This window comes from Equus przewalskii, chromosome 16, assembly GCF_037783145.1.
Source record: "Equus przewalskii isolate Varuska chromosome 16, EquPr2, whole genome shotgun sequence".
NCBI lineage: Eukaryota > Metazoa > Chordata > Mammalia > Perissodactyla > Equidae > Equus > Equus przewalskii.
Genome location: NC_091846.1, coordinates 28,735,403 through 29,023,760, shown reverse-complemented (window position 1 = coordinate 29,023,760; position 288,358 = coordinate 28,735,403). Strand labels below are relative to the sequence as shown.

Genomic DNA, 288,358 nt, shown 5'->3' with positions numbered 1-288,358 from the left:
AAGGAGATCTACAGAGAGAGGTGACTTGATCAATGTCAAGTTAATGACTGAGGTGAGGTACTCCTAGGCACTTTCATTTAACAAATATTTACTGAGCACCTACTATGTGCCAGGCACTGCTCTAGACCCCTGCTATATATATATACAGCACTGAACAAAAAAGACACATTGTTTATAAATGATCCCTACCCACATGGTGCTTACATTCTAGCAAAGGAAAGAGATAAACATTATAAATTAAATATACGGTATTTTAATTATAAACAAAATAAAAGATATAAATAAAATATATAGTATGCTAGTGATGAGGACAAAGGAGAAAAAAATAAAACAGCAAAGCGGAGAATATGGTACTTTAGACAAACTAGCTAGGGAGGATTTGCATTTGCCAGATTACATTTGAGTAAAGACCTCTAGCCATGCAGACATATCTAAGGAAGAACATTCCAGGCAGAAAAAAGCCTGTGCAAAGACTCTAACAGGGAGCTTGTCTGATATATTCAAGGAAAGCAGGGAGGCCAGTGCGGTTCAAGTATAGAAAATAAGGAGAGTAATAGGAGGAGGAAGAGTACTAGAAACTAATGGAGAGCCTCAGTGTCTCAAGACATTTTGAGTAGATGAGTCTTAAGATTTGATGGCTGTACTTGCACCCCTATGTTCACTGCGGCGTTATACACAATCGCCAAGACTTGGAAGCAACCTAGGTGCCCATCAAGGGACGAATGGATAAAGAAGATGTGGTATCTATACACGATGGACTACGACTCAGCCGTAAGAAATGACGAAATCCGGCCATTTGTGACAACATGGATGGAGCTTGAGGGTATTACACTGAGTGAAATAAGTCAGAGGGAGAAAGTCAAATACCATATGATTTCACTCATAAGTAGAAGATAAAAACGACAAAAAAAAAAAAAAACCACATAGCACTGGAGATCGGACTGGTGGTTACCATTGGGGAAGGGGGGAGGAGGGAGGGCAAAAGGAGTGATTAGGGTCACGTGTGAGGGGATGCACTATCATTAGTGTTCGGGTGGTGAGCATGATGTAATGTATCCAGAATTTGAAATATGATGTACATCCGACAAAAATAAAAATTAAAAAAATAAAAATAAAAATAGAAAAAAAATTCAGTTCTCTCATGAAAAAAAAAAAGATTTGACTGCTGTGCTGAAAACACACTGCAGAGAGGCAAGGACGGAAGCAAGGAGAACCAATGCAATAACCCAGAAAAGATGATAATGACTTAGACAAAGGAGGCAGCAGAAAAGGAAGCTATGATCAAATTATGGATGTTTTTGAAGAATATCCAAAAAGATTTTTGAGTGGAAAGTGGATTGTGGAAGAAACAAAGGCTTCAAAACTCCATTTTTGGGAACTGGAAGACTGCAATTGCCAAAACCAAGATAGGAAAGACTACAGATGGCGATGGTTTGGCATTGGGGAATTATCAGGAGTTCAGCCTTGAACACATTGAGCTTAAGACGCTCATTAGCTATCCAAATGGAAATGTCAAATGGTTATATTGTCCTGAAGTTGCATACATAGGCCTGAAGCCCAGGGTAGAGGTCTAGGCTGGATATATAAATCTGGGAGTTATTAACATATATATGATTTTAATGCATACATGATATTAAAGCCATAGATAAAAAAGATGACAATGACAAACTCTTGGGACACTCCAATATTTAGAGGTAGGGGAGATGAGGTAAAACTAGGAAAGAAGGCTAAAAAGGAGTACCCAGAAACGTAGCAGGAAAACAAGGCAAATGTGGTATCATCCTGGAATTCAAGTGTTTCCAACAGGAGGGACTGAGCAATTGTGCCAAACGCTGAAGACAGATCACATAAGATGAAATCTGAGAAAAAAGCGACAGTTGAATTTACCAACACATATGTCACTGTTGATTCTGAAAGAAGAGTTTTCATGGTGCAGTAGAAGTAAAAAGCAAACAAACAAAACATCTAATTACAGAGAGCTTAAGAGAGAACAAGAGGGGCCGGCCTGGTGGTACAGTGGTTAAGTGCGCATGTTCTGCTTCGGCGGCCGGGGGTTCACTGGTTGGGATCCCAGGTGTGGACACGGCACCACTTGGTAAGCCACGCTGTGGTAGGCATCCCACATATAAACTCGAGGAAGATGGGCACGGATGGTAGCTCAGAGCCAGTCTTCCTCAGCAAAAAGGGAGGACTGGCGGCAGATGTTAGCTCAGGGTTAATCTTCCTCAAAAAAAAAAAAGAACGAGAGGTGAAAAACTAAAGATAGAAAGTAATTTTGCTGTGGAGAGGGCAAGAAAAGATTTTTGGGGGGGGAGGGAGGGCTGTTGTTTAAGAAAAGCAGTGCCTTTTCTACTGCCCAGAACATTCCATTTAGTATGGATGTTAATTTTGTACCAATCTGTCTCTGCATTGATAAACCAGTAATCCACTTGAGGGCAGGAATTTCTACAAGCAACTGTGACTAGACAACTTACTTCACACAACTACGGTATCTCAGTTTCTTTTCTTGTAAAATATTGGGAGAGTCTAGAGATCTGCTCATTTTGAAGATCCACTTCACTTCTGACATTTTATGGCTCTAGAGCCTCTCCAAGCCCTCTGAATAGTGTTTGAGGACTGAGAACAAAAATTACATTAAGGCTACATTTAAAAAAGAAGTCTCCTCATCAAGTTTTAAAGTATTTTATTGAAAGAAATACATAAAATTGTCAGATATTCAGAATAACCAGAAATTGTATAAGTTCCTCCAAAATTCAATTACACTTATTACACTTTGCTAATAAATGGGGGTGGGGGAAGGCTCATCTTAATACATCAAACCTCCACACTTTAAAAAAAAAAGAGACATCTGCCATTAGTAAAATTTAAGACAATATGCTAGACGACAAGCCTCTTATTTTAAACTAGCCTGATTTAGACTACGTCTACTTTTATTTGATATTTATTACTAATCTATAAAACAAATTAAAGACCCTGCTTACAAGGAGATTAAGAAGCAGCTTAGTATCATGGCTTTAATTCTCACTAACAGATGCACGAGATGTCAATTCATAATTGTTTGTGGACTGATGATTTACTTGGCTTGACTTTTTGCTTTAGGACTAAATCATAGAATGCTCAGCCCCGAAGATTAAAACCCAGCAACATGAAAAAAATTACCTTGCTATTATTTTTGCCCTCTAATAAAAAGAAGAACCAAATATAAACAGAAAAGTAGGGGAATTTTATGATATGTTAAAGAAACAAGAACTTCAATTTCTCTTAATTACATCGCTGGTAAAAATAGAGAATGAAGAAACTAACATTAGCAACTACCCATGAAGTCCAAAAACATGGGCTTTAGAGTGGATGACCCATGCTTGAGTCTCAACTCGACTACTAACTAGTTGTGTGACCTCGGGCTACTTAAACTCACTAAGCCAATGTTTTGACTATAGTTGTAGGTGTATGGATTAGGAGGAGGCTGTGACTATAAAGAAAGAGCATGAGAGAGTTTTGAGGGATGATGGAATTGTTCCGCATCTTCATTATGGTGGTGACTACACAAGTTTATACAAGTGTCAAAATTCACAGAATTGTATACTGATAAAAAAGGTCAATTTTACTTTACGATAATCTTAAAAATAAAACAATTTTTTTAAAACTCCAATAGCCCCAAAACTCATTACTCCAGTTCATAATCACGAGAAAATATCAGACAAAGTCATATTGAGGGACATTCTGCAAAATATCTGACCAGTACTCTTTAAAGTGTCAAGGTCAAAAAAGACAAGGAACCATCACAGATTTGAGAGGATTAATGAGACATGACAACTAAGTGCAATGTGCTATATCCTGGATGAATCCTGGAGAAGAAAAATAATATTAGTGGGAAAACTACGAAAACCCTAATAAAGTCTATAGTTAATAGTATTGTACCAATGTTAATTTCTCAGTTTTGATCATTTTACTGTGATTATGTAAGATGTTAAAATCAGTGGAAGCTGGATGAAGAATATACAGGAACTCTGTACTATTTATGCAATTCTTCTGTAAGGCTAAAATCATTTCAAAGTAAGTTAAAAAAAATTAAATGCCAGAATCTTTAGGAAAAAGTAAGGTTTGCAATAATTTCATAAAGCAAAAATACATTATGTCTTTCTCTTTCAAAAGCAAACCAAGGCCATCCTGCGTATTTTGATTACTTTAGCCTAAGTTTGATTTACCTGGTATAGGTTTTACATACTCTGAGATCATATATGTTACCTGAAAGGGATAAAACAGATTCTACCATAAATATATGATTTATTAGCCGTGCTCACTTCCAGTGTATATGTTTATAACTTTAAAAATTCTATCAACATTTGACTTCCCAATTCAAGAATGGTGTCTTTTTTTTTTTAAAGGAATTTCTCATAGAATTTCTTCTTATTTTTACTAAAAGAAAAAAAAAATCCTTCAACAGCCTACCAGCACCCACAGAATAAACTTCAATACAAGATATTTTTGCATCTTGATTTTGGTCTACCATATTATAGCCTCACCTGTAGCCATTCCACCTCCCAACATAAAGCCTATAATCCCAGCTTTGCTGAAATCATTAATTCAGAGCATGTCATGCTTTCTAACTCCACATTTGCTGGCCTTCCCCACCCAGTGAATCGTCTGCAAAGCCTTTCTCTTCTCCACCATTACAAGGAAAAACTGGTCACATCCTCCTTTGTGCTCCCACAGTATTTTGCAAACGATCTAACAGATGCATGAATCACACTGTTTATCCAGTCATACCCACATTTATGCATTGCTACAGTGTGCAAAGCACTCTGGTAAGTTTTGGGGACCTAAAGGCCAATTGATTTCTTCATAACTCTTCCTGCCTACTCTGCTCAAATATACAGTGCTCGAAATACGGTGAAGAACACTGTATTTTTTTTTCATGTGTTTACATGTCTCACTGGTCATTTATTTCAGCCTGATAGCATTCCTGATCACAAAGTTGTTTAATAAATATTTGCTGAACGAAAACATTCAGAAGTTCAACTAAATATTGGCTCAATGATAAATCTGTTGATTTCACACAGTCCATACCATTCTCAGGTCATTTCTCTATAAGTTTAAATTACACAAAAAGCAAAGCCCCTTTCTCATTTCCTGAATAGTCCAAATTTGATGAATAGGTTGGTTAGGCTCTGTCTGGCAGCCCTGTTGGGGGATCACGTCCATGGTAGTAAAGCTCTGCACTTGTTAAGAGAGACCAGCTTCTGGATTAGTCCCAGGGTTCACACCTGAACATCACACAATGTTAATAGACTATGAATAAAATTAGAGACAGAGAAGGGGTGGGAGGAGATGACAACCATAAAGAAGAAAAACCCCCATTAGATTAGGACTGATTTTCCCATCATGGCCTTCTCCTTCAACTTTTGGTTTTACGTCCCTTTCAGACTTTTACTTAGACAGCCTCCTGTCAATAAACTTCCCAAATTAGAAGCAAAGCTAGTAAACATTTCAGTAAAAAGGAATATTCAGCTAAGGTATTTAGCCTACAGGCTTCATTTATTCATGTTTCATAACACCATACAGATGGAACAAATAAGGACTTCTTTGAACTCACATTTTACTAGCATCACAAAGGATACCTTCTAGCTGTAGCTAAGCTGCTCTGCTGCTCTTCTTCCATACTTGAAACCATACCATTGATACAAACGAAACTTTAAAACTTACAAGTATTTTAGATTTACAATCATTTTAGGAACTATTTCTTGGACATATACAATGCTCTAAGTATTTTAATGTTCTTGAATTTCCACCCCCAGGTCTCACTCCTGAACTCCAGATTCTTCTATCCAACCTGACATCTCCCTTCAAATGTCTGACAGTCTTCTCAAACTTAACCTGGCCAAACCTGAATTCCTGATCTTCCCTCCAAAGCCTACTCCACCTACAGTTTTCTCTAGTCATCTTGGTGGTGATTCAATACTTCTAGAGGCTCAGACCAAAAATTTTGGCTCTTGACTCCTCGTTCTGTCACATATTCATACCTAATCTGTCAGGAAATCCTGTTGATTCAACCTACACATAGAATCCTAAAACCACTCGACTTCATCATTATTATCATGCCCCAAGTCACTGTCTCTTACCTGCATCACTGCAGTAGTCTAAGTAGCCTTCCTGCTTCTGTTCTTCTCTCCCTACAATCTAGTCTCAAAGCAGCAGCCAGAAGTAATCTTTTTAAAAAGATAAGTCAGACTGTATCACTCTCCTGCTTCAAAATCCTCCTATAGCTCCTCTTTTCACAAAAAAAGAAGTCTTCATAACTGCTTACAAGACCTGCAAGATCCTACCCTGGCCCCAGCCTCTAGATCATATCTCTTACTACTTCCAGCTCTGCTTTCTCCCTTCTAGTCACACTGACCTCTTCTTGCTATCCCATGAACACATCAAGCATTCTTCTCCCCAGGTCTTTGTACAGCCTGTTCTCACTGCCTGGGGAGCTTTTCTGTTAGACAGCCAGGTAGCTAACTCCTTTACTTCCTGTGGTAAACTGCTGCAGTAATAGCTACTAATTTGTTCATACTTACTATATGAAACATGACTTTGCTATTCTCCCATCAAGAGGCAGAGTCTACTTCTCCAGTCCTTAAATATGGGACTGGCCAAGTGATTTGCTTTGGCCAATGGAATAATAAGAAATAAAACATAAGCAGAGGCTTGAAAAGTATAGGCACACAGGGGCTTACTCTCTCTTGCTCCTGCTTCTGCCACCACTAGAGTATGAAAGCCATACAGAGAGGCCCCAGCCATGTGAGTGAAGCTACCCTAAATTAGGTATTTAGTCCCAGCGGAGACAGATCTGATCTGAAGAAATACCCACTTAACCCACAAACTCAGAATCATAGAAAAATAATAATATAGGTAACTAAATCTAGGAATAGATAGATTAAATAGAATATTTTTAAAAAGAGATCTGATACTATTAAAAAAATCTGACACTATATACAAACAGATTATAATAAAAATGGCATCAATAAAAACATTAAATGCTAGTTTTGGAAAAAAAACAAAGAAGGGAAGATTTTCAATAGACAGTATTTGCTAAAGATTTCAAACCACTGCTAATCATTAAAAAAAAATCCCTATATCACATTATTCCAACTAGAGAGTTAAATGTAAAAAAAAAAAAAAGAAAAGAGAAAATATAAACATTTGTATACTACTTGGTAAGAAATGTCTTTCTATGTATGACACAAATGGCAGAAAAAAGATAAGGAAAAGGATGACCTCTGACTACGTAAAAATTTAAAAGCACCATAACCAAAACAAAGGCAAAGGACAAACTAGGAGGAAGATATGACAAAAAATCCTAAAGGAAAAAAAATAGCAAACCTAGTCTTCAGTTTGACTTACACAGGCGAATACATTTATTGAAACTCAGCAAATGCTTTATGAAAAATAAAGTTCTTGCTCCACTTAAAAAACCAAAACTAGAAATCTTAGGCCATATATTGTGGGTGTGTAAGAAAGACAAAAACATAGAACTGCAACAGTCAGCTTATTCTCAAAGAAAAAAGCCTTGGCCTCTTCATCAAAAGACTGACCAACGAACATGTAATTCTGTTTTAAGTTAAAGTAAAATGTTTAAAGTAAAAAAGATTCATGTATTTAACTTTAAGTAAATTTTACCTCAAAAGAAAAAAAACTAAACAAATATTGAAACTATAATCAATAATAAGCATGTTAAAATATTTAGATAGACATGTAATACAGCCTGCAACTTACTTTGGATAGAAGGATAAATGTATGATAAACCAAATATCATAAAATGTTAATGGTAAAATCATGGTGGCGAGTATATGAGTTCATTAAAAAATTTCAAATTTGCTGTGTGTTTAAAAACTTTCATAATAAAATGTGGGAGAAAAAAACACTATTAATTGAATCAAACACTAATAGAAAAACGGGCACTGGACAGGAACAGGCACTTCACAAAAGAAACGTGGCTAAACAGAAGAGATGTTCAACAATGTTAATTCTCACAACCTCAGAGCAGAAAAACGGTACCATTTTTCACCTATTAAGATAGTAAAGAGTAAAATAATTAGAGAGGGTGTAGGGGAAATAAATGGTCTCACACTCTACTCATGAGAGTAAAAGAATTCATTCCAGAAGGCAATTTCACAATCAAAAAAAGCCTTAACGTATCTTTCATGGGGCAGTTTCAGTTCTAGGAATTTATTCTAACAAAATAAATACACATGCAAAGACACAGAAAGACATTCAGCACTATTGTTCAAAACAGTAAAAAGATGGAAACAAACTGTTACATAAATCAGATATTACAGAAACCAAATCTCATTATATGGAACATATCATATTATTCAGTTGTTAAGAATGATTATCTATACGAAGTAGTATAGACATGCAAAAATCTCCACAATACATTTAAGTGAAATATGCAAGTTACAAACAGTACATGTGACCGCACAATCAACATTTGTACATGTCTGGTCCACATCACAATATCTGAAGTAACGGTCAACTAAAAGTTAACAGTACTTATAGTGGCTAGTAAGATTTTTATGTTTTGTATTATTTCTCTTCATTATTCGGTATTTAAGTTGCTTCTATGTGCCTGGCACTGTTCTGTAGACTCAGGATACGGCCAGACCACCTGTAGACCCAGGTAAACAATTGAGGCATAGTCCCTGCCCATGTAGGAAGGAAATCAACAAAGTGACATGAAGGGTGACCAAGGAAACCTACTTTAGATAGGGATGGCCTCTCTGAAAACGTGACAGCTGCTGTGAGACCTGAACGATAAGGAGCCAGCCATACAAAGAGGCTGGGGAGGAATACTATTAGCAGAGGAAGTTATCGAGCAAACAAAGGCAATGTGGTAGGACGAAGCACCTCTGCTCTCAGAGTGCAGGGAGGAAGGAGGACGAAAGGGGTGATTAGACATATGTGTGTAGTGATGGACTGTAATTAGTCTTTGGGTGGTGAACACGACGTAATCTATACAGAAATCGAAATATAAGGACGTACGCCTGAAATTTACATAACGTTATAAACCAATGTTACCTCAATAAAAAGAAAAAGAAAGAAAGCAAGCAGCTAGAGAAGTACTTATCCTGAACATGTATCACTTTTATAATCAGGAAAAATGATCAAGCTAGTTTCACCCTAAAAAACAAAAAACCTTTACCACTACCTCAATCATACAGGCAGATAAAGTTTTGAAGATCTTCCCTTGCTAAGTGCTTGACATACATATCTCATTTAATCCTCATGATAGAGCTATTAAAGTGCATTCAGAAGACTTCAAAGTAGAGCATTTTTAGGGCAATAATTCTCCAAAGCCAGTCCACAGAACAGACGCATGAGAATCATCTAAACAGGCACTCAGGACACATGCACGTGCGCATGCACACACGCCCACACACACTCCTGAGTCCTACATGCACATGCTCCTGAGTCCTACACCTAAGATTCAAATTTAGTAGGTCTTAAGTGGACCCAGAATTCTCTATTTTTTACTGCCCAGATGACCAGAAATTAGTATAGTGACAAACAGACCTTCGTACCTCAACAAGCCTGACTGCACCTGTATGTATATGGTCCCAGAATACCATATCTAGATTAAGTCAGTGGCAAGGTCATATTTGTGTTTAGCACATACTATTTAGGGAATCAGCAAGGTGTGTAATATATTTTTCAAATATTTCATAGCTCTAAACAAGGTTTTTGGGTTTTTTTTAAAGATTTTATTTTTCCTTTTTCTCTCCCAAAGCCCCCCAGTACACAGTTGTGTATTTTTAGTCGTAGGTCCTTCTAGTTGTGGCATGTGGGATGCCGCCTCAGCATGGCTCGATGAGCAGTGCCCTGTCCGTGCCCAGGATTCGAACCAACGAAACATTGGGCCGCCTGCAGCAGAGCGTGCAAACTTAACCACTCAGCCACGGGGCCAGCCCCTAAACAAGGTATTTTTTAAATTCAGGCTTTACCTTAAAAAAACGCCAAACTCTATGATTTGACACCCCAAATGTCACACACCCCCCCCCAACCACATCAACCATTCTTTCTCACTCCCTTCACAGACAAACTTTCTCAAAGATTTGTCTATACTCCATTTCTTCATTTCCCACTCATTCTTTGACTCATTCTAATCTAATCTAATCCTGCCCCTATTCTGCCACTGAATCTGTTCTAACTAAAGTCAATGACCACACAGTGCTAAACCCAATTAACACTTTCAGAACTTGTTTTGTTAGACCTAATAAATGCTCCCTTCTGGTTTTCCCCCAATTCTGGACTACTTTCCTCAGTCTTCTCTGCCCCACCTCCTCTACCTCACCACTCAACACTGGAGGTCTTCAAGGTTCAGTTGAAAGCCTTCTTCTCACTCCAGACTCTCCCTGAGCAAATTCCCATTTCTAGGGTTTCAACTATTAAGTCAGAGTAAACAAATAAAACTCACCTCTGCTCAATTACCCTTGACAATTCCCTTAAATTCACCCTTGAAATACATTTTACCACATTAACCGGCCGCTTTGGCAACCCATATATCCTCTAACTAAATGTCATAGAACCATTTTTCCCTCTGACATTCAAGCACCAGATCAAGTAGATAATTTATAGTTAAAGGCCACAGTGTACAAAAAGATACATAACTTTTCTCCTTACTTCCACTCCATTCCACTTCCATACTCTCTGGCTTAAAACTCACGAAGGTCTGCCCATTCTGCTTCAGATTAAATTCAAAATCGTTAACTTGGGCCTATAATGCTTCATACGACCTGAAACTTACCATCCTCATCTCCCATCACACTGCACTACGATACAGCCCTCAGGACTTTCTTTCATTTCCCAAAGTATTCCCTTCTTTCCTGCTTCGGAGCATTTGCAAAATGCTACTTCCTCAGCCTCCCCTCCCTTTCCATTCCTTTCTCTCCTAGCCAATGTTTACTCACCCTTCTAGTCTCTATTTACGTGTCATTTCCTTAGGGAAGCATTTTCAATATAGCCCTTTCCACCTACTCTGTGGGGGTCACCCTGTCATGCATGTACATAACACTCAACACACTGTTTACTTGTTCACAATGTCTGTCTTCCCCACTAAACTGTAAGCTTCATGAGGATCTTGTCTGCTTTTTTCATTGTTATACCCCCAGCACCTAACACCTGAATACAAATTAGTTACTTCAATCTCATTACATATGCTTTTTACATTCTTACAATTTGCATATCCAAATATAAATTCAAATTTGCCTTTTTAAAAAATTGGGGTGGAATACACATAACATAAAATTTACTATCTTAACCATTTTTAAGTGTACAGTACAGCAGTAATAAGTACATTCATAATGTTGTGCAACCAATCTCCAGAACTCTTATCATCTTGCTAAACTGAAACTCTATACCCATCAAACAACTCCCCATTTCCCCTCCCCTCAAACCCTGGCAATCGCCATTCTACTTCTGACTCTATGACTTGGATTACTCTAGGTACCGCATATAAGTGGAATCATGCAGTATGTCTTTTTGTGACTGGCTTATTTCATTTCGCATAATGTCTTCCAGGTTCACCCATGATGTAGCATGTATCAGAATTTCCTTCCTTTTTTTTTTTTTTTGAGGAAGATTAGCCCTGAGCTAACACCTGCTGCCAATCCTCCTCTTTTTGCTGAAGAAGACTGGCCCTGAGCTAACATCCGTGCCCATCTTCCTCTACTTTATATGTGGGACGCCAGTCACAGCATGGCTTGCCAAGCGGTGCCATGTCCACACCCGGGATCCGAAACGGCAAACGCCGGGCCACCAAAGTGGAATGTGCGTACCCAACCGCGGTGCCACTGGGCCAGCCCCAGAATTTCTTTCCCTTTTAAGGCTGAAAAATATTCCACTTAAGAATATACCATATTTTGTTAATCCATTTAGCCATTAACGGACACCTGGGTTACTTCTGGCTCTAGTGAATAATGACACTATGAAATGGGTGTACAAATACCACTTTGAGACTCTGCCTTTAATTCTTTTAGGTATATAGCCAGAAATGGAGTTGCTGGATCAGACGGTAATTCTACTTCTAATTTTTTCAGGAACTGCCATACTGTTTTCCATAGTGGTCGCAGCATTTGACACTCCCTCGAACAGTACACAAGGGCTCCAATTTCTCCACATCCTCGCCAACACTTGTTATTTTCTGGGTTTTTTAATAGTAGCCTCCTAATGAATATGAGGTGGTGGATTTGCTTTCATATAAACTTCATGCACTTTCTTTCTTCCTACAAACATGTGGTAAAAAACCCTTTTAAAATATGGTCCATAAACTAACAAAAGACATTCTAGAAAGTATTGAAAATGGAAAAGAAGAAACAGCCTTTCAAAGCAGGATTTTAAGGAACAGTAAAATTGTGGTTCATGTGAAATGGCAAAAAAAAAACCCAGAGGAGAACAAATAAAGGAAAAGCATTCCCACTCATATCTGAAATTCCCTCATGTCAACTGCCTGCTTGGAGTTTCGAATTCCTCAAGCCTATGTTCTGCCTTCCATCAGGATACTTCCCTCACCGCAGCCCCACCTGTGTGCTGGGACTTTGCCTGTCAATCCCTTCCTATCATACTCTCCCTTTTTACTTCAACTCCTGCAACTGAGTCAGTGCCTGCTCTTCTCAGTGGGTGACTGAGTGGCAGGGCCCCACCCTTTCCAGTTAATAGGATCATCTGTGTCCCTCAGCATAAGAGGGTATCAGTGATAAACACAGATGTTAGGAAAGCTAGGACAAAACAAATCCCATTACAACCTAGAAAGCTTGAATTAAATGCTTAATTAAACCTGGAAACAGATAAAAAGCTTCACATAAAGCAATATATCAACACATCCTAAATAAGAAATGTATCCTGGACTTGGGATTTTGAATCCAAAAGAAACTTTAACTAAATTAAAAGATTAAATAACAAATAAAATTTTAAGACTATCTAGAAGGACTCTCTGGATCTAGAAGTCACTAGCTAAGCACCTTCCTAGAGATCTAAAATAAAGCAATAAAAAAGGTCTTAAATCAAACATATTTTTTATTTAATAGTGAATAATTTGCATTCAAAAATAAAAGATCTATTAAAATTTGTGCGCACACACACAATACACAAAACTTATGAAACAGTTGTTATTGCTTTATCAAAATTCAAGTCATCTATGCTGGAATTACTTTTCAAAGACCAAAATGCTCTATACTTAAATTTGTGAAAAGGAACCCAGTTGTGAAAAGTAAAAGGGAATGCTAACCAGCATTAATCCTAAAACAGTCACCATTCTAGCATAAAAAGGCAGATACTGTGTGATAAAGTTTCTTAAGTGTACGTTAAATAATAAACTAAAAATTTCTTTATGTAAGTTCAATGTCACAGTTTTAAAAACAGTATGATAATGAAATCATTCAAGAAAGTCAGAAAACAAATACATCTCTAACTTTATTGGCTCTTTGTCCGAATACTTAGGAAAGGAGCAAACAGACCATGAAGTATTTTGAAAGTTACTTTCCTTAAACAATATCTAAATAATGCTGTTTTTCATATGGCAGGGACCTCATGGACCCAGATAAACATGTGCATTTTCATCATTCATAGTCTACCTCGCTTAAAATTACACAGTATACATCAACTGTGTAAGATATAAATATAGCCAAAAATAATTTAGAAAAGTCACCCACAATCCTAAACATTTACTTTGAAAAGGTTAAATAAAACCAAACATTTAAAGTATATTATCATGTCTGTCATGCTACACTTTTGAGAAAAACAAACTCAGAGAAATATTTAAAATTATTAACATTATAACTGAATGTCTCTATTACCAAAATGTAAGGTCCCTAAGGTGCAGAATCAGGCAACTTAAGGGGCTAGGGGTTTAGTTGATACTTCCTCCATTATCTCCCTTAGCCTCAATATCAGATTCAGAAAGAACGCACATTTGCCAACCTCAGAAAGCTGCTTCAGCCCACTTCTGCTTTACTGGTAGCACAAATTTCAAGCACTAAATGGCTACCCCACCCCTCCTGACACCTCAGGGGATACAAGTGTGCACACCACTTACGACATTAGTCTGTACACCGCTCATCTGCTGGGAAGTTTTATTTTGCAGAGTTCAAGATGAAACCATTTCCTGAGTTGCAGAGACCAAGTAAGTCTTTCACAATCACCATTTCATTTTGGTTCAAGCTAGTTTACGAGTTTAATTTGTGAGCAGACTGCCCTTCTAAATAACATAATAAAATCCAAATTGTTTACCTAAACACAATTAAGGCAATTCATCAAAGCATGGGGAATTTCTAACAAAATTCAACTATACAAAAAATGGGAAGGGAAGGCCACTTTCACTTAAGACCAAAAAAGGGCGGGGGGGGGGTTCACATACTTCTCAAGAAATAGAACTCTCAAAGACAATATCATATGTATTATAGAATAGGATAAAAAAATTAGTACAATAGAAGGGACAAAAGACCATTTTACAACAGGACTACATGCCACAATGTTTTAACAAACACACTACTTGATATGAAATTTCTAAAGCAAAGAAATATGCCATCTAAAAGGCATTCTTGAATTTCTCTGCAACTTTTTAAGCTATTGATTGTATTTGAGATTCTGTTTATTTAAAAGCCTCAGAAAAAGTTCAGAAGGCAAACTAATTTCAACTCTCTGTTTAATGAGTATAACCACATACACCAGCATAGAAGAATCATAATCAGTACTAAAACAGTGAATTTCAAATGAATGTTCATTATAATTCTTGAGGGTTTTAGTTCTAAGTTATGTTGTCCACAGGGTGGCAGTCTCACCATCTTAACTTTGTCTCTGGATTCAACATAGAATTTCCGTGTTCAAAAAGCCATACACACATATACATACAGGTGGCCAATAACAATGTACTGTTTGACCAACCCCAGTGGCAAAAATTCCCTGTCCTCTTCCTGCAAAAAAATCTATGCTCCATAACTTCCTTATTTCTTTTAACAATATTTACTTCTTGACATCTTAAATTTTTCCTTCAATATACAACACCTCTTTTATCTGATCCTTTCTATTCTGCTGCCGCCACCTGATTCAGGGAGAGACTAGAGGCAAGGAGAGCTGTTAGCTTATTACTGTACTGCAGGAGACCCCAGTCCTTGGTCAAGGCCTAACCCAGGGAGAGTGGGAGCAGGAACAGGAACGGGAAAATGGGAGTGGACACCAAACACACAATCCTTCCATCCTCCAGTTCATCCTGCACTCTACTACCAAATTAATTTCATTAAAACACTCATCAGGGGCTGGCCCCGTGGCCGAGTGGTTAAGTTCGCGTGCTCCGCTGCAGGCGGCCCAGTGTTTCGTTGGTTCAAATCCTGGGCATAGACATGGCACTGCTCATCAAGCCACGCTGAGGCAGCGTCCCACATGCCACAACTAGAAGGACCCACAACAAAGAATATACAACTATGTACTGGGGGGCTTTGGGGAGAAAAATGAAAAACATAATAAAATCTTAAAAAAAAAAAAAAAACACTCATCAGGGGCCAACCAAGTGGGGTAGCGGTTAAGTTCTTGCGCTCCGCTTTGATGGCCCAGGGTTTGTCTGCTCGGATCCCAGGCACAGACCTACACACTACTTATTAACTCATGCTGTGGCAGGCGTCCCACATATAAAATAGAGGAAGATGGGCACAGATGTTAGCTCAGGGCCAATCTTCCACAGCAAAAAGAGGAGGATTGGTGGCAAATGTTAGCTCAGGGCTAACCTTCCTCAAAATAAAACAAAACAAAGAAACAAATAAACAAAAAACACATCATATAACCAGAAATCCCTTCTCCTAGCTAAGTAAAATCCTTATCCCAAATTCAAGCAACTTCACAATCAGAACCTTCCAAAATCTCCTATCTATATGTTCTGCATGAGTCAAGGGGATTTGTAAAATAAACTTCACTTGAAATAGACCTTCAACTTCATTCATTCATTCAAATATTTTCCGAACGCTCACCGAGTACCAAGCACTGCTCCAAGCGCTGACGATACAGAAGGGAACAAGACAAAGTCCCTGCTCCAAAATTATTTCCTGACTGGACAGTGTTGGGTGGAGAGCTGTTAGAGGGAGAGGGATAAGCCCCCAGGCTCTTCCAGCTTTCTGCAGGTAAAGGATAAAGTTCTTCCCAAGCATGGGCCACTGGAGGAAGCACATTAGGGGTTGGGGGGATGATAAAAGACACAAGAGGAGATCTGGCAGCACTGACATTGTCTGCTCAGACCCTAATCTATTTTTGCAGCGTTATTTCCCACTCCTATCCTACTTGTACCCTCAATTCAGCCAAAATGTGCTAGCCACTGTTAATGTGCGTCTGCTCCTGCTTGCTTTCTTCTTAATGCCTTGCCTCCCACAACATCATTATCACCAGCAAAAGCCTCACCAGCCTTCAAGGCCCATCTGAAATGCTGCCTCCTCGAGGCCTCTCCCCATCCCCTTTACACAAATCCAGATGTAATATTGTGCAGACCTTCAAACCCTTATGACCCGTGGCTTAATCCCCTCTGAGCATTTATCACACTGTGCATTGTATCATAATTATCTGTATACCTTAACCTCCATCAGTCATTTACTGAGGACTTGCTATATTCCTGGACTATCTAGGAGCCAGAGTTGCAGTGTTAAATTATTCCATCATTATTTTTAAACATTTAACATCCAAACGATAAATGTAAAATGTAGAGACAAAATATTCTATATGCTTTTTATTGCTTCAATCTTTTTTTAACAGTTTTGTTGATATAATTTACATACCATAAAGTTCACCCATTCAAAGAGGAGAATTCATTTTTTTAGTATATTTACAGGTATACAACCATCATCATAATCTAATTTAGAATATTTTAATCACCCTAAAAAGAAACATTGTACCTACATCAGCATTTCCTCCCCACCTCCTGTATCTGCCCCTCTCCATTCCTAGCCAAACATAATCTATCTTCTTTCTCTACAGATTTGCCTATTCTGGACATTTCATACAAACAGAATCATACAAAATGTAGTCTTTTGAGCCTGGCTTCTTTCCCTTAGCATAATGTTCCTCAGATTGATCCATGTTGTGGTATGTATCAGTACTTCACTCCTTTTTATTGCCAAATAATACTTGATTGTAAGGATACATCACATTTTATTAATTCTTCATCAGTTGACGGACATTTGGATTGTTTCCACTTTCTGCTTATGAATAATGCTACTATAAATATCTGTGTACAAGTTTTTGTGTGGACATAGGATTTAATTTCTCTTAGATATGTACCTACGAGTGGAACTGCTGGGTCATATGATAACTCTATGTTTAACATTTTGAGAGAACTGCCAAACTTTTTTCCAAAACGACTGCACCATTTTACATTTCCACCAGCAATGATGAGAGTTTCAACTTCTTTACTATTGTTTGAATCTTATAGAACAAGAACACACCATACAATATCCTTACCCTCATGGAACTTCTAGTGGAATAAGACGAGAAATAAACATCTTAATTTCAGATAATGAGAAAATAAAACAGGGTAAAGTAACCAGAAGAAAAGGGAGTCCATAGCCAGGGAGGTCAGAAAAGACCTCTCTGAGAAGGTAACATTGACCTGAGATGTGAAGAGCAGGAAGGGGAATATTCCAGTAAGTGGCAACAGCAAGAAATAAAACTGAGAAAAGAACAAGTTTGGCATGTTCAAAGAACAAAAACGAAGCCAATTTGGCTGAAGTAAAATGAAAAGGCAGAGAAGGTAGGAGACAAAGGTGGGGAGGTAAGTAGAGGCCAGATAACAACGGGCCTCAGAGACCATGGTGAGGTCTATGGATTTTAAAATGCCATCATCATTTTTTAATCCCTTATGTTTCTTTAAATACAGGTGTTCATCTATGCAAACATTTATGAACTGTCACATATCTTCTGATTGCACGCAATAGTAGCATTCTATTTTGTGGCCCAAGAGAGAACACCTAAAACATGCTAGCAATGGTGTTTTTATTTATTTTTTTTTAAAGATTTTATTTTTCCTTTTTCTCACCAAAGCCCCATGGTACATAGTTGTATATTTTAGTTGTGGTTCCTTCTAGTTGTGGCATGTGGGATGCCGCCTCAGCATGGCTTGATGAGCACTGTCATGTCTGCGCCTAGGATCCGAACTGGCGAAACCCTGGGCCACCAAAGCAGAGCACACAAACTTAACCACTCGGCCACAGGGCTGGCCCCCAATGGCATTTGAGTAACAAGACACAAACATATAAATTAATCCTCACACATTTATCACCTAGTCTTAACCAATTTAAGGTGTATGCCTTACGGACAGTACCTAGCAGCTCTGTCTTAGAATATTAAGGTCATTTTCAATAAAGCAAGCAAATAAGAACATTGCAGATCATTCTCATAATTTAAACCTAGACTTCATTCTTTTTTTTTTTTTAAGATCGGCCCTGAGCTAACATCTGTTGCCAATCTTTTTTTTTTTCTTTTCCTCATAGCTCCCCAGTATGTAGTTATATATTCTAATTTTAGGTCCTCTTAGTTGAGCTATATGGGACACTGCCTCAGCATGGCCTGATAAGCAGTGCTAGGTCCACACCCAGGATCCAAACTAGTGAAACCTGTGGGCCACACAAGCGGAGCGTGTGAACTTAACCACTCATCCATGGGGCCAGCCCCTTGATTTCATTCTTTTAAACTGAATTCTAATTAATTGACTGCTTTTCTTCATTATATTAATTAAAAATCAATATTCAACTGCTAAACATAAAAACTATGGGCACAGAATATTCTACATGTTTCTATACTATTTGAATCTTTGAAAACAAGAATTTTTCGCATATTATTGCTAAGTTTGGTTCTTTCAAAGAGACAAAAATGTTTTTGTAACTCTAATGACATAAATGCCACTCCCTTGATAAAAGAAACTGTCACCTAGTCAAGTTAAAATTCCCTTCTATGGTTCCATCTTGATCTCCCTTGGCTCTCCCTCCAGGCACTGTGTGCTCCTGCCCAACCAGACTACTTGCCAGCCTCATACTTGTCCCCCCCTCCACCCCAGCCTTATGATACACATCCCCCACCAGGAGAAATCCAACCAGTTCTTCAAGGTCCAGGACAAACACTCTCTCCTCCAAGTCTCTTTTTCTGCCCTCTCCCCAGAGTAGAGCTGATTTCTCCTTTCTGTGCTCCTGTAGCACTTCTGCACTCAGATGTTGCCTGACCCTGTCCGCCTGGTACACAATAAATGTGTCTGCTCTTGGACAGAGACATCGTCACAAAACTACTCCCCTCAGTATACCTTAAGTACATAAGAGTAAAGCTATTTGCCACTACTGGATGCTCAGTTGAAAGTCACACCCATTTTAGCATTGTTTGGAACAATAGATACCAAGTCATTACAAAATGCAAAGTCAAGAGTTAAGCCCTCTCCAGAGGCGATTAAGGCAGAGTCGTCTTTCCTTCCAAATTCTGACCTAATTCTTTAGTAAATATTCCTTACTAATGACACGATCCCACTCTTTAAGCGAAATTTTCCACTTTCACTAGCTACTCAAGAATTGCTCAACAATTCTTGCAACTCTTTCTGAAGTTTGTGAGTGATATGTATTATCAAGAATTTATGGCTCTAAACCCAGGGCACAAAGAATGTGAAAGATCTACACAAGGTCATACTGCTAATCACGGGGACAAGATATGATTCCATTCAGTATTCCATCCACAAACCTCCTAACATGAAAAACCTGAACATCAGTTAACTTTCAAAAGCATCTGAGGGTGCTTGGTGTAGAGTAAATGTTGAAATATTTGAATTAATGAAGACGATTTGAAATATTTTAGTCGTGGAAGTTTATTTACGATGTAAAAGTAATTAATCCTGAACCACGCAGATCACATTAACAGATTATTTCAAAACTCACTGTGCAATTAAAATTATAAAACAGTTTGGGGACGCACATAATAGCCAAAACTTCTGCTCTTGTTAATGGCACTGACCAGAAACCCATCCACAAGAGCCACTTTTTCCTCCTTCATTTGCTCCCAGAGGCCTAATAGACGAAACATTACAGCTCACCCCATTTTCTAATTTCAGCTTCCATTTAAGATAACGCTTTTGTTTCATTTACAGCTCACATGCTGCTGACACAGCTGCCCCTTCTTTGTAATAAACACAGGGCTTCTATATTTAAAAATACAGTGAAACTTTGTTAGAACATCCCCTCGCCAGTCTCCGGCCAATTTTCTCTCTTGCAAGCCCCACCTCCACCCCAGGATTTTCTATCAGCGCCGCTCAAAACGTTAGACCCTTTGGACAGTCAAATTTCTTCTTTAAAGACACTTCATCATAGTGATTTTTTTTCTCTACAGGAGGGGGAAAACATTAAACAAAAAAAAAAAGAAAGAAAAAAAGGATTCCTTTTCCCAGAGGCCTTGCCAAGCAAAAGCACTCAAGCCGGTGGCTCTCGAGCCTGCGGGAGTTTGGGGGAGCTGCACCGGCGCCCCCGACGTCAGCCGGGATGACCTCGCAGGCCGGCCGCTGCGGGAGGCCCGGGTGGACACGCGGCCGCTCGGGCGGAGACGGCAGCCGCGCGTACTGGACAGCCTGCCCGCGGGCACCGGGACTCGCCGGCCGCCACGCCGCCGCGCGGAGACCTCCGGCCCGCCCTCGACGCGCGCCCCCTGGGAGGCTGCTTTGTGTCGGGAGCGGGTGGGGATTCCCGTAAACCCCGGGGGACGATGACGAGGGCGACGAGCCGGGCGCGGGCTCCCGGGCCCGAGGACAGGGGGCAGACCCGCCCGCGTCACTTGGGACAGTCGCAAGGGGGCGGCCGAGGAGGGTGTGGGCCCGAGGGGGGCGCTGGGAGCAGATAAGGCGCGGCCCGAGTTAATCATCACCTCCCGAGCGCCTGGAAAAGGACTGCCCGGGGCCGTAGGGCAGCCCCGGGGAAAGCGAAACTCCTTCCCGACGGCTCAGCCCCGCCAGCCCGAGGCGGGAGCACAGAGACCCCGAGCGCGCTCGCTGCTCCAGCCGGCCCCGCGCCGCCCTCGTGGCTCCCGGAGCCGCAGCCCAGGTCACGGCGCCGTTAACAACTACACTAAAGCTTGTTTTGCACAAACTCACCCGGAGACCAGGGCGGGAAGAGCCGGAGCCACTGGAAATAAAATGTTAGTCTCCCCGTGCCGGTTTATTAAAACGCTATGCCGTTCCCATACCGGGAGTCGAACCCGGGCCGCCTGGGTGAAAACCAGGAATCCTAACCGCTAGACCATATGGGAAGCGTTGCTAGAAGCACCGCGGTGACTCACCTGACAAGCGCCAGCGCCGGCCGCTGCCTCGGCTCAACTCGTCGCCGCCACTCGGGCCGCTGCCGCCCGTGCCCACGCGCTCCCGAACGAGGGAACGAGCGCGGCCCGAGCGCGCGGGCGTCGCGGGGACGGGGCGGGGCCGCTCCGCCGCCTCAGGAAAGTTCGGAGGCGAAGCCCAGCAACTCGTAGCCTCGAAACCAGCTGTTTTACTTTTTTTTTTTTTTACTCCGCCAACGGCCCCCAACCTCCGGGTCCGGGTTGCTCCGCTGGTCAAAGTGCGTGCAGACTAGTTGGCAAAAGTTGAGGGCGGCGACGTCTCGGGGAACAGCTGTTTGCGTTCGGGGCGGAGGCGGCGCGCGAGCTCCCTGGCCACGAGCCAGCGAGCCTAGAAGAAGGGTGGAGGTTCTGGATCCCGGGGGTGAGGGAGAGAACAGGCGGGATGACGCGGGGACTTGAGACTTGAGGATCTGTCCTTCAGCTCAGGCCCCGTCGCGCTTTCGCCCCTTCTCGGTGACCTCAACCCCTTTATAGCGACCCCACCTCTCAGGAGCCGGGAGTACCGCCCCTGTAGGGGGAGGGGAGGGGAGGAGATTTCGCACGCGGATTGAGTCGTCTGGGCACCCGTAGTTGGGAACCGTGGAACACTGGTCCCGGAGCAGGAGGGAGGTATCCGGGCTGAGAGGCTCGGGTGGGCCTCGCGGCGGGCAGCGTCTCGACTGTCTCCGGGTGAGGAACACGAACCTGAGCCGGACCCAGGGGCGACGCGCCGAGCGGCGGGTCCAGTCATGTGAGTCGGGTCTCAGGCCCTGAACAAGGCGGTGTTGTTTCTCTGGGCGGCCTTTCCTCCCCGAGGCTCTCCCTCCACCACCGCCCCCTCCCCCGCCCCTCGGCTGGAGGCGTGCCGGGCGCGCTCTTAACTCGCTCGGGACCGGGCCCGGACCTGCAGGGCCGGTTTTCCGGGCGGGGTAGAAATGTTACCCCGCAGGGCGCCCTGGGGGCCTGGAGCACGGGTTCTCGGAAGGCAGGCGAGCGGCCAGCTGAGCTTGGACGGCCACCCGCGAAGCGACGGAGTGCTGCCTCCACCTACGTGGTCTGGGGTCGCGGGCACCCTCCCTTTTCGTTTTTGCATCGCGTGAACCCTGGGGAATCGTGAGACTGTAGGGTTGGAGTGCGGCCACCGCTGCCGCCTCCGCCTGCCAGAGCGGCCAGCACTGGTTAGCGTAATCACCATTTTTTTTTTTTTTTTTTGGTCTTACCGGCTGAGAGGTCCCTGGGCTTTCCCAGCTCTCTCTTGCCCTGTGGCTCAAGCACAGATTGTATTAACTGATAGTCTCGGAGGAACCACTGCCGCCCACCGAGTCTTGTGCTTTGTCCTTTTGGTGGAAATAACGATTTAAAGCAAACTTTCCGAGTTTTTTCAGGCCACCGTTCCAGCACCCTCCCAAAATGCCAGACATGAATAAAAAGGATAATTAATCTTCTCTTAAGATGTTTCTTGTTTCTTCACACTGATGACAGTAGCAAATGAGAAATTTTTTTACGAAAAAGTCATTTTATTTAAGGGAGTTTTAAATCCGGTGCAGATTTTTTCTACTCTACTGGCAACAGAATTTCAGTGGACTGCTTCAGTCAGGTAAATAATAAAACAGGATGCTGTGTTGTAACAAGACAAGATTCAGTAGCAGGGGCTTATAGTATTTCTTTTTATTTGTTTTTCTGATAGTTTTTCAAACTCTAAGACGACTTGAAGCATGCAGAATTTTACTTTTTTAAATTGTAAATAAGCTTAGACTTGTTTTTCCCTTTTTCAGGGCAGACTACTGGAAGTCACAACCAAAGAAATTCTGTGATTACTGCAAGTGCTGGATAGCGGACAATAGGCCTGTATGATAATTACACTATTAGAGATTCTGATAACAGTGTATTCTTGTGAAGTGTTCCTTTCTCACCTAAACTCAGAATTTACAAAGCATTTTTATATACATTGCTCTTGATTTTTCAAAACATTGAAAGCTTTCTATTGCTTTTTCATTCCTTGTAGGAAAGCTCTGAGCCTTCTTTTTCATCAGCCTAGATTTGATTATATATTAAGCTAAATTATTTCTCTGGCCGTTCAGTCACATTCAGGACATGGACATTGAGTGGGTAATCTCATTCATGTTTATGAAATACCTATGTTATGATGATATTGTTTGTAATACTGTCAGATACAAAGTAAAAGTGGAAAGCCCTTAATAGGTAAACAGAAACATTATTGTCATTTTTCTTGTTTGCTTTCTGCTCTAGAGAGAATTATATTTGATGCAGAGCTTTATATCTGTAAATGTTTAAATTTGAAAAAACATTATTACCTCTGTTCAGAATATGGAAATAACAACTCTGATTAAGCAGATAATTACTGTATCTCTTACTCTAGATTCAGCTTTTAAACATAAAACAAAAAGCAGCTCCACTGAGTTTTTTGCCCTCCTTTCATGCATGTCATATTAAAATGTCCATAGTACATAAATGCTAGGGTATCATTTGAATGTATATTCACATCATTTTTACTCATTGGAATTAGATGCTCAAAGGAATAGTAGCCCCATCCTTAACAATGTCTTCTTCTTTGGTAGACATTACAGTCGTCCTTCAGTATCTGTGGGGGATTGATTCCAGGACACCACACCCCAACCCCAATACCAGAATCCTGGGATGCTCAAGTCCCTTAATTGGCACTCCGTATTCCTCATCCTCAGATTCAGCCAACCATAGTGTCTGATGCAAAGTTGGTTGAATCCTCAGATGCGGACCCCGTGGATATGAGGGCTGACATTATTTACTATTGTCTACAAGAAGTTTGAGGATGTGTTTCTTTTGGGTTTTGTTTTGTTTTTTAGTCCTTTGTTGTTTTTTTTGCTTGAGGAAGCTTAGCGCTGAGCTAACATCCATGCCAGTCCTCCTCTATTTTGTATGTGGGATGCCTCCACGGCATGGCTGATGAGTGGAGGAGGTCCGCGCCTGGGATCCGAACCCGCAAACCTGTGCCACCAAAGTGGAGCATGTGGAACCCCAACCACTCGGCCACTGGGCCAGCCCCCTGTTTTTTGGTCTTTTTGAACAGTTGCTAAAGTTCTTGACTGTTTTGTTTGACTTAGGCCATCCTTACAAATAAACGTCACAAATTTTCAGACCCACCCAAAACGCTGATAGTCTTTCTTTTTTGGAAGTACCCAAGCAGTTCACTGAGTTTTATGAGTTATCTAGAGTAAACCCTTCTGGGATAGTCTTTCTTCATCTCCTTGAATTGCTAATACACATTGATTTAACCTTTAATTAGAAACAAAATTAATTTATTTTTGAATGGGCCTTTAATATTCTTTGTGTGGTATAATCAACTTTAGGAAACCCAATATATGAAAAATAGAGGATGAATTTTATTTACAAAGTCACACTTTAAAGAGGAATTCACAGTAGTACTTTAGAATAGCTCAGCTAGTACATCGTATAAGATTTGGTTAACAAAATCTATTTTGCAGTTTACCAGAAATTTCTTATTGCATACAGCCGGACATTTGTAATTTAGGGAGCACTTCTGGCTGTTTTAGATAGGTAAACAGTCACTCACCCACCTCTGTCCCCATCCATCCAGTTACTGTCATTTCTCATAGTTATCACTTTTTTCCTTTTCTTGTTTATTCTTCCATTGTTTCTAACCTGTACATACAGATATAGGTTGTTATTCCAACATACGTAAGAGGTAGCATACTGTATACACTATCCTGCACCATAGGTTTTTTTTTTTAATTGAACAGTATATGCTGGAACTCTCTCCACATCAATATATAAGGAGCTTTGTTCTCTATTACAGCAGCCTAATTTTGATAGATGGTGCCAAATTGTCCTACATAGGAGTTTTATATTTTGTATCATTACCACATTGTATAAAGTATTTGTTTACAGTTTAGGAGGAATTTTTTAATGACCACTCTTCTCCCAGTTTGGAGGAATAAGGTTCAAAGGATCATTGTTTATTCTCTATGTCTCTTACCTAATGTGGCAAGTAGGGCAGTAGAAATTCTAGAGACGTCCTGGTTTTGACATTTTATGTTGAGAGGTGTTTCTTGAAGTTAAGATTTGTTTTCCACTCCTCTTTTGGCTTCATGTCTTGTTTGAGACCTTGTTACAATTATATTCACTAGATTAGTCATCAAGAGTACCTTGTATTTTTCTCCGTTAATGTGGCCATCATAGTTTATTTTAAGCCCGAAGGAAACCTGGTCAGAGGGCATAATAACAAATAATGGCGGTCAGTTCCCTAGTGTCATTTCATAAAAAGGGACAATTTTCATTAAAATTATTTTTATCTTTTTTGCCAGTTGTTTTAGTTTCAATTTTATGTTCCATTCCCATATTTACTGTTACTTTACAGTGAACGTTATGATAATTATGTAGTTTTCCTTTGTATTTTCTCTCTTTTTCATTTTCAAGAGTGTTGAATTTCATGAAAGAGGAAAGAATCATAAGGAAAATGTGGCAAAGAGGATCAGTGAGGTAATTTAGTTAATTTCTTTCTTTGCCAATTTTTCTATGTAAATATCAGTACTTTATCTAGCCTTCACTTGTATGTGTCTCACATAGATTAAGCAGAAGAGCCTGGATAAGGCAAAGGAAGAAGAAAAGGCATCAAAGGAGTTTGCTGCAATGGAGGCAGCTGCCCTGAAAGCATACCAAGAGGATTTGAAAAGGCTTGGCTTAGAGTCAGGTAAAAAAGCAGCCAGCATGTTTTAAAAGTAACATCAGAGGTCATGCTAAGCGAGCTTTTATTGTTTCCATAAAGAGGTTATACACTCAGGGTATACTCTTTTTTTGGGGGGGCGGGGGGGGGCCTTTTTTTTATTGAGATAACATTGGTTTATAACATTATATAAATTTCAATATAGCCTACATTGTGTTCACCACCAAAAATCTAGTTTCTGTGTCACCTTGCAGATGTCCCCCTTTACCTCTTTTGCCCACTCCCCCAATCTCCCCTGGTAACCACTACTCTGTTGTCTGTCTGTGTGTTTATGAGTGAAATCGTACTGTATTTGTCTTTCTTTATCTGACTTATTTCACTTAGCATGATACCCTCAAGGTCAGGTATACTCTTAGTGCTTTTCCTATGCATCATAGCCCTATTTAGACTGTGGGACTTTGCTTATGCACTCTTGTGTTGCTTTTAAAACTTCATCTTTCAACACCTCCATTCACAGCAACCGTTCTGCCTTTATGATTACCTATTGCTGGGTCTGTCACTGATTCATTTCAGAGACACTTGAATTTTTTAGGTATTCTAATTAATTGGCTAAAAGGAGCTATTCATTAAAAAATAGGCCTTGCGTTATAACCATAGTTCACTTTATCCATATGGTCAAAACTATAAATCATGTTTATTTATATGGTTGAATTATAGTGAATTAGCCTTTTGTGGACAAATTAACTGACTGCTACTAGAAGGTAAATAATTTTTTCTTTTTTTTAATTTTTTTATTGAATATATTTGATATATAAATTGTGTAAACTTAAGATGTATAACATATTAGTTTGATACATTATATATTGTGATATGATTGCCATTGTAGCAATGTTTATCACATTACACAATTATGGTACAGTATTATTGCCTATATTCATTATATTGTGCATTAGATCTCTATGGCTTATATACAGCTCATTGCAAGTCTGTACCCTTAAACAACCTCAATCTTATCTCCTACCCTGCATCCCTTGGTATCCACCATTTTACTGTTTTTTTTTATGAGTTGACTTTTTTAGATTTTACATATAAGTGAGATCATACACTACTTGTCTTTCTCTATCTGGCTTATCTCACTTACCATAATATGCTCAAGATCCATCCATGTTGTTGCAAATGTCAGGATATCCTCCTTTCTGATGGCTGAAAAATATGCCAGTGTGTGTGTATACCACTTTTTTGGGGGGAGGGGGGAATACTGACCCTGAGCTAATATCTGTTGCCAATCTTCCTCTTTTTTGCTTGAGGAAGATTGTTGCTGAGCTACTACCTATGCCAATCTTCCTCTATTTTGTATGTGGGACACTGCCACAGCATGGCTTGATTAGCAGTGCATAGGTCTGCACCCATGATCTGAACCTGTGAACCCTGGGCCACTGAAGCAGAGTTCGAGAATTTAACCACTTTGCCACCAGGCTGGCCCCTATGCCACATTTTTTTAGTCCATTCATCTGATGATGGGCATTTAGGTTGTTTCCATATCTTGGCTATTGTGAGTAATGCTGCAGTAGACATAGGAATGCCAGATGAGTGGTGCCATGTCTGTGCCCAGGATCGGAACCCACAAAACCCCAGGCCGCCACAGCTTAACCATTCGGCCACAGGGCCAGCCCCCAGGATAGTATTTTTAAAGTTTGGTTACAGCTGTTGGGCATAGCTAGCCAATCCTTTGGAAAAAAGTAAAGCCATAAAAACTACCCAGTTTTTCAAATACCTGATGGATCAGACTGGCTAACACGGGATTTGGTCATTCTTTTCAGTACTTATTGATCTAATGCAAAAAAATAATTGTATTTATTTGCATTTCTTTGAATATAAGTGAAAGTAAATGTTAATTTTCTGAATTACCTTTGTACTTTTTGCTCATTTTTCGGTTACAGTGTTGGATTTGTAAGGGATCTTTGTTGGAACATTAACTGGCAGTCATATTTGTTGTAAATATTTGCCATATGTCTTTCTTGTATATGTATTTTTTTGTTTTTATTTTTGCCATACAGAATATTTGAATTTTTATGTAGTCAGATTTAACGTTATTTTACTTTGTGTTCTTTTCATAAATGTCTTTCATTTGCAGTTTATATTGGTGTAAAAACATGAGAGGGACCGTGTAGTGGGGAATAGCTTTACTTTTTTCCAATTAATTTATTGTTAATCCAACATCATTTATTAAATTAACTCTTTTTCTTCTAATAAGAAACACCAGGAATCTGTAGTTGGGTCAGTGTCAGTACTGTTCTGTTTCAGTCATGTTTGCCTACTCCTGGTTCAGTTTCATACTACTGGGTTTTTTTTTTTACCATAGTTTTAGGATAAGTTTTAATATCTAGTAGGACTAGATTCCCCTTTCCACTTCTTTTTTATAATTTTCTGGATATTCATGCATGTTTAGTTTTCCAAATGAGCTTTATAATAATGTGTCAGGTTCCCAAGAGAATCTTCTCAGGCTTTTGGTTGAATAACATTATTAATGTTTTATACCAGCAAAAAAAAAGAAAAAGGAAAAAGTTAGATTTGCTTCTTCGTCTTTCTCTCATTTTTTCTCTAGAAATTTCAGAGCCAAGCATATCACCAGTAACTAGCAGTATCCCACCCACCTCTGTATCAAATCAGCAGAAAGAAAAGAAGAAAAAGAAAAAAGACCCAGCAAAGGGCAGATGGGTAGAAGGCATAACCTCTGAGGGTTACCATTACTATTATGATCTTATCACAGGAGGTAAGTCATTTAGGCATAGACCTAGTAGACAATGATTACTGACAGTTTATTCTGTGCTAGGACTTTTAGTAAATATTGGAACATTTAAACAATGAAAGACATTTTTGTCACAATGGTAAAAAAAAAAATTATGTGCCCTTTAAAAAGGTACCCTTCTCATAGTGACTTAATGTCATACTTAGATAAAGCCTTAATGGTGAGTTCCTTACAAATAAACTATAGTTTATATTTTCTCAATAAAACCTTCCAAAAGTGTGAACTATGAGTAAATAAAGCATTTTACATGGAAGTAAGGCATTTCAGATCCACTTCGCAAATTACAGGGTTTCTTGAAATCAGATATTCTGTGGAAGAGATTTTCTATCCAAAAGCAGACTGGGAACCAGTAACTGCTTTCTTTTTTGTGTAGCTGTCTTGATTGACCCAGCAAAGTACTCCCCCTCCTATTAATGTGTTGGATATCACTTTCTAATAAAATACACAATGGTATTTTTCAGTAAGAAAATCAAAAACATCTTTTTTTCTTCTAAAACTAAATGTATTTGAGATTTGTATTCCATATAAATTCTGAGATAAATGCATTTATTATATATTTATGTAGCATTTTACTCTCCAGAAACATAAAATGTAGTGTCATAAATAAACAGCTAAGTGTGATACAAGGAGGAATTTTGAAGTGCTGTAATGTGAGATATAGTTAAGATTATATAGGAGCTCTGAATAATGAAGAATTAATTGTGATTATGTGGATCTGAGAGATTATCACAGAAATTACTTTTGAGCTGATCTATAAGTTAGGATGAGCACGTCAGAAATGATGTCCTCTAACTCACTATTTGTATTCCTAGCACCTAACACAGTGCCTGGCATGATGCAGACACTCCATAGGTATTTTGATTGAAAAAGATTGCAGTAGCTCATCATGAGGGTACAGCAAGCATTCCAGACAGGTAGAATAATATGAATTTAAAAAGGTTTCAAAGTTTTGGAAATAGTCATCTGTTGGAGGTAAAACATAAGGTTCTTTGAAGATTTGATGACAGAAGAAAGAAGCTAGAAAAATAGATTGGGGCTTTGTCATGGAGGGCTGGGAGGATGATGGTGCCATTTACTGAGTTGTGAAATACAGAAACAGAATAAGTTTAAGTGAGAAACTAAGGAATTCAATTTTAGATGTGTTATGGTTGAGGTACGTATTGGACATTCATGTGACAATTTTCAATAGCTGATGATTAGAATCTGGAGTTAGGGAGATAAATTGAGTCTGGGAATGTAGATATGTTAACTTTTAGACGTACAACCATGCACCCCATAACAACATTTCGGTCAACAACAGACCACATGTACAACAGTGGTTCCCATAAGATTAGTACCATATAGTCTAGGTGTATAGTAGGCTGTACCATCTAGGTTTGTGTAAGTGCATTCTGTGATGTTAGGACGACGACAAGATCGCCTAACACCACGTTTCTCAGAACATATCCCTGTTGTTAAGTGACGCATGACTGTCTGAGATGACAGGGAGAAAGAAGAGAATGAGAAGTAAAAAGGGTGGATAGTACCTATATTAAAAGAATGGATAGAAGAAAAGCCAGGAAAAAAGTAACAAATGGTCAGGAAGGTAGAAAATGAGATCAGGGAGTTAATCGAGTTAATCGTGTAGAAAACCTTGGGCTACAAGTATTACTGCAATTATGACGATCTTTGGAATCATCAGTTTTGGACTACCTAGAAATGGTAACACTCACTCAGTATTTGCACTGAACCTTAAGCAAAGTGCATATTACAGTTCAGCAGGGAACCATAAATGATTGTATGGTAGGGATTATAAGTCTTGCTCAAATTTACATAGAAACCATTTATTAATTGTCGTTTCTCCCTTCTCACGCCTATTGCTTGCTTCCTTTGTTCACCAGCCTACTTTATTCTCGTTCTCAGCAATACTTGTTGTTAATTCCTGCTTATTTCATCTTGTTCCTCTTCTGAGTCAGTCATTCCAGTTCTTACTCTCCCCTGCCCCAGGATGTCAAAAGGCCGTCTCATTCCTTCAAAACTTATCCAGCCTGAATTCCGTAAAGTCTTTAAGAGAAGCACTACCTGGCTCTACTAATTCCTGTGAAAGTACCATAACTTCTAATCCTTCCTCTGTTCTTTCTTCTTGGTTACAGAGCATTCACATGTATTTTTCTGCACAATATTCCTGGGATATATATTGTTGCTCTTAATTTTTTAGTTATGCTTTTAACTATAGACCTGTCGTGTTTTGTACACATTGAATATCTTGTAAATTTTCACCAAATTAATTTTTTTGGAAAGTTTTGGTTTTTTTTTTTTTTGAAGCAAAAAGGTTTTATAAATGCAATATATTTTGCTTTAAGCATCTCAGTGGGAGAAACCTGAAGGATTTCAAGGAAACTTAAAAAAGGTAACTGAAGCACACTAATAGTGTCTTTGCTTTATTCTTTAAAGTGATTGGCTTCTGGGGTTTTTGTAGAGTTTTGTTAAGCAAATTTACTTCCAAGTAAGCCCCCCACACACACTTGGTTCCTTCCTATAATTCTTTTGCTAACAAAAGGCTGGGTGGAGGTAAAAGAGTAATGTCTACCCAAAAATTCCATGCAGGCCAAATGTTAGTTGGTTTGCATTCAGTTGCCATTCACATGTCCCTGTCCCCATCTGCAAAGAATTGTGCCTGGCTTCAGAGGTGAGACATTCTCTCCCTGAAAGCTGGCTCATGATTAACACAAACCAAGCTTCCTGGCCATGATCAGTACTATCACCCCTAACTCCCAGGTGTCAAGAGAAAAGGATAGGGTGGCTGATTCTGCCTTAGTTATCTAATATATAAGCACGTCATTATCTTCAGTTTTTGCTGTTTTTTTCCTCCCCTTAGACAACAGTGAAGACTGTTTGGGTAGAAGGTTTAAGTGAAGATGGTTATACCTATTATTACAATACAGAAACAGGAGGTAAGCATTACTTTTGATTACCTTAACTATCTAAAATTGTACCTGAAACTGCTTATTAGCCTTTGGATGAATCATCTAACTAACAAATTTTAGTATAGTGATAAACATATTTGTATACCAAGCATGTGTTATTTTTTGTAATTTAAAAACATTAATACAATGGAAAAGCAAAAAGATTTTCATATATAATATACTGTGCTGCTCATTGTTCTCAGTTGATACTGTATTCACAAATTTTAAAATCATTTTTACTTTGTCTAACATTACTGCTTTTTGTCACAATTATTTTAGAAATAGAATCATTACCTTGGAAGATATGTTAGAAATCACCTAATTCAAGTTGCCTTTTCCTTTTTTAAAAAACAAAACTGAAGCTATTTTAGCAGTGGCTGAGATTATCAAATTTTCACTTTGTTTTAGTTACATAAATATTTATGAAACACGCATAATTATTGTTACCTAGTTACTATTCAAGTTTTTCAAATTAAGATTTTATCTAATTTAATTTCATAAAACTGATCTTCAAGTACTTGGTTTCTACTGCAGTTAAATTTACCAGAATAGCTAAAATATTGGTGTAACTTTGGGAGGGTTTTTTTTTTTAAATTCCTACTGTCCAAAGCCCTCTACATAGTATTAAATCTTTTAGAGGGAAAAGGCCCTTGTAACCTCTAAGTAGATACCTAGCCTACCCAATGATATAATGCAATGGTTCTACCTTAGAAAAATTGTGGTACTGAACGTTTATAGAGATAAAATATAATGTAGTAGTATGATAGAGCTCTAGAGTTAGATCTGAGCTCAACACACAGCTTCTTCCCCTACCAGCTATATATTGTGGGCAAGTCACTGAGCCTATAGTTGCTCTTAAGTAAAATAGAAATAATCATCGGTACTCTGTGGGGTCTATAAAGTTCCCAGAACAGTGCCTAATACATAGTGGATGCTTAATAAATTATTTATTGCTGCAAGTTCTTTTGTTAATTGTATGAAATATAGTTAAGGAAATAATGTTTTTTATTAGTGCTGGAAAGTAACCTATATTAATAAGGGACTATACATACTGATTTGCCCTCAACAGTTTTGGTTTGTGTCTGGACCAGTGTAATTATTAACAGAGCCCCTTCCACTCTTATAACTGTCCTAGTTGGACAATAATTTTTAGAATCCTGTTCCCTTTTGTTAAACTAAAAATAGAGAATAACTTCAAGATAATTAGAAATGCCTAATAAACCACCAGGTGGCAGTAGAGTTCACTCGAGTTTTTTCCCTCTAGTATAAAAATGACAAATTATATTCATTCAGATCTTCACAGTATGATTTCACTTTGTGAGGATCGCAGGAAATATTTGTGATAAAAAATTCCAGGAAATCTGATGTGTGCTGACTATCACATTTCCTGAAATTGCTGTCAGGTAAATTGTGAGAGTCTTTAGAAAGTGGTGCCCAGTTCTTTAGTCTCTTTCCACTGGGGCTATAGTTTATACACCTAATCCAGATTGTTTGAAATTAATTTCTGAGAGATAAGAGAGCAAGAGCTTTGGGAACTCTTATTTATTGTCTTCTTGATCAAGGGGTGGTGTGAAATAGATGCAATGTTGTCATTTAATAATACATTGTCAGTGACGGAAAGCATTAGGAATTACTTCTGAATAGAATTGGTAACTAAATAACATGACTATTAAAATGTGTTAAATAGAATCCACATGGGAAAAACCTGATGATTTCATTCCACACTCTGGCGATCTGCTTTCTAGTAAGGTCAATGAAAAGTCACTTGGCACCCTAGAAGAGTCCAAATCATCAGATTCGCATAGTGATTCTGATGGGGAACAGAAAGCAGAAAAAGCAGAGGTCTCTACAGAAACACAAAAGCCAAAGATAAAGTTTAAGGTAGGTTCTTGATTTATTTTTTACAAAAGTTTATCAGTTTATAAAAAGCTCTACAGACGTCTTCACTTTTATGGTAGAAGATAGAAATAAAGCCAAGACACATATTTTGGCAACTGGATAAATGGCTATAGCATTTATTAACATCTATTTGGTAGCAAGACAGATCATTTTTAGACTCCTAAGTTTGAGATGCCTCTGTAACATTCAGAAAGCTGTCCGAACATGCCATGTCTGAATATCTAGGCTAGAAATGCTAATTTGAGTATCCTCAGCATACTGGTAGTAACTTAAATCTCAGAATGGATGAAGCAACCTAGGAAAATGACCTTGGGGAACATTAAACATTTAAGTGGCAGGCAGAGAAAGAGGAGCCCACAAGGTAGAATGAGGAAAGAGTGGTTAGAAAGGTATGCAGAGAAGTAGAAGAATTCAGTATTCCAGAAGCCAAAGGAGTAGAGAGCATCAAGGGTTAATTAGGTCTAGAAAAAGAAAAATGTCCACTGAATTTTGCTGGAAGAAAGACCTTGATGCCCTTCTAGTGATTTCACCAGAGTTTTGGATAGCAGAACTCAAATTACAGAGGGATGGAAAGTAGTTCACAATGTATATGTGGTTTGGATATGAAATGAAAAGTAGAAATTAGATGATATGATGGTGGCTGTGTATTGACTCTTAATTATGAGAGATTTGTGGTGGTGGTGTTTTCCTTGAGAGGGACTCCAAAGGAGGTAGATAGGGAATACCAAAAAAAGGTAGAGGATTGGTTGGTCTTGAACAAGGAATAAGCTCATTTTTTGTATGAAGGTAAAGTTTTCATTTTCTAAAAGAAGGTATGACTGTGGATGAGTTGGTATCAGGGAGGAAATTGAAAGAGTCATCCCTTTTAACCTCAATTTATTCGTTAATAAAGAAATCAAGATTGCTTACTAAAGAGCTTGGGGACCTTGACAACATTAATAAATTGAAATAGTCACTAAACTGGGTGGGAGAGGAAATGAACCAAGTAAGAGGATTGCCAGGTGGGTGCTGAATGCCTAGCCATGGCAGGAAAGTAAAAACACACTTTTATAGTATTACTAGTCCTCCTGCTTTTGTCACCTCTCCAGAAACACTCAGGACCCCAGGTGCCAAAGCAAAGAAGACATGTAGCATTGATCCATGGTTGAGATTACTGGCCTGAGAGGTGAAGGATAATCAAGGATGCTGGAGAAGAGGGTACTTCCAGGCCACATCTAGGATCTTGTCATTGCCTGGAATTTCTCTACCTACCTCATAAATCTTGGTGGAACTTAGGGTGAGGGATGTATTCAGTTTGTAGAGAAGCAGCAGCAAAACCCTTGTTGAGGTAGCCATCTCACCATGTTCATAGTCAAATTTAGGTAACCCAGCATCCAACTTGGGACAGATACTTTTTAATTTCAAGCAAACAAAATATTAGAAAATACAAATAAACAAGGGCAAACTACCTATAATGCTGTCGCTTCCCAGAAAAATCACTATAATATGTTGGTGTTTATTGGTCTATAATTTTTTTCTAAATTCAGACATGTACGTTATTTTAAACAAAATACGGAGTGATACTGTAATAAAGTTTTATTATTTTTCAATTGAATCTATCACAAAGACTTCAGTAAGTCTTCATCTACCAAAATGTTGGATAGTATTCCATGGTATGAATATACCATTATTTATTCAGCCCTCTGTTGCTGAATATTTGTTTTTAATAACCACTAAGGAGAAGAAATAACTGGAGACACAGTACTAAACAGTGTTAAAGTCTCCACTGAAATTGGATATTGTAAATTTTGAAGTCAACACTTGACAGACCAGTGATTGGTTAGGTCTGTGTTGGAGGTTTTTAGGTCCTATGCAATAGGCTGGTGTAGGGACAAAGGTATTTAAGGGTGCTGGCAAAAGAATGTTTATAAGGTGGTTCCCTGTGGGGTTGGGGCTCTGTAATGAAGGATGTAAAGTTTAGATGAGATCAACAAACTCAGACACTAGGAGAAGTTAAGGTATTAAAGATAGTAATGAGGTCAGACAGGAGGTATAGTAGAAGAAAGGGAGTGAGGAAGCCAAAAGAATAACTTTCTGTTGTCAGAGAGTGGGCTTTTGCAGTTTAAAATTTCACAAGTGGGACATTGTCAAGTGACAACCTAGTTCACGTTAAAAGGAATGTAGATGTGAGGATTTAATTTTTGAATACTACTTATGCCCCAGGTGCTATATATGAGGAAAAATATATAACACTAGGTGGCTGCAATGTAGTGAAAGCCAAAGTCATTGGTTATGAGGCTCACAAAACTGAGGATAGGGAATCTTTAAGTTGTAGGATAACAAGAGTTTGAATAGAGAGAACATGATGCCAGAGTTGCCAGTATCATCAGTGAATATGGAGTAGTCACCAGAGGTCATTAGGTCATGTAAAGAATGGAAGAGAACTGTATAGAAGGTGGTAGGAGCCTCAGAGGAGGAAGCATTTATCGCATGAGGATCAAAGCATAAATTATCATGACCTCAGTAAAAATGTTTTATTAAAAAAGTCATGGCCTGGAAGCAGTCAAGATCGCTAAAAGAAAGCAGACCCTGCCTCCTAGTCCTATGATATCAGTAGCATGAGGGAATGAGTTAATATCCATCCAAAGAATTGCCACCCATGGCTGCCACCCATGGCTGTCTAGTTTGCAAAGGAGCTGAAATCTAGAGCATAGTCTCCTTGCTAAACTAGGTCACAGGGCTTTGTTATCCCAGATTAAGGGGTGCCATGAAAGTACCAGCGCTAGCCAGGGGCTCCCGTGGGAACTGCTGCTTCCTCAAGGGTGTCTTTTTCTAATTTCACATAGTTACCCGTTGTATATTCTAGTGAGGCTCTGACAGTGTCTTCAATGTGAAGACAGATTTCAGTTAAGACTAATAGGGCGAGGGGCCAGCCCCATGGCCGAGTGGTTGAGTTCACACACTCTGCTTCAGCGGCCCAGGGTTTCGCCAGTTCGGATCCTGGGCACGGACATGGCAATGCTCATCAGGCCATGCTGAGGTGGGATCCCACATGCCACAACTAGAAGGACCCACAACTAAAAATACACAACTATGTACCGGGGGGCTTTGGGGAGAAAAAGGAAAAATAAAATCTTTAAAAATAAAAAAGGACTAATAGGGCAAGAGAGTTCTTTAAGTAGATAATTAGTGTAGAAGGGTCTAAAAACGTGGCATTAAATGCAAAAGGGGCAGACAGTAAAGGGAGGTCACTGTTGGATGTGCAAGTAAGGAGAGAAAGCAGAAAAGTGGAGAAGAGAGGATAAAAAAGACCAATTGTAGAACATTAATAGGATCACGTTATATTATTTTAAAAAGCAGGCTTGGCCATGGTGTGTTAACATTTTAGACTTGATGAAAAACCTAATGAACCATTAAATTTCTTTTATGTACATTTGTTGTGTTATGTGCAAATTTAAACTACGCGGGTTAATGTATTACTATTTATTAATCAATAACAAGGCTACGTTAAAGCAATTTGTTTTTGTCCTCATAGTTTTGCTTGAAGTGTGTTATTTCTTGACTTTGACATTTCAGGAAAAAAATAAAAACAATGATAAAGGAACTGAACCAGAAACACAGAAAGAAAAAAATACCCAGGAGCAGAATTCATCAGGTCCAAATGCAGAAAAACCCAAAACTCATAAAAAATCAAACCCATATGGAGAATGGCAAGAAATTAAACAAGAAGTTGAGTCTCAGTAAGTACCTGAAACTTAATCCCACTGTCATTAGAAATACTTTCCATCCCAGTACTTCCATGAATTGCAGTAACTAATTTCAAGGATAAGGGGTTCATTAAAAATATAGCTCATTTCTTTTATTTCTAGAGTGGTTTTATTTTTTCTAATTAAGTATTTTAAAATAGAAGCTAATGGTTATTTTAAAAAATAAGCTAATGATTGTTTTAATTCCTACCAAACCATGACCACGCACTGACCATGCATTCACACACTGACTCACACTGTGTACACATGAGCATTCTCACACTCACCATCATTATTCTATCAGAGAAACAAATATCTGCATATTCAATTTTATTATTGTGTAGTTCAGGTTGTGTTTATGTTACTTAGTGAAATACTAGGAAATGTGTATTTAATGCCCATGAGAAGCATATTGACTCTTTGTATATATTGAAGTCGCAGAAATAATAGACTGCATTACTTCAGCCACTAAGTGATTTAAGTGACTTAAAACAGGAAAATGGTCCTACTACACAAACATCTCCTATACTTCGAAGTTGAGAGTTCTTAAAATTTATTTTGAGTATTTTGTTTTCCTTGTGATAAGTATACTGTAAAGCCATTCTTGTTAAATTTTAACCTAGTCAGCCAGTTTAATATTTGATGGATTGTGTGTGACTTTCTAAGTAAATTAGCCTAATTTCTTAAGGGGGTTTTCCCCTAAAAATAAACAGTATATATTATTATAGGAAATTTTTGAAAATGAAGAAAAGCATATGAATAATTCATTGAGCTACCCAGAAATGATACTAACATTCTGAAATATTTTCCTCAGTTATCTTTTTCCCTATTTAGCATTATTAATATTTTATATTTTGTTAAAATGTTATAAATGTTATTTTTAATTGCTGTATAATATTTAATCATTTAGATGTGCCTTGATTTTCCTCAGCCATTCTCTTTCTGTTGGACATTTAGGTTATTTCCACACTTTTTGTTTTTATAACAAACTCTATTATATGGATATATTATTCTCTGCACATTTCTGACTATTCCTAGAAATGGAATACCTGTTTAAAGGTTATGAAATTTTGAAAATCTTGATACACAGTGTCCAATTACTTTCCAGAAAGAGCCTACCAATTTATATTCCATCAGCGGTTTTGGAAAGTTCCTGTTCCATTGAACCCTCTCAGCATTAATTATTCCTGAACTTTTAAATATTTCCTAGTTTGACAAAAAATATCTCATTTTAATTTTCTTTTCTTTGATTTACTGGTGAGGTTAAAATTTTTTTCATATACGTAGTGTTTTGTATTTACTCTTCTGTGAATTGTCGTTCATGGTCTTTGCACTTTTTCCTATTAAGGTAATTGTCTTCCTTATATAGTACAGATCCTAACCATTTATTAGTAGTAGTAATGGTGGATTTTCCACATTTGTAATTTGACTTTCAGTTGTGCTTATAATGGTTTTAGATGTGTAGAGTTTTGTAATGTTTAACTAGTCTCATCTCTTACTTTTCTTTGTGATCTGTTTTATTGATGATATCATTTTCTATCCAAAAGTCAAATATATACTTGTATTTCCTTCTGGTTTGTCTAGTCTTAACTTTGTTTTCATGTAATTTAATCCATCCCTAATTATTTTGATGCACCATATGAGATGAGATTCTAAATTAATTTTTTATCCTACCTGGCCAAACCATATTACCAATACCTTTCTTTCTCATTTTTAGGTATTGTTCTTTCCCCCATTTTTAAGTGACACTGTCTTTTTTATCTGGTGTGTAATTCTCAAGTTTACCAGTTTGTTTCTGGCTACCTATTCTGTTCCGTTGTTCTATTTGTGCTTGTGAAGTACAATAAAGATTTAACTATTGTGATTTAATTATATACTTTTTATGGTATGCTGTGATATCCAGCGGTGTATCCATATATTATTTTTCCTTTTCAAAATTTTCTGAAGCAGTTCCTTCCCATTTTTTCCCCCAGGTAAATTAAATCATTTTGCAGGTGTTCAACAGGTATAATATAATTTTAATCAAAATGATTGAAATTATATTTTACTTGTTGAATTTGGCAAAAATTCACATTTTCAGTATTTATTTTCATCCAAAAATGTTATATGTCTCTCTTTTTACTCAAGTTGTCTTGTATCCTCTACAGTTTTTGTAGCTGCCTCTGTGCAAGTCTCACACTTGCAGTTCTTGAGTATAAGCTAGCTTGAGTGCAGCCACTTAGTCTAGTTGGTTCACTTCTGTAACCCCAGAACTAAAAACAGTGCCTGGCACATATTAGGTGCTTAGTAAGTATTTATTAGGTACATGAATAAATTTTTACATATTTTGCTTTTTTTTAATTGTGGATTTCATACACTTTTTCTATTATTTCTTTAGCCAGTAATTATGGTGTGAAAAAGCCTATGTGTCCAGTTGTGTTGCTGAATTAAATTATTATTTATAAGACTTACTCTTTTGAGTCTTGAGTTTTCCATGTAGACACTTGTCTGCAAATACTGTGATTTTTTTTTTCTGTGGACTTTACCTCCTATTTATTTCATGTCCTATTTTAGTTAGATTTTCAAACATGGTGTTATATAATAATGATGAGAATGGGCATTTGTGTTTTGTTGCTGAATTCACTGGAAAAGTCTCTAAAATTTATATTGAAGATGATATTGACTGTTGGCTTAAGATAGATAATCTTTATTATGTTAAGGAAGTGTGCTTTAGATTCTTCAAGGATTGTTATGAGAAATAGATTTTGGTAAATTTCAATAGTCATAGCTTTGATGTGGAAAGCAGGTTGGGAAATGGTGGTCTGTAGTTTAGTTTTTGTTTGTTACATGTGATATCTTTATTAGATTTTGGTATCCAACTTAATGCTAAATAAAATTAATTTGGTAGCATTTAACATTTTTTAACGTTCTATAATAGTTAATAGTTTCTCTGAGATTAGAAAGTTTAAAAGAAATCACTAGTAAAATCTTCTGGTCTAGGTGGAGGTAATTTTTGGTAACTGTTAGTCTCTTGGTTACTATCTATGTGACTTTGAGCAAGTTGCCTAATCTACCTGAGGCTCAGCTTCTTCGTCTTTGTAAAATGGGATGACAATAGTTTCTACCTAAGTTCTGATTTTTTTGTGGGGAATAAATTAGAAAAAACAAATGAACACATTTAGCACCATGTATGCACTCGGTACCTAGAACACCTCAGCATTGGTGTTATTACATGCTGCAGCTGCTGTCCTTGGGGTAAGGAGTGAGGTGGTCACTTTAGTTACTTATTCTGGAGTACTAGTCAGTTTCAGTAATTTATATTTTTCCCAAAAAATCTTTTATTTCATCAAGAGTTTAAAATTTTAAACATTTGGTAATACATTAACCTTTCTGTATATTTATATTTTTCAAATGTTAAATCCTCTTTTTAAATTTTTATATTTTTTCCCTCTTATGTAATATTTGCTAAAGAATTTTTTTCCAGCTTGAGATATAATTGACATATAATATTGTAAGTTTAAGGTGTACAGTGTATTGATTTGAACAATTATAAATTGCAAAATGATTACCCCTATAGCTTTAGCTAATACCTCCATCATGTCATATAATTACCATTTTGTGTGCGTGTGTGTGGTTAGAACATTTAAGATCTAGTCTCTTAACAGTTTGAAGTATATAATATAGTATTGTTAAATATAATCACCATGCTGTACGTTAGATCACCAAAACTGTTAATCTTATAATTGGAAGTTTGTACCCTTTGACCAGTCTCCCCATTTCCCCCAGCACTCAGACCCTGGTAACCACCACTATGCACTCTTTCTGTAAGTTTGGATTTTTTTGATTTGACATATAAAAGATACATTTGTCTTTCTCTGTCTCATTTATTTCAGTTAGCATAATGCCCTCAAGATTAATCCATGTTGTTGCAAATGGCAGCTTTCTGTCGTTCTCATGGTTAAATAATAATTCATTGTAGATATATATATATATACCACATCTTCTTTATCCATTCATCTGTTGATGGACAATTGGGTTATTTCATATCTGGACTATTGTGAACAATGCTGCAATGATTGTGGGAGTGCATTTATTGCTTCAGGATCCCATTTTCATATCCTTTGGATATATATCCAGAAGTGGGATTGTTGAACCATATGGTAGTTCTATTTTTAATATTCGAGGAACCTCCATACTGTTTCCCGTAGCGGCTATACCAATTTACATTCCCACCAACAGTGCTGAAGCTTTTCTTCACATCCTTGTCAACACTTGTTATCTCTTGTCTTTTTACATCCTAACAGGTGTGAGGTGATAACTCATTGTGGTTTTGATTTGCATTTCCCTGATGATTAGTGATGTCAAGCACCTTTTCATGTACCTGTTGGCCATTTGTGTGTCTTATTTGGAAAAAAGTCTATTCAGTTCCTCTGCCCATTTTTTTAATTGTATTTTTTGGATTTTGCTGTTGAGTTGTATGAGTTCTTTATGTATTTTGGATATTAACCCCTTATCAGATAGATGATTTAGAGATGCTTTCTCCCATTTTGTAGGTTGCCTTTTCATTTTGTTGATTATTTCTTTTGCTGGCGAGAAACTTTTTAGTTTGATGTAGTCCCACTTGTTGATTTTTGCTTTTGTTGACCATGCTTTTGGTATCATATCCAAAAAATAATTGCCGAGACCAATGTCAGGGAGCTTTTTCCCTGTTTTCTTCTAGTTTTATGGGTTTATTTCTTATATTTAAGTCTGTAATCAATTTTGAGTTAATTTTTGTGGTGGTGTAAGATAGGGGTGCAATAGCATTCTTCTGCATGTCGTTATCCACTTTTAACAGCAGTTATTGAAGAGATTATACATTCTCTATTGAATATTCTTGGCTCCTTTGTCAAATTTTAGTTGACTCTCTATGTGAAGATTTATTTCTTGAGATCTTGATTCTTTCCCATTCGTCTCTGTGTCCATTTTTTGTGCGAGTATCATACTGTTTTGATTATTATAGTTTTGTAGGCTAGTTTGAAATCAGAAAGTGTGATGCTTCCAGCTTTGTTCTTCTTTCTCAGGATTGTTTTGGCTATTTGGCGTCTTTTGTGGCTCCATACAAATTAGAGGATTGTTTTGTCTTTTTCTGTGAAAAATGCCATTCGAATTTTGATTGGGATAGCATTGAATCTATAGATGGCTTTGAGTAGTGTGGACATTTTAACAATATTAATTCATCTAATCCACAAATGCAGGATATCTTTCCTTTTGTTGTCTTCTTCAATTTCTTTCATCATTGTCTTATAGTTTTCAGTGTATATACCTTTCACCTCCTTAGTTAAATTTATCACTAAGTATTTTATTGTTTATGATGCTATTATTAATGGGATTGTTTTCTTTCTTTTTCATATTTTCTATTGTTAGTTTATACAAACACAACTGATTTCCTTGTGTTGATTTTGTGTCATGATACCTTACTAAATTCGTTGATTAGTTCTAATTGTTTTTGATGGAGTCTTTGGGGTTTTCTATATATAAGATCATATCATCTGCAAACAGAGACAGTTTTACTTCTTCCCTTCCAATTTGGATGCCTTTTTTTTTCCCCTTGCCTGATTGCTCTGGCTAGGACTTCCAGTACTGTGTTAAATAGAAGTGGTGAGATTGGGTACCCTTGTCTTGTTCCTGATCTTAGAGGAAAAGCTTTCAATCTTTCACCACTGAGTATGATGTTGGCTGTGGGTTTGTCATATATGACCTTTGTGATGTTGAGATATTTCCTTCTATACCCAATTAATTGAGTGTTTTTTTTTATCATGAAAGGATGTTGTATTTTGTCAAATGGTTTTTCTGCATCTGTTGAAATGATAATGTGATTTTTATCTTTCATTCCATTAATGTGGTATATCACAGTTGATTGCGAATGTTGAACCATCCTTGCATCCCAAGCATAAATCCACTTGGTCATGGTGTATGATTCTTTTAATGTGCTATTGAATTCAATTTGCTAATATTTTGTTGAGAATTTTTGTATCTATATTCCTCAGGGATATTGGTCTGTAGTGGGGTTTTTTTCTTGTAGTATCCTTACCTGGCTTTGTTACCAGGGAAATGCTGGCCTCCTGTAATGAGTTTGGGAATGATCCCTTCTCTTCAGTTTTTTGGAAGAGTTTGAGAGGAATTAGTGTTAATTCTTCTTTAAGTGTTTGGTAGAATTCACCAGTGAAACCATCTGGTCTGGGCTTTTTTGTGTTGGGAAGTTTTTGATTACTGGTTCAATATCCTTACTTGTTATTGGTCTGTTCAGATTTTCTGTTTCATCATGATTCAGTCTTGATAGGTTGTATGTTTCTAGGAATGTATCCACTTATTATTGGATTTTCTCTTTATTCACTTCTACTTTATTTTTATAATTTTATTTTCCTAAGTGTTTTTAAGTTTCTTTGTTTTTCTTCTTTCTTCAGATGAACACTTAGACTGTTGACAAGAGGTGAGGAAGGGGTCCATTCTTAATGAAAATAGTTTAAGCTATTTTGTGTCTAAATATAGTTCTGCTCATATATTGCATAAACTTTGAATGAAGGTTCTTTGATTTCATTGTTTTTGGAACAGTTCAATATTGTGTTTTTGGTTACTTTTTGACTTGGTGGTTTTCCAGAGAGTGTTTAATTTAAATCTTCACAGGGGTGGGAGGTTTTTTTGGGGTTTTTTTTCTGCCTTTATTACACTGTGTTCAGATATTACGACCTTTATAGTTTTTGCATTTTGAATTTGGAAATGATCATGATTTTTGTGGAAATGCTTATATAATTATTTTTTGTAACTGTTCCAAAGTTATTTGAAAAGAAGGCACATTGTCTGTAATATAGTTTACCTGCAGGCCCTTGCCTTTTCCTTCAAATACAAACTTCTTTTCTCTTCTGATTATGTCTCCAGGATGTGTCCTAGTACACTGCCACTTCTGTTAACCTCCACTTAGGAACTTCCTGGGATTATGATTTCAAAAATGGAACCCTTCTCTGTTTTATCTCTCCAGTAATCCCACTTAATAGTATGGCTTGATCACTTTATCAAAATACAACACAAAGCACCAAGATTCAGTGAAATAAATGAGTTTAACATCAAATTTTCTTGGACACAAATTCATTTGTCCAGCGACCAAACCCTGCGACTCTTCATTACTCAAATCTTTCTCTGTTTGATTAATGGAATTTCTTAGTTTCACCTGGAAACAGAGTGGTCTAGGGGAAAGAATATAGATTTTAGGTCAGACAGGCCTGGGTTTTAATTCACACTCTGCTACTCACCTAACAGTTTGGTTGACCAAATTATTAACCTCTCTTTAAGTTTCAGTTTCCTCTCCTGTAAAAAAAAAATAAAAAACTAAGAATGAATACCCCATCAACATCAGGGGCTACTAGCCTTCTTAGAAAGCACCATTGTTGATAGCCCAAGGGAAAATAGGGAAGTAGAAAAAGCAAGCAAAAATAGCATTTAATATATATTTTTGTTTTGAAAGGCATCTGTTTTCAAAACAAATCAGATTTAAGACCTCTTCCAGTGAGAATCCCTATTTCCTGCATCCCCTCATTAGAGTTTGAGGAAGTGTTAGATAGCGTCGTGATCTACTAAGATAGCTTCTTACTTAAGTTTTGTATTATGCAGAATAGGGGTTTTTTTTAGTTGTAAACTAGCCATTACTGGTTTGAAATTTTATCTTTTTATTTATATTCTCCTTCTGTTCTTTGCACTGTTAGCAAATTTCATAACCATTCTTACGTTTAAAAAAAATTACTAAAATGCCTAGAGACCTGTTTTTTTAAACCTGTGTTTTTATCCAGGTATGTATAGGATGGGACATAAAAGATCTCTCAATACTATCACCATTGGCCTTTCTACATAATCATTATGAGAGGGAAGCAAATTTGTTCTTGTGTACTTTTAAGATAATTGAACCGAATAGCATTAATTAAATTTTAAGTCTTAGCAAACACATCTCTAAATTGCACACATTATCTCTAAATTGCAGTTATCAAGAACCATAGTTGATGGGACATCACTATTCTTGCCTTGCTGGTTTTGTTTGAGAAGTATATATAATCCATTCCAGTGCTCTTTTCATTGCAAATCACGGAAATTCTGGTGTGTTTAGGGGTGTAGTGGCCTCAAGCCTAGCTGGAACTTTGGGGCTTGAATAAAATCATCGGGCCATTATGTCCGTCTCTGACTTTTGTCTCTGCTTTCCTCTCCTTTCTCAAGGAGGCTTTCCCCACCTGGTGGCAAAGCTTTAGGCTAATATCATACTTACAGTTAGAGATCCCAGCAAAAAGAGGGTGCTCCTTTACCAGTTCCAAAACTGGTCTTGCTTAATTTTCAATCCCAAACCTCGTTCCCATTCCTGAGCTAACCATTATGAATTCTGAGTGGACATGAACTGAACTCAAAACTCACGGACAGAGAAGGGAGAAGAGGTGGTTCCCAAAAGGGAAAAAAAATAAAAGTTCTAGTGCCAAAAAAAGACATTAGAAGAGCAAAAATAAAATTAGAAGAGATTTCTACTCCAAGTGCTTTGTGCATCATCTGACACATAGTAGATATTTGGTATAGCTATTACTATATAAGGACTACTACTCTAGATTTACCATAGCCTTCCAAACTTCTCCTGACCTCCACCAAAGGTTTTCTCTGTTTCCCAGAATCAAACTGAATGACTCCATCACCTGTGTTGTTCTCGGGATTGAGGAGTGTAGGTCTGCACTAATCTTCCCTCTTCTTAGATGGGGTTTCTCAACTCTTGATATCTGGGACTTCTAACATTTAAACCATTCCTTTACTTTTTATTCCCTTTTCTCTCCTTTCATCACTCTTCTTTCATGCTAACCAGGTAATCTTTTGGTTTAAATGATAGAAACTTGAGTTACCTTAAATAAAAAAGAAGTTATTTCTCCGAAGATGCCCAGGAAGGTTCTACCCAGCAAGCTGTGGGAGGGGCAGGAATTGGGTTGGGCCTCAGGAAATAGTGGAATCAAGCCTGAAATGTTGGCAGGAGTCTCCATCTCCCATCCCTCTTTTTCTCTGCATGCCGGCTTTATCTCTGCAGAACTCTTTTCTCTATATGGGAGGATATGTGGTTCCCAACAGATTTTATACTCTTAGCTACTAGAGAGTTAAACATAATGGTTTAACTCTTTCTGGTCCATGTTTAAGAAGCTCATGGGTGGGACTGATGGGTGTGGTGTGACTTACTTGCTCTTTCATGGTCCAGTTGACTATGTAGAGGGTAGGGTACTGTGATAGGCTCATGTTAATCAGATACTGATCTCTGGATTAGTCAACTGATTATTTCTACTAACCGTGTGGATGGTTGAAGGACTAGTTCCTAGAAAAGAAGTGCTAGGCAAAGAGCCGCATGGAGTCTGCTGCACTAGGACATTGAGATTCCATGGTTTTCATCTTGTGCTGTGTAGGCCGCCAGAGTCCTTGTCAGTCTACAGCAAAATCAGTTTCCGTAAATACGTCTCCCATATCCACCCATGTAACTTGTACTGCTGATCATATATAAGCACAAGCGTTTCCTTAGATGATATATACCTTTTGTGCAACAGGAATAAAATAATAGATTTTCCTGACATATGTCCACCTAAATAAGTACTCAGTATCTTAACTACTACTATAAAATGAGTGCTTTAAAATGGTTTCCTATTCCAAAATAACCAACTTCTATCTTCTATTATTATCATTAAATCTTGGGCTTTGCTGGCCTCACAGGTCATGTGAAAGTTTGTATTACTCTGTCAAATAATGGTTTTATTTTTACTTTCTGTTCCAGTGAGGAGGTAGATTTGGAACTTCCAAGCACTGAAAATGAATATGTATCAACTTCAGAAGCTGATGTTGGTGGGGAACCCAAAGTGGTATTTAAAGAAAAAACAGTCACTTCTCTTGGAGTCATGGCAGATGGAGTGGCCCCAGTCTTCAAAAAGAGAAGAATTGAAAATGGAAAATCTAGAAATTTAAGGCAACGAGGTGATGATCAATAATTGTGAAAGAGCTTTTTGTACGTGCTTTTTGAACAGAATGGAGCTATATATCTTAAAGCTCCTCTGTGTTTGTTTCTAAGTACTTTGATGCTAAAAATTTAGATTTATTCTAAATGTATTTTATGTGAATTTAAAATAAATCTTTTTTCATGTGAAATTTATTTTTGTTCCTAAAATGGAAGCCTACCACATTGCATTGTAATACAGTGTATTGTGTTCAGTGTCTAAAAATTGCTAATTATGTCGTAACATAAGATGCTATGTATCTGTTATTTAAAACATGGAAAAGCAAGGCCTTTATTTGATTCTTATTCATATAAACATACATACTTACCCTGCACTGAAAATGCATTACTTTTGCATACTGGTATATTAACTGTTATCCAAGAAATAAGAATCAGACTACATAAAAGAAGATTGACAGCCCAGTGATGATTCAGTTCTGAGGATCTTGTCAGAAGGCTGATGTAGAAAGTGTATGTGTATTGGCTTACCTTACTCAATTCAAGGTCAAGGGCCAAGAACCAGGCCAGCAGCTCAGGTACTTCAGATGTAGTGCTTAACATGGAGTGAAATCAGACCAAAGGTATAAATGCTTATTTGCCCAGTTCAGTTCAAAGCAACAACCATTGCTTAAGCATTGTTACTTTGAGCTAGGCATTATGCTAGGAACTGGGGATATAAAGATGAATAAGACATATCCCTCTTCTTCATGACTTCACATTCTAGCATAGTCCTTTTTCCCCTAGTCGTGCACCCTGGTTAGCACCCTTTTATGTACTGGAAATTAATTTTTAAGGTTTATTTAAAGCTCTGTAGGTGAAGGCTTCAACAAAAATAGTAAAGTCTCTGGCTTCAGTAAAAATTGTTAGTATTACCTTAGACAAATTGGAAATTTCCCATTTTCTGGTTAAATTTCTTAAAAAGTGGAATTTTCTTATTTAATTCATTTGAAGTAGGTACCTTCCCTTTATTACTTCAAATTCTTAAAATTACATTTTTTATAAATCATACAGTATTTAACATTTGGTAGTACATATTTGTCTTTTAAAGTTACTACTGTACAAGTAAGAAAATGGTAGCTTATTAAAAACTATGAAAGACTAAATTAAATATTAGGTTTTTTCTTTCTTCCGATACTGATCAGAGTCAACTTAGCATTGGTGAGATAGTATTTGAAGAGTTGTCTCATATTCAGTCTACTTCTTTGGGTATGTCATGGATGTATAGCATTATGGAGAAGTATTTTAGATTCTCAATAGCCAATTTGTCATCTAGCTAAGCAGTGCATTTTGGTGCTTAATTCTCCTCAATTGGAAAAGATAAGACTGTAAATGGAATGCTGCTATATTTTACCCAAATTTAGCTTGTACAGAATACATAATTGACATTTTTAAAACCACACCTCATTATGTAAAGTGCTTCTCTTTGATGCATTTTTTAAAGTATCTCCTTTACCTTTGTAATAAGACAGTATTCTCAGAAGTTTGCAGGTGCATCTCCTTGAACTGAAACTGGTTTTAAGGAGTGCTCAGAAAAGACTCTTGGCAAACACAAAAATTTTCTATCAAATTGTAAAAAATAGTACTTTCCTCTTTGCTTTGAAAGATTAAGTAGAGAACATACCAGCTTTAACTGAATTTTTTCAGAAGTTAAATATTTCATATCACTTCTGCCATTACCTTTCTATCATATGTATTTTTATATATGTGCAGGTAGGAGACTATAAAAATAATAGATTTTTATTATAAGTTTAAAGCCCAAATAATAGAGAAATAAGTAAAAAAATAAAAATTTCAATAATCTCAGACTCCTCCCCCATGACCACTGTGGGGGTTTTTTCCTAAGCATGTTAACATTGGGTATATGTGGGTAACCCTTATGATACCTGGCTCCATGATGTCCACTCTCTGGATGAAATTTATTCAAAGAAGCATGGTCCAAACAGCCAAAAGTAGTTTTTGTTTTTTAATGTAGTTTTTATAAATTCTGAAAACTACTGGGGGAATAACCCTGCCAGATTTTTAGGTATTGAAAAACTATAACAATTAGTATGGTACTTGCTCACATATAGGCACATCATATATAAACTAGAATTTGTTTCTGATTGTTGTACCTGTATCACACTGATTTCATCATTGTGTTTTTATAGTATGTTTTTTAACATCTGGTAGAGCAGAGATCCTCATATCTTTCAAAATGTTCATATTTATTCATTATTTCAAGTAACGTTTTGTCAAGTTGCCACGTCTGCTTTCCCAAAAAAACTGATTTCGTACCACACCTACCAAGTTGGTAATAATTGCTACCTTCCTAAGATTGATTATTCTCATCTGTCAACATCATCTTTTCATTTACTCAGTTCTTCTTTTATGTCTCTCTACAGTTTTGTAGTTTTCTCCCTGTGGGTGCTACACATTTCTTGAAATGTAAGCTCTCTGAGGGCAAGGGCTTGGTCCATTTTGTGCACGCATAAGTACATTACACATTGTAAGCACTTAATATTTGTTGTCTAGTGAATGAGAAAACTAGAAGAAAAATAAGCAATAAAGGAAATGCAGATAAAACTACAACTGATGTCATTTTTCACCAATCAGATTACCAAAGATCAAATAACTTAGAATGTTGGTGAAGATGTGGGAAAATAGGCAGTCCTATACAGTACTAGTTAAGGTACGGGCATTAATTTTTTTTCCTGTATTTTGCAATGTTTTGACGTCTTAGCTTGCTGGCTGGAGAGAGACTGCCCCTCCCAGGACTCGCCCTTTCTTAGACATAGCAAAGGGCTTGCCCCAGAGCACATCTTTCATATACAAACCAACTAATCTCAAGTCTAAGGCCCCAATCGCCTCCTATCTAGCACACACGAGCCAGTATTTCCTCTGCCCTAAATTGTCCCAGGGCCAGATAGCAAGGCAACTAGAGACCACTCCTATTGCCCAACACCCGCCCACTGGAATTATTCAAACTAGCCAATCCCAAACTGTTCACTCTGCCCTGGCTTGCCTTTCCCTTAGAGACTCCAATAAAGGTTTTCCCTAGACTTCCCCCACTCGTCTGCCTTTTGCCTAAATCTGGTACTTCCCCTGGACCCTGTGTGGCGTGCAGTGACCTCTCTGACACCTGCGAATATAATAAACTTCCCCCTTCCAAGTCTTGTTCTCATCTCCACTTGTGGCCACACCTACTTTACCATGTTGTCTCCAACATGTACATTCGTAGAACAGTATAAATTGATACAACCTCTATAGAGAGCAGTTTTTCCAAATATCAAAAAAAAACCACGTACATGTTAACCTGGCAATTTCACTTCCAGAAATTTATCCTATAGGTACTCTCACACTTGTGGGAAGTGATGTGTAAGACTAATGTAGCATTATTTCTAAATCAGAGATTGGAACAACTTTACTGTCTAGCAATATAAAATTCCTTAAAAGGAGCTCTATAGGTACTTTTATGGATTGATCTGGAAGATACATTGTTAGGTAAAAGACGCATGATTCAGAAAAGGAAGAAAAGTGCCTTGGTTAACGACAAAAGTTCTAGTGCCAGACTGACTCCCTAGTTCTAGTGCCAATCCCTATTTTGTACCTAGTAGACCTCGGTAAAACTCAGCAAGTTATATAATCTCTCTGTGTCTCCATTGTCTTGTCTGTAAAACAGGGATATTTTTTAGAGCATTTTTATGTTCATAGAAATTGAAAGGAAGCTACAGAGAATTCCTATACACCTCCTGTCCCCCACATGCATACCCTCCACCACTGTCAATACCCCTGACCAGAGTGGTACATTGGTTACAACAGATGAACCTATGCTGACATAATCACCCAAAGTCCATAACTTAACGTTAGAGTTTACTCTTGGTGGTGTACAGTTCTTAGATGTTCTGTTCTAGTGTTGTTGGTTTTTCGTTCTTTTATTTCTTTGCATTTCACTTTGGGAAGTTTCTGTCAACATACCTTCAAGCTGACTAATTGCTAACTTGACCATGTCCAGTCTACCAATGAATGCCATCAAAAGCATTCTTCGTTTTTAGTGTTTCTTATTTCTAGCATTTCCTTTTGATTCTTTGAGCTTCCATGTCTCTGCTCACATTATTCTTCTGTTCTTGCATGTCGTCCACTTTTTCCATTAGCATATTAATCATAGTTATTTTAAATTTCTGTTCTGATAAGTCCAAAATCTCTGCCCTATTTGTGGTTTCTGTGCTTGCTTTGTCTCTTCAGACTGTTTTTATCTCTTTGCATGCCTTGTAATTTTTTTTCTTGAAACCCATAACATGATGTATTGGGTAAAAGGAACTGAGATAAGTAGGCCTTTAATGTGAGATTTTATGTTTATTTTGCCAGGAGTTAGGCTGTGTTTAATGTTTCCTATAGCTGTAGGTGTCAGAGGTTTCTAATTGCTCTAGTGTCCTTGTTTTTGTCTCCCCTATTGTCTTGGGTTTCCCTAAAAATTCCTTCTTAAATAGAGTCTGACCTTGCGGTTCTTTGAGCTGTAATCCACTGTTGCTGTACAGGAACCCTGTTGATGTGGTGGTAAAGAGTGGTGGGAGGGAAGCATACTATAATCCGAGGATTAAGTCTCAGTTTTTTAGTGTGCCTGTGTCTCTGGGTTGTGACTTTCACAACTGCTTCTCAGCTTCCCCCCCTTAGGTGATACAGGAAGACTAAAGGGTCCTGGAGTTGGCTATTTTCCTTCTCCCACATTAGATAAGGCTCTGGTAAAGCAGTTTTCCTTGATGGTAAGACTTTGTTATAAAAACCAGAATGTTCTTGAAGGTATTTCAAATGGTTGTTTTTCCCCTGGGTGTATTTCAAAATGGTTAATTTTCCCCTCCCCCAGCCAAACAAGAGGGAACTTTTCTTCGGTCTTCACTATGAGAAGTGGTGCTCCTGGAGGTAAAAATCAAAGAAGTGTGGGGCTCCCCTCCCTTAGACTGGGGTCCCAAGAGTTTCTAACTCTCCAACTAGACCACACTCAGCCTCCAGCAATTTGTCAATTACCTTTGTGTCTTCCTACCAATACTGGCTCCACAGCTTCTACTTCAGGGAATCTGATCCACATTCTCTGTGTTCACCTGTTTCTCCAGTTTGGGGATGGTGTTTGTCCTGTGACCTCAGTTCTCTGATGGGTCTGAGAAGTTACTGATTTTAAGTTTGTTCAACTTTTTTCTTCTTGTGAGGGCTGGAGTGATGACTTCTAAAGTTCTTTACATTTTAGAGCTGTGGCTCAACCAATTTTTTTTTTAATCTATTTCAAATGTTTCCTTTTGCCAAGCCTCATATCTTCACGTAACAGAGTCAGTTGGTTAAGATTTACATTCAGAAAGGTAAATTTGCCTACACTTACATAGAGATGTTCTACAAAGGTGAGAAAGTCTTGAACCATTACTAAACTTTCCTTTTGACTTTACAAAAGTCAACCTAACCCTTATGCCTCAGTTTCTCCACCTGTGAAGCAGATGTGCTATTTTGTGTAAGTAACTCTGGTTGACTCATGTTTCAGAGCCACTTCCAAGTACTAGAGGGAAGTATTGGCCTCGGCATTTCTCAAAAGGCAATGCAGAGAATTGAAGCAACTTCTGGCACCTGGGCAAATGGGGAAGCCCAACAACAAGATATTTTTTCCTCCTCATCAGCGCAGACAAGTTTCTCAGTTCTTTAATTTGCTCTGGCAATCTAGCTTTCAGGGTTCCAGGCTTGAAATTAAACAGGGGCCTTTCTAAGTGCTAGGAGATATATCACGGCCTGGAGTTCTTTTCAGAGGTGGAATTTCCCCTCCCCATCGAGTTTCTTGCTAGTTTCCCACTTCCCTTCCTCGTCTCATGTGTTATTTTGTTCTGTACTTCTTTGGCAAAGAAAATGAAAAGAATTACACGTAGGAGAATACATGAACACTGTTCAGGGCTTTGTCATATAGCAAAAACTTGCAACGGACTTAGGAGAAAGGATCCTACATTTCTACAGTATCTTGAGAATGGATATCACTCTGTCTTCTTACAAGTTCAAATTTAATTTTGAGACGTAGGGGCTGGTTCAGAAAGTAGGTCTATATCTGCCTCTTGGAGTTAGGAGGATGGGGAAATCAGCAGAGATTGCCTGGAAATTGTTAGCAGCATTAACAAATGAGCTGGTCACCCATGGCCTAGGAGCTACCTATGAGTCTTTAATAAACCACTATGTGATACCACAGAAGAAATTAAATTACATCACTTAATTGACAGAGCAATTAGCAAGCTGTCCATAAAGCCCCAAATAGCGAAAGGTTATAGATTGTGGCACCACTGCTGGCTGGAGGAGTTTTTTGTTTCTGTTTCTTACTATAAACTTCATTTAAATCATTATTTCTTCAACAGCAATCCAGCATCTGGCCTGTAGACATTCCATCTTCGTGGTCGTCATTTGTCCTGGTTCAGAGATAATTTTGGTTTTAGCTAGTTGAATTCAGAGTAGAATAAAGAAAACACACCCCCGTGTTTCCTCAGTATTTAGTATCCATGCAAACAATAATTTCAATATTTGCCCAGAGACAGATGAAACAACGAGCCTAACAAATCTGTGCCGTACACATATTTCAGCAGTGACCGTAAAAAGACATCACACCATATTCAGCTCTGTTCCCGAAATACACTTTTTGACAGAAGATAAATTAGACCATTGTACTGCATGGTGATGGGGCCCATCTCTCTACAAGGGTTTGACTAACTGCCTTTGACCCATGTCATTGACCACAGAAAGGAGAGAGAGAGAACACAAATAAATTCTGTGATTTAAAAGTACACTAAAGGGGATCAGCCCAGTGGCCGAGTGGTTAAAGTTCCATGCACTCCACTTCGATGGCCCAGGTTTGCAGGTTCAGATCTCGGCTGTGGACCTACTCCACTCACCAGCCATGCTGTGGAGGCATCCCACACACCAAATAAAGGAAGATTGGCACAGATGTTAGCTCAGGGCTAATCTTCCTCACCAACAAATAAATAAGTAAATAAGTAAGTAAATAAATAAACAGTACACTACAGAAAGTGGGCTTCTCTGGGAATCTGGTACATTCAGTCACGTGGTCTGTGCTCCGTTGTTTTGTCCTGACACCAAATGAAAGGGATAAGCCCACGTGGAAAGAAAGAAAGACGCTACCCTCCCACCTCTGGCCTGAGATGCAAATGGAAGAAAATCCATATGGGATGAAAACACTAAAGGCTATGCAGTAATTGGCAAAATCTGTGACCTAAACCATGTGAATATGACAGGGGAATGTCACATTATCTTTGAAAGATGGTTCCCTTCTACCTGAATGAATGCAATATCTTTTGCAGCAAATTTTCAAATTCATTCAGGCTATAAAAATGTTCACTGGTTCATGAAATGTCTGTTGACTCTAGCTCCACATACTAGTGCCATTCCTGCCTCCCGCCATTCTCAAGTCCTGTGACCCAAACTATTAGGCCAAAAGACTACATGTGCCCATCGATGTTGAGAAAATTTTCATCAAACTGTCATCTCACTGTGATTTTCCCATAAAAACTGAGCCAAATAAGAATGAAAAAGATGGGTAAACTGTGCTCTTCTTCTACTCCTCCCCCAATCCCAGATCTCAGAGAGAACAGATTGGTGGCTGCCAGAGGTGTGGGGTAGTGGGTGGGAGAAATGGGTGAAGTGGGTCAAAAGGAAAAAAAAGAAGAGGCCAGGCTCTACCAATTTTAAATGGCACTTGTTATGGGGAGAATTGTGTTTCCCCAAAACCCATATGTTGAAACCCTAACCACCCTAGTACCTCAGAATGCAACTGTATTTGGAGACAAGGCCTTTAAAGAGGGAATTAAGTTAAAATGAGGCAATTGGGGTGGGCCCTAGTCCAATATGACTGGTGTCCTTATAAAAAGAGGAGGTTAGGACACAGAGAGAGACATCAGTGATGCCTACCCATAGAGAAAAGACCATGTGAGGACACAACAAGAAGGCAGCTGTCTGCAAGCCAAGGATGGGCCTCAGGAGAAACCAAACCTGCTGGCACCTTGATCTTGGCCTTCCAGCCTCCAGAACTGTGAGAAAATAAATTTCTGTTGTTGAAGCCACCCAGTCTGTGGTATTTTGTTATGGCCTAGCCAACTAACACAGCAATGTAGATTTGAGACATTTGAGAATTGTGGGTTTTTGTTTTACGTTTTCTTTTTTTTTGGTGAGGAAGATTGGCCCGGAGCTAACGTCTGTTGCCAATCTTCCTCTTTTTAGTGAGGAAGATTATCTCTGAACTAACATCTGTGCCAGTCTTCCTCTATTTTGTATGTGGGACACCGCCACAGCATGGCTTAATGAGTGGTGAATATGTCCACGCCCAGGATCTGAACCCACAAACCCTGGGCCACTGAAGCGGAGCATGTGAAGTTAACCACCATGCCACCAGGCAAGCCCCTTGAGAGAGTTTTTATGGTCTTAGTTTTTTTATTTAAAATTTTAAAAAGTAGGAGCTGGCCCCGTGGCCATGTGGTTAAGTTTATACACTCCACTTCGGTGGCCCAGGGTTTCACTGGTTCAGATCCTGGGTGTGGACATGGCATCGCTCATCAGGCCATGCTAAGGTGGCATCCCACATAGCACAACCACAGGCATTCACAACTAAAATATACAACTATGTACCGGGGTCTTTGGGGAGAAGAAGAAAAAAAAAGGAAAAAAGAATTTTTAAGTATAATATACGCCCATTGTAAAAAATTCCAACAATATTTAAGTGTAGACTGGAAAGTTAATGTGTTCCCCTACACTTGTCTGTCAACATTCTACCAAGAGATAAGCCGCCACTGTTCTAGTATGTATCCTTCCAGATATTTCTCTAGACACCGGCATGCATGTGTATGTAGATCTTGTTTCGATTTGTTTTGTTTTTATAAAAATGAGAATCACTGTATGCATATTATTCCTCAACTTGGTTTTGCTCTCAACAATATATCCTAGACATCTTACCAATCTAGGTTCTTGGTTGTAAACTTTCAGAACTTAACAGAAACTTTCTCTGGTTAATTTAAGCAGAAAAAGGAATTTGTTGGAAAGGCCAAGAACCAGTTCAGAAAATGTGCAGGAACCAAGATTTCTTAAGCAGTCAAAACTAAAGTCAAAATCAAGTCAGAGCAAAGTTCAAGAAGTCTAATAACACATTTTTGGGAAGAGTGTGGGGAAATGGCATCACTACACAATGCTGGTGGGAGCACAAATTGTATAACCTTTCCCGAGGGAAATCTGTAACACCTCATCAAAATTCCAAACGTACATACCCTTGAGAACTTTATCCTACAGATATTTTGGCAAAGATATGACAAAACACAAGTACAAGAGCATTCACAGCAGCATTGTTTGTAACAACAAAAGGTTGCAAAACACCTAAATGTCCATCGATAGAAACTAATAGAATTACATACATTTATGCAATGTCTGCTCTGTAGCTATAAAACAAAGAATGAACAGGTTCCTAACAATACTCATATAGAATGTGCTCCAAGATCAGAGGCAGTTTATTTAGTATGCTGCCATTTTGGTAAAAAAGAAAGAAAAAAGAGAAAGATATGCATACTGTCATATATGTCCATAAAATATGCCTGAAAGGATATGCACAAAATTAATAACATTGGAAAAGAAATCTATGTGTTTAGGAGACAGGGATAAGACAGACAGGAGACAGGAGGGGGACTTTTCACTGTATATCCTTTGTTCTCTTTGAATTTTGAACCAACTGAATGTAATACTGATTTTAAAAGTCAGTGAAAAGTCACATCGAAGAGTCTTGTTAATGCACCATTACTCTGCTACCCCAGAACACAAATGTTCTTTCTGTTACAGCTGCTACTGCTGCCACCACCAGCATGAACTCTACATACCCTGCTTCTTGAGTCATTTCTTGAGATTCAAAGTCCTAGCAAAGGTCAGGCATGTTCCTAACTTTTGCCCACATGCCCTCTGCCAGGAGTCTGGGAAAGTGCCTGCCTGCTAATCTTTTGGCTTCTGTAGAAAAGCCCAGGTCCCAAAGAGACGCACGCGATATCAGGCTGTCCAAACATAGGAAGGGGTTTTGGATGTCACATAGTCCAAATAACAACAAATTCTATGCCAGCGTATGCCCACATCAATACACACGGATTCACTACATTCTTTTTAATGGCTGCATAAGATTCTGTAGTATAAATGTTTGTTTACTGAATATTTGTTTATGTGTTTAGGATACAAATATTTGTTGACGAACATTCATAAATTTTTGTACATGTTGCTATTATAAATAATCCTGCAACAAACATCCTTGTATACATAGCCCCTTCATCATATTAGTGTGCCTATGTACACATATATAGGAAAAATTTGTTGTGAAATGAGAAAGTACAGTAAAATCATCTTTATAGTATGATCTATAAAATCTACATAAGAAAACTTGTTTTCAAAAAAAGATTGGAAGGAAGTACAAAATGAAAAGAATACCGTAACTCAACCTGGAGCACAAAAGGAACATGTAAGTCTAAATGCATAAAATCTTCAGTTGTTCCAGTTATTGGCTGAGGGTGAGGCCAGGATCTTGGTTATGTACAGGCACACATAGGATGAGTCCAAAAGAAAGTGATCTTCAAATTCAGCAAGTGAGAGAGAGAGAGAGAGACCAAGAAGAGACTAAAACTCATGAATATTTTGCATTGAGAGGTTGAGTTCTATAATCTTTGAGTATCTCCTTAATATACAGTTAAATAATCCTAATCATGCCTAAAATTTAAAGGTATATTATAAGTTGTTACGCCAAGAAGAATCTGTAAAATCTATTTCTAAACCTAGAAAACTCCCACAATACCTCTTCATTGTCCCGCATTAAACCATCTTTCCTCAAGTACATTTAAAAATAATTATATAATACTCAATTTTTATAATTTGTTTTGATACGATATTTGACTCATTGAAACATGCAATATTTTTACTTCATCATGGGTCCTTGTGCTTCACACGGGACCTCACCTGCCAGTGTGATCATGTACTTATTTACATTACGGCTTATAAATGTTCTGTTGTTTAAAATAAAGACAGAGGAAGTCTTCAAATTGAAAAATAGTATCAGATGCAATTATTTTATGAAACCTTTGCTGACTTGATTGCTCCAGTAGATGGTATGGCTAACATCTGTACAACTGTTAGTGGATGACATTGACAGATCCCTCACATAAAACAAAGAATAAAAAGATAAGCAGGGGCCAGCCCCGTGGCTGAGCGGTTAAGTTGGCGCTCCGCTTCTGCGGCCCAGGTTTTCGCTGGGTTCCAATCCTGAGTGCGGACACCGTGAGGCGGTGTCCCACGTGCCACAACTGGAGGGACCCACAACTAAAATGTACAACTATGGAACTGTTCCCAATCTTTAAAAAAAAAAAAGATAAGTAGCTAAGCGGATTGGTGCGTAGTTTGAAATTCCACAAGTAGCAGAAGGTAAACCTAAACATAGAGAAGCAGACGGTTTCACACATCTAGCGGGATTCTCAGTCCTACGTTCATCTTCTTGTTCAACCTAGAAAATCCTGTTTTTGCCTTTCTTAATCCAAACAAGGTGAAAGAAATTTACAAGAGTGAAGCAACACACTGTCTGTCATTCGTGGTATTCCAGCAGAAGATGAGTGACCATCTATCAGGAATGCTGTGGAACTGGAACTAGCAAAATTGGTTGGTTGAATTTAGGGTATTTTCTAATTTTGAGAGTTGAAATGTAGAGCCAAACAATAACTTGAGATAAAATACACTGAAAAATTCAGTTTAGTTTGACCACTAATTGCAACTTAGTGATAAGGTAAAAAAAAGAAAATCACAGGTAATCGCTATGTTTTTAGACTAGAATGTGAGGAAATCTTGGTATTATATACAGAAATGAGTAAAATACAAAAACTTGAGAATAATAAAACACATCAGGGTTAAAAATGTCTTTCCAGACCAACTTCTGTTCCTGCCTACATGGCACAAAAGAAAACAGAGTAAAAAGACAGAGGCCCTGCCTTCATTAAGAATATAATCTAATGAGGATACAAACAAGCAGACAGGCAAGTATTAACACACGTATTGTCAGTGGAAGCACTGGAGACCATGGGAGCTCACCCAGGGAACACCAGCCCAGACATCAGGGCCAGGGAAGGCTTCCTGGGACCTGAAGAGTGAGTTGGCACGAGCGAAGCCAAGAGTTGCAGCAAAGAGAGGTTACCGGTTGAGGGACGTGCACATGCACAGATCTGGAGGGAAGGAAGAGGCAGGGCGTTTTCAAAGATCTGAAAGTAGTTTACCACAATTGGAGCACAAAGTGTGAAGATGGGGCAGAGATGCAAAGATGGGCCAGAAAGGCAAGCAGTGACAATGCTTAAAGGAACTGACAAACTATGTTAAGGAAATTGGACTTCTATCCGAGGGCCATGGGCAGCCAATTAAGAGTTTTAATCAGTGAAGAAACAATCAGATCTGAATTTTATAAAAATCACTCTGGCTGCAACATAGAGCAGAGTTTTAAATTTTTTCTCCTTCTTTTTTTGTCCCTTGAACGTATTTGACAGTCTGGTGAACTCTATAGATCCTATCTCAGAATAATTGTTTAAATGCCTGAAATAAAATACACAGAATTATGCAAAAACTAAATTAGCAAAACAATAACAAAAGCAGCACAGACTATGTACTCTGAAAGTTACAGATCATTGTTGAAAGAAATTAAAGAATACCTAAATGAATGAATGATATCCCATTTTTACAGATTAGAAAACTCAACGTTGTTAAGATAGAAATATTCACCAAAGTGAGCTAGATCCAACAGAATCGTTATCAAAATCCTAGCTGGTCTTAAAATTCACATGGAAAAGCAAGAGATTGAGAACAGCCAAAACAGTCTTGAAATAGAAGAACAAAGTTAGAAATCACACTTCCTGATTTCACACATCAGAAACCACACTTCCTGATTTCATAACTTAGTCCAAAGCTACAGTAATCAAGACCAAGACAGTGTGGGGCTGCCATCAGAAAAGACACATAAAATAATGGAATAGAACTGAGACTCCAGAAATAAACCTTGACTTTTATGGTCATTTGAGTTTTAAGAAGGGTTCCAAGACCATTCAATGAGGGAAAGAACAGTCTTCACAAATGGTCCTGGAACAACTCAAGACCCACATGCAAAAATAATGAAGTTTGACCCCTTCACAACACCATACACAAAAGTTAATTCAAAATGAATCATAGACCTAAATGCAAAGTGACAAAACTTTAGAGAAGAAAACATAGGAATAAATCTTCATCACCTAAGGTTAGGGAAAGCCTTCTTAGACATACACCAAAACGACAAGTGATGAAAGAAAAAATGGATCAATTGGGCTTCCTCAAACTTAAAATCTTTCGTGCTTTAAGGGACACTATTGAGAAAGTAAAAAGATAAGCTACCATGTACTAGCTTTCTAGGGCTGCCATAACAAAATACCACAGCCAAGATGGCCTAAGCAACAGAAATTTATCTTCTCACATCGCTGGAGGCCAGAAGTGCAAGTTCAAGGTGCCAGCAGGTTTGTTGTCTTCTGGGGCCTCTCTGCTTGGCTTGCAGACAGCTTTCTTCTTTCTGTACCCTCGCCCGGCCTTTCCCCTGTGCACCTGCATCGCTGGTGTTTCTTGGTGTGTCCTAATCTCCTCTTCTAATGAGGACACCAGTCAGATTGGATCAGTGCCCACCTTAATGCCTTCATTTTAACCGAATTCTTCATTCAAGGCCTATTTCCCAAAACAGGCATCTTCTGAGGTACTGGGGGTTAGGGTTTCAACAAATGGATTTGGGGGAACACTCCACCATTGGGATCCCCAGAATTCATGTCTGTCTCACACAGAAAATACACTCATCCCCATCCCAATAGCTCAAAAGTCTTGCCCATTCCAGCTTTCTGTCCCAGATGTCATCAAAATATAATCTACATTAAGTGTGGGAGAGACTTGAGATAGGATTCATTCTTTTTGTGAGTGTGTGTTTCTTTTTCCCCAAAGCCCCTCAGTACATAGCTGGATATTTTAGTTGTGGGTCCTTCTAGCTGCGGCATCTGGGATGCTGCCTCAGCGTGGCTTGATGAGCAGTGTCATGTCCGCGCCCAGGATCTGAACCAGCAAAACCCTGGGCCGCCAAAGTGTAGCGCGTGAACTTAACTACTTGGCCACAGGGCTGGCCCCATACAATTTGTTCGAAGGCAAAAAATTCCTCTCTAGCTGCGAACTTGTGAAACCAGACAAATTATCTGCTTCCCAAATAGAATGGTAGGACAGGCATAGGATGGACATCCCTATTCCAAAAGGGAGAAATTGGAAGAAGAAAGGGGTCATGGGTATCAAGCAAGTCCAAGATTTACCATAGCAAATTCCATTAGATTTTAAGACTTGAGAATAATATTCTCTGGCCTGATACTCTGTCCTCAGGCCCACTGGGGTGGCGGCCCCACCCCCTCAGCCACAGGTGGCAGCTCTACCCCTAAGGCCCTGGGCAGCCTGGACTGCTGCAACTGAGGAAGAGACAGCCTCACTACTAGGCCCTGTGCCTCGTGGGCTCATAGTGAGAGTGGCAGCCCTATGAACCTCTGAATCACCTTCAGAGTTACTTTTCCCTTTTCTTGAAGGATAATGCACATTCACAGCCAGAAAATAGCCCTCTTGTCCCTTCCTCTAGAATCCCAGAAGTCCAATAGCCTTCCTTCATCTTGTCTGATATCTGTCCCCACGAGCCCGGGCTGGCAATGTTTCTGATGGTTTAACCTTCCCTCTACTCCTGGCTTCTGCTGAAATGGCTGATTAGATCCCTGAGTCACATCCAGAATCTGTTCATCAAGTGATTGTCCCATCACACCGTTAGTGGTCTCTGTAGAAACCACTTTCTCATTCTTTCCAATACGGATAGGCTGAGAATTTTCCAAATCTGCAAATTCTGTTCCTTTTTTGCTTAACATTTCCTTCTTCAATTTCTCTCTCTCATCTCACATTTTACTAACAACAACAAGGAGAAACTAAGTCACACGTTGAAGACTTTGCTTAGAAATCTCCTCAGCTAAATATCCAAGTTCATCACTCACAAAGTCGACCTTCCACAAAACACTAGAACACAAGCCAGCTAAGTTCATTGCAACTTTATTACAAGGATCATCTTCCCTCAAGTGTCCAATAACACATTCCTTATTTCCATCTGAGGCCTTCCCAGAAGCACCTTTAATGTCCATATGTCTACCAATAGTCTCCTCAAGGTGCTCTAGGCTTTTCCTAACATGCACCTCAAAATTCTTCCATGCTCTACCCATTATCCAATTCCAAAGCCACTTCCACAACTTTAGGCATTTGAAACAGCAGCACCCAACTCCCAATACCAAAATCTATATTAGTTGTGGGGCTGGCGTAACAAAACACCACAGCCAGGCTGAATAACGGAAATTTATTTTGTCACAGTTCTGAAGGTAGAAGTCCAAGATCAAAGTGCTGGCAAGTTCGGTTTCCTCTGAGGCCTCTCTCCTTGGCTGTGAGAGGGCCACCATCTGCACATATCCGCACATGCTCTTTCCTCTGTGAACATGCATTCCTGGTGTTTCTTTGTGTGTCCTTCTCTCCTTTCCTTACAAGGACACCAGTCAGGTTGGATTAGGGCTCATCCTGGGGGTGTGGGGATGGGGTTTCTCATTTTAACTTAATTACCTCTTTAAAGGCCTAGCTTCAAATACAGACACAAAATGAGGTACCAGGGGTTAGGGTTTCCAGATATGAATTTGTGGGGAGCACAATTAAGCTCATAACATACAGAATAGGATAAAATGTTTACAAATCATATATCTGATAAGGCACTAGTATTGAGGATATAAAAAGAACTCTTGCAACAAAAAGACAACCCAAGTGAAAAGTGGGCAATGGATCTCAAGAAGGCACTTCTCTAAATAAGATATACGAACGGCCAAGAAGCCCATGAAAAAAGTGCTCAATATCAGTAGCCAGTTGATACTAGGGAAATGCAAATCAAAACCACAATGAGATAGCACTTCAGACCTCCTAGTTTGGCTACACTCAAAAAGACAGATAATAACAATTGTTACTGTGGAGAAACTGGACCATTCTTACATTGCTGGTAGGATTGCAACATGATCCAGCAGCTTTGGAAAACAGTTTGACGGCTCCTCAAAGTTTAAAAATATATCCCCAAGAGAACTGAAAGTCTATGTCCACATAAAAACTTGTACATGAGTGCTCATGGCAGCATGATTCATAATAACCAAAAAAATGGAAAAAGCTCTAATGTCCATCAAATGAAAATAGATTAAAAAAATATGATTTATCCGTACAATGGAATATAGGCCATAAAAAGGAATGAAGTACTGATATACACCACAGCATGGCTGAACCTTGAAAACATTATGCTAGGTGAAGAAGCCAGACACACACACACACACACACAAATGCATGGTATTATATGATTCTATTTATATGAACTATCCATAGAGACAGAGAGAAGATCAGAGGTTCCCTAGGTCTGGGACAAGGGGGTGAAGTTGTGGGGAAATGAGAAATGACTGCTAATGGGTACAAGGTTTCCACTTGGGGTGATGAAAAAATTTTTAATTGATTATGGTGATAGTTGCAGAACCCTGTGAATATATAGAAATTATTGAATTATATACTTTAAGTAGGGAAATTATGTGAATTATATCTCAAGAAAGCTATTAAAATACAAATCTTCCTCAACTTACAGTGGGTTACATACCAATAAACCCATCATAAGTTGAAAATATCGTAAGTCGAAATGCATTTAATACACCTTACCTACAGAACATCATAGTTTACCCCAGCCTCCATTAAACGTGCTCAAAATGCTTACATGAGCCTACAGTTGAGCAAAAGCATCTAATACAAAGCCTGTTTCATAACAAAGTGTTGAATATCTCATGTAATTTATTGAATACTGTACTGAAAGTGAAAACCAGAATGGTTGCACGGGTTCAGAATGGTTGTAAGCGTATTGGCTGTGCACCCTCGTGATTGCGTGGCTGGCGGGGAGCTGCAGCTCGCTGCCAATGCCTAGCATTGTGAGAGAGGATCACACAGCATATCACTAGCCCTGGAGAAGATCAAAATTCAAAACTCAAAGTACGGTTTCTACTGAATTTGTACAGCTTTCACACCATTATAAAGTCGAAAAATCGTAAGTCGGTTGAGGGCTGTCGGTATATAGGATTACATACAAAATCGATTGTTTTAAAATACAGTTATCAAAATATTTTTAAGTATAAGATAGTATTATATGTGCTTCTTTAAACTTAAATAAGAAGCTCTCGCAGTGGGTGTTATTAATAAGTACCATAATTCAAAGAACTAATGAATACAAGTGATATTTTTAACCATTGCAACAATGTAATGTGATATAAAAATATTTACATTTTCCATTGACAATAAAGTCACAAGTACTGCAACTATTGTGGTTCATTGCTTAAATTCACGGAAAGAAAATACTAAGTTTTAGATACAGATGAATGAAAATAAAGGTATAATTTTTTCCCAGTGAACTGCATGAACCCTCTGAATTCTACCCACAAATACATTGGGGTCTGTGAACCCCAAGGTATTAAACCCTGAATCAGAGAAGAAACAGTTGGAAGGCTATTATAGAAGTCCATGTCAGCTTATATATGGGCTAGAGTGATGGCAGAAGGGATGGAGGAAAGTGGATAGATTATAACTGTATTTTGGGAGTTGACTCAATAGGATTTGTTAATGGAATGGATGTGGACAATTAGGGAGATGGAGGGAAAAACTATTTCTGGGCTGCTGTTTGTGTACCTGAGTGGACAGTGCGCCATCCATGAAAATAGGAAATAAAATGTGGAAGGAGAAGCAGCTTGAGTGAAGTGAGATTGGGTGAAGATAAAGAGTTCTGTTTGGGACATGTTCAGTATGAGGTGTATCCGTGGAAGAAGATAACTGGATACATGGTCTGTAGCTCAGAAGAAAAGATGGGCTAGAGATATAGATTTGGGAGTCATCAACATCATACTAGGATTGGATGCAATAGCACAGGGAGAACACGTAAAGAAAGAAGACGGCCAAAACAGGAGCTAGAGGACCAGACTAGTTTAAAGCAAGAGCAGAGGACTAGAAGGCTGAAAAGATAATGTAGCTGGAGCAGAGTCAGAGAAGTACAAGGAAAGCCAGCAGAGTTATTTGATTCCTAGCACCAAAGAGACTCGGGGCTCATGTACAAAATCATACAATCATTATTTTATATACTTCATTTGTAACACACTATGCTTTGGGATTTATATGATATTCACTTTTAAAATAATTGTGTTGTTTTACTTACGGAGCTTAAAACCAAAATTTTAAAAAGTCACTGGGGGCCAGCCTGGTGGCTCAGTGGTTAAGTTCTCATGTTCCACTTCAGCAGTCAGGGGTTCGCAGATTCAGATCTTGGGTGGGGACCTATGTACTGGTTGGCAAGCCATGCTGTGGCAGGCATCCCACATATAAAGTAGAGGAAGATGGCCACGGATGTTAGCTCAGGACCAGTCTTCCTCAGCAAAAAGAGGAGGAGTGGCAGCAGATGTTAACTCAGGGCTAATCTTCCTCAAAAAAAAAAAAAGAAAGAAAAGAAATAAAAACAAAATCACTGTATGACTGATTCTAAGAAGCTGTTTTCTCTTATTTCATCTGTGACTAATACAAAACAAAATAAAAAAACCTACATTTAAAAATTATCTGTTTTTATAAAGTATTTATTTTTATTGTGGTAAAATATAAATACCATAAAATTTACCATTTTAGGGGCTGGCCCCGTGGCCGAGTGGTTAAGTTTGCATGCTCTGCTGCAGGTGGCCCAGTGTTTCGTTGGTTCGAATCCTGGGTGCGGACATGGCACTGCTCATCAAACCACGCTGAGGCAGCGTCCCACATGCCACAACTAGAAGGACCCACAACGAAGAATATACAACTATGTACTGGGGGGCTTTGGGGGAGAAAAAGGAAAAAAATAAAATCTTCAAAAAAAAATTTACCATTTTAACCATTTTTAAGTGTACAATTCAGTGGAGTTAATTACATTTGCAATGTTGTGCAACCATCATCACTGTCTATTTCTAAAATATTTTCACCCAAAACAGAAACTGTGTAACCATTAAGGAATAACTTCTCATTCTCCTCTATCCCAGCACCTTGAATATACTTTCAATCTCTATGAACTTGCCTATTTTAGATGTTTCGTATAGGTGGAATCATACAATATTTGTCCTTTTGTGTCTGGCTTATCTCACTTAGCATGCTACTTACAAATTTCACCCATGTTGTAGTATGTATCTATACTTCATTACTTTTTTATAGCTGAATAATATTCCATTATATGTATATACAACATTTTCTTTAGTCATTCATCTGTCAACAAACACTGGATCAGAGCCAGCCCCGGTGGCCTAGTGGTTAAGTTTGGCGTGCTCAACTTCAGCGGCCTGGATTCAGTTCCCAGGCACAAACCTACACCACTTGTCCGTTAGCGGCCATGCTGTGGCGGCAGCTCACATATAAACAGAGGAAGGTGGGCAGTGGATGTTAGCTCAGGGTGAGTCTTCCTCAGCAAAACAAAACAAAGAAAACCACTAGATCACTCCCACCTTTTGGCTAATGTGAATAATGCTGCAATGGACATTGGGAAAAAAATATCTGAGTCCCTATTTTCAATTATTTTGGGTATACACCTAGGAGTGGAATTGCTGGATTACATAGTAACTTTATGTTTAGCTTTTAAAGGAAGTTTTCTGCAGTGGCTGCAACATTTTAAATTCCCACCAATAACACGTGAGGGTTCCAATTTCTACAAATACTTGTTATTTTCCCTTTATTATTATCATCATCATCATCATCATCACCATCCTAGTGGATATGAAGTGGTATCTCATTGTGATTTGCATTTGCATTTCCCTAATGACTAATGATGTTGGGCATCTTTTCATGGGCTTTTTCATTGGCCATTTGTGCATTTTGGAGAAACATATATTTAAATTTATTTCCCATTTAAAAAATTAGTGTCCAGAGAGAGGTGATGTCAGCATCATGGCAGAGTGAGCTCTTTCCTTAGACTCTCCCTTCTAAGATACAATGAAAAGGACATTTATAAACCAACAGAGGACATTCACACAATCCAACAAATGTCTGAGAGACCCACACAGCCATATGTCTGAAGGTAGAGGTCCTGGACCCTCCAGGAGGCAGTGCAAGGAGATAAGCGGATATTCCCTCCCTCTCCCAACTGCAGTCACCTGGGGCATGGGATTGCATGTGGGCCTGAGAGGGAGGGAGGAGGAAGCTGTCCTCCACAGGAATGCCTTCACTCTCCAAGTTCCCTGACAGCCCTTGGGAAATCTCCACATCGAGGAGGCAAACCAATTGTGGGGGCATATTCATGAAGCTGAGCAGCCCAGGATGGAACAAAGTGAGGGCAAAGCAGGAGCACCCCTAGGATCACACATGAAAGAAAGCACCCCTGCACCTGCCTGGCACACTGACTCTGCCAATCAGCCAGAGCAAGGGACCTCAGCCAGAGCACTGGAGCATACAGTGTGTAAAACAGCGGTGGTGAGTGGGCAAACCGAGACAGGCTCTGTCAGCATAGCTACCAAAGGTCAGGCACAGCTGCCAAGGATCGTGGCAGTCCCAGGATACACAGCTCCTGCCCTGCCCCCCACCAGTGGTGGTAGGTGGAATCTGTGACCAGATACTTCCACTATGCAAAGGCACAAATCCATCCCATCAAACAGTACAGAGAGATATTGTAATACTCCAGAGCAGAAGGAAAATAACAAGCACCCAGAAATCAATCCTGAAGGCATAGAAATTTACAACCTAAATGACAGAGAATTCAAAATAGCTATCATAAAAAAGACTCGAGTTACAAGAAAATGCAGAGGCTGGCCAAGTAGCATAGTGGTTAAGTTCACGCATTCCACTTCAATGGCCCAGGGTTAGCAGGTTCAGATCCTTGGTGCAGACCTTGCCCTGCTCATCAAGCCATGTTGTGGTGGCATCCCACATAAAATAGAGGAAGACTGGCACAGATGTTAGCTCAGCAACAATCTTTCTCAAGCAAAAAGAGGAAGATTAGCAACACGTTAGTTCAGGGCCAGTCTTCCTCACACACTCCCACACACACACACACACACACACACACACAGAAAATTCAGAAATACAGTTCAATGAAATCAGGAATAAAATTAATGACTGGTGTGGCTTCTTCAAAAAAGAGATTGAAATTATAAAGAAAAGCCAATCATAAATGTTGCAGATGAAAAACACAATGAATTAGATGAAGAAAAATCTGAAGTCCTTGAATAGCAAACCTCATTTATGGGAGACAGAATTAGCAATTTAGAGGATAGACATATAGAAATGATTCAGGTGGAGGAGGAGAGAGAATTAAGACTAAAAATAAATGAAGAAATTCTCTGAGAAATATCTGACTCAATTAGGAAATTCAATGTAAGGATTATAGGTATTACAGAGGGAGAAGGGAGGGAGAAAGGAGCAGAGAGCCTGTTCAAAGAAATAATAGCTGAGAACTTCCCAAACCTGGGGCAGGAGCTGGAATTGCAAGTAGAAGAAACTAATAGAACTCCTAAGTATATCAATGTAAAAAGACCCTCTCCAAGGCATATATTAGTAAATTTGGCAAAGGTCAATGACAAGGAAAAAGCATTAAGGGCAGCAAGGCAGAAGAAAATAACCTACAAAAAAACTCTTATCAGGCGTCCAGATTTCTCAACAGAAACCTTAAAAGCTAGGAGAGAGTGGAATGATATACTCAAAATTCTGAAAGACAAAAACTTTCAGCCAAGAATACTCTATCCAGTGAAAACATCCTTCAGATATGATAGAGAAATAAAAACTTTCCCAGATAAACAAAAGCTGAGGGAGTTCATCACCACAAGATGCCCCTCCACACAAGAAATGGTCAAGAAGGCCCTTTTTTTTTGGAAAAAAAAAAAAAAAAAGCGTTTACAAAGCCTTGACCAAAGAGATCAATAGGCAAACAAAATTAAAAAATTGAAGCTGTCTATCAGAACAGGTTAGCACACACTTAATCATGACATTAAAGATAAAGAGGGAGGAAAACATGAAAAATAAATATAAGCACTGCATTTTAACTACAAACTCACAACGCAAAACAGATTAAGTCATGACAACGATAAATTAGACAGAGAAGAGGAAAGGGATGGAAGCTGCTTAGACTAAGGAAATAAATGGCTATCAGAAAATGGACTATCTCATCTATGAGGTCTTTTATACAAACCTCATAGTAACCACTAAACAAAAAATCAGAACAGAGACACAAATGATAAATAAAGAGAAAACTATCATAGAGAACCACCAAACTAAACTGGCAGTCCAAAATACACAGGATGAGAAACAAGGGAAACTCAAAACAACCAGAAAACAAGTGATAAAATGGCAGCATTAAGCCATCATATATCAATAATCACTCTAAAGGTAAATGGATTGAATTCTCCAATCAAAAGACACAGAGTGGCTGGACGGATTAAAAAACAAGACCCAACAATATGCTGCCTCTAGGAACCACATCTCAGCTCCAACAACAAATACAGGCTCAGGGTGAAGGGATGGAAGATGATACTCCAAGATAATGGCAAGCAAAAGAAGGCAGGTGTTGCCTTACTTATATCAGACAAAGCAGACTTCAAGATAAAAAAAAGCAATGAGAGACAAAAAGGGGCAATATATAATGATAAAAGGAATGTTCCAACAAGAAGACCTAACACTTATACATATATATGCACTTAATGCAGGAGCACCAAAGTACATAAAGCAACTATTAACAGACCTAAAATGAGATATTAACAGCAAAACCATAATATTAGGGGACCTTAACACCCCACTTACATCAGTGGATAGATCATTCAGATAGAAAGTCAACAAGGAAATAGTGGAATTAAATGAAAAACTAGACCAGATGGACTTAATAGATATATATAGAACACTCCATCCCAAAACAGCAGAATATGCATTCTTCTCAAGTACACATGGAACATTCTCAAAGACAGAACATATGTTGGGAAACAAGGCAAGCCTTAAGACATTTAAGAAGATTGAAAACATATCAAGCATCTTTTCTGACCACAGTGCTATGAAATTAGAAATAAACCACAAGAAAAAAGCTGGAACAGTGACAGATATGTGGAGACTAAACAACATGCTACTGAACAACCAATGGATCATTGAAGAAATAAAGGAGAAAGCAAAAAATATCTGGAGACAAATGAAAATACACCACACCAACTCATGTAGGATGAAGCAAAGGTTGTCCTAAGAGGGAAATTCATAGCAATACAGGCCCACCTTAACAAGCAAAAGAAATCTCAAATAAGCAATCTTAAACTACACATAGCAGAATTAGAAAAAGAAGAGCAAACAAAGCCAAAAGTCAGCAGAAGGAGGGAAATAAAAATCAGAGCAGAAATAAATAAAGTTGGAACCAAATAAATAGTAGAAAGGATCAATGAAACTAACAATTAGTTCTTTGAGAAGACAAACCAAATTGACAAACTTCTAGCCAGACTCACTAAGAAAAAAAGAGAGAAGTCTTGAATAAACAAAATTAGAAATGAAAGAGGATAAATCACAATAGTTACCACAGAAATACAAAGGATTATAAAAGAATACCATGAAAAACTATATGCCAACAAATTGGACAATCTACATGAAATTGATCAATTGTTAGACTCATACAACCTCCTACAACTGAATTAAGAAGAAATAGAGAATCTGAATATATCAATGACAAGTAAAAAGACTGAGGGGCCAGCCCAGTAGCACAGCTGTCAAGTGCACACGTTCCGCTTCAGTGGCCCAGGGTTCGCTGGTTCGGATCCTGGGTGTGGACATGGCATCTCTTGGAAAGCCATGCTGTGGTAGGCATCACACATATAAAGTAGAGAAAGATGGGCATGGATGTTAGCTCAGGGCCAGTCTTCCTCAGCAAAAAGAGGAGGATTGGCAGCAGATGTTAGCTCACGGCTAATCTTCCTCAAAAAAGAAAAAAGAGAGAAATTGAAATAGTAATCAAAAACCTCCTAAAAAATAAAAGTCCAGGACCAGATGGCTTCTCAGGAGAATTCTACCAAACATTCAACGAAGATTTAATACTATCGTTCTCAAACTATTCCAAAAAGTTGAAGAAGATAGAATGCTTCCTAACACACATTATGAGGCCAACGTCACCCTGATCCCAAAGCCAGACAAGAAAAACACGAAGAAGGAAAATTATAGGCCAATATTGCTGATGAACATAGATGTGAAAATCCTCAATAAAATATTGGCAAGCCAAATACAGCAATACATTAAAAGGATAATATACCACGATCAAGTGAGATTTATACCAGGGTTGCAGGGGTGGTTCAACATCTGCAAATCAATCAATGTGATACACTACATTAACAAAACACAGAAAAAAAACCACACGATCATCTCAATAGATGCAAAGAAAGCATTTGAGAAGATCTGACACCCATTTATGATAAGCAACTGTCAATAAAATGGGTATACAAGGAAAGTACCTCAACGTGATAAAGGCCATATATGACAAACTCATAGCCAACATCATACTCAACAGGGAAAGACTGAAAGCCATTCCTCTGAGAACAGGAACAAGATAAGGGTGCCCACTCTCACTACTCTTACTCAACATAGTGCTGGAGGTTTTGGCCAGAGCAATTAAGCAAGAAAAAAAAAAAAATGAAAGGAATCCAAATAGGCAATGAAGAAATGAAACTCTCGTTGTTTGCAGATGACATGACTTTATGTTCAAAAAAACGTAAAGAATCCATCAGAAAACTATTAGAAATAATCAACAACTACAGCAAAGTTGCAGGGTACAAAATCAACTTACAAAAATCAGCTGTATTTCTATACTCTAATAAGGAAGTAACACAAAGAGAACTCAAGAATACAATCCCATTTACAGTCGCAATAAAGAGAATAAAATATCTAGGAATAAATTTAACCAAGGAGGTGAAAGACCTATACAATGAAAACTATAAGAAATTACTGAAAGAAATCGATGATGACATAAAGAAATGGAAAGGTATTCCATGCACGTGGATTGGAAGAATAAATAAAGTTAAAATTTCCATACTACCTAAAGCAATATACGGATTCAGTGCAATCCAAATCAGAATCCCAATGACAGGGGCTGGCCCCATGGCCGAGTGGTTAAGTTCTTGCGCTCTGCTTCGGCGGTCCACGGTTTCGCAGGTTCAGATCCTGGGCACAGACACGGCACCACTCATCAGGCCATGCTGAGGCAGCATCCCACATGCTACAACTAGAAGGACCCATAGCTAAAATGTGCAACTATGTACTGGGAGGCTTTGGGGAGAAGAAAAAAAAGATTGGCAACAGTTGTTAGCTCAGGTGCCAATCTTTAAAAAAAAAAAAGAATCCCAATGACATTCTTCACAGAAATAGAACAAAGAATACTAAAATTCATATGGGGCAACCAAAGACCCCAAACAGCTAAAGCAATCCTAAGAAAAAGAACAAAGCTGGAGGCATCACAATCCCTGATTTCAAAAGAAAGCTTAGTAATCAAAGCAGCATGGTATTGGTACAAAAACAGACACACAGATCAATGGAACAGAATTGAAAGCCCACAAATAAAACCACACATCTATGTACACTCTTTGACATCAGTCTTCTTTTTGAATACCATGTCTACTCAGGCAAGGGAAACAAAAAGAAAAAATAAACCAGTGGGACTTCATAAGACTAAAGAGCTTCTGCAAGGCAAAGGAAAGCAGGAACAAAATGAAAAGACAACCCACCAACTGAGAGAAAATATTTGCAAATCATATATCTGACAAGGAGTTAATCTCCAAAATATATAAAGAACTCATACAACTCAACAACAACAACAAAACAACCCAATCAAAAAATGGACAGAGGATGTGAACAGACACTTTTCCAAAGATGTACAGATGGCCAACAGGCACATGGAAAAATGTTTAACATCAGTAAACATCAGGGAAATGGAAATCAAAACTACAATGAGATATCACCTTACACCTGTCAGAATGGCTATAATTACCTAGACAAAAAATAACAAATGTTGGAGAGGTTGTGGAGAAAAGGGAACCCTCATACACTGCTGGTGGGAATGCAAACTGGTGCAGCCACTATGGAAAACAGTATGGAGATTTCTCAAAAAATTAGAAATACCACATGACCCAGCTATCCCACTACTGGGTATTTATCCAAAGAAATTGAAACCAACAACTCAAAGAGACTTATGCACCCTTATGTTCATTGCAACATTAGTCACAATAACTAAGATGTGGAAGCAACCCAAGTGCCCATCAATTGATGAATGGATAAAGAATATGTGATATATATATACAACAGACTACTACTCAGCCATAAAAAAGACAAAATCTTCCTATTTGAAACAACATGGATGGACCTTGAGGGTATGATGTTAAGTGAAATAAGCCAGACAGAGACAGACAAACACCATATGATTTCACTCATATGTGGAAGATAAACACATGGACAAAGAGAACAGATTCGTGGTTAGCGGAGGGGAAGGGGTTAGGGAGTGAGCCTAAGGGGTAAAAGGGCACATATATATGGTGATGGACAAATAATAATGTACAACTGAAATTAGACACTGTTATAAACTACTATGACCTCAATAAAAAAAATACAGAGATCCAGCTTTTTTGAAAACATGGTTAGCTGGTTGTCCTGTACAATTTTTAAAAATGTTACTTCTGACATTCTATCAAAATCTAACTATAGGAAAATAAACACTTTGTTTATTTCCTTTGTTGTAAAAAACAAATTTAGAGTCCAACTTCATTCCTTCGCACGTGGAAATCCAGTTGTTCCAGCGCTATCTATTGAAGAGACTATTACTTTCCGATTGAATGGACTGGTACTCTTGTCAAAATCAATTGGCCATAAACCTCTAGGTTTATTTCTGGGCTCTGAATTCTATCCCATTGGTCTATATGTCTCTTCTTATGCCAGTACCATATTGTCTTTATTACTGTAGTTTTGTAATAAGTTTTGACTGTAAAGCAATTAATGTGATACACCATATTAACAAAATGAAGGATAAAAATCATAGGAGCATCTCTATAGATACAGAAAAGGCATTTGACAAAATTCAACATCCATTTATAAAGACTTTCAATAAAGTGGGTATAGAGGGAATGTATCTCAACATGATAAAGGCCATATATGACAAGCCCACAGCTAACATCATATGGTGAAAATCTTTGTAAAGCTTTTCCTCTAAGATCAGAAACAAGACAAGGATGCCCACCTCACCACTTTTATTCAACATAATATTGGAATTCCTAGACAGAGCAATTAGGCAAGAAAAAGAAATAAAAGGGATCAAATTGAAAAGAAAGCAGCAAAACTCACTATTTGTAATAAGTTTTGAAATCAGGAAGTGTGAGATCGTGTCTCTTATGAAAAGTGAACAACACGAATATGTGCTGAACACAGTATCTATTTAATCTGTTTGAAAGTTATATTTTCTTTTTTACCCCAGCTTTATTGAGGTATAATTTATTTTTTACCCCAGCTTTATTGAGGTATAATTGCCAAAAAGTAATATATTTAAAGCATACAATGTGATGATTTAATATACAATATATCATGAAAGGATTCCCACCATCAAATTAATTATCACATCCATCACATCACAGTTATTTATGTACTTATTTTGGTGAGACCACTTAAGACCTATTCTTCTACCAAATTTCAAGCATGCAATACAGTATGATTAGCTATAGTCACCATACTTTACATCGGATCCTCAGAACTTGTTCATCTTATAACTGAAAGTTTGTAACCTTTGACCAACACCCCTCCTACCACCCTCCAGCAACCACCATTCTACTCTCTGGTTCTATGAGTACAACCCTTTTTTAAAGATTCCACATATAAGTGATACCATGCAGTATTTGTCTTTCTCTGTCTGGCTTATTTCACTTTGCAAATGGCAGGATTTCTTTCTTTTTAAAGGCTGAGTAATAGTCCATTGCATATATATACCATGTTTGCTTTATCCATTCATCCATCAATAGACAGATTGTTTCCATATCTTGCTATTATGAATAATGCTGCATTGAACATAAGAGTACAGATATCTCAAAGAGATATATTGGATATATACCTTTAGATATATACCCAAAAGTGGGACTGCTGGATCATATGGTAGTTCTATTTTTAATTTCTTGAGGAAACTCCATACTTTTTTCCGTAATGGCTGCATCAATTTACATTCCCACCAAGAGTGCTCAGGGGTTCCCTTTTCTCCATACCCTCTCCAACACTCGTTATCTCATTTTTGATACTAGCCATCCTGACAAGTGTGAAGTGGTATCTCATTGTGGTTTTGTTTTGCATTTCCCTGATGATAAGTGATGTTGAGCACTTTCTCATATACCTATTGGCCATTCGTATGTCTTCTTTGGAAAAATGTCTATTCGGGTCCTTTGCTCATTTTTAAGTTGGGTTTATTAGTATTTTGTTTTGTTTTGCTATTGAGTTGTATGTGTTCCTTATATATTTTAGATATTAACACCTTATCAAATATATGGTTTTTCTCTAATACCATGCGTTGGTTTTTCATTTTGTTGTTTCCTTTGCTGTGCAAAAGATTTTTATTTATTTTTTTGTGAGGAAGATTGGCCCTGAGCTAACATCTATTGCCAATCTTCCTCTTTTTGCTTGAGGACGATTGTCCCTGAGCTAACATCTGTGTCAATCTTTCTCTATTTTGTATGTGGGACGCCACCACAGCATGGCTTATTGAGTGGTGCATAGGTCTGCACCTGGGACCCAAACCTGCAAACCCTGGGCCACCAAAGTGGAGCATGTAAACTTAACCACTATGCCACTGGGCCAGTCCCCAGAAGCTTTTTAGTTTGATGTTGTCTCACGTGTTTTTTCTTTGCTTTTGTTGCCCTGGATTTTGGTGTCAAATTCAAAAAATCATTGTTTTGTGGCCCAACATACACTCTATCCTGGAGAATATTCCATGTGCTCTTGAGAATATGTGTATTCTGCTACTATTGGATGGAATGTTCTGTATATGTCTAACGTGTAGTTCAAGTACAATCTTTCCATACTCATTTCCTTCTTGGATAATCTATCCATTGTTGAAAGTGGAATATTGAAGTCCACTACTATGTGTACTGCTATTTATCACCACAAATATGTTAATATTTACTTTATATAACTAGGTGTTCTAATGTTGGTGAATAAATATTTACAATTGTTATATCCTCTTGATGAACTGACCCCTTTATCATTATTAATGGCAGGCTTCATCTTTTCTTGCAGTTTTTGACTTAAAGTCTTTTTTGCCTGATATAACTACTCCTGCTCTCCTTTGGTTTCCATTTGCATGGAATATTTTTCCCATCCCGTCACTGTCAGTCTATTTGTGTTCTTAAAGCTGAAGTGAGTCTCTTGTAGGCAGCATATAAGCGGGTCTTGTTTTTTTTATTCATTCAGTACTTTGTGTCTTTCAACTGGATAACATAATCCATTTATATTTCAAGCGATTAGTGATATCTAAGGGCTTATCATTGCCATTTTCTTAATTGCTTTCTAGGTGTCTTTTCAATTTTTTGTTCCTTCTTCTCTTCCTGTCTTCCTTTGTGATTTTATGCTTTTCATTTTTGGTTCCTTTATATTTCATGTATCTACTATGTTTTTGTTTTGTAGTTATCATGAGGCTTACATTAAAAATCTTATAGTTATAACAGTCTATTTTAAGCTAAGACATTTACTTTCATTGCTTACCAAAACTCTATACTTTTACTCTCCTCCCCCACATTTTATGTTTTGATGTCACAATATACATCTCTTTATATTATATATCCATTAACAAATTACTGTAGCTATGGATATCTTTAATATATTTCTTTCAATCTTTATACTACAGTTATAAGTATACATACACTACCATTAAAATATTAGAGTATTCTTAATTTAACTATTTCTTTACCTTTACCAGTTAGTTTTACACTTTCATATGTTTTCATGTTACTAATTAGTCTCCTTACATTTAAACTTGAAGAACTCCCATTAGCATTTCTTGTAAAGCTGGTCTACTGATGATGAGAGCTCCTTTAGTTTTGTTTGGGAAAATCTTTCTCTCTCCCTCAATTCTGAAGTACAACTTTGCCAGGTAAAGGATTCTTGGTTGGCAGTTTTTTCCTTTGACACTGAATATATCTCCCATTCACTTCTGGCCTGGAAGGTTTCTGCCGAAAAATCCAGTGATAGCATTATAGGAGTTCCCTTAAAAGTAACAAGTTGTTTTTCTCTTGCTGCTTTCAAGATTCCCTTTGCCTTTAACTTTTGACAATTTAATTATAACGAGTCTCACTGTAGGTCTCTTGGAATTCATCTTAATGATATTATGTGGACTTCCTGGATCTGGATGTCTATTTCTTTTCTCAGGTTTAGGAAGTTTTCAGCCATTATTTTGTTGAAGAAGTTTTCTGACCCCCCCCCACCCCCCTTTTTCCTTCCGGGACACCCATAATTCATATACTCGTCCTCTGCTTGGTGTCTCATAAGTGCCCTAAGCTATCTTAAATCTTTTTCATTCTTTTTGCTCCTCTGATTAGATGATTTCCACTGCCATATAAGGAAATTTGCTGATCCTTTCTTCTGTTTCATCTAGTCTACTGTTAAACACCTCCATTGAATTTTTCAGTTCAGTTACTTTATTCCTTAGTTCTATGATTTGTTTGTACTCATATTTTCAATCTCTCTGTTCCAATTCTCACTTTGTTCCTGCACTGTTCTCCTGACCTTGGTGAGCATCTTTATGACCATTATTTTGAACTGTTTATCAGGTAAATCACTTATCTCCATTTCATTAACGTTTTTTTCTGGGGTCTTATCTTGTTCTTTCGCTTGGAACACATTCCTATGTTTCTTCATTTTTCTTGACTCTCTGTATTGGTTTCTGTGCATCAGATAAAATAGCCAACTCTCCCAGTCATGAAGGAGTGGCCTTATGTAGGAGATGAAGCTCACCAATCAGCGTGACCTAAGCTCCTGGTTGCCTCTCAAATCGTGAGCTTGTCCAAATCACTCTTTGTTCTTGATGGTTCCTAGGAGATTAGGGTTTGCCAAGACCCATTAAAGTCCCAAAGGCATGGAAAATGCCCACACAACCATTTCAGTCTCCCAGAGGACTACTAATTGCTTGCCCCTTCGGCTCCCCAGGGCAGGCTAATTGAAGCCCAACCTTCGGGCAGCAACTGAGACAGTCAGGACATTAGATATGCAGGCTAGCTCCTATAAGGAGAAACTGGGAGCTGGATATTTTAGCCTACTCACTCTGCTGATCCAGAAGGAACAGCCACTGGGAGTGCTTGTACACCCACATAAAACTGCCTCTTTTTTCTCTGTGGTCCCAGGGGACCCACGAATGCTGAGCTCCATCAGCTCCAAGAGCTAGATGATTTAGGAGCCAGTCCCTCAGCATGCAGCTGTGCTAGACATGTGGACAAACCCTTTTCATGGTGAAGCTGGAGACTTGGTTTTTACGGCTGGGTTGAGCTGGGGGAAAAAGGCATAGGAAGTTCCCACACGCCCATTCAGGCCTTCAGATGATGAATAATTATGTGCCTTGTCAGCTCCCAGGTGCAGGCTAATTAGAAACCCAACCCTTGGGCAGCAGCTGGAAAAGTATGCAGTCAAAAGCTCTTCCAGGGAGAAGCTGAAATCCTTGCATTTTTGCCTGTTCGTTCTGCGTTGAGTCCAGGAGGATAGCCATGGGAAGGGCTCACACTTCTGTATAAAACTGCATCTTAGTTTAGTGCAGCCCCAAGAGGCTTGGGAATGCTGAGGCCTGTCAGCTCTGAGTTAGGTGATTTAGGAGCCTATCCTTCAGGTGTCAGCCATAAAAGGTGGGGTGCTGGATGTGTAGACAAGTTCCTTCCAGGGAGAAACTGGAGACTTGGTTTTACTGTTGGAGCGAGCTTGAGGGAGAATGCAAGGGAAGTGCCCAATGGCTCCTTCAGGCTCCTAGAACCCCAGTCAGCACCCAGATACAGGCTGACTAGAAGCTGGATCTTTGAGCAGCAGCTGGGAAAGTATGCAGTAAAATTCCTTTCAGGTAGAAACTGGACGTGTGTTTTTGCCTGTTCCCTCTGTGCTGCGCCCAGGGGGAATAGCCAAAGGAAGTGCTTGCATGCCCATTCGAAATTGTTTCTTTGTTTAATATGGTCTTGGGGGACTTGCAGATGACAAGCCTTGTTGGCTACCTAACCTATGGGATTTGGGAGCCAGGCCCTTGGTGGCGGCCTTAAAATTTGGAGCACTAGATGTATGGTCCAAACTCTTCACTTCCCACGGAGAAACTGAGATTTTGGGATTCCCTCCTGATTGCAAAAGTTATATTTTCTAATTATAAGCCAATATATCAATATTATGGCTTTTGTATATTTGATTCTTGATGGTTTGGTTAATCTAATTCAGGACCCAAACTCAGCCATATCAAGGTGTAGTAATAACTGAATACACAAACTTCTAAAGAAGAGAATTAGACTTGGGACATTGTGACTCCGTCAAGTGACTGATGCAAGACTCGTGTGGCTGGACATCTGATTCTCCCCCTGGCAAGACCTTCCCTTCCTTTCGGCCATTTTCAACTTTTAACAAAAGGCAGCTATCAAGGTTTAGCTATCTCAAAGGTTTGACATCTGACTTAATGTTGTGTAATGTTCAGTGCTTACTTAAAAGACTGAAAATGCATGGAAATTTCTAGAAGACTTACATGAAGTTGTTACCAAACACGTAAATCAAAACACCCCAGGGGTTCCGGTACCAAAATCTGCGACCTTAACACTACATGCTATACCGTCCCTCTTTATCTTTTTCTGTCCTCTTGACAGTGTCCCCATTGTATATTATTTATTGAAGATTATTGAATGTACTGAAACAACTACTGCTTTTAAAATGTCAAAGCCCAGGAGGTAAGCTAATTACAATATAACTTCTTTCAGATAAGGTTATGGGGCTGTTTACTGATGAGTATTACAAGCCTATGTATGAGAAAAGCATTCAGAACTGCACAGAGAAAGGGTCAAGTATTTATTGTGAGATTTACCTTACAACTGGGTGCTGCCTGACTCTCCCTAGAACATGTGACCAAAACTTACAGAAGAGAAAATGCAGCATAACATACAAGTATCCACCATTAGAAAACAGACTCTGCCTTTAAAAACAATACTCATGCCTGGTTGAATGGCCCAGATAAACCCTGTTTTGTTGAACTGATAATAATGAATTTTCTATGTTGACTAACTCAGTTTACAACCCTTCTCAGCTCCTGCCACTAAAATGTAAGCAGAAGGAAGTAGGGTTGGAAGTACATGATTTTGGATCTTTTCAGTGCAAATCTCAATTTTTATAAAACTATTATTATTTGCTAATTTAACATGAAGTTTAGGAAACAAGCAAGGAGGAGAAATTATTTAAGCTGTAACAGAGCTCTTTAGAGTTTGTTTTGTACCAACAACCTTTCAAAACTTCCTTAACAACTTGGACAAAAAACCTAATTGAATTCACAGATGCTTGTGGAAAGGTGGAGAACTTGGAGGAAATATGAGAGTTGGAAATAGAGATGTGTGTCATATTGCTTCATTTCCCCTAGCTTTTATTGGTTTGAACAGATTTATTTCCTTTCTAGTTCTCCACCATCTTAATAAAAGATAAATACATCATGTGAGAAATGTGATTTATAATAGCATCCTTATTCCATAATTGAAAACACTGTGTGCATGGTTGTCTGGCAGAATATGCCCATTAGAAATAACCTGTAGCTCGGGAGGCCAGTGGGTTGCTATGACAACCAGACAAAAGAGTTTAATAATAGCTCTCCCCTCAAAGCTGGAAAATTGACAAAAAGATGAGAGCTATAAATGCAAATGTTTCTCATGTAAATGCAAACAAGCACCAAATCCATTTATTTCCCTGTTCAACAAATATTCATTGAACACCAATGCTGTGCCTGGTCCTATGTTAGGAGCTGTAGAAAAGATAGACATGGTCCTTCCATGATGGAGTACATATTCTAGTGCAGAAGATATAGAATAAAGAGTAAACAGACAAATAAACTGAATAATTCCAGCACGTGAGAAGACCGTGAAAGTAAAGAAAGGAAAGAAAGTAACGGGACCTTGAGACTGAACAAGCAGTATCTAGTACAGAATATGGAGAAGGTCACAGTCACAGCCTATATCAAAAACCTTGTCTTTAAGCTTATACGAGATTTAGTAGAAGTAAAATAGAGAATGGAGTCTTACAGTCTTTATTAAGGCGGGAATAGAAACCACTAACTAAAGTATTACTTTTCATTTGCTGGCAGAGGTTAGGGTTCTATATGAAAATAAGTGTTGTTTGTGTTTTTAAATGATCACTGGTATTTGTAATGAAAATTATAATGATAAAAGTTATTTCACATACTTGATAGAAGCAATTATTCAAAATGTTCTCTGGCAGCTGTTTTGTAGTTTTCACAAACACAAAAAGTGACACTCTATGTGTACACTGAATAAACTATGATTAACCTGAAGTCAGAACAAGCATTCAGCAAGAAACTAAATTTCAAATAGACTATTGTAGCTAATACTCTGGGTTTCAACAGAGGGGGAGAGGAGTAGATTACATTCACACAGCACTGCAAAGATGATCCAGGCACAGAAAATGCTAGAATGTTGCTAAATAGCCTAGTTTGCTCTAAGAAATATCCAGTTTATCAGATAATTCTGGTATCTCATTTTTTTAACAGAAGCAACATTTGTTGTTTAAGATAGTTAATACTGCCATTGATTATAGAGAGCCATTTTCAGTGGTTTTTTCTTTCTTATTAGGAAGTCGGAATGTTCCGTAATATAATGTCAAGACTAAACTTTGGCTCATGATCCAGGATAGCCACTACACACTCAGTCTATGAAGCTTTAATCAAAACAAGACGAAGTGCCTTTGCCTTTTCTGTACAGAGCAGCAGCAAGAGCTCAGGAAGGTAGCAAGCCTCTCTGGGATGGGAGGCCTAGCCCATGTGGTGTCGACTGCAGTAACACTTGAGACCCACCCCCCCTCCCCCCGCCCCCCTCCCCATTGTTATCATTTTGGCTCCTATGTGATAAAATCTGGCCTGAGATGTGTCAGGGATCACTATCTAACCTAATAGCCTTTCTCCCCCATTCTACAAGAACCTCTGAATTTTAACTAGATACATGTCGACTCAGAATAAAGACTACCTTTCCTTATCCTTGCAGCTAGGTATAGGTATGGTCATGTAGTTAAGATCTAGTCAATGTCATAGGACTGCAAGTGATGTGCACAACTTTCCTCACAAGGAAGGGTCATCCCCTCCCCTCCCCCTTCCTCCTTTCCTGGCATATGGACAAGAGGGTGAAGCAGCTTGGAGCATAACAACACCCTAAGGGTAGCAGAACAGGAAAACAGAAAAGGCTGGGTCTCAGTCCACTTTCTAGATAAGGGGCAACCTAACAGATTGGACTTTTATATGAGAAACTTCTTATTTACACAACTCTTGGGTCTCTGTTACATACAACCACACCTATACTCTAAGCAATGCACAAAGTGAGAGAAAACATTACCCCATGGTATCTTCTCCATACAAAGAAAGATCTGAAGACACTAAAACTCTGGCTCAGGCTGCGCCTGAAGTGAATGCCACTGCTGGACTTTTCAGCTACAAAAAAATTCTATTTTATTTTCTTAAGATGATCTAAATTAAGGTAATATTGCTTACAACTCAGAGTCCTGGCTCTCCTCTTTAAGGCACAAACATACCTGTTGTGGAAGAATACTTTACCTGACATTTACATAAAGTCCTTTTTAGCTAGTTTTCCCAGAATTGACAAATGGTTTGCCCCAGAAGAATATTTCTGATTGAGATATGGTGGTTTTAAGCAGCATTTTAGCTTTGGAGGTGAGAATGTAAAAGGCTGACTCCATTAGAGATGACTTCCCAGACAAGGTTGTTTTAGGAGAAAATGTCCTAGATATAGATGAAATGTTATGCAATGCTATCTGTTCCCTACTCTCCCTGTGCCTTGGGCCACGCTGAGCCCTCAAGGTTAATGATGTGAAGAATGGAAGTCTGATGAAACAGACCTGGGTGACAAACTGCTCAGGGTTAAGGACAGGGTCTTTCTCCCTATTCTGCACAAAACCGATTGCCTCCACGGTACTCTGATGTTTGGGAGCTTCTGCAAACAGTATCTTCTGTTTTTAATTATATTAAAAAAATTGGTTTGTATATATTGAACCCTCTCATTGGTTCTAAAAATAACATTAATTCTCTCGGGTTTCTGACAGTCACATTTTCTATGAATAATTTTGCCTCCTAATACTTCCCCACTTTATCATATCTGCTATAATGAACGTTCCTTTAAAGTTAGACTGATGAAAAGTGTGTTGAAATTTGTAAGCAGGTACAGGAAAGACAGACTGTCCCAGGTGCTCTTTCCTTGGGTCTGATAGCTTCAGAAAGGTCATAACATCCCTGAAATTATAAAATTATGAATATTTGCCTTTTTCTTGTGAATGGATCAAAAGCGTTCCCCGGACTCTCAACAAGATCAGGTACAAAATTTTTTAAATTCCATCTCAACTAAAAACAATGAAAAGACCTATTATACCTTAATTTCAATAATTAATCCATATTTAGACAAGCCAATTGGTAAATTAATTTTTAACTTTATCCTTTTGGAAACCCTAATACCACTTATCATTTGAATGTAAAAGAACTTGCAAAAATTAGGGTTCTTTGAGCTTTCAGTCTATAGGAACAGATACAAAAGATAATTAAGGTCATTATAAATCTTACAAATAGTCCTGGAATCATTGTTGAGCTAAAAGATGTGCTGATTAACTGGAAAATTGTGACAAGGGTGCTTCCCCGTCGAGAAGGGATTTGAACAATGCTAGCAGTGTCATTCACTGCACCAGCAAGAGTTTTATACATATAGCAGAAACACTTAATTAAAAAGTCAGCAAGTCTGGGTTCTAGTACCAGTTTTATTTGTAACTAATCACATACAAATCACTTATCTATAAAATAATGATTAACATCTATTCTCTAATTCACAAATATATCACAAAACCAAAATTCTTTCCAAGAAAACTTCTTTAAACCAAGATATTACTACTATTTAGCTTAGGCTTTAACCCGAAGGTTGAAAATGACCATTGGAGAGTTCATCTTTTATAAATCTGTTGCATACCTCAATTCTGCAGATGGATAATCTGGTTAAGATCAGCACTGTCCTACTTCAACCTGACAAAACAAAAAGCTACCCACAAAAAGTTAGTGATGAAGAAAACGTTGGTCCCAGAACAACACTATTGAGAAACAGCTTTGTGTTAAGTACAGTGCTTATCACAACCCTGATGTCAAATGGAACAAAATTTGGCTTTAGGCCACTAAAAGCATGTCAGCCCTTTTGAGGAAACACGTACTTCTAGGATAAGCATCTTCTTTCACTAAAAACATTAAACAGGAATGTTTTGTAGAATCTTCAAATGGCCAACCAAAATGGCTAAGATGACCTTTTTTATCTTTTACCTTTTGTGTCTCCCTGTCTCCATTTTCATCCTGTGGTATTTCATTCAAAAATTCAGCTCCCCACCTGAGAGCACACTCGTCTGTACTCTGCCAGGGTGTAAGAGAGGTTAGCATTCTGTCACTAGAGAATAAACACAGAAGAGGAATTAGCAGATCACTGAATGAAGATTCAGGAAGATCATTCTAAGTGTGTATAGGAAAATACACCATAAGCATCTGGTCATTTATCATGTACATGTATCATGACCACTCTATCTAGTAAACCCTCAAAGAGGTAAGCAGCTATATTTTCTTGTATTTAACAATGTCAGTTTTGTGTGATTTAGTCTCTATTTCTGGACGTTCCCTTACATACTGTGACAGAAACAAAGACTGGAGCATGGTTCACACAGAAACACAGAACAGATACAAATACCATAATAAAATAGCCATAGGTACCGCTTAGGGAAATATTTTAGACGAAATAGACTTTCACTACTGGCCCCAAATGCCATCATCATCCTATGTTATTTAACTGTAAACTTTTAATACAAAAATACCTTTAAGCTGATAACATTTAGTGACTTACAAAACTGACAGAATATTTCAGTGCTACACAAAACAGTTCTATACACAATTTAAAGTTTTAAAGTTCTTTGCTGGCACTTGATTTTATAGTTGATAGACACAATAACTACTGATTTCAATAAAATACTGTTCTTAGCTTATACATATTTTCAAAATCAATACTACCTCACAAAACAGTAAAGAATCATATCTTAGTGATGAATCTTCTAAGATGAACACCAAAACTGCACAGCCAAAATATTTTAAGAATCACATAAACTTTTTAAGACAATGGATAAAAATTTACACAATCATGTCCAGTGGAAAAAAGGATTATTCCTCTGATTCAATAACGTATATATCAAGTACAGATCAAAAACATGAACTTACAAAGCGAGTTACAGTTTGTTCGTTTTTTTAAGGTTTTTAGAAGATTGGTGATACTACCAGAATGGACTTTTTTAAACGGAAAATTGGTCACTATTTGTAAATACGCATTTTATATTACAAATTTAAAACTGAAAGTTCTTTTAAAACAGTAGGCTCCTGTTTTTGCTTTGTTTTTTCTACTTTCAGTGAGATTAGAGCCATTCTGTATATCACTAAAAATAAAATCACCATTCAGTATGCACTTTTTTTCTTCATAAAAGGGGAGGAAACTAAACTAAAACTTAGCAAACTATATTTATGTTAGAACACAATTTGTAAAAACCCACTAGTTAAAAGTTTTGGAACTCTACTACACTGTTCTGAAGGAAAACAGATTCTTTCAAAACCCTATCTAGTAATTCCTGTCCAATTGGTTTTCTATTATAAAAATTAAAATTCAAGCTACAATACTTGTGGCACTCAACTGAATGGCAGATTTAATAAGAGAAGACTAAATTAGTGTAATCAAACAAAACATACTAAACAATCAACTCAATACTAGACTTTTAGAACAGTAAATTATTAAATAGGTTGATTTCTTTGAGTGTTTAAATTCTGTAACACTAAATTACATCAGCATTTCAAACAACACCCTTTCTAAACCAAACCTGAAATCAACTTTTTTTCCCAGCCAAGGGAAAAAGTATCTCTTTAACATATTTTCCAAAGCAGTACAAACATCTAGTGTTTCAGCTTATCTCCAACAAACACTGCTGATCTTATGCATTTCACTGAGGTGCTACCTGTACCCACAAATCATCATCAGATAAAGAACTTGAACTTCCCGACTCGGAGTCCAGCTCACTGAATCCACCTAAATCCCATTCAGTGCTAGACTCACTCGGCACGTCCTCCTCCTCAGTGAGGAAACTCTGACCAGATTCAAGGCAGGAAGGATAAACACGAGCTGAGAGGCAGAAAAAGTTAGAATCAAACTGGAAGAGGCCTAATGTGGTACCTATATTAATCCACTGGTCTCCCCTACTGTCATATTCATACACAGTCACCCGGTTCTTCTTCCACTGTGGGGTGCGCGAGGTGATCAGCAACAATTTTTGGCCGTGATTGATAATTCGGTAGTTGTTGGTCTCTGACACCAAGGGAATGTTATTAATCTGCCTCCATTCTCCCCTGGCTGGGTTATAGACCTTCATGACCGGGATGTCACAGATACAATAGATCTCATCATTGAACACACAGGCTTCCTGAAAGTCATTGCGCTTAAGAGAAACACACTTCAGCCACATATTATGGCTAGGATCATAGCAGAACATGCGCTTACTGTTGAGAGCATAAAGATAGTTCTGAATTACCATCAGGTCAAAGGATATAAAAGAATGGGGTAGTGGAGCCACCAGTGCCCACTGGTTCCTCTGAACGCTGTAGCATTCCACTTCCTTCAGCTTAACTCCAGTAATAGGGTCTCGCCCACCCAAAATGTAAATGTAGCCATTGAGGTATGCCACATCCATGCCCTCACGGCAGAGCAAGCGGTCCGCAAGTTGCTGCCAACTATTCTGGGCTGGCTTATACACCCAGAGGTCCTTCCTGGGCTGGGCAGCTAGATAGATGTCATGGTCTGGAGAGACACAGACAGCTAAGGTGGTGACAGTTCTAGTGTGAGCAAGGCAGGTCAAAGGAGATGGCACTTTGTAAATATCTCCCGTGTACGGGTCACAGCACAGAAAGGGATCTCGGGGATGTCCAAAGAAGATCACCATCTCCTTGGCACACACGCCCAGCCTCTGGGGTGGATTTTCTGCTGTGGACACAACAGAGCCGCTGCTGCTCTCTGGCTTTGGCACCAGAGACTTGTACAACATGTCACCGTATCGCATCTGCAGGGCCGCTTCAATAAGGTCCAGACAGTACTTCTTCACAATGGGCTTGGTCAACAGCCCTTCCAGGTAATCTTGATCTTCATCAGTGAAGTGTGTCCAGCGGACACACTTGAACACTTCTGCAGCGCTCGGCCCGCGCTCCTTGGGAGCCGCCTCCAACCACTGTACCGCTACGTGACACACAGTCTGCTCGTGCTCTGTGTTTAGACAATCCAGGCGCAGGACAGTCAACAGCTGGGCCAAGGTCAGATCTGCCAGACTCTCCTCCCGAATCGAACCCATCTGGCTGAGCTGCTTGAAGTTGTGAGCAATAAAGGACTGGGCCTGTGACCGCAGCTTGCGATGCCCAAAAGCATCGGCAAACTTAAAGATGGCGGTGCAGTTGGCCAGATCTAGGCGGCGGGCTAGGAAGGAGGCACAGGCTTCCCGCACATATTCCAGCTGTAGCATGTCGGAGGCCGCGTAAAGACGCTCCACGTTGGCTTCACTCAGGGACACGCGACCTGTGTAGCAGTAGTCGACCAAGACCTCGAAGGACTCGGCATCCACATCGTGCATGGTCACGTTCGTCTGGTGGCTCTCGTACATGCCGCCGGTGAACATGCTCTTGAAGTAGGGACACGCGGCAGCCAGCACGTTGCGGTTGCAGGGGAAGAGGCGTCCCGTGCCAGGCCCGCTGCCAGGTGTCACCACCTCGATGGTCACATCACACAGCAGCCGCGCGTCGTAGAAGGACTTGAGCTGTGCCAGCAGGGCTGCAGAATGGGCCGCGTCCTTCAGCTCCTCCGGGCCCGTGAAAAAAGCCGAAACCGAGGGTTTGTGAATCCTCTTGGGCCGCTTCCCACCGCGGGGACTAGCGAGGCGGCGAGAACGCGGAGCTTCTTCCCGGGACTGCATGGTGGAGATGGCGGCGGGGTGCCGACGGCGAGAACGGGTGCAAGGATCAGGCTCGGGCTCCTCCTCACCCTTCTCTCGCTGGCGCTACGACCGCGGTATCTCCGGAGAGACGGCAGCACAGGTCCATTTATTTAAGTCAGCCCTATACCTCGGTACCGCCTCCCTTACCACGTAGACCGTGCCTGACTCACCCTGTTCCAGTTCTGCGCCCTTTCTCCGCCTCCACTCGCCCTCGCAAGACCTGCAGGTAGAACCCACAGAGCAGCCACCGCCGCGCTGGCAACGCTGGTAGGCGTCCAGGAGAACTACGGCTCCCAGGTTGCCTTTACCACCTCGAGGCATGCCGGGGCCCTCCAGACTCACCGGCGTAGGTTGAGGGACCGAAGCCACATTGCATGTCGGGAGTAGTAGTTTCAATAATATCGCGAGATTTATCGGCCGTTCATTGTTTCCGCCGATGGAATTAGAAATCGCTAGTTTGGTTCGATTTGGTTTTATGGTTTAGAACTCTGGATTTGGAATCCGGAGTAGCCGCCCGTTCTAGTATTTATTAATTGTTCGATTTCTCTTTCAGAACGGTCTCCTGTTTTTTGAAATGTGAATAACAGTATTTCATAACGTTGTGTGAAGATTAAATGAGATAAATCGCATAGGATATATAGGATGCTCTGAATAAATATTTGATTAGTAGAATAAAGTACTTACGCAGTACCTATAATATAAACGTTCAGTAAGTTTTAGCTTTTTATGAAAAATGAAGCACTCGCTCATTAGAAATCATGAGACTGTAAGAAAAATTCTAAAACCCTGCTGGTTTCTGCAGACTTCCCTTTAAGTTTTGTTTTGTTTTAATAGATTTTATCTTTAAGCTCAGTTTTAGGTTTACTGGGAAATCCAGCTGGAAGTTACCAGGAGCTCCCATATACTCCACCCCCTCAGTTTCCCCTATTAACATCTTGCCTTACAGTATGCATTTGTTACAAGTGATGAACTTATACATTATTATTAAAGTGCATAGTTTATATTAAGGCTCACTCTTTATATTATATGGTTCTATGAGTTTTGAAAAATGCATAATGTCATGCGTCCATCATTACAGTAACATACAGATAGTTTCACTGCTCTAAAAAGCCTCTGTGTTCTGTTTCTGCTTCCTCATCATCCCCCCTTCCAACGCCTGGGAACCACTGATGTTACAGTCTATGTAGTTTTATGTTTTCCAGAATGTCATATAGTTGGAATCGTACAGTGTGAGCCTTTTAAGATACCTTCTTTCACTTAGCAATATTCATTTCAGGTTCTTCCATGTCTTTTCATGGCTCAATAGCTCATTTCTTTTCGTCATTGAATAATACTCCATTGTATGGCTATACTACAGTTTACTCATCCATTCTCCCACTGAATGATATTTTGTTTGCTTTGAATTTTTGCAATTATGAATAAAGCTGCTGTAAACACTCACATGCTGATTTTTGTGTGGAAGTAAGTTTTCAACTCATTTGATAAATACTACGGAGTCTGACTGCTGGATTCTATGGTAAGACTATGTTTAGCTTTGTAAGGAATTGCCAAAATGTTTTCCAAAGTGGTGGCTGTACTGTTTTGCATTCCCACCAGCAATTAATGAGCGTTCCTATTGTTTCGCATCTTCTGTAGGGTTTGGTGTTGTCAGTGTTTTGGATTTTAGAGCTTACAGATTTTAAACTTGCCTCTCTGGGAAAATTCTGAGGGATATGATAATATTTTAAGCATTCAGCAATATCTGCAGGGCCATTAAATTGTAGTCTCAGAAAGCGGTATGTGTGGATTGTCTCAAATGTACAAATCAGGATTATAAATAGATGTTTTGGTGGTCTCACAAAGTCAGTATTTCATGTTTGGAAAATGGTGCTAAAGTATTTTCATTAATCTCATAATATGTTTATAACTAGTCCAATATAGCTCCTTTCACTACCATCCCAAAATCAGCTGAAGATTCTGGAACTGTAGCTATTAAAGAGGATTTTAAATAAACACGTTTCAACAAAGAGACCTTGTACTGCATAGGATCTTTACAGCTCATTGTCATACATGCCCAAACATCCCTTGAATTACTCTAGTCTAGTCTATGCTTTACAAAAGTGTTTTATATTTGTATTTATCAACATTGTCTCAGTATAAAGTCCTCAAAATGAATTGTGCTTATTTAGTTTTAATTTTCTCATATATGCCTTTAAGTGTTATTTTAGACTGCTTTTCAAAAAATGTGAAATATTTATTAGACACTGTGCTGTAAGGCGTACGGCAGTATTGTTCAACAGAATTTTCTGTGATGAAAATGTTCTATATCTGTGCTATCCAATATGGCAGCCATGAGTCACCTGTCGCTCTTAAATACTTGAAATGCGGCTAACGCAACTGAGTAATTAAAGTTTTAATTTTAGAAATATAGCATTGGCAGCAACCAATTCAACGGGGAAAGGAAAGTCTTTTCAACAAATGTTAGCAAAACAACTGGATCATAATGGAAAAAAAAAATTAACCTTGAAACTGACAGTGTTGAACTTTACCTAACCCCTGTGCTCCAGGAAAACAGTAATAATTAAGAAATCCCTCGGGGGGCTGGCCCCATGGCCGAGTGGTTAAGTTTGCACGCTCCGCTTCGGTGACCCAGGGTTTTGCTGGTTCGGTTCCTCGGGGTGAACATGGCACCACTCATCAGGCCGTGCTGAAGTGGGGGCCCACATAGCACAACCAGAAGGACCCACAACTACAATATACAGCTATGTACTGGGGGACTTCAGGGAGAAGAAGAAGAAAAAAATAATAAGATTGGCAACAGATGTTAGCTCAGGTGCCAATCTTTAAAAGAAAAAAAAAGAAATCCCTCAACCTTCCCCCTCAAATCTCCCCACCCTATTGTGTTGGAAATAGCTTACCACAACAAACCACCTTTTCCCATATGTCTTGGATAAGAGTCACTGTCCACTCTTTCTCATGACTACCCTAAGACTCACAGATGACCCCCTTATTTACCTGGGAGAAGGTTAAATACACACCTTTCCATTTGTGCCTGAACCTGCCAACAAGGCCAGACGCAGGGTCTCTAATTTCCAGTCCTTTGTCTCATGAATGATTAACTGAGACGAGAAGCCTGCCCAAACTAGCTAGACACAAAGATAAACATTTCCTATTCAGCTGACTGCTTGAGACTTTCCCTGGTTACAAAAGCAATCCTAACTGTAAACCACTCCACCTATAACTTGTCTAACTCCTCTCCATAAAAGTCTAAGGCAGAACCACCTGCCTTTGGATCTGAGCCCTTCTCCATCCTGCAATAATTTGAGTAAAATCAATTTCCTTACTTGTTTGGTGGTTTTGTTTTTGTTTTTTTTTTTTTGAGAAAGATTATCCCTGAGCTAACATCCACCACCAATCCTCCTCTTTTTGCTGAGGAAGACTGGCCCTAACCTAAACTCTGTGCCCATCTTAACCTCCATTATTATATGTGGGAAGCCTGCCACCCCATGGCTTGATGAGCAGTACGTAGGTCCGCAGCAGGGCGAATCAGTGCCCCTGAAAAGGAGAGTGCAAACTTAACTGCTCCGCCACCAGGTGGCCCCCTTACTTGTTTGGGTTTTGTCTTTGATAGTTGGTGCCATTACTGAAATGGAACTGGAAGCCCACCTCCGGGCCCCCATCTTCTCTACGCAGAGACTGAGGCCTCTGGAGCCCGTCTGCTCCTTTTCTGACTGGTGATTTGGGGATCTCATGGTGAGGCCAGCTCCTGATCCATGTGCTCCAGACAACCGTCCATGGTAGCATGGTTAAGTAGGAGACTTTAGTTCTCTGAGCCATCCCTTGGCTTGGTTTTGTTGTTAGCGATTGTTTAATCTTAATATTATGGGAAACCCTCAACCCTCTTCAAAATTCTCACCAATTATATGCTTCACCAGTAAAGTGAAAAGTCAGATCATTACCTCCAAAAATGGCAGGATTTTACTGAGGACAATTTATAATTCCAGTGGCCCCTTTGGGACACATGGAATCTCCCTAAGCCTGTCTATCTACAAGATGCCCTCAAATCTTGGGGCTCTAAGATCTCTTCTCACCAATGGTCAGCTTATTTTGCTTGGTAAGTGGAGGCTGAAAAATAAGAAAATGTCTCTAGTCTATCTCAAATTGTAATGTCTCCTAAGCACTGTCTCTTTTACTATCAGTCTACAATCTCATGACCCTATCTTCACCCAGAACTCCTCATGTGACCATCCCAGCCCTTTCTCCTTCCCACTATTTCTCCTTTTCCTGCGGATTCTCTTTTTCTTCCTCTGGCTCTATTCCTCCTCTTTACCTTTCCCTGCCTCCACGACATTATTCTGCCCCAGCTCCCCATCCTAACCCTTATTATTGGTCTTTCCCTACCTGTGAAAGAAGGTCAGTGACCTGAGCACCCAACTGAACAAGTATTCTTTAATCCTTGATCTTGCTCCAATTTACATGTTATTGTTAAAGTCTTTCTGGACCCCCATAAGAATAGGGAAGAACCTAGTAATCAATTCAGATTGATCCTCGGGGTATATTCTCCTGGGATCCATTGATTTATATCAACTTGTAGAACTACTTGTGGGTCCCAGAGATGACACTTTATTGTTTAAAAAGCCAAATGGGCCACTCTTCAAGAGGGCCTTCAAAGAAATCAGAACACCTTCCAGGCTTACGTACTGGCTAAAACCATAGGGGAGAGGATATTTAGAACCCATTCCCTCTGTCTTCCTTCAAAATTTGATTGGTCAAAGACACAAGACTGCAGAAAACAAAGAGATGAATCTGTCTCTAACCAAATACATAGTTTAGAAAATGTTTGGAGGGTTACTCTGGTCTTGGTAGAACAACTGAATGCTTTCCTCCTTGGTCACTAGCTTCATTAAGGCTATGGCCCGAAATTAGAGATCTTATCCAAAACACAACGTAAATTAGTGATCTCTTTCTGAAATACATATATGTGAAATACATCACAAGGACTCTGTTGCAGAAAGGCCAAATCAACACAATGCAAACTCACGACTTCACAACTTAATTTGAAGGAAACAACAGGGCAATCTGCTCCCTCCAAAACTCCCATAGATGGAGATAAGCAGATATCATACAGAAAAGGGACATTGGACTTGGTATTGCCTGGCCTCAAAATGCAAAAGTAAACAAGAGCCCAAAAATCCATCTCTTCAATGACTTTCCTCAGAGAAACCCTCCCTTCTTGGTCCATAACTCTCAGGGTGCGAGGGGAAATAATCATTACCATCAGTGGACATCCCACCACCTTTCTAGTGGACACGGAGGCAATGATTTCACCTTTAACAGTATTATGGGTTTACTTGTATTCCTCCCAAACTTATATATTGAAACCCTGACCCCTAGTACTTCAGAATGCGACCTTATTTGGAGACAGGGTTTTTACAGAGGTAACGAAGTTAAAGCAAGGTCATTAGGGTGGGCCCTAATCCAATATGACAAGTGTCCTCATAAAAAGGGGAAATTAGGGGCCTTGCCCCGTGGCCGAGTGGTCAAGTTCGCACACTCCGCTGCAGGTGGCCCAGTGTTTCATTGGTTCGAATCCTGGGCACAGACATGGCATGGCACTGCTCATCAAACCAGCTGAGGCAGCGTCCCACATGCCACAACTAGAAGGACCCACATCGAAGAATATACAACTATGTACTGGGGCCTTTGGGGAGAAAAAGGAAAAAAAAAAAAGGGGGGAAATTACGACACAGAGAGAGACATGCATAGAGGGAAGACGATGTGGAGAGACACAGAGAGAAGATAGCCATCTACAAGCCAAGGAGAGAGACCAAAAACAGAGGTTTCCCTCATAGTCTTCAGAAGGAAATAACCCTGCTGACCTCTTGATCTTGGACTTCTTGCCTCCACAAGTGTAAGATGATAAATGTCTTTTGTTCAAGCCACTCAGTCTGTGGTACATAACAAAGTACCATATCAGCCCTGGAAAACTAACACAAATGCCTTTATTTTCCCACTACCCTCCCTGGGAGTACACAAACCATACCTGTAGTGGGACTTGATAATCTACCACGTGACTTGCCTTTGTCTAGACCTCTTTCTGCCTCACTAGTACCTCTTGTCACACAGCGTAGCTTTCTACTTAGCTCCGCCATCCTCATAAACTTTCTCAGAAGAGGTTTACTTTCCAATTGGAATATCAGTATTCTTTGCTCTCCCAAGTGCCTCGCCCTTGAAGTCTCTGACTCCACACCTATGTACCTTTGCTCTTTTATAACTCTCATTGACCATCGGACTTTTCCTGCTCCTGTAAAAAACCCCTAACAGTTAAGTACAAATTATGTTAATTAAAATACCTGACTCCCTTTGGGCTGCTCAGTCCACCGACATAGGCCAAATCTGGGAGGCTGAACCTCTTGAAGTAGAAAATAGACCCTTCCTTGCCACTCCCAAGATTACTGTAACATGTTTAAAACTAGAAGCCCTCCAAAATTTTCAAACTATAATTCAAGGCCTTATTGACACATCCTATAATACTTCAATCTCCCTAGTAAAGAATCCTAATGGTGGCAAGGGATACTGGCTAGTCCAACACTTGTGAGCAATAAAGTAGTTAAACTCAGGTTTCCTCTAGCTCCTAACCCCAGTACCAGTCTGGCCTATTTCCTATCCAACACATCACTTCACAGTCATCAACTTATGTTCTGCCCTTATTTTTTGCCCCCGGTATCCTTCTTCACCCTGACTCACAATCATTTCTGTCATCACATGGGAACATCAACAATACATGTGGACTGCCATGCCTCAGGGGTTTCTTGAGGCCCCGACTTATTTCTCCAGGACCCTAAAGGTAAACCTGAGAAATTTGACCTTTCCCTGCAATCTCTCCTTATATAGTATGCAGACAACCTTCTCTGCTCACCTGATTTTGACAACTCATTTACAACAAGCGTTTGCCCACAACAGACATAAAGTTTCTAAAAACAAAACAATTATGCAGCCCCCCCTTAAGAGCATTATGTAGGAGATACATCTCTTGAAGGGAAAACTTTATCCCCTAAACGTGTTAACACCATCATCAATTCCCCTTTCCCTGAGATCAAAAGACAACTCCGAGGGTTTCTAGGATGAGTTCGCTATCACTGGAACTGAATCCCTAGGTTTTTTTACTATTGCCTCTCCCTCACATGCCATGACTAAGGAAACAACACTGATTCCCCTAATTGGGACTCTCCCTCCATGACTGCATTTCAAAACCTGAAAACCTCTCTAACTTCTTCTCCCACTTTTGGACTCTCCAATTACTCATTACCCTCTCCCCTTTTTATACACAAAAAGGAAGAACATGCATATCCCTGTTTTCAGGATGGTTAGAAGTTTTTCCATGCAAATAGGCTACTGCCACAACTATAGCGAAGAGGCTACTAGAAAGAATTTTCCCCACTTGGGGATCCCTTTGTTTCTCTCTAGCAATAGAGGAACTCACTTCAATGGTAAGGTTATTTAGGATATTCGACAAGTATTTCCACTGTCACAGAAATTTCACTATCTTCACCACCCTCAATCCTCTGGAAAAATAAAACAGGTCAACAATGCCCGTTTTTTTGGTGAGGAAGATTGGCCCTGAGCTAACATCTGTTGCCAATCTTCCTCTTTTTGCTTGAGGAAGATTGTTGCTGAGCTAACATATGTGCCAATCTTTCCTCTACTTTGTTCGTGGGATGCTGCCACAGCATGGTTTGATGAGTGGTGTGTAGGTCCACACCCGGGATCTGACCCAGGGAACCCTGCACCGCTGAAGCAGAGTGTGCAAACTTAACCACTACGCCACCAGGCCAGCCCCAACAATGCTCTTAAATTTAAACTAGCCAAACTCTCGGAGGAACTCAACCTGCCCAAAGTTTTCCACTTAGCCTTGATCATCCTTGAGTCCTCCTCCCGCTCCAGTCAACACTGACTACTTCCTGATGAAATAATACGGGCAGGCCAATGAGAATTCCTTACCACTTCTGGTCCTTAGATGACCCTAATTTGATCCATTCCAATATCTATCCTTAAATACTGCTAAAGTCTTATTAAATACACTCATTTATCACCAACAGGTCAGGGTTCCTTTCTCACCACCATCCTTACATGATCTTCAAATTGGAGATTTAATCTGGAAAAGACACCACCAAAAGACCAATCTTAAATCCAAGTGGAAGGAATGGGGTTCTAACCATCAAACCACCACAGAACAAGGGTTGCAACATGTACTTTATATTTCATAATTTAAAAATGCAAGACAATTCCAGTGTCACATGTAAGGAGCTTAGAAGTCGCCAGTCTGTCCTAACAACAAATAAAAAGCTGAAGAGACTGAAAATCAACAACTCTTCTTGGAGCCACAAGAGATGGGAGGTCAAACCGCTGCTCCCAAGTTTGGAGAGACAGACAGGCGAACACAGGGAGTCATGGCTTACCGGAGCAGAGAACCAGGCGCAGAAAGTGCTGCAGGAACCAGTGCTGAGGGACGAAAACCTGAAATATAACTGATGAATTGCTGGAGGCTCCGTGTGGACAACTCGAGAATTAAAAACTCCAGAGGACCCAGTCATGGGGGGGACCCCACGATATTGTGAGATTTACCTCCAGGAGATGGACCAGTTTTCACAGTAAATATGGGAGAAAAGTCCCCTCATACTTCCAAAGGGAGGAGGGAAAATGAACCATGTTTAAATATACCAGAGCACTCTGTTTTTAACAAGGACAGCCCTCAGGAGAAACTAGTTAACCAGAACCTAACCCGCTGGAGTCTTATCAGAGCCTAACCAAACTAAAGGAAGGGAAGCACCCGACTCCACTTAGCTCTAGCCTTCCAGGTGGGAGCAGGGAGACACCCATCTGCAGCCCACTCTATCCCAGCTCTATCCAGCCTGTAGGGAAGGAAAACAATAAAAAACAGGTTTAAAGTTCACAGTTCAGAGGCAGAGGCTCGTTAAAAGACTGAAACCTAATCACAGAACAGTGGAACTATAGAACTCTTCCCCTCCCCCCACACCTCACCACCACACGATTACAGGCCTATTAACCCCACTTCCTTTTACCCAGTACTTCACGTCCGGCTATCAAGGAAAAATGAAGAGGCAAAAACACAATTTGAAGAACAAAGCAAGCATCAGAAAAAGACATAGCAGAGATGTTGGATGACCACAATGAGAACTGAAAACAGCTATGAATCATATGCTAAGGGCTCCAAGGATAAAGGAGAGCATGCGCGAACTGATGGGCGACGTAAGCAGAGAGATGGAAATCCTCAGAAAGAACCAAAAAAAACGATAGAGGTTCCAGTTCAAGATGGCGACATAGGGAGATCCTGAACTCACCTCCTCCCACGGACACATCGAATTTACGGTTATATATGGAACAATTTCCTCTGGAAAAAACCTAAAAACTGGTGGAGCGACCCCTTCACATCGGGCTAATGACAGAGAAATAACATCGAAGCACTCGGAAAGGCTGACACAATCTTGCCAAAAACCCCATCCCTGGCGCAGCGACTCACAAGCAGGGGGAAACTCAAAACCCAGAGCTTCTCGCCGAGGAACAAAGGGTTCATACCCGACATCGGGCACCCCAACTTTTGAGATGGGCACCTGAGAGACAAGCCCCCAAATCATCCGGCTTTGAAGACCTTGGGGCTGTAGTGAACCGGGATGCTCTTAAAGGACCCCTACACAGACTCACCCGCCCCGCCCTAGGGAAAGGGCCCAGACTTTATGTAAAAGAGACTCATTTGCTAATTTGAAAGCATTGGTGTGAAGGGCGGGGGCCTGCTGGGATACTCTCCAGGGACAGAGGTTGGTGGGCGCCATCTTCTGCCCTCCCTCTGCCTTGCTAAAGCCAGTGGTCGCCATCTTTTTTTTTCTTATTTCTTTTCTTTTTCTTTTTTTGCTTTTCTTTCCTTTTTGATTTTCTTTCTCTTTTTCTTTTCTTCTTCTACTTTTTTTCTCTTTTCCGTGGGTGCCGTCTTTGCACTCCCCCTCTGCCGCGCTCCAGAGCGCTAGTTATCTCCCAGAGGGGAACTTCTACACGTCTGGTGTTCGTACTTTTACATCTGGTGACCTGGTTTTTGTGGCTGCCACCCAGGCCGATCACCTGTCTCTGGTGGCCAGGGCAGCTTGCGTTCCTGGCTCCCACCAGACTGTGTGGACTGTAACCATCAAAGTGACAGTTCTTGCCAGCAGACCCCCAGGGCGCTGCACAGGCAGCAGGCTGAAACATGCTCCCAGCCTTTCTGTGGAAGAGGCGTAGTCCCTTGTCCTGGAGCTTCGGCCTGAGGGACAAGCTGCAGGTGTGGCCCACATCTAGAGTCTCCAGAGCTGCTCTCAGGGACCGTAGGCTGGGGGATGCCGTATTTACACTCTCCCCCCGCCTTGCTATTGCTCACAGGTATCTCCCGGAGAGGAGTTTATACACTCATCTGGAGCTTGTCAGATTTTTGCGACTGCCGCCCAGGAGACACCTCCAGATGGCCTTGCTCTAGTAGCAAGCAGGGCTTCTGCTTGCAGTCCCACAGGACTGTGTATATTTGCATTTTTTAAAAAGCTTCTGCCTGGGTGTCCTGGTTGTGCAGCGGTTAAGTTCCCATGTTAGGCTGCAGAGGCCTGGGGTTGGCTGGTTCGGATGCTGGGGTGTGGACATGGCACCGCTTGTCAAGCCATGCTGTGGGAGGCGTCACACATATACAGTAGAGGAAGACAGGCACGGATGTTAGCTCAGGGCCAGTCTTCCTCAGCAAAAAGAGGAGGATTGGCAGCAGATGTTAGCTCAGGGTTAATCTTCCTCAAAAAAATAAATTAAAAATAAATTAAAAACCTTAAAAAAAAGAAAAGCTGCTGCCTGAGGATCTGGCTTCCAATCAACCTGAATCTAGGTGCTGACTGAGATCCACCCCTTTGGGACACTGACTGGTCTTGGCACACCCTCAACTACTGGGAGCCATTGAAAATAAATAGGCTGCTTGGACAATCAGAAAGATTTGAGAGACAACCAAGAGCTAGGGCAGGGTGAATGATAAGGTTCCTCTCCTACACAAGGCCAACCCTTCAAGACCAGGAGAGGCAGCTGTTCCATCTAATGCGTAGGAACCAACCCAGACAGTCAAGCAAAAGGAAGAAACAAAGGAATATGTTCCAAATGAAAGAACAAGATAAAACCTCAGAAAAAGCCTTAATGGAATGGAGATAAGTAAAGAAATGATAGACATCAAAAACACTGTAACAGAAATGAAGGATGCCTTTATGGGCTTATCAGTAGACTGGACACAGCCGAGGAAAGAATCTCTGAACTTTAGGATATATCAATAAAAACTTTGAAAACTAAAAAGCAAAGAGAACAAAGGCTGAAAAAAAGAAGTAACTGAATCTCCAGGAACCATGGGACAACTAGAAAAGGTACAACATATGCACAATGGGAATATCAGAAGGAGAAGAAAGACAAAGGAACAGAAGAAATACTTGAAACAATAATGACTGAGAATTTCCCCAAAACCATATTTCTAAGACTGATGTCAAAGAGTTTACAGCCTGTGTTTTCTTCTAGGTGTTTTATGGTTTCAGGTCTTACAATATTTGTAAGTCTTTAATCCATTTTGAATTTATTTTTGTATATGATGTAAGAAAGTGGTCCAGTTTTGTTCTTTTACAGGTAACTGTCCTGTTTTCCAAACACCATTTGTTTTTTCCCATTGTATACTCTTGCCTCCTTTGTTGTAGATTAATTGACCTTATAAGCGTGGGTTTATTTCTGGGCTCTCCATTCTGTTCCATTGATCAATGTGTCTGTTTTTGTGCCAGTACCATACTGTTTTTTGTTTTGTTTTTAGATTTTATTTTTTCCTTTTTCTCCCCAAAGCCCCCCGGTACATAGTTGTGTATTCTTCGTTGTGGGTTCTTCTAGTTGCGGCATGTGGGACGCTGCCTCAGTGTGGTCTGATGAGCAGTGCCATGTCCGCACCCAGGATTCGAACTAACGAAACACTGGGCTGCCTGCAGCGGAGCGCGCGAACTTAACCACTCAGCCACGGGGCCAGCCCCAGTACCATACTGTTTTTTAAAAAATTATTTTATTGAGGTTGTAATGGTTTATAACATTGTGTAATTTCAGATCTACCTTATTATTTATCATTTTCTCTATACACTGTATCATGCTCAGCACCAATAGTCTAATTTTTTTTCTTTCTTTTTCTTGTGAGGAAGATTGGCCCTGAGCTAACATCTGTTGCCAATCTTCCTCTTTTTGCTTGAGGAAGATTATCACTGAGCTAACATCTGTGCCAATCTTCCTCTATTTTATGTGGGATGCTGCCACAGCATGGCTTGACAACCAGTGGTAGGTCTGTGCCTGGGATCCAAACCTATGAACCCTGGGTCGCCCAAGCAGAGTGTGTGAACTTAACCACTGTGCCACCAGGCCGGCCCCACCAATAGTCCAATTTGTATCCATCACCATACATATGTGCCCCGTTAGCCTTTTCACCCACCCTTCCAGCCTCCTTCCCCTTGGTAATCACTAATCTGTTCTCCTTATCCATGTGTTTGTTATCTTCCACACATGAGTGTAGTCATGTGGTGTTTGTTTGTCTCTGTCTGGCTTATTTTGCTTAACATAATGCCCTCAAGGTCCATCCATGTTGTTGCAGATGGGATGATTTTGTCTTTTTTTATGGCTGAGTAGTATCCCATTGTATAACTATATATACTACATCTTCCTTATCCACTCATCAGTCACTGGGCACTTGGGTTGCTTCCACATCTCGGCTGTTGTGAATAATGCTGCAATGAACATAGGGATGCATAACTCTCTTTAACTGGTCGATTTCAAGTTCTTTGGATGGATACACAGTAGTGGGATAGCTGGATCATATGGTATTTCTATTTTTAATTTTTTGAGAAATCTCCATACTGTTTTCCATAGTGGCTGCACCAGTTTGCATTCCTGCCAGCAGTGTATGAGGGTTCCCTTTTCTCAAACAGCCTCTCCAACATTTGGTATTTTTTGTCTTGGTAATTATAGCTGTTCGGACAGGTGTAAGGTGACATCTCATTGTAGTTTTGATTTGCATTTCCCTAATAATTAGTGATGTTGAACATCTTTTCATGTGCCCATTGGCCATCTGTATATCTTCTTTGGAAACATACCGTTCATATCCTCTGCCTATCTTTTGATCAGATTGTTTGTTTTTTTTTGTTATTGAGTTGTATGAGATCTTTATATATTTTTGAAATTAACCCCTTGTTGGATATATGAATTGCAAATATTTTCTTCCAGTTGATGGGTTGTCTTTTCATTTTGTTCCTGCTTTTCTTTGCCTTGCAGAAGTTTTTAGTCTGATGTAGCCCCATTTGTTTATTTTTTCTTTTGTTTCCCTTGCCTGAGTAGACACAGTATTTGAAAAGATGCTGCTAAGACTGATGTCAAAGAGGGTACTGCCTATATTTTCTTCTAGGAGTTTTATGGTTTCAGGTCTTACATGCCAGTCTTTAATCCACTTTGAGTTAACTTTTGTGTATTGGTGTAAGAAAATGGTCTACTTTCATTCTTTTACATGTGGCTGTCCAGTTTTCCCAACACCAGTCATTGAAGAGGCTTTCTTTTCTCCATTGTATGTTCTTGGCTCCTTTGTCGAAGGTCAGCTGTCCATAGGTGTGTGATTTTATTTCTGGGCTTTCAGTTCTGTTCCATTGATCTGTGTGTCTGTTTTTGTGCCAGCACCATGCTGTTTTTATTACTCTAGCTTTGTAGTATGGTTTGAAGTCAGGAAGCATGATACCTCCAGCTTTGTTCTTCTTTCTAAAGATCGCTTTGGCTATTTAGGGTCTTTTGTGGTTCTATACAACTTTTAAAAGTATTTGTTCTATTTCTATAAAAAATGTTGTTGGAACTTTGATAGGGATTGCATCGAATCTATGGATTGCTTTGGGTAATATGGAAATTTTAACAATATTAATTCTTCCAATCCATGAGCACTGTATATCTTTGTGTTGTTTGTGTTGTCCTCAATTTCCTTCATCAATATCTTATAGTTTTCAGAGTACAGGTCTTTCACTTCCTCATTAAATCTATTCTTAGTTATTTTATTCTTTTTGATGCAAGTGTGAATGAGAGCATTTTCTTAACTTCTCTTTCTGATAGATCATCATTATTGTATAGAAATACAACAGACTTCTGTATATTAATTTTGTATCCTGCAACTTTACTGAATTCATTTATTAGTTCTAGTAGTTTTTTTGGTGGAGTCTTTAGAGTTTTCTCTCTATATAGTATCATGTCATCTGCAAACAGTAACAGTTTTACTTCTTCCTTTTCAATTTGGATTCCTTTTATTTCTTTTTCTTGTCTGATTGCTGTGGCTAGAATTTCCAATAACATGTTGATTGAAAGTGGCAAGAGTGGGCATCCTTGTCTTGTTCCTGATCTTAGAGGAAATGCTTTCAGCTTTTCACCATTGAGTAGGATGTTAGCTGTGGGTTTGTCATATACAGCCTTTACTAAGTTGAGGTTTGTTCCTTCTATACCCACTTGGTTGAGAATTTTTATCATAAATGGATGTTGAATTTTGTCAAAAGCTTTTTCTATCTATTTCTAAGCTATTTCCATCTATTTCTTTTTTAATCTATTGAGATAATCATACGATTTATTTTTTTAAAAATCGGCACCTAAGCTAACAACTGTTACCAATCTTCCTCTTCTTCTTCTCCCCCTCCCCCTCCTCCTCCTTCTTCTCCTTCTTCTTCTTCTCCTCCTCCTCCTCCCCCTCCCCCTTCTTCTCTTTCTTCTCCTTCGTCTCCCCAAAGCCCCCCAGTACATAGTTGTATACTCAAGTTGTAGGCCCTTCTGGTTGTGCTCTGTGGGATGCCACCTCAGCATGGCCTGATGAGCAACACCATGTCTGCACCCAGGATCCAAACCAATGAAACCCTGGGCCGCACATGAACTTAACCACTCAGTCACGGGTCCAGCCCTGAAAATCATATGACTTTTATGCTTTTTTTAAAAATGTGGTATATCACATTGATTTGCAGATATTAACTATCCTTGCAACCCTGGGGTAAATCCCTCTTGATCATGGCATATGACCCTTTTAATGTATTGTTGAATTCAGTTTGCTAATATTTCGTTGAGGATTTTTGCACCTGTGTTCATTAGGAATATTGATCTGTAATTTTATTTTTTTGTGATATTTTTGTCTGGTTTTGGTATCAGGGTAATGCTAGCCTCAAAAAATAAGTTTGTAAGTGTTTCTTCCTCTTCAATTTTTTGGAACAGCTTGAGAATGATAGGTATTAACTCTTCTTTAAATGTTTGGTAGAACTCATGTGAAGCCAAACCAAGTGGATACTGGTTTTTTCTTTTTTGGGAAATTGAAACTGATACTGGACTTTTCTTTTTTGGGAAATTGCAGTAACATTGGATTATAACATTATATGACTTTAGATTACATCATGATATATTTCGAATTCTGTGTAGATTACATCATGTTCACCACCCAAAGACTAATTATAATCCATCACCACACATGTATGCCTAGTCACCCTTTCCCCCCTCCCCTTGGGAGTTTTTTGATTACTGATTCAGTTGCATTACTAATGATGGGTCTGTTCAGCTCTTCTATTTCTTCCTGATTCAGTCTTGGAAGATTGCATGTTTCTAAGATTTTATCCATTTCTTCCAGGTTGTCCTACTTTATTGGCATATAATTGTTCATAGTAATCTGTTCTGATCCTTTGTATTTCTGTGATGTTGGCTGTAAATTCTCTTTCATTTCTGATTTTACTTATTTGGGCCCTCTCTCTTTTGTTCTTGATGAGTCTGACTAAAGGCTTACCAGTTTTGTCTATCTTTTCAAAGAAGCTGCTCTTTCTTTCATTAATCTTTTCCATTATCTTTTTAGTCTTTCTTTCATTTATTTCCACTCTGATCTTTATTATTTCCTTCACTCTATTAACTTTGGATTTTGTTTGTTCTTCTTTTTATAGTTCCTTTAGGTGTAAGATTAGACTGTTTATTTGAGATTTTTCTTGTTTCTTGAAGTAGGTCTGTATCACTATCAACTGCCCACTTAGAACTGCTTTGGCTGTGTCCTGTAGATTTTGGAACATTGTGTTTCCATTTTCATTTGTCTTAAAGATTCCTTCTATACTAAATTTCTTGGAAGTTTTTATCATGAAAGGATGTGGAATTTTGTCAAATATTTTTTTCATCAATTGAGATAATCATATGATTATAATCCTTCCTTTTGTTATTGTGATGTATCACATTTATTGATTTGTGTATGTTAATCCACCTTGCATCCCAGGGATAAATCCCATTTGGTTATGATGTATGTTTTTCTAGTCTCTATTTATTTCTGCTCTAATCTTTCTTATTTCCTTTCTTCTCTTTTGGGTTTAGTTTGTTGTTTTTCTAGTTCTTGAGTTGTAAACTTAGCTTGTTTATCTGAGATCTTTCTTTTTTCTTAATTTAGACATTTACTGCTACAAACTTCCTTATTAGAACTGGTTTTGCTGCATCTCATAACTTTTGGTATGTTGGGTTTCTGTTTTCGTTTGTCTCAAAATATTTTTGGATTTCCTTTTTGATTTCTTTTTTGACTCATTAGCTGTTCAGGAGTCTGTTGTTTAATTTCCACGTATTTGTGAATTTTCCAATTAACCTCCTGTTATTGATTTCTAGTTTCATCCTATTGTGGTCAGAAGAGATCCTTGACGTGATTTCAATTTTCTTGATTTTAAGACTTTCTTTGCGACCTAACATAGGATCTATCTTGGAGAATGTTCCATGTGCATGTGATAAGAATGTATATTCTGCTGCTGTTGGACAGAATGTTTGTATATGTCTGTTAGGTCCATTTGGTACAGTATTGTTCAGATTTGCTGTTTCCTTATTTATTTTCTGTCCAGATGATCTATCCATTGTTGATAGCAGGGTATTAAAGTCCTATATAATTATTTTATCGTTATTTCTCCTTTTAGTTCTGTTAGAATTTGCTTTATATATTTAGGTGCTCCTATGTTGGCTGTATAAATATGTACAATTGTCATATCCTCTTGATGAATTGACCCTTTTATCATTATATAATAACCTTGTTTGACTCTTGTTATCCTCTTTAAGTCTATTTTGTCTGATATAAATATAGCCACCCCTGCTCACTTTTGGTTGTCATTTGCTTGGAATATCTTTTTTCATCCCTCCACTTTCAGCCTATGTGTGTCCTTAAGGCTAAAGTGAGTCTCTTGTAGGCAGCATATCATCGGAATTTGTTTTTATCCATTCAATCTCTCTATACCTTTTGATTGGAGAATTTAATCTACTTATATTTAAGCAATTTATTGATAGATAAGGACTTACTATTGCTATCTTATTAAGTGTTTTCTGGATGTGATTTAGTTCTTTTCTTCTTTATTTCCTCTCTGTCTTCCTTTGTGATGTGACAATTTTTTTGTGATGGTATACTTTGATCCTTTTATCTTACTCTGTTGTGTATCTACTACAAGTTTTTCCTTTGTGGTTACCACAAGTTTACAGGAAATATCTTATAGTTGTAACATCCTATTTTTTTTTATTATTATTAATGTTATGATAGATTACAACCTTGTGAGATTTCAGTTGTACATTTTTGTTAGCCATGTTGTAGGTACACCACTTCCCCCTTTGTGCCCTCCCCCCACCCCCCCTTTTCCCTGGTAACCACCGATCAGATCTCCTTATCAATATACTAACTTCCACCTATGAGTGGAGTCATATAGAGTTCGTCTTTCTCTGACTGGCTTATTTCGCTTAACATAATACCCTTGAGGTCCATCCATGTTGTTGTGAATGGGCCAATTTTGTCTTTTTTTTATGGCTGAGTAGTATTCCATTGTGTATATATACCACATCTTCTTTATCCAATCATCAGTTTCTGGGCATGTAGGTTGGTTCCACGTCTTGGCTATTGTAAATAATGCTGCGATGAACATAGGGGTGCAACGGACTCTTGAGATTTCTGATTTCAGGTTCTTAGGATAGATACCCAGTAATGGGATGGCTGGGTCATAGGGTATTTCTATTTTTAACTTTTTGAGAAATCTCCATACTGTTTTCCATAGTGGCTGTACCAGTTTGCATTCCCACCAACAGTGTATGAGGGTTCCTTTTTCTCCACAACCTCTCCAACATTTGTCGCTCTTGGTTTTGGATGTTTTTGCCAATCTAACCGGGTGTAAGGTGATATCTTAGTGTAGTTTTGGTTTGCATTTCCCTGATGATTAGCGATGATGAACATCTTATCATGTGTCTATTGGCCATATTCATATCTTCTTTTGAGAAATGTCTGTTCATGTCCTCTGCCCATTTTTTGATCGGGTTGTTTGTTTTTTTGTTGTTAAGCAGTGTGAGTTCTTCGTATATTATGGAGATTAACCCTTTGTCAGATAAGTGGCTTGTAAATATTTTTTACCAATTAGTGAGCTGTTTTTTTGTTTCAATCCTGTTTTCCCTTGCCTTGAAGAAGCTCTTTAGTCTGATGAAGTCCCATTTGTTTATTCTTTCTATTGTTTCCCTCAGCTGAGGAGTTATAGTGTCCTCAAAGATTCTTTTGAAACTGATGTCAAAGAGTGTACTGCCTATATTCTCTTCCAAAAGACTTATCGTCTCAGGCCTATTGTAACATCCTATTTTAAGCTGATAATTTCAATCGCACACAAAAACTCTATTCTATTACTTGTCCCCCCCCCCCATATTTTAGGTTACTGATGTTACAGTATACATCTTTTTTATATTGTGTATCCAATATCAAATCACCGTAGTTGTAGTTATTTTTACTACATTTGTTTTTAAAATTTTTATACTAGAGTTGAAAGTGATTTATGCACCACCATTACAACATTAGAAAATTCTGACTTTGACTATATGTTTGCCTTTACCATTGTTATATATATTTATATGTTTTTTCATGGTTAATTAGTATCCTTTCATTTCAGTATGAAAAACTCCCTTTAGCTTTTCTTGTAAGGCAAGTCTAGTGGTGATAAACTCCCTCAGCTTTTGCTTGTTTGGGAAAGTCCTTATCTCTCTGATTCTGAAGGACAGTTTTGCTGAGTTTAGCGTTTTTGTTTAGCAGTTTTTGTCTCTGAATGTTTTGAATATGTCATCAGACGCTCTCATTGCCTGCAAGGTTTCTGCTATGAAATCTGCTGATATTTATAGGGCTCTTTTTATGTCATGAATCAGTTTTCTCTTGCTGAATTCAAAACCCTCTCTTTGTCTTTGACTTTGGGCAATTTAATTATAATGTGTCTTGGTGACCTTTTCAGGTTCAAAGTATTTTGGTACATTTGGGCTTCACAAATCTGGGTGTCCATTTTTCTCCCTAAATGTGGGAAGCTTTCAGCCATTATTTTTTAAAAATAGACTTTCTGTCCCTTTGTCTCTCTCTCTTCTCTTTCTGGGACTCCAATAATGCATATAATCCTTCCTTTGATGGTGTCCCATAAGTCCTTCTTCACTCTTCTTTCTGAATCTCTGACTGGAAAATTTCAAAGGACCTACCTTCGGGTTCACTGAGTCTTTCATCTGACAGTTGGAGTATGCTGTTGAAACTCTCTTTTGAATATTTCAGTTCAGTCATTGTATTCTTGAGTCCTAGGATTTCAGGGGTTTTAAAAAATAGTTTCTATTTCTTTGCTGAACTTCTCATTTTGTTCATGTATTGTTTCGCTAATTTTGTTTAGTTGTTTATATGTGTTTTCTTCTAGTTCACTGAACTTCTTTAAAATGATTATTTGAATTCTTTGTCATTATGTTCACAGATCTAATTTTTAAAGGATTATTGGAGTTTTATTAGTTTCCTTGCATGGTGTCATGTTTACCTGATTACTCATGATTCTTGGATCCTTGCATCAGTATATGAGTATTTGAGGAAGAGGTCTCCTCCTCCAGTGTTTACAGGTTCACTTTGGCAAGGAAAGACCTTCACCCGTCAGCCCAGCCTGGGATTCTGGATGTCTCAGCTGGTAGTGTCCATAAGCAGGCATGGCTTTGCTTCGGGGTCTCTAGTTGGGCAGGGCTGTTGCTTGTGCTCTGATATTAGGAGGGGCTCTGCTCTGTAGTCAAACAGTCACTGTTTGGGCTCCCTGGTGGTGTGAGTCTGTAGGCTATGCTTCACAATTGGACAGGGTCACTGCCTGGGCTCTATGTCCAGGTGGGGACACAGGCTATGGTCAGCAAACAGACAGGGCCATAGGCTGGGCTCTGAATCCAGGTGAGGCTGAAGGCTGTGGTCTACAGATGGACAGGATTGCTGTTCAGCTTCCTTGCACAGGGAGGCCTGTAGCTGGGCTCCCTAGTTCGCTGAGGCCAGAGGCCATGCTCTGCATATGAGTGAGACTGCTGGCTTGGCTCCCTATCCAGTTGGGGCAGTAAAATGGGCTCCATGGCTGGGCTGGGCTACTAATTAGAGTCAAAACTGGGGCAGAACTGCCAACTGTGCTTCCTGGCAAGATGGGGCAACCAGTTCAGATCCACAGGTCTATGGAGCCACTGGTGGGCTCTCTGACTGGGTGCCACCACCAGCAGAAATGTAGTGCCAAAGCACGATCCTCATGCTGGCTGCTGTGAGCTCTGCCCTCCTCATTTTTTTCTAGCTGACCCCATTTGGTGTAACCCTGCTGATTCTCCCAGTATTCCCCATGAGGTGAGACAGAAGTGAGCCTCCTGGGAAGGATCCTGGAATCTGGGGAAGCTGGATGCCAACTTCAGGCTCTCTTTTCCCCACTGAAGAAATTGTAGGCCCAGGGGAACCCTGTATGTGCAGCACTGTGTCAGCCTGGGGAGGAGTGAGGTGGTCAAAGTGAAACTGCTCCTCTTCCCCTTCTAATGTGACTTTTCTCAGTTTTTGTTCACCCCAGGGTTCTAGGATTTTGACACAGGTATTCTTATCTGTGAATAGTTGCTTGTTGATGTTTCTGTGTGGGGGACTAAAACCTGGGACCTCCTATTCTGCCATCTTGCTTTCAAAGTGGAATTAATAGTATTGATTCAAATAAAATTTAATTCTCTCTCAACTCAGACAAAATGAGGAAAAATAAAAGAATGCTTTCTTTACAGAATAATATCAACTAGTAAACATAGAAAGAAAGAAGTAGAAAGTCATCATTTGAAACATCAATATAAGAGTTGAGTCAGGCAATGATTGTTTGTGTATGCTAAAACCATGAGATATAAGGTTTTGGGTAATTATTTATTGTTGGAAAACAAATTACACTCAAATTCAGCATCTTTAAAATAAGTACCTTTATTATCTTGCAGTTTCCACATATCAGAAATCCAGGAGACATTCAGCTGAGTTTTTCTGGCTCAATGTTTCTCATGAAGTTGCAGTTGAGCTGTTGGTCAGCAGAGCAGTCATCTCAAAACTCTACTTGTGCTGCAGGATATGCTTCAAAGCTCATTCATGAAATTTTTATCAGGCTTCAGTTCCTTAAGAATTGTTAGAAGGGGGACCTCAGTTTCTCTCCATGCCACATTATGCCAGCATGAGTGATGAGACAGAGAGCAAAGGAGAGAGAGATGGAAGCCACGTCACAGTTTTTTCCCCTCATAATCTAATCTTGGAAGAGATATCCCACTACTACTGTCATATCTTTTTGTTAGAAGAGAGTCAATAAGTCCAGTTCACACTCAAGGAGAGGACATGTACTTGGCAGGAGCAGAGATCACTAGGGTCATCGCAGAAGCTGCCTATCACACTGAGGAACCAAATGTTTATATGATGTCACAGGCTGCATACTAATTATTACTGGGAGAATGAACCATTACAATGGAGAGATATGACAGTTACCTTAGTGATCAAACTTAGCATCACTAATAGTGAGACTCCCTGAATTATGTGCTTCCAGATGTGACACAATATGGACTTCACAACAGTACCTAACAAAATCTTGTCAAATGCATTTACCTTGAATTTAATCTTTAGATTTATAGTACCTCAAGAGGATGGATGAAAGTTAATAGATTAGTCAGGGTATGCCAGAGAAACAGAACTGATAGGATATATATATTTGTTATAAGCAATTGGCTAATGTGAACATAGAGGCTAAGAAGTCCCACAATCTGCTGTCTCCAAGCTGGAGACCCAGGAAAGTTGGTGTTGTAGTTCCAGTCTGAGTCCAAAGTCTTGAAACCAGGAACACCCATGCTGCAAGTCCCAGTTCAAAAAGTCAGGCAGAGAGAGTGAATTCTCCCTTCCTATGCCTTTTTGTTCTATTCAGGCTCTCAATGGATTGGATGATGCCCACCCATATTGGGGAGGGTAATCTGCTTTACTCAATCTACCAATTCAAATGCTAATCTCACCTAGAAACACCCTCACAGATACACTCAGAAATAATGTTTAGCCAAATATCCAGGCACCTTGTGGTCTACTCAAGTTGACACATAAAATTAAACATCATAGTTACCAGCACCATAAGGAAGCAACCAGACAAATTCAGAATGTAGGCCATCCTATAAAACAACTTTGTTAGACTGTTCAGGTCAATATCGTATGGAAAAAAAAGTTAGAGGGATTAATCTAGAAAATAAAAGCATGCAACCAAATGCAATGTATGAATCCTATTTTTATCCTCGATTGGGCAAAACAAACATACACACACACACACGTATATATACATAACAGTCATGTGTCACTTAACGATGGGGATACATTCTGGGAAAGGCGTCATTAGGCAATTTCATTGTTGTGCAAACATCATAGAGTGTACTGAAGGGGAACAAAATGTGCCACCCCAAAATATGTCTCTTTAACATGAGGATTATTTTAGACTGACTTTTTTAAGAACAAAAGGCTCATAAAGTTTTTCATTACCTGCCCCTTAACTGCCTAAAAGAATTCAGACAAAAAAACTGTCTCAGGAAGTGAACTATCACCTTAGCATAACATGCACTAGGAGCTAGACAAGGAGGAACCTAGAAAAGCCTGTTTGTTCAGCTCCTTTCTCTGTTCTGTTTGTGTTGCCAAAAAAAACCCCACTTGTTTTCCAAACGTTTGCTCCTTTCCACCTACCTGTGAATTGCCTTCCTTCCCTTTGAAGTCCCTGAATCTCCCCACCCCCAACATCTTCTTCTATCTTTAGCTCAGGATGGTATTTAAGGTGAGGGCTTCAGCCATTTTGGCGAATTACTCAATTTTCCCGGGTTTCCCCCATATATACATTTTAATAAACTTTTGTTTGTTTTTCTCCTGTTCATCTATCTGACAGCAATTCAATTCTTAGACCAGCCAGAAGAACCTAGAAGGGTAGAGGAAAATTTCTTCTTCCTCTATAGTACTTACACAAGCCTAGTGGTATAGCCTACTACACATCCAGGCTGTACGGTACTAATCTTATGGGAGCACTGTCGTAAATGCAGTCTGTTGTTGACCAAAACGTTGTTATGTAGTGTATGACTATACACATATGCATGTGTGTGTGTGTGCGTGCGTGTGTGTAGAGAGAGAGGACAGAAGAAAGAAAGAAACCAAATGTGGCAAAATTTTAATAATCATCAAAGCTATGTGTGGCATATATAATGTTTGTTGAAGTGTCCTTTAAACTTTTCTGTATGCTTGAAATTTTTCAAAATAAAAATTTGGTGAAAATATCTCTCATCCAAATAATTTCACTGAGCTTAACATAGTTTCAGCTAGTCTTCTCTGGCATATATTTCCTGTCTGAGAAATGCTTGAAACAATAAACTTTTTCTTACTCACAAACATTCCACATAACAATGAACACATATGTCATTCCACATTATAACAGTTAGTTACTTTTATAGGAACTCAGTTGGAAGCTCCTGAAGATAAGGACTGTGTTTTTCTTATCACCACCATTTCTGAAAACCGGCACAGTAGACTACTCTTATTAGACCATCTGCTGATGCTCATTCAGTTAAGCCAAAGAAAAACAAGAATTAGAAGCTAAGCAGTGAAGTAGAGCTGAGCCAATACTTTAAATGTTAGTTAATAGTTTATACTGTATAGAATTCATTCAACTTTTTTTTTGCTGAGGAAGATTCTCCCTGAGCTAACATCTGTTGCCAATCTTCCTCCTTTTTTTGTTTTTGCTTGAGGAAGATTAGCCCTGAGCTAACATTTGTGCCAATCTTCCTCCACTTTGTATGTGGGTTGTTGCCACAGCAAGACTGACAAGTGGTGTAGGTCCGTGCCCGGGATCCAAACCTGCAAACCCAGGCTGCTGAAGCAGAATGTGCTGAACTCGACCACTATGCCACGGGGTGGGCTCCTCCATTCAACTTTCAAAGAACCTTATAATCTGTACCCAGGAGGTGTTCATTGTTATTGAGTGACTCAAATTCTCCATAATTTGTAAATACTCTTTTAAAATAAAAGTAGCATTCTTTTTCCCCAACTGATCTGTAGATTCAAGCAATTCCAACCAATATTCTAGCAAGTTATTTTGTGGATAACAACAAACTGACTCTAAAGTTTATATGGGGAGTGACATCAGTATCATGGTGGTGTAAGCATCCCCCTTGATCGTCCCCCTTTTTAACAACTAGTTAGACATCTATTCCAGGAACAAAAGTGCCTCTGTGGGATTCGTGGGATATAGCCTAGGGACCTGAGAGGAGTCTTGCCCACTTGCACATCCAGTAATAGGCAGACAGCCCTCGGTACAGGCTGCAGAAACAGCAAGAGCCAACAAACCTGTCTCAACCTCTGTAGACTACAGTTGGGAAAAACGTGGAGAGTGCTGACTTGGGCAGAAACCCATTAGACAATAGAGTCTTTGTAGAAGATTTCCCAAGGGGAGATTCCAGCATACTGTTGGAGAAAAAAATATCTAAGTTTGGATGCATTGGAAACAGTAAGAAGAACCAAACCTTGCCAGTGCTGCCACTCCCCCAAGGTGACAGTGCATGGGGTGGAGCTAGCTGATAGTGACCTCTCCCATGGAGGAAAGAGAGAGTGTTGAGTGAGTGCTCCAATTCCCCAGCTGTATGGGACGCTGCTTGAGAAACCCATTTCTCTCCAGCAGCATCAGACTACTGAGACAGAACCTCCATGCCTGGGGGAAGGGAGATTGGGAAAGATGTGAATAAAAATATCAAAGGGCATTAAAGGGACAGAGTTACCGCTGACTGCACTCAGGATTTCAGCAGAAATTCCACACATGAGCCTCTCGAAGTGCCTCACCCTGGGATCCTCGCACTGGGCCCACAGGCACTCCCAGTGCTCTGTGTGTTAAACTCATATCTCCCCCCAAATCTGCAGCTGGCTCCTTGTGTGCATTCCTGAGTGTGGAGATGACAGCAAGCTCTGTTCAGTAAACAGAATGCTTTCAGAAAAATAGGCCAGGGTCTGTGGGCAAGGGAGGAACCACAAACTTGAGCTGTGGCTCTACCTTCTGGAAAAAAAAAGAGGTTTCCAGCAGCCAGCCTGGTGAGTTGTAAAAACCAGAGAGTACATAAAAGCTTAAGAATCATGCCATAGAGGGAGCAAGAAGTGTGGAGCAGGTGTATCCATACAAGGTCAGAGAAAAACCAGATATAACAGGATCAATGAACAGTATACGCCACCTGAAGGCGACTTGTAAAGATTGGAGTTGTCTCTACTTCAAATGCAAAGGCAGCAATGCAAAACTACAAGGAACATGAAGAATCAAGAAAACATGTCATCAAAAAAAGATAACAACAATCCTCCAATAACTGCACTCAAAGGCACAGAATTTTGTGATCTAGCGATAAAGAATACAAAATAGCTGTTTTGAAGAAATTCAATATGCTACAAGAAAACACAGAAAGACAATTCAATGAAATGAGTAAAATAATACATGAATGAAATGAGATATTTAACAGAGATGGAAATAATAAAAAACGAACCAAACAGAAATCCTGGAGCTAAAAAAACCAATGAATAAAATGAAAAATACAATAGAGAGTATCTACAGTAGAGTACACCAAATGGAAGACAGAATAAATGATCTAGAGAATAGGAACTTTGAAATAAGCCAATCAGTGGAAAAGAAAGAATAAAGAATGAAAAAGAGGGGCTGGCCCCTTGGCTGAGTGGTTAAGTTCACGTGCTCCACGGCAGCGGCCCAGGATTTCACTGTTTTGGATCCTGGGCACGGACATGGCACCACTCGTCAGCCCACGCTGAGGTGGCGTCCCACGTGCCACAACTAGAAGGACCCATAAGTAAAATATACAACCATGTACTGGGGGGATTTGGGGAGAAAAAGCAGAGAGAAAAAAAAGAAGAAGACTGGCAACAGTTGTTAGCTCAGGTGCCAATCTAGAAAAAAAAAGAATGAAAAAGAGTGAAAAAAGCGTATGTGATATTTGGAACGCCATCAAATGCACAAATATTAGAATAATCAGGGTTCTAGAAGGAGAAGAGTGGAAGAAGGGGGACAGAAAGTTTAAATAAATAATACCTGAGAACTTCCCAATCCTGGGGAGAGACTTGAACATCCAAGTTCATGAAGATAATAGATCACCCTATTATCTCAACACAAAACAACCTTTTCCTAGACACATTATAATGAAACCATCAAAAATCAAAGATAAAGAAAGAATCCTAAAAGAAGCCAGAAGAAAAAAGATTATAACCTACAAACAAACCCCATTAGTCAATCAGCAGTTTTCTCAGCAAAAACCCTACAGGCCATGAGAGAGTGGAATGACATATTCAAAGTATTGAAAAAAAATTTGCCAGCCAAGAATACTCTATCCAGCACTCTATCCAGGAGAAATAAAGCCTTTTCCAGACATACAAAAGCTGAGGGAGTTCATCATCACCAGCCTTGCCTTGAAGAAGTGCTTCAGGAGTTCTTCAAGCTGAAGTGAAAAGATGCTAATTAGTGACAAGAAGACAAACAAAAGTAGATAACATCCTGATAAAGGTAAATATACAGGAAGACATAGAAAATTCTAATTCTGTAATAGGATGGTGTGTTAACCCCTTAACTATAGTATAAAGGTTAAAGGAAAAGAGTAATAAAACAACTACAGCTACTATAATTTATTAATGAATACACAATTTTAAAAAGAGGTAAATCATAACATTAAAAATATAAAAGGGGGCAAAAGATTCACTACAAGAGATTCACTTCAAATTTAAGGACATTCATAGGGTCAAAGTGAAGGGATGGAAAAAGATAATATATGCAAGTGGAAACTCTTCACCGGAAGGTCAATTTCACTGATTAAAAGAGACAGTAAAACCCTCATGTGGCCAAAAAGAGAGCAGGGATAACTGTACTTACATTAGACAAAGTAGATTTTAAGCCAAAAATAGTAACAAGAGACAAAGCGGGTCTTTACGTATGATAAAAGAATCATTTCATCAAGAAGATATAACAATTTTACAATATACACATCTAATATCAGAGCACCTAAATATGGTAAGCAAATACTCACAGATCTGAAGGGAAAAATAGACCACAATACAATGATAGTAGGGGCTTCAATACTGCACTTTCAGCAATGGATAGATCATTCAGACAGAAAATCAACGAGGAACAATACTTTAGACCAAATGGATCTAACACCTATTTACACAACATTCCATCTAGGCAGCAGAATATACATTCTTCTCGAGCACACATGGAACATTCACTAGGATAGATCACATGATAGGCCACAAAACAAGATTATAAAGTTTGATTGAAGTCATACCAAGTCTCTTTTCTGACCACAGCTGTATGAAACTAGAAATCAGCAACAAAAGGAAAGCTGGAAAACTTTAAGCAAGTGGAAACTAACACACTCCTGAACAATCGGTGGGTCAAAGAAAATATCACAAGGGAGATTAAAAAATATCTCAAAACAAATGAAAATGGACACACAATACACTAAAACCTGTGGAATACTGCAAGAGCAGTTCCAACAGGGATGTTTATAGTGTTAAGGGCATATATCAAGAAAATAGCAAGATCTCAAATACAACCTAATTTACTATCTCAATGAACTAGAAAAAGAGGAACAAACTAAACCCAAATTTAGCAGAAGGAAGGAAATAACAATCATCAGAATGGAAATAAATGAAATATAGACAAGAAAAACAACAGAAAAGATTAATGAAACTCAGAGATGCTTTTTCAAAATGATAAACAAAATCAACAAACCTTTAGCTAGACTAAGAAAAAAATAGATACGACTCAAATTAATAAAATTAGAAAGAAAAGAGGAGACATTACATCTGATACTAAGAAATTCATAGAATTGTAAGAGACTACTATGAACAATTATATGCTGATAAATTGGGTAAGCTTGAAGAAATGGATAAATTCCTAGAAACACACAACCTCTCAACACTGAATCAGGAAGAAATAGAAAATCTGAAAAGACTACCAAGCGACAAGAGTGAATCAGTAATCAAAAACCTCCCAAAACAGAAAAGCCCAGGACCAGATGGCTTCAGTGGTGAGTTCTACCAAACATTTAAAAAAGAATTAATGGTAGTCCTTCTCAAACTCTTCCAAAAATTGAAGAGGAGAGAATACTTCCAAACTCATTTTATGAGGCCATCTTTACTCTCATACTAAAGCCAGATAAGGACACTACAAGAAAGGAAAATTACAGACGAATATACCGAATGAACATAGATTAAAAAATCCTCAACAGGGGCTGGCCCCATGGCCAAGTGGTTAAGTTCATGCACTCCACTTCGGTGGCCTGGGGTTTCACTGGTTCAGATCTTGGGTGCTGACCTAGCACTGCTCATCAAGCCATGCTGTGGTGATGTCCCACACAGCAGAACTAGAAGGACCTACAGCTAGAATATACAACTGTGTACTGGGGGCACTTTGGGGAGAAGAAGGAAAAAAACGTTTGGCAACAGATGTTAGCTCAGGGCCAATCTCCCTCACACACATACACAAAATAACAATTATATGATCATCTCAATTGATACAGAAAAACATTTGACAAAATTCAACATCCTTTCATGATAAAAACTTTCAACAAATTTGGTATAGAAGGAATCCTCCTCAAAATAATAAAATCCATCTCTAAGAAGCCCATAGCTAACATCACACTCAATGGTACAAAGCTGGAAGCTTTTTCTTTAAGATCAGGAACAAAATAAGAGTGCCTACACTTATCACTTCTATTCAACATAGCACTGGAAGTCCCAGACAGAGCAATTAGTCAACACAAAGAAATGAAAATCATCCACATTGAGAAGGAAGGTGTAAAATTGTCCTTGTTTGCAGATGACATGGATCTCATATATAGAACACTCTAAAGACTCCATCAAAAATTGTTAGAACTAATCAACAAATTTAGTAAAGTTTCAGGATACAAAATCAACATACAAAAATCAGTTTCATTTCTATATACTAACAACAAACTATCCGAAAGATCAATTAAGAAAACAATCTCATTTATAATAGCATCAAAAACAATAATATACTTAGGAATAAATTTAACCAGGCAGGTAAAAGATTAGTACTCTGAAGGGTATAAGACATTGATCAAAAAAATCGAACAATGCACAAATAAATGGAAAGATATCTCATGTTCATGGATCAGAAGAATTATATTGTTAAAATGTCCATACTGGGGCCAGCCTGGTGGCATAGTGGTTAAGTTCACATACTCCACTTCAGTGGCCTGGGATACACTGGTTTGTATCCTGGGCATGGACCTATACATTGCTCATCAAGCCATACTGTGGCGGTGTCCCACACACAAAAAGCAGAGGAAGATTGGCACAGATGTTAGATCAGGGCCAATCTTCCTCACCAAATAAATAAATAAAAAGACAACATATGGAATAGAAAAACATATTTGCAAATGATTTATCTGATAAGGGGTTAATATCCAAAATACATAAGAAACTCATACAACTTAATAGCAAAAAACCAAATTGCCTAATTAAAAAATAGGCAAAGGACCCGAATAAACATTTTTCCAAAGAAGACATACGAACTACCAACAGGTGTATGAAAAAGTGTTCAATATTACTAATCATCAGGAAAATGCAAATCAAAACCACGAGATATCATCACACACCTGTTACACACACCTTTTAGGATCACTAGTACCAAAAAGACAAGAGATAACAAGTGGTGGCAAGGATGTGGAGAAAAGGGAACCCTGAAGCACTGTTGGTTGGAATTCAAATTGGCACGGCCCTATGGAAAACTGTATGGAGGTTCCTCAAGAAATTAAAAGTACGGGGCCAGCTCCGTGGCCGAGTGGTTAAGTTTGGGCACTCCGCTGCGCCGGCCCAGGGTTCGGATCCTGGGCGCGGACATGGCACCGCTCGTCAGGCCATATTGAGGTGGCGTCCCACATCCCATAACTAGAAGGACCTGCAACTAAGATATACAACTGTGTACAGGAGGGGTTGGGGAGATAAAGCAGAAAAAAAAAAAAAAAGATTGGCAACAGTTGTTAGCCCAGGTGCCAATCCTTAAAAAAAAAAAAAGAAATTAAAAGTGGAACTACATATGATCCAGCAGTCCCACTTCTGGGTATATATCCAAAAGAAATGAAATCAGAATCTTGAATGTTTGAGGAACAATAAAATAATCGCTAAATTTGAATCATTTTGAAAGTCTTGTAGTACTAATTTAAAGATACAATCGGGGCTGGCACGGTGGTGCAGCAGTTAAGTGCACATGTTCCCCTCCGGCGGCCCAGGGTTCGCTGGTTCGGATCCCGGGTGCGGACATGGCACCGCTTGGCAAGCCATGCTGCGGTAGGCATCCCACATATAAAGTTGAGGAAGATGGGCACAGCTGTTAGCTCAGGGCCAGTCTTCCTCAGCAAAAAGAGGAGGATTGGCAGCAGATGTTAGCTCAAGAATAATCTTCCTCAAAAAAAAATAATAATAATAAAAATAAATATTTTATTTTACCTACACATTCATTTTCTGATGCTTTTCTTATCTTTACATACATCTGAGTTCCTGACCTATGTCATTTTCCTTTTCTCTAAAGAACTTCTTTTAATATTTTTTGAATTGACATATAATGTTGTGTAAGTTTAAGGTGTACAAGTGTTGATTTGATACACTTACATATTGCAATCAGATTACCACATAATGCTAACCAGTACCTCCATCATGCCCCACGGTTATTTCCTTTTTGTGGTGAGAACATTTTAAATCTAGTTTCTCAGCAAATTTGAAGTATAAAATACAGTATTGTTAGCTTTCACAATGCTGTGCATTAGCTCTCCAGAACTTATTTACCGCAATTTGTAAACTTCAACCAACATCTACCTAATTCCCCCAGTCTCCAGCCCCTCTAACCACTATTCTACTCTCTGTTTCTGCAAATTTGGTTTTTCTTGCAAGGCAGATCTACTGGCAACAAATTCCTTCAACTTTTGTTTGTCTGAGAATGTCTTTATTTCTCCTTCACTTTTGAAGGATAATTTCATAGGGTACAGAATTCTGAGCTGGTTAGTTTTTTCTCTCCACACTTAAAATATTTCACTCCACTCTCTTCTTACTTGAACAGTTTCTGAGGAGAATTTAGATGTAATTCTTATCTTTGTTTCTCTATAGGTAAGATGTGTTTTTCCTCTGGCTTCTGTCAGGATCTTTGCTCTGATTTTCTGTAGTTTGACAATGATATACCTAGGTGTAGTTTTTTGGCACTTATACTGTTTAGTGTTCTCTGAGCTTCCTGAATCTGTGGTTTGGTATCTGACATTAAGCAGGGGAAATTCTCGGTCATTATTATTTCAAATATTTCTTCTGCTCCTTTTTCTTTTTCTTCTCTTTATGGTATTGCTATTACAACTATGTTATACCTTTTGTAGTTGTCCCACAGTCCTTGGATATTCTGTTCCATTTTTTTCCCCAGTTTTTGTTCTCTTTGGTTTTAATTTTTCAAAGTTTCTTTTGATATGTCCTCAAGCTCAGAGATTCTTTCCTCCCTCAGCTATGTCCAGTCTGCTAATAAGACTGTCAAAAGCATTCTTCATTTCTTTTACAGTGCTTTTTATCTCTAGCATTTCTTTTTGGTTCTTTCTTAGGATTTCCATCTCTCTGCCTGTCAGCTCTTGCATGCTGTCTACTTTATCCTTAGAGGCCTTAGCATACAATTCATAGTTGTTTTCAATTCCCAGTCTGATAATTCTAAAATCCCCTCCATGTCTGGTTCTGATGCTTGCTCTCCAAGTTGTGTTTTTTGCCTTCTATTTTGCCTTTTTGTGTGTGTGTGAGGAAGATTGGCCCTATGCTAATGTCTGTGTCAATCTCTCTCGATTTTGCATGTGGGACCCTGCCACAGCTTGGCTTGATGAGCGGCACATAGGTCTGCACCTGGGACCTGAACCCATGAAACCCAGGCCGCCGAAGTGGAGCACACGAACTTAACCGCTATGCCACTGGGCTGGCCCCTTCTAGTTTGCCTTTTAAATTTTTTTGATAGCCAGATCTGATGTACTGGTAAAAGGAACTGCTGTAAATAGGCTTGAAGTAACGTGGTAGTGAGGTGTGTGTATGGGGAAGTGTTCTACAGTCCTATGATTAGGTTTCAGTCTTTTAGTGAGCCTGTGTCTCCGAACTGTGAGCTTCAAAGTGTTTTTTATTATTTTCCTCCCACTTAGGTGGGATAGAATGCCTAGAGTGGGCTGCAGTTATTTCCTTTCTCCCACATGGAAAGCTAGAGCTGAGTGGACGTGCATATTTCTCTTCTTTTAGGTCAGTTACACTCTGGTTAACTAGTTTGTCCTGAGGGCAGACTTTTTACCATTAACAGAGTGATCTGGCATATTTCACAGTGGTTCCTTTTCCCTTCCTCCTGCCAGAAGTGTGAGGAAATTTTTCTCCAATATTTACTGTGAGAACCTAGTCCAGCTCCTGGAGGTAAATCTCACAATAGCAGGGGGCCCCTTTATGACTGGGTCACCTGAAGTTTTTAACTCAAACTTGTTTATACCTAGCCTCCAGCAATTTGTTCAGGTTTTCCTACCCCCGCTTTGATTCCTGTGGAGGTTTGCACTCCAGTATATTGTGAATTTCTGTATTCACTTGTCTCTCCAATTTGGGGGATAAGCAGTTTGCCCTGTGATCTCACTTCACTTACAGATCTAAGAAGAGTTGTTGTTTTTCAGTTTGTTCAGCTTTTTACCTGTGGTTAGAAGGGAGTTGCAACTTTCAAGCTACTTACATGTGGAACTAGAAACCAGAAGTCTGGAAGCTCATTTTTTCCCCTCCCTAAGATATCCAATTGGTCCAGCACTAATTGGTGAAAAGACTATTATTCTTCCATTCAGCTGCTTTTGTACACTTGTAAAAGCCAGTTGAGCATATTGGTGTGGGACTATTTCTATTCCACAGATCTTTATTCTGTTCCATTTGTCTATGTGTCTATCCTTTTGCCAATACCACACTGTCTTGATCACCACAGTAAACCTTAAAATGAGATAAAGTAGTTCCTCCAATTTTATTCTTTGTCAAGATTTTGAATCTTTCAATCCATGAACACAGAATGCCTTTCCACTTATTTCAGTCTTCTTTAATTCCTTTCACCACCATTTTGTAATTTTCAGCATACTTTGTCTTACTGTATACCTAAGTATTTCATTTTCTTTGGGGTGATGTAAATGTCGTTTTGCATCCTCCCTCAGCTTTATGAATGTATAGTTGACAAATAAAAATTGAATAGATTTAAGGTGTACAGGTGACAATTTGATGTACGTATACATTGTGAAATGATTACAAAAATCAAGTTAATTAACACTTATCACCTCACATATTTACCATTTTTAAAAATGGTATAGTGCTTTTAAATTTTAGATCTGCACATTCATTGTTGTTATATAGAAATGCCATTGACTTTTGTGTGCAACCTTACTGAACTCACTTATTAGTTCTAGGATAATATTTTGAGATTCCTTGGGCTTTTCTATGTAGACAATCATTATATGCAAAGAGACACAGTTTTATTTTTTCAATCCAAATTTTATGCTTTTTCTTGCCTTACTGCAGTGACTAGAAATTCCATTACTCTGTTGTGTATAGATGGTGAAGAGAACATTCCTGCCTTTTTCTTGATATTAGGGGGGAAGCATTCAATCTTTCATCATTAACTATTGATGTTAGCTGTAGGGTTTTTTGGTAGATGCTTTTTATCAGGTTTATCAAGTTGAGGGAATTCCGTCCTATTCCTAGTTAGCTGACAGGTTTTTTCCTTTTCTTTTTTAAAAATTGAGGTGAATCTCACATAATATAAAATTAACCACTGTAAATTGAAAAATTTAGTGGCATTTGAGGTTCATCCACATTGTAATATATATCAGTACCTCATTCTCTTTTTCCAGGTGAGTAATATTCCATTGTACATATATGCCACATTTTATTTATTTATTCATCCATTGATGAACATTTTGGTTGTTTCCATTTTTTGGCTATTGCAAATAGGGTTGCTATGAACATTTGTGTACAAATATTTCCTGGAGTTCCTGTTGTCAGTTCTTGGGAGTATATACTTAGGGGTGAAATTGCTGGATCATATGGTAATTCTGTATGTAACTTATCAAGGAACTGCCCAATTGTTTTCCTCAGGGGCTAAACCATTTTACATTCTTACCAGCAATGTATTAGGGTTCTAATTTCTCTACATCCTCACCAACAATTATTTTCCTTTTTTAAAAAAAGTCATGCCTTGTGGGTGTGAAGTATGGTATCTCATTGTGGTATTGATTTGCATTTTCCCAGTGACTAATGATACTGAGCATCTTTTCACATGCTAGTTGTCAGTTTGTTTATCATCCTTGGAGAAATGTCTCTTCAAGTCCCTTTGCCTATTTTTAACTTGGGTTGTTTGTCTTTTTGTTATTGAGTTGAAAGAGTCATTTATATACAGTAATGTACCACATAACATTTTGGTCAATGACGGGCCACATATATGAAGGTGGTCCTATAAGATTAGTACCATACAACCTAGGTGTGTAGTAGGCTATACTGTCTAGGTTTGTGTAAGGTACACTCTATGATGTTCACACAGTGACGAACTCACCTAATGATGCATTTCTCAGAAGGTATCCCCATTGTTAAGCGACTCATGACTGTATTCTAAAATCTGGACTCTTATTAGATAAATGATTACAAATATTTTCTCTCCCATTCTACAGGTTGTCTTTTCCCTTTCTTGATAATGTCCTTTGATGTAGAAAAGTTCTCTAACTTTTTCTTTTTTGAGACTGTTTTACCTATTCAGGCCCCTTCCAATTCCACATGAATTTAAAGATTGACTTTGCTATTTCTGTAAAAATGGCAATTGAAATTTTAATCACTTTGGGTAATACTGCCACCTTAACAATATAAAGTCTTCCAATCCAGGAACATAGACTTTATCCATTTATTTAGGTCTTTAATTCTTTCAGCAATGTTTTGTAGTTTTCAGTGTACAAGTCTTTCATATCTTTGATTAAATTTTTATTCTTTTGTATGATGTTGCAAATGGAATTGTTTTCTTAATTTCCTTTTCAAATTTTTCATTCCTGGTATATAAAAGCACAACCAAGTTTTGTATGCTGATCTTGTACCCTGCAACTTTGCTAAATTTGTTTATTTGCTCTACCAGTTTTTGTGAATTCTTTGGGATTTTTTATATAGAACCATTTAATATGCAAAGAGACAGTTTACTTCTTCTTTCCAATATACATGCCTTTTTTCCCTTGCCTAATTACTCTGACTACCGCTTCCAGTAGAATGATGAATAGTCATGGTAAAAGAGAGCATGTTTGCCTGGTTCTTGATTTTAAGGCGAAAGCTTTCCTGAGCCAACTGTTACCAGTCCTCCTCTTTTTGCTGAGGAAGGCTGGCCCTGAGCTAACATCTGTGCCCATCTTCCTCTACTTTATATGTGGGATGCCTGCCACCGCATGGCTTGCCATGCGGTGCCATGTCCGAACCTGGGATCTGAACCAGTGAACCCTGGGCCACCGAAGTGGAACGTGCGCACTTAACCGCTGCGCCACCAGGCTGGCCCCCTGGTGAGTGTTTTTAACATAAAAGGGTGTTGAATTTTGTCCAATGTTTTCTCTGTGTCTATTGAGACAATCGAGTCAGGTTTTTTCCCCTTTATTCTAGTGCTGTATTACATTGATTGATTTTCCTATAGTGAATCACCCTTGCGTTCCTGGGATACATCCCACTTGGTCATGGTGAAAAATCCTTTTAACATGCTATTTGATTGGATTTGTTAGTACGTTTTTTGAGGCTTTTTCCACCTATATTCATAAGGGAATTGATCTGTAATTTTCTTTTCTTGTGGTGTCTTTGTCTGGCTACAGTATCATATACTCATATAATGAGTTAGGAAGTGCTCCCACATCTTCTATTTTTTGGAAGAGTTTGAGAAGGATTGGTGTTAATTCTTCTTTCAGTGTCTGGTAGAATTCACCAGTGAAGCCATCTAGTTCCAGGTTTTTCTTTTTGAGTGATTTTTTAAAAATTACTGATTTAATCTCATTACTTGTTATAGGTCTGTTCAGATTTTCTGTTTCTTCCTGGGTCACTTTGGTAATTTGTCCATTTCGTCTAGGTTATCTAATATGTTGGTGTACAGTTGTTCATAGTATTCTCTTATATCACTTTTATTTCTGTAAAGTCAGTGGTAATGTCCCCACTTTTATTTCTGTTGTATCTTCTCCCTTTTTTCTTAGTCTAACTAAAACTTTGTCATTTTTCCTAATCTCTTCAAGAAGCAACTTTTGGTTTCTTTGATACTCCATATTGTTTTTCTACTCTCTATTTCATTTACCTTCACACTAATCTTTTTAATTTTTTTCTATTATTTATTATTATTTTTCTAGTTCCTTTAGGTGTAGAGTTAGGGTATTGATTAGTGATCTTTCTTCTTTATTAATGTAGGCAATTAAAACTATAAATGTCACTCTGAACACTGGTTTTGCTGCATCCCATGTGTTTTAATTTTAATTCACGTCAAAGTATCTTCATATTTCCCTTGTTGATTTCTTCTTTGACCCATTGTTTATTTAGGAGTGTGTTGGTTTAATTTCCACACATTTGTACATTTTCCAGTTTTGTTTTTGTTCTGTTACTGATTTCTAGCTTCATTCCATTGTGTTAAGAGAGAATACCTTCTATGATTTCATTCTTTTAACATGTATTGGTACTTGTTTTGTGACCTAACATGTTATCTATTCTGGAGAACATTGCATGAGTACTTGAGAACAGTGTATATTCTGTTATGGTGATGGGAGTGTTTTATGTGTATGTTAGGTCTAATTTATTTTTAGTGTTGTTCAAGTCCTCTATTTACTTATTGATCTTCTGTCTAGATGTTTTATCCATTATTAAAAGTGAGTTATTGAAGTCTCCAATGATTGTTGTAGAACTGACTATTTCTCCCTTTAAATCTGTTAATGTTTGCTACATATATTATAGGGCTCTGCTGTAGGTGTTTATATTTTTTAAATTGTTGTATCTTCTTACTAAATTGACTACTTTCATTAATATATAACAATTTTTGACTTAAAGTCTCTTTTGTCTACTATTAATATAGCCACCTCTGCTCTATTTTGGTTACTATTTGCATGGAATATCTTCTTCCTTCCATTCACTTTCAGTGTATTTGTGTCTTTGGATCCAAGATGAGTCTCTTGTAGACAGCATATAGTTGGATTATTAATTTTTTAAATCCATTCTGCCAATCTCTGTCTTTTAATGGTGAATTCATTCCTTTCACATTTTTTTTAATTTTTTTATTAATGTTATGATGGATTACAACCTTGTGAGATTTCAGTTGTACATTTTTGTTAGCCATGTTGTGGGTACACCACTTCCCCCTCTGTGCCCTCCCCCCACCCCCCCTTTTCCCTGGTAACCACCGATCAGATCTCCTTATCAATATACTAACTTCCACCTATGAGTGGAGTCATATAGAGTTCGTCTTTCTCTGACTGGCTTATTTCGCTTAACATAATACCCTCGAGGTCCATCCACGTTGTTGTGAATGGGCCAATTTTGTCTTTTTTTATGGCTGAGTAGTATTCCATTGTGTATATATACCACATCTTCTTTATCCAATCATCAGTTTCTGGGCATGTAGGCTGGTTCCACGTCTTGGCTATTGATCATTCCTTTCACATTTAAAGTAAATACTGATAAGGAAGCACTTCTGCCATTTCGCCATTTATTTTCTATGAGCTTCTTTTTTTTTGGTTCATCTTTTCATTCCCCAAATACTGCTTTCTTTTGTGTTTGATTTTTTTTTCATGTGACATTTTGATTGCCTCCTCAATTTTGGGGTATATTTTGTAGTTATTTTCTTCATGGTTACCCTCATGATTACAATTTACATGCTAAATTTATAAGAATCTAGTTTGAATTGATACCAATTTAGTTTCAATAGCACACAGAAACTCAGTCCTTATATACCCCTATCTTTTATGTTGTTATTGTCACAAACTGCAGCTTTACACATTGTATGCGTATTAGCATAGATTTATAATTACTGTTTTCCCCATATGCTTTTAATAATATAGGAGGAAAGAAGGTATTATAAGCCAATAATACAATACAATAATACTGACTTTTATATTTACCCACATAACTATGTTTACTGGAGTTCTTTATTTTTTTGTATGGCATCAAGTTACTATCTAGTTTCCTTTCATTTCAGCCTGAAGGACTCCCTTTAGCATTTCTTGTAGGGAGGTGTACTAGCAACTAACTCCTTCAGTTTTTGTCTGCAAATGTCTTAATTTCTCCTTCATTTTTGAAAGAAGATTTTGCTGAGTATAGAATTTTTGGTTGACAATTATTTTCTCCTTTCAGTATGGGCATATCTCAGAGAAATTGTGGGTTTGGTTCCAGACGACTGCAGTAAAGCAAGTCACATGAATTTTTTGGTTTCTCAGTGCATATAAAAGTTATGTTTACACTACAGTGTAGTCTATTAAGTGTGCAACAGCATTTCATCTAAAAAATCAACGTATATATCTTAATTTAAAAAGACTTTATTCCTAAAAGATGCTAACCATCATTTGAGCCTTCAGTGAGTTGTAATATTTTTGCTGGTGGAGCGTCATAAAAAAACGCATTATCTGTGAAGCTCAATAAAGTGAAGTACAAAAAACAAGGTATGACTGTTCTGAAAATGTTATTCTGCTACCTTCTGCCCTCCATGGTCTCTGATGACAAATTGGCTATTAATTGTATTGAGGATCCCTACTACATGACAAATTGCTTTTCTATTGCTACTTTCAATATTCTCTTTGTCTTTGTCTTTCAACCTTTTGATTGTGTGACTTATTGGTCTCTTTGATCTTATCCTATTGGGAGTTCATTGAACTTCTTGGATGTATAGATTCAGTCTTTAATTAAAGTTGGGAAATTTTTGGCCATTATTTCCTCAAGTATTGTTTCTGCCCCTTTTTCTCTCTCATCTTTGTCTGGTACTCTCAAAGAAAGTACGTTGTATTCTTTATGGAGTCCCAGAGATCCCTTATGTTCTGTCAATTTTTCTTTTGTCTTTTTTTCTTTCTCTTCAAATGAATCATTTCAATAGTCCTATCTTTGAGTTTGCTGATTTTTTTCCTGCTGCTTTCTCAAATCTGCTGTTGAAACCCTCTAGTGATGTCTTCATTTCAATTATTTTACTTTTAAGCTCCAGAATTTCTATTTGGTTCCATTTTATAATTTCTATATCTTTATTGATATTCTCATTTTGTTCATATATTGTTTCCCTGGTTTCCTTTATATCTCTGTCCATGGTTTCCGATAACTCTTTGAGCATATTTAAGACAGTTGACTTAAAGTCTCTGCCTATGATACCCAATGTCTGAGTTTCCTTAGGGATGGTTTATGTCAATTTTTTTCATGTAAAAGGATCGTACTTTGCTGTTTCTTTATTTGCCTTGTAATTTTTTGTCGAAAGCTGAACAATTTGAATATTGCAATGTGGTTAATTTTGGAAATCAGAACTCTCCCTTCCTTGTGGTTTTTGTTGTTGATTGTTGAAGCCTGCAGTTGTCTTCTTGTTGAGTAACTTTTCCAAACTATCCTTGCACTATCTTTGTGTTTGTTGTCTTGTGTGGTCACTGAAGTCTCTGTTCTATTATCCCAAAAAATCAGCAAAGAGGCCTGAAAGAGATTTCCTTAAACACCTGACGCCAAAGGAAAAAGAAAAAAATACTCACCTGATCTTTGCAGATTGACTCTAAGCTAGGACACTCCTTCAACACCAAACCAGGTTGCCTCCAACTCTGCCTTAGACTTTCCTCCTGCTCTTGTGGAGTTCAAAAGTCAGCCAAAGGTGCAGGCCAAAGGTTATCTCAAATCTTTTTTGAGCAAGCATCTGGCCCTAGACATGTGTGTATTCCCCAGTACATGCAGTAGCCCTTCAAAGCCCCTGTTCCCCTAAGAATCTTCCTCCACAGTCTCCTCTTTCCCAGGCTTCAGGTCTTCCCAGGCTTTCCACCTCTACCATCTCTTGACCCAGGTGGCTACGGGTGGTAGATGCCTTTAAACGCTTTTGTCATGTGTCTCCTGAAAAGGTGCTCCAGCCCAATGGGAGTAAAACAAAGGTCAGCTTCTGTGCTGATCACGAGGCAGACCAAAATGCATAACTACAATTTTTTGAGAACAAGATCCATGTTGCCCCACTAGCACCAGCAAGGTGCGCTAGGATTTCACACTGCCACCCCTATAGCCACCATCCAGCTAGGGAATGCAGGCAATAGGTGGGTAAGCAAGAACACAATGTTCCCTTACTGAAATTTAACAATCTCTTTCTTCAATAAGCAGTTCCCTTAGTGCTCTAAGATTTTACTTAGATGACAGAGTTCCAAAAAAAGTTGATTCTGTCAGTCTTTTCCAGCTTATTGGTTACTTCAGTGGAAGGACTGTTTCTTGGATCTCCCCATTCTGCCATTTTCATGACATCACTCCTGAGAGCTGTTTTTTGCTTTTTTTTTTTAAAAAAAAATCATGAATGGGTGTTGAAATTTGTCAAATGCTTTTTCTGCATCAATTGATGTGCTCATATGAACTTTCGTTTTTAGCCTGTTGATCTGGTGTATTTGATATCAGGGTGATACTGGCCTCACAAAATGAGTTGGAAAGTGTTCTCTCCTCTTCTAGAAGAGATTGTGTAAAATTGGTATTAATTCCGCTTTAAATGGTTGGTAGAACTTTCCAGTGAAACTGAGATTGGAAATTTCTTTTTTGGAAGCTATTTAAATAAATTCATCTTGGTTGAATTTGGTAGTTTGTGATTTTGAAAAGGGGTCCGTTACTTCTAAGTTGTCACACTTATGAGTGCAATGTTTTGTGTAGTATTCCCTTATTATCTTAGTGGCTGCAGGATATGTAGTGACATCCCATGTTTCACTCCTCATATTGGTAATATGTGCTTTCTCTCTTTTAATTTTTGTCAGTCTTACTAAAATTTTATCAATATTATTGATTTTTTTAAAAGAACCAGTCTTTTATTTCATTCATTTTATTTTCTTATTTTCAATTTTATTAATTACTACTCTGATCTCTATATTATTTCCTTCTTTTTACTTCTTTGGGTTTATTTTTCTCTTCTTTTTCTGGTGGCTTAAGGTAGGAACTTAAATTATTGAGTTCTTTTATCACGTCTAATGTAAGCATTTAGTGCTACAAATTTCACTCTCAACAACGTTTTAGCTGCATCCATCATATTTTGGAATGTTGTATTTTCATTTTCAGTCAATTCTATTTTTAAATATCCTTTGAGATTTCTTCTTTGACATATGAATTATTATTATTTTTTGCTGAGGAAGATTGGCCATGAGCTAACACCTGTGCCCATCTTCCTCTACTTTATATGTAGGATGCTGCCACAGCATGGCTTGAAAAGCAGTGTGTAGGTCCATGCCCAGGATCCAAACCAGTGAACCCCAGGCCACTGAAGCGGAGTGTACAAACCTAACCACTACACACTGGGCTGGCCACAGAAGCGTGAGTTATTTTAAATTATGTTGTTTAATTTCTACATGTTTAGAATTTTTTTTATTCTATTATTGATTTCTAGTTTGATTCCAAAATGATCAGGAAACATACACTGTGTGATTGCAATTATTTTACATTTGTTGAGGTTTGTTTTTATGATACAGGATATGGTATATCTTGGTGAATGTGCCATGGGCAAATGAAAAGAAATGTGTATTCTGCTATTGTTGTGTGGAGTGACATGTCCAGTGACTGGTTGTGTTGTTCAAATCTCCTATGTCCTTGTTGATTTTCTGTCTAGGAATTCTATCAGTTGCTGAGAGGTACTACTGAATTCCCCAGTGATAATTATTGAGTTGTCCATCTTTCCTTTCAAATCTATCGGTTTTTGCTCCATGTAATTTAAGTCTTGTTGTCTGGTGCATATACATTTAAGATCATTATATAGTCTTAGTCCATTGATCTTTTTATTATTATGTGATGTCTCCCTTTATCATCTCCACTCTACTTTAGTAATTTTCTTTTCTCTGAAGTCTACTATTTCAGATATTAATATAGCCACTCCTGGTTTTTAAAAATTAATATTTGCATAGTATAGCTATTTCCATCCTTTTATTTTAACCTAGCTATGTCATTAAATTTGAAGTGAGTTTATTATAAACAGTATATGATAGGGTCATGTTTTTTACCCACTCTGCTTATCTGTCTCTTTTAATTGGTGTATTTAGACCATTTGCATTTAAGGTGAGTGTTGATACTAGCATTTAAGTCTCCAATTTTTTAATTTATCTTCTCTTTGTTTCCTTTGGTTTTTGTCCCTCTTTTTCTCTTTTCCTGCCTTCCTGTGAGTTACTCAAACATTTTCGGGAGGCTTCCATATTTATTTGCAGTATTTTTGAGTGTATCTCTTTGTATAGTTTTTAGTGGTTGCTTTGGTATTAAAATATACATATGAGACTTACCAGAGTCTACTATAATCAGTATTTTACCATTTTGAGTGAAGTGTGGAAATCTTACTTCCACTTAGTTCCCTTTACCTTCTCTACTTTTAATCATTGTTATCTTGAATATCAGACGGTGCTATAATTTTTGCTTCAATCATCAAATATGATCTATAAAAGTCATGATTTATAAAATATACCATTGTAATATTAGGAAAACATTCCTTTGTATGTATTTATATTTTGCTCTTTCTTCTGTTCCTTCTTCCTTCCTGCTACTACAAGATACTTTCTTTTATCATTTCCTTTCCAATCTTCAAGGATAGATCTGCTAGCAACAAATTCTTTTATTTTTCATTCATCTGAGAGCATCTTTATTTCCCCTTCACTCCTGGAGGATGGTTTTGCTGGATGTGGGCTATGCAGTTGACAGTTCTTTTCTTTTAGTATTTAAAAAATTCTATGCCACTTCTTTCTGCTCCCTATGGTTTCAGATGAGAAATCCACTCATTCAAATTGATGTTGTCCTACAAGTAATGTGTCATTTCTCTCCAGCATTTTTCTAGACTTTTTTCTTTGTCTTTAATTTCAAGAAGTTTAATTATGATGTGTCTTGGAATGAATTTCTTTAGTTTTATCCCATTTGGGATTTGCTCAGTTTCTTGAAACTGTAGATTTGTGTATTTCAATCAATTTGAGAAGTTTTCATCAATTATTTCTTCAAATATTCTTTCAGTCCCACTCTCTTCCTCCCCTTGTGGGACTTCAATGATACAAATGTTGGCTATTTTGTTATTACCTCACAGGTTCCTGAGGCTGTGTTCATTTTCTTTCCTAGTCTGTTTTCCCCTCTGTTTTTTCAGACTGGGGGAATTCTATTGATCTGCCCTGAAAACACTGAGTCTATCTGCTGTCATCTCCACTCTACTACTGGGTCCATCCAGTAGAGTAGTTGTTTTATTTATGTCATTGTACTTTTCAATATTATACTTTCCACTTAGTTCTGTTTTATAACTTCAGTTTCTTTGCTGAGATTGTCTATTCTGTTGTTTCAAGAGAATTTATAATAGGTTATTGAAGTACTTTTATCATGACTGCTTTAAAGTCTTTGCGAGATAACTCCAACATCTGATTCATTTGTGTTGGCATCAGTTGATTGTCTTCTTATTCAAGTTGTGATTTTCTTGGTTCTTGGTATGATTGATACATGTTGTTGTATGTTGAACATTTTGTCTATAATATTATGAGGCACTAATATTTATTGATCATCTATTTCATGCTAAATTTTGTATTATATGCTTTCATACACTATTTCATTTAATGAGACTAAGATATCTGAAGACAAATTTTGCTGAAATTTGCACAATTACTGCATTTCTACACAAAAACAATTTTGCTTTACACTTCTACCAAGATTGTGTTTTAGAATTTCCATTTTAAATAGAGCTGAGCCTAGTAATTAATCCTTCAATATTTACATATTCCAACCATGGGAAAAATAAGACGGAATTATGTTCAATATTTCACTAAACTTATACCAAAAATCATATTGTTGATCCATCTCCAAATTTATGAAATTCATCATAGCACATCATAAAAGATGTCCTTCCCTGTGCCCGCTGCACATTTCCATTTCATAAAAATTAATGAGACTTAGATGACCAAATCACTGACACATTGTTAATGATATTCTGATAACAGGTTAAAGACTTAGTAGTACGTGGAGGCAAGAAACACATGCAGCTCCCCCCAAAACACACACAAAATTGGAAACTGGGATGTATATGATGCTCCTCAAAGAGTTAAATTACAAAGAAAATAAATAATCAGAGAAGATATGTAATTTTAACAAGGCAAAATAGGTCCCACCCCACAACTTTACTATTAATCTGATTGAGAAAATGATGTAGCTGCAAAAACAGTGTGGGGAAACATTGTAAAAGAGGGCTAGGAGAGGAGTGAGTTCCAGCATAGAAGCTAGGATAGACTTGGCCATGCCATCATGGGCATTGTAGATCCAGCTCTGGCAAAAAAAAATAGCTGTCCATTCAGGTCTAACATTACAGTGAAGGCAAATGCACCTGCTTCTCACACTACCTTGACAGCGGGCATTAAAATCATCCAACTTACTCTGTAAACTCTGAATCCCTGTCCATGAAGTGACCTTCTGACAGTAATTTATCTCATGAAGATTGGAGCACAAGACTATGTGCTGATCAGGAATCACCAGAATCTGTCTAGTTGATTTGAAGGTTATATTTGCTAGGGACCAGCCCTGTGGCTGAGTGGTTAAGTTCGTGTGCTCCACTTCAGCGGCCCAGGGTTTTGCCGGGTTTGGATCCTGGGCGTGGACATGACACCACTCATCAGGCCATGCTGAGGCAGCGTCCCACATAGCACAACCAGAAACGCCACAACTACAATATACAACAATGTACTAGGGGACTTTAGGGGAAGAAGAAGAAGAAAAAGAAAAGATTGGCAACAAATGTTAGCTCAGGTGCCAATCTTAAAAAAAAGCTATATTTTTTAAATTATAAGATAATATGTCAGTATTATAACTTTTGTACATTTGATTCTTGATGGTTTGTTTGATCTGATTCAGTACCCAAACCCAACCACATCAAGGTATAGCAAGAACTGAATATCCAAACTTCCAAGAAGAGCATTAGACCTGGGATACAGTGACTCTAGAAAGCAATCGTTGCAAGATCTATCACTGGACATCTGATCCTCTCCTGGCAAAACCTTCTATTTGAGTGAACCACTTTCAATTTTTATCAACAGACAAATATCTAGATTTAGCTGTTGCAAAGGTTTCACATCCAATCTAACGTGGTGTGGGATTCAGTGATTATTTACATGAATAAAAAAGCATAGAAATTTCTAAAATGAAGTTCTTACAAATATGTATATCAAAATACCCAAGGACGGGGCTGACCCAGTGGCGCAGTGGTTAAGTTCATGGCTTCCGCTTCTTGGCAGCCCAGGGTTCCCTGGTTCAGATCCTGGGTGCGGACATGGCACCACTTGGCAAAAGCCATGCTGTGGTAGGCATCCCACATATAAAGTAGAGGAAGATGGGCATGAATGTTAGCTCAGGGCCAGCCTTCCTCAGCAAAAAAAGAGGAGGATTGGCAGTAGTTAGCTCAGGGCTAATCTTCCTCAAAAAAAAAAAAAAAAATACCCAAGGAGTTCTGGTCCCAAAATCTGAAATCCTGACACTGCAGGCTATGCTGCCCCTCTTTATCTTTCTCTTGGTGCTCATGACAGCATCCCCATTGCGTATTAAAGATGGCTGAATGTATTAAGTGGTTACTGCTTTTATAACGTCAAAGCCCAGAAGGTAAGCCAATTACAACATGACTTCTTTTAGACAATGTTATGGGGCTGTTTACTGGTGGGTATGATAACCCTATGTAAGAGAAAAGCCTTCAGAACTGCACAGAGGAAGGGTGTCGTGAAGTAGTTATTACAGGATCTACCCTGGAACTGGGCAGTGCCTGTCTCTCCCCAGTAAGTGTGACCAAAGCCTGTCGAAAATACAGTATAACATACATGTAAAATCCCCTTAGGGTATCTACCATCAGAAAATAGATTCATGCCTTTTAAAAACTACATTCATAGCTGGTTGAATGGCTATGATAAACTCTGTTTTATTAAACTGATAATGAGTATTCCATGACGACTATCCCAGTTTAATAAAACTTTTCTCAGTTCCTGTCCTTAAAATGTGAGGTGGGGGTGAGATAGAGACGTACCTTATATTGGACCTTTTCAGAACAATCTCAACTTTTGTAAACCTATTATCCTTTGTTAATTTAACAGGAAATTTTAAGCAACAGGCATCGAAGAGTAAAAGAGAAAATACTTAGGTTGTAACAGAGCTCTTTAGTGTTTGTTTTGTGGCAATTACCTTTCAAAATTTCTGCAACAACTTGGACAGAAAACCCAACCAAATTCACAGATGCTTGTGGAAAGGTGGAGAATTTGGAGGAAATATGAAAGGGTTGGAAGTGGAGATGTGTGTCATATTGTTTTGTTTCATTTTTCCTAGCATTTATTGGTTTGAACAGATTTGTTTCCTTTCTAATTCTCTGCCATCTTCATAAAAGATAACGAGAAAACCTCCCAATACCCCTTTATAGTGTGAGAAATGTGATTTATAATAGCATCATTATCTCATAATTGAAAATACTGTTTGGTCTTCTGGGAAAATAAATGCATCAGAATTAACTTGTAGCTCTGAAGGCCAGTGGGTTGCTATAACAACCAGAAAAAATGGTGTGATAATAGCTCTCCCTCAAAGATAGATAACTCACCATAAATGCAGATCTATAAATGCAGGTGTCCGTCATATAAACACAGACAGGAACCAAGCACATTCATTTATGTCTCCTTTCAGAAGCACCGACTCCATGCCTGGCACTATGCTAGGAACTGATGAAAAAGATGGACATGGTCCCTCATATGATGGAGTGTACATTCTAGTGGAGGAGACAGAGAATAAAGACTAAATAAATCCATACACTAAATAATTCCAGCTTGTGAGAAAGGCCCTACAGGAAATAAAACAATGGGCCCTGATCCTGGACAAAGCAGAGAACGGCTAGTCCAGCATAGAACATGGATATATCATAGATCTTGACTTTAAGGGTACATAAGCTTTAGTAAAATGAAAGAATAAAGAAGGGAGTCTTACAGTCTTTATTAATAAAAATAATTTAAGAAACACAAATGCTAATTAAAGCATTATTATTGCTATCATTCTGGCTCAAATTCCCCTCAAACTGCATGGATTCAACACGAAAATAAGAGTTTTTTATGTATTTTAAAAGTGGGTATTATTTCATGTCAAGCAATCATTATTTTATTCATAATAGCCAAAAACTGGAAACAAATCTAAATGTCCTTCAGTGGGTGAATGGTTAAACAAACTGTGGTACATACATTCTATGAATACTATCCAGCAATATAAAGGAAATGAACTATTTAAAAAAATAACAGCGGCTGGCCCAGTGGTGCAGTGGTTAAGTTCGCACGTTCTGCTTCTCAGTGGCCCAGAGTTCACAGGTTCAGATCCCGGGTGCAGACATGGCACTGCTTGGCACGCCATGCTGTAGTAGGCATCCCACATATAAAGTAGAGGAAGATGGGCATGGATGTTAGCTCAGGGCCAGTCTTCCTCAGCAAAAAGAGCTCAGGGCTAATCTTCCTCAAAAAACAAAACAAAAATAAAATTTAAAAAAATGACAGGTTTGTTGATCTATCAGTTCACATACCATAAAGTTCATTTTTTCAAAGTTTACAATTCACTTGTTTTTTTTACTACAGTCACAATATAAAAATAGTTGTATAACAATCACCACTAATTCCAAAACATTTTCTTGCCCCCAAAGGAAACTCCATACCTATTAGCAGGCAGTATCCATTTCCTCCTAACCCTCCATAGGCCCATGCCCAGCCCCCCAGTACCAGGTAACCACTAATCTACTTTCTGTCTCTAAAGATTTGCCTATTCTGCATATTTCACACATATGCAATCATAATATATATGCCCTTCTGTGTCTGGCTTCTTTCACTTAATGTTTTCAAGGTTCAGCCATGTTGCAGCACGTATCAGAACTCTATTCCTATTTATGGCCAAATAATATTCCATGCATTGATACTGATATTTTTTTCATCCATTTATCAGTTGATGAGCATTTAGTTTTTTCCCCCCTTTTGTCCGTTATGAATAATGCTGCTGTGAACATTTGTGCACCATTTTTTCCTGGACATATGTGTTCAGTTCTCTTGCGTATATACCTAGGAGTGGAATTATTGGGTCATATAGTAATTCTATGTTTAACTTTTTGAGGAACTGCAAACCGTTTTCTGAGAGGGTTGCAGTTTTCCGATATCCTTGCCAACATGTGTTACTTTCTGTGTTGTTGTTGTTGTCTGTTTTATTTTTTATTACAGCAATCCAAGTGGGTGTGAAGTGGTATCTCACTGTGGTTTCAATTTGCATTTCCCTAATGACTATTGATATTGACCATCTTTCCATGTGCTCGTTGGCCTCGTATATATTTGCTTTGGCGAAATGTCTGGTACAAATCCTTTCTCCATTTTCAATTGGGTTATTTATATTTTTCTCATTGAATTGTATGAGTTCTTTACATATTTTAGACACAAGACCCTTATCAGCTATATAATTTGCCAATATTTTCTTCCTTTGCATGAGTTGTCTTTTCATTTTATTGATAGCATCATATAAAGCACAAAAGGTTAATTTTAAGTCCAATTTACCTATTTTTTCTTTTGTGCCACTGATTTTTTTCTTTTTTTTCTTTATTCTTTTTTTTTGGCAAATGCCCTGTATGTCAAGTTGTTTACTCTGAAATGGGTCATATAAAGAGAAGTCCTGATAATGGAGCTTTTCAGTGAGCTATCAGATGGGTTAACTAGTGACAATTATCTGGGGATATGGCTTTCAGGGAGCTCCAAATCCATTCCGCCCCCTCCAGTGGCTGCTAAACTGCTGTTTTTCACAGCGATTGTAGTTGCGAAGCTGTTGAATTTCAAGGCTCCCATGGAGCTGGGGAGAGAGTGCTGGGAGGAGGGCATCTTAAAACACCACAGGGCTTACTGTTCTCACTGAGATTCAGCTGTTTTTCTTGAATAAGCACTTTTTGGAATGTTGCAGGCCTTTAGTTAATTTCCAGAGTTCTCATAAGTTTATTTTGAGAGTTTTTCTAGTGTTCTCATTGCTTTTATGGAGGAGCAGATTTCTGGGGGGTTGCTACTGCACCGTTCAGAATGTCTACATCCGGAAGTGAAGTATTGATACACGAGATAGCCTGGGTAAATTTCAAGAGACTATGCTGAGTGAAAAACAAAAAGATCTCAAAAGGTTACATACTGTATGATTCTACTTACGTAACATTCTTTGGAAAAATTACACAGTTGGATTACAGACTAGGGGCTAACAAGGGTTAGAGAAGTGAGGAGGGAAAAGGTTGTGGTTATAAAAGCAGAGCACAAAGGATATTTGCAATAGAACTTTTTGGTATCTTGATTGTACTGGTGTTCTAATATCACAGAATTAAACACACACACACAAATAAGTGTATGTGAAAGTGGTAATGCATGAATGTCAATGATTTGCAATCTGTCAATTTCTTGGTTGTGATATTGTTTTATAATCAAGCAAAATGTTACCACTGGGGGACAGTCAGTGAAGAGTTTATGAGATCTCTCCCTATTATTACTTACAACTACATGTGAATGTACACGAACCTCAAAATTAAATTTCTTTTTTTTAAAAAGAGTATGGTTGATCAGAATGGAAATTTTAAGGATGAAAATTATATCACATAGTTGACAGAAGCAATCATTCAAAATATTCTCTGGTAGCTATTCTGAGGTTTTCACAAAATCACAAAATGATACCATATGTCTAGCTTGGATATACAGGGATACCCTGATTAACGTGAAGTTGGCACAAGAACTGGGCAAGCAACTAAGTTTTGAGTAAATTATTATGGCATATGAGCTGGGCTTTAATTGAGGGGCAGATAAGTAGATTACATTCACCCTGCACTGCAAAAATGATTCAGGCACAGAAAATGCTGGAATGTTGGTATGTAGCCTAATCTTTGTGAAGCGCCCCTTCTGGAAACATGAAATTTCATATAAGTGAGGCAACTTTTGTTATTTTTTAAAAATGGAATTGCAGAATCATGGGTGTTTCAAAAAATATACAAGAGGGGCTGGCCCCCAGCCGAGTGGTTATGTTTGCGTGCTCCATTTTGTCAGCCCAGGGTTTCACTGGTTTGGATCCTGGGCGTGGACATGGCACTGCTCCTGGAGCCATGCTGAGGCGGCGTCCCACATAGCAGAACCAGAAGGACCTACAGCTAGAATATACAGCTATGTACTGGGTGGCTTTGAGGAGGAGAAGAAGAAGAAAAAAAAAAGACGAACAAGACAAAGCTTCATCAAGGTGCTCTGAAACATGCTGGAACTTAGTTAAAATGAAATCCTGGATATTTCTTATCCTTCATATAAATAAAATAAAAATTGGATATTCTGGGGTCCAAAATCTCATCTAGTCTGAAAAACATTTCAAGGCACTGTTCATAAAATGTGCCCCCAGGATGCTATTCCAAAGAATTTAACTTAATTTTATCATACATTCAAGGAAAAATGGATGCAATGTATGTTGATTGTTTTTTGGTTTTTTTTTTTAAGATTTTATTTTTTCCTTTTTCTCCCCAAAGCCCCCCGGTACATAGTTGTATATTCTTCAGTGTGGGTCCCTCTAGTTGTGGCATGTGGGACACTGCCTCAGCGTGGTCTGATGAGCAGTGCCATGTCCTCACCCAGGATTCGAACCAACGAAAAACTGGGCCGCCTGCAGCAGAGCGCGCAAACTTAACCACTCGGCCACGGGGCCAGCCCCTGTATGTTGATTGTTTTAAAATGTTTTCTCTACTATAAGATTTGAGGAATTTACATACTTAGACAAATTTAGAGGAATTACATGTTTAGAGGAATTCTTATTTTAGAGATATTATTAGTACATATTCATCAAAAAGAGGCCAATGGTTACCTCAGTTATAAAAGGATGTGGGTAAGTGAAACCCATGGAAGCCTAGATTCCACAGATCTTATTTTATTTATTATTATTTTTAAAATTATTCTTATTTTATTTGAAGAAGGGAAGTTGACTTGGTATAGAAAGGTCACACGGAAAATGAAGACAAATACTGGCCCTTAAGAATGCCTGCTCCCAGTTCTGACCAAATTTAGTATGTTTAACCAAAACTGTAAGTCTCTACAAAGAGTCTATGAAATACTTTGTGATAGTTCTTAAAAATGACATTATTAAATGAGTGTTGATACATTTACATACTGCAATAGGATTACCACCATAACATTAGCTAATACCCTTACATAATTATCATTTCTTTTGTGGTGAGAACATTTAAGATTGAAGTTGATAATACAGTATTGTTGACTATAATCACTATGCTGTGCATTAGGTCTCCAGAATTTATTTATCTTCTAGTTGTAACTTCATATCCTTTAAGAACATGTCCCCAGTTGCCCCACTCCCTGGCCCTAGTGGCCACCATTCTACTCTGTTTCTACCATTTCAGCTTTTTTTCTTTTAAGATTGGCACCTGAGCTAACAACGTGGCCAATCTTTTTTTTTTTTTCTGTTTTTTCTCCCTCAATCCCCCCAGTATATAGTTGTATATTTTATTTAGTTGTGAGTCCTTCTAGTTGTGGCATGTGGGATGCCACCTCAACATGGCCTAATGAGCGGTGCCATGTCCACACCCAGGATCTGAACCGGTGAAACCCTGGGCCGCCGAAGTGGAGCGCGTGAAGTTAACCTCTTGACCACAGGGACGGCCCCATTTCAGCTTTTTTAGATTCCACACATAAGTGATACCATACAGTATTTATCAGTCTGGGACTTATCTCATTTAGCATAATGCTCTCAAGATCCATCCATATTGTCACAAATGGCAGGATTTCCTTCTTTCTCATGGCTGAATAATTCTCCATTGTATATATATACCACATCTTCTTTATCCATTCTCCCATTGATGGACACTTCGGTTGTTTCAGTATCTTGGCTATTGTGAATAATGCTGCAATAAACATGGGACTACAGATATTTTTTCAATATCCTGTTTTCATTCCTTTTGGATATATACCCAGAAGTGGGATTGCTGGATCATATGGTAGTTCTATTTTTACCTTTTTGAGGACCCTTCATGCTGTTTCCCATAGTGGCTGAATCAATTTACATTCCCAAAAACAGCGTACAAGGCTTCCCTTTTCTCCATATCCTCATCAACACTTGTTATCTCTTATCTTCTTGATGATAGCCATTCTAACAGTTGTGAGGTGATATCTCATTGTGGTTTTGATTTGCATTTCCATGATTAGTGATGTTGAGCATTTTTCATGTACCTCTGGCCATTTGGATGTTTTCTTTGGAAAAATGTCTATTCAGTACTCTGGCCCTTTTTTTTTTTTTTCTTAGTAAGATTAGCCCTGAGCTAACATCTGTGCCAATATTCCTTCACTTTATGTGTGGGTAGCCACCACAGCATGGCTGATGAGTGGTGTAGGTCCACGTCTGGGATCCTAACCTGTGAACCTGGGCCACTGAAGCAGAGTATGCCGAACTTAACCAGTACCTCATAGGGCCAGCCTCCCTCTGCCTATTTTTTTTTTTAAAGATTTTATTTTTTTCCTTTTTCTCCCCAAACGCCCCCAGTACATAGTTGTGTATTCTTAGTTGTGGGTCCTTCTAGTTGTGGCATGTGGGATGCCGCCTCAGCGTGGCTCAGTGAGCAGTGCCATGTCCGTGCCCAGGATTCGAACCAATGAAACACTGGGCCACCTGCAGCAGAGCGCGTGAACTTAACCACTCGGCCACAGGGCTAGCCTCATCCCTCTGCCTATTTTTAAATTGAATTACTCATGTTTTGTTATTGAGTTGTATGAGTTCTTTAAATATTTTGGATGTTAATGCCTTATCCAATATATGGTTTGCAAACATTTTCTCCCATTTTGTAGGTTGGCTATTCACTTTGTTAATTGTTTCTTTTTCTGTGCAGAAGCTTTTTAGTTTAACGTAGTTCCACTTGTTGATTTTGATTTTGTTGCTTGTGCTTTTGGTATTATACCCAAAAATGTCATTGCCAAGACCAATGTTAAGCAGCTTCTCCCCTACGTTTTCTTCTAGAAATTTTATGGTATCTGATCTTATGTTTAGGTCTTTAATCCCTTTTTAGTTAATTTTTGTGAGCACAGTTCCTGATTTCAAACTATACTACAAAGCTATAGTAATTAAAACAGTATGGTACTGGCATAAAAATAGACACATAGGTCAATGGAACATAATAAAGAACCCAGAAATAAACCCCCCCTTATGCAGTCAACTAATATTTGACAAGAGAGCCAAGAACACTTAGTGAGGAAAGGATAGTCTCTTCAACAAGTGGTGCTGGGAAACTGGATAACCGCATGCAGAAAAATGAATGAGACTCCTAGGTTACAAAGATCTTACACTAGGCTGTGCCTCGCCTTTCTCCAAACCTTCTGAGTCTCTTGACAAGCACTACAGTCGGTTGGTTCCAGGTCCCCATTCTTTTACTTCTCTTGAACATTAACAAACAGAGCCAGTAGATGCCAACACGGGAAAAAGTAAGGACCTGAGTTCCTAGAAAATCAGGAACTAACTATATCAAGAATCTTTTACATGCAGAGACCTCAAGTATTATATTATATGGTAACTTTATTTTTAAGATTTTATTTTTTCCTTTTTCTCCCCAAAGCCCCCTGGTATACAGTTGTGTATTTTTAGTTGTGGGTCCTTCTAGCTGTGGCGTGTGGGATGCCGCCTCAGCGTGGCCTGACGAGAGGTGCCACGTCTGCGACCAGGATCTGAACCAACAAAACCCTGGACCGCCCAAGTGGAGTGCACAAACTTAACCACTCGGCCATGGGGCTGGCCCCTATATATTATATAGCAACTTTAAGGCTGATTCCAGCTATAATTCAAAACTTCATGGCAATAAATGTGCACAAGTCTGATTAATTTAGATTGCATTTTGAAATAAAATGTGACATAATCATATCTTTCTTTCTTTTTTTTTTTTTTAGGAAGATTACCCCTGAGCTAACATCTGCTGCCAATCCTCCTCTTTTTTGCTGAGGAAGACTGGCCCTGAGCTAACATCCGTGCCCATCTTCCTCTACTTTGTATGTGCGACACCTACCACAGCATGGCTTGCCACGCGGTGCCATGTCCACACCTGGGATCTGAACCGGAAAACCCTGGGTTGCCAAAGGGGAACGTGTGCACTTAACCGCTGCACCACCATGCCAGCCCCCTGATCGTATCTTGAAATTAGTACTACAATACTATTCAAAATGATTCAAATTTAGAGATTATTTTATTGTTCCTCAAACATTCATTAACTCATATTCCATGAGTACACAAAACAGAGGTAGTATTTGAGAAAGTACATCTTATTATTACCTTGATACATTTAATACCATAACTGTAAATTTAAATATAAGAACCGTTTGATATTTATTGAATTAGCTCAATGCTCTGATTGAGATTATTGTATCTGAACTGAAATAGGCAAAATACAATATCAAAAATACAAATAGTATAAATACCAAATATAAGACTAAAAATACAAGAATAATGTACTACTAAAAATAATGCTATATGTTTTAATATATAAAACAAATATGATCACTGGAGGTTTTCTTGAGTTTTTTTTTTTTAACTAAAAATTTTTCAATTTCCTTTCTCAACTGTGTAAGATGCCTTTGCTTCAAGTCCAGGCCCCTCTTTCTTCAGAGTTCTTAGTGAGGGGTGCGTGCTTACTTAGTAAGTCAGTCTTAGCAATTCCAGACTCAGGGTCCTAAAGCGCATCAGAACTAGATTGGAGGACCAAACAAATCTCGAGCAGAACAAGAGTGGTTTTACTTTCCAAGTCCTAAGTTTGAGACGATGTATGCATCGAAAAAATGGTGTAGATTTCATCATAGTGCTATTCAGGAGGCAAGAGGGTGTACCAGAAAGCGCCCTGAGTGAAGAGACAGGAAACACAGTTCTAATTTCAGTTTTATTAATAACTAGCAGCATGACCCTTGGTATCTTATTTAAAGTTCTTTGGGTTTAAATAAGAAAATTGCTCTCTAATATTCTATGAGTCTAACCAAAAAAAAAAAAAAAATCAAGAATCATGTAGTGATCAAGAAGAATATATCGAAATTCAAGCCATTTAAGGATTATTTAAAAAATAGAAATTTTAGTGATGTATCTCAGATTGTTAAGATCCAGGATACACACAGTTCTATTTTACAGTAACACTTCCAGTCTGAAACGTTTTTTCAGGTCTGTTCAAGGCACTCTGATTGGTGTTAGGAGGGACACAAAGACAAAGCAGCCCCATCCCTCCCGCTCTCACAAAGCTTACCAGTTCGTAGGTCCGCCCTCTCCTCAAGCACCCTGCCCCTGCTGCTCCTTTTCCTTCAGCAGAAAACCTTTCATCCTAGTTGGAAGAAAGAATTAAGGTTAGAGGCATAGCCTACCTGAAGTCGAAAGCCACACCTAGAGACTCATCTCCATCGATATGACCCTCCCTTTCTTCTTCTGGGTTTCTTCTCTCTAACAGCTTTTTGGCTGAGCCTAGTAAAGTGTTTAAGACTCACAGCAACCAACACCACAATCCAGGTATTCTCTTCCTCCCTAAGTACTGCCCGTTCCCTTCCAAAGAATAGCCCACGCTTTCTGTTTCCACTTTGTCACATCTTACCATGTGAAGGAAGATAAATTACTGCTGACGTTGTGTCAGCTGTCCTGTTGGATGTCCCACATTCTGGATTTGGCTGATTGTTTCTTCATGGTGTTTTTAATTTGTCCTTCTGTCTGCGGTCTTTCCTGTAAACTGGAATTTTGTTCTAATGGCTTAATGAGATTCAGGTTCAACATTTCCGGCAACATTATTTTTATAAAAACATAAATTTTGGGGGCTGGCCCCGTGGCCGAGTGGTTAAGTTTGCATGCTCCGCTGCAGGCGGCCCAGTGTTTCATTGGTTCGAATCCTGGGCATGGACATGGCACAGCATCAAACCATGCTGAGGCGGCATCCCACATGCCACAACTAGAAGGACCCACGATGAAGAATATACAACTATGTGCCAGGGGGCTTTGGGGAGAAAAAGGGAAAAAATAAAATCTTTAAAAAAAAAAACATAAATTTTTTTTTGAGGAAGCTTAGCCCTGAGCTAATATCCACCATCACTCATCTTTTTGCTGAGGAAGCTTGGCCCTGAGTTAACATCTGTGCATATCTTCCTCTATTTTATATGTGGGATGCCGCCACAGCATGGCTTGATAAGCAGTGTGTGGGACCGCACCCAAGACCCAAACGGCGAACCCCAGGTCTCCAAAGCAGTGTGTGAATTTAACTGCTAAGCCACTGAACTGGCCCCAACATAAACTATTTTTGTTGTCATGTTACAAGAAGGGCTGTGAGGCTTGAATTTGACTGTTTTTTTTTAGAGCCGCATGTAGCATGTGGCTAACTAAAGCTTCATCTCACTCATTCTAATCTACTCTTACCAGGCTTCTGCCCCTAAGCTATGTTCAGATTGAAACTTCTTTGCAAAATATCACCAATGACCTTCTAACTGCCAAATCAAATTTCTGTAATGTGACTTGGTTGGCCATACCCTGCAAATGACACAGGGAAGATGTGTTACTGAGATGATTACTGTCGTGGGAAGACTGGGGTTCAATCCAGCAGGGGACCCTTTGAGGATCCATATAGGATGCATTGTAGAATTGCCCCTTCCTTAAAGTTGGGATGCTGAGGCAGGTACCTACCAATTCCCATCCTCCATTGCTTAAGGACTGCTTTGGGGGCACTAACTTCCCCTTGAACTCCTGTGCTGTGGTTGCTGGAGCATTGCCCAAGAGAATGATCCTTCAGAGAAAGTCCTGAGGCAGAAAAACAAAGTGGCCTGTTACCATGGTCTAGGGGTGTCCACCATAGATGCAGCTGAAGTCACAAGTTGGCCAAGCGTGTGATGTGGGACACCACATGCATCTACTAGTGTCTCCAAATCTGATCTGACTCCTATATTCTCCAACTCATTGAATGACAGCATATCCATTTAGTCAACTGTGACAGAGACTGCCAATTGCCCCAGTTCATTCTCCTCCTTTTCCTCATAGTAATAGCGAGAGCTGTTGGGGTGTGGGATGAGTGAGAGGGCTAAGCTGGTAGGTTCCCAGAGGAGAAGAGGGGATTGGAAAAGAGTTTAAGCATTTAGGGAGAGAACCCTGACACTCCGAAGGCTTAATTTCTGCCATTGCTAGGAAAACTTGGACTGAGATAGGACTTAATGGCAAGGATGCGACAAGTGTTCCTGTGTGTGTGTGTTAAAGGCACGTGGAGGTGCATTTTTTTGTGAAAAATCATTGTTCAGCATTACATGGAATTTAACTTTTGGCTGTGAATTATTTATGGAAGGAGGATTGGGGAGATTTGAAATGACCATCATAGCAATGAAGCCTGCATGGTGTTGTGAATTGTTTGCGTTTGAATACAGGAGTCCTGGATGTGTCTATATTAAAATATATTAGCTTACTAATCTATTTAGTAATAGAATCCCCTGAGATTTAGCTGGACACATAGCTACCCATCTAATGACAATGTTTCCCAGTCAACCTCGCAGCTGGATGTAGTGCTATGCTTAGGTTCTCCCCCACAGAAAATGACAAAAGATCAGGGCCAACATAACAGATTGGATTTATATATAAGAAACTTCTCTTATTAAAAAAACTATAGGGTCTCTGTATATACAACCACACCTAGACCCTAACTAGCATATAAAGTGAGAGGAAACCATTGCCCTGTGATATCTTCTCTGCACAAAGAAAGCCATAAGGACATCGAGATTCTGGATCATGCTGTGCCTCGAAGTGAGAGCCATTTGCTAGATTTTGCTAGCGATTTGCTAGTTTCCCCAGAATTAAGGAACAGTTTGACCCCCATATTCCTGATTAAGATATGGTTGTCCCAAGCAGCTAAAATTGCCTTGGAGGTGAGAATATAAAAGGTTGATTCCACTGAAAAGAGGTAATGCCCACAGACTAGGATGGTTTCTGAGAAAACACGTGTCAAAAATGGATAGAATGCTATGCAACAATGCCTGTCCCTGTACTCCCAGTGTCTTGGAACATGTTTAGTCCACAAGGTTAAAGAACTGAGGAACAGGAGCTGATGGAATAGATCCAGGTCACAAAATGGCCCAGAGTCAAGGAGAGGGCACCAAACCTATTGTCTATCTGGTTATTCTAAGACTTGGCATTTTCTGTGAATATTTTTTTTATTCTTCAATTAAAAAAACAGCTGGTTTGTATATATTTAACCATCTTGATGGTTCTAAAAACAGCTTATCAATTAATTCTTTTAGGATTGCTAGTCATATTTTCTATAAATAATTTTGTCTCCTAATACTTTCATATTTGCTATAATGAATATTATTCTAAAGTTAGTTGTAATGATGAGAAGGTGCTGAAGTTTTTAGGAACACATGGGAGAGATCTGATGAGGATAGAGGCAACATAAAACAGCTAAGAAGCACCCAACATAAAACGATTCCAAGAGTTCAAATCTAAAGCACGTCACTGTCTACATTCTGGTTATCACACTTTAGGATTTCAAAGACAAGTAAACTTTTTAAAGTTTAGGGACTGACCTAGAGCTGCAAACTTTTTATATTTCCAATGTATGAACATTAAAACAAATGAAATAACTTTAGTTTACATCACATTTTATATTTTTTCCTCATTTCAGTACAAATTGGTAAAAATGACATCAGGCAAAGCACTGGTTCCTAGTTTAATGAGCAGTGAGTAGCAAATTGATTATTTTTTTTATTAAATTTTAAATAGATTCTTTATGGGTAGATGCCTGTTTCCAACCTCCTGTTTACCTGCTCTTTATGAGAAGAAGAACTCTTGCTACTTAGATACATGTCTAATAAACAGCTATGGTGGCGGCAGTTTGAAACATCAGGAACCAAATTTTGCTTTAAATTCTAATATATACACAGCCTTCCTAGACAATACTCATATCACATATATGTACAACACTTCAAGTTGAAAAACTTTCATATACATTAGCTCATTTGATTCATTTCTTTAAATCACTTACATTTACTCATTTTTGTGTTACTCATCACAAAAAAATTTGAATTTCAGCAATGTCAGCTCCTTTTTGTAGAAGTATTCTTGGGACTCTGTCACAAGTGTTCTTACCCAAGATGTGTGGATGAACTTCAAAAGTGTCATAATACCCTTGAAATTGTGAAAACAGGAGCATGTACATTTTTCTGGGGAATGGGTCAAAAGCTTTCATCAGATTCTCACTAAGAGCCAGGTACAAAACAGAAAAAACACTGCTCAACTAGAGGAGCTCGAAGGGAACTAGAACTTAAATTTAATTCTAAATGCAAATTAAACAAATCATTTGCTAAATTAGTCTTTTATTTTATTCTTTTAAAAACACCAATGCTACTTATTCTTTGAATTTTAAAAGTATTTGAAATAATTTGGGTTCTCTGAGCTTTCCAGACTACAGGCACACAGATACAAAAAATAAGATGGTTCTAAACCTTAAAAATAGTAGTCCTGTAATCAACATTGTACTGAGCATTTGCTAAATGATGTGCCAATTAATTGTAAAACTGTGACAAAGGTACTTTCCTGTCAAGAAGGGGTTTCAACACTGCTGGTTGTGTCACTCACTGGATAAACAAGGCTTTTATACATTTAGCAGAAACACTAAATTAAGAGGTCAGAAGGCCTGGGTTCTACTGCCAGTTTTATTTGTAACTAACCATGTACAAAACATTTATCTATAAAATAATGGTTAACACCTATTCCCTAATTGACAAATATTCATGAAACCAAAACTTCCCAAGAAAACCTTTTTGTAACCCAAGATATGACTATTAATTAGCTTGTACCTAACTTTAAGGTTGAGAAGAGCAAATAAGAGAATTCGTCTATTATCAATTGGTTGCATATCTTAATTCTGCCAATGGATAATCTGGTCAAGATAAGCACTGTCCTATTTCAACCTTACAAAAGAAAAAGCTATCAACAAGAAGTTACTGGTAAAGAAAAGTTGGCCAAAAAACAACACTATTAAGAAACAGCTTTCTATGTTAAGAGCAGTGCCTAAAATGTCCCTGATATCAAATGGGACAAGTTAGCCTTTGCCCACTACAGCATGTCTGCTATTTGAAGGAACACATATGCTAGGGCAAGAATCTTATTTCACCAGAAATAACGTTAAACAGGAAAGTCTTGTGGACTCTTCAAGTGGCCAATCAAAATGGCTAAGAAAACTTTGTGTGTTTGGCTTTTTAAAATCTTTTTCTCTCTTCCTCTCTCTTTTCTCATTCAAAATTCGGTTCCCCATCCAGAAGCACACTCCTAAGTACTCTGCCAGGGTGTAAGAAATGTCAGCATTTGGTCACTACAGAATAAACATGGAAGAGGAATTAGCATGTTACTGAACAAAGATTTCAAGAAGATAATTCCAAGTGGGTACAGGAAAACATACAGACCATAAGCATCTGTATACGTACACCATTTTTCATGTATATGGATCGTGACAACCATATGTATTAACAGACCCTCAGAAGGTAAGCACCTATATGTTCTTGTATTTAACAATGTCAATTTTGTGTGATTTAGTCTCTATTTCTGGACTTTCCCTTACACTATGGTGATACAAACAAAACAAAACAAAACAATCCAAAAAAGACCCAAGCATGGTTCACAGAGAACTACAGAGCAATACAAATACAAATACTGTGATAAAAAAACATGTATGCCACTGCTTAGGGAAATATTTTAGAGGAAACATACTTTCACTACTGGCCCCAAATGCCATCATCCACTGTTGTTTAACTGTCCACTTTTAATACAAAAGTAACTTCAAGCTGATAATCATTTCCAGTGACTTACAAATCTGACAGAATACTTCAATGCTACACAAAACAGTTTTATATACAGCTTAAAGTTTTAAAGTTTTCTGGTGGCACTTGATGGACACAATAACTAGGGATCTCAATAAAATACTGTTTTTAGTTTATACATATTTTCTAAACCAATATTACCTGACAAAACAGTAAAGAATAAATCACTTCCTGCTGAAGAATCCTCTAAGACAAACACCAAACCTATACAGCCAAAATACTTTAGGAAAGCATATAAACTTTTAAGACAAGGCATGACCAATGGATAAAAATTTACATTACCCAATCATATGTCCAGGGAAAAAAAGGACTGTTCCTCTGATTCAACGAAGCATGTATCAGGTATAGATGAAAAATAGGAACTTACAAAGGAGTTACCTAGTGTGTTTGGTTTAGAAGGGTGTTTAAATAATTGGATGTTAAGATAGAAAAATGGTCACATTTAGCAAAAACACATTTTATATTGCAAAATTAAAAGTGAAATTTCTTTTAAAACAGTGGAATCCTGATTTTTTTTTTTACTTTCTGAGAGCTCTTAAGACCATTCTTCATGTTACCCAAATGAATCACTATTTTATGAACTTAATATATACATGTCCAATTTTTTTCTTTGCAAAAGGGAAAAAAAACCAAACCAAATTTTAACAAACTATACGAACTTAGAATATTAAAAACTGACTAATTTAAAATTTGGGGAATCCGCTACTTTTGTTATTTTGAAGGAAAACATAAACTTTCAAAATGGTACCAACAATTTCTAGTCCAATTTTCTATTATAAAAATTAAGAAGTTAAATTCTTTGTGGCACTAAGTAGAATTAAAAAGTTAACAGAAGACTAAATTAGATAATCAAAATATAAACTAGCGTAACGAATCAAAACAAAACACTCCACTGGTGCAATGAATACCTGAACAATGAAAAAAACCACCAACCATTCTAATCAATTATATAGCTCACTTTTTGCATATTTCAATCTCGACTTTTAGCACAGTAAATTATTATACAGATTGATTTTGTGTACTGTTTAAATTTTGTAACACTATGTGAGTAATTCAAACATTACCCTTTCTAAACCAAATCTGCGGTCCTAATCACCTTTTTTTTTTTCCAAGAAAAAGGAGAGAATATCTTTTTAAGATACATTCCATAGCAGTAGAAATATCTTAGTGTTTCAAAATATTTACAAAGAACCCTGCTGATCCTGTGCATTTCGCTGAGGGGCTACCTGCACCCAGACTTCATCATCAGAAAAAGAACTTGAACTTCCTGACTCAGAGTCCAGCTCACTGAATCCGTCTAAGTCCCATTCAGTGCTAGACTCACTGCGTGCATCATCTTCCTCAGTGATGAAACTCTGACCCGGCTCAAGGCAGGAAGGATAAACACGAGCACAGAGGCAAATAAAGCCAGAGTCAAACTGCAAAAGACCTAACATGGTACCTATATTAATCCACTGGTCTTCCCTAGTATCATATTCATACACAGTCACCCGGTTTTTTTTCCATTGTGGGGTGGTAGAAGTGATGAGGAGCAATTTTTGGCCGTGATTGACAATCTGGTAGTTATGGGTCTCTGAGTCCAAGGGAATGTTACTAATCCGCCTCCATTCTCCCCTGGCTGGGTTATAGACCTTCATGACCGGGATGTCACAGATACAATAGATCTCATCATTGAACACACAGGCTTCCTGAAAGTCGCTTCGTTTAAGAGATGCACAGTTCAGCCACATATTGTGGCTAGGATCATAGCATAGCATGCGTTTACTGTTCACAGCATAAAGATAGTTCTGAACCACTATTAGTTCAAAGGAATAGAAGGAATGGGGTACCGGAGCCACCAGTGCCCACTGGTTCCTCTGAACGCTGTAGCATTCCACTTCCTTCAATTTAACTCCTGTAACAGGGTCTCGCCCACCCAAAATGTAAATGTAGCCATTGAGGTATGCCACATCCATGCCCTCACGGCAGAGCAAGCGGTCCGCAAGTTGCTGCCAACTATTCTGGGCTGGCTTATACACCCAGAGGTCCTTCCTGGGCTGGGCAGCTAGATAGATGTCATGGTCTGGAGAGACACAGACAGCTGAGGAGGTGACAGTCTTAGTGTGAGCCAAGCTGGTCAATGGTGATGGCATTGTGTAAATGTCCCCCGAGTATGGGTCATAGCACAGAAAGGGATCTCGGGGATGTCCAAAGAAGATCACCATCTCCTTGGCACACACGCCCAGCCTCTGGGGTGGATTTTCTGCTGTGGACACAACAGAGCCGCTGCTGCTCTCTGGCTTTGGCACCAGAGACTTGTACAACATGTCACCGTATCGCATCTGCAGGGCCGCTTCAATAAGGTCCAGACAGTACTTCTTCACAATGGGTTTGGTCAACAGCCCTTTCAGGTAATCTTGATCTTCATCAGTGAAATGTGTCCAGCGGACACACTTGAACACTTCTGCAGCACTGGGACCCCGCTCCTTGGGAGCCGCCTCCAACCACTGTACGGCCACATGACACACTGTCCGCTCACTTTCGATGTCTAGACTATCCAGGCGCAGGACAGCCAGCAGCTGGGCCAAGGTCAGATCTGCCAGACTCTCCTCCCGAATCGAACCCATCCGGCTGAGCTGCTTGAAGTTGTGAGCTATAAAGGACTGGGCCTGTGACCGCAGCTTGTGATGGTCGAAGGCATCCGCAAACTTGAGGATGGCGGTGCAGTTGGCCAGATCTAGGCGGCGGGCTAGGAAGGAAGCACAGGCTTCCCGCACATATTCCAGCTGTAGCATGTCGGAGGCCGCGTAAAGGCGCTGCACGTTGGCCTCGCTGAGAGAAACGCGGCCCGTGTAGCAGTAGTCGACCAAGACCTCGAAGGACTCGGCATCCACATCGTGCATGGTTATGCTCGCCTGCTGGCTCTCGTACATGCCGCCAGTGAACATGCTCTTGAAGTAGGGACAGGCGGCAGCCAGCACGTTGCGGTTGCAGGAAAAAAGGCGGCCCGTGCCAGGCCCGCTGCCAGGTGTCACCACCTCGATGGTCACATCACACAGCAGCCGCGCGTCGTAGAAGGACTTGAGCTGTGCCAGCAGGGCTGCAGAATGGGCTGCGTCCTTCAGCTCCTCCGGGCCCGTGAAAAAAGCCGAAACCGAGGGCTTGGAAATCCTCTTGGGCCGCCTCCCACCGCGGGGACTGGCGAGGCGGCGAGAACGCGGAGCTTCTTCCCGGGACTGCATGGTGGAGATGGCGGCGGGGTGCCGACGGCGAGAACGGGTGCAAGGACCGGGCTTGGGCTCCTCCTCACCCTCCTCTGGCTGGCGCTAAGATCGCGGTCTGCCTGAACAGACGGTAGCAGGGGCCGCAATTACTCAACTCCGCCCTTCGCCGCGGTGCTGCTTCCCTTTATCGCGTAGACAGTGCCTGACTCACCCTGTTCCAGTTCCGCGCCCTTTCTCCGCCTCAGCTCGCCCTCGCAAGATCCGCTAGCTGAAACCGAGAGAGCCGCCACTGCCGCGCTGGCAATACCGGTAGGCGCCCCGGAGAACTACGGCTCCCAGCTTGCCTTTCGCGCCTCGAGGCATGCCGGTGCCCTCCAGACTCACGGGCATAGGCTGACGGACCGAAGCCGCTTTGCATGTCGGGAGTAGTAGTTTGAGTAATATCGCGAGGCTTCTTGGGGCGGCCTGCTTTAGCTAACGATTAAAAAGCGTTAATGCTCTTCAATTTGATGATTTAGAGCACCGGGTTTGGAGTCCAGAGTAGAAGCCCCGTTTTAGGATTCATTCATTGTGTGACTTCTCTCTGAGAGCTTTTCCCTCTTTGTAAAATGGAGATGATGGTATTCATAGGATTTTGTGAGGCTGGAATAATTTGAGCAGGACGTAGGAGGCTTTAATAATTATGTGTTGATTAGAACAATAATTAATTACTTACGCCGTACCTAGAATATATTCAGTCATTGCTAGCTTTTCTTTTGGAGTTTCTGAAAAATGAGACACCTCCTAATTTGAAACCATGAGCAATTTCTGCAAAGAAAAGCTCCAGCTCTTAATGTTGCTTCCTTTGAAAGGTTCTGAAGGGTATTGCAATATTTTCAATACTAAACTATATCCATAGATTCATTAGGATGTCTTTGACAAAGATGAGGTCCTAGAGAACAGCGTTTATAGATGGCGTCAAATGCAAATCAGGCTTATAAATAGGTGGGTTGGCCTCTCACCAGATGGACACTTCATTTCCTGGGGAGCAAGATTATTTTCATAAGCTCTTTATGTGAGTGTTTTCAAGTTGCACCTTTCACTTCCTTGCCACAAATCAGTTGAAGATTCTGAAATTGTTTTTATTAAGGTGTTTTAATGAGAGTTTTAAATGAAAATATTTAAACAAATAAACCTTGTATCATACAAAAACACAAGATCCTCAGAGCTTGGTATTCATACATGCCGTGATGTTTCTTGAATTAATATAGTACAATCTATGTTTTATAAATGTTTTTGATAGATATTGATCAACATTGTCTGTTAGTTAAATCGTCAAAATCAAGTGCTTAGAGGGGCTGGCCCCGTGGCCGAGTGGTTAGGTTCGCGCGCTCTGCTGCAGGCAGCCCAGTGTTTCGTTGGTTCGAATCCTGGGCGCGGGCATGGCACTGCTCATCAGACCACGCTGAGGCAGCGTCCCACATGCCACAACTAGAAGAACCCACAACGAAGAATACACAACTATGTACCGGGGGGCGTTGGGGAGAAAAAGGAAAAAATAAAATCTTAAAAAAAAAAAATCAAGTGCTTAGAGATTAAGTAAAAAAATAGAGAACTTTTATTTAAAAACCAGACTGCTCCTGCTACTAGTTTGCCATGGTTACCATAACTTAATGAATGACATCTTTAATATTACACAAATAGGTGGATAACTGATAATAGAATAACTCTCAGTCAAATTGTTTTTCTCTCTTTTCCTATTAGCTGAAGACGTCTATTGTAAAAACCCTAAGATAGAGACCTTAAACTAAGTCGGGCTCTGGACTCCTGTGTCTCCTCTGCACCTCTGTTGGTCTCCCTCACATACACCACAGAGAATTAAGTCACTAGTAATAGCAATTGCTTTCTCACCTGAACTAAACACCAGCTGGGGAAAAAGAAATTTAAAAAATGTTTTATATTGGTAAAATATATATACCATAAAAGTTACCATTTTAATGACTTTAAAGTGTATATTCCTTTGGGATTAAATACGTTCACATTTTTTGCAACCATCACCATCATCCATCTCCAAAACTCTTTTTATCTTGCAAAACTGAAATGTTGTACCCATTCACAATAACTCTCCTTTCCCCTGCCCCAAAACCCCTGGTAACCACCATTCTACTTTCTGTTTCTTTGAATTTGACTACTCTGGGTGTTTCATATAAGCTCAGTGATTGATTTTTAGTTTCCTTATATCTGCCCTTACTTTGTTACTTGGCTTAGATTACCCTTCACAGAATTCAAAATATGTAGTATACACTGTGCCCTAAGGTCTAGAGTAGTGCGGTCACAGAGCTCTCTCAATGTTGCAAACATTTTGTATCTGTGCTGACTGATACGGTCACCAGAAGTCACCTGTAGCTCTTGAGTTCTTAAAATGTGGCTAGTGCAATTGAGGAACTGAATTTTAAAATTTAGAAACATAGCATTGGTATCAATGCAATTCAATGGAAAAAGAAAACTCTTTTCAACAAATGGTGTTGAACAACAGGATCACAATGTGAAAAAAAATTAACCTTGACTCCTACCTTATATCCTAAACAAAAGTTAATTCAAAAGAGATCTTAATATTAAATGTAAAGTGAAACTATAAAGCTTCTAAAAGAAAACATAGAAGATTATCTCTGTGACTTTGAAGTAGGCAAATATTTTTTAGGACACAGGAAACACTAACCTTAAGAAAATTGATAAAATGAACTTCAACAAGATCACAAGCTTTTGGCTGTAAAGCAGTACTACTCAAAAAGGAGTAGAAACAAAATAAAAAGGCAAGACATAGACTGGAAAAGAATAATCATAATATATACACCCAATGGCCAATAAATCTATGAAAAGCTGCTCAATGTCATTCATCACGAGATGAATGCAAATTAAATTTGCAATGAGAAAACTGCACACCCACTAGAATGGCTAAACTTTAAGATCTAGAATGCTAAATGTTGATGACAATAGGAAGCCTTTGGAACCCTCACATATTAATAATAGGAATATAAATTGGTATATCCACTTAAAAAACATTTGGTAGTTTCTTTGAATGTTTTGTGTGTGTGTGTGTGTGTGAGGAAGATTCACCCTCAGCTAACATCCATTGCCAGTCCTCCTCTTTTTTTGCTTGAGGAAGGTTAGCCCTGAGCTAACATCTGTGCCAATCTTCCTCTACTTTGTATGTGAGATGTCTCCACAGCATGGCTGATGAATGGAGTAGGTCCACACCTGCGATCTGAACCCGCGAACCCCGGGCCGCCAAAGGGCAGTGCACAGAGCTTTAACCACTCGACCACAGGGCTGGCCGCTCTTTGAATGTTAGATGCCTAATAATTTCACTCCTAGGCATTTTCCCAAAGGAAATTAAAACGTCTGTCCACAAAAAACGTCAGTCCACAAAAAGACTTGTACAAGAATGTTCATAGTAGCTTTATTCACAATAGCCAAAAACTGGAAACAAGCCAAATGTGTATCAATAGGACAATGAAAAAATTTGTGGTATATTCATACAGTATAATACTACTCAGAAATAAAAAAGAAACAACTCTTGAACATGCAATATTGTAAATGTTTCAAAAATTTTATGTTGAACAAAAGAAGCCAGATATACAAGAGTACAGTAGTACGACCATTTATGTGCAGTTCCAGAACAGTGAAAATAAGCTTTGCTGAATAAAAATCATTATAGAGGCTGGCACTGTTGGAGAAAGGGGTTTGGCAGATTGCTGAATTGACTGGAAAGGAACGCAAGGAAATTTTCAAGAGTGAAGGAAATGTTTTCTTCTTGATTGGGCTGGTGATTACATGGGTGCATGCACTTGCCAAATTCAGTGAAGTGTCTCTTAAGATCTGTGCACTTAATTTACTTTAAATTATACCTCCTCTTAGGAGGAGCCACTTCTGCTGGCACTAAATAAAGTTGTAGAATTCTTTGCCAGGAAATTGTGATGATAGTTCAGTCATAAATAAAATAGGACTTGTCTCATCTAGAGGAGTATAGACCAACATCACGCCAAATCTCAGTAGAAGTGGCTGGCGCTCTATTCCACCTGGGACAAAGATGCCTTGGGGTAATCTTTGAGAATTTCAGCATACTGGGTCTTTCAAATTTGTAGAGTAGCTGAGTGCCCAACATTACATGCCAGTATACTTTTATTCTCAACATAACTTCATTAACAGCATTATTATTACCTAATTATCTGTGTTTCCTCAAGATTTCTTGTAATTTGCATAATCCTCTACAATGGAATCCACATTCTTCTTGTCAGGAAGATAAAGAGCTGGTTTTGTCTGGTATTTAAGCCTCAGTCATCAACAAACCATCATTTTAGTTCTTTAAGAATCTTTAGGAGTTGAAGTTTAACTTAACTCTGTTCATGAGCGTTTCCAACAGCTCAGTCCACTTGGGCCCTTTCTTTCTGGGGAGGCCGAGGCGTCTCACTAGGACTGCCCCATTTCCATTTCTGAGTGACTCCAACATTTTTCTCTTGCAGATCAGATATCTTCTTTCCTGGGGCAGCCCCTCTCATCTTCCCCACTGAATATTCTCCTGATTGGTTTCTTGAAGCTCTGTTTCTGCAGATTGGTTTTCATGTATTTGAGTACTCTGCTTTCTGGAACACACTCATCCCAGTTTTTATTCCAACCACTATAATGTATAAGGTATTTCACTTGTTTGTCTTTTATCACAATCTTGACACACTTTGTTTCATAAAGAAGCCCACGAAAGCAGAGCACCGGTTCGCCTTCTCAGAATTTTGTCTTCTGTGCAGTGTGTGATTCTCCAGTGCCTCCTCTTCCCACCCCATGTGAGTACCGCCCCTTACTCCCCACCACACCTAACTCAGGTCCTGCTTGCAGTCAGGGGCTGCCAGATTGTCATCCTGGGCCCCATCAGTATTGTTTTTCACTCTGATTTTTAAACAGAGTCTACAAACTGTTCACTCCTTTCTTTTTTTTTTTCTTTTTTAAAGATTTTTTTTTTTATTTTTCCTTTTTCTCCCCAAAGCCCCCCAGTACATAGTTGTGTATTTTAGTTGTGGGTCCTTCTAGTTGTGACATGTGGGATGCTGCCTCAGCATGGCTTGATGAGCAGTGCCATGTCTGCACCCAGGATTCAAACTGGCGAAACCCTGGGCTGCAGAAGCGGAGTGCGTGAACTTAACCACTTGGCCACGGGGCCAGCCCCGAACACGCTTTATTTCTACATCCAAAATGACTCACACTGCTTTTAGTCATTGGCTGCCATGAAAGTTTTTATGGGTCTACTCTTGCTCAATTGGAGAGTGCCTAGTGAGTGAGCTGCCTGGGGCGTGACTTCTGTTCCACTTTAGGGGCAGCTAACTTGTTTCAAACCTGTCATATACTTTAAAAAAATTTTAGAGCCAGCTCTGATGGCCTAGTGGTTAAAGTTCTGTGTGCTGCACTTTGGTGGCCTACTCATTCGGGGCAAGGACCTATATCACTCATCTGTCAGTAGCCATACTGTGGCAGTGGCTCACATTGAATAACCAGAAAGGCCTACAACTAGAATATACAACTATGTACTACGATTTTGGGGAGAAAAAAAAGAGAGAGAGGAAGATTGACAACAGATGTTAGCTCAGGGCGAATCTTTCCCAGCAAAAAACAAAAACAAAAAGAATTTTTTAATTCATTATTTAAAAACTTTGAAGTATAGCTTGCATACAGAAAAGGGAACAAATCAAAATTGTAAATGCAATGAATTATCACAAAATGAGTACACTCGTGTAACATTCACTCAGGTCAAGAAATATAGTATTACCAGCATCCCAGAAGCCTCACCCCTCAACACATGTCCTCCTCTTGACAGTTGCCCCAACATGACAGTTATATGCTTTTTAAAATAATTTAAAAAACTTTTTATTGACTGTCTCTAGAAGTTTGTTAATCCTGGGTCCCTTGACTCAATTTCAAATTCGACTTAAAAACTCCAAAGTTTATTTTTTAAATAAAGTTTGTTATTCCTTGATATTCTAAAAGTGTTGTGCATATGAAGCAACAAACTTTGGCTTTCCAGATTTTTTACAAGACCCCTGATTTCTCTTTGGCTTATCTGTTCATTTCTAACATTTTTCTGCTAACAGTTAAAAGATGTCCATTTTATCTTTGTAGTTTGAGAGACTAAGTCTGTCTGAATGAAGCAGGGATTATGAGTTTAATCAAATCTCATTGTATGGAAATAAAGTGTATAACAACTGAAAGTACTCATTAATTGAATAACGGATGTCCTAGGTCCTTGCTACTCTACGTGTCGTTTGTGGGTCAGCAGCATCCACCATCACCTGAGAGCTGGTTGGAAGTGCAGAATCACAGGCTGCAGACGTACTGAATCAAAATCTGCATTATGGCAAGATCTCCAAGTAATCTGTACACATACAGAGGTCTGAGAAATATACCATTGGAGGTTTCTGTAGGTTTATAGCTCCACTATTTGTTTCGACTTCTTTTTCTTCCAAATAAATTGAGTGCTGTAAGGAAAAGCCAGAGCTGGAGGATGAAGGAAGGGCAAAGACCTTGGCAGTGGTAGGAGGGTTACTGGACGCATTAAGGAGGTGCCTCCCTTTGGCTAAAGAAGTGCTTTTCCCTTTTGTCCTCTTTCCCTCTTAGAGCCTTCCCTTCCTTGGCATGTGTAGAATGATGACACTGATCATCAAATGAATGAACGGTAACAAATCAATACTCCTTTCTCTTGCTTCCCCTCTTACAGTTTTTCACTTTCTTTTTTTGTTGCTGTTTAAAGATTGACACCTGAGCTAACAACTGTTGCCAATCTTCTTTTTTTTTCCTTCTTCTTCTTCTCCCCAAAGCCCCCCAGTACATAGTTGTATATCATAGCTGTAGGTCCCTCTGGTTGTGCTATGTGGGATGCCGCCTCAGCATGGCCTGATGAACAGTGCCATGTTTGCACCGGCTTCTGAACTGGGAAACCCTGGGCAGCAGAGCAGAGTGCATGAACTTAACCACTTGGCGGTGGGACCAGCCCATTTTTTACTTTCTTAATGAATATTTGCAGAAATCATGTTTTCAAGTTTATGTATTTAGGGTTTTTTCTGAAAAAAAGGTAGAATTTGAAAAATTACATGTAGTCTCATAATTGACATAGTATAGCAAGTTAGAGTATCTACATTTTGCCTTGTTTCACACAATGTGTAATATTTACATTGCCTTGCAAAAATGTTTGTGTTATAAAAAATGCCTGAAAACAAAATCAGTTTCTGTGTTTCTTTTACCCTCAAAGTCTCAACATGCTCTCAAATTAAATCAGATTTTCCAGAGACATATATTATTTTAGGGGGCAATGCCTACCCCTAGGGAAATAATAATATTGATTCAAATAGGATTAAATTATCTCTCAACTCAGACCAAGTGAGAGGAAAAACAAAGGAAAGCTTTCTTTAAAGAACACCAGCTAAAAAACGTAGAAAGAATGAAACAATAACATCACCATTTTGTAACTCCCAATCTAACAGCTGATTCAGGCAAAGTAAGAATCATTAACTGATGTTAAATCAGTGAGATGAAAGATCCTTGGGTGTATTAGCTACATATTTTGGTGAAACAAATCATCCCAACAATTAGTAGCTGAAAACAACAAACACTAATTCACTCAATTCTGAGGGTCAGGTATCCTAGAGCAGGTAGTGAAGTGCTCTGGCTCAAGGACTCTCCGGAAATTGTAGTGAAGCTGTTGGCCAGCGCCACAGTCATTTCAAGACACAAATAGGGCTGAGTGATCTGCTTCCAAGCTCACTCATGAGCTAGTTGGCAGGCTTCAGTTCCCTGAGGGCTGTCAGACAGAGTCTGTTTTGCCATACAACGTGGTGTGAGCCACTCCTGGGACTGCTCACGATATTGCCTTGCTTCCACCAACTCGAGTGGCCCAAGAGAGAGGCAGAAGCAGAGACAGAGATAGAAAGATAGAGGCAGAAGCAAGTCTTTTTAAAACATAGTATCAGAAGTGACAATCCCACTACTTCTTTCGTATTTTACTTGTTAGAAGAGAGTCTATAAATCCAGTCCACATTTAAGGGGAGGAGATTACATAAGTGCATGACTGCCAGGAACAGGGATCACTGAGGTCATCTCAGAAGCTGCCTAGCACAAGAGGAATCAAATGTTTATATGACGCCAGAGTATTTCCTCACAGATTACATACTAGTTATGAAGAACATGTACCATTACAATGGAGAGACGTGACAGTTTCTAAATTTTGCATCACTAATGCTGGAACTTCCTGATATGATACAGTATAAATTTCACAACATCACCTATGAAGTAGTCTTGCCAACTGTGTTTAATCTTTAGACTTAATTTTACTTAATAATACTTTGAAGGGATGGATGAAAGTTACCAACAGCATGAGGAAGCAGCCAAACAAATCCAGAGTGTAGGCCACGCTACAAAACAACCTTGTGGGACTCTTCAAAAGGTCAATGTCATGTGAAAAAAAATCTTGGGGGATTAATCCAAAAACTGAAGAGATACAACCAAATGCAATGTGTGAATCTTGGTTGGATGCTAGATTAAACAAAACTAACAAACAAAAATAGCTACAAAAGACATTTTGGGGATAATTGAAGAAATTTTAATATGTAAAGAAATTGGATTATATTATACAATTTTATTATTATACAATTAGGTGTGATAATGGACTTATAATCCTGTAGGAGAATGTCCTTATTCTTAGGATATGCTGAAATATTTTGGAGCAGTGTTATGAGGTCTACAACTAACTTTTAAATAGTCCAACAACCACAACGTGTGTGTGTGTATATGTCCATACAGAGAAAAAACAAATGTGGCAAAGTGAGCATATAATGTTGAATCTAGAGTATACAGAGTTCACTGAACTGTTTTTTAAAAATTATTTTGAAAACTTTTCTGCATGCTTGAAAATTTTCAAAATAAAAATTTTGGAAAAAATTTCTCTCTCATCTTTACTTCCAAATAATTCCATTGGTCTTAAAACTCTATTTTAGCCAGTCTTTTCTGGAACATAGTTCCTCTCTGAAGAATGTCTAAAATAACAACTCCTTTCTTTTTCACTCAAGAAATTTCCTGAGAACAATTACCAGATACATCATGCCACTTTGTTTTTGAGTTGGTGATTTCTATTTTAGCTCCCTCACTCAACTGGAAGCTCTGTCAGGTAAGGACTAGGTTTTATATATCACTGCACAAAACCGACTGCAGGGAATTACTCATATTACACCACATCTGTTGATGCTCATTAACTTACACCAAAGAATAAAAAATAGAAGCCAAGCAGACAGTCTACTTTAAATACTAGCTTGTAGTTTATATAGTATAGAACTCATTTAGTTCTCAAAGAGCTCTACAATCTATATCCTAGAGACGCTCATTGTTATTCCCTCATAGACTTCACAATCCTTATTTATTTTTTATTTAAAAGCAGCACTTTAAGGCCTAACTTTAACATGATTAAAGTTGTCTTTAAATAGGGTTTTACAAAGAAGTTTATAAATCTCATACCACCAAAGTTTACCATATGGTAAAGTCCTTAAGTAACAGATAAAAAACATGTTTAAATTAATTTATAGATGGTTATTTAAGAAAAGGCATATAAAGAGAACAAGCGACCTGTCCTAAATCACCTAATCAATTCTCAATACTTTATTTCTCTTTTCAATGACACATGCTTGTTTTCTACTTGAAGAGTTGGACTGTACTTTACAGGAAACCTAAAATAAACTCTTAGGTCAAGAAATGTGACAATTCAGGGGCCGGCCCAGTAGTGTAGCAGTTAAGTGTGCACATTCCACTTCAGTGGCCCAGGGTTCACCGGTTCAGATCCCGGGTGCAGACATGGTACCGCTTGGCAAGCCATGCTGTGGTAGGTATCCCACATAAAGTAGAGGAAGATGGGCACAGATGTTAGCTCAGGGCCAGTCTTCCTCACCAAAAAAAAAAAAAAAAAAAGAGGAGGATTGGCAGCAGATGTTAGCTCAGGGCTAATCTTCCTCAAAAAAAAAAAAAAAAAGACAGAAATGTGACGATTCATTAAAAAATATGTTTGTAAGTACTGTGTGTTTTTGGCTGCGCTTTATGAACATTCACAAAGATTTCCACGCTCAGTCTGCTTCTTGATACAGGTGCATTTCATTTACACAATAATAAATGATAAATCATTTATTTTGCTGATTTAAGGTTTTCATCCAAAAATTCAGTAATGGCTTCTTCATCTGCTGACTGAAGTAGTCTCTGAATTAGGTGATCCAGGCACTTCTCCCCGTGTAAAAATTCCTGATAAAAGAGAGAGTTATTAGGAAAACTCCATTACTAGAAATAAAGGAGAAACAAAGCAAAGAATTAACTGTGTATTTACTTGGTTTCTTTATAGTCACTAATAGCAACACGGGATTACCAACATGGTTCTACAATGTAATGACCATGATTGCTAAGTTGGGAGAATTCCCAGTTAGTACTGGCTTTTTATATAAAAAGTGAATCCAAAAGAGTAAATGGAATTCTACTATTCGTCTCAAATTGTTTAAATTAGCCTTTTGTTTAAAAACCAATCTCCTGAGGTTTGGATCTTTCCAACAACTCTGGAGACAACAAAACAAAGAGAGCTGAATCAACTTTTGAATTTACCACCTCCCTCTCTTTAAAATTCCTTTGCTCGACTTTTCTGACAAAACCGTTTTAGGTCCTCAAACCATCTTTGGGAGGATATGTTTGCTGAATCCTTTCTCCTCTTGTACCCTAAAAAAAATAAGGGTTTTTATTCTTGTCCTGAAAATTCTACCATTTTCCTTCATAACACCTTATTTCCCAAGGGGAAAAAAGATTGAAACGCCTTAATGCCCAGGCATCTTGCTGCTGTGTTAATGTGCACACTGCTCCCTGTCATTCTCTCCTTGCCAACTCCTCTGGACCTGGCTCAGATAAAGCCTCCCCAGACCATTCCAGCTCACACTTACGCTAATCCTCCAAATTTAGATGAAATGGTTTATGACAGTTCCGTTTTATTCTTCAGTTGAAAATACACTGATTTTAAACTCTAGAAGTCCTACATGCTGAAACATTTAGGGGATCAGTGTCTTGAAGTCTGCAACTGCTTTCAAATGGCTCAATAGCAACACAGGCGTATATATGGAAAGAAAAAGGAGGTGGAGGAGGAAGAGAAGGCAAATGCAGAAAAACGCCAACGACTGCTGCCTTCGGGATAGGGTGTATATTGAACTAGTCTTTAAACAGGTATGCTTGAAACTTTCAAAATAAAAAGTTGAGAAAAAAATTTCTCTCTTATGTTTACCTCCAAGTGATTCCATTGGATGAAAACTGTTTCAGTTAGACTTCCCTACAGTGCCTCTCTGAGAAATGACTACAACAACGACTTCAAGTACTTTTCCTGTGTTATACACACTCTATATAACAGAGTTGTTGGGATTAGTGAATTAGCACAATTTCATACTTGAGAAATGCTCAAAATCTACACATTGGCTCAATGGAAATACTTTGTAGTGTTGGCATCTGGAACAGAAAATATTTAAAGTTTTTATGCAGGCACGAACTAATCTTATATTTAGTCTTTCTTGAATGGTCTTAAAATTGAATTTTAGATTAAGTGTACACATTTATCCCTCAAGTTAAACTGTAGGGGAAAAGATCTGCCTTACTATCTTTGTAGTCCCCAAATACCAGTACTCAGTAAAAGCTCAATTAAACTTTAAAATTAAACTGGAAGCAAAAGCACCATGAAGAAATTCGAAAATTAAGACTTATGCCATATTGAGCATAAAATGAAAACTGATTATAAAATTAGTATGCCAAGAGTTCACATTATTATGGTATTGCCAAGGTGATTTCATCATTTGGAAATTATGTAAAAAGGATTAGCATTCTTACTGATAATCACATCACATTGAGAGTTCAGCTGGATTAACCAGAGTGCTAGAGAGAGGAAGATAAAGATCAATGAGTCTAGTTCCTAACTTTCAGAAGCTCATAATGTAGGGGTGAGCCAGGCAAATATATAAGCATCACAATAAAGTGCAAGAAATTAAAAAATAAAGAAAAAAGTGAGGGCTGTAAGGAGTCATTAATTTCGACAAGAAGGTGGCATCAGCGAAGGGTTTAGGAGGGAAAAAAATATTTTAATTAGATCTTAAAAAGAGAATAATATTTCTCCAAATACAGTCATGTGTCGCTTAACGACAGGGATATGTTCTGAGAAATGTGTCGTTAGGTGATTTTGTTGTGCAAACATCACAGGGTGCACTTACACAAACCGAGATGGTATAGCCCACTACACACCCAGGCTAGATGGCAGTGATCTTATGGGATCACTGCCATATATGTGGTCTTTCACTGACTGAAATGTCCTAATGTGGTGCATGACTGTGGAGGTAGGCAGAACGGTCAAAAGAATTAGTAGGAAGAAAGGCACGGAAACAAAGTACATTTAAAGCCCAGGGCAAGGGGAAATTTCCAGTGTGACTGGAATATAGGGCAGGGGATAAGCTGATGCTAAGGAATCTGCACAAGGAATTGGAGAAACAGAATAAAAATACAAAACAATATGTTACATGGTAGCCTGTGCTCATTATCTAGACAAAATAAAATAAAATAAAATAACCTACAAGAGAATTCATGCTAAGAATACTGGATGATCTCACAGAACCCAGGGATAGGAACGTACAAGGCTGCTGCCACCACCATGGGAGTGAAGCTGGGCCTTAGGAATAAACGAACGTGAGGATTCATATCATCAGGATTCTTTCCATCCTGTTCTCCTTTTTGCTCCTTTCCTTATATCAGCTTGGCGGGAAATGTGACTTCTGACCTCTTGTAGACTTCACATATTTCAGCTTCTTCCTGTCCTTCAGATTTTAATGTTTTACTACAACATTTTTTTCCACGCCATTTTCAAATTCTTTCCTTTCACTAATATGGAATGTTTTCTTTCTTTCCAATAAGCTGTTAGTGATTATTAGAGCATGTCAATATCATTTTCCTTATTATTTCTGAGTCTGGCATGCTAGTTTAGTAATAACATGTCAGTATTTAGCCAAAGTAAGATATTTTATAACTATTAAAGCTAGTTACCCTGCCTCTGTTTCATGACTGAATACTATACTGAGCACCTATGTGGCCATCTAAAAAACATTACTGGTCATAAGAATGTGGCTGTCTCAGGGAAACCATCACCATTACCAGAAAAACAACTGAAAGAATATGGTGCAATTAAAACAATATTGCCAAACACGCTTGGCTATTTCTGTATGTTTCCTGAGGAAAGGGAAGTTAGCAAGTATTTTCTTCTTTTTGACACGACTATTATGTTCCTCTGCAAGACAGCCTTAAATTGCTGAGAAGACACAGGAAGTGGCACAAGATACACAGAAATTTCTAAATATATTAAAATCACAGACATTTCCCTTGCAAAATTAGGACTGTAATTCTGAGTATAGGACGGGACAGAATCAAGTAAAGGAGGCCTAGGTATCACATGGCACCAAAGAAAAAAATCAAAACCTTCTGTCACCTGCCTTTTCCACATAGTCCTTTATGGGAACGAGTTCATTTTCCGCTTCAGTGGAAGCAAAAGCAAAATTTTTCTGTGCTTCATCATTAATGTATTAATGTCAGTGGTCTCGGCTAGATGAGTTTTAGTTGGGTTAATGTTCAAACCATCTTGACAGGGTCTTTTCCAAAACAGCATTAAGTGTAACCCCTGAATCTCATGAATACACATTGTGGGAGGCAGAGTTCAAGATGCCCCGTGCTGTGCACACCTTGTGTAATTCCCTCCCTCAAGTGCAGGCAGAAGCTGCAAATATGATGGACTGTCACTCCAGTGATAGGTGACTAATCAGTTGACACTCAGTTAATCAAAAGCAATAGTATCGAGGTTGCCCTGGCCTAAACAGATGAGTCCTTAAAAGGCCTGAGCCATTCCTGCAAGAGATTCAGAGTGGGAGGAGGCACATGAAGGGGGCCACATAGAAAGCAATCGCAGGCGGTCTTTAGGAGCAGACAGCAGAGAATTCAGCTCTTTCATACTCGGACTTCTGAGCTACACTACCTATGAGATTATTATTATTTTAAGCCACTATATTTGTTGTAATTTGTCACACAGCAATAGAAAACTGATATACGTGTATATATGCATACCGAGTATCTGTTAATATGTTGTGATTGCATAACAAAGAATTTCGAATTTAAAAGATAACTGTTTCAAACTGGCATAAAGACTATATTTCTTACCAGCGAACTAATACAAATGTTTGCAAATTTTAGAGCATCAACTAACATAAACTGGCTTAATGATTTTAAATTACTTGGCAATATTTCAGACATAACTGTTCAGAATTTGACTACAGCTTCTTCAAAAGTCAAAAGTACATAAAGCATACTCAGTAATATTACCTTAATATTGCGAACTTCATATGCTATCCTGTGGTCAGTGACTCTATCCTGGGTGAAATTATACGTCCGAATTCTCTCTGACTGGGCTCTTGTTCCTACCTGTGCCGTAACAAAAAGCAATTCATATTTTAACTTTATAATTACCTTTATTGCAATGGAAAAGGTACTTGCAAGTGACTTTTCTATTTCAACAGTTTAAATCTTTTTTAAAAGTCATATACAAAGTGACAAGGAACAATAATGGGCAGAAAATGTTTGAGACTACAGGTTTGTAAAGCTTAGTTATGGAACAAGAATTAATGTTTCTTTGGCTCTTCAAACCCCAAATACTTAAAACCAAATTATCTTTCCACCCCATCAGTTCTTCCTCCTGGTTTCTATAAATGACACTACCATTCCCTTCGATCCAAGTAGGAAACTCAGACATCCTGCAATTTAACAAACTTTTCATGGGAGCTTTCTACCTGCCAGGCTTATGATGTAGACGCTGGGGGCACCTCCCATTCTCTGACTGCCCACTCCCAATGGTTTCAAGCGTCTCATTATATCCTGCCCTTTCCATTGCTACCAGCTATCCTTCACGGGCTCGCTACTTTCACCTGCATTCCTGTAAAAATCTCCTGATTAATCTTACATTTCCTTGCTTACATTGGGTTGCCCTGCTTAGTTGTCCTAAAACACAGTTTTCTGATTAATTTTCTTCTTTGGTTCCTTCTTGTCCACTAAACAGACACAACTCCACTCAGATTCAAGGCACTTCGTAATGTGGCCAATTTTCCTACATTATTTCTGAAGACTGAATTTCTATGATGCCACTTTTATATTATGTCATTATTATGTGTGTCTGTGTTAACTCTGCTAAAACATCATCTCAAGGGGTACCATTCCCTAACACTCTCCCACCATCTCTGCCTTTCCTGGTCCCATCAATTGAAATATGTTACTTTCCTCCTTTGAAGCCCGGTGCACTTGCAATCTGCTCCACAGCGCCCCACAGTCCGCCTTATGCGATGTTACTTGTACTCTTCTCAGTCTGCTCCTCTCCCCTACCTCCCCAGCACATGAGGCACACAACACCCTCTCTCGCTTTCAAGTTTTAAGATAAAAAGACATTTCCATAACTTATTTTCTTAACCCCCTAAAACAAATGATATGAAACTAAACTCCTAAAGATGGCTGATCATCAGGAGAATTTTTTAAAATTAAAGATTCCAAAGCCCAACCTCAGATACACTGAATCAGGGATTATGTATCTTTACAACATTCCCCAGGCCATCCATTCTGCAACCAGCCAGGTTTGCAAACTACTAGCCCAAAGCACCATATTAATGCCCAGGACCCCACCCAGATCTATTACATCAGAATCTCTGGGGGTGGGGCCTAGGCATCTACAAAACTCTTCAGGTGACAAGTGGAGCCAGGGTTGAGAACCCGGCATAATGCCTTCCATATAAATGCTATTATATATAATAGCTGAAGAAAAACTTCAGAGCATCAGAAATATCTACAAAAAAATTTCCTACAGATGGACAAGTTAATTGGGAGGCAAGGAGGTCTTTTCTGGCCCTTTAAACCAGACTACTGAAGAAGACAGACATATGTAATTTGCATAAGGCCAATCTTGAATACTTATTTTAAAAATTACTGTGTGAAACATCTGGAGCCAAAACGTCAAATGGCAAATGAATCCCAATGTCTTTTATTAAATCAAATGTGGCAGAGTTGATAATGTTTATGTTATCACTTACTTGTCATGAAGTAATGGTTTGTAAATGAGCGTTCCTATCTGCAAATGTATATACAGATGCTGTGGCTCGATCTGAGATCACGATAAATAGAGGACTAACGTATTACTTATCCTGTCACTTTTACTACTTGCAGGTTAGAATGTGGGTAAGGGAAACTAGAAGGGCGAAAGTGTGAAAAGACTACGCTGTCTAGGCAAAAAGAATAATTAATGTTTAGTTTTGTACAATTCATTATTCTAAAAGGCCACAAAATCTTCCAAATTTACTGTAGCACACCTATCTGCAAATAACACAAAAGCACAGTTATTTCTGGGTTCCCCTTTCTCTTCCAACCTACCTCAAAGACAAATTCTACTTTTTTTAGAATTTAAAATCATACAACACTTTGTTTACTTAAAACAATAATGCATTCATTTTGCTTAGAACTTATCTACTTATATATTTGAATAAATAATACTATCCATGTATATAGTACAAAAGGATATACAGTGAAAAATAAATCTCTCTTCTATCCCTTGTCCCAACACTGCATCAGTAGCAATCACTGTTACCAGTTTTCTGCAGGGCCATTTATTTTTGATCCCACATAAAGTTACAACAAAAGCAGAGGTTTTTAAATTTAAAAATCTTAAAAATCTCTTAATTTCCAGAGGATTATTTTATCTTTTAAACCAATTTCCTCTCAAGACACTTCTGATATAAACACTGGAGGGAAATAATTTTTATTTTACTCATATCTCATTTACTCATTTGCCAATTGGCATGTTCAAGTTTAGCCATAATCTGTTAGTCTATATGCATTTAAACTATTACTTATTTACAAATGAACATGTTTGCCTATGCTCTAAGAATTTCCATTTAATCAAGAATTAATACTACATTTTCTACATAAAATGATGACTTTTTGTACAGAGGTGTTAAATGATTACATCAAATAAATCTTACCTGCAGTTTTCTAGCACTTTGTTGTTGACGCTTGTCTTTCTCAATAATCTGCTGGTAGAGCCTAGCTCTCAACACACGCAAAGCTATTTCTTTATTTTTTATCTGTGATCGTTCTTGTTGGCATTCTACTACAAGCCCTGAAAAGCAACAGGGATCAGAGGTAAACTGTAGCCTCCACGAGCCAAAATAAGATAGAACTGAGATATTTTCTGATTAACTGAGGAAACAATCAGGAAAAGATCATAAAGGATTAAAAGCAGTTTAGATTTAGCACACTTCAGAAACTATATTTGGTTATGATGGTAATAGCGGTAGATGGCTATTTACATTCTGATATCTAAACAAGAAGTTTCAGAAGAGAAGACTGAAGGCAGCAATATCTGCATGCAGATGGTTACATCGTTTGATTCCCAGAGCTCTCCTCTCCATCCCAGCCCCTCCAGATACTTTCACAGCTCAACAAAAGCAAACTACTGCCACCCACTGTGCAGTCCTGCTCCACTCTCTGTTTTACTCAAGGAGAACTCAGCCCTTCCCCTTGAAGTCACAGATACACATGGAGCTGATGTTTTAAAAATGACTTTACATATAGAAACCAATGAAAAGAAACAACTCAAACTCTTTAGAAGGAAGAGTTTAACACTGAATGTTTCTCAGTTGTCTTGGTTCTAAATCCAGCTAATCAACACGTCCAACCACATACGTTTTGGTTAGCCAACTTCGGGATCTGAGTGGGTTTGGCCCACTGTGCAGCCCAGTTACTCGCCCAAATCTAGCCCTGAAATGCTGACCCTTGATATCAGATGTGTTCTTAACTTTGCAGCTCCCACTCTGAAGGTCTGAGTCCAGCTCTGCTTCCAGGTACATTAGCGGCGAAAGGTACTTTTCTTTCTGAATCACAAAACCCAAAAACCCTATTAGCTTAGGCCAGCTGCAATAATATGGTGGTAACTATTTTGCTGGAGATTTAAAAAATTTCTATCAAATTCTACTCCAAATTATGTTTCCTCCCTGTCTGAATAAGCTACAATCTACACCTGCTAATACTTTTCGTAGGGCACCTAGGTTTCACCTCTATTAGTTTAGACTTATTTCTTGACTGTTTTGCTGCAGCCACATGTTTGAGCTGGGGCACCAACTTGCTCACATCTTCCAGGCATTTGCCTGGAGCTCTCTTGAATCTGGTATCCTTTTTTTCACCACCCAAAGGAATATGAAAATTTCCATTTCCAGATGGCCAGACAGTCATAAGCTTTGTTTCAAATTCCTCTTCTTGTCAGCTGACCCATGCTGAATTTTGCCTAGACACCTGCACTATTCCTGTCCAGTGGCTCAAGTCAGAAATTTTAGCTTAAAACTCTTACCAGTTCAGTAATTCCTAAGGGAATTGCTTGATATTATATATACATATATTTTTTCTTTTTCTTTTTCCTTCTTCTCCCCAAAACCCCCAGTACATAGTTGTATATTTTAGTTGTAGGTCCTTCTGGTTGTGCTACGTGGAATACTGCCTCAGCGTGGCCTGACGAGCAGCACCATGTCCACGCCCAGGATCCAAACCAGTGAAACCCCGAGCCGTGGAACGGACTTCGAGAACTTAACCACTCGGCCATGGGCTGGCCCCCAATTATATATTTTAACACACTTTCTATAGGGGAGTATTTAATCATAAGTATTCCCTTAGACACAGAGGATAGGGAGGAAAAAGGGTACGTTGAATAATAGAAGAGCTGTTGAAACAAGGTGCTGGGGTTGTTAAAAAACTATAAAAGGGCTTTGGAAAAAAAGTTTTCTCAGTGTTATTTCAGTACTCTACAGGAGATTCCAAAATTCTACGTAGCAATAGTACCAAGTGGGTATTTAATATACATTTGCGGAATAACTAAATATATTATTTAAAATATTAGTGGTTATAAATGAGAACAAAAATATCATATTTTTATTCTAAAAAGCTCATTTAAAAAAATTTTTAACATCTCTGAAATTGGGATACATCTTACCATCATTGGAATATCATCGCTTAATTGGCAGTGATTTTTTATTCCTTCATAGTAATAAAATAGTGATGTGTCTTTCAATTGACACATTCTTAGGTTAAGGTTAGATCAAATAAGTTATACATAATCAAAGGCTAAATAAAAATTCTTTAACTTTAAAAATGCAAACTGATGTAAAAGATTAAATCTGATGTGGAACAATTAGGTGTTATCCATAATCTATAATGATGAAGAAAGGCAGTCTAAGGATTACAGAGGTCCACATTCACTCACCAACGGGTAACAAACTAAAAAGCTACCTTTAAAGCACAAAATACTAATTTGTCTTCATTCTTGTTTTGAAAAATTTTACCAAAAAAAAGTAATTTTTCCCTGTATAAACATCTAACCATACCCCTACGGTACTACTCTTCCAATGGTAGAAAATGGAGTTACACAGAAGCAGTAGGTTAGAAAAAAAGTGATTCATCAGAGTCCATGTGCAAGGAGAAAATGGAAGAGCGACCTACAGCTCTCACTTTGAGTTGAAGCAGGAACATAGTTCCCACGCTAAGGGTTTTGGGATGGAAGAAATAGAAGAAAGGCTGAGTCTGCAGTGCTGTAGAGGCTGAAATCAGGGTAAACCTCAAAGTAAGAAGTAGACTCGAGAAACCACTTGCTCATAACTACGTGGATTCCTAAGAGTCAGCAGGCCTCGGCACGCCTCGCCTAAGAGGACTGTTTGAGGGTCAAGTTTCAGGCCTCTTTAAATCAAAGAACCAGATCTAAGTGGGTAAAAAATAAATTGGCCCAAGGTAAGTTTGGCAATACAAACATCAGTCACTTTTTGTAAAATCAGTAATTTATGGCGGCACAGGGTGGTTTTACATTCCTTCATTATGTTTTAAAGTATTTTGCTTCATTTTGTCAGAATTTTGGTCATCTTTTACCTTACTTTTTCTCAATTTAATTTTTAATTCTTCTTAAGCTAATTACTGTTCTGCTCTGCTTATAATATAGAATACAGTGTTTAGATGAAACACAACAAGTATCCCACAACTTGTGGATTTCTTAAGTAAATTATGGTAAGCTACAAAAATTATAACCTCATTTTTGGTGAAAAAGGATATATTTATATATGCATAGAAAAGAATTTGAAAGGATATGCACCAAAGATATATACCAACAATGATTACTAGGTATTGTTAAAGATGTTTTCTGCTCTTTTGCTCATGTATATATTCTAAGTTTTTACAGTTTCTTATGGAATAAAAATCCACAAAGAAAACTTAAGACAAATTATAAAATTATCCTATTGTTGGATATTTAGGTTGTTCTAACTTTTGCTATTGTAAACAGTACAAGAAATAATAATTGGCTGGAAATGAATTTAAAATTGATACCTGATTTCAAGATGGCCTCCTCTTTCTTTTAAAAATCACACTAAAACAAGAACAAAAACTCCATCTGAAATAACATGAGGTGATGTATGTAGTCCCCAAACACAATATATAAAGACAGAAAGTGAACGAAAGAATAGCAGACGACTTAGCAGAGCAGGAAGGTGAGACCAGCTCCCTGTAGTGGGAGATGCCATCCATCTGCCCTGCTGAGCACCACAAAGGCTCAGGAATTGAGGCGCTGGCTACTTCAGAAGTCGAGGCTGATGATTCGGGGGCTAAAAACAGACAATCTATATAATAAGCAGATCTTCGAGTCCCCTCCCTCAATCTGTAGGAGGCAGGAGGTATAGTCTTTAGAGAACTAAATAAGGAAAGTCCCCGACTTGAGACTAGGTTCAAAGGAGGGCAAATGTGAGGTATGGGCCTGAAAACAAGAGGACTAAGCAAAGTTTGCTTACTGAATGGTGAGACCTTGACCTCACTCTCAGATGTAGGCTGGAGGATCCTTCTCCGGGCAAACAAACTCCCCAAGAGAAAAGATCTGCAAACACTGACATTTGGGGGTCCCTAATAAAAAAGCTGATTACTCATCTAACTGCCCTACAGTTGAAACTTACCAGTGGATAACTGGCACCCATGCACTCAGAGCTTTCAGAATCTCACTCTCAAATATATACACACAGCCAAGGATTCCTAGACATTTCCAACATGGAAGCAAGACCGAAACAAACAGAAGAAATAAACTCAGAGAAAACAGAGATGTTGCAAAAAGCAGAAGAAAACCTCAGGGAAACTAAAATGAATATCCTTGAGCAATAAAAGAAGAAATATGCATCAACAAAACAAAAGGATGCTAAGAAAAGGGACACAGTGAAAATAAGAAAGGGCTCTTGAAAAATTTTGTTAAAAAGAATACATTTTAAAAATTCAGTGAAAGAGTTGGAAAAAGAACTAAAACATAAAGTGAAAGACCATGTAAGAGAAAAAAGAAGAAAATTATACAATGAATCCAAAAGGTCTAACATCTGACTAAGAGAAATTCCAGGAAGAAAAAGGAAAATGGTAAGAAATTCTTGAAGAAAATATTTCAGAAGTGAAGAGCATGAGTCTCCAAATTGAAAGAAACAAATGCAATGGAGGACAAAAGCTTTAAACGTTACACGTGGAAACGATTTTCAACAAGTGTTCACGATCAGTGAAGTATGAAGCTAGAATAAAGCTATTTTCAGATATACAAAGTCTCAAAATATTTATGTCTCACGCACCTTCTCTCAGGAAGCCACTTAAAGGTGAGCTTTGCTAAAATGAGGGAGTAAACTAAGACAGATGATATGGGATCTAAGAAACAGGAGGCTCAAACACAGAATAGAGATGAAGGGAACTCCCTGACTGTTGGTGACCAGGACCACCTCTGCGCGGCAGCCCTGGAGAGCAACCCATCCATAATAATGGAGTGTTCCATCAGAGGTGTCGCCACAAAGCCTCAGCCCTGTAGAAAATTGAGTTAATTTCATTTTATAGAGCTTTTGGAAAATGTAGGAAGACTTAGAATCAAAGAAAACTAAGCAAATAAAAAAATGAGGTAATTACTAACTTTAGGAAATGAAATCACAGTATACTACTTGACTCAACAGTGAACACTATTTACCTGCTCATTATGTAAAAACAGTGAAGATTAATTTTGCCCAAACATAAATACATTAGGAAGAGGATATTATAAGAGAGCCAAAATCTTCATCTACTACGTTAAAAAGTCAATATATAATCTTATAATTAATTGATTGGAACAGTACTATCTGCCTGTTATTTAGAAATACTGCAGTAATTACCAGAAAAAGAATAGCTAAGAGTTTAAAGGAGCTGCCTCTGGGTAACTGGAATTTAGGGTTGAGGAAGGAGGGATGGGGAGGAGGAAGACGTCTAGCGAGCTGCTGTTTTTTGCTATAGGACGTTATCACTGGACTTTTAAAATCATATACATGTAATGTAAAAATTAATTTAAAAAGAAAAGAAATAAAAAAAAGTTTAAAAATCTGAAAAATGACAGAAATACTTATTGCATTGAGGACTGCAAAACTCTCACAGTGTACCAAAATTACCAACATTCAAAATAACAGCAGGAATGCAATGGAGCTGGCAGTCAATCTACAAGGTGACAGAAGATCCCTGGCAGTGGCACGTCCAATATTACTTTTGTATTTCATTTGTTTTTAGGGTGGAGCACGTCTGGTTGCACACTCTTGTCCAGTACACCTGGACAGCTTCTCTGAACAGGTCTGCATCCTTTGAGAGAAGTACCTTTTCCAAACAGATGGAGAATATAAACACACAGGGGACCTCAGACTCATAACCCCAGTGTCACCTTTAAAGGGTTTGTGCAAGGAACCAGACACTAACATAGGACTATTTCCTTCTAAACGCTGAACAGTTTTATAAGATGTGAAAAAAAGTTAAAAGTATAAAAGCAAAGGGACTTGCTTACCTGTGGGGACATGCACAAGTCTGACAGCACTATCAGTTGTATTAACATGCTGCCCTCCTGCTCCTTTGGCTCGAAATGTATCTATTCGCAAATCCTTGGGGTCCACTTTCACATCTACCTAGAACAAAATGTATAACATAAGTAAATTCTACACTCAACAAATACTTCGAATACTAAATTTATTCCAAGATTTTTCAAATAAACTGTACTGTTTTGTATTAAGATAAGTCATAGCCATTAGACTAAGAGGTGAAATATCTTATACCAAAGAAAGGACCATAAACTCCCTATTCCAATGGATGCTATTTTTTAACACTGACTCATGATGCTATGAGATGACTGAGTTATGAGATCTTTCAAAGTTTCATCATCCATCATCCCACAAAGCTACATTAGATGCAAAATAAACAAAATATATATATGTATGTAAGTATATATACTCATTATTCCCTGATCCTGTATTTGCAAATTCACCTGCTTACTAAAATTTATTTGTTCCCTCAAATCAATTATTGCAGCACTTTCACAGTCATTTGCAGACACGCACAAAGCAGCAAAAATTCCAATTGCTCTACAGGGGCATGTTTCCAGCCAAGGTCAAACAAAGTGACAGTCTGCTTTCTTGTTTCAGCTCCTACAAAGATGAGCAGACGATGAAGACAGGAGGGTGCAGAGCAGCATAGTGCAAGAAGTCCCAGCTCGGGGGCCAGCTGGATGGGGTCTGAATCCCAACTCTGGCACCTGTTAGGAAGGCAGCCTCAGGCAAGTCACTTAACACTTCTCAATTCCATTTTCTCTTTTGTAAAATAAAACAGAATCTACTAGGGTGAGTTGTTTTTAGGATTTAAGATTATAATCTATATGATTATATATACATAATTTTTTCCCTCCTAGGAGAAATAGTTCAGTATTCACTAAATCACTGTTTGCTATGACTTCATAGAACCTAACTACTGCGAATAATGATAATTCATTGCGTGCACGTGCATGTGCATGTGTGTGTGCATGCCTTTATTAGTGGACTGAGCAGAGACACCCAAAAAGACATGTTCTTGCTCTAACCACTGGAACCTTATTTGGAAAAAGGGTTTTTGCAGATGTAACTGAGTTAAGAAGAGATTATCCTGGATTATTCGGATAGGCCCTAAATCCAATGACAAGTGTCCTTATAAGAGATACCTAGAGGAGAAAGAAGAGGAGAAGACCATGTGAATTCGTAGGCAGAGATTGGAATTGTACAGCTTTAAGCCAAGGAACACCTGGAGACACCAGAAGCTGGAAGAGGCAAGGGAAGATTCTCTCCCAGAGCCTTTGGAGGGACCATGGCCCTACCAATACTTTGATTTTGGACTCCTGGTATCTAGAACTGTGAGAATAAATTTAAAGTTTGTGGTAATTTGTTATGGCAGCTTTAGGACATTTTCTTCTCTCTCTCTCTCTATACACACACACAAACATATATATATATAAACAAATAGTGATAAAATAGCCTGTTTTTGAGGGGACATTTAAAATTTTTCCCCATATTTATCATTTATTATGGGATATCTAATTATACTAGAAAGCAAGGACACACTCAAAGACTCATGGGGTCAATTTCAAAATAGGTTACCCCTAAAAGGCTACTACTGGCCAAATCTGAGACAATTTGAACATCAAAAACAATAGTGCTTATAACTCACTGAATTTAAAAAATAAATCCATATGTCTATAATAAGGTCAATATATGAAACTCAATATATGAGTTTATAATGAGGTAAAATAAAAGAGAAAGAAAGCAAAAAGCAAGGAGGAGAGAAGGTAGTGGAGAGGAAAGTATTCTACAGAAAAGAATGCCAGTTGGGGCTGGCCACGTGGCCGAGTGGTTAAGTTCGCGCGCTCCGCTGCAGGCAGCCCAGTGTTTCGTTGGTTCGAATCCTGGGCGCGGACATGGCACTGCTCATCAGACCACGCTGAGGCAGCGTCCCACATGCCACAACTAGAAGAACCCACAACGAAGAATATACAACTATGTACCGGGGGGCTTTGGGGAGAAAAAAGGAAAAAATAAAAAAAAAAATTAAAAAAAAAAAATTAAAAAAAAAAAAAAGAAAAAGAAAAGAATGCCAGTTAATACATGTACAAGGAATGATAGAATTAGAAAATCACCATCTTGCAACCTGAAACTAAGTAACTGATTCAGGCAAAGATAATGGATGGATGTTAAAACCGTGGAAGAAAAGTGTTGGGAAGAGGATATATGTACCCTAGAGATTACTTAGTAATTGCAAAGGGAAAAAGCTACTTTCAAAATACACATATTTTTGTGGTCACCATCTTAACTAAATGCTCAAACTAATCCTCACTAGAAGTGGGACAATCGGATATTATGTGCCTTCTGGTAAGATGCAACATGAATATAACTACCCCTATAAAGTATTCCTGCTCAAAACGCGTAAACTGAATGGAACGGAACATTTACATACAACTTTCAATATAATATAGGGGATAAAGGAACAAGTTAAAGAGTACCATGAAGAAACAACCAGATGGATCCAGAATATGGGACAGTCTACAAGACAAAGGGCCTAGACTCTTCAAAAAGTCAACGTCATTAAAAAAAAATGTTGGGGAGCCAGCCCTGTGGCCAAATGGTTAAGTTCATGTACTCCACTTCGGCGGCCCAGGGTTTTGCTGGTTCGGATCCTGGGCACGGACATGGCACCACTCGTCAGGCCACACTGAGACAGCGTCCCACACGCCACAACTAAAACATACAACTATATACTGGAGGGACGGGGGGAAAAAAAGCAGGGAAAAAAAAGGTCGGCAACAGTTGTTAGCTCAGGTGCCAATCTTTAAAAAAAGAAAAAAAAGAAAAAGGTTGGGAAACTGTTCTAGACTTAAAGAGATCTAACAACTAATTGCAATGTGTGAAACTTGATGGGGTTTTGGTTAAACAAAAGCTATAAAAATATTTTGGGGATAAGTGGGGAACTATAAAATGGACTAGATATTGGATAATTGTGATATCGTCATTTATAATAAGAAACATAAATTTGGTCTTCATCCAAATGAAGCTTTGGTACAGAGCTTTGGTACAGAGCTCCTAAAACCCTCAGGATTTCCTGAGTGATAAGAGAGAAAAGCTGTCTTCTGTTATTCATAACAGGTCCCTTTCCACTGCACTTGAGTTTATGTTAATGAAGTGACTTTCGGAAAGCCCCAGATAACCCAAAGGATGGGGGTTAACTGCCAGGGAAACCAACCATGGGATCAGAGGGTCAGAACTTTCAGCTCCAGCCCCCACCCCCAAACCCCCAGGGAGGAGAGCAGGGCTCAAGGCTGAATTAATCCCCAACACCCAATGATTTAATCAATCGTGGCTATGTGTGAAAGCCTCCATAAAACTCCTAAAAGTACAAGGTTCAGAGAGCTTCCCAGGCTGGTGAACATGTGGCAGTGCTGGAAGCACGACAAGCCTGGAGAGGGCATGGAAGTCTGCACCTCTTCCCACATATTTGTCCTATGCAACTCTTCCATCTGGTTATTCCTGAGTTGTATCCTTTATAACAAACCATTAATCTAGTAAGTACAATGTTTTCCTGAGTTCTGTGAGCCACTTCAGTAAATTATCAAACCTGCAGGGGGGATCGTGGGAACCTCTTGATTTACAGCCAAATGGTCAGAAGCACAGGTGACAAGCTGGACTTGCGATGGGTCTCTGAAGTGGGAGGGAAGGCAGTCTTCTGGGACTGAGCCCTTAGCCTGTGAGATCTAAGGCTATCTCCAGGTAGACAGTGTCAGAACTTAGTTGAATTGTAGGACACCTACTTGGTGTCCATAGAGAACTGAAGAATTGTTTGATGGGGGAAAAAAACTCCACACATGGAGTATAGAAGTATTCTGTGAGTAGACAGAACACACAGGAGGGTTTCCTAAACAATAATATTACAGAGTTATGATTGATCTTCATAGACCATTGTATGGAGTTTATGTAGGAGAATGTCCTATTCCCAGCAGACGTAAGCTGAAGATTTGGGGGTAAAGTCTCATAGTGTCTGCTATATCCTTTATAGGTCACTTAAAAAATGTATATACAGGCTGGCCCGGTGGCCCAGTGGTTAAGTGCGAATGTTCCGCTTTGGTGGCCCAGGGTTCGCCGGTTCGGATCCCGGGTGCAGACATGGCACCGTTTGGCAAGCCATGCTGTGGCAGGCGTCCCACATATAAAGTGGAGGAAGATGGGCATGGATGTTAGCTCAGGGCCAGGCTTCCTCAGCAAAAAGAGGAGGATTGGCAGCAGTTAGCTCAGGGCTAATCTTCCTCAAAAATAAATAATTAAAATAAAATAAATAAATAAATAGAATGTATATACAGAGCCAGCCCCAACAGCCTAGTGGTTCAAGTTCGGTACGCTTCGCTTTAGTAGCCCAGGTTCAGTTCCCAGGCACAGAACCATAGCACTCATCCGTTAGCGGCCATGCTATGGCAGTGGCTCACGTTAAAAAAAAAGAAAGAGAGATGGGGGCTGGACCTGTGGCTGAGTGGTTAAGTTCTCACGCTCCACTACAGGTGGTCCAGTGTTTCGTCAGTTCGATTCCTGGGCCTGGACATGGCACCGCTCATCAAGCCATGCTGGGGCGGCGTCCCATATGCCACAACTAGAAGGGCCCACAACTAAGAATATGCAACTATGTACCGGGGGGCTTTGGGGAGAAAAAGGAAAAAAATAAAATCTTTACAAAAAAAAAAAGAGAAAGATTGGCAACGGATGTTAGCTCAGGGTGAATCTTCCTCAGGAAAAAATTAAAATAGAAAAATAAAAAATATATATAAACACACATCTATAGTAATCTAGCAAATGTGGCAAAATGTAAACAATCGTTGACTCCAGGTGAAGGTTACAGAAGTTTTCAGTGTGGTATTCTTTCAACTTTCTGCATGTTTAAAATTTTTTTTAAAAACGGTTAGGAAAAAGAAAAATATGGGGAATACGGCTGTATTGAATTAATACAATATAGATCCCATATGGATATTATATCACTGACTTCAAAATATTATTTGTGGAATTCATTTTGTTTCCTAAGATAAAACTTAGGGAACCACATTTTAAAAGTGTCATGGATTCTGTTTTATGAAGAGAAGTCATTTCTATTTAAAATAAAACAAAACATCTTGCTCAGGGATAAGAAGGGCAACTCTACCTGGGGAAGAGGTAAGGATTTCTGGCTAGAGTCTGTGAAGTTCACTCTGCAACCCTGGAAATCACAGATTTTCCTGGAAGCTAAGGCTTCTCAGCACAACACCCATTTATCAGACAAGTGCGTTTGCAATGTCTCTGGGGGAGGTTACCTCATCTGGTTGAGGGAGGACAATAACTGACATTGTTCCTGTGTGAATGCGCTGCATCCTTGACGACAGGCCCACCTCAGGGATCCGCTGAACTCGGTGAATCCCACCTTCATACTTCAAATGCTTATAGACACTGTCCCCGGAAATTCGGGCAGCCGCATGATGTAGCCCACCTAGGAAAAAAAACCAGCCGGAAACATTAATGAACTCTACTCTGAAAGGGATCCGGGTCTTAAATGCCCTCAATCTATGGCTCGAATGTGAGTACAGAACCTAAGTTGCAATCACATAGAAGGGACAAAACTAGATTTTCCCAATGTAAGTGTATTAATACATAAAAGGAAACACATCAAAATATTATTTATGGTTATCTCTGGTGAACAGAATAACAGCATATTTTTTATTTTACTTTTTTTACTCCTTTTGTTTCTAAATTATCTATAAAGAACAAATTTTAATTTTATAAAAACACTATTAGAAAAAAAGGAATACTAGGATGTTTTCTGCATTGAACTACTGTATGCAATCTTAGGCTAATATGGTGCCATATATAAAAGAATGATCAATAATATAATACTTTGATAATGATAAATAACTATAGATCCTCTCAAGTTTTAAAAAAATTCATTGAAATTTAGCTCTCTCTTATCTGTGGAACAGGAAGATAAGCACAAAAAATCTTAATGCCTAGGCTAGCTTCTTATCAAACATTAAAAAAATTTTTTTTATTATAAAATAATATACAGACATAGAAAACTACATGAGTCAAATGTATGGCTTAATGACCACAAGATCAAGAAAAAGAACTCTGGGGCTGGCCCTGTGGCCGAGTGGTTAAGTTCGCACACTCCGCTACAGGCGGCCCAGTGTTTCGTTGGTTCGAATCCTGGGCGCGGACAGGGCACTGCTCATCAAACCACGCTGAGGCAGCGTCCCACATGCCACAACTAGAAGGATCCACAACTAGAATATACAACTATGTACTGGGGGGCTTTGGGGAGAAAAAGGAAAAAATAAAATCTTTAAAAAAAAAGAAAAGAAAAAGACTTCTGTCAGTCATCCCAAACCTTCCCCACCCCTTCTAATGAGTAACTAGTATCTTGACTTTTCTTTCCTTATTATAATTTTATTACCTAAATGTGCTTCCCTAAGCATTACAGTTTAGTCTTGTCCATTTAAAAAAGTTTGATATGTCTTTTTTTTTTTTTTAAAGATTGGCACCTGAGCTAACAACTGTTGCCAATCTTCTTTTTTTCTTTTCTGCTTTTTCTCCCCAAATCTCCCCAGTACATAGTTGTATATTTTAGTTTTAGGTCACTCTGGTTGTACTGTGTGGGATGCTGCCCCAGCGTGGCCTGATGAGCGGTGCCATGTCTGCACCCAGGATCCGAACCAGCGGAACCCCGGGCCATGGAAGCGGAGCACTTGAACTTAACCACTCAGCCATGGGGCCCACCCTGATATGTCTTTTAAATCTCTTAATCTATAGGTTCATCATCCATCTCTTTTGTTCCCTCCAAATTATATGTTGAAGAACCTGGGCTGTTGATCTGCAGAATTTCTCACAGTCTGGTTTTGCTGATTACGTACTTTTGGCACAATTCGACCTGTTCTTCTCCCCTCTGTACTGGCTGCAATTTAGCAGCTGGATCCAGAGACTGGAGCAGACACCAACTTGAGCTCCTTCACAAGACTGCAGGAGGCATGTAATGTCTGGTTATCTCTCTTTCTATGGGCTTGACAGCCTTTGATGCGTAACGTATCATGGGGGTTATAAAATAGTGGTAGTCTAATTCTATCATTTTTCTCACTTATTAGTTAAAATACATTTATAAAGAGACATTTCCCTTTGTCTACTATTTGATTACCCAGTGATACAGTTATGTAGGAAAGGCAGGATAAATGCTTGATTCTGTCCCTTCACCGGTTTTACCAATATATATTGTTTGCCATATAATGAATTGGGGTCCTTTTAATCCTCTGAAGATGACCAATTATTTTTAAAAATATCATTATGAACTCAAGGATGTGAACACATCTAGCATGTTTAAATCAATTGTAATTATTATTATTGAAGCTGAACTTGACCCATCTTTGGCCAGTGGGAGGCTTTTCAAGTTAATTTCTGAGTTTTCTGACATGCCTCTTGTTATGGCATAAAAAGATTTTCCAGGATTATCTTGAACATTTCTTGCTCTGACCTGGAATCAGCCATTTCTCCAAGAAGCCCTGCTTCCTTTCAGAGAGAAATAATATTTCACTATTTGGTGCTAGGGATGTTCACTACTGCTGAGTTGGTCATTGTTTCTAGGCCTTTTCAGCAGACAGACATAGGAAATACCTCATGAGTTCATACTGATGCTGAGACACAATTTCTTGTGTTTCTGTACATCTTGCAAATAAGGCACTTCCTGCCCCTTTGTTCCAGACTATCTTTTTGAAGGGTGTCTGTATAGTGAACAGCTTTGGAGAAATGTCTCCCTCCAGAGCAAAAGACAAGTTTGTTTCCAGCCTTGGAAGATAGCATCGTCTTCTAGAGCAATGGACAGGCATGCTTACTGCCCATTAAAAAAGAATTGAGGGGCTGGCCCTGTGGCCGAGTGGTTAAGTTTGCGCGCTCCGCTGCAGGCGGCCCAGTGTTTCGTTGGTTCGAATCCTGGGCGCAGACATGGCACTGCTCATCAAACCACGCTAAGGCAGCGTCCCACATGCCACAACTGGAAGGATCCACAATGAAGAATATACAACTATGTACTGGGGGGCTTTGGGGAGAAAAAGGAAAAAAAAAAAATCTTTAAAAAAAAAAAAAGAATTGAGATCCCTAAACTCAGGGTTATTCTCCTGTAATGAAACCTACTGTGTGGGCTGGTATCATCTGGCCTTCTTCGAGTTGCCTTGTGGGACTTGGGCTTCATGGAACCAGCACAAAAATGCTGATATTCTGGTTATTGCTACTACTGTAATTTACTGTCTTTTGTCTCCAACCCATGAAACTGCTGCACGCTAACTTTTTAGCTTGCAAGTAGGGTAAAATCTTAACCATTCACAGTTCTTGACAATTGATACTTCAAATGTAAATTCAAGATTACAACCTCTTCTCTTTTACTCTTGCATCTCTTGATTTTCAGACAGAGAGGATACCAGAATTAGAATATCCCATAATTACTCATCTGTTTTATCCCATATGACACATACTGCAGTCTCAGAATAACAACACTAGGTCTACCACCAATGTGATTACCAAAAACATTAACACTTTTTTGCATATGTTCGTCTCATTCTCCCCCCATTTTTTAAATGGTTGTTCTCTATCTATACCATCAGATCTTACAGTCTTTATATAATGTATTCTTTCTCTTAGCTCTCAATTATTCCTAATTCTTTACATAACCACATATTTAATGCTCACCTCCACTTCTTATGTTGATACCTCATATTTTAATGGTCTGAAGTTTTGTTTTCTAGTAGATTCCTCAGAAAGGGATCGTAGGAAGAGTATGTCCTGAATTCTTATGTATTTATAACAGTTTGTACCCCTATACTTATAAGTCAGTTCTGTTGATCATAAAATTCTTAACTCAAATTTTCTTTCCTTGAATGAACTTCATCTCTTTCTGGCACAAAGTGTTACTATTGAAAAGCCTGATGAAAATCTCATTTTCTTTCCGTTACAAGTCACAGGCTCTTTTTGTCTCCACGTCTAATAGATTTTTTTCCTTGTATTTTTTAAAGTCCAATAATTTTATTAGAATATGATTTAGTATTGTCATTCTGGCTGGAGATCTTCATACATGTTCTTTAAACATGTGGCTTCACATCTTTTTTTTTCCTATTTCTGAAGAATGTTGTTGAAATATGTTAGTACCAGCGGTAGGCAGCCTCAAAGACAGCCCCCATGAGCCCTGCCTCCTGCTGTTCACACACTTGTAGCTCCCTCTCCTGGTCCGTATGATGCATAGCAGACGGGAGACTTGGTACAACTTCTGAAATTAGGTTACAAAGAACCATGGCTTCCCTATTGAGAGTTAACTTCCTCTCTCTCTCTCACATCACTCACTCTGGGAGAAACAGGCTGCCGTGTTGTGAGCAGCCCTATGGAGAAAGCCCATATGATGAGAAAATGAGGTCTGCCAACAACCAAGCGGGCTTTCAAACACACCCTTAAACCCCAGTCAAGTGTTGGGATGATTACAGCCCCAGCGAACAGCTTGACCTCAATTTCACGAGACCCTGTACCAGAACCTCTCAGGAAAGCTGCCACCCAAATCCTGACCTTCAGAAATTGTGAAATAAAAAAACTTTGTTGCTTTAAAGCTGCTAAGTTTTGGTAATTTGTTACACAGCAATACATAACATACAGTATCTTCTCTGATTCTTTTCATCACGTTATCAATCTTCTTGGCCTATCTTCATATCATTTTCTTTGACTCCTTTTTACTTTTCTTCATTTCTTTTTCTTTTTTTGAGGAAGATTAGCCCTGAGCTAACATCTGCTGCCAATCCTCCTCTTTTTTTGCTGAGGAAGACTGGCCCTGAGCTAACAGCCATGTCCATCTTACTCTACTTCACATGTGGGACGCCTGCCACAGCATGGTTTGACGAGCAGTGCCATGTCCGCACCTAGGATACAAACCCGTGAACCCCAGGCTGTCAAAGCAGAACGTGCAAACTTAACTGCTGCACCACCGGCCTGGCCCCTCTTCATTTCTTTTTGATTCTAAAAAGATTTCCTCTTTTTGACTACTATTTTCTTAAGGCATTATCCGTTCCGTTTATCTGCTCATATGTTCCTTCTGATTTATTCTTCATTTCTGAAGTGATTCTTCTTCTATTTCTAATTCTTTCCTGAGTCTATCACTTCATTTCTAATCCTGATCTATGGGGTTCTTTCATATCTTGTATTGTTTTCTCACTGTTTCTAACTGTGAGAAGAAACAGTCTTATAGTCAGATCTAACCTACTTGGTTTCCAAAGTCAACATGTTAGACAAAAATTACACATAGTTTTCGATTTCCCTAGAAACTGCCCTAGGAAGGTATCTTTATCAGAGGCTGATGTACTGTCTCCTAATAACGTCCAGCACAGCCAGTCTTCCTCCAGCAACGGAGCAGACTACTGTCTATTTTCCTGAATACCAGAAAAAGAAGCTGGCATGCATTTAGGGGTCAGATGATACAAAAAAATCACTTATTTCCCACTCACAGTTTAGTAAGATGATCATATTATGAAAAATAACCAGGAACTGAGACTGAGTGAGACCACAATTTAAACATCCCATCTTACATTCATTCTCTACTTTTAAAATTATTCCTCCTACCCCCTTTACTTCATGTTGAGCATAAATATTTGAATTTATGTGAGCTGAAAAGAAGAAGGCTGCAACTTTACTGTATAGAATAAGAGAACCAGTCTTAGGCTGCCTGAGTTCAAATTCAAGCTCTACCTCTTCCTAGCTGTGTGTCCACAGGCAAGTTACTTAACTTGTCAATGCTTTGGTTTCCTTATTTGTAAGTGATCATAATATATAACTTGAGCTACAGCACTGCACACCTGAAGGGGGAGCCATTCATACTGTAGATTATGTGAGTAATGCTTCAAGCCTCATGTAAGCATATGACATAGCCCTGAATTCAACCTACTCTCCAAGGATGGTCGTGAGGAGTAACTGTGATAAACACTTGTAGAGCATTTAGTGGTGCTGACACTTAGCTGTCAACAAGTATCAGTGGTAACTGGATGTACACCATCAGTTCTCCTGGCCCAGTACGACATCTTGTGGAAGGGAAAGACATCAAGATCCCTCTGAACTAAATTATTACACAGGGCTGGAGAGCTGATATAACTCAGGTAGAACAGTGAAGCTATGAAAGCAAACTGTTTCTGGTGGGCCTTATTGATAGGTATGGAGAAAAAAGCATTTGTCAGATCAATAACTGCATTCCAGGAAGCAGGCGGTGTTAATTTGCTCAAGCAATGAAACCACATCTAGTACGGCAGCTGCAAGTGGAGTCACCACCTGGTGAAGTTTACAGTTACCCACTGTCATTCTCCAAGACCCATCTATCTTCTGCACGGGCCCAGTCGGTGAGCTGAATGGGAATGTGGCGGGAATCAGCATCCCTGCATCTTTCAAGTCCTTGATGGTGGAACTAATCTCTGTAATCTCTCCAGGAATGTGGGATTGCTTTTGGTTTACTATTTTCCCAGGTAGAGGCAGTTCTAGCAGCTTCCATTTAGCCTTTCCTACCATAATAGTCTCTGCTCCACAGGTCAGGGAACCAAATGTGGGGATTCTGCCAGCTGCTGAGTATATCTGTTCCAATTACACATCCAGACCTGGGGAAATAACTACGTGATGGGTTCAAGGACCCACTGGGCCCACTGTGAGACAAACCCGAGCTAAAACTTCATTGATCATCTGACCTCCATAAGCCCCTACTCTGACTGGCAGACCACAGAGATGTTTTGGGTCTCCTAGAGTTAGTATCAATTCAGGGCCAGTGTCCAGTAGTACCTGAAAGATATAATTATTCCCTTTTCCCCAAGGCACAGTTACCCTGGTAAAAGACCAGAGGCCCCTTTGGGGAAGACTAAGAGAAAGATTAACAGCATAAATTTTGGGGAGTGTACCGGGTTCCTGAAGGGGACACGGCCTTCCCCTCATTCAAGGGGTTTTGGGGTCTACAAACTAGCTCAAGACCAGGAATTGATTGAGGGACCACGACTTCTGTTCTTATGATAGAGGTTACACTTTTGTTCACTTGACCTAGAACTTTCCTGCTTACACAGATCAAGTAAGAACGTAGCAGGCTCCCATTTTACTTTACTTCTAAGGACACCATGATCAACCAGCCCACATCCTAAGTCTACGCAAGTCAGACTCTTCTGACTGCCGCTTTGACTCTGCTGTCCATTACGGTAACCATGCCCATCTTGCCCTTGGATGTTGAGTGCCATCACTTGGCCCCTGCCACCCTGAGATCCAATTATTCCCATTCCCTTTAGATTTCCAATTCAGTTACCAGAGTTCCCATTGTAAGGTCTGGCCTACAGAGAAGAGTGATCACAGAGCTCTGCAAGCATGCTGGGGCTCCTCTCACAAATTTATTTCTCACAGTTGTGGTGAAAAGTATGTCTTCTGGACATATAAAATTAATCATCACATTACTTTAAGTGACCTCTCCCTGAATTCAACTGGTGAGCAGAGAATAATAAAATATAATTATAAAGATTAATTTGTTGGGAGGGAGGAAATAATCTAACACATTTCATAGAATCCCTTTAACTTGGAAAATATATCAGTTCATTAGATAGCAGGTATACAGAATAACACGTCAGACCTACACTCCATATCAAGAGCCATCATCCCGCACTGCTTCCACAAAGACGACGTTGTAAACATTTAGTTTGAACTATTTATGTAATGGTTGAGTATCGTCCCTGTCTGTACCTATAGTCACAAAACTGCAAGACTTTAAGTCACTTGATGTCTGAATTTTTGCACGAAAGCATGTTTCTTTTCAATCTTAGTTTTCAGTGCTATGTGAATCTCTGTGGAGTTCCTCTCTGTGAGTTCCCAGCTATTTCAATTAAACATAGAAAAAGATATCATTTAATATACATATTTTATAAAGTAGATACTTTTTCCCTTTCTCTATTTTAGTCTTTTTCTATCCACATCTTTTTCTTTTCCTGATATAAATAATAAATCAATTTTTAAAAATTATTTTACAATTTTAATGAATAGAGGTTTATTCTTAGTCTTTCATTTTAAAGGTATATGAGTGAAATATTTAAAATTTTTCTTTAAAAAAAAGGGATTTTTACTTTTTAAAATATCTTTATTTTATTTTGCCAGTGAGTCAGTATATCTAAAAGAAAAGTTTCCCAACCACTGTTTAGCCTACTCTACACACCTGGAACAGAAGCTCTCTTCCTAAGTTCATCTCCCTTTCATTCTTGAAAGTCAGATTCAAAATACACATCTTAGAGGTCACTGACATTTCCCACTATTCTTTTTTATAATAATAAAACGCTGCTGTTTCTGATTATATTCCCCTTAAACTCTCTCCTGTTTCCATAATGGTATACTGTCCTCATCCTTTTTCTGCTTATCTGACTCTTCTTTTTCTTTTGCCAACTAGTCTATCTTTCTAAATGTGGCCACTCTCCAAGGTTTGGTGCCCTGAATGTTCCCTCTCTACGCACTCTCCCTCACTCTCTCAGTATCAGACATTATCTCTGTGCTAACAGCTATCAAATATTTCTCCTCAATTCTGTTCTTTTGCCAAAGCTCTGGTTACACAACTTAAGCATTTACTGGATATTTCTCAATGGATGCTCACTATAACCACACACTTCATAATTAAAAAACCACATATCATTATTCTTCCTAAATGGGCTTTGCCTTCCAATTTCTATTCCATTCAATGGCAGGAATGAATATCACAATCTTCCTGGCTAGAAAGATGAGAAGCCCTGTGGCTCATCTCCTTTGTGTCAGAATAGATTAATGAGATGTAGTGTGGCTCTGGATCAGACAGACTTAAATTTAATCCCAGGATTTCCATTACTTATTGTGTGATTTTGGATTAGTGACTTACTCTCTAAATCCAGACCCGCATGTGTAAAATGGGATTAATAATATCTATTTCACAGGGTTGTAGGTCAAATAACTCTACTGCACACAGGACACAGTGGGCAAGCAATAGCTTCTCTTGTATCCAGTCTGCAAATTTTGCCCATTCTTCCTTTGAAGGTCTCTCACATGTCTCCTTACTCCCAATTCTAACTCTCAGTCATATCTGGATTACCCTACTCACCTCTTAAATGGAGCCACTTCAATCCATCCTTCATACTGTTGTCAAAATAATCTTCTTAAAATATATATTTATCAAGTCATATTCTTACTAATAAAATCCACAACAGCTTCCTATTCCCTAACAGTCAAGCTCTGTTCAGCTTTCAAGGCTGTTCAAATGCCACCAGTTCAAGCCTATTTCCTACCACTTCCCATCACAAATAGGCTCTGGGTAAACTGGCTTCCTCATGGTCCTACACACACTAAGATCTTCCCTACCACCATGCTGTTGCTCAGGTTGTTTCTTCCCTTTGCTCTCATTGATGGTCCCCTTTCCTGACCACTGGCAATGTTTAATATCTGTATCAAGTGCAACTTACTTATGCTGTATACTGGTTTCCATGTCCCTCTATTGTTTAACATACCTTAATCCTCAATCCCCACTTTGATAGTTTGTGGTTTATTATTGATGACCCCCCTGTCTACTACAGCATATCACTATGTAACTAAGCAGATAAAAACTTTCAGATGGGGGCTGGCCCCGTGGCCGAGTGGTTAAGTTCGCACGCTCCGCTGCAGGCGGCCCAGTGTTTCGTTGGTTCGAATCCTGGGCATGGACATGGCACTGCTCATCAAGCCACGCTGAGGCAGCGTCCCACAGGCCACAACTAGAAGGACCCACAACTAGAAGGACCCACAACGAAGAATATACAACTATGTACCGGGGGGCTTTGGGGAGAAAAGGGAAAAAAAATAAAATCTTAAAAAAAAAAAAAAAATTTCAGATGGATTAAAAGAATCGAACAAAAAACAGAATTACTATTAGATGTTCTGCTTTAAGATACTTGGGTATTTAAAAGTTTAAGGACTTGCATCAGTTGTTATTTTTTATGTTGTACAAGTTTTTAGCAGCCCAAATAGAGTGGATTCTTCTTGAAAATAAAGAAAAATGATTAACTTTTTCTGCATTCTCATAAAAATCTAGCACATCGTTAGCCACTTAACCTAACTGACAATACTCTCCAATTGTACTGCAAAAATGGCAATGTTCTTTAGAGTAAAAGCCTCAATATAACTTTGCTTTGAATACAGAGAACAAGAATTTTCAAGGCAAAGTATCTATCTGTCCTCCACAGGGAAATTTTCTCTAATTCAAATACTTCTTCCTTCCCTCCCTCACACTCTCTTCTCCCAGTTAAGGACTCTACTGTAGTAAGCCACTGTGATTGAAGAGCCTATGTCACAGTATTTAGTAGAAATAGATAAAATGTTTTAAAAAATGGGACAACATGGTTCTAATCAAGATCAGAAGTAAAATAATTTTCAGCATCATCTATGGACAAAATCCTCAAATACACCTACCGTAATCAGCTGGTGTGTAATTCAGAAGTTCAAATTTCCAGCGTTTATAGCTTGAATAATTCTGGTACATGTCAAATATTTCCCGGGTAAATTGTTGGCAGATATCACCTAAAAGAAAATACAAAAAAGATTTAGTTAGCATAAATTTCTAAGAGAGCCATTCTGAGGTACAAGCCCACTAGGAAACAAGGAGTAAATAACTCCAAAGTGAAACACATTTAACAAGCTTTTAAAGTTACAGTGTGTCAAATCAAGCTAAAATTTAAGTATTTTTTTTAGATCATCTACAATAAAATTATTGTACTGACCTCCAGTAGTTCTTCCAGATGTCACCTCTAAAATAACATCATTTTTGTCATATTTTTCCTTTGGCACAAGACTCTGGAAAAGCTGAAAAAGAAAAAAAAAATCAGCATTGGTGTGTAGATATTTTCCATGGTATACTTTTATTACTTTTAAAAAGTAAACAGTATACTTTTAAAAAGCTCCAAATATTAAAAAATCAGTAATTAACAAAATCATACAGCATCCCAATGAGGTCTAGTCCTGAAATGCTATAATAAGTAGACCTAAAACAAGTGATCAATTCATGTTAACAATGAAGTTACTTGTCAGGATATTCTCTACCATGCTATCAGATCATCTTGATTTTCTAAAATGCAGAAGTTTAGATCAAAGTTCAGAGTGCTCCATTCAATTTCCTTCAGATTTTGCCCTTATAATTAGTTCTGAACAGAAGCTTCTTTCATCTAGATGAATGAAGTAAAGCTTTGAAAGTCTTCCATTTGGAGAAAATGAGGACTTTTTACATATGATTGCGTATTCTCTCTTGCCATAAATGACAGCAGATACCAGGCCATGCCCCGTCTTCTCAGTAGAGTTGCTCTGCTTAAAGGGTATGTTGAGGACTCCCAAATGAGGCTCAAATAGCTTCTCAGCCATGACAAGAAAAAAGGGGGCTTCCTAACAAAGAAAGTAACCAACTTCCCTCTTGGGAAGAAAAGAGAAGTAATTTTATTTTTATTATGACTAAAAGGCCTTTCAAATCAAATGAAAAGTGCCTACATGTCATGACTCTCCCTGCTGCCAATTTTTGAAATACTTCATCTTTGCTAGAAATGATATAGTCTGTTGGAGAGAATATTAGGCTAAGAGTCAGACATCTTACTTCTGCCTTTGATTAGCTGGTTAAATCAATGATAAAAATAACTGATACTTCCACCTCATCCCCCTCAACCCCTCAATAAACCCCTCTGCTGGATTCCCAGAGGAGGACAGATTGAAGGCAGGAGGAAGGCAAGTATGACAGAGGGTAACATGGTATATAGTGCTGTGTTTTTCATTGTCTTTTAGACAAATCATTCATTAAGCTAAGAGTTAAAGACTTGTGCTAATCCATTGTCTCTATACCCTTGAATTCATTCCAATTTATCCAGAATGCAGATTTTCAGTGCTTAATTAACACAATCACCATGAACCACTCCGACTTTCTAGGACTTGAGACCCCCTGACTCTTCCCCACGGTGAACTAAATGTCTTCACCAGCATGTCTCCTTGCCTGGCAAGTTAATTAATTCAGCTTTGGAATACTGTTACTCGGTGGGTGGGGGGGAGGGGGTGTCAGGGTTTTATTCTTTGACATCACAATCTCTTCAATCTGATTCTGTAGCAAATTACAACACTAAACCAAGCTTAATCGCTTGCCATAAGAGAAGACTTAAGAAACTGGCCTTTGGACCGTATTTTTTTTTTTTTTTTTAAAGATTTTATTTTTTTCGTTTTTCTCCCCAAAGCCCCCCGGTACATAGTTGTATATTCTTTGTTGTGGGCCCTTCTAGTTGTGGCATGTGGGACGCTGCCTCAGCGTGGCTCGATGAGCAGTGCCATGTCCGCGCCCAGGATTCGAACCAATGAAACACCGGGCCACCTGCAGCGGAGCGTGCGAACTTAACCACTCGGCCACGGGGCCAGCCCCTGGACGGTATTATGAGCAACAAAGTGTAGTCTCGCAAGAAGAGTATTCCTTTCTCTCAACACTATTGAGATCAGTTTACCTCCTAAACATACCTCTCTGTATAACGCGTTGAGTTTTTGAGCAACGGTTTGCCTCTCTTCCAATGCAAGTTCTTGTAACTGCTTTTCATCTTGTTTATTTAGACCTACAAACATGCAACAGAAGTAATGGTAAAAGTTTTAAAATACTCACAGAGAAACTCTTAAAAAACTACCTAATCTCTGCCTGCTAAGTTTTATTTCAGTTATAAAGGTAAAGAATTATAGGGGCCAGCCCGGTGGCATAGTGGTTAAGTTTGTGTGCTCCTCTTCAGTGGCCTGGGGTTCACAGGTTCAGATCCTGGGCACGGACCTACACACCACTCATCAAGCCACACTGTGGTAGCATCCCACATAAAAAAAAAAATAGAGGAAAATTGGCACAGCTGTTAGCTCAGTGACAATCTTCCTCAAAAAGAAAAAAAAAAGGCAAGAGATTATACAAAAGAATAGTTAGAATCATTAGAGAATTAAGTATTTGTGAAGACTGTCCAAAAAACTTAGTGTGAAAAGAAATAGGATCTTGCCCCAAAGAATTTGTGATTGCTTATCTATAAGTAATTACAGAAAGCAGTGATTAAGCAAAGAGATTTGACAATGTAAGTTTTGGAGTAAACTGGGGTGACCACTTATCTAAAGGCAGCAGCCACTGCTCAGCACACTGAGGAAACTAGCATGGCCAGAGCCACCATTTTCTTCAAATTCTGAAATCTCTCAAAATGTTCATACCTAATAAATATTTTTTAAAAACATCATGTGGGTCAAACAAAACACATCTTTGTAACCTCTGCTTTATGGAAACAATGGTCCTTTTCACACCATTTCAAAAGCAGAAAGTTAAACCATGGAATTCTAACAAAACAATGAGTGACCAAGCACAGTGGAGCCCATAAGCTTTGATTCCACGCTCTAGGTGCCTGGAGACTCCGTTTGTCAGTGATGATGCTTGAAAACTGAGGTAGAAAATTTTGATTCTTAATAATAATAAAGAAGAATATAGAAATGAAGAATCTGTTATAAGAGAAAAGGCTCTTTACAACTCTTCTCTAGTCACAGAAGTCATTAGGGTCTGGTGAGACTCTGCGCCTCATTCATGCTTTCAAAATTTTAACACTTATATGTGCCAGATACTATGCTAGCTGCTGGGGACACAAGGATGAATAAAACATAATTCCAGGCCTCAAGTGGCTCAGGCTGGTGGGGAAGATGGACACATACACAGGATTACAATACATAATTAAGGCAGTGCCATGCAGGCATAACTGAGGGGGTCCAAACCAGACTTCAGCCCTTAAGGAAGGCTTCCTGGATAAGGCACTGTCTGCACTAAAATGTAATTATAGATCATCTGTTGCAGAATTTGAATATCACCACTGGCCCCACATTGTGCACATACGTCAGAAACAGAAACCAGGCCACCATTACTCAATATAGATATCTGCTTGGCCAAAGGTATCAGAAAAACCTTCTGATTTGCAATCAATCATATAAAATTATTCTCGTGGCCTCTTGTTATTTACTAAACTGTAAAATTCAACCTAATTCAATTTCACTATATCAACAAATATTCGACAGCCTATCATATCTTACGTTCAGTGCTGCAGGAGGTATAAAAATGATAAGACACAGGCCCTGTCGTCGAGGAACAGACAATGGGGGAAGGGGCTGAGGTTAAGACAGTTACACAAAGGATCAGAATACGAAACAGAGACAGGCAGCCATACTTGTCCTACAGAGGGGATTGAAACCGAAGGACGGCACCCAAGCCATACTTAGTACTTTATCAAGGTGAAACTTGTGGTAACAACGTGAGCAAAGACGTAGACATAGGATGGCACGGGTGTATTCAGGGAAAGGCAAGTTGTCTATTTTGGTTAGAAGGATGAATATGCAAAGGGAATTATTATACTACACAGAGAGGCGGGGGTCACTCTGCAGAGGCTCTTAAATAGCAAACCAAGAAATCTGTATCTATAGGCAATGGGAGCTGCTGAAATTTTGAGCAGGGGAGTAAAATGATTAAGGTTGTATTTGGACTGGAAAAGCTGCAGGTGAGATGACAAGCTAGGAATTCACTGCAATCATCTGGGATGAGATGTAATGAAGATACAAATTAGTGGAAAGAATAGAAGCGGACTCATGCAAGATACATTACAGAGGCAGAGTCTATTGGACGTCAAATTATTGTGCAGTGGGTAAGAAGAGAGGCTGTGGAGCCTCCTTGATTGGGTTCAAATCCTTGCTCCTCTCCTGACTGGCTGAGCGACCTTCGGCATTTTAACCTCTCAGTTCTCCATCTATAAAATGGGCTATTAATAATTCCTACCTCATAAGGTTATTGTGAACATTCAAATGAGATAATATTTGTAAAATTCTTAGCTTAGTGCCTGAAAATGGTAAGACTGAGTAAATGTAGCTATTATCACTTTTATTATAGAACAGCAGGACTGTAGACCTAGAAACAATCTAATCCAATCTACTAATATTATACACGATATAACCAAGGCTGAAAGAGGTTATGTCAACTTAATTTGGAAAGCATTTAGTAGGCTCCTATTATGTGCAAGCCATTTTCCCAAAACTACTTACTTATAAATTCGAGTGGCATTATGCAAAATATTAAAAAATAATCCTCATTAAATGTAGCTGAAAGACTTGTGGTGCTACTAACAGAAGGCAGGAAAATGTAAGGCTTTGGACATCAAAGACGTCACAGCTATAACTGTGACTGGCTTTGACACTGCTTAACGTCCAAGGCCTAAGGAAACAGGATAGAGCACAGAGGAAAGTCTAGAAACTAAAAGCCAATTGCAAAATCTGAATAAATGTTGAATCCTATATTAGTCTATTGTACTTTTCTCTCAACTTTGGTATATTTTGAAAAATTTCCCTAAGAGAAAAAATATTAAGGCACTAGCAATATTAAGAAATACTAAAATTAAAAATAAACACCTCTCACATCATCTACAAAATTAACTAAAATAGATGAAAGACCTAAATGTAAGGGCTAAAAATATAAAACTCTTAGAAGAAAACATAGATGTAAACCTTTTTGATCTTGGATTAAGCAACAGTTTCTTAGATATAACACCAAAAACACACACAACAAAAGAAAAAAAGATAAACTTAACATTATCAAAATTAAAAACTGTGGTGCTTCCAAGGACAATCCACAAAATGGGAGAAAATTTTTGCAAATCATATATCTGATGGAGAACTTGTATCTATAATATAAAGAACTATTACAACTCAATAATAAAAAGACAACTCAATTAAAAAATGGGCAAAGGATCTAAACAGTCATTTATCCAAAGATGGTATAAAAATGGCCCATAGACACATGAAAAGATGCTCAACATCAATCATCAGGGAAATGCAAGACAAAACCACAATAAGATACCACTTCACACCCCCAAGATGGCTAGAATCAAAACGGCAGATAACAAGGGTTGGCGAGGATGTGGAGAAACTGGAACCCTCATACACTGGGGGTGGAATGTAAAGTGGCACAGTCACTTTGGAAAACAGTCTGGCAGTTCCTCAAAAAGTTAAACATAAAGTCACCATATGGCTCAGCAACCTATGTCCACAGAAAAACTTGTACACAAATGTTCATAACAGCTTTGCTCATAATAACCAAAAAAGCAGAAACAACTCAATATCTATCAACCAATGAATGGATAAATAAAATGTGGTATATCCATAGAACGGAATATAATTCAGCAATAAAAAAGAAATGAAGTATGGATACATGCTACAACACAGATGAACCTTAAAAATATTATGCTAAGGGGCCGGCCCGGTGGCACAGCAGTTAAGTTCGCATGTTCCACTTTGGCGGCCTGGGGTTTGCCAGTTCACATCCCGGTGCAGACATGGCACCACTTGGCGCACCATGCTGTGGTAGGCATCCCACATATAAAGTAGAGGAAGATGGGCACGGATGTGAGCTCAGGGCCAGTCTTCCTCAGCAAAAAAAGGAGGACTGGGAGCAGATGTTACAGGGCTGATCTTCCTCAAAAAAAAAAAAAAAAAATTAAGCTAAGCAAAAGAAGCCAGTCACAAAGGACAACATATTGTGATTTCATTTCTATAAAACGCCTGAAATAAGTAGATCTATAGAGACAGAAAGTAGATTAGTGGTTGTCTAAGGCTAGTAGGGAAGGGGAGATTGAGACAAGATGGCTAAAGGGTGTGGGGTTTCTTTTTGGGGTGGTCAAGTAACAGCTAGACCATATAAGCCCTTTGACAGAGCAGGAACTGTATTTTTGTGTCCCTGGAATGTGGCCTGCAGGACAGTGCTCAATAAAGCTCTGCTCAATAAGTTAAAGCCTCTGAAAAGGTCAATACTCAGTCTCCCAGACCCTAAGAACTTCTTGACAATCACCCCAAGGAGCCTGGTCTCTTAGACTTGATCTTTAGTAGCTGAAATCCTTCCAACACCCAGAGTATAGAGACCTGTCCTTTCTAAGTGTAGAGCTTATTACTTGTAAACTTTTTAAAAGACTGAGTTCAATAAAGCTTTAACTCAGAAAATCAATTCTGGACTTGCAGACACACACGTATCTTTTACCTACTTTTACACATTGATTCTAATTCTTCAATTGCTTGTTCAGCCTCCTGAATTTCTCGGTAAATGGCTGCAAGTGGTGCCAACTCAGCATGCCTTCGATTCAAGGATCTTCGGTCTCCTTCATTCGCAGACACACGCTGCAAACACTGATCAAGGGTCCGGTACTCCTTATTCAGTTCCTCCATATATTTCCGTAGTGCTTTATGCTTCCAGAGCGTCCAGGTGTCTTGATGACAATACCTCCTAAACCAATTCTTATTTAATAGACGAGGAAGAACGTGATTCCTATTTTGTCTAAAAACCACCAGTCTTGTATCAAGATGTATCTGTGGAAACTGATAAGAATGGGGATGGATGTGGCAGTGGCGGTGACCGTTTAGAGATGGATGTCTAAAAAGCCAAACACACAGGTGACGATTCATCTCAGCACCTGCAATATAATAAACACAATGTGAAAAAAAATCAACTCCATAGATATAAAAGCTGGAAGGAGTCTCAAGAAATCTTCCTCAGTTCACTGCTTCAGCCAGCTCCAAACACGGTCCCAAAATTCAATAACCCACAAAAGGAAGATAATCCTTCAAACTTCTGAATATAACATTAAAATAAATGAAGATAGCACTGTTTTCTATACACTCAACATACATAATTAGCTAACGCAAATAAGTAGGAGCATAATTAATAAATATATCAATAGAATGGATTAAATCAGGAATTTTCTAGAAAGTATCCAGAATCTAGAATTGAGGGTGTGGAAAAAACTTGAAAGGTACGAAATAATCATGCAAACGTTAGGTGGTTCACATAGTAATAGATTTCTATAAAGTTTGAAGGAAATATTAACTATTTTCTCATCTAATTCTTTAAGTATCCAGATTCCAAGGAAGTCAAGTAACTTAATCACGATTATTCACTCAGCCAGAAGGAGGCAGAGCTGATTCCAGGATGCAGGTTGCCTATTCAGAGCTCAGGGCTTCTGATTCCCAAGTCTGCAATCACTCTTCAAAGGTGCTTCCCTTTTAGCTGAGATCCTAAAGGAAGAAAACTTCAAATATTCACAGACTAAGAAAGTAGGAGGTCCGGTAAAAATGGACAATGGCAATAATTATATTAAATGAAAAAAGAAGAATGCAAAACAATATAAGCTCAATTAGGTTTTAAGAATCTTCTACAATATATGGAATGCATGCGAAAAAGGTACACAGTATTTTGAAAAAAGAAGATTAAAAAAGAAATATACCAAAATGTTAATAAGATGATCTGTAGTTGTGGGATTATGGATACCTTTTGCTTGCTTTCTATTTTTTCTACTTTTTAGTGTTTTCTAAGTCTTTTATACATATAGCACATATTACTTTCATAATCAGGAAAAAAAATTACAAGTTACCTGAAACTGGCTGTGTACCATTATCTGTTCTCTTGCCTCTAACAGAGATAATCAAGAGCTCATGAAAGTACACAATGGTTTCATTAAGAAAGGAAAAAGATAAAGTGTTCTAATAAAAACACTTTGCCCTTTGGGGCTGGGGTGGTGGTGGAGTGGTTAAGTTCACACGTTCTGCTTCAGTGGCCTGGGGTTTGAGGGTGTGGATCTCCGGCCTGGACCTACACATTCCTTATGAAGCCATGCTGCGGCAGGCGTCCCACATACAATGTAGAGGGAGATGGGCATGCAGGGATGTCAGCTCAGGGCCAGTCTTCCTCAGCAAAAAAGAGGAGGATTGGTGGCAGATGTTAGTTCACGGCTAATCTTCCTCAAAAAAAATAAATAAATAAATAAAAATAAATACTTTGCCCCTAAAATCCTGAAGTTCAAAGTTGAAATAAGGGTCAAAATTTATCACAACCTTTATTGTCTCCAATGTTCCTACTATGCTAGGAGGTGCATTCATCTTTTAGCTCATTTGATCATTCTACATCTAATTTAGATATCATTATCTCCTAGGAAATAAAATATTCAGAATGGTCTCTAAAATCTGCAAAGTTTGCAGGTTCTACTAATGAACTTTAAGATACTCACTCACCCTTGGAAAGGACTGTGGAAGACTGCATCAAGGGCCCCTAGCCACGAATGTTACAGGCTTCCAGCAAAAGCTTGTGTGTCTTTACCTCTAGTCTCAAGCACATCAGAGGAGGTGTGTCCAACTGAAAACGGTCAGAATAAAATGATGGCAAACAGATTTTTGTTAGAACACTTCTAGATAAAACTTCCATCTTAGGAACAGTAGTAGAATGAGTAACTCAAGGTCATGAACTTCAATGTTAAGGGAGGAAAAAAAGACGTTTACTCACTAGGGTTATCTATATTCGAGAACAGCAAGTCTTCTCCATCACCCACCACAGCAACAGGACTTCTCTGATACTCTAGGAACAATTCTCAGCATCGGGATGTCAGAATTGACACTAAGCCTGAGCGACAGCAGCACGTGTAAGCCATACCGAGTGACATAGTATACAGTATGCGGTGATCCCACAAGGAGACAACATGGAAAAAAAAATACACTGGAGAAAGAAAAAGACTTTTTTAACGATCAGAACAAAGAAATGAATCGTGAGTACCTAAGAAAAAGAAGAAAGGACGTTAATTTTCCTTCCTGAGGTCGGAACCTTCTGTAACTCGCTACATTTCCGCCCAACAGACACGGGATCACTTTTACTCCCTGGTTCACTTCTTCCGGGTTAACGCTCGATCCGGCTCCTCCTCGGTCTCGACCCTCCTCCAGAGGAGTCGTCCTTGGTCGTGCATAAGAATGAGCTGACGGAAGAAGCAAAAGAGAAAAATGGCAAAGCGAGAATAATGCTCACAAGACAACCTCGCGGGGTACTTTTCCCGAAGGCGTGGGTTGCGATTTGGAGCCGGGGGCGCAGAGGTTAAGCAAGGGGAGGGGCGGCGCCGGCGTGTGAAATGAACTACGACTCCCAGGAACTCCCGCCCAGGAATCCTGGGAGTTGTAGTTTATACCCGAAACGGCGCTCTGCTCCCTGGGCCGAAGGTGGAGCTTTGGTTTTCAGTTTCAGACAAACCCAGGAGAGTCACTACAGTTTTGATAAGAGGTCAAGATTTACAATACATTAATGTAAAATCACAAGAATTTCGTTATATATGGAGCCACTAAAGCAGTGGTTCCTGATTTTTTTTTAATCAGGATCCCCTTCTCATTATTTAAAAATTTAGGGGATTCTGCATATTAATAGCTGTACTTTCAGCTTCCATTTCATGAGAAAATGGCTAATGACTAAATGAGACTATAAATTTGTATTTTTAAAAATCGTAACGGGGATCCAAAAGGTAGGAGACTATATATATCCACAAGTTAGTGATTTTATAGATGTTGCATGCAACTACGGAATTTAGGGGATCAACTTCAGTTCATAGCTTGTAAGCCACTGATTAAAGGATTAAAAACTCAAACAATAACCAGTTCCAAGAAAATGCAAACATAGTGTCTTTTTGAATATTTCAGTGGGATACACACCTTGGCGATCACATTTACAAGTCATTTGATCTCTCTGCCTCAGTATTTCTTCCTGAAAAGCAAAGGCGAAAAGAATTCCATATTATTGAATTTACAGGATATTTTTTAGATTATGACCACATATGTAAAAGGGAGAATTATCCATAAATGTAAATATCTAACATTTATTACCTGCTTCAAGGTATCTACTTCTACCTACTACATTTTAATTTTTTTGAGGAAGATTAGCCCTGAGCTAACATGTGCCACCAATCCTCCTCTTTTTGCTGAGAAAGACTGGCCCTGAGCTAACATCCGTGCCCATCTTCCTCTGTTTTATATGTGGCATGCCTACCACAGCATGGCTTTTGCCAAGTGGTGCCATGTCCACACCTGGGATCCGAACCGGCAAACTCTGGGCCGCCGAGAAGCAGAATGTGTGAACTTAACTGCTGCGCCACTGGGCTGGCCCCAACGAAATCTTCTAATTCTGTATTTTGATTTGTGTATGCAGATATATATCTTAAGTTATTCTCCTTAAAAAAATAAGACTTACTGGTATGGACTGAATTGTGTCCCTCCCAAATTCAGTATGATGAAGCTAACCCCCAATGTGACTGTACTGGAGATAGGGCCTTTAAGGGGGTGATTAAGGTTAAATGAGGTCCTAAAGGTGGAACCCTGGTCTGATAGGATTGGTGCCCTGATACGAAGAGACACCAAAGAGCTTGTGAGGTCTCTGTGTGTGTCTCTCTCTCCTGCAACAGAGCACAAAGAGGTCATGTGAGCACAAAGAGGTCATGTAAGCACACAGCAAGATGGCAAACACCTAGAAGCCAAGAAAAGAGGCCTCAGAATGAAACCTACCTTGCCAGCACCTTGATTTTGGATTTTCCAGCCTCCAAAACTGTGAGAAGTAAATTCCTGCCACCCAATAGTGTATTTTGTTATGGCAACCCAAGCAGACTAATACTCTTACATACATAAAAATTTATTGAGGGGCCTGCCCGGTGGCACAGCGGTTAAGTGCACACATTCTGCTTGGGCGGCCCGGGGTTCACCAGTTTGGATCCTGGATGCGGACATGGCACCGCTTGGCAAGCCATGCTGTGGCAGGTGTCCCACATATAAAGTAGAGGAAGATGGACACAGATGTTAGCTCAGGGCCAGTCTTTCTCAGCAAAAAGAGGAGGATTGGTGGCAGATGTTAGCTCAGGGCTAATCTTCCTCAAAAAAAAAAAATTATTGAGATATACATGAAACTTTATGCACTTTGTGTATATTATTCCTCAATTTAAAAAAATCCCTAAAGACATTTATGCTTGGTGTTATAAATACTGCTTCCTCCTCCATTTTTTTTTTTTTTCTTTTAAAGATTTTATTATTTCCTTTTTCTCCCCAAAGCCCCCCGGTACATAGTTGTATATTCTTCGTTGTAGGTTCTTCTAGTTGTGGCATGTGGGACGCTGCCTCAGCGTGGTCTGATGAGCAGTGCCATGTCCGCGCCCAGGATTCGAACCAACGAAACACTGGGCTGCCTGCAGCAGAGCGCGCAAACTTAACCACTCGGCCACGGGGCCAGCCCCCTTCCTCCTCCATTTTTTAAGGAAGAAAATAATGTGGCATATCTATATATGTTAACATGCAAAGATTTCCACAATATATTGTTAAGTGAAAGAGGACATTAAAAAACTCAGCAAACTATTCCATAACATACGTGATGCATATATATTTAAAAGTCCGGTGGAATTATCAGTAATCTTTATTTTTCTCTTTATAGTATTCTAGATTTCCTGAAGTTTTGTGATGAGTATTATTATAAACAAGAAAGCTATAAAAGAAACGAAGACATTCTTTAATGTTTGACTGAAAAAGCCTTATGGAAATTATTATTGTGAATAATAATATGGATAATTTCAGATTTCACAGGAATCATTTTATGAAATGAAATAACTTCTACTTCCAAAGAGTCTAATATGTTACAGGATAAAAAATTTCCAGAAATAGTAATAAAAAAGGTTGAGTCAGTAAAAAAAAAAACAAAAAAAGAGAATTTGATTAAATTAGCAATGAGCTACCATGTCTGAAATAATTCACAATAAAGTTGACTATAAATAGTTTCTTTGTTGAATGAATTTGTAATGGGCACTGACAACTTGGTATCCCTTTGAGAAACTAAATGATTTGTGTCCCCCTCCTCCAGGAGCCTTCTTCCACTTGGAGTAATCTGTCGATGAAAATAATCTGTAACCAATCTATAAACGAAAATTTTGGTGGGTTTATTCTGAGCTAAAATGTGAGGACCATGGCCCGGGGCCTTTCTTCCTGAAGGAAGAAAGGGCACCAAAGAAGTGGGGTGTACAGAGTGGTTATATACCCCCAAAGAGGATGTTTCACATATGATTGAAATGTCCCTTTTACAATAGTTGAGAGACTGCTCTGTCAGCACAGCGATTGATGGACACAGGTAGATCTGCTGTCTTGGTGAACACAGCAGGGTGGCAGGTGTGTTGTCTCAAGCTGGGTGGTCACAGGTGAGCTGGGTGGTGGTCATAGGTGAGCACAGCAATCAGTTCCTAGCCTAGGGAGAGATGCTTATCCTTAAGGAAATGCCAATGTGGGGGGACATTGTACCTTTATCTTAAGGACATTTGTTCTTGCCATAGTAAATGTTTAAAGCAGATCTACAATGCATGCTCAATGGCCACGGTCAGGCCCTTTTGGAAAAAACAAAGTCAGGCCGAATTAGGTTTACACCAAAGGGCTTCCTCATATACTCCAATATATCCTATTGCTTGCCATTTCTATTTGTCAAACCTAAAACAACAAAATACATGGAGCCATTTTTCAGATCCATTGAGAGCCAACTCAGCCCAAAACCCAAAGGTGTAGGGAAAGGGGATTTTCACTTAGCTTCCTCTCAGAGATCTCCAGATTGTTTTAAAGATTGTGAAGACACTCTTGTGTCTACAGTACTAACAGAAGGTTGATTCATGTTGTGGACAAGGATAACAAAATGGCGTGACATATTTTGGGGCTTCTAAAGTGGAGCTGGGAGGAAATGGGGCTTATGCACACACACCACCTTGATACCCAGATGGAATGTAACTTTTGAACTGTGCCTCACTGTTGTCAACTTGACCTTCTTTCAAGAAATATGCTTACTCCCATAGATAAGAACTTTGTGCCTTAGAGATGGCCTTAGCAACCAATCACATACGACCAAGAAGTAACAGTTGTTGCTAGCACCAGTGACGAATCTTGCAAAACGACCTGTCTAATTTATCTCTTTTTGCCTTTATAAATCCTTGCTTCCTTTGTCTTCCTCAGAACACATTGTGGGTTTCTACCTGAATCTGTGTCTCCTGGATTGCAATTCTAATTGTCCAAATAAACATCTGCTGTTTGAATTGTAGTGAAGTTTTCCTTGGTCCACAGTGTCTTTCCACAAGGATTCCACATCAATAAAGTGTGAGCTTAGGACTTTCCCTGAGAGCAGCAGAACACCAGGATTTCCTCAGACCTGAACATTCTTTGGGGAGCAAGACTGGGGTGGGTGTAGAGACTGTTGCCAGCTAAGTTGAAACCTTTGGTCCCATTTGGGAAATTTTCAGAGGCACTGGAAGCAATGTAAAATCTCAGCGCATAGGCCATAACACATTATGTTTCATAGCACACTATGACGATGCACCTAGCTTTCTAGTTCCCTGGAGTTTAGGCTCTTGACCACATCTGGAGACATCCCACAATGCGAAGATCAGCAGTGGCTTGGGATTTTAATCAGATATATTTTACTATAGAAAAAATGAAATCAGGAATTATTTAGCAATTTAATACAAAATTCAAGCTCTCACTAAGGTGGAAAATAAAACAAAGATTATTCTCTTTGTATTCTTATAAACTATCTTCCCTGAGAAAAGCAGAATACGAAGGATGAAAAAGGAGCATTTCTTCTTTTCACATATTCATACTGGTTCTCAAATTTTTCTTAGCCTGGAATGCGCCACCTGCTGGCATTATTGAAACTAGATCACTCAAACAATTTTCAGGGTCAGAGATGTTTAAGAGGCCTTGAAAGGTCAACTACTATCTTTCTTTTACTCTGAAAAAAAAAAAAAGCAAAGACAAGTCAAAGACTAACTGATCCTGGAAACTCTTTCCACCCCCCCACCCCAAACTGCTATTAGCCTAAGTTGATGTCACCCTTGTTAACAAGCTCATTTAGTGTTGTCTCCTACAACATCTTGGTAATTTTCTCTCTTCCATCTATCATCCTAAATTTCATGCTAAATATTTTTCTTAAATCATTCACTTTGTTTTTTTGTTTTGTTGGGTTATTTTGAGGAAGATTAGCCCTGAGCTAATATCTGCTGCCAATCCTCCTCTTTTTCTGAGGAAGACTGGCCCTCAGCTAACATCTGTGCCCATCTTCCTCTATTTTATATCTGGGACTCCTGCCACAGCATGGCGTGACAAGTGGTGCATAGGTCCACATCCGGGATCCAAACCAGCAAACTCCAGGCTGCCAAAGCAGAAAGTGCGAACTTAACCACTGTGCCGCCGGGCTGGCCCCTACTTTGGTTTTTAATTGTACATTTTCAAATCTTCATTTCAATAACTTTTATTTTTCCATCTTTTTCTACTAACAGTATTCTTCAGATTCCCTTTATAAGCATTATTTTCCAACTTAGATCCAAAGTGGTCTATATTGAGGAATACAATGTAATCTATACTGTGTGCATGTATGTAGATATACATCTTATGATTTTTTCCCTCTTCATTATGAAAAATTTCGAACATGCTCCAAAATAGAGAGAACAGTATAATGAAGCCCCACACAACCATCACGAATTCTCAACACTTATCAACTCAGTGTTTCACCTACCCTCCCACCTCCCCCATCTCTTCCCCCTCACCGGATTAATTCAAAGCAAATACAAAACATCACATCTTTTCATCTGTAAGTATTTTAGTTTGTAGCTCCAGAAGATAAAGACTTTTAAAAAATATAATCACTCTAAAAATTAAAAATAGCTTCTTAGTATAATCAAATATCTGGTCAGTATTCAAATTTCCCTGATTGTGTCAGATTTTTTTCTTTTTCTTTTTTTTTTGGCAATTTGTTCATATCAGGATTTAAATAAGGTCCATACATTGCAATTTGTTGCTATATTTTTTGTTTGTTTTAATCTCTAGTTTCTCCCCTCTTTTTTGTTTTTCCTTTGTGATGTATTTGTTGAAGAAAGTGGATCCTTTGCCTTGAGGAATTTCACACAGTCTAGATTTTTCTAGACTTGCATGTACCATCTTCCTTTGTTCCCTGTATTTCTTATAAACTGGTCTAGACGCTTGAGCAGACTCAGATTTACATTTTTTTGGCAAAATGACTTCGTATGTGGGTTAGATACTTCCAAAAGAAGGTACATAATATTTAGTTGTGTCTTTTTTAAATGATATTAGTAGCACTTGATTGCCAAGATTCGTTATTTCAGTAGAGGTTGCAAAATGGTGATATTTTATCATTTCATCTTCATTTATTAGCTGGAACCTCTATAAAGGGAAACTTACCCTCAACAACTATTTCTTGCCCTTGCTTTCAACTTTTTAAATGGAAAAATTAAAACTGCCAAAGTGGAGAAGCGATCAAATTCAAAAGATTGCTTTCTGAACAATTTCCAGGATTTCTAAATTCTATTTCAATCTTACGTTTTTTTACTTTAGTCATACAGCAATCTTCTGCAATTCTCAAATCCCAAAAGCTCTGAAAAACCTTATTTTCAATTCAAAAATAAAAAATCTCTGAGAACTGAAGGTTTTTTTGGTAACTTATTTGATGGGCAAACCTGTTGTAACCCAAACCAATTTGGTAGGGAAACCTGAGGGGGACTGACGTAGGCTATTTATATCTGTATTCATCTCACTTGGAATAAATATTCATATAATTTACTGAAGAAATATTTGTGTATTGGATTACAAGGTGCTGCCCCAGATCCTGCTGAGAGTGTTATGTGATGTACAGTATACGCATCTACCTTTCTAAATCCAAACTATCTTGAAGTTTAAAACAACTGGTCCCAAGTATTTCAGATAAATAACTGTGAACTGTAACAATCATATAGTAGTTAACATCCACTGAGTACTTATTTTTCACCTTGTAATGTAGTGTAAACATTTTCCATTTAACTAACTCACTATCTTCACAACACCCCTATGAAGTAGGTTCAATTGCAATGCCCATTTTAGGGAACCGAGGCACAGCATGGTTAGATGACTTGCTCAAGATTGTGCCCAAAGGGACAATCTAATGGCCAAAGGGATTTGAACCAAGAAGGCTGGGCTGCACCAAGACCTTGTTTCTGCCCACTGTAGTCTCTGTCTAATGAAAGGGGACGTCATTCTCCCAGATCTCCATGATCTGACTTCAATCTAGCCTCTTTCTTCTATCATGACATCCAAGAACCTCATGTTTCAGCTCAGCAAGATGACTCTGTATTTCTCAAAAACGTGCTTCCAAACTTGTCTTTTTTGTTCATATTGCTAAAGGTTTTTTTTTTTTTTTGAGTAAGATTAGCCCTGAGCTAACACCTGCCACCAATCCTCTTCCTTTTGCTGAGGAAGGCTGGCCCTGAGTAACTTCCGTGCCCATCTTCCTCTACTTTATATGTGGGATGCCTACCACAGCATGGCTTTTGCCAAGTGGTGCCATGTCCGCACCCAGGATCAGAACTGACCAACCTGGGCCACCGAAGTGGAACGTGAGCACTTAACTGCTGTGCCACCAGGCTGGCCCCTAAAGGGTATTTTTTTAAAAGGTAAGGCTATGGCCCTTGTACAAATATGAGATACACACCTGTGAAAAACTTTAATTAATTAATTATCAATTAACGAGGGATGCTATAACTAAAGAAAAATGCCAAGAGAAAATATAAATACACCATAAGGAATGCTGAAATGAATTTATTTAAAAGATGAGAAACTGGTCAATATATACAAGGCAATAATCACTTGCATCTCCATTACACACAATTTGCATTTCTAGGCAGAAGAATCATCTGCTTTGTTAGCAGTTTTCTACAGTTTAAAAGAGTTGTAAAATAGCTCAAAGGCAATAAGAAACGGTTCATTCAACAAGGCATTCTATAATCTTTCTGCCCATTTCAATATCTCACAATTTTTCTTGACAATACTAATTCCTGTGTCTGGAGTGAAATTCATTGACGTTGTCTTCATCAAAGACTTATTGGGTACCTACTACGCGCCAAGCACTCTGCTAAGTGCTAGAGGTTCAAGGTGAGGAAAGCAGACACCATTCCAGCTGTCATTGTCTTTTTTTTTTTTTTTTTTTTAAAGATTTTATTTTTTTTTTCCTTTTTCTCCCCAAAGCACCCCCGTACATGGTTGTATATTCTTCGTTGTGGGTCCTTCTAGTTGTGGTATGTGGGACGCTGCCTCAGCGTGGTCTGATGAGCAGTGCCATGTCCGCACCCAGGATTCGAACCAACGAAACACTGGGCCGCCTGCAGCGGAGCGCGCGAACTTAACCACTCGGCCACGGGGCCAGCCCCCAGCTGTCATTGTCTTTTATAGACCAGCTCCTCCACCTAATCACAGTTAGTTCTTCCTTTCTTTAGGCTCCCATATCATCTCAATTACATCTCACGTAATATTGCTAAGTCTTTCCTTGTATCATACTTGGCAATTTGTTACGCACACTAGATTTTACAGTTCTGGGGAGCAGGATGCAAGTCCCAAAATCTGAACATCTTTTGCAGAAGATAGTAAATTATCTTTCTATTCTTGAGGAGGTAAAAACAACTGCAGTTCAGTTTAACAAATATGTTTTTGACTCTCTGCTGTATTAAGATGCTATGCTATGCGCTACAGGAAGACGATTAAGTCAACAAAGGCTTTTTTTGAGCATCAGCTGTAAAACATGGGGAATACACAGTCAAACAAGACACGGTGTCTGATCCAGAGGAACTTCAGTCTGATGGAGGAAATGGACAAGTAAGTTAATGACTTCAACATAGTATGATGAGTGCTATATTAGAGGTGAGTACTGAGTGTTTTGAGAAAACACGGAGGAGGGGCAGCCACATCAGAGTAGGGGGCAGGGATGGCTTCTGGGAGAAGCTGATGCTTAATCTGAGTTTTGAAGGGCAAGTAGGCATTACCTATGTCACCCAGGGAAGTCCCTAAAACATTTTCCACATCTAATGCTTTGTTTCTCATTTGTGCTTGCTTATAGGAACCAAGGCAGAATGATGCTAGGTGGCCAAATGGCAGAACTGTCACTGACTAGTTGCCCCAAGGAACTCAATGGTGGGTTTGGAAGCATTTAATTTTTTTCCAAATTGTTTTTTTTATTTTGTTATGTTAAAGAGATGCAATCACCAATCACCCTGGACCTGACTAAGCCTCACCACAAGAGCAATGCCTATGACCTTTACCTTATTTTTAATGCTAAGATCTCTCTAGGAGGAGCATGATCCTTATTACCATATCTTGTAGCATATGTGGAAGCATGTTTTCCAACTGAGCCTGCGCAAGCAGTTACCCACCTCTCCCTTTTGAATATTCATTCCTCATCTGAAATGAAAGGTCCCTGCTTCCCTTTGCTCAGGGACGCCATGACTTTGGAAATGATTCCTCATGGTCTCCTATTTGCTGCAAATATATATATATATTTTTTTTAAAAGATTTTATTTTTCCTTTTTCTCCCCAAAGCCCCCCGGTACATAGTTGTATATTCTTCGTTGTGGGTCCTTCTAGTTGTGGCATGTGGGACGCCGCCTTAGCGTGGTTTGATGAGCAGTGCCATGTCCGCGCCCAGGATTCGAACCAACGAAACACTGGGCCGCCTGCAGCGGAGCGCGCGAACTTAACCACTTGGCCACGGGGCCAGCCCCTGCTGCAAATATATTTTACTTTGTGAAACAATTTACTTCTGGTGGAGAGTCTTATTTAACTTGACAGGAGGCCAAACCACTTTGGTTTGGTAACATAACCAGTCCAAACCAGAAAGGTCCAAGAAGGCGATGGGGTGCCATGCATAGAGGGAAACTGTGGGGGATCAGAATTCGCCACTTCAAAATATATCTCTAGGGGCCAGCCCCATGGTATAGTGGTTAATTTTGTGCACTCTGCTTTAGCAGCCGAGGGTTTGCGGGTTTGGATCCCTGGCATGTGCCTACACATGGCTCATTAAGCCACACTGTGGTGGCGTCCCACATACAAAGTGGAGGAAGATTGGCATGGGTGTTAGCTTATGGACAATCTTCCTCAAGCAAAAAGAGGAAGATTGGCAACAGATGTTAGCTCAGGGCCAATCTTCCTCACCAAAAAAATTAATTAATTAATTAATTAAGAGAAAATTACACACACACAATATGACTCTTTGCTTTAATTATTTTCAAGAGCAAAAGACTATGAAAGAAACTTTGACCTCCCTCCCAAGTGCCTATAAGAAATTTAAGATAAAAGGCCTGTCCCCAGAACAGGCCATCACCATAGATAACTCTGGGTATCAGTAGACTTGGGAGGAACCTTGCTAAGCCCCTTCTTATCAAAGTTCTGTTCACCAAACATTTGCTTTCCCATCTCCATGTGAATTGCCTTCCTCCCCGTTGAAGTCCCAAACCACTACCCCCAACACCCTCCTTTGTCTTTAGCTGAAGATGATATATAAGCTGGCAGCTCAGCCATTCTGGCAAGTTGTTTTCCTGAGTTTCTGCCATGTATACATGACATATAGCTTTGTTTGATTTTCTCCTGTTATTCTTTCTTGTGTCAATTTAACTCATAGCCCAGCCAGAAGGACCTAGAGTGGGTAGAGACAATGTTCTTCCTATAAAATGTGTGCAAAAGGTGCCATGTGCAAAAAGGGAAGATCTGTGCATGCCCCAAATGCCCTGAGTGGAGGCCCCTCCCCCTTCACATCCTATAAGAACCCTGCTCACCTTCCTTTTGAGGAGAAGGTATTTTAGAGCATGAACTCTGGCTCCTCCATTCGTTGATCAATGAAAAATGTTTCTGCTCTGCTATTCCGAGTCTGGTCTCATTCTACTGGTGTGGGCAGCTCTGGGCAAAAGGTCCCACTTGCGGGTCACTGGTCCCTTGGGGCTTGGTAACAGCTAGGCACAGATAGGAAGGGCATCACAGATACACGCTGAGAATTTGGGAAATTACAAGTAGTGCAGTCTGGCTGAGTGATGGGACATGAGGCTACAAAGACAGGCAGAACCAAATCATAGAGGGCTTCACATACTTAGATAAAGTGGCTCAGCTTGGGCCAGGGCAGTGGCATAGTGGTTAAATTTGCATGTTCAGCTTCAGCAGCCTGGGGTTCGCAGTTTGGGATCCTAGGCGAGGACCCACACACTGCTCATCAATCCATGCTGTGGCAGGTGTCCCACATATAAAGTAGAGGAAGATGGGCATGGATGTTAGCTCAGGGCCAATCTTCCTCAAAAAAAAAATAAGAAAAAAAAAGAGGCTCAGCTTTCACCTGAAAGCCATGGAAGAATTTTAAACAATAAGTGTTATTAGATTTGTATTTTACAAAGATCATGTGGTAGGCTGAAAAATGCCCCTCTCTGTCCCAAAATGTCCTCATCCTAATCTCTAGAATCTGTGAAAACGTTACCTTACACGGCAAAGAGGGACTTTGCAGATGTGATGAAGTATTTTAAGATGGGGAGATTATCCTGCATTATCTCGGTGGGCCCAAGGTAATCACAAGGGTCCTTATAAGACAGAGGCAGTAGAATTAGAGTCAGACAGAAGATGTGAGGAGGACGCAGAGGTCAGAGAGGAGAGAACATGCTATGCTGTTGGTTTTGAAGATGGAAGAGAGGGCCACAAGCCCTGAAATGTAGGTGGCCTTGAGAAGCTGGGAAAGGCGAGGAGATGCATTCTCTCCTGGAGCCTCCAAAAGGAATGCAGTCCTGCAGACACATTTCAGACTTCTGACCTCAGAACTGTAAGATAATAAATTTGTATTGCTTTAAGCCACTAAATTTGTGGCAATTTGTTACAGCAGCAATAGGAAATTAGTACAGACTCCCTTGGCCTCTATGCAGAAAATGAATTGAAGGAAGCTGGCCAAGGATCCACGGAAACTAGTTAGTATGCTGTGAGAGGCAGTTTAGCATAGTGGCTAAACGTACAAGCTTTGGTAAGATGGCCCTTACTTCTTAGTTTTGTAATTTGGTACAAATTTACTTTTTTAAAACTTCAGTTCTCATTTGTAAACAGGGGGTAATAGTATTTTTCTCATAGTATTTTCACGAATATTAAATAAGAAATAGCACATTATATATAGTGCCTGGTATAGAGTAAGTGCTCAATAATAGTTATTATTAAATGATTACAGTAACTGAGAAGACAAGAGAGAATAAATAGAGAGGAGTAAAGTCTCCAAAGAAGGTAGAAATGTATTCCCTTCTAAGCACAGATGGAGGAATTAATTCTGCATGGGCCAGAAGGCACTGTTTTTGCTGAGAGAGGAAGAAAGAAGAGAAACGATGGGTGCGAATGACTGCTCAAGAAATTTGGGTTGATTGAGTGAATAGATAAGGAGAAAATGGTATGATCCAGAAACTGGCAAGTTAGATGCGGTTGAAGAATAGGTGTATTGAAAATAGAGGATTGAGTGAGCTAGCCTACATCCCTTGCATCTTGAAGAGTGAATGGAACTTATTAAGGAATCAACAAATATTTGCTGAAAGAAATAGGAGCTTGTCATTAGAACATGGATTGTCCCCACAAGCATCTGATTGGAGTCACTGTTCTCAGAAATTATAGATGTATAAAGAACAAGCCTATGAAAGCAACAGCTCTTGGCTTCATGCTGGAGGCAGGATGCTAGAGCCTCAACACACAGGTAAAAAGACTTTTCTCTCAGTGTTACCCTGACAGACTACTAATCCCAAAAGGCTACTAACATGAAGATCTCATCTTCAATAACAGGTATGTTATGCCTGCTGTAAGAAGCTTTCTTGGAGTTAAAAGAATATTGGCAAATCTCTTCTCATTTAAAAATAATTAGAAAAATAAGATAGTAGATTGCTGGAATTTATGATTTAAGAGGTGGGACAGCTCTTACTAATTCAAAATTTGGCCATGGGAGTGGGTGGCTAAGATAGGGTAGAAGGTGAAAGTCTTTGGAGATGAAACCAAGGAACTCTAAGGCTAGATGGGAGTTTTTTGTTTTTGTGCCTTATCTAAATTCAGAAGAATGGTGGCCTATTTCAGCCTGGATTAGGATGACATGCCTTGAAGCAGTGGTTCTCAATTCTGGTTGCATATTACAATTACCTGGGAAGAATTTTAGAAGCCCAATCTCTACCCCACCCCAACTGAATCAGAATTTATGGAGGTAGGACTCAGCCATCAGTAGTTTTCTAAGCTCCTTAGGTGATAGAAAAGCGCAGACAAGATTGAGAACCCCAGCCTTCAAAACACTTCCAATTTATAAAACATAAAACAGAGCAAGACAAAGGCATAAAAGAAGGACAAAGTGCTATGTAAATTCATAGAAGAGAGAGATCAGATATACTGGGAAGACTTGGAAAGACTTCAGGAAAGTCATGTTGTTTGAGATGAAGGATTTAAAAGATAAAGACTTGGGTAGTGGAAGAACAATCTCTGATAAAACTATCAGGTTGAGCAAAAGTATAAAGTTTAGAAAATAGTGGACCTGATATAGTCATTGGTTCCACTGCTATATAAGGAAATCGTAGGAGCAAAGTGAAAGAAAAATCTGAGAATAGACTGAGTTCTAGGCAATGGGGGCCATTGAGAGCTTTGATACACTGAGTGACCCATTTAGAATTTTGGAGAGAAAAGACACATATAGAGGCAATGTGCAAAATGAAATGGAGAGGAGAGAGCCTGAAAATAGAGGGACCAGTTATGAGGTTTTTGCAATATTTAGTTTTAAAGTGGAGCCGGAATGGAAAGCAGGGGAGGAAAGGCAGAAACGTAGATCTAGAATCTAAAGGACTAAGCAACTTGGATGTGGGGAATAATAAAGAGGAGTCAAAGAGGGTCAGAATGTTTTAACTGCAAGAGTGGTGTCATTAACAAAAATAGAGCAGTCAGCACTTGGATTGGTTTGATGGGAAGATGATTAGTTTTATTTTTACTGTTCAAGCAGAAAAATGCTTATTAGACATCTAGATGGAGAGATATTTAACAAACAAGTGGGAGTGAAGGCTAGGAGATCAAACGAGGGCTTGAAACTGGAGACATTTACAATCTGCTTGGTGCTAATGATGGAAGCAATAGGAGCAGGAGAATTTATTAATTCTGTTTCACTGGTGAGTAGCAGGTGCTCAATGAACATGCTTTATTGCTGTTGTTGAAAAAGAAAGCAGAATTGTCTAAACAACCAACATTTAGGAGAAGGAAGAGGAGTTGATGGAGGACCCAGAGAATGACTAGGAAGAGAGACAGGAGGAAACCCAGGACTCTGCAAGGTCTTGGTGACCTAAGGCAGAAAAAGTCAAGAAGGACAGGGTGGTCCACTGTGTGAAATGCTACAGAGAGGGGAAGGAAACTGTGGACTGAAACAATCTTTGGATTTGGATGCTAGGCAATCCCTAACATGTAAGCTTCATGAGGGCACATATTTTCGTTTGTTGGAAGACTGCCTGTCACATTGTGCCCAATAATTAAGTACTGAACAAATGAATTGGTAATATTTCAGAGAACATTTTCAGAAGACCATTGGAGGCAGAAGCCAAATCTTAAGGAATAAGTAGAGTTGCCACTTTCCTAGAAGAAACCCAGTATCTCTTGTCCATTTTCCATAAATAGTCAGAGCGACCTTTTAAAAAATAAATCAGATCATGTCACTTTCCTGCTTAAAATGCTTCAATGGCTTCCCACTGAACTTAGGATAAAACCAAACCAAACCACGTTGCTTGATTTGGCACACCCTGCACAAACTGGCCTACATTTTCAACTCAACTGTGCACGACATTCCCTCTCACGTACTACCCTCCAGCCACCTCCTTAAACTTGAAGTTCCTACCTGTCACTTTTATGCCTTGACCATGCCAATCTTGTTCCTCCATTAGGGTATTTGCATGTGGTTCCCTTTGGCTAGAATACCATCTTTAACATCTCTGTTCCCATTACCACTTCCCCAGAGGCCTTTCTTGATCGTTCCTGAGTACCTGCTTTAAAGTAGTCCTTTCCTCAAGCCCCATTGCCCTCACATGACCTTGTTTTATTTCCTTCCTAGGACTTCCTACAGTCTGGAATTATCTTGCTTATTTATTTGTCTATTTTCTGGCTTCTCTCATTAGAATAGAACTTATATAAGGAGGGAGGAAAATGCAGATTGCAAGGGGAATAACTGATGAATAAAAGTTCAGGAAAAGCAAAAGAAGATGGGATCAAGAGCTCTAAGAGAGGAATGAAAGTGGTCTTTCTTCCTTCAAATTAGGGCAAGGAAGGAAGAAGAGAGCAGAAATATTAGGGAATCTGAGGTGTAATGCGTCCTGCAATCTGATGAGTTCCTTTCCCATCCACCGTTAACTACACGGTTAAACTGGTTGTGGGAATAGCAGCAAACGACTTGATTTTACCCTGTCAGCTGGCTCTGCAAGAGATGCTGTGTATATGGGGTGGAGAACATCCTTTTCTAGATTCTTTCCTCCTTGGCTCTACTAGGCTTAGCAAGAGAATCACTGGCCCATATTACAGATGTTGTTACTGTTTTTTTACTGTGTGCCTGATTCTAAAAGAGGTATACCCTGCCTGAAGCACCAGGAAGGAACATCTGGGTGGAGACCACCCCCCCAACCCCCGTGGAGTTTTAGCATTCTTCCTGAGAGACAGCCAGTTCAGATTTACAATGCATTTGTTTTTTTCTATGAGCTTAGAAATGACTAAGCATTACATTCACATAACCCTGCTGTGAAAGATTACAACAATGTTATTATAACCCCATTTTCTGTTGAAAGGTGGAAATAAATTTGCTCCAGACTAAACAGGAAGTCAGTAATAAAATTACAGCCACTGGATAATGCAGGCTTTCTGACTGTGCATGCATTACATCTTTTATGCATTCTACAGTTCAGGCTGACAACTACCAGCAACACCACTGGCGTTCTTTTCAATTCCTCGTCTCTTCCTTCACCCCTCGCCCCCACCACCAGCCCCCAGTATAGACAACAAAGGTATGTGTGCTTTGTGTGTCATGGTGTGTGAATGACAGATGAGGAAAATATTAAATATGAGTATTTATAACAACCCACTTCTCAGTGTTTCGGAATGCAGGTTCCTTTGCACTGCTGGGAGATGCTGGGGAGGTTGTGGGAAGGGGGAGAAGTTGGCAGCGGGTGGGAAGCTGCGGAGTGCAAATGAAAAACCAGCATGGGCTACCTGACTTAGGGGTGGGGAGAGACATGGCAAAGGTCTGGCAGCTGCCACAGAGAGTGGGGACAGCTAATGCTTTGTAGTAAGTTAGGCTGGTCTAGGTCCACTGGAAAATTTCATAAAAGAGAAACATTACTTGTCTCCAAAATATTTACATTTGGCACTATGCTTTCTTCGCCCTCTTCTCTTTTACTTTCTTTTTTCAATTTGTCACTTTGAAATTGGCCTTGAGGTGTGGCAGAGTAGCTTGAGCTGGCTGAGCTACATTCCAGGAAAGTCCATGTCCTGTGAGAGTCAAGGGATGGCCTGACTGGGGCACTGGGGCTTCAGCCCTTCACACAGTTAACCCTTTGCTCCTGAGGATGTAAATTGGGAGCCAAAGCATTTTCAGGAGTCAGTAATGCCCTGATGAGCAAACAGTGGGTAGGGACTATGGAAGTGGTTGGCTATGAGGGTGCTGTGAACAGGCCCTTCTCTGCCCCTGCCTGGTGGTCTAGGAGACTACCACTAGGTCAGGGGCAACCCAGCCAAGTTTCCCACAAAGCCCTCCTTGCCTACTTCCTCTCTAATAGCTTGGGAAGCTGTGTGTCCAGAACACATAGGCCCCTCTGGACCTCCTCCTTTTTAATAACAGTCCTTTCCATATTTTAAAAGAATTTTGTCTTTCTCCCATCTCCAACCAACTCAGGCTAGAGGGAAAAAAATATCAAAGAAGTTCCAGCTTAGCTCTGACTACAGTCCATTAAATGCAATTATGTATCAGTTACCCTACAGTCTCATAAATATGCACAAAGATCCAGAACATGTATAAATGAGCTTATCTACCTAATGTTTATACACTTAATATTAAACCTTAATATAGTTCTTCTTGTTATCCATGTATTTCCCTATCTTTCCAGACTCACACGTTTCTAGCACTATGCTCCTCTTTGTCTATAGTAGAATTGTCCCCCACTTGGAAGATCCTGGGTTCAATCTTGTTTCTTTCATTATTATATGGCTTGTATGAAGGGGAACCATCGGAGGAGAAACAGTGGATAGAGTTGGAGAATCAGTGGTCCCAAAAAACCACCATAATCCTCACTGACAATGTCAGGTGTTCTAAACTGCTCAGAATACTTTTTACTGTCATTTCAAACGTGCTTCCACATCGGCCCATTTCGAGGCCTGCCCGATGGCCTCACATACGTTGTGAATACTTCTTCGGTCTGCACGTAAAGGAGAAGACTTCTCTTAACGTCCAAGTCGAGCGGGAAAAGAAGGAAAACAAGTTCGTCCCATATTAAGAATTTACTTTGAGTTGAGCACTTCGAGGACAGAGACCAAGAAAGTCTGACTCTGACATTAATATTATCTTGGGCCACAAGCCCAACAATCAAAGGATAATATAAGTCAGTGACTTAGGAGGGGCTACGGTGGAGGAGTCCCACCTGGCGCCGAGGTTCGGGTGACAGAAGCGGCGGCCGGACACACGCCCCCACTATCTCTCGCCCCCGCTGCCCTCCGCCCAGCCCACCCCCGGCCGCCGGGCACCTCGCGCGTGCGCACACCGCCCGCTCGAGGGGGCGGGCGCTGGCTGCCATCTTGCCGCGCGCGGGAGCCGCGGCGGTCGCTTCCCCACAAGCAGCGCCGGAGCTGGGCTGTCCTCACACGGCGTTCCTTTTCCACTGCCAGCCCTGCCCAGGCTGCCCAGCCCCAACTCGAGGCCAATGCGCTAACCCCCCTCCCCCCCCCCAACGCCCGCAGCCCGACTCTTAGCCGCGGCTCGTCCCGGTGCCCACCCCCGCGAAACGGAGCTCCGGGCGCGCAGCCTCCCCGCCGGCCGCGATGCCGAACGTGCAGCTGCCGCCCAAGGAGAGCAACCTCTTCAAACGCATCTTGGTAAGTGGCCGGGACCCGCGCCGCCGCCCCGAGCCCTGTGCAGGCGGCGGTGCCCGCGCGAACCGGCTCGGCCCCGCTCGCGTCTGTGTTTATCTCCGAGCCCGCACTATCTGCTTCCCCGCCCCGGGCCGCCCGGGTCTCTCCTGGCCTCCGCGCGCTCCTTCCCTCTGCAGCCGCCCGCCTCGCCCCCGCCGCGCTCCTTCCAGAAACTTCACGCCGCCCTCAGCGGGCTCTGGGCAAGGGCGCGTCGGCCGGGTGGTGGCCCCGTGCGGCGCCTTGCGGCGGGCCTCGCCACCCTCCGACCCTCCTCGCTTGTTTCTTTTGCCAGGCTCCCCTCGGCCAGGTCTTCATTCATTGCTTTGTGTTTATTGCAGCGGGAGTGACCCCCTGGAGGGGTGGGGCTCCGCTTTACGCCGGTTACGGGAAAATCAGACGGGGAACCCTAGGAGGCCAAGCCTCTCCTTAAGAGCGAGTTTGCACGTTTTTGATGTAAAGTACTTACCCTCTTTGGAAAGTGAAAAAGTGACGAACTGCATTTCTCAGTTAAAAAGTCCAGCACAGCTCTTTGCTTTTAACTCGCGCAGGCCCTGCCTTGAGTAAGTGATTAAAAGCCGTGTGCGCTGGCTGGTTTGGCACTTGAGGGGAGCATTTACCTTGTTTCGGAGCAGAAACCTGAATAATGGCCCGGTAATGACCGCTGCCCGGGCGAGAGCGGAGTTTTCTGTAGGGTATGTGTCCAAGTCCCTGATGTCTTCACGGTTTTCCAGGTTACATTCTTCAGGGAGAAGAGGCAACATGCTTCTGCTTTTCTCAGTCTGCACTGGGGACTGTAGATTGTAGATGGGTAGCTGTCTATTCTAGTCTGTCTTTTCATCTGTGAGCAAGCGTTTAGATTTTAAGGATGGATTTATTTATTATTTAGAGCTTGTGTTGGTTCTATAACTATCAGCTGTTGCTTACCTTTAATATAAATAAGATACTAAGTTTAGAATGGTTTTTTTTCCTCTTCTCTCCAAAGCCCCTCAGTACATAGTTATATATTCTAGTTGTAGGTCTAGAATGGTTTTAAGTATTATCAACAGCAGATAAAAATTCATAGTAGCTGTTCTGTTTCAAGCCAGTAGAAACTTCACACTTAATCTTTAGAGTGTTAGAAAAGATACATAGTAGATGGGGTGAAAATTTTGTCTCAATTTTATATGGTGCTAAGTGTTGAGCAAGTAATGAGAGAGAAGTGTAAAAACCAAAAGTTCTATTTAAAACATTTTGGCAGATTGCTTCACTTGGCTTTGTATATATTTTCTTGTTTTGCTTTCACTTTTCTCGTACCTCATATTTTCACAGTACTGAATTGGAGAAGTGAACTTTTTTGCCCTTGTAGGTGTGTTTTTTTTTTTTTTTTTGGTCTAGGGAATCTAAAACATGTTGATGAAAAATCATCTATAAATTGTTAGTTGGATTGTTGGATTTCAGGACGTTTGACCTTATACTTAAAAGAAGACAGAACACTTATTTTCTCTATATATGGATATTTTCTACTTCAAATCATGTTTATTGGTAGCATAATGAAAAACAGCTACATGATTTATTATACTCTGGCTACAAAAAAGTTAAAGCCACTGCTGAGTTAACTTTATCTCCCAATAAATTGGGAAATGCTAAACATTTTTTGATCTGGGGATGTAATGTTTATTATAAGGTTGCATCAATTTAGGAGGGTGCTGCAAAAGTGAATGATTTTATCATCTCACAATTGCAATAAATGTGGGTAAAATTTTGCTACAGCAAATTCCATGCCAAACAAAAGTGTCTATAATAAAAATTTTTTTTAAGTTTGGTTGGTGGACCAGAGTGCTTTGCTACCAACAGTAAATTTTTTTTTTTATTATCAGTGTACCTAAACATGCCGTTACAAATTCGCCAGTTAGGTTATCACATTTTCTGCATGACTTGCATCTGCCTATCTTGTTCTCCAGACTGGCTGTTAGCATTACATTTTGTTGAATTTTGGAGCTACTCCATGCCCTCTTTTACAGATGAGACAATCAGACCCAGGAATGGTAAATGACTAAGTGTCGAAAGTTCTCTCTCTGGTTAGTAGCAAAGTTGAAACTAGAATCTATCTTTTCTACTAAGTATGTGTTCCTTACTGGACTTAAGACTTTGCTTTAACCTGAATATTTGGATACTGGAGACAGACTGCCTGGGTTTGAATTGTGGCCCTGATGCTTAGCAGCTGTGTAAACTCAATAACTGTGGGCCTCAGTCTCCATCTAAAATGGAGATGACATGTATCTCTTAGGCTTTCCTGGGATTTGAGTAAGGAGTAAATGAGAACAGGGCCTGACACATAGTAAATGCTTCCAATAAGTGTTAACTGTTGTTATTAGTATTATTGGTAGTATGATTATTATTACTTCCAGATCACTTGGTAAGTCAGATAAAAAATATAGTGTATCTCTTCTTTTCCTCTCCCCCATTAGTTCCTTCTTTTTGTTTTTTCCTCCTCATCATTTGTCAGGTGAACTCCTATAGTCAAATTCAGATCGTTAGTTTTTAAATTTTTATTTTAAATTATTCTTGGAATAGGTAATATATTCACACGGTTCAAAATTGAGGTTTCTCTCCTATCCTTGTCCCCTAGCCACCAAGTTCCCTTCCCCAGAGGCAGTCAAGAAGCTTCAATTTAAATATTTTTTTCTGTGAACACTTTTCTCTCCTCCACTTGCCACTCCTGCTGCAAGGATTAATCGCTTCCTCCTCCTTTGCTGGTACCGTTTTGCTTTGAACTTAGAGGGCTGCCTTTATTGAGCGGTGCTTCTTTGTCTAGAACCTGAGGATGTGCCATGTTTAAAATATGCAAGATCCCTGTTCTCATGGAGCTTACAGTATGGTGGGGAAGGTAGACACTGAGAAGTAATCAAGAATTTCAGGAAATGATAGCGCTATGTAGAAAGTCGAGTAATATGGTAGAGAATATGTGTGAGTGGTGGGTAGGAGGCTGGTAGTTTTATATAGAGTGGTCAGGTAGGTGATGTGCGAAACTCTGACTGTAAGGAGTCGCCGTGGGAAGATCTGGAGAAGAACATTTCAGGTAGAAGGAGCACAAATGCAGAGGTCCCCTAAGGGGGTCAGCTTGACATGTTGAGTACTAGAAGGAACACCCATAACAATATAAGTGAGAGGGTGAGTGAAAGAAGATGAGATGTTCTCCTGGTCAGTGGCTGTGGATGACAGGCACTGATTACTTAGCCTGGCTGGTGGCATTGAGGAATAGAGGTTGCTTACACTTGTATTAGATTAGTGATGGAGAGACCATGGTCTTTGGAGTCAGACCGGAGTTTGCAACTAAGCGGACCTACTTATAAATAAATTTTATGAACTCTTAAGTTTCAGTTTCCACATCTCTAAGGTGGAGGTAATGACACCTACCTTAAGGAATTATGTTATAACAAGTTTTGTACAGACATATGGTAGTTGCTCGATAAATGGCAGTATTTTTGGTGTATATGCCTTGGTTCTGTTTTTGAAGTAGCAAAGTCTTTTAATGCAGTTTATAGTATTTTTCTATATTTTTATCACACATGTTTTTGCTTTTGGATTTTGAATTTAAGAAAGCTGTAGCAGTGTTGGCTGACAATTATGTTCTCTGTTTATTGTGTTTTTTTCCTTTATCTTCTGTAAAAGTGAAAGTGCTCATACTAGAACAGTTTGGCAAGGAGCAGGTAACAGCAGTACACTTCATGTTGTAAGTAATATGAATTGATATAAAACCTTTCCATCACATGTTTTAGACCTAATTTTGGAACTTGTATTTAGAATTTATATAATGCAATGAAAAGTTGCTCCATGTATATTCATTTTATAAAATAATTTGTTCATGTTTCTTTACAGAAATGTTATGAACAGAAGCAATACAAAAACGGCCTCAAGTTTTGCAAGATGATTCTTTCGAATCCAAAATTTGCTGAACATGGAGGTATTGTCTCATCTGTGAGAGACTGCTTTGGGGAAGTCTAACTCCAAAATCAGACAGACAGGATTCCTAAACAGTGAAAGAAGAATACTTTCCAGATTCCATGGCCTGGTGGTTCTGCATTAGATAGTATAAATGTTGAACATTTTTGGTTATGCCTCATAGCAGTTTTACTCTAGGTTACTTCTGTTATACTTAGGTATATGTGCACTCTTTACTTTTAGATGAGAAATGGTTGATTGATCTATTGGGGAACAGTTGGAGTATATACCAGTATCTTTATAGACCTGATTTCTTCTGTTACTTTGAATAGAACTTAAGGTTATACTTTGATTTCCTATATATAAAATTAGAACTATATTTGCAGTCCAGAGGTAATATGAAGATACAGTAAAATGCATTTTTTTCTTTGGGAGTTTTTTTTTTAATGTATCTGCTGAGCTTTATATATAAATATGATGCCACTGATTTACCATTAGATTGTTTATCTTGAGTTGTTTTTCTAGCACTGGTGTTAATAAGTCTCTATTTGCTTGTTTCATCTTTTTTCATCAATAACCAATGTTTGTTAAAAGGATGGATCAGGTTAGACATGCAAAGAATAGTCTGGTAGCAGAGCAAGGCTAATTGGGGTCTCTGAATATTAGACTTGGGTAATTTTTGAGACCATCTTAATTGGGGAAATATGCTGACCTTGCTTAGCTTTCTAATAATGTGTAGGAAATGGAAAGGAGTATTCATTTCATAGAATTTTAGAAATTTAAAGCTTGTTTTTAAGCTTTTTAGCTATGGAACCCTTATTCAGCTGGAAACTGGTGGGGAACTTCATTATGTAAAAACAGATAAAAGACGTTTGGTATAGCGGCCTGCACTGCCGGGCCACCATGTTCTGCAAGACAGACTCCACAGAGATCATTTTGAAAATCATTGTTTCCCTTGTGGATTATTTGGAGAATTATTTAATTTTAAACCATCTTTCATTAACTACCTTAAACATATTCTTGGGTTGCCACTCCCATAGTCCAGTATTGTACTCTTGAAATGCAAACTGATGTTAGTTAGCCTACCTAGAATTAGTTGGAATAAACTTGATGCCAGTCAAGTTCCAATATTGAGTCAGGTGATTTTTAAATTGCGTACATTTCTTTGTTAAGGTGGGTTGAGTGTTTTTGTGGGGTACATATCAGATTATTTGGATCTTGATTAGAGTTGATCTCAGGTGAAATCCGTGGGCTGCTGCTGTAGATGTAACGCGAGGACTCAGGTGCCTGCTGGGTTCCCTTTTTCGTTAGAATAATCTCAGCCCCATTTATAGAGCCTTCTAAAGGGCAGAGAGCATTTTAGCAACTCAGTGCCAGCCTAAGAAATTTCAGGAAAGAACTCGGCCTAAGCTTTAAGCAAATACTTAAATGTAGTTTTACTTTTTGTATTTGGAGAGAAGTTCTTCCAGCTATGAGATTAAAAAAATGAATAATATAAGCATTGGCAGATCTCAAATATTGAAATAGTCCTAAGAGAATAATTTGAATCTTTCATGTGTAAATAGAGGTTAAAAATATTTTTCAGAGACTTTGGCTATGAAAGGATTAACATTGAACTGTTTAGGAAAAAAAGAAGAAGCGTATGAATTTGTTCGTAAAGGTCTTCGTAATGATGTCAAGAGTCATGTCTGTATCCTTTTGCACTGGTTGAATAATTTAATTTTATTTATGTATTTCCATTTACTAGTTTTTTTCCTAATTCAAATAATAAAGGCTTTACTATGAAAAAATTCAAACCTATATAGAAGAGAGAATTTAATGAACTTTATGTACCCATTACTCATCTTCAGTGATTTTCGCATTTTGTAATGTTAGTTTCGTCTGTTCCCTACCTCTTGGTGGTTTGGTTTACTGGAGTATTTTAAAAAGAATCCTTATACAGTATGTATTTACTTCAGTTGTGCTTAGTGTGAGAGAAAAGTAACTTTAGTAATTATATGTGACTTGAAACCTATTTTTTTCTACACATCTGTAAATTGAGTGGCACTTTCCTACTATTGCAAATAATTGCTTACCTGTGTATAGTAAAATCTGTGTTCCTTAAGCTTTCTTTTAGAAATTTTAGCAGAAAAATTCAGAAGAAACTTGTTTTAAAACAGATTTTATTTAGTATTAAATATTACATTGGTTCTTCAGCTTGGTTTCATTTGGACGGGGACATAGCTGTTACTTCACTGGGTACTTATATTTGTCTGTTTCTCTGGCTAGTATCCCAGTTTGTAAAACAACAAAAATACTTTTTAAGGATGGGTCATTGAAATTGATTTTCATTTCTGTTTTTCCTATTTATATGTTTATTCACAACCTTTTTGCATATTGCCCTTGTATCTTAATTTTTAAAATTTAATTCATCTAGCTATTGGCCAGTACTGAACATCAGTAGTCTTGGTAGTGTTTTCACATATTTAGCTTAGGATTCTCTCAAAATACTAAATACTCATTTCATTATCTCAGTGCTTACCCCAGTGAAGAGAGAGGGCGTGTAAGTATGATAGTTTCTTTTGGATCCAAGGTTAAGACTTTAATTTATGATTAATAATTTTTGCGGTCTTTAATGTCACTAGTGAATTAACTGATAGTTACATGTTGTATTAGAATTAATTGAATATAAACTTGTTTTAAAAGATAACTGCAATTTTTTTTATATATTCTCTTTTAATACTTAGTGATTAAGAATAAGTGACTGTTGAAGTGCTGGGGTAAGAAAGTGAGAGGATGAGGGTAGGGCATGTGAAGAATTTTTACTGAGAATTTTTTAAGATTACTTAAAGAAATATTAAGGAAAATTTCAAACGTGCAAAAATAGAATAGAATAATGAACCTCCATGTACATATCACCTAGCTTCAGTAATTTAACAGTTGTCAGTCAAGGCTGATTTGGTTTCATCTTTTACCACCCCCTCACTCTCCCCCTCCCTCTGACCCCAGATCATTCTGAAGTAAATAATAGACAAAATACCATTTCGTTAAGGTAAGCTTTATATTAGATATGCAGCATAGTATGTTCTAGTATCTGTGAATGTCTCTATTTCCTTAACTTGATAGGTTGGCATGTATATGGACTCTTGCAGCGTTCTCATAAGAAATATGATGAAGCTATTAAGTGTTACCGAAATGCTCTCAAATTAGATAAAGATAATCTGCAAATTTTGAGAGATCTTTCTCTGTTGCAGATCCAAATGAGAGACCTTGAAGGTTACCGAGTAAGTACTTTAGTCTTATGTACATACTTTTATAATAGATAACAATTTAGAAGCATATGAATTCAGAATGAGATGAATGTAAACCGAGATCGTGTAGGTTTGATTGTTGATTATAGTCTGTAGTAGAAGGAGAGTCACGTGGGCGCTTCTGCGCAGTAGCTGTGGAACTGTACACTTGATCCTCAAAAAAGGATAGCTGTTTATTCATTTAAAGCTTTTTTTTTTTTTTTTTGAGGAAGACTGTCCTTGAGCTAACATCTGTGCCCATCTTCCTCTACTTTGTATGTGGGACACCTGCCATAGCATGGCTTGATGAGTGGTGCGTGTGTAGGTCTGTGCCCGAGATCCGAACTGGTGCACCAAAAGGCTGCCAAAGCGGAGCACGTGAACTTAACCGCTGCGCCACCGGGCTGGCTTCATTTAATGGTTTTTTAAAAACTAGAATATCTCCTATGTACAAATGCTGTGCTAGATTCTTTGAGGGTTGGCATTTACAAATTTGGTAAATGGAGATTTTACAGTTGAAATCTAAATGTAGAGATTAATTAGCTTTCTTTATTATGGGTTAGTAAATATAAAATAATGTGAGAAGGATTGCTACAAGTCTATCTTTCTGTGGTCCAGACCTCTTCAGACTGGCATCTTCAACTCTGCTGGGTATCTCCATGTGCTTACTCCACTTAGTATCCTAAATTCAGTGCTTTGAAAATGGAATTCTCTCTCTTATGTGAAGGAGGCCACCACCTCTTAACAGTTCTCTTTAAGTAAACTGTCTTTCATTTACTTTTGCCCTTCTACTGCCATGTAAGTTCTTATACCCTTTGCCTAGATTTTTGCACAAGTTTCGGGGGTTCTGATCAGCTTAATAATGGCACCATTCTTCAAGGTTGTGCGGTTTTTCTTCAGCAGGGCTTAGCAGTCTGGGTGCGCTGGGAGATGAAATCAGTTATCTTTAGAAATGAGGCAAAGAAATTAAGAACATTGGCAAGAGAGTGGTTGCTAAGAGGGATAGTGAAGTAAATGAAGATAAAAGAGCTGGCGGTTAGAAGGACCCAAGAAACTAGAGGTGCTGCTGGGTGTCTACAAACAAGGGTACGAATGCCAATGAGTGAGAGTATTGGTAGCATAGGCGCTGTGGCCAGAGAGTGAGATATCTGAATATATGATTTCTGGGTGGCAGTAAAGTCTAGGATGTGGTTGTGGGAGTGCGTCTCTGAAGTGGGCTGAAGATCATTAAAGTGAGGAAATTTTGGATCTAAGAAGATAGGTTGTTGGAGGGGCACGCCACAGTGTTACTTTTGCCCAGGATAATGGCAGGATTTGGCAGGGAGAAGAAAACCAACCCAGACTTTAATGAAGGAGAAGAGTGACAGAGAAGCAACACTGCAAATAAGGGATGAGAGCGATATAGCTTAATGTCATATACCCAAAAGGAACCAGACGCTTACACATGAATGTAGAGGAGTGGTACTAGGTTCTTCTGTCAAAGATATCTTTTTTAAAAAAGATCCGATCATGTTATTCCTCATGGCTTATACTGTGGCTGGACTCGCTTGGCACCGGTTCTGCAACAGTCGCAGAAGCTAAACAGTGCACTTTGGAAACTTCATTGCAGCTGGTGTTCTTCTGAGACCCTGTTCCTCTAAGCAGTTGCACTCGTCTGAAACTCAGAGGCAGATTTGAACTATGAGGACGTGGGACTGTGTAGGGAGCTTGGATTTCTGGTAGTGACGGTATCTTGATTCTTCTGGGGCAGCCATGGTGGAATTTCTGGTGTTTTCTCCCTAATGTCATGGATACTGAGCTGCGTTAGAGTGGCAGCAGTGATGGTTCTGCTAGAAAAGTCCAGTCAGATGTTGGAGTGTTTCCCCTGGCTGTGTCCACCCTGTCTTTGGGGCCTATTATACAATGTAAATACATTGTAATTCCATATGATAATTTTATAAGCAGCAAAATTTAGTTTAATGAAAAGCTATCTTAGTCTCTTTTCTAAGATGTTTGGTTACTAAAAGAAATTCTCGTTCTATAAAGGTAATTTTACAAGGCAGCCCAAAAGCATGGGCCCCAAGGACGGCTTTTCAGTGACAGCCTTACAGTGAACATTATAGGCAGGGTATGCCAGAACTTAATTAATTTAGATAAGGAAGATAAAAAAATACTTCCATTTTATTCTGGAACTGATATTTGTTCATTGAATTCATTAGAATGGAATTAAAGGTATTAAATCATTTTCCTAAAATTCTGTGATAAAATATAAATATTTTAGAGAAAGTTAAAAAAGTAAAAAAAATAATTTTTTTTTTTTTTTTTTAAGGAGACAAGGTATCAGCTTCTTCAGTTGCGCCCAACACAACGTGCCTCCTGGATTGGATATGCTATTGCATATCATTTACTGAAAGATTATGATATGGCACTAAAACTATTGGAAGAATTTAGACAAACTCAGCAAGTAAGAACTTCATTTTAACATTTTCTTCTACCTTCACAAACTAAAATATTTGACTTCAGTATTGCGCCTGCCCCCAAATATGAATTAAAGTCTTTGAGATTTATGGAAAAACTTGAAGAAATTTAGAAATAATTAGAAAAAGTTAAAACATAGAGTTGTTAATACAAAATAAATAATATGAAAAGTTTTGTATTCTACAATTTCAACAATATTCAAATAAATAAAGAAAGAAAAGGATTTGTAAAAGTGAAAATAGTTTTGTTACTATGAGAATTGTTTCTCTCATATATATTTATTTTTATATATTTGCTAAATGTTTTCATGTATATGTAAAATAGAAAAATACAAAAATATACTGTCATAAGAGAAATTAAATAGATGTTAACATTTCACCATAATTGCTTCAGATTTTCCTTTTTAAAGAAATAAATTGTTACAGAAATAACTAGTCCTCCTATGTGCTCCCTAGAGGTGGTCACTATTCTGAAACTGATGTGGATCATTCGTAGGCATGTTTACATTGTGTGTAAGTCCATAAGAGTTACAAATGATTATTTTCTGTATTTAAAAATTTACGTGAATGATACACAGTTTTTTTATTTCAACATTTCTTGAGGTATATCTATGTTGATTCGTGTAGGGCTCGTTTATCCATTTTTAACTGCTGTTTGGTGTTCCATTATATAAAGAAACCATAGTTATCCATTCCACTTTATCTAAACAGTGCTGCAGTGAATATTGTCTGCTGTTTCATTAGCCAAATTTGTGAGTTTCTCTTCACTGTACCCCTAAAACTGGAATTGCGGAGTTAAAAAGCTCTGTGTGTCTTCAGCTTTGCTAAGTGTTAGATCATCATTCTCTGAACTGCCTATACTAATTTATACGCCCACTAGCAAGGTTTTACAGTTAGTTCCCCGCATCCTTGCTGGTACTTATCGTCAGCTTTCTTAGTTTTTCCAGTCTTCTGGATGTGAAGTTTATCTCATTTTTCCTTTAATTTGTGTCTCCTTGATTATTAGTGAGGTTAAGGGATATTGGGATAAGAGATATTGTCTGTGGTTTTGTTTTCTTTTAATGTCTGTCTGGACTCATGGGATGAGTTGGGAAGTGTTCCCTCCTGTTTTTGGGAAGAGTTTGTAAAGGATGCTATTAATTTTTCTGTAAACATTTGGTGGCATTCACCTGTGATAGCATATAGTTGTGGGTTTTTCTTTATGGGAAGTTTATTAATTACTAATTTATTTTCTACCTGCTGTTGATCTATTCAGAGTTTCTCTTTCTTCTGGAGTCAGCTCCAGTAGCTTGTGTTTTTTAGGAATTAGTCCATTTCATCTAGGTTATCTAATTTGCTGGCATGTAACTTTTGGTAATAGTTCCTTATAATCTTTTTTTCCATAGAGTCTGTGATAATGTCCCTCCTTTTATTCCTGATTTCAGTGGTCTTCTTTCTTTCTTTCTTGGTCATTCTAGTTAAAGGTTTGTCAATTTTGTTGATCTTTTCAAAGAACCAAGTTGTAGTTTTGTTAATTTTCTCTGTGGGTGTGTTGGGGTGTGCCTTCAGCACTCAGCCAGGCAGTTTACAGCTCTGCTTTAGCTTTTACCTCCTTTGTGTGCAGAGTCTCAAGGTCAGTAAGAGGTGAGAATTTAGGGCTTTCACAGGTCTCTCCTGAGCATGTGCATAGCTCTCCGGGTGCATGTGGCTTTTCCAAGCCAGTGTCGACATCACATTTCTTCGCAGCTTTTGTGTTAAGACTTTTGTTTAGTCTCCTGACCCCTATAGCCGTTATCCATTGAGTCAGGCACTGTAAAGATAAAACGCTTGCCTGAGGTAATCTCTGTGGACAGACACCTTTGGCCTCCCCCTCCCCGCAAGGCTTTTTGCTCTGGGCAAGCTCTGGGTTAGCATTGTATGTAGAGATCTTATAGGGAACCACCAGATAGGTCAGTTAATTACAGGCTTTGAAAGAGCGCCAGCTTCATTCTGTTCTCTCTGCTGACTGTCAAGCTGCTCTGGGAATACAAGCTTACTTTTCAAGGCTACTGTGTAACTGGAGAGATTAGATAGGACAGGACTAGGGCAAGTTAAAACTCCATTAAGCTCGCTGGTTTTACCAAGATCCAGCCATTTTTCTTCAATAAATGCTCCCTAGGTCCCTTTGGTTAGTTTTCAGAGTTCTCAAAATGTGATCCTGACAGTTTTTGCTGGTCCTTTCATTGCTTTTATTGAGAGGTGAATTTTTGGAGGTCTTTGCTCTGGCATCTGTGCTGACATCATCCTTTTTGTATCTTGACGAAAACCTTTTTCTTTTGACAGATTACTTTGAAAGCAAGGTATTGTTTAGAATGATAGCCAACCTCATTTTACCTGCTAGAGTGATAGACTTTTCTCTTTTCATTTATCAGGTAATTGTCAGTACAGAGTCCGTGTGATGACAGTCCTCTATGCTACCTCTCCATCCCTGCTTTGCTCTCCAGAGCCTCCTTCAGAGAAGACATATGGAAGAAGATAGTCCTCCATGTGTCTAAATAATGCACGTCCAACTTGTTTGCATGTGTTTTAGACATTCCCTCCCAATACTGAGGGTAGTATGTGTCTGTTAAGTCACCATACCATCTCTTCCTCCCTATTCTCCTGATAGAGTTATAACAATATTTTTAATTCTTTAAGTGTTATTGTTATAGCATTAGGGAACATATTTGCACGTTTGTGTCTTACACCAGCAACTATTTGCAGTATTTCTTTGCTCTACTTTGTAAGATGTGAGGATATTGAGGCCTCTATCCTTCATTTGTGCTCCTTTCCACTTTCTGTCTCCCAGTGTCTGTCATCTCTGATTTTATTTTGAGTCTGTTTTGTAACAGTAAATTCTTATCTTTGTCTATAGGTTGATTTTTTTAAAAAAATCTTTTTACTTTGAAATGGTTTGCTATTCACAAGAATTTGCAAAAATAGTATAGTTACCTTTCACCTAGTGCTCCCAAATGGTAATATATAACCATAGCACATTGTCAAAACTGGGAAATTGATGTTGGTACAATTATTAACTTAGGTGCAGACCTTATTTGGATTTCACCAGTTTTTCCATGGTGTATAGTTCTGTGAAATTTCATCGTGTGTGTGTAGATTTGAGCACGCAGCTCCACAGTCAGGATAGAGAACTGTTCATCACCACACGGGACTTGCTTGTGATACCCCTTAGTAGTTGCACCGCTCCCCTCACCCCCAGCAACACTACTCTGTCATCTGTCACTGTAATGGTGTTGCTTCGACTTTGTTATGTAAGTGGAATCATGCAGTATGTGACTTTTGTGATTGGCTTTTTTTCATGCATCGTGCCTTTAGATCCATCTAAGTTCTTGTGTGTATCAGTAGTTTGTTCTGTAGGTTGATTTTAAAGTTGAAAATCAATAGATCATGTTTATGTTACTATGTAAATATTATTCACTGAAGAGCTAATTTTAGTAATTTTCTTTTTTATACAGCTTTTAGATTTTCCTGGAATTTTAATTACTTTCTTTTTTTGTATACAATTTGAGTTTTTATCACAGCCTCAGGGTTTTTCTGTATTTTCATTATATTAAGTATTTTATCAAATTTTTTTTCCTGAACCCAGAAAAACCATAAAAAGTTTTATTCTTTACTGAAATTTATATTTTCTTCATTTACTTTATTTTCCTACAATATATCTTTTGGTATGTTTCTAAGAAAGGTTATGGGACATAAATTTCTGAGCCCCTGTATATATAACAATGTCCTTAATCTATCCTGACGCTTGTTAGTTTCGTTCTTACAGAATTCTAGGTAGAAAATCATTTTCCCATAGAACTCTGAAGCTATCTAGTATTGCTGAAAAGGGGTCTGAAATTTTTACCACAATGTGTCTAGGTATTGATCTTAATAATCATTGTATTGGGCACTTAGTGGGTCTTTTTAGCCAGAGAAATAGATTTTTGAGTTCTCAGCTTTATCCTAGATTGTTTCTTTCATCACTTCTTTTTTATTATTTTCTTTATTCTTAATATTAAAGTTTGTAACACTTATTAGTTTGACAGTGCTCTCCTAGATTATCCCTTTTTTCCTCCCTTTTGTCAACCTTTTTATTCATTTTACTCTACTTTCTATACGTTTCTTTGATTTTCTTCTTGTTTTTAAATTTTAGTTAAAAAATCGTACATTAAAATTGATCCTTTTTTGGCAAATAGTTCTCTGAATTTTAACACCTGTTGATTCGTGTAACTCCCACCACAACCACAATCAGGAACACATTTGCTTTTAATCCTTTCACTGAAGCTTTTATTTAGCAATCATGTTTTTAATTTTAAAAGATTTATTTTTTTCTTTCTTTTGTCTCTTTTTTTGTGGAGGAAGGGCTTCTCTTAGGGTTTTTTTTTTTTTTTTATTGAGTTAGTGATAGGTTACAATCCTGTGAAATTTCAGTTGTGCATTATTGTTTGTCAGTCGTGTTGTAGGTGCACCACTTCACCCTTTGTGCCCACCCCCCCACCCTACCTTTCCCCTGGTAGCCACTAATCTTGTTCTCTTTGTCTGCGTTTTTAAATTCCTCATATGAATGGAGTCATACAGAGATTGTCCTTCTCTATCTGGCTTATTTCACTTAACATAATTCCCTCAAGGTCCATCCATGTTGTTGCAAATGGGACGATTTTATTCTGTTTTACGGCTGAGTAGTATTCCATTGTGTATATATACCACATCTTCTTTATCCAGTCATCTGTTGATGGGCACTTAGGTTGCTTCCATGTCTTGGCTATTGTAAATAATGCTGCAGTGAACATTGGGGTGCATAGGATTTTAGGAATTGCTGACTTCAAGATCTTTGGGTAGATACCCAGTAGTGGGATAGCTGGGTCGTATGGTAGTTCTATTTTTAATTATTTGAGGAATCTCCATACTGTTTTCCATAGTGGCTGCACCAGTTTGCATTCCCACCAGCAGTGTATGAGGCTTCCTTTTTCTTTACAACCTCTCCAACATTTGTTACTATTAGTTTTAGATATTTTTGTCATTCTAATGGGTGTAAGGTGATATCTTAGTGTAGTTTTGATTTGCATTTCCCTGATGATCAGCGATGATGAACATCTTTTCATGTGGCTATTGGCCATCTGTATGTCTTGTTTGGAGAAATGTCTGTTCATGTCTCCAGCCCATTTTTTGATCGGGTTGTTTGATTTTTTGTTGTTGAGTTGTGTGAGTTCTTTATATATTATGGATATTAAGCCTTTGTCAGATATATGACTTGCAAATATTTTTTCCCAGTTAGGGGGTTGTTTTTTTGTTTCAATCTTGTTTTCATTTGCCTTGAAGAAGCTCTTTAGTCTGATGAAGTCCCATTTGTTTATTCTTTCTATTGTTTCCCTTCTCTGAGAAGACATGGTGTCGGAAAAGATCCTTTTAATACTGATGTCAAAGAGTGTACTGCCTACCTTTTCTTCTAGAAGCCTTATGGTTTCAGGTCTCACCTTTAGGTCTTTGATCCATTTTGAGTTTATTTTGGTGAATGGTGAGAAAGAATGGTCAATTGTCATTCTTTTACATGTGGCTTTCCAGTTTTCCCAGCACCATTTGTTGAAAAGACTTTCTTTTCTCCACTGTATGCCCTCAGCTCCTTTGTTGAAGATAAGCTGTCCATAGGTGTGTGGTTTTATTTCTGGGCTTTCAATTCTGTTCCATTGATCTGTGCACCTGTTGTACCAGTACCATGCTGTTTTGATTACTGTAGCTTTGTAGTATGTTTTGAAGTCAGGAATTGTGATGCCTCCCGTTTTGTTCTTTTTTCTCAGGATTGCTTTAGCAATTCAGGGTCTTTGTTGCCCCATGTGAATTTTAGGATTCTTTGTTCTAATTCTGTAAAGAATGTCATTGGGATTCTGATTGGGATAGCGTTGAATCTGTAGATTGCTTTAGGTAGAACGGACATTTTAACTATGTTTATTCTTCCAATCCATGTACATGGAATGTCTTTCCATCTCCTTATGTCGTCTTCCAATTCTCTCAGAAAGGCCTTGTAATTTTCATTGTATAGGTCTTTCACTTCCTTAGTTAAATTCACCCCAAGGTATTTTATTCTTTTTGTTGCTATTGTGAATGGTATTGTGTTCTTGAGTTCTTTTTCTGTTAGTTTGTTATTAGAATATAGAAATGCTAGTGATTTATGCAAATTGATTTTATACCCTGCAACTTTGCTGTAGTTGTTGATTACTTCTAAGAGTTTTCCAATGGATTCTTTGGGGTTTTCTATATATAAGATCATGTTGTCTGCAAACAGTGAGAGTTTCACTTCTTCCCTCCTATTTGGATTCCTTTTATTCCTTTTTCTTGCCTGATTGCTCTGGCCAGGACCTCCAGTACTGTGTTACATAAGAGTGGTGATAGAGGGCATCCTTGTCTCGTTCCTGATTTCAGGGGGATGGCGTTCAGTTTTTGCCCATTGAGTATGATGCTGGCTGTGGGTTTGTCATATATGGCCTTTATTATGTTGAGGTAGTTTCCTTCTATGCCCATTTTGTTCAGAGTTTTTATCATAAATGGCTGTTGGATCTTGTCAAATGCCTTCTCTGCATCTGTTGAGATGATCATGTGGTTTTTATTCCTCAGTTGGTTGATGTGGTATATCATGTTGATTGATTTTTTTTATTGAGATATAATTGACATAACATTGTGTAAGGTTGGGTACAACATGTTGGTTTGGTACATTTATATATTGCAGTATGATTACTAGAGGAGCGTTAACCAAAAACCTTTGTGATGTCATATAATTATCATTTCTTTCTTGTGTTAAGAACAATTAAGATCTAGTCTCTTAGCAACTGTGAAGTTTATAATATGATCTTGTTGACTATAATCACTGTGCTATGCTAGATCTCTGGAACTTTACTCATGACAATTTGTCTCCTTACATGGCATCTCCCCAGTTCCTCCACCCTCAGTTCCCGGTAACCACTGTTCTACTTTCTGTTTTTACAAGTTCAGCTTTGTTAGATTCTACATGTAAGTGATATCGTACAGTATTTGTCTTTCTCTGTCTGACTTATCTCACTTAGTGTAATGCCTTCAGGGTCTATCCATGTTATTGAAAATGTCAGGGTTTCCTTCTTTCTCATGGCTGAGTAATATTCCATAGTGTGTGTGTGTGTATCATATCTTGTTTGTCCATTAATCCATTGATGGACACGTAGGTTGTTTCCGTATCTTGGCTATTGTGAATAACACTGTAGTGAACATGAGTGTAGAGATATCTGTCTGTCTTTTTTTTCCTTAGCATCCAGTTCTCTGGGGCTATCTACTTTCTTTGGAGAAGAGCTCTTAACTCTTTGAGTGGGATACTGCCTAAGATAGAGGATATTTTAGACAAGGTTTTGGCTGTAGAGTTGATGGAAATGGGATGGGGGTCAGCCTTTCAATTAGTCCCTTAATCTTGAGCCCCGTGTCTCATTCCTTCTCCCTCTGTTTACTTGTCCTGTCAGATCCTGACCCTGTTTGGGGTTTCCCAGGGCAGATTGGCATGCTCCCTGGTGATTTCCTCTTTACAGCTGCTCTGGGCTTCAGCTTTTTCTGTTTTACTTCATCGCTTATTCTTCATTTGCTTTCCGTCTCCCGGAAGTTCATTGAAATCTTGTATGTTCTATTTTTATTGATTTATATATATATTTTTAGTCTTCTATTATTTTTCTTTATTCTTATAAGGGAGGAGATAAACTGTGTGGTAAATCCACCATGTTTACTTAGATTCTTAGCTTTTTACCACAAACTCGAGAATTCTCTGTTGAGACTGGTTCTCTGTCTTTATCCAGGAATCAATTCCTGACCAAAACAGAGTAGTGTACTGTGCCATAGTCACTGGGCTTGATAAACACGCTTTCCTTTTAAACACAGTATTACTACAATTTGATGGTTAAAATCAGGTGTTTGAAATTTTCTTATTTTTTGTAATAAAAGGTAGAATTAAGAGGAATAAGAGGCTTTTTTGAGGTATAATTTACATCCTATAAAATTCACCCATTGTAAGTGCACATCTCAAAGATTTTTTGAGTAAATTTATAGTTGTGTAGCCATTACCACAATCCAGTTTTAGAATGTTTCATCACCCTGAAAAGTTCTCTTGTGCTCATTTGCAGTCCATTTCCACTCCTATCTCCAGCCCCAGGCAACCAGTGATCTGCCTTTTGTCTCTAAGGATTTACCTTTTCTGGAAACTTCAGATAAAGGCAATCATAATGTATTGTTTTGTCTCCAGATTTGTTTATTCAGAATGTTTTTGAGATCCATCCATATTAGAGCGTGTGTTTGTAGTTCATTCTTTCTTAATGCTGAATACTGTTTCAATATATGGATTTACCACACTTTATCCATTCATCAATTGATCGACATGTGGATTGTTTTTAGTTTTAGTTATTATGACTAATGCTGCTATAAACATCTGTGTACATGTTTTTGTGTGGATGTATGTTTTTATTTTCCTTGGGTAGATACTTAGGAATGAAATTACTTGGTAGTATGGTAAGTATATATTAAACTTTTTAAACAACTGCCCATTTATTTTCCTAAGTGGCCGAACCATTTTACATTCCCAACAGCAATCTGAGAATTCCAATTTCTACCCATCCTCAACATCTGTTATTGTATAGTTTTTTGATGACAGCCATCTTAGTGGATATGTAATAGTTTTTTTTTTTTTTTTTTAAAGATTTTATTTTTTCCTTTTTCTCCCCAAAGCCCCCGGTACATAGTTGTATATTCTTCGTTGTGTGTCCATCTAGTTCTGGCATGTGGGACGCTGCCTCAGCGTGGTTTGATGAGCAGTGTCACGTCCGTGCCCAGGATTCGAACCAACGAAACACTGGGCCGCCTGCAGCGGAGCGCGCGAACTTAACCGCTCGGCCACCGGGCCAGCCCCGATATGTAATAGTTTTAATGATAGCTCTGCATTTTCCTAACAACTAATGATATTGAGCATTTTATCTTTTTTTTTTTTGAGGAAGATTAACCCTGAGCTAACATCTGCCAATCTTTCTCTTTTTGCTGAGGAAAACTGGCCCTGAGCTAACATCCATGCCCATCTTCCTCTACTTTTTGTACATGGGATGCCTACCACAGCGTGGCTTTTTACCACATGGTGACATGTCTGCACCTGGGATCTGAACCGGCGAACCCCAGGCCGCTGAGAAGCGTAACATGCGCACTTAACCGCTGCACCATTGGGCTGGACCCTTTATCTGTTTTTATTAGCCATTTATATTTCTTCTTTGATGAAATGTCTATTCAAATCTTGCGCCCATTTTTTAATTGAGTTGTCTTACAGCTGAGTTGTGAGAGTTCCTTATATATTCTCAAGACAAATACCTTACCAGATGTACTATTTGCAAGTACTTTCTTCCAGTCTGTAACGTGTATTTTCGTGTTATTAATGATGTTTTTAGAAGAGGAAAAGTTTATAATTTTGATGAAGTCCAATTTGCCAGTTTTTTCTTTTGTGCATAGGGTCACAAAGATTTTCTCCTATTCTTCTAAGATTTCTTTTATAGGTTTAGTGCTCACATTTAGGTCTGTAATCCATTTTGAGTTAATTTTTGTGTATAGTATGAAGTATGTGTCTAAGATTATTTATCACATATGGATATTTAATTGTCTCACCGTCGTTTGTTGAGAAGACTTCCTTTTCCCCATTGAGTTGCCTTAGCACCTTTGTCGAAAATCAGTTGGCCAGCATATAAACGCTTATTTCTGGGCCTTGTATTCTCTTCCACTGATCAGTGCATCTATCCTTATGCCAATACCAGCCACACTGTCTTGATTACTGTAGCTTTATAGTAAGTTTGAAATTTGAAGTGCATGTTCTACTTTGTTCTTTTTTTCAAGATTCTTTTGTCCATGCAGGGTTCCTTTTATTTCCATTAAAATTTTAGAATCATCTTGTCAGTTTCTACAAAAAAGCTTGCCGAGGTTTGATATGGATTGCGTTGAGTTTTTAGATTAATTTGGGAGAATTATGCCATCAGAACAATATTGAGTATTCTGATGCTTGAATATGGAATAGAATGTCTCTCCATTTATTTAGGTCTTTAATTTCTCTCAGCATGTTTTGTAGTCTTCAGTATATGGATCTTGTTTCTTAAATTTATACCTAAATATTTTGTTCTTTTTGATGCTTTTGTGCATGAGATTATTTTAATTTCATTTTCTGGTTGTTCATTGTTAGTATATACAAGTATAATTGATTTTCATATATTGATCTTGTATTCTGTCACCATCCTAAACTTCCTTGTTAGTTCTAGTAGTTTTTTAAGTAGATTCTAGAGGATTTTAACAATTTTCATACTTTTTTTTTGGGTGTAGGATTTGCCGACCTCTTCGCTTTGCCATAGGCTGAAGTTCCCATCCTTTTATTTGTTTTAAAGAGTGTATTAATCTTCTTTTCTGTTAATCACCCTCCTGTTTGTAACTGCTTGTGAGTTCCTTTCTTACGTCTGTGTGAATGATTTTCCTGAGAAAGCAATTAAAGACCTGTAACTGCTTTATGTCATTATATAAAAAAGGTAATTTGGTCTTTTTTTCCCAGGTTCCTCCCAACAAAATCGACTATGAATATAGTGAACTGATATTATACCAGAATCAAGTGATGAGAGAGGCAGATCTGTTTCAGGAATCTTTGGAACATATAGAAACATATGAGAGACAAATATGTGATAAACTTTTGGTGGAAGAAATTAAAGGTAAATTGACGTGCTTCTTCCCTTTTTAATGGCCTCAATTAAAGAAAAGAACAAAAACTATATAATTTGTTCTGTCCTAACGGTTAAATAAGGCTTAGTATGTGTCAGGCAGTACTCTGAACACTTCTATTATTAAGCCATTATTAATTAATTTAATCCTCATAACCCTATGATGTAGTTGTTAGATCTCTTTTTGAGATGGGGGACCAAGGAACAGAGAGGTTAAGTGACTTGCTCAAAGTCACACAGCTAAGTAAGCTGAGTAGTACTGGATTTGAGTCCAGGGATTTTAATTCCAGAGTCCACTTTCTTTTTTTTTTTTTTTTTTCCTGAAGATTGGCACCTGGGCTAACAACTGTTGCCAATCTTTTTTTTTTTTTCCTACTTTATCTCCCCAACCCCCCCTGTACACAGTTGTATATCTTAGTTGCAGGTCCTTTTAGTTGTGGAATGTGGGACGCCGCCTCAATGTGGCCTGACAAGTGGTGCCATGTCCGCGCCCAGGATCCGAACCCTGGGCCGCCGCAGCAGAATGTGTGAACTTAACCACTCGGCCACGGAGCCAGCCCCCGAGTCCACTTTCTTAAGCAGTATGTTATACTGCCTTCATATCCCTCCCACCCCCCAAATGTATATCTCCATATATAGTAAAATACAATGAGAATAGTAAAGGATGACACTTGGATCATCATGAAAACAAGATTAATTTATTTTCATTAAGGGCTAGTTATGAAGGCAGGAGCTGGATAAATAGTTCATTAAAAATGTTCCTCAACAAAACATCAAGCGCTATTTTTTTTTATACAAATCTTTGCTCATCATTTACCCATTTCCTGAGCAATGCTGTGTTAAATAGAATGTCCAACTAAATTAATAATTAGTTTAAAACTAAAGTTTCATACATTTGTAGGACTTCTAAAGCTTAATAAAAATAACTAACATTTATTTACTCTTACTGTATATCAGAGTATGGCAATTGCTTAAACTAGTTTATTTCATTTAATTTTGTAACACTTGTGATGTGGGTGTTATTTATTATCTTCATTTTATGGTTGCGGAGACTAAAGCTTGAGAGAGGTTAAGGACTTGGCCAGAGTCCCTTAGCCTTTTAGGAGGGAGAGTTAATTTCTAAACACATCTTTCTGACTTCAGAGCCCTTCTTTTTTAATTTAAATAGACTTTATTTTTTAGATCAGTTTTAGGTTCACAGCAAAGTTGAGTGGAAGGTACAGAGATTTCCCATATACCCTCTATCGCCACCTGTGCACAACCTCCCTCACTGTGACATCCTCCACCAGAGTGGGACGTTTGTTACAATCAGTGAACCTGTGTTGACGCCTTATAATCACCCAAAGTCTGTAGTTTACATTAGGGTTCACTCATGGTGTTGTACATCTCTAGGTTTTGACAAATGTATAATGACATATATCCACCATTATAGTGTCTTACAGAGTAGTTTTCACTGCCATGAAAGTCCTCTGTGCTCTGCCTGTTTGTTTCTCCCTGCCCTCAACCCCTGGCAACCACTGATCTTCTGCCATCTCCATAGTTGTGCCTTTTCCAGAATGTCGTATGGTTGGGATCATACAGTATGCAGCCTTTTCAGATTGGCTTCTTTCACTTAGTAAGATGCATTTAATGTTCCTCCATGTCTTTTCATGAATCCTTTTAAGTGCTATCTTCTACTCTTATTGTTAATGTATAGCAACTGACTGGTTTAATTTTTATTGTAAGTAATATAACAATATTGAATACAACAATGTTTTTCAAACTCTTGGTAAAATGTGGACAAATTATTTTAATGTTTTGGTTTCTTTTTTGTTCCACTACCTGTACTTGATGGGAGCGAAGACAAAAGGCTATTATTTTTATGTTCTGATGTATTATTGCTATTTCCTGATTAAATCTTAACTCTCAGGCTGCTGTTTCTCTCTTGTAGCATCAATAGGGAATGCTGTGATTAAAAAGTGGATGTGATGAAGGGAGATCAATTCTAGTTACAAACACTCTGCAAGTTGCACCATAGCCACATCCATCTGTATGTTGCAAGGGAGGGTAATTTAGGGGCTGTCAATTCGAATATAAAGCCAATGCTCTATATTCGCTTGTAGAGACAAGTTATGGTATTTTTATTTTTTCAGTGAACTTTGCACGCCCAGAGGCCTTTTATATTTATACATTTTTGTCTTTTGTAGTCATTAGCATATTAAGATCCTTTAAAAAACTTTTAACGTAAAGTTAGAGTTTCACTTACTTTGTTAATATGAAAGTGTACTTATTTATCCTGTATGTTGTTCTAGTAATAACCTTTGCTTGTGGTGGCAGCAAGTCACAGAGGTTTTCGGAATTGAAATATATACTGTTATCTATTATGTTTAGGGTAAGGGTAAAAATTGGACTAGCCAGAAGTTAATTGTGGAGGAATGGGACATGTGCATAGTTTTAAGCAGCGGATGTTTATGTACATTGTTTTGTGCCAAGCGCACTGTGCCAACCACTTGAAGTAAATTATTTCGGTTGATTATCACAAAAGCAGACTGAGGTAGTTGATATTTTATGGGTTAGGAAATAGACATTGGAAATTTGTGGTTTGCTCAAGGTCACAAAGCTAGAAAGTGGTAAAACTGGTAATTACGCCTAGTTAGTCGTACTCTAAAGCCTGAGTAATATATAAATGTATAAATAGTAAAATATTAGTATATAATGACCACTATAATATGCTGCCTCCTCTAGGATGATGAAAGCTAAAATAGTATGACTGAAGACATCTCAAAGGGTTTTTTGTCTGAAATAGATTCTTTGGGGAATGTGAAATCTTAGATATGATATATCTTAGATATGATATATCTCTATATCTGAGATATCTTCTTTTTTGAGACTCTCCCTTTTATCTTGGATTAGGTATGCTTTCCATTTTATCTGAGAAATTTAGATTTTCACTTCCTGTACCCACTTTCAATTTGTATGGCTTAGTAGAAGGAATTGAATCTTAGAGGTGGCGCATGTGTGAGCATTGTGTGTGTGGTTTTTGCTGTGGAGTGGCCTTTAGTGTTACTGTCTTACTGAGTTAAACTTCTCCAGTTATAGTCACTGAAAAGGAAACTACGAGGGTTTATTGGGGAATTGTTTAATATATGAATTAATCAGGAAAAGTACTTGCAAATGGTGAAGTACGAAGGTAGGGCTGTGTGGTTATAATTATTTACCTATCTGTATAGGGCGTCTTTATCTTAAAGGGTACATAAAAGTGTGTATAGTGTAAAGATTTTTACAAACAAATTAATAGCTTATATGTATATTTGGGGTGTGGGAGGAAGCCAAAAATGAATATTAGTATAGTAGAATATGTAAATGAAGGTTCATTTCTGAAGGCAAGCTGTGAATTAATCTATGTTTAGTTGTATGAACTGCAACATGCCCCAAAGGGGAGAACATACGGTTTTGTCTTTCATAAACACATATTAGCTAATAACACTTAGTGAAATCTCTGGGATCAGGAAGGTATTTAATGTTTGAGTAAAATGAATGTGACTTTAAACTTAATTTTAGGGGAAATGCTGTTGAAATTGGGAAGATTAAAAGAAGCCAGTGAAGTATTCAAAAACTTAATTGATCGGAATGCAGAAAATTGGTGTTATTATGAAGGCTTGGAAAAAGCTCTACAACTTAGTATGTAATTTTTCTCCTCTACCTTCTCTTAACTAGTGCTTGAAGTACAATAAAATGTAAAGTTGTAATAATATTTCAAGACAAATACATTTTTAGCATTAGCATCCATTTTTCCATTTAGGAAATATACAGATTAGACATGAGAGTGAAAGTGAATTCCAATATTTATACTTAAGTGGTAAATGCTTACAGATAATTTTAAGTTCCTTGGCCTCTTAAAACATTACCGATTTAGACTAACTAGAGAGATGGAGAAGAAAATGAGCATTCCCTTTCTGGGAAACATCCTAATTATTTAATATTTTTGAATAATTAGAGGGGCCAGCCCAAGAACGTAGAGATGGGGTTTGTGCGCTCTGCTTTGGTGGCCTGGGGTTTGCAGGTTCAGAGCCTGGGTGTGGACCTACATACTACTCATTGAGCCATGCTGTGGTGGCATCCCATATACAAGATAGAGGAGGATTGGCACAGATGTTAGCTCAGGGACAATCTTCCTCATGCAAAAAGAGGAAGATTGGCAACAGATGTTAGTTCAGGGCCAATCTTCCTTACCAAAAAAAATTAGAGGTCTGTTACCCTCAACCTCTAAACATAAGAATTGGGCCAAAGAAATTTTGCTGAGGATATGTAGTATATATAGCATCAGCATAAAAATTATTCTCTTAATTTCAAACTAGGCTAATTTTATGTAGAGCAAAATGTTATATATTTTCTTTTGAAATTAGATAATCTTGACCCTTTTCAGAAATCTAGAGTATTATTCTAGATTTTCCCTAATATTTTCATAATTAAATGTTATTAGAAGCTGTTAATATTCCAAAAATTACGTGTACTCATCGCTAAGTATATGGCTGAAATAATTATGAAACTATGACTCAAAGGTATTGAAACAGCAGAATTTTTAAATTTAAAAAGTATGGTAAATAGGTAGCTACCCATATTCATTTATAGTAATATAGCTATGAGAAACATCTATTTGTTGTATCCTAATGACTGTTATAAATTAACCCAGGTTTTCTGTTTGTATTTCAAATTTAATATCACAAATTACTAAATTTTCTTCTTAAATATTTTTAAGAAAATGATGATAATTAAAATATTAGATCAGTAATCTATTTTTTAAAAAATACAGGACACAAATCATGTGTCTGAAGGTTGGAAATGTGAGATAGCTATGATTTTCCTTTAAACTACTGATTACTGATGTGCAGTTAATAATACAGATTTTTGAAATGTTTTAGTGAAATGAATGTAAGATGTTCCAAATGTCAGGATCCATGCTTACTGTACATTGTATTGTTTACAAAACTAATTGCATTACTTTATCTTTTTAGGTTCCTTAGGACCTTTTCTCCCCCATGGTAAGTTCTGGAGCTCCAAATTATGACTTCAAATAGGGCATTGAAATGGGTTGGTTTTGTCTTAATGTTAATTTAACTGCATTTATAAGACCTGTTATATATGGAATAGTGGAGAAATTTTTTTTGTATTTATAGTTTGTCATTCTCTAAGATTAGGCAGAAAGATGAGAACTGCTTTTTTTAAATATGCAATAGCCTTCTTGTAAATTTTAGTATAAGGGTCCTTAATATTTCATGAAGTCTCCAAATCGTTAAAAGAAGGTGAAAATTACTTTTTACGTATCCCAGTTTTTAAAATCCAACCATATTGGAGCTCCAAAGCATATTATTGGGGGAAGGAAGGAGTCTAAACAAAATCAGACTTTACCGTTTAAAGTGCGGCGTTTATAATCTCGATACTGAACACTGCATTTACTATGCAGATACCTTGATTGCTAGCACCAAGGGTTATTCTTAAATTAATTATATTTCTGTGGTCTGAATCAAAATCCACTTAAAACCTTATCGTTTTAAAACAGGTTTGTTTGCTTTTTCTTAAAATTCTGCTGTAAGTGGTCTTTATTGCTTATATAAAATAATGCATATAATCTCTCTTTGTAAATTTTGCAGGATATTATTTTAGAATAATGAGTTAGACCCAGATCCTATTTGGCAAATTGCTATTGCAGAGTATCATGTAGTTTATATATAGATCCTTTGTTTAGTACTATAAAATCAGGTTGCTCTTGGCAGGGAAGATACAACTTTCCGTTAGAAATGTATTTTATATTGTTTTATTTGGGAGAAATAATTGCCACTTTAAACAGTCTGTACAAATGGGGTTCTTTATAATGGAGTTTCATTGAAGATTTTAAGTGTGAAAACTACCTTAGAAATTTAATCTCTTTAAAATATAAAACGTTTGCATTCATGATCCTAAAATTGTTGCTTCTTTAAGCTTAATCAACAGGCGTTATAGATTTTTGTATTGATATATGTAGGCTCCATTGGGTTAGAGGGTTTACGTAAGATATGTTATAAAGGAACATTTTTCTTAATAAGATTTTATTTTTCCTTTTTCTCCCCAAAGCTTCCAGGTACATAGTTGTATATATTTTAGTTGTGAGTCCTTCTAGTTGTGCATGTGGGGTGCCACCTCAGCATGGCTTGATGAGTGGTGCCATGTCTGCGCCCAGGATCCAAACCGGTGAAACCCTGGGCCGCCAAAGCGGAGCGCACAAACTTAACCACTCGCCGTGGGGCTGTTCCCCAGGAACATTTTCTCTTTCATGGGTTGTGCCCTAGAGAATATAAGAGAAGGGCAGTGTGTCTGTGTGTCTTGTGTGTATTTCATTTGAGTTGGATGTAGAATCTGTGTTGGTGAAAGAAGTTTTGAATTTCTCCAGAGACTGGGTTTAAAATGGTAATTTACTTGCTATTTCACTACCACAGAGTTAATGTCATTCTTACCGAAATTGAGAGCAGCTTTAATATTGATAATGCAATATTTGTATCATAATTTTTAAAGTTAATTAGCATTTTATTGTAGGTAAGACTTTTTATGCTTTGATTCTCATACATATTTACTGATACTAGGCACTTTAGAAGAGAGGCTTCAAATTTATGAAGAAATTAGTAAGCAGCACCCCAGAGCAATTTCACCTAGAAGATTACCTTTGAATCTTGTCCCAGGTAATATTAGGATATCTTTGTAACACTAATAATTATTTGTTGAAATTACTCAACACCATTCACATTTTAAAAACTTGTTTCTGGTATAGAGTTTACATTTACACCACTCTTGTGGGTGGGAATGATCAGTTGTGAATTTATTATGTATATGTTCATAAGAGTGTTCAGTATATGCCTATATGTTGGTTTTTTTTTTTCTTCTCCCCAAAGCCCGCCAGCACATGGTTGTATATTCTAGTTGTAGGTCCTTCTGGTTGTGCTGTGTGCGCACCCAGGATCCGAACATGTGAAACCCTGGGCCACCAAAGCAGAGCGTGCGAACTTAACCACTCGGCCACGGGGCCGGCCCCTATGTGTTGGTTTTAAGTATCAGAAATTATCTGTACAAAATTGTTTTTCTTTAGTGACTTTAAAAATTAAACACCATATTTAGAAGGTAAATTAAATTCCCTAGAATTTAATGACAAATTATATGTGAGATATTACGATTTAGTGGTAGAAGTTTTGTAGTTTTGAATCTTTTTTTAGAGCATAAATTCAAGGAAAGAGTTGTGAGCTCTTTATGCCCGCTGCACTATTTAAGAACATCGCCATTCCCTTTGAAGGCCCCCTCGCTTCTCAGAGTTGACCACTTTACTGAAATCTGCTTTTTACCATGCCATTATTTTTGTAGCGCTCCATGTATTTTTTTATTCCTAGAAACAAAAACAAAAAAACCCCTGCTTTTGTACTTTATGTAAATTGGAGTACTATGGTATGTGTTCTGTGATTTGCTTTTATTGATCAATAGTATGTTCATGACCTTGATCCAAGTTGTTGCATGTAGCTGAACTCGTTCACTTTTGGACTGTATAGGAGCTAAAGAGTATATTAGCTCTTCAGATAGTTAATATCTTTGATGATTTTATAGAAAATTGTGCCGTTTTTCTTAAAATTGTCTTTATCTTTAGTTGAAAGTACTATAGATTATGTATTACTTATTGGGACTTCTGGCATGTCTTTTGATACAAGTCAGACCCTAGAAAAGTGATATAACTTAAAAATCTAGGCATGGGGTGAGCAGGGAGTATATTTTCTAATGAATTCTCATTTACAATGGAAATGTTTGTTTAAATAATTGTCTTCTAATTTTCTTTTTATCAAAAGATTCATGAAAATTAAAAGTTTTTAGTTGACTAACTTTTAAAATATATGAAAAGTCTCTTAGAAATGTATTGGATTAGACAGCAGATACAAATTTATTTTAAAAATTCATTTTCCACCAGTGCCTTCTGATCTTCTCTTGTTGTTTGGCTTTGTGAAAGACTGAGAGCAGATCCCCTAATGTCTTCTGGGGACCGTTTTGTCTAAGTGGATGTTAATAGGCTGGAGGAGGAGGGTGCTGGTGTACCGAGGTGTTCGTCAGTTCCCTGACTTTGGGAGGCTTTGGTTTAAACGTGATCAGTTAGGTTTCTGCAGGACTTCCCAGAACCTGTAATAGATGCATTGTGAATTTCCAAGACAGGCTATGTTGTGCAGGGAGGAGTGTTTCCCTAGAAAAGTGTTTTATGGAAGGTGCTTGGGCTCACATTTCTATATCTCCTTTTTTTGTAAAATAACAGCTTTTTGAAATATAATTCACATACCATAAAATTCACTTGTTAAAGTGTGTAACTTAGTGTTTTTGTATATTCGTGGAATTGTGCAACCATCCTCACTATCTGGTTTCAGAAAATTTTCATCACTCTGAAAAGAAACCTCACACCCATTAGCAGTCACTCCCACTCCCCCGCCCCCTGTCCCCCACCTGCACCAGGCAACCACTAATCTACTGTCTGTACCTATGGATTTGCCTGTTTTGGACATTTCATATAAATGGAATTATACCATAGGTAGCCTTTTGTGTCTGACTTTTTTTTTTTTAATCTGTCTCAGGCTATGTCTTGTGTTTCACAATGTGACTGAGATATTCGCTTAGTTTGGAGCTTTCAAATGCATTCATGTGCCTCTTAAGGAAAAGAAAGAAAATTCATTTAACTTTAAGATTATGGACAAGACTTCCTAGTTCTTTTATTCCTTTATGGAACATGGAACTTCAAATTTACCCTGCCTGGATTTATGTTCATAGTCACTAAAGTTTGCTAAAAGCTCTCAGTACATGATAGGAAATACATTTTTACTGAAAGATAACTTAGAATCAACTGTTGATTTTAAAGCACAATTTAGGTTAAAGTGGAATCTGTGTGGACTCTGTGGGACATTCTGGCTTTGAAATGCTAAAGGGATCCTTTTACAGAATAGGTCTCACTTGAGGGGGCTGATGGCATGGGTTCAAGGTCAACATCACTGTGAGGTTCTAACATACATGTATTTACAGAGCTCCAGTGAGCCTGTATAAAATCGTGCAAATACTTGTGCTTGTGCAAAAGCTGAATACTTCATGAAGTTTTTTTGCCTGTCTAGAAATATTTTTTTGTGTAATAGGAAAGGTATCTTGGCATTATCAAAAGCACTAAAGTCTTTTTCAAGAAACATGATGGAACTTGAGAATGCAAGATGAGTTTTGAAAAGGGCTTTCTAGTTTTTGGTTAAAAAGCTTTATTATCTACAGAGTAGTGAACACAGCAGAAGTCCTGGGGAGATTCTCTAACAGCCTAAAATATTAAGTGCTGTGCAGATAATGCAGGGATACAGGTACTTTTCAAAATAACTATCTGATTCATCGTGTTCTCTTAGTCTTCACTGACCAAGGGAGGAGGGAGAGGGAAGGAGATAATCCAGTGTATTAAACATAGAATGCTAATCAAATTTTGCTCCATTATTTTATTTTTGTTTCTTTGGATTATTATTTTTTTTATTTTTTAGTGAGGTAGACTTACACAATGTTATATGTCACTCATAAGGTGTACAACATACTGATTTGATCCATTTATATATTGCAATGTTATTACCACCCCAGTGTTAGCTGACACCTCCGTCAGGTCACATAATTATCATTTCTTTTTTGTAGTGAGGACATGCTCTGATATTTAGAATAAATTTCCAGTGAGTCAGATACAGTCTGATCTTGCTGTTTATGTTCATTATTTTAGCAATGAATTTTGAGACATCAGTTTTGTGTGAATCTATGCTACACATCTGGAGAAGAATTAGCATAGCATCTGTGTAGTCAGATAACCTGTTTTGTAAGCTGTAATACTGAACAGACACATAATGATTGATGGTCTTTTTACCCCCCAAAGGAAAGACTATGGGAGTACTAAAGAATTGTTTAACAATAACTAGGAAGAAGGGAGGTTATTTGTTTCATGAAAGAGTTTTTCTTATACCTAAAGAAAACGTTGTGAGATGTGTAAATAGTAAGTAATTTCGGGGTATAGTGTGGACTGAGCAGTTGAGTAACTGAATGTAGGCTTCTTGTTTAGATAGTACATTTATACAGTTCCAGGTAAAGGGATACAAAAGAGTTTTAAAGTGAAAGATCTTTTTTCTGTCTCTGTCCGCTGGCCACCAAGTTTACTTCTCTAGAGACAGCCATTGTTATCAGTAGATGGTGTGTTCTTCCAGAAATACATTGTGCATATACAAACAAAAATGCGTTTGGGGAGTTTGTGCATAGTTTGCTTTCTTCCTCCCCTTTCTGTACGAAAGTGTTGACATAGATTGCTCTGCACCTGCTTTTCCTTTTCACTTAACTGGAATTCAGTGTCTAGAGTTCAGTGCTGTCAGCAGTTAGGAGCTTCCTCATTTGTTCTTGGAGCTGCCCAGTCTAAGTGACAGTTTAGTGAGAGGAGAGGCTTTCAATATTGTGGATAATTGAGAGTTGAGTATATTGTCTTTTAAATCAAATCTACCAGTATGATCTGAATAGACTGAGAAAGTTGACCAAGAAGAGGAGCCCAAAGTAAAGATAAAATGTAAGGTCCTGACATGAAGATAAAATGCTTGTTTTCTCAGTAGATGATAGCAAAAGATCCTTACCTGTAGAAATACAATAGCTGTCAGATAATCAAGACATCTGTTGAGTGGTTACCGTGTGCCAGGCACTCTGCTTCCTGCTATATGCTACCAGCTTGTTTGAGCCATATAAGAGTACTTTAGAGGCTGATGATAGTATCCTCATCTTAGGGTGGAGAAAGGTTTTTAGTGGACAAGTTATTTTGCCCAATGTCACATACAAAGTAAGTGGAGGTTTATGCATTCCCCTAAGTAACCTGTGATTTTTGAAAGATCATATACAAAGTATACCAAGACAACACAAATCTTCACTCTGAGTTAAATACACATCATTACTTCCTTAAAAATCAAAATTAGTTTCAGAGGTCAAATCTTTCCAGCACTTCCTCTGATACAAAGCTGAGAGATTATCTGAAATCAGTCTTTATAATAGAGTTAACAAATGTTGAACCTGTTTTTATATTTGATAAATTTTCTACTCAATAAAATTTAAATTTCTCTTTCAAATTTTTATGACATCTAATTTTATTGAGTATGCATGTTTTGTTCAACACTGTCAGTCACAACAAATAAAAACAAACACTTTGGGTTGCTTGGTTTTTAGTGAAGTGTTGTGATTCATAAAGAAACCTTAAGAAGTCATTTTGGTAGTCTTACTTCAGGTTAACATTCATGACATATCTTTTTTTAAGTGAGTGGGCAAATCCATGTCATTATATATTAACTGTTACTGTCAAAAAGTTCATTTATCTGAGTTAGAACCTTTGTATTTAAAATTAAAATTTTTTCAATTTTTTTCTGCTTTCAAAAAATGACACCAAAATTTTTTGGTAAAGATGTAAGAATAATAATTATTTACTGATGTTGCAAATAGGGTATTTATTTATTTATATTTTTTTGGTGGGAAAGATTAGCCGTGAGCTAACATCTGTTACCAGTCTTCCTTTTTTTTTGCTTGAGGAAGATTAGCCCTGAGGTAACATGTGTGCCAGTCTTCCTCTATTTTGTATGTGGGTTGCTGCCTCAGCATGGCTGACGAGTGGTGTAGGGCTGGGTCCGGGATGCCGACCTGTGAACCCAGGCCGCGGAAACTGAGTACACCGAGAACTTAACCACTACACCACAGGGCCAGTCCCAGGGTATTTGTTTTAATTCTGATGTTAGAATGTTCCAGGGCTCTGTCTAGTGTCTAACACATGTTGTTTTACTTATTGTCCATCTCACTCACTAGAGTGTTAGGTTCCATGAGGGCAGGATTTAAAAAAAAAATTGGTTTTAATCACTGCTATCTCTGTACTACCTGGAACAGTGCCTGGCACATGCGTAGGTGCTGGATAGATGATTGTGGGATGAATGAATGTTGAAGTAAATTGCTAGTTGATTTGGAAAACATTTGTAAATACCACTTTAGGGTTTAAAAAGATATTTTGGTGCTACTTGAATGTGGTGCTGATTGCAGTAGAATCTTTCTGTAGTCTGCAGAGTGCTTTATGAGTTGTCTGCAGACAGGACTGAGTCTGTGCTGGTCAGTGACATTGGGACAGATACTTGCTGTGGGACTGTTCACAATGGATAGTAGGTTACCTTTACTCAAAGCTGTGCAGTCATCTTGTTTACCTATCTTTCGAAGTGTTCCTTGAAGATAATTTGAACCTAGATCTAGGGAAAAAATGTAGTTGCCAACTGAGATATTTGGTGTTATACTCCTTATTGGTAACAAACAAGAAATAATGCTGAGTTTTTGGGTTTAAAATTGGAGAGGGGGATCATTGTTTTTGAGGGAGTTTTATCTTTGTTTATAAAGTCGTTTTGAAAACCGTTTACATTAATTGAAGTATAACAGGGTATACTTTTGTTTCCAGGTGAAAAATTTAGAGACCTGATCGATAAGTTCCTGAGGGTTAACTTCAGTAAAGGCTGCCCACCCTTGTTTACTACTTTGAAATCTTTATATTACAATACAGAAAAGGTAAAATTTGGTCTTTATTCTATTTTGTTATATTCTTTTTACTAACTTAATTATTATAGAAAGATTTCCATGTGAAGAATATGCTATGATTTAATTATTTTCTCTATTCTAGTAATGTTAATCACCTTAGTCTAATAATAAACTGAAATTATATGCATATGGTATAAGTACTATCACAGGAAATGTCAATCTGTGAGATTTCCAAGAGTGTAAAGGCTTTCTAAAAGCATTAAGATGAAAAAAGTTGTTTTTAATGGCTATACTTTTCTAGTGGGATTTTAAATTTGACGTATTGTCACCAGAGGTCTATATTTAACTAGTTCATGATTAACTATCTATTATTTTATAGTATGATAGTGGATTTTTTAATTTGTTATGCGTGCTTTTAAAGTTAGAGCATGGATAATTGAGTTAGTGCACCAGTAAAATGTCATTTAGTACTATTACTTTTAACAAATAGGCTACATTTTAATAAATGTAGTTTTAGCTAGTTCTTGAATAAAGAGAATAATACTTTCTGCCTTTAAAAATTAGAAAATAGGCATTGGTCTTAAACTAGAAAGATAATTAGAAAATTAAAAGTTAATAGAAAACAAAATATTTGTAAGCATTACTTCTTATTTATTAAAGGTCTGAAATCTTGTGTTCTGTTCTGTAGTCAGAGTTTTTGAAAGTTACTAGTTGATAAGGAAAAGATTTTATTAGAAATGCTGAAATAGGGCCTGGCCCCGTGGCTGAGTGGTTGAGTTTGCATACTCTGCTTCAGCGGCCCAGGCTTTCCCTGGTTCGGATCCTGGGCGTGGACACGGCACCACTCATCAGGCCACGCTGAGGCGGCGTCCCACGTAGCACAACCAGAAGCACTTACAACTGGAATATACAACTACGTACTGGGGGACTTGGGGAGAAGAAGGAGGAAAAAAAAAAAAGAAGATGGGCAACAGTTGTTAGCTCAGCTGCCAATAATTTTTAAAAAAAGAAAAAAAGAAATGCCAAAATATTTTTTGTTCAACCTCTCCCACTTTATTTAGCTTTTACCTGTAATTATTTGTAAATTAGCAATAATTTGAATAGTAAAATATTGAAACCAAGGTCTATGTTAGGTATAACTGATTGGCACTTTCTTCCCTGTGGCAGCAGCTTTTGTAAACTGAAAGGGACAACTGATAATATCTAGTACTTGATTAGTAAAAATGTCATTTACCTTTAAAAAATCTTACAGTTCTTTGATGTCTGTAGTATGCTTTATTTGACTGTAATGGCAGTGCTATGAATTTTTTGAGAAACAGTGATTGGTTCATATGAAAACACATAGCAGTGCCTACCAATAACTTCTGTACGTTATTTAAATTAGTGTTCGCCAGAATTCCTCTCTTACTCTTTTTGGCAAGGGTGACAGAGAAGAAAGGTGAGATGAAAGGTCATAAAGAACTTACATATGTGAATTAGCACGCTGCTTTTGTCGCACTGTGTCGCACCAACAAGTGAATGCAGTGTTCGTTAAAGACTAGGTTCCTTTTAGGCTTTCGCTGAGTTCTCACGGGGTTTCTCAGTTTTCACAAGGGGCGTAGACGTTTTCAGATCCCTCCAATATTGATCCAAAGTTACCATCATAAAGGTGTTAAGCGTTTGTTGGTATTTTATAAAGTGTGGAAATTGCATTTTTAAAGAAGGCACTGAGAATGCATTAATTTATATGGGAATCTTTGACATCTCTTTAGTATTAATTTTTAAGCACACACCAGGAATGTTTACCAAGTGCTTTTGAGAATTGAATTAAACTGCAGAAAATTGAATTCAAGTCATCAGAACTTAGTATAGTGGGAAAAAATTTACAAGTATGGGAAATATCTCTCAAATAATTTTGGCCACATACATCTGTGAATCCTCATAAGGGCATTTTAAAATTTGCACATTTCTAACCAGCAGTTAGTCCTGACTTTTAGCAAGGGCTGCATTTTAACTCTCAAGGAAGGATTTCAAAGAGGTTAAGTCTTGGGGCCGGCCGGGTGGTCGAGTGGTTGATTTTGCATGCTCCGCTTCGGGGGCTCAGGGTTTTGTCGATTCAGATCCTGGGTGCGGACATGGCACCATTCATCGGGCCACCCTGGGGCGGCGTCCCACATGCCACAACTAGAGGGACCCACAACTGAAAATATACAACTATGTACCAGGGGGCTTTGGGGATAAAAAGGAAAAATAAAATCTTAAGGAAAAAAAAATGTTAAGTCTGATAAACAGGGTTTTGTAACTTTCCAAGTCTTGAAGAATAATTCATGTCAGGTAGCATGAAAATAAAATAATCTTTTGAAGTCACGATATAGTACAATTGCAAAAAAGTATTTTAAAAATGTCTCCAGCATTTTAAATTGTGAATGCACTATTTAAGAGCATTTTTTGTGTAATTCCTTTCAAGGTTCTTTTCTTTGTGAATTTATTTGTGGTGTATATATGTAGCTGTAGTAATTTTGATGAAAAAATTTTGCTTTTCCTTTTCCCCTGGCAATTTCATGAGCATTTAATGTGTTATTGTATAGTCTTCATTATCTTCCTTTTTAAATGACTGCAGTCTTTTATAAAATCATACCTCCGTTGTTGAACTTCCATTTTTCAAGTTTTCACTGTTAAAAAAATATCTTAAGTATCGTTGTACACATAGCTTTACTTAGGATTATTTCCTTCTCATAAATTCTCAGAATAAATTAGTGAGTAAAAGGTATGAACATTTTGTGGTTCTTGGATAAACACTGATACATTGGTTTCTCTAGGATTGTAGACACCAGTTTGTATTGAACCAGTGTATGTGACAGGTTCACTGGGCCCTCACCAGCATTAGGTTCTGTTAAATATTTTCCCTTCTTGTGTTTGCTTTTCTATGGAGATTTTTTTTTTTGACATAAAGAAGTTAAAAATTTAATGTAACCAAATTTGTTGATCTTTATTTTTATTGTAGAAAGTCGTCTACTGCTTTAGAAACAGTATGGAAAGTCCTCTTCCCCTAGAGCAGTGCTTCTCAGGGGTGGGTGGGAAAGGGGATTTTGTCTCCCAGGTGACATTTTGTACTGTCTGGAGACGTTTTTGATTGTCACCATTGTGAGGGTGTGCTACTGACGTCTAACGAGTAGAGGCGGGGGTGTTGCTAAACATTCTGCAATGCACGGGACAGCCCCCCACAACAGAGAATTCCATTATTGACATCTTGGGCTAGATAATTCTTTGTCATAGGGGCCTGACCTGTGCATTATAGGATATTTAGCCTGTCCTTGGTCTCTACCAACTAGATACCAGTACCTTCCTCCCAGTGTTTTTCATTGTTCTTGTTAACTTTATTGAGACATACCATAACATTTAACTATTTGAAGTGTACAATTGAGTGATTTTTAGTATATTTGGAGTTTTGCAACCATCACAACAGTGTAATTTTGGAAAATTTCATCACCCCAAAAAGAAGCTCCATCCCCCCAGCATTAGGCAACCACTGGTGTACTTTCTGTCTGTGGTTTTGCCTATTCTGGACATTTTGTACAAACAGAATCATACAATATGTGGCCTTTTTTTCTCTGGCTTCTTTTACCTAGCATAATATTTTCATCCATGTGGTAGGATGAGTGAGTATTTCACTCCCTTTTATGGCCAAATAATATCCCATTTTATGGCTATACCACATTTTATCTATCAGGTGATGAACATTTTGCTTGTTCCTACCTTTTGGTTATTATGAATAATGGTGCCATGAACATTTCTGCACAAGTTTTTGCATGTACATGTTTTCATTTCTTTTGGGTGTATCTACCCAGGATTGGAATTGATAGGTCAAATGCTACCTTTATGTTTAAACTTCTAAAAAACTACCAGACTGTTTTCCAAAGTGCCTTTATCATTTCACCCTCCCACAAGCAGTATATGAGTATTCTGAGTTCTAGACATGCTCACCGACGATCCACTTGTTATGTGTGATTAATAGCCACTCTCGTGGGCGTGAAGTGCTATCTCTTTGTGGCTTTGGTTTGCATTTCTCCGATGACATGATGTTGAGCATCTTTTCATGTGCTTATTGGCCATATGTATATCTTCTTTGGAGAAATGTCAATTCAGATTCTTTGCCAGTTTTTAATTGGGTTGTCTTTTTATTATTGTATCGTAAGAGTTCTTTTTATCTTCTAGATACAAGTTCCTTTTGAGAGGTATAATTTGAAAATATTTTGTACCATTCTTTGGGTTGTCTTTCACTTTCTTGAAAGTATCCTTGGACACACAAAAGTTTTTAGTTTTGGTTAAGTCCAGTTTATCTTCCTTCCCTTTTGTTTTTTGTGCTTTTGTGTCATATCTAAGAAACTGTTTCCAAATCCAAGGTCATGAAGATTTACACAGTTACTTCTGAGTTGTATACTTTTAATTCTTACATTGAGGTCTTCAATCCATTTTGAGAGCATTTTTGTATGTGGTGTGAGGTAGGAGTCCTCCTTCCTTCTTTTGCATGTGACTTTCCAGTTTCCCAGCACTGTGTGTTGAAAAGGCTGTTCTTTCTCTGTTGAAAGGTCTTGGCAGCCTTGTTGAAAATAAACTGACCGTAAATGTGAGTGTTCATTACTGGACTCTCAGTTCTATTCCAGTGATCTGTACATCTGTTATTACGCTAGTACAACACTGTCCTAATTACTTTGGCTTTAGAGTAAGTTTTAAATTTAGGAAGTGTGAATCTTCCTAGTTTGTTCTTTTTCAAGATTCTTTTGGCCGTTCAGGATTCCTTTTATTCGTGTTTGGATTTTAGGATCAGCTTTTCAGTTTTTACAGGGAAGCCATCTGGGGTTTAATAGGGATTGCATTGAATCTGTAGATCACTATGGGACATATTCCCATCTTAACAATATTAAATCTTTCAATCTGTGAACATTGGATGTCTTTCCGTTTATTTAGATCTTCTTTAATTTCAGCACTTTTTTGGAGTTTGCAGTATACAAGTCTTGTACATCTTTTGTTAAACTTATTCCTAAGTATTTTATTTTTTTTATGGTATTCTAGATGGAATTATTTTCTTAATTTCATTTCCAGATTGTTCATTGCTAGTATATAAAATACAGTTGATTTTTGTAGATTGATCTTGTATTCTGCAACCTTGCTGAACTCGTCTATTAGTTGTTATAGTTGGTGTAATGGATTCTTAGGATTTCCTATGTGTAAGATCATGTCATCTGCAAATAGAAAGTTTTATTTCTTCCTTTCCATTTTGTTTTGTTTTATTTTCATTTCCTTGACTAATTGTCCTGGCCAGAACCTCCAGTACAGTGTTGAATAGGAGTGATGAGAGAGGCTTCTTTCTCTTGTTCTTGATCTTAGGAGGAAAGCATCTAGTCTTTCTCCATTAAATATTATGTTAACTATGGATTTTTCATATATGCGTTTTATAACTTTGAGGAAATTCCCTTCTATTCCTAGTTTGTTGAGTGTTTTTATTGTGGGAGGGTGTTGAGTTTTGTCACATGCTTTTTCTGTGTCTGATGAGATGATCATGTGTTTTTTGGGTTTTATTCTATTGATATGATGTATTACATTAATTGAGTTTCACATGTTAATCCAACCTGTTACTGCTGTGATAAAACCCACTTAATCATGGTGTATAATACTTTCTATGTGTTGCTAGATTCAATTTGCTAGTATTTTATTGAGGATGTTTGCATCTCTATTCCTAAGAGATACTTGTCTGTAGTTTTCTTGTGATGTCTTTGTCTGGTTTTGGTATCAGGATAATAATGGCCTTACAATGAGTTGGAAGGTGTTCTCTCCTGTTCTGTTTTTTTCTGAAAAGTTTGTGAAGAATTAGTATTGGTGTTAAATGTTTGGTAGAATTTACCAGTTGAAGCCATCTGGGCCTGGACTTTGTGGGTAGTTTTTGATTACCTATTCAAACTCTTTACTTGTTTTTGGTTTACTCATATTTTCTATTTCTTCTTGACCTGGATTCTGAAATTTGTGTTTCTAGAAATTTGTCCATTTCATCTGTTATCAAATATTGGCATATAATCATCCATGTTCCTTTATAATCATTTTATTTCTGTAAAGTCAGTAGTAATGTCTTTTCTCTTTTTAATTTTAACAATGTGAGTCTTTTTTTCTTGGTCAGTCTAGCTAAAGATTTGCTCATTTTGTTAGTCTTTTCAGAGTACCAAGTTTTAGGTCTGCCGATTGTTTTCCCCTCCTATTTCATTAATTTCCAATCTAATCTTCTACTTGTTTTAGGTTTAATTTGCTTGTCTTTTTTAGTGTCCTTTTTCTAACATGTTCTTAGTGTTCTGTACTTGTATCTTTTACTTTACTGATTTGAGTGAGAAAAACAGGTTTAAGAATAAAGATTTGTATTTGTACAAAAAAAGATAGTGAAATCAGTTTTTATTTAATTTTAATTCAACTGTCAAGGCTACAGGTTATGCATGTTGGTGTGTGCATGTGTTATAAAAGAAACCAAAATGACTCTGCAAATTAATTTTGGACTTCTATTTTCACCTATAATGGATGTGACTTCCTAGTTTTCTTCTGTAGACATTCCCTGTGAGTGTAAGACTCTTGAGTAAGGACGGTCGTCATTAAGGTTTGCCTGGGTTGTTACAGGTGCATCTGATTCCGTTGAAGCTGGCTATCAGTACACAGGTGTACTGAATAGGAGTAACTTAAAACATCCTGGAAATTGAGTACTTGATGAGATTCTGACTAGATGAAGTGTCAGATGTCTCAACAGAAAGTAGATGACTGTCCACTCACAGGAAGAGAAGGTAGGCTGTTTCACAGGAGACCTTTCTTTCGTGTGATAATCTGCCCATACTATGAAAACAGACCTAGATCCTCCTGTAGTTAAAGAACCAGCGGAGCTATGTGTGCTCTCTAGAAACCGGTGACAGGAGGTACAAAGAGTGATAGAAAACTTGGCCTCGTGTTCAGTGAAGAAAGAGAGAGTCATCATAAACTTCATTGCGGTGTTTCTATGGGAAGTACTGAATCATTTGGCTGTTGTTGCTGGGGAACACCTATAATTTGTTTTTTCACTGAGTTTGATTGGTTTTTGTTTTTCATAAAAAGCACAGGTTTATGCTAGTTTATTTTTTATAAAACATAAAATAAAAATTAAAAATTTTAGTCGGTGAGTTAACTATAATCATCTTGTGTTTCACCATGTGTATCACACTTTGGCAAATACCGTGCAGGGAAAAGAGCATTGCTTTGAAATCAGGTCTGGTTTGGAATCCTAACTCTATCACTTCTTTGCTTGAGCAATTACCTAAATCTGTTTCTGGATCATGAAGTTGGGGAAAATAATACTTAAAGAGTTGGTGTGTGTTTTAATTAAATGATAAAGTTTGTAAAGTGTTTGATTCAGAGAAGGTGTTCAAGAACTGGTTATTCTCTCACCACCCCTGTTCCTCACACTTCATCTCTGCAAGAAATTACTTGTTTTCGTTTTAGTGTCTTAGTTCTTGGACAACTTATCTCCGGAACTAGCTCCTTCGAAACCAAAATTGTCACTACTAATTGTACATTTATTGGAAATTAATCCAGCAGTTTTGGTCCTTGTCAATAAACTGTTGTGCTTTTAGTTTTCCAGTTTGGGTAAAAAAATGAAAAGATAGTTTCAGTGACTTTTGTGTCACAGGAACATTTTAAGCATGTGATTTGTGTCTATATTGTGAAAAATTGTGTATCAGATGTGGTGTTGTAGCACTTTGTCTTTAAGGTTAATAAAGGATTCTTTTAACTTGTACATAAGAAAAGCTGATCAATCATCATGATTTAGGAAATTATCTATAGTAGTCACAATATTTGCCCAGGTTAGATTTTGTTAACAAAAATAAAGCTGCTTCAGTCTTGATAAAATATAGCTATAGAAGAAAATACTTAAATTAGGATAAGGTGGTTGAATTTGGAAATTTTTCAGTTCATAGAATTTTGGCTGTATAACTTAAGCTGTCCTTTTGGAGACTTAAGTTTGGTGTTTTTTTGTTTTTTGGGTTTTTTTGGTGAGCAAGGTTGACCCTGAGCTAACATCTATGCCAGTCTTCCTCTGTTTTCTGTGTGGGATGCTGCCACAGCATGGCTTGATGTGTGTAGGTCTGTGCCCAGGATCCAAACCTGCGAATCCCGGGCTGCCAAAGCAGAGCTTGCGAACTTAACCACTATGCCACCAGGCTGGCCCCAAGGCTTTAAGTTTTTATTGTGATCTTAGATAACTAACTTAGTAGATTGGTTTTCTTGATTTTAAATGGCAGTGGCAAAATATTATTTTCAAGAAGGATAGTCATTACATGTTAAGTTTTACAAGAAAGGAGTTGAGCTGAGACATAAATTCTAGGTAGACTTGAAGTATGATGGGTCCTTATACCTGAGTAAAACTCCTTAGACTTAACTTTCATAGACAGATTTGGAAAATTGAATTATTCGCTTAACTCTGAGTTAGTGACTTTAATATACATTTTTTAGATTCAAGAAATATGCCTAACGAACCAGGAAAGCCGATGTTCTTTGCGGTTCTTTTATTTAGGAGATTTCATGTGGACTTTACATTATCTTGATTTTTCCTCAATCAAATCTTGTTTTGAAGTTCTAAAGCTGGAGATCTTTTTTATTCAGTAGTATTTATATGTCTTTATGTAGAATTATACGTAACTTCAGTATATGTTGTACTTTTATTATTAAACTGACTTTAAAAATGTTTCACCCTTAGAGATGCAGAGAGACCCTTATTGAAAACATACTTCAGCTGCAGTTTTTGCAACTGCCAGTAGATGGCATTATAAGTTCATGAGAAAATTTTTGCTTCCATAAATTGAACAACTTGAGGACTGAATTTCTAGACCTGGAAAGTTTTTTAACTTACAGATATTCTAAGTGAGATTGATGGCGTGGTATTGGTCATGGTGCATTAAAGATGTCTATAACTGGGGCCGGTCTGGTGGTGTAGTGGTTAAGCTTGCAATTTTCGCTTTGGTGGCCCAGGGTTTGCAGGTCTGGATCCTGGGTGTGGACGTACACACTGCTCATCAAGCCATACTATGGCAGCATCCCACATATAAAATAGAGGAAGATTGGCACAAATGTTAGCTCAGGGCTAATATTCCTCACACACACAAAAGTGTCTATTACCGTTAATTTTGCTTTATAGTAATAGTCTTTTTGCAATATTTTTCTCAGTTCTTTTTTCCCTCTTTTTTTTGAGGAAGGTTGACCCGGAGCTAACTACTGCCAATCCTCCTCTTTTTGCTGAGGAAGACCGGCCCTGAGCTAATATCCATGCCCATCTTCCTCTACTTTATATGTAGGATGCCTACCACAGCATGGCTTTTGCCAAGTGGTGCCATGTCTGCACCCGGGATCTGAACTGGCGAACCCCGGGCCAGCGAGAAGTGGAACGTGTGAACTTAACCACTGCACCACTGGGCCACCCCCTCAGTTCTCAAACTCTAGTGTGTGTATCAGAATTAACAAGAGGGTTTTGCTAAAAACAGATCGCTGATTCTGTAAATCTGGGGCTTGGTCCCAAAATTTACATCTCTAACAAATTACCAGGTGATGCTAATGCCAGTATTGATGATGTTCATGGTCTGAGGAGCACATTTTAAGAACCACTGGTTGTTTGTTTGTTTGTTTTGAGGAAGATAGTCCTGAGCTAACATCTGCCACCAACCCTCCTCTTTTTGCTGAGGAAGATTGGCCCTGAGCTAGCATCTTTGCCTATCTTCCTCCATTTTGCATGTGGGACACCTCCCACATCTTGGCTTGATAAGCAGTCTGCACGTCCATGCCCAGGATCTGAACTGGTGAACCCTGGGCCGCTGAAGCAGAATGTATGAACATAACTGCTACACCACTGGGCTGGCCCCTTGTTTTATTTTTTTTAATTGTGGTAAAATACACAACATCCAATTCACTGTCTTAACCATTTTTAAGTGTACAGTTCACTGGTATTAAATACATTCACATTGTTCTGCAACCATCACCACCATCCATCGCCGTGACACTTTTCATCTTGTAGAACTGAACCTCTGTATGCATTAAACAGTAACTTCCCATTTTCCCCTTCTCCCAGCCTCTGGCAACCACCATTATACTTTTTGTTTTTATTATTTTGACTACCCTAAGTGTCTCTAAGTGGAATCATACAGTATTTGTCTTTTTTGTGACTGGCTTATTTCACTTAGCATAATGTCCTCAAAGTTCACTCATCTTGTAGCATATTGCAGAATTGCCTTCCTTTTTAAGTCTTAAAAATATTTTATCGTATGTGGTAACATTTTGCTTATCCATTCATCTGTTGATAGACACTTTGGTTGCTTCCACGTTTTGGCTAATGTGAATAATGCTGCTATGAATATGGGTGTACATATACCTCTTTGAGTCCCTGCTTTCAATCCTTTTGGCTATATACCCAGAAATGGAATTGCTGGATCATTTGGTAATTCTTTGTAAATTTTTTGAGAAACCGCCAAACTGTTTTCCGTAACAGCTGTACCATTTTGTATTCCCACCAACAGTGCACAAGAGTTCCAGTTTCTTTACGTCTTCATCAACAGTTGTTGTTTTCTGTTTTTTTGATAATAGTTATCCTCTGAGGGTGAAGTCGTATCTCATTGTAGTTTTGATTTGCATTTCTGTAATGATTAGTGATGTTGTGCATCTCTTCATTTGCTGATTGGCCATTTGTATGTCTTTTTTGGAGAAATGTCTTTTGCCCACTTTTGAATAGAGTTTTTTGTCGTTGTTGAGTTTTAGGAGTTCTCTATATATTTTGGATATTAACCCCTTATCAGATACATGATTTACAAATACTTTCTGCCATTCTGTGGGTTGCCTTTTTACTCTGAGTGATCTTTTGATGCACAAAATTTAAAAATATTCAATAAGTCCAGTTTGTTTATTTTTTCTTTTGTTACCTGTGCCTTTGGTATCATATCCAAGAAATCATTGCCAAATCCAGGTCATGAAGCTTTTGTCATATGTTTTATTGTTTTAGGTCCTACCTTTAGGTCCTTGATCCATTTTGAGTTAATTTTTGTTTATGGTTTTAGGTAAGGGTCTAGCTTCATTCTTTTACCTGTGGATATCTAGTTTCCCCCTCACCATTTGTTGAAAAGACTGCCCTTTCCCCATTGAGTGGTCTTGACACCCTTGTCAAAAATCATTTGACCACATATGCGAGGGTTTGTTTCTGGGCTCTTTTATTCCATTAGTCTCTGTCAGTTTTCATCCACATGTTTTAATTACTATAACTTTGTAGTGAGTTTTGAAATCAGGATGTGAGTTCTCTGGTTTTGTTCTTGTTTTTCAAGATTGCGTTGGCTATTTCGGGTCCCTTGAGATTCCATGTGAATTTAGGATGAGTTTTTCTATTTGAAAAAAAAAGTCATTGGGATTTTGATAGTGATCGCATTGAGTCTGTAGATATCTTTGGGTAGTACTCACATTTTAATAAGAGGTCTTCCAATCCGTGAACATGGGATGTGTTTCTGTTTATTTATGTCTTTTTAAATTTCTTTCAGCAATGTTTTGTAGTTTTCATTGTACAAGTCTTTCATTTCCTTGGTTAATTCATAAGTATTTTATTCTTTGTGATGCTGTTGTGAATGGAGTTGTTTTTGTAATTTCCTTTTCAGGTTGTTCATTATTTGTGTATAGAAATGCAACAGATTTTTGCATATTGACTTTGTATCCTGCTACTTTGCTGAATTTGTTTATTAGTTGTAAAGTTTTTTTGTGGTGTGATTAGGATTTTCTGTAGGAAAGGTCATATCATCTGCAAACAGATATTTTTACTTCTTCCTTTCCAGTTTGGATGCCTTTTATTTCTTTTTCTTGCCTAATTGCTTTGGCTAGAACTTCCAGAACTGTGTTGAATAGAAGTGGTGAAAGTGGGCATCCTTGCCTCATTCCTGATCTTAGTAGAAACATTTTGTCTTTCACTATTTGATATATTCACTGTGGGTTTTTTGTAGATGGCATTCATTATATTGAGGTAGTATCTTTCTAATCCTAGTTTATTGAGTGTTTTTATAGTGAAAGGATGTTGAATTTTGTCAGATGGTTTTTCTGCATCAATTGAGATGATAGGTTTTTTTTCCCCCTCATTTTGTTGATGTGGCATATTACCTTGATTTTTATATGTTGAACCATCCTTGCATTCCAGAATAAATCCCAGTTGGTCATGGTGTATAATCTTTTTAGTATGCTGCTGAATTCTGTTTTCTCGTATTTTGTTGAGGATTTTTGCATCCATAGTCATCAGGGGTATTGATCAGTAGTTTCTTATGGTGTCTTTTTCTGGCTTTGGTATCAGAGTAATGCTGGCCTCATAAAATGAATTTGGAAGTGTTTGCTTCTCTTCTGTTTTTTGGGAAACTTTGGCATTGGTTCTTTAAATGTTTGGTAGAATTCACCAGTGAAGCCATTGGGTCCAGGGTTTTCCTTGTTAATAGATTTTTGATTACTCATTCAATCTCCTTACTAGTTGTAGGTTTATTCAGATTTTAAGAAACATTGTTTTTTAACAATCTTTGTTTTAAAAGTCTTATTATTAAAACAATACAGCATTATTGTTTTTTGAAAGAATGTACCCATATTTTACTATCCTAATTATTTGGTAATGTTTTTATTGATAATGTATTTATGTATATGTATTTTAGTGAAGTCATAATGTGTGTAAATTCTTTTTGTGGTCTGTTTTTTTATGTTATTTACATATTTTTCCTCATTGTTAATGTATAGTCCCATCTATTTCCCTTTTGCCTTTCTATAGAAAATTATGCCATATGATGTAGCATCATATCACAAAGATATGTAGGTCTGAGAAGTGTTTTAATTTGGTCTTTTTTTTGTTTTTTGACTGGTGTCAGTAGGATGGTCAGTGGCTTTATGGACACGATACCCTGTGACTTTGTGGAGCAGGGTTCTAATTTGGATTCAAAATTAAATTAATTAAATCATACCATCTTGTGTTACATGGAATGCACGAAGAGGTTTCTTTTGTAGCCATAAATACCAAAATCTGATTAGGACTTTGTGGATACATGGTCTGTTCCTCACTGGCAGTGAAACTACAGTACGTTTTGGTTAGTTCATAAAGAGGCCTAGAAAGAAAATAATTGTTTATCTGAAAATAAAATGTCTAACATCCCACTTTTCACAAAATAGTAAGCAATGTTTCAGACTTTATTTTAGTAGTAGGTAGGTAAGTGAATTTAGATAGGAAAACCTGTAATTGTTTTAAGAACAGAATCTTAGTTTCTGCCTTTTACCAGGGCTGCTGACAATAATAAGCAAATCAGTCATTTTTAATTTCACTCAGACTTTTCAAATCTTTTTAGTTTTTTTGTAGACATGCTAACATGATTCGTAAATGAAGTAACTCTCTTTTGTTAATTTTATATTTGCTTATTTTATATTGTTGTAATAAATGCTTTATTTTGTTTTTTTCTTAAAGACTGGCACCTGAGCGAATATCTGTTGCCAGTCTTCTTCTTTTTTTTCTTCTTCTCCCCAAAGGCCCCCAGTGCATAGTTGTATATTCTAGTTGTAGGTTCTTCTGGTTGTGCTATGTGGGATGCTGCCTCAGCATGGCTTGACGAGCAGTGCCATGTCCATGCCCAGGATCCTAACCGGCAAAACCCTGGGCTGCCGAAGCGGAGTGTGTGAACTTAACCACGTGGCCATGGGGCGGCCCCCATGTAATAACTGTTTACAAACTTGAAGTAGGAGATCACAATTTTTTTAATGGTATAATTAATATACAGCATTTGATATTAGAGATCATAATACGTGGAGACCTGAGACGTAACACAGTTAGGACTCCTCCAGAGGCTGGGTGGCTGCCCAGTTTGTCCCTCTGTAACACACTCCTCCCCCCAATCAAACAAAAGAAAACTTCTTTAAATTTCAAGAACTCTTTAAGATTCTTTGGGAACTCAGTTTGGAAATGTGTATTTGGAAATGTGTTGCTTAATGCCACATAAGAGTGTCATAAGTTTGTCCCTCCTAAGCCTTCTCTTACTTTTTTTCCCTCTCTGGCAAACTTTCCCCTCCCTGTTGTCCCCCCAGTGTGTGTGTGTGTTTAAAGTTTACTCCTCCTCAGTTTGGAAGCACTTAGTGTATTTTCCACAGTCTGGCTGATTTGATGCGCACCACTTGGTGTTTTGTGCACTAGAACTGACTGGGGAAAGGTTCCTGTGCTGCCGTTAGTCTCTAATCTGACAGGACCCCGGTGAGTCAAGGAGAATTCCCCTTTTCGAAGCAGTTGTGCCAATGCTCCGTATACCAAAAACTGGGAGAGCAGAGCAGTTAAAAGCTTAACTCGGGAGCCTTGTTGCTTGGGTTGAACTCTGGCTCCGCCATTGTGTACTTGCAGCTTATATTTATTTTCCCATTGCCTGTAAAATGAAGTTTATTAATAGTGCATACTTCATAGGGTTGTTTTAAGGCTGAGTTAATACAGGTAAAGTACTTAAAACAGTGCCTACCTCATGGTAAGTGCCATATATAGGGTTGACTATTAATATAATTACTACATGATATTTGTAAAGCACTTGTGACAGTTACTGGCTTCTTATTATTGTTGTTCCACTGTCTGTATCTTCCTTGTGTCTGGAGGTATTAGTAGCATTATGGCCATTTTTAAAAAATGAGAATACTTTCAACATTATCACTATGAAAATAATATCATATTGGTCAGATACAGTTAAAATTTTTAATGATTTTCCTTCACTTTTGACCTTTGGTTTTTTTTTTTTTGAAATTCACAAATAAGATGGTTATATTTTCTAACTCATTCTGAACAGTTAACATCAGTGGCCATTTAAAGCCAACTATACATGTAAGCACCTTTTTTTCTTCTGCCACTTCTCATTCATGTTGCTGTTGGTGCTCGCAGGGCATAGCACATTTACTGTGTGGTTTATAATATTTCGTTCGTACCTGAGTGAGCAGTGAAATGCAAATTCTGCCACAATGATCACTAAAAACAAAGGTAGTTTAAACATCTAGTTAGGAGTTTACTTAACCACTTCCGTCAACTTAGAGTATGATTTGGATCATTTTACTTGACTTTTTTGTGATGAGTAGCATTTTAGAAAATCTGAATATATAATGGCTTACAGCTTCACAATATAACAGTGGGAAGCAAAAGGCAAATAAATTAACTGTTAATAATAATAAATTATACAGATATGTTTATTGGTCAAAAAAAGGTTTTGTAGTAACTAGTGATAATTTGTCTTTCAAAACCTGAAGCTACTTATTGAGATGAGAAATTATGAGCTTCTGTTTTACTGTTAATGAAGAGAGCAGTACATTTTCTGTGTTTTTTCTCACTTTCCTCCCACACAGGGAGGGGGGAAAAGCAGACACCCTAGTGGTTTAGTTAATTTGTTAATTCATAGTTCTGAAATACGCTGTGTATTGTTTCCAAATCTAACCCATAGTAAGTATAAGTACCTTCATAAAATATTTTTAAATTTTAAAACTATGTTTCTTTAACAGATTTCTATAATCCAGGAGCTTGTTACTAATTATGAAGCCTCTCTTAAAATGTGTGACTTTTTTAGCCCTTATGGTAAGTTTAAATTAGATCGAATTGGAATTTGATTACTCATTTCAATCCCTTTTTAGTCACTTATAGTAAAACTATCTTGTTACGTACGTGCTACATGATTAGCTGTTTACTCAATAGTTTTTGAGTTAGTGAATGAAATGAGAAGAGCACTTTCAATCTTATTTAATTTAAATTTTCCATGATTTTGTGAGGTGGGAGTTAACCCTATTTTAACACAAGTGAACACACTTGAGAGTTTGAGTGGCTTGGCCAAGATTGTGCACTTAATGTATTGGAACCTGTTTTTCCTGAATCCCTACTTCTCTCCTCTTTCTACTCTTATTACTTTAAACCGTGTTTTGTTTCTCTGTTTGTAGGGGCATATGTAAACCAGGACAGCTTGATTTAGAAAACACGCTGGAGTGCTCTCAGCCATGCAGATGCCACTTTAGTCTGCTTTCTTGGTGTATCTTTTGATACATGTTATTATCCTTTTGTTTTTGTTAGTTTGAAACAAATTTCATAATAAAATAACAGACACAGAAGTAAATAAGATTGATCAGGGTTCAGATGTTGTCAGCCTCATCTGCCCATTAAAAAGTTCCTCATTGGCCTCTCACCTGATAATTTTCACAGCTGCTGAAGATCGTTGCCTCAATCCTATCATCATTTCTTCTGCATTTATTAGCTGTAATTCTTACAGAGAATTTTCCCTCATCAAATGTTTGGTTCCCTTGAAATAGAGTTTATATAAACAGGAGCAAGATAAGTGCTTGGCTTCTTGCCTTTATTATTTGTTTTAGTTTATGCTAATTTGTGTGTGTGCATTACTATCATTTCATTATAGTTCAGCTAGCCTAGGAGGCCTTCTACTTTTATCTGATGTAGTGCGGGTAAATGCTCCTTTCCACTCTTTCTACCGTATTTTATACCTGTATGTCTTCCCTTCTGAAATCCATTTTGATAGCTTGATATTTCTTACCTGCTCTTCTGTAGCTTGAGGGTACAAGGGGGGAACAGGACAGAGCTCAGCTGATGAGCAGAGTTAATATCACCCTGTCAGAAACGTATCCTCCTCAAGCCCTTCCGCTTTGAGTTTCCTTCACTCACTGTCCAGGCCTCGGCACTGCTAACCCCTGGCAGTTCCTGCCTCTGTGGAATTTGTAGTAGTGGTTAGGGACACCTTTTCTCTGAGCTGTTTTCCTTGACTTTTCCTGGGCCTGCTGCCTTATGCTCTCAGCCTGAGAACTCACAGAGTTAGATTAATTGACCTCTCTTCCCCAGCATTCTTTCTTTGGAGTGCGGTAGGAGTTAGAAGCCTATGGAACTAGTGTCTTGTTTCTGTGCTTGGCTGCCACTTTTTGAACTTTATGGCATGAAGTCATATCTCTTTCTGTTGAAATTGGTCATTTTTGCTGGGTTTTTACTGTTTATTATTGTAATAATTATTAATTTCATTATGCATTGGGAGAGAGAAAGTTATGTGATTTGCTTTACTTTGTCTTCTTCCCCATAATAATTTTATGTTTGTTTGATTGCAGAGAATGGGGAGAAGGAACCACCAACAACACTACTCTGGGTTCAGTATTTCCTGGCACAGCACTTTGATAAACTTGGGCAATATTCTTTGGCTTTGGATTACATTAATGCTGCAATTGCTAGTACTCCAACTCTAATAGAATTATTCTATATGAAAGCAAAAATTTATAAGGTAAAATCTTAGTCATGTTTTTTGAATAGTTGAAGAATTTGGCCACTTTTAAGAACCCGTGGAGGGGCTGACCTAGTTGCATAGAGGTTAAGTTCACACGTTCTGCTTTGGCGGCCCAGGGTTTGTGGGTTCAGATCCCAGGTATGGACCTAGACACTGCTCATCAAGCCATGCTGTGACAGCATCCCACATACAGAATAGAGGAAGATTGGCACAGTTGTTAGCTCAGTGACAATCTTCCTCATCAAGAGAAAAAAACCCTTGGAGTTCTTTCCATATAGCAATAACTTCGGGGCACCTTGGTAATCTATTTCTAATACTCTAATAACCCTAAGGAGTTTTATGTTGCATAGTTATGTAATCAGTGTTGATGATTTGATTCAGCTCTTAGTAAGTGTAAATTGTAATTTACCCAAAGATTTGTAGATAAGTTTGACAGGAATTTTACCAAATTTCTGATTTGTCTTTATAAACTTTTTCCATTTATATTGCACCCATATTCTCTTAATCATAAACTGTGATTTCTTTAATACTTTGATCTCTTAAAGCATATAGGTAATCTCAAAGAAGCTGCAAAGTGGATGGATGAAGCGCAGTCTTTGGACACAGCTGATCGATTTATCAATTCTAAATGTGCAAAATACATGCTTCGAGCAAACATGATAAAAGAAGCAGAGGAAATGTGCTCCAAGTTCACAAGGGTAGGAAATAGCTGTAATTATCTGAGTTAGTAAAAATTAAACTTAAGTTCTGTGGTGATTTATGAAGTTTGCCACAGGCATTCTTAAGAATTCGTTTTTGTTACTATTTTTTTAACCCCATTTAGCTCATATCCTAAGTACGGTTTCTTTCTGTGGTTGAGTGTGTGCGTGCATGTACTTCTGGTGGAGGATGGTTAAAAAGCAGTATCAGGAGCAAAATACTTTTATGGAAAGATAGGCAACATGCCATACCTCAGTGATTACGTGTAATTCAATTTACAGTTCTTTTGTCTCACTAGTAATTTGTGACTGCTGTTTAATCTCTCTTTTACAGATCTTCAGAATTGTTCATAGAGTTCTTTCTATGTAGAACTAACTTTTTTGGACTACTAGTCTCTGTGACATTCAAGATTTAAGTTCTCTGAAATTGTTGGTCTAGACATTTGTTCCTTTCTTTTCAGTCCTTCATCATCCTTTCATGTCCTTTTTCACATAGATTTTCTGTTATATTATTAAAATAATACATGTTTATGGTTAAACATATAAGTAGACTCATGGAACAGAATAGAAAGCTCAGAAACAGATTCACACATATTTGGACACGTTGTATAGCTAGAAGTGCTTTAAAAATCAGGTGAAAAGATGTTGCTGGGACAATTAGTTATTTGTGTTGAAAAAAGTAAAATGACATCCTTATCTCACACTGCACACATATCAATTCCAGGTGGATTAAAGATCTAAGTATGGAAAGTAAACCTTTCAAACTTTTAGAAGAAAATATAGAAGTTTATCTTTAGGGCTTGAGGTAGAAAACATTTCCTAAGACACCAAAAGCATCAAGTACAAAAGTAAAATTGATATACTTGACTATTTTAAAATTTATGATAATGTATAACAAAAAGTAACTGTAAGTAAAGTGGGAAGGGGCCGGCCCGGTGGCATAGTGGTTAAGTTTGTGTGCTCTGCTTCAGTGGCCCGGGATTAACAGGTTTGGATCCTGGGTGCGGACCTACGCGCCACTCATCAAGCCATGCTATGGAGGCATCCCACATACAAAATAGAGGAAGATTGGCACAGATGTTAGTTCAGAGCGAATCTTCCTCAAGCAAAAAGAAGAAGATTGACAATAAATGTTAGCTCAGGACCAATCTTCCTCACAAAAAACAACAAAAAAAGTAGGAAGATAAACCATAGAATTGGAGTTGATATTTCCAACTCATACAGCAAAAAAGGAATTTATATTGAACTCTAAAGAATTCACTGTGAAATAGTTATATAACACACTTTGAATGTGATATTGAGGCGTAATGAGGAAACCATGTTTACGAGTTTGACTTCCAAGTTACGGTTAAGATACTTTGAAATTCTATACAAAGCAGAGGGCTTTAGTGATGGTGTTTGCTAGTAAGATGTTAAGGATGAAAATGAGTTATTGCTGTGCTCTGTGAGGCTAATGTATTGCTAACATGGCACCAGTGTACCACCTTCCTTAGGTGTTGAGATTTCTAGTTGTGTCTGGGTGTTAATGGAAACCCCTGATCATTTAGAAGCCACAGAGTAGCTTGAACTTTTACTATGAAAATTTACTTGCAAGAATGATGTCATAAAAATATAAATGTACCGCACACACACAAAACTCAGTAAAGAAAAGACAACACAATACAAAATTGGGCAAAGGATATGAATAGTTAGTTCACAGAAGTGGAAAATGGAATGACCAAAAAAGATGTCTATATCAGTAATCAGGGAAAAAATAAGGTATCATTTTATGCCTATCAAATTAGCAGAAATGTGTACCTGACATTACTAGGTATTGACAAATGGTATGTCACATATATATCATATATAGTACATATATATCACATATACGTATATATATGAAATATGTCATGTATTAATGAGAAACAAGATATGGTCTATAGATAGTGGCCTTTAATGGATATATATATCCATTTAATTTATATATATATATTTATAGGTATATACACTTCTCATAGAAAGGTTTTTTCCATCTGAGCCTGCCTGACTTTTACTTTCTGATATTTAGAGTAATGCTAATAGTTTGTACATCATTTGTATGGGGAAATAGAAAGGTGGCTTTAACAATTATTAAGCACTGAGCCAAGTACTTTATTGATGTTATTTAATCTTAATGATCCTATTATATCATTACCCTCATATTACAGTTAAGGAAATGTTTAGAGAGGTCAAGTACTGTGCCAGCTGGAGATCACCCAGCTAGTCATTCATTTGGAGCCAGGATTCCAGCTTGGGTGTCTCTGACTCTAAAACCCGTGTTTTAGAATCGTCTAGTAGGGACAGAAGCTACAGTGACTGATGTTTCTAAAACTCAGATGCCATAGGATCAACAGCAGATGCAAAGTGGAAGATGTAATGTTGGGGAAAAGTATTAGCAAGAATGATGGGTATTAGAATAAAATTACGAAAATAGTAATACTTTTGTGTAGCACTTAATCACGTTTGACATTTTACAGCAAGGTGATTCAGGCTCTGAAGACATCACTTGAATCATCTTTGGTCCCGTAGTAAATAGTGCTGGGGTTCAAACTCTTCAGTGCCCTTTCCACTGTATCTTGATTTTGAAGATTAAAAGACAGTATAAGAGTAGATGTAAAAGCAATGATGTTTGTAGAGAAAAGTACTACCTGGCAGGCTAGGGTAGAGATTATAAGTAAAGTACAATTAAAAATGAGTGTACAAAACTTCTGTAGTTAAATAAGTCCAGTGATTAAAAAAAAACAAACACAAGCGCGCACACACTCACATATATACATACACATACACATACATACACACACATACCCCCACCCCCACCCCAAGCCACAGACAACTAGGACGTGTCTGAAAAGGCACAGGAGAATGAGAAAGAAGAGCAGAGGTTCGCTATTTGAGGAGAGTACTCACTAAAATCTGTGGCTCAGATTGCTCATGACAGTTGCCTCCGGTCATTTACTCTTGAAGTTCCCGTGCTGTGTGGAGAGCTTATTCAGTTTATCCATACTGGTTCATTGGCTGGGCACATTACATCTGTAATGTGTGGTGGATAACATAGTGAGCCAGGGGAGGAAAACTGCTAATGACCTTGAATAAGAGGTTAATATCTGCTTGCTAATAAATGAGTAAAGTGCTCATATTTCCTTCTTGCTAACTTTTCACAGTTGTAAATTTTTGTACAGAGTTGCTGATGCAAGTTGGATAGTTCTAGTGGGTAAAGGTTTTGATATGAAAAATAATGTTGATTTCTTATAAACATATATAGTCATCAGAAAATGAAAAATATTTGCAACCGTAAAGAAGAAATAAAGTACACCCATAATACCGTTCACTCAGAGATAACCAGTTTTTATACTTTTAATGAGAATTCTGAAAATTGAACTGATAAAATAGGTGTGAAAAGGAGCTGAAGACTGACATTATTTATGTAAATACACTTTTACCATCATTCCTGGGCTCGCAGAAAATATATTTGAAATAACTCTTCTAAATTGTGACAAAACCTCAGTGTCCCTACACTGAAACTGAGTATTTTATGTCTTGACAGTCTTCTCAGAATTCACATTGAGCCTAAATTAACACGTTTCATTATTTGGTTTTGTCAGTCTGCTGCAAAGGAAGAGTGTTGGCCTGGAGCAGGAGATGCTGTTAGGAGCAGACACATGGGTACAAAGACAGTGACAACTGATAGCCTGCTGTGCAGGGAGGGGACTGGGAAACTGAATTATTAGTAACAGATTTGACAAGAATGGATGAACATAATGGTGACGCTGAGTCATCAAGGAAAGGTTAAGTAGCTTTTACTTAATAGGCAGAAAGTAGGCAATGTTTCATAGGATTACCGTCTTAAATAGTTTAAATTAGAAACTTTGGTGTTTAAAAACTTAGCTTTAGTAATCTGGAGTCTTTTCTATGTAGAGTGTTGAGAACCACAACAGAGCTGGATAAGTAAGATGTTGTATAATTTTAAATTGGTTGGAACCTTTTGGAAGCACATTGATATATTTGTTAAGTGCTATTTATTATCATAATAGTACTTGGTAGTCATAGTTGTAAAAGAGAAAATGAGATTTTTAGGATCTCTTTTACTGTTTGTTTCCTATAGTTATGAATGCTTCCGTTTCAGGAGGGAACATCTGCCATGGAAAATCTCAATGAAATGCAGTGTATGTGGTTTCAAACAGAATGCATTTCAGCTTATCAGCGTTTGGGCAGATATGGGGATGCCTTGAAAAAATGCCATGAAGTGGAAAGGGTAAGTTGATAGAATTTTGACTTTATTTTTCTCCTGTAAGGTGATGAAAACAGGTAGATTTCTACACAGGATCATCTACCTCTTCTAACTACCTCGGAAACTTCATTGTCAAGAAAATTCTTGATCTTTAGTCTTCCAAAAATTCAGAAGTTGTGAATAAATGATTGCTTTCTTTTGCTCCTCAAATGGTTGTGATTTTGACAGGTCTACGTATTTTTGTCTGAAGGAAGAAGGAAAAAATTTATTTAGTAAGCCATTATTGCTATTACCAACATATATTCAAAATTTCTCTTCCCTCAATGGGCCATTATTTGATTTTCATCACTAGCCTAGAAGGATACACAAGCTGACAGCCACCTCTTTCCCCTTTGCGTCAGGATCTGCTCCGTAGTCAGCCTCTCTCCAGTTTGTCTTCCCAGGCTGTTTGTTCTCACATTCAGTACTTTGAGCAGCAACCTATGGCTGGTTTGCAGGCTTGTTTTATTACTTGCTTTTAAGATGATGAGTGTGATGTGCCTTAGTGAGGGGACTTTTCTTTTCCTTTGTGTGAATATTTGTTTTCCTGTTCTTTGTCATCTCTGAAGCACTCTCCTTCCAAATGGACACCAGGAGGAACAGAGCCACAAATGCACCCCTAAGGCAGTCCTCAGCAGCCCTCAGTTGTGGGGTCACTCGGCACACAGTTCCCACGCTGCGCAGTATAAAACCACAGGCATCGTAGTCAGGTGAGCCTCATGTCTGCTCTCTGGCAGTCACTTTGGCCTTTTTCCCATGTGAAACTTCTGAGCTTACCCAAAAGAAAGGCTGAATCCTAGGGGGTGGCTTTTGATGGAAACTGAAACTAGGATTATACCTGAGCCCTTTTAGAAATAACCTAGTTTTTTGCTTTGTTTTGGGTTTTTTTCCTTTTTAAGCCTGGGCTTGATGGCTGTGTCTCTGGGGAAAATCCTTCTCATCTTCTCCTTGAAAAACATAAAGCCCTTGGATGATAATGTGAAATATTCAGTCAATATCCAAGCATTCTAGTTTCAATCAGGCTCTTATTTCTGTGGTAAAACTGTACATCATTAGCTTGTTTTGACACTCCTAGATGACTATCACTTTAAAAGCACTCTGCTTGATATTCGGGAAAGGTGTGTTTTTATTAACCAGGACATGCTCAGTGAGTAGTAGATTGTTTTCTGAATGAAGAGGCTGCCAGGCACTTATGGGTTAGTAATTGCAGCAAGACCATAGCTAGAAATATATCAGATTTTCTGTGACAGTGAAGTTTGAACATACTTAACATCATTATAATTGCAAACTTCTCCAGCTTCAATCCCGTTCCTCCTAACATTAATAACTGTATTACTGTATTCTTTTTAATATTTTTTGAGGATTGTTAGACTATGATTAATAGCTGTTCTATTGCTAAGTTTCATTTAGATTATGCTTTCCCTTAAATTGTTAGTGATTTTGGCTGAGTAACATGAAATAAAACTATAATGTTGGATAAACTACTTCTAGTTCAAGAAATATGATTTGACTGGTAAAAAGCATTTTGAAGGAAAAAAATTTATAGGAAATCAGTGGTTATCAGAGATTAAAACATGGCAGAAATCATGTCACCGTCTAGGTCACGTTACATAATTATTGCTAGAAACTTTACTGTCTTTATTTAGAGCTTGCTCTGAGAATAGAAAGAACTAGAAATAGATAAACAAGAAAAGAGCCTATTCTTAGGCCACTTGTAAGCTAGTCTTTAGAGTGAGTAATTTTTACTAAATGTAAATAAGACTTTTCTGGTGGTTATATGTAGAAATGTGAGTGCTTAGTACAAATAGGGTGATTAAATATTTGTAGACTGATTAATACTTCTAAAATTAATTTGTAATAAAGTTAATGTACTCTAAAAGAAAACACATTCACAGTATAATGGTAAGGATTTAGGAGTAATTACAGAATTCAGACATCTCCCTGAGTTACTTTTGTGCCTGGGTTTTAAATATTTTAGTAAAGAAATGAGCACCTTTTAAAAATAAAACTTTGCAGTTTACCTTCTAAATAGAAGGTCAGTGAATAGAGAAATATGTTCAAATAAGGGCTGAGTCTTCCTTCTGCCTTCAAGAAATCTTTGTTGCAGGCAGTTTCGGCTGGGACCCACCCCGCTCTGCACTCTTAGTAGTTGGGTTTGGAATGTTAGAGTTCTGGACTGGCCGCGCTCTAGGACTTTTTCTGTCTTCACCTCGCCTCTGTCATACGATTTTAGAATTGTATGTAAAGGTTATGTAGTCCAACCCAATCTGATGTTTAGAACTTGAGTTTTATTAAAAATAAAACAGCTGTCTTCAAAATATTGGATATAACCTAGTGTTCAGAATAACATCTTAAACTATTTTATCTTTTAAGAATTGTTTTCTTTCTTATCTTTTTTTTCTGGAGATTGGTTTTTCATTATTTTAGTGTGCTGATTTATATCTGAAATAGAGCAACAATACTTATTTCTGAAACTTTTTGGTAAGATCTAGGGTTTCTGATAGGTCAAAACCATAGGAAGTTCATAACTTTGTCTTCTAGTGCATCTTAATCTTTATGAAATTGACACATGCTTTATAAGGACAGATATTCTATAAAAGAAATAGAATAGTTTATTACCCTAGTTCAGCTGGTTATTATTTGTTAAGTCCAGAGGCTTTTGTTCCCTTTCTATCTGCAAGCTCTTACTGGTCTCCTCCAGAACTCTGAGAAGTAATGGATGGGAGAATATGGGTCAGAAGAGAGAGCCTAATAGGAAATTACTAAAGAAAACCATGCCCTTAAAGCTGTGAATAGCATTTCTTAATTCTATGCTGACTTGTCTTACTTGACTTAAGCCTAATTTTGACAATTTCAGCGATTTGTGCTGGTATTAACCCCTCCCCCCGCTCCCCCGCCAAATAAGAGAGCACTACTGTTTATGATGAAAGGAGGGTGTTAGCTGTGTGTTAAAATTTGGGTACTCACTTTCTGTGGCGAGCTGATGTGACCTTATGTTCGTTTGTCTGAAGTGCAGAGAAGCTAACTTTACCTGTTTGTGTTATTATCTAGTGTATTTTTATGTTTTATAAGTTTGGAGACTTAAAAACTCACCCCAAGGTAGTACAAGGGAGATCTCTGTGGTGATGGAATAGTTCTGTCTCTTTTTTTTTCCTATATATTTTAAATTATTAGCATATATAAGCTAAACTTTTGTATTAATTTTCATTACATGGCTATATACATGTGAATGACCAGTGACCCCTAGTTTTTTCAAAGTTTGTGTAAAAATTTTTTAAATAATACTTTTAGCTAGTAATATTAAAGCATTAATTTTTGCTATATTTTTAAGTCAATCAAACTTTAAACAAAAACAATAGATTGTAACAACTTCAAAGGGCTTGGAAATTGGCATTATAAACAATCTTATAATTCAAGTTTTATTTTTACTAATCATTTCAGTTGTAGTGTTCTTTTTTTTTTTCTCTGCTTTATTTCCCAAACCACCCCTGGTACATAGTTGTATATCTTAGTTGCAGGTCCTTCTAGTTGTGGGATGTGGGATGCCACCCCAACATGGCCTGACGAGCAGTGCCATGTCTGCGCCCAGGATCCGAACCCTGGACCGCCACAGTGGAGCGTGCGAACTTAACCACTCGGCCACGGAGCTGGCCCCTAGTTGTATTATTCTTACATGGTTCGGTTTATTTTATTTTGGTGAGGAAGACTGGCCCTGAGCAAACATCTGTTGCTGGTCTTCCTTTTGCATGAGGAAGATGTTGCTGAGCTAACATCTGTGCCAATCTTCCTCTATTTTATATGCGGGATGCTGCCACAGCATGGCTTGATGACCAGTATGTATAGTTCTGTATCTTGGTTGAAGTAGTGGTTACACAAGTCTACACATGATAAAATCACATAGAACTACACACACATGTTGTACCAATGCCACTTTTGTGGTTTTGATATTGTACTGTAGTTATGTAGGATGTAACATTTGGGGGGAAACTGAGGGAAGGGTACACAGGACATCTCTATACTACCTTTGCAACTTCCTCTGTATCTCTAATTATTCCAAAATAAAAAATTAAAAAAAGAAGAAAACCTAAGATTATTTAGTTGTTTTTGAGTAGGGTTCTGCAATACAGAATATGGCTAGATTAAATTAGAAAACGTAGGATACTAATTTAGCCATGTTCTGTCCACCACAATTAGCTTATTATAGGGTGATCAACATCCAGATTTGCCTGGGGCTGAGCAGGTTCCTGAGTCATAGAGCTTTCAATGCAAAAACTCAGAAAGCCTCAGGCAAACTGGGGTAAGTTGGTTATCCTATTTATGGAAGACATTAACTGGAGAGAGGCAGCCTGTGGGCTGTTACTGATAAAGAGGCGGCTTAAATGTTTGTGGTTCCCTACGGCTCCCTCCAAGACTTGACTTAAATTCTGTGTCTCCTAGGAATGTGCTGCTAGGAATATCTCTTGAAACTGATGTCTGCCTTTTTACACACAAATGTTTCTCAGCTTAAAAAAAGCCTGTAAGCTGTTAGATATTTTCAACTCATTATGTGTTCCATCATTTTTGGCCTTGCCATTTTTCCTCAGTCAGTTGTATTGAATTTTAAGATATTATGGTGCTAGACATAATTCGATTTACATTAACCATGAACATCTTTAGGAAATACGGAATCCTTTGATTAAGAAAAGTAAAAACTAAGTTTATGTTATTATTTAAGAGTTGATTTCTCTTCTTGATGGGAGGAATGCAGTTTTCAAATATAACATCATTAAAGCATAATTATTGAAGTAATAAATATAAACTAATGTGAAATGTTCATTTTTTAAAAATTTTAATTTCCTGCTACACTGTGTACTTTTATTCTCTTATCTTAAGAATTCTTCCCTGAAAGTCTCTGGTACTTAATGTAGTTCTGTGTACAGTGTATTTCTAATTACCAAGACAACTAAAATTATCAGATGACTTGGGCAGTTACTAATGTGTCCTCTCCATAGTGTGTTCTGGGCCCCCAGGACGCAGAGAAGGTGAAGCAGTAGAAGAGCTTAGTGTGTGTTTGTGTGTGAAAACATTCGTTTTTCTATATGTTTTTGGAGAAGCTGCAATAGAGGAAAAGAAAGAAGATAGTGTTAGAGATATATGTAGGGAAGAAAACAAAAGTATTATGAACTGTTTTTTAGGGGAGTTAGTCATTTTCTTTCCACGTAAGGGATTAGTTCTTAACTCTCTTTGGACCAGGGACTCTGAGAATTGGATAAAAGCCTTGAGCTCTCCCCTTACAAAAACGCTGTCATGCTTATATACACACAGACTCCAGATGAAGAACCTTGGCTAAAATGGAACATAGGTAGATTAACGGAAGCTTATTGAGTGAGAGAAAACCGTAATGCTCTGCATTTGTGTAATAGTAATGTTTAGAGTGAACTTTAAAATAGTTCTTATTTTGTCCCTTAACAACCTTATGAAATTGGCTATATAGTTTTCTTTATTCCTAAATTCGATTAAATAATTGAGACTCTAGGAGATTAAGAGGTCGCATGCCTGAGAAGTAGCCTATCTCTTGAGTTGGCAAATAGCATGCTTGTTGAATGTCTGCTACGCTAGGCTCTGTCCAGGCAGTGGGAAGGCTTGCTTGCCCTCGAAGCGCTCAGAGTTGAGTAGAACAGTCTGATTTGTAAGTATTTAGTGTGAACCTGTATATATTTAGTTTTAATTCAGAGCTCTGTGTAACTCTGCTGTGCTGATTTTTGAGGAATACTGAGGAGAAATATTTTGTTAAAACTAAAATATCAATATGTACTAATTTCCACATTTACAAAATAACTTGATTGTCTGACTTATTATGTAGAAATTGAGTATCATCACAAAACATGATTTATATGGAATAAGCATGGATTATGTGTAGTAAGAAACTTTAATCGAATACAAAGAACAACTTGATGTCCTTTCAACAGTAGAGAGGGCAACTAAGTGAAATTGTGACTGTTTAATTGTTTTTCTTATTCTGAAAAGAAGTCTTTCTATGATTTTCTTTTCAAAAGTAGACATTATTGACATACATGTAAGGGGTAATTTTGTGGTTTTGTTTTTAAGCATTTTTTTGAGATAACTGATGATCAATTTGACTTCCATACATACTGCATGAGAAAGATGACCCTTCGGGCCTATGTTGACCTTTTGAGATTAGAAGACACACTCAGAAGACATGCTTTCTATTTCAAGGCTGCTAGATCTGCAATTGAAATATACTTGAAATTGTATGATGATCCCTTAACCAGTGAAAGCAAACAGCAAGAAATAAATTCAGGTAACTGAACAGTACTTGCTTAAGAAGATTTGAAAAGAACACTAAATTTGAGAATGTCATTGACATAAATAATTCATAGAAAAGTGTATTGTCAAATGGATGTGAAGACAGCGTTAGATAAACTGTTATGCTACCAAAAAAAAGTGGAGAAACTTAGAAAAAGTCGGCAGGATGATGTTCTTTCTGTAGCTGATGCTTCTAAATCACCCTGATGGAATGACTCATAATCGTTTTTATTTTTATCCTTAGTAAGGCCAATTCAGGAATAATAGAAGTGTCTATGGGCTAGGGTCTTTCTTTTTTTTATTGTAACTAAAAATAACTTTGAGCCTCTTAGGGAAAATTATTTAGAGAAAGATGTTTCTTAAAACTGCTAGTACCTTTTGATAGAAAATAATAATGCCAATGAGAATATCTATACAGCCTTTTATTCACTATAATATCTAGGAATATTTGAGAAACAGTACCGTGGAGGCAAATTTCTGATCTTTCATTCCTAATATGTATCTAGTGTCTATATGCATTGTCTCACCTATCCTTGAAATAGCATTCCAAGAGGGTGCTTGGTGATCTCAGCCCCACTTGGCACACTTTGGGACTTGAGACTGAGTGATGAAGTGATGTGCCTACAGTCATGTATGGTGTCGGTGGCAGAACTGGGCTAGCATCAGTTAGTTTTGGTTGATGCAGCATTTGCTGTTTGCCTTTTGTGTGCCAGATTTTGTGCTAGTCATTAGGAATGCACTTTCTAAAACCTTTTATGGAGTTGCCTCTTCCTCCTTGCCCTCCAAAAGCTCTGCTAATAGTATGTATTGCAGAAGAATATACGGAAAATGGAAACATTGACTCAGAATTTTCACTTATTTGAATATTTATAGAAAACCTGTCAGCCAAAGAATTGAAGAAAATGCTTAGCAAGCAGAGAAGAGCTCAGAAAAAGGCTAAATTAGAAGAAGAGAAAAAGCACGCAGAAAGGGAACGTCAACAAAAAAGTCAAAAGAAAAAAAGAGATGAAGAAGAAGAAGAAGCCAGTGGTCTCAAAGAAGAACTTAGACCTGAAAAATTAGAAAGGGTGAGATGAGTTTACTACCTTTATTTGGTAAAATTTATGTTACTTGGTTCTATTCTGGTCGTAAACATGATGCATTTAAATCTATAAATCAGAAGCCATTTGTACTATTTCAAGGTCATTAAGGTAGTCATCAGTTATTTTTGAGCGATAATATGCAAATGTTGTCTAATACTAATTATTCATAAAATTATAGTAGTGGTAGGCAGAACAGTGGCTCTAAAAGGTGTCCACGTCCTAATCTCTGGAACCTGGGAATATATTGTATTACATGGCAGAGGGGAATGAGGGTGGCTAATGGGGTTTAATGTTGTACTTAGCTGGTCTTAAGACAGGGAGGCAGCCTGGACGGTCCAGGTGGGCCCAGTGTAATCACAAGGGGCCTTAGAGGTGCAGGAGGGAGGCAGGAGAGGAGGTCAGAGTGGTGTCAGAAGGACTCATCCTGCTTGCTTTGAAGAGGGCCGGGGGAACCACAAGCCTAGACGTCTGTTAGGCAGGCTTGAGAAGGTGAAAAAGGCATTGAAACGTCTTCTCCTGTAGAGTCTCCAAAAGGGAACGCAGTCCTGCTGACACCGTGATTTTAGCCCAGTGAGGCCCATGGGGGGCTTCTGACAGAACTGCACGAGTGTTGTTTTAATACAATAAACTTGTGTTAATTTGTTACAGCAGCAATACAATTGTCTGTTAAATATGAAAGCATTTTATATATCTTGCTAGATATGTTTTAACTAGAAAGAGATATCACTTCATTTCCAGGATTTTCTCAAAGTATTAATAGTTACTTAGGGACTAGATTTAGGGAAGTACTTAGCTTTCTGGTTTATTCACTGAATCTAGGATAAGTATTTTACATTTGTCATTACTTTTTTTTCAGTTACATCATGCAATTATATTTGTCTCCTTTAGATTTTTTTAGTGTAAGGGACTGTCAGTTCTTGGTGTACCATCTCCTTAAGTCTATGGAATAGTTTTCTGTACTTTTTTGGATTTTTATAAAATTATATTGGTTTTATAATCAGAAAAAAAGAGCTATTTCCATTTTGATAGTTGTTGACTATTTACTTTGAATTTGTTTATAGATGATATGTTTAAAATGTTTTCTTGCTTGTTGGTTATATAAAGAGAACTGTCTCAATTACTTTAGATATGTATATAAAATTTTAGGGGAAATTTAACTTGTGTAGCTGTTTTTGAAATATAATAATTTTCCTTTCTGTTTCAAAATAGATAGAAAATCCATTAGAAGAAGCTATCAAGTTCCTTATACCTCTTAAGAACCTTGTCGCTGATAACATTGACACTCATCTGTTAGCATTTGAAATATATTTTAGAAAAGGTAATAGTTTGAATTCAGTTTTTAATCCTTAATTATGTTGGAGACCATTTTCAGTGTAATCTTTGTCACTTAGAGCTATTTTTGTTCCTTAGAGTTCCATTTCAGTCTTCCACAAAGGTTCTTAATCCCTTTTTCCTTTGCTACCCAACAGTTCCCTGGGTAATAACTTAGGATATTATGGTCAAATGCATGTTAAGCGTAGTTTGAACAGTCGCACAGACTGTCGACCTGGAGCAGTTCTTCGTGAGTTTTCAAGCTTTTCTTTAGAAAATGAAAATTGTCTTTGATAACCACAGTCTGCTTTGAATTTTACTTGTGAATGTTACAGGAAAGGCAACATTTTGTTACTGAATTTTAAGTGAGGCTAAAATAAAGTGAAGGAAATAACATAAATGTTGATGCTGTTACTTTCATATTTTTTTGTAACACAGGAAAGTTTCTGTTAATGTTGCAGTCTGTCAAACGAGCTTTTGCCATCAACAGTAATAACCCATGGTTACATGAATGTTTAATTAAGTTTTCTAAATCTGGTAAGTATAAAAAAGATAATATTTATGTAAAAGCAAATATGACCATTCAGTTGTCTTCCATTAAACTGGATGTTAAGGAGATTTGCAACAATGTAAAGCAAAAAAAGAGATAATGTTTAAAGTATTTAAATGAAGATGTTTCTGTAAATTAAGTATGTTATCAAAGACATGCTATAAATTAGTGCATTTATAAGCTAGAATGTGTATATTCCGAAGGAACAGTATTTTTACTATGTAAAATCTATCAAGTTTAATAATAAATATAAATGTATTAATTGATTTTGTTTCGAAGGATAGATCAAAAATTTTTTCATTCCAAATGTTTTATTTTTACAGTGTCTAATCAGAGTAACCTTCCAGACATTGTTAGCCAAGTTCTATCTCAAGAAATGCAGAAAATATTTGTCAACAAGGATTTGGAAAGTTTTAATGAGGATTTTCTCAAGCGCAATGCTACCTCTCTTCAGCATCTGCTTTCAGGTTGGTATTTAGCTCCCAGGATTAAAATGTTTATGGAAAAAAGAGTGCAGTGAAAAAAAATTGGAAAGATGTTCAACCTCACTAATTATCAGAGAAGAAGAAATGACTACAGTACCATGTTTGATCTTTCAAATTAGCAAAAAAAAATTTTTGGTTTGAACAAAAGAGATTCAAGTATGGTAAAGATGTGGCAAATAAGTCCTCTTGTATTTTGCTGCTGAAAGTGTAAATTGGCCCAGCCATTTTAGGAAAGCAATTTGTCCTTCTTACCAAGAGCTTCACGTTAGCCGTGTCTTTTGCTTTAGTTGTAACTTTTGTAAATACTTTTAAAGAATTAAGCCAAAGCAAAGAAAGAGCTTTAAGTGCAGAGATGGTGACTGACACATTGTGGGTAAGTATGGGGAGAAGAATGGAAACAAAGTTAATGTATGTCCAGTAACAGGGGAAACAGTAGGTTCATAGGATGGAATACCAGGTAGTCATATAAAGTGATGTTTATTCCAAAGATTTGTAATAACAGGGGAGAATACTTCTATAATGCGTATGCAGAATTAACATGCGATATAATCTCAACTGTGTAAAAATAATATACATGGGGTAAAGGCTGAAAAGAAGTCTGCACCAGAGCTTTTAGTGATTGCTTTTGGGTGTTGTGGTTATGAATGATTTATTTTTTTCTTGTGTTTTTATTACTTTACATATTTTTGTATTTTCAGGATTTATTTCTATCCTGCCTTGTTACAGGAAGGATTTTAGGCAGTTTATACAAATTCACAAAATGATAAGATGGCATAAATGCAAACTGGACAAAAGATTGTGGAAAAGGAATTGGGGACAAAATGAAGTGCCTAGTATAATTAAGTATGCTCCTACTTTATGCCATATGTTTAAATATTTTAACCTGAGCTTTCTTGTTGTAAAGGGAAACTTTTAGGTTCTGATAACTAGGAAAAGAAGTTAATTCCTGGGAAAAATTACAGCACTTCTTGGTAGTAAGGGCAGATAAGAATTTCTCTTCAAGAACACAGGATAATGGAAGAAAACATTTATTTATTATAATTATGGGAAACGCCTTTCCAAACATAATATGAAATACTAAGAAGATAATTTTTGCCACCATAAAGAAAGTCAAGACCAATTGGGGAAAAAATATTCACAGATATATAACTGATAAAAAGCTAATAATATACATAGAGCTCTTAAAAATTAACAATAAACGATATAAATTAATAGCAGTCCAATAGAAAAATAAAGATAGACCATGTAATTACAGGAGAAATATAAACTGGGTTTTATTTAAAAATAGCTTTAACAATTACTTTTTTTCTTGGTGAATACGCAGACATTTTCTCTTGTCCTTCCATGATACTCCTCTGTAACAATAATTTGTTCCTTAGATGTTTTATTTTATGGTATCATGTTTTTTAATGATTGAATGATTGTAGCTGAAATAATGATTTGATGCCACAGGGCAGCCCCTATTTACATTTTGAGTTCTAGAGTTGGTGGGGTGGTTAAATCTGGTCTAGTGGTAAATGTTTAATAACCATCTCTTTGTGACTGAAAAAGCCCTGATTTGTAGTGTTTTGCCATAATATAAATACTCCCATTGTGGCCTCAAGGTGTCAGTGGGATGTCACTGAAGAAGGAGTTGGGAAGAAATGTCACAGTTGGCTCAGCAGAGCACCGCTGATTAAACACTTGGAACCATATTTTAAGTTGCTGGGCAATGTAAGTTAAATCAAACGCAAGACATGGGAATTTACTCATTTTGAAGTGTCTTGGTATTTTAGGTGCTAAAATGATGTATTTTCTGGACAAGTCAAGGCAAGAGAAAGCAATTGCTGTTGCCACTAGACTGGATGAAACTATAAAAGATAAAAATGTAAAGGTAAGAATTTTCACAGACCAATATCTGCAAATTTACCGATAGTGAGTGATCTGAGAAAACGTATCTTTATGGCGTGGTTCTTGAGCAGGCCTTCAGTGTTATGCCTGGGTTTGAATCTCAGCGCCACCAGTTCTGAACTGTGTCACATGCGGCAAGTTACCTCTCGTAGCTTCCTTTTCCTCATTTATAAGATGAGGATGAAAATACTGTCTGTCTCACAGAGTTGGTATCAGAGTTAACTGAAATAATAAACTGTGAAGTGCTTAGTACCTGCCTGGCACATAGCACTCAGTAAATGGGAACTGTTATTAATAAAGGACACTCTCATTTTAGTGATCACAGTTTCAGAGATTCACTTTTTCAAGTATATGAATTTTACTGCTTTTTTAAAGCTTTGCAGAATTGATTTTTAAAATGTTCCTTTTTTGAGTGATTACTTACCATGGATAGCAAGAAGTTATTTTAGACTGAGGCCTTGTCAGTTTTCTCTTGCTTAGTTAATAGATTGCATCTTTTGATTAAAGTGATGATTAACCAAACTTTTTTTTTTTGATAATTTTTATTTTCCCCTTGTTTCAATAGACTTTAGTAAAGGTTTCTGAGGCCCTGCTTGATGGCAGCTTTGGGATCTGTAACTCCCAGTATGAAGAATACAGGATGGCTTGTCATCACCTGCTTCCTTTCACGTCTGCGTTCCTGCCTGCTGTGAATGAAGTCCACAGCCACAGTGCGGCCCTAAACCACACGTCTAACTATGATGTCCTGGCAAATGAAATGTGAAATCCCGTAGAAAGTTGACTCCTATAAGACTCAAAGCTGAATTCAGATCAGGGTTTCTTTTCCAGGGTATATTTTAATGTAGATATGAAATGAAAAAATTGGCTAGAATTTTTAAATGGAATGTTCTGTAAGCTTATTTTATTCTTTATCTGATTCTGCCAATTTATGTAAACATCTATTAAAATTACCTGTTTATACTTGTACAGTTTTCTTAAACTCTCAAATTATCGGCATTATGATGGGTGCTGTCACTTCTGTATCATGAATATGATGATTTCTTAGTAAGCTGAGTTGTATACAGCCCCATTGTATTATTTTCTTTATATCCTGGTTGTAGGATCTATGTTTTGATCCCTTACTGGTTTGTTTTATTGTTTATTTGCTTGCTTTTTAATTCACAAGAGTTTTAAATGTTAACTGTATGCTAAAAACAATATGGAGCTCCTTTTGGCAAATACTGAGGTTTATTTAGAAATTCAGTTTGCCCTTTTTTCCACCTTAATTTTTTCATGATTTACAGTTTCCTTTTCACTATCTATGAAAATGATACTTTCTGTTGAATAAGGGTACTCCACTTTTATGTAGCTGATTTCAGAAGGTGGGGGTTTGTTTGCCTCTTAATCATGGATATTCACTGGTAAATTTGTTGCATATCTCTAGATCAGTCTTAAAGACCCACAGGCAAGAATTATGCTCTCTCGAGTTAATTGCTTTGTGTGTTAACAAGGTTTATATCTGAGTAGTGTGCTTCAAGGGAGCTAATAGGGCAGCGTATAAGTTATAGTGAAACATTCTTATAGCCATGTGTTGACTATTAAATATGTTTTTATATCAGCAAAATGAGAATTTAAACTATCATTCATTTGACTATTAAAACATAGTATTGTTGGGCAATATTTTTTGGAGGGGATAGCTTTTTGTTCTGTCTTGTACAGAAAACAGTAATGGAATCATTTAGTGTTTCAGAACTTTGTAAATATGTCTGTAATATTAATACTTCCCCTTTAAGGAAAACATAAATTCAAAAAGGGAGATTTTATTTAGAGAAACATAGCTAATTAAAATGATTTTCCTTCACTCTAAGCTATTTAGATTCATAGTTGTTGAGAGGAAAAAAAACTCACTGTAAAATAATGCCAACCTATATAATGCTGTAATAAATTATTTTGTACACAGTTGTTCATTTGTATTTGTGTTTTGTTGTCACTTAACAGTATCAAGATATTTTTGCAAAATGTTTTTTCTTTGTGGGAGTAAAAACTTAATCATCTTAATTTCTTTCAAGTTTGTAAAAAAAAGCCACCTACCAATATATTCTGGTGCCACAGCAGCTTGACTTGTTTTTAGTGTTTTAGTAATTTTAGAACTAATCAATCTTCATCACTGAATATCCTGGCAAACATGTAA

At 38.2% G+C, this 288,358-nt stretch overlaps 6 protein-coding genes, 1 long non-coding RNA gene, 1 other non-coding gene and 1 pseudogene across 31 annotated transcripts in view; 2 read left to right on the top strand and 7 right to left on the bottom strand.

Annotated features, from left to right (window-relative positions):
- Positions 1-21,876, bottom strand: part of ELF1 (E74 like ETS transcription factor 1) — a 108,441-nt gene extending 86,565 nt beyond the window's left edge. The window contains exon 1 of one of the 4 annotated variants that reach the window (XM_070578423.1): positions 21,310-21,876. The gene's annotated coding sequence lies outside the window, so the exon portion shown is untranslated. Of the gene's footprint in view, positions 1-21,124 lie in introns of all 4 variants that reach the window. The other 3 variants (XM_070578432.1, XM_070578425.1, XM_070578433.1) reach the window with 3 other exon arrangements.
- Positions 21,208-21,279, bottom strand: TRNAE-UUC (transfer RNA glutamic acid (anticodon UUC)). The gene has a single exon. It is a non-coding gene; the product is annotated as a tRNA-Glu (tRNA).
- An 82-nt stretch (positions 21,877-21,958) lies between the features above and the next one.
- On the top strand, positions 21,959-47,562 carry WBP4 (WW domain binding protein 4). Of its 2 annotated transcripts, none has more exons than XM_008534315.2 (10): positions 21,959-22,096; positions 23,121-23,193; positions 25,780-25,842; positions 25,930-26,053; positions 28,632-28,799; positions 31,178-31,224; positions 31,693-31,768; positions 33,468-33,661; positions 37,235-37,398; positions 47,195-47,562. In XM_008534315.2, coding segments are annotated over exons 1-10 (1,122 nt in total). In that variant the 5' UTR covers positions 21,959-22,094; the 3' UTR covers positions 47,406-47,562. The 2 variants fall into 2 exon arrangements, with proteins under 2 accessions (XP_008532537.1, XP_008532526.1); XM_008534304.2 differs by lacking the exon at positions 21,959-22,096 and adding an exon at positions 22,691-22,942.
- A 36,953-nt stretch (positions 47,563-84,515) lies between these two features.
- LOC103560290 (kelch repeat and BTB domain-containing protein 6) lies at positions 84,516-90,813 on the bottom strand. The gene has a single exon (XM_008534326.2). It carries the CDS (start codon positions 88,793-88,795, stop codon positions 86,786-86,788), a length of 2,010 nt encoding a protein of 669 aa, XP_008532548.2. The 5' UTR covers positions 88,796-90,813; the 3' UTR covers positions 84,516-86,785.
- A 52,811-nt stretch (positions 90,814-143,624) lies between these two features.
- Positions 143,625-144,820, bottom strand: LOC139076353 (uncharacterized). Its single transcript, XR_011527892.1, has 2 exons — positions 144,685-144,820; positions 143,625-144,291 (listed from the first exon to the last, which is right to left on the bottom strand). It is a non-coding gene; the product is annotated as an uncharacterized lncRNA (long non-coding RNA).
- A 4,266-nt stretch (positions 144,821-149,086) lies between these two features.
- On the bottom strand, positions 149,087-154,661 carry KBTBD7 (kelch repeat and BTB domain containing 7). The gene has a single exon (XM_008534336.2). The coding sequence runs from the start codon at positions 153,487-153,489 to the stop codon at positions 151,450-151,452; it is 2,040 nt and encodes a 679-aa protein (XP_008532558.2). The 5' UTR covers positions 153,490-154,661; the 3' UTR covers positions 149,087-151,449.
- Positions 154,662-157,342: 2,681 nt separating this feature from the next.
- LOC103560428 (mortality factor 4-like protein 1 pseudogene) lies at positions 157,343-158,133 on the bottom strand (annotated as a pseudogene).
- A 3,932-nt stretch (positions 158,134-162,065) lies between these two features.
- Positions 162,066-220,128, bottom strand: MTRF1 (mitochondrial translation release factor 1). 5 transcript variants are annotated; one of them, XM_070578418.1, is made up of 13 exons: positions 219,953-220,128; positions 202,050-202,101; positions 200,866-201,328; positions 200,598-200,718; positions 198,578-199,003; positions 194,016-194,107; positions 192,257-192,338; positions 191,949-192,056; positions 181,787-181,959; positions 176,453-176,570; positions 170,592-170,728; positions 167,899-167,997; positions 162,066-163,767 (listed from the first exon to the last, which is right to left on the bottom strand). In XM_070578418.1, the coding sequence occupies exons 4-13, from the start codon at positions 200,623-200,625 to the stop codon at positions 163,654-163,656; spliced, it is 1,377 nt and encodes a 458-aa protein (XP_070434519.1). In that variant the 5' UTR covers positions 200,626-200,718; positions 200,866-201,328; positions 202,050-202,101; positions 219,953-220,128; the 3' UTR covers positions 162,066-163,653. The 5 variants fall into 5 exon arrangements, with proteins under 5 accessions (XP_070434519.1, XP_070434520.1, XP_008532581.2 ...); XM_070578419.1 differs by lacking the exons at positions 202,050-202,101; positions 219,953-220,128 and having other exon boundaries at positions 200,866-200,982; positions 201,133-201,504; XM_008534359.2 differs by lacking the exons at positions 202,050-202,101; positions 219,953-220,128 and adding an exon at positions 201,379-201,504 and having other exon boundaries at positions 200,866-201,075.
- NAA16 (N-alpha-acetyltransferase 16, NatA auxiliary subunit) lies at positions 218,963-288,129 on the top strand. Of its 16 annotated transcripts, none has more exons than XR_011527887.1 (21): positions 218,978-219,299; positions 223,194-223,278; positions 224,842-224,946; positions 226,362-226,519; positions 228,834-228,968; positions 239,546-239,699; positions 243,249-243,368; positions 246,305-246,400; positions 252,199-252,305; positions 267,816-267,888; positions 269,409-269,578; positions 270,134-270,279; positions 274,421-274,549; positions 275,134-275,274; positions 280,652-280,865; positions 281,744-281,937; positions 283,162-283,270; positions 283,702-283,800; positions 284,137-284,280; positions 286,074-286,171; positions 286,754-288,129. XR_011527887.1 is itself a non-coding variant. In XM_070578409.1 (21 exons), the coding sequence occupies exons 1-21, from the start codon at positions 219,246-219,248 to the stop codon at positions 286,949-286,951; spliced, it is 2,622 nt and encodes an 873-aa protein (XP_070434510.1). In that variant the 5' UTR covers positions 218,978-219,245; the 3' UTR covers positions 286,952-288,129. The 16 variants fall into 16 exon arrangements, 8 of the variants coding, with proteins under 8 accessions (XP_070434511.1, XP_070434513.1, XP_070434517.1 ...); XR_011527885.1 differs by having other exon boundaries at positions 270,127-270,279; XM_070578409.1 differs by lacking the exon at positions 275,134-275,274 and adding an exon at positions 244,703-244,729 and having other exon boundaries at positions 270,127-270,279.
- Positions 288,130-288,358: the final 229 nt, after the last annotated feature.

Excerpts from the sequence above, each read along its gene's own strand:
- WBP4 (XM_008534304.2), top strand. The coding sequence starts at position 22,821 with ATGACAGTAGCAAATGAGAAATTTTTTTACGAAAAAGTCATTTTATTT. Across the intron at positions 25,843-25,929 it reads TGGCAAAGAGGATCAGTGAG|ATTAAGCAGAAGAGCCTGGA; the intron begins GTAATTTAGTTA and ends TGTCTCACATAG. Across the intron at positions 31,769-33,467 it reads TTACAATACAGAAACAGGAG|AATCCACATGGGAAAAACCT; the intron begins GTAAGCATTACT and ends TGTGTTAAATAG.
- LOC103560290 (XM_008534326.2), bottom strand. The coding sequence starts at position 88,795 with ATGCAGTCCCGGGAAGAAGCTCCGCGTTCTCGCCGCCTCGCTAGTCCC.
- KBTBD7 (XM_008534336.2), bottom strand. The coding sequence starts at position 153,489 with ATGCAGTCCCGGGAAGAAGCTCCGCGTTCTCGCCGCCTCGCCAGTCCC.
- MTRF1 (XM_070578418.1), bottom strand. The coding sequence starts at position 200,625 with ATGCAGTCTTCCACAGTCCTTTCCAAGG. Across the intron at positions 192,339-194,015 it reads TCAACGCGTTATACAGAGAG|CTTTTCCAGAGTCTTGTGCC; the intron begins GTATGTTTAGGA and ends TTTCTTTTTCAG. Across the intron at positions 192,057-192,256 it reads ATCTGGAAGAACTACTGGAG|GTGATATCTGCCAACAATTT; the intron begins GTCAGTACAATA and ends ATTTTCTTTTAG.
- NAA16 (XM_070578409.1), top strand. The coding sequence starts at position 219,246 with ATGCCGAACGTGCAGCTGCCGCCCAAGGAGAGCAACCTCTTCAAACGC. Across the intron at positions 244,730-246,304 it reads AGGACCTTTTCTCCCCCATG|GCACTTTAGAAGAGAGGCTT; the intron begins GTAAGTTCTGGA and ends TACTGATACTAG. Across the intron at positions 252,306-267,815 it reads TATATTACAATACAGAAAAG|ATTTCTATAATCCAGGAGCT; the intron begins GTAAAATTTGGT and ends TTTCTTTAACAG.